This window comes from Entelurus aequoreus, linkage group LG09 (assembly GCF_033978785.1).
Source record: "Entelurus aequoreus isolate RoL-2023_Sb linkage group LG09, RoL_Eaeq_v1.1, whole genome shotgun sequence".
NCBI classification, from domain to species: domain Eukaryota; kingdom Metazoa; phylum Chordata; class Actinopteri; order Syngnathiformes; family Syngnathidae; genus Entelurus; species Entelurus aequoreus.
This window is the reverse complement of record NC_084739.1, coordinates 30,007,216-30,214,715: the sequence shown is the minus strand read 5'-3', so window position 1 is coordinate 30,214,715 and position 207,500 is coordinate 30,007,216. Positions and strand designations below refer to the sequence as shown.

The 207,500-nt window shown below is 39.4% G+C and overlaps 4 protein-coding genes and 1 non-coding gene across 15 annotated transcripts in view; 4 read left to right on the top strand and 1 right to left on the bottom strand.

Moving 5' to 3' along the window:
- egln1a (egl-9 family hypoxia-inducible factor 1a) overlaps nucleotides 1-3,503 on the top strand; it is an 85,143-nt gene extending 81,640 nt beyond the window's left edge. For both annotated transcript variants that reach the window (XM_062058549.1, XM_062058548.1), the window contains 2 exons: nucleotides 2,824-2,891; nucleotides 2,989-3,503. In XM_062058549.1, the coding sequence (XP_061914533.1) occupies nucleotides 2,824-2,891; nucleotides 2,989-3,044 (124 nt within the window). In that variant the 3' untranslated portion in view covers nucleotides 3,045-3,503. The remainder of the gene's footprint in view (nucleotides 1-2,823; nucleotides 2,892-2,988) is intronic.
- Nucleotides 3,504-4,621: 1,118 nt separating this feature from the next.
- On the bottom strand, nucleotides 4,622-15,182 carry gpr137ba (G protein-coupled receptor 137Ba). 2 transcript variants are annotated; one of them, XM_062058546.1, is made up of 7 exons: nucleotides 14,598-15,182; nucleotides 12,874-12,923; nucleotides 9,524-9,746; nucleotides 9,313-9,459; nucleotides 7,529-7,657; nucleotides 7,267-7,388; nucleotides 4,622-5,057 (listed from the first exon to the last, which is right to left on the bottom strand). In XM_062058546.1, exons 1-7 carry the CDS (start codon nucleotides 14,976-14,978, stop codon nucleotides 4,943-4,945), a joined length of 1,167 nt encoding a protein of 388 aa, XP_061914530.1. In that variant the 5' UTR covers nucleotides 14,979-15,182; the 3' UTR covers nucleotides 4,622-4,942. The 2 variants fall into 2 exon arrangements, with proteins under 2 accessions (XP_061914530.1, XP_061914531.1); XM_062058547.1 differs by having other exon boundaries at nucleotides 12,880-12,923.
- Nucleotides 15,183-21,698: 6,516 nt separating this feature from the next.
- Nucleotides 21,699-21,770, top strand: trnaq-cug (transfer RNA glutamine (anticodon CUG)). Its single transcript has one exon. It is a non-coding gene; the product is annotated as a tRNA-Gln (tRNA).
- A 9,753-nt stretch (nucleotides 21,771-31,523) lies between these two features.
- Nucleotides 31,524-66,072, top strand: nid1a (nidogen 1a). 2 transcript variants are annotated; one of them, XM_062058536.1, is made up of 21 exons: nucleotides 31,524-31,871; nucleotides 37,894-38,196; nucleotides 39,672-39,898; nucleotides 39,974-40,055; nucleotides 40,149-40,275; nucleotides 40,352-40,492; nucleotides 43,412-43,663; nucleotides 43,780-43,980; nucleotides 45,733-45,966; nucleotides 46,085-46,222; nucleotides 52,085-52,213; nucleotides 53,497-53,640; nucleotides 53,921-54,040; nucleotides 54,489-54,716; nucleotides 57,251-57,423; nucleotides 57,919-58,045; nucleotides 58,147-58,318; nucleotides 59,277-59,434; nucleotides 59,508-59,631; nucleotides 65,059-65,171; nucleotides 65,630-66,072. In XM_062058536.1, exons 1-21 carry the CDS (start codon nucleotides 31,533-31,535, stop codon nucleotides 65,758-65,760), a joined length of 3,663 nt encoding a protein of 1,220 aa, XP_061914520.1. In that variant the 5' UTR covers nucleotides 31,524-31,532; the 3' UTR covers nucleotides 65,761-66,072. The 2 variants fall into 2 exon arrangements, with proteins under 2 accessions (XP_061914520.1, XP_061914518.1); XM_062058534.1 differs by having other exon boundaries at nucleotides 31,535-31,871; nucleotides 39,974-40,275.
- Nucleotides 66,073-69,802: 3,730 nt separating this feature from the next.
- lyst (lysosomal trafficking regulator) lies at nucleotides 69,803-201,042 on the top strand. 8 transcript variants are annotated; one of them, XM_062058524.1, is made up of 55 exons: nucleotides 69,803-69,882; nucleotides 71,050-71,285; nucleotides 104,128-104,216; nucleotides 110,996-111,194; nucleotides 113,146-113,236; nucleotides 113,988-116,076; nucleotides 121,812-122,745; nucleotides 122,816-122,977; nucleotides 123,722-123,884; nucleotides 129,328-129,536; nucleotides 129,650-129,716; nucleotides 129,890-129,999; nucleotides 131,685-132,054; nucleotides 132,131-132,287; nucleotides 132,385-132,558; nucleotides 134,680-134,840; nucleotides 136,158-136,348; nucleotides 136,674-136,919; nucleotides 139,592-139,765; nucleotides 140,049-140,198; nucleotides 143,261-143,398; nucleotides 143,471-143,669; nucleotides 143,739-143,867; nucleotides 150,037-150,667; nucleotides 154,352-154,532; nucleotides 154,643-154,812; nucleotides 154,894-155,124; nucleotides 155,213-155,379; nucleotides 157,504-157,656; nucleotides 157,775-157,936; nucleotides 158,290-158,481; nucleotides 160,195-160,406; nucleotides 161,242-161,451; nucleotides 167,866-168,042; nucleotides 168,133-168,209; nucleotides 168,278-168,466; nucleotides 173,483-173,628; nucleotides 173,714-173,810; nucleotides 173,929-173,990; nucleotides 174,067-174,122; nucleotides 174,206-174,358; nucleotides 177,652-177,896; nucleotides 182,689-182,755; nucleotides 182,838-182,994; nucleotides 184,323-184,463; nucleotides 184,563-184,780; nucleotides 184,856-185,086; nucleotides 187,992-188,181; nucleotides 188,250-188,386; nucleotides 188,468-188,566; nucleotides 191,668-191,807; nucleotides 191,893-191,990; nucleotides 199,016-199,172; nucleotides 199,248-199,319; nucleotides 199,394-201,042. In XM_062058524.1, the coding sequence occupies exons 2-55, from the start codon at nucleotides 71,205-71,207 to the stop codon at nucleotides 199,530-199,532; spliced, it is 11,640 nt and encodes a 3,879-aa protein (XP_061914508.1). In that variant the 5' UTR covers nucleotides 69,803-69,882; nucleotides 71,050-71,204; the 3' UTR covers nucleotides 199,533-201,042. The 8 variants fall into 8 exon arrangements, with proteins under 8 accessions (XP_061914508.1, XP_061914506.1, XP_061914507.1 ...); XM_062058522.1 differs by having other exon boundaries at nucleotides 69,824-69,952; XM_062058523.1 differs by lacking the exon at nucleotides 69,803-69,882 and adding an exon at nucleotides 70,174-70,275.
- Nucleotides 201,043-207,500: the final 6,458 nt, after the last annotated feature.

Sequence of the window (207,500 nt, the reverse complement as noted above, 5' to 3'; positions counted from 1 at the left end):
CCTCCATAAGGGAGAGGGGAGCAGAGGAGAAAAGAAAAGAAAAGAAACGGCAGATCAACTGGTCTAAAAAGGGAGTCTATTTAAAGGCTAGAGTATACAAATGAGTTTTAAGATGAGACTTAAATGCTTCTACTGAGGTAGCATCTCTAACTTTTACCGGGAGGGCATTCCATAGTACTGGAGCCCGAATAGAAAATGCTCTATAGCCCGCAGACTTTTTTTGGGCTCTGGGAATCACTAATAAGCCGGAGTTCTTTGAACGCAGATTTCTTGCCGGGACATATGGTACAATACAATCAGCAAGATAGGCAGGAGCTAGACCGTGTAGTATTTTATACGTAAGTAGTAAAACTTTAAAGTTGCATCTTAGGTGCACAGGAAGCCAGTGCAGGTGAGCCAGTATAGGCGTAATATGATCAAACTTTCTTGTTTTTGTCAAAAGTCTAGCAGCAGCATTTTGTACCATCTGTAATCTTTTAATGCTAGACATAGGGAGGCCCGAAAATAATACGTTACAGTAATCGAGACGAGACGTAACGAACGCATGGATAATGATCTCAGCGTCGCTTGTGGACAAAATGGAACGAATTTTAGCGATATTACGGAGATGAAAGAAGGCCTTTTTAGTAACACTCTTAATGTGTGACTCAAACGAGAGAGTTGGGTCGAAGATAATACCCAGATTCTTTACCGAGTCGCCTTGTGTAATTGTTTGGTTGTCAAATGTTAAGGTGGTATTATTAAATAGATGTCGGTGTTGAGCAGGACCGATAATCAGCATTTCCGTTTTCTTAGCGTTGAGTTGCAAAAAGTTAGTGGACATCCATTGTTTAATTTAATTAAGACACGCCTCCAGCTGACTACAATCCGCCGTGTTGGTCAGCTTTAGGGGCATGTAGAGTTGGGTGTCATCAGCATAACAGTGAAAGCTAACACCGTATTTGCGTATGATGTCACCTAGCGGCAGCATGTAGATACTAAAGAGTGCAGGGCCAAGAACCGAACCCTGGGGAACTCCGCACGTTACCTTAACATAGTCCGAGGTCACATTGTTATGGGAGACACACTGCATCCTGTCAGTAAGATAAGAGTTAAACCAAGACAAGGCTAAGTCTGACATCCCAATACGTGTTTTGATACGCTCTAATAAAATATTATGATCAACAGTATCGAAAGCGGCGCTAAGATCAAGAAGCAGCAACATAGATGACGCATCAGAATCCATCGTTAGCAATAGATCATTAGTCATTCTTGCGAGGGCTGTCTCCGTGTGTATATATATATATATATATATATATATATATATATATATATATATATATATATATATATATATATATATATAATATATATATATATATATATATATATATATATATATATAAAATGTATATATATATGTATTTATACATACATATATATATATATACGAGGGCTGTCTCCGTATATATATATATATATATATATATATATATATATATATATATATATATATATATATATATAAAATGTATATATATATGTATTTATACATACATATATACGTATAAATATACAAACCCCAAAGCCAGTGAAGTTGCCACGTTGTGTAAATCGTAAATAAAAACAGAATACAATGATTTTCAAATCCTTTTCAATCTATATTCAATTGAATACACTGCAAAGACAAGATACTTAACATTCGAACTGGAAAACGCAAGCAATTTAGGGATTTCACCATCTACGGTCCGTAATACCATCAAAAGGTTCAGAGAATCTGGAGAAATCACTGCACATAACATTGAATGCCCATGACCTTGGATCCCTCAGGCGGTACTGCATCAAAAAGCGACATCAGTGTGTAAAGGATATCCCCACATGGGCTCAGGAACACTTCAGAAAACCACTGTCAGTAACTACAGTTGGTCGCTACATCTGTAAGTGCAAGTTAAAACTCTACTTTGCAAAGCGAAATACATTTATCAACAACACCCAGAAATGCCGCCGGCTTCGCTGGGCCCGAGCTCATCTAAGATGGACTGATGCAAAGTGGAAAACTGATCTGTGGTCTGACGAGTCCACATTTCAAATTGTTTTTGGAAACTGTGGATGTCGTGTCCTCCGGAACAAAGAGGAAAATAAACCATCCGGATTGTTATAGGCGCAAAGTTCAAAAGCCAGCATCTGTGATGGTATGGGGGTGTATTAGTGCCCAAGCTATGGGTAACTTACACATCTGGCATCATTAACCATTAATGCTGAAAGGTACATACAGGTTTTGGAGCAACATATGTTGCCATCCAAGCAACCTTATCATGGACGCCCCTGCTTATTTCAGCAAGACAATGCCAAGCCACGTGTTACAACAGCGTGGCTTCATAGTAAAAGAGTGCAGGTACTAGACTGGCCTGCCTGTAGTCTGTAGTAGTTAAAAATGTCTGCCGCATTATGGAGCCTAAAATACGACAACGGAGACCCCAGCCTGTTGAACAACTTAAACACCTATTCTTCTGTTTTTTAGATACTTTACATTAGTTCCAAGCGATACTACAAATTTGAATATTGATCCAATACCAAGTAGTTACAGGGGCAGTTTTGATCATATAAGTATTGCTGGTTTTATGCTTGTTTCCACATTATAACCAACAAACAAAGGTTTGGAATTCTGTCTAATTTCTTATTGGAGTGAATGGTTGCTGTACAAGCATTGTGCTGTTGGCGATGTCATGAGATGGGATCGTGTTCTTGTGATGGTTTGCACATCCCGAGCATCCACACTGCTCTACTGCACGCGCCCAGGCATTGTTTGAGCACTGACTCACTGCCCTTATTCTGTCTCTGCAGGTATGCCATCACCGTGTGGTATTTCGATGCAGATGAGCGAGCCAGAGCGAAAGAAAAGTATTTAACAGGTAGGGTTTGATTTCAAGTCTTCTCTCATGGTGTTGTTGACTGTGTGCAAGTTGGGAACAAACATGTTGGGTTTTTTTTCCTCCTCTCTGCATGCAGGTGCAGGAGAGAAAGGAGTAAAGGTTGATCTCGGCAAGCCATCAGATCCCACCTAGTGGGAAGCCTGCGTCCGTGCGCTGCACGCAGCCAATAAGTGCTCTGTCCCCAGAAAGTGGCCTATAGAGAGCATGTGTGTTTTACATGAGGCAGTGGGAAGATGGATGTTTCTTAAGGACACAAAAACAAGCCTACCCAGCCAATCGTGGCCACACTCGGTCAGCCTTGACAACCCAAAGGACTGTGGATGTCATGGCATTGTACCGAAAGGGACGACTGTGTTTTTTTTACTTCCCCCGTGCCCTCTGTTTTTTAGGAACATTTGCACCATACAACTTTCACAATAAATCACAGGGGTCAAGCTAATCTCTCAGTGAATTCCTTAAAGGTACAGTGTACTGCATAACCTCCATGCATTATGCTTTTCACAATGGAATCTGTGTCCATGCTACTGTTGTGCAAATGTGCTCAGGTTTGCAATAAGGAGAAATCAAATGAATAAAAGAAATATTTTTTTCTGACAAGAACCAGGTTGGTGTTAGTTTCAGTTCATTCAACAAGGGTGTAGACGTGCATGTCAGCATTATTTACCTCCAACAGCCACTGTTGTCTATGACTGATGTGGGGATGTCACGCTTCATCCGCATTGCACCAAATCTAGTTGGATGCTGCCCTCTACTGGAGGAGAGTGGTGTTGCATGCATGCAGAAAGACTTGCCCATGTGTAAATGGTTGTTTGTGCCCTGAGAGTCAGCTGGGATAGGCTCCAGCTCGTCAATGTTTCATTTTTTAAGGTACATTCTGCCTCTGTAGCATTTTGGACCTGTATAAAAAAAATAGTGCCTCCAATGTATAAGTGTGGTAACAAAGTATATATGCAGTACATGGCTTTAATACTCGAAAAAATTTATTTTAAAGGGTTTTAAATTAGCAGTGTTGTAAAAATTAGACTGTGGCAGAGTCCTAACAGCCTTATTCTTTCATTTTACATCGCATTATGTACCTAATGTTTTGACCACTGGTTGTCATAGCATACAAAAAAGTCTTCCGTCTAAACATTTTTATTTAGACCAGGGGCGTCAAACGTACAGGTTTTATCCGGCCCGCGGGATGAGTATGAAAATTAGCCAAAATTTTTGAATGAAAGAAACTGCTGTTTTAAATGTGTCCACTTGATGTCGCAATAGCAATTCTTTGTATCTGCAGATTATGCTACATATGTAAAAAATAATAATAAACCACATGATGTTCGAGGAAAATGAGCCAACTACATAAATAACATCCTGTAATTTGATTTTGACATATTTTTATCTTGATAGATTGAAAATGAACACCAATGAGTTGACTGATGAACATTATCACATTATTTATTCAGAAAGTATAAATAACGACAAATAAAGATATAATACTATTAACCGCAACATGTAAGTGTAATAAAAAACAACAACATTCTGATTTGTACATCTTCAGAATGTGCTTGTTCTATTTTTTAAAACAAAGACAACAATCTGAAGTGTTATCGTGCCGTGGTTTTACCAGTCCGGCCCACTTGGGAGTAGATTTTCCTCCGTGTGGCCCCCGATCTAAAATGAGTTTGACACCCCTGATTTAGGCAGTGATGTTAAACTTGAAAAAACACGTCGTAAAAAGTGTTTTAATGGATTAAACGACTAATCTGTAAGAAAAGAAACACGCGTACATGAAATAGGAATACAGTGCACAATGCAACAGTTCAGGAAATATATTAATCACATAAAAAAAGAAAACTTTTAGAGCAGTCATATTGGGCCCGCATCTGTACATGTAGTGTGCAAATCAGTGGTTCTTTATATACTGGCATTTGTGTTAGTTCTTGCCTGGAACTCATCCCAATGTGTCCAGTCCAGTGTGCTTCATTAGAATAACAACAGTGCAAAAACATCAGGGGTCAAGAAAACGAGAGTCCAGTGACCTCTAATCAGTAATGGCTGAGCTCCTCGGGGGGAAGTGGGAGGTGGTAAACGTCATCCCCTGCGATGTAAGCGCTGATGCTGCTGCTCTGGCTTCCCCACTCGTAACTGTCGGCAACCAAACTGAAACAAACAAAAGGGTGCGTCAACCAGGGGTGTGCAAGCTTTTTCCGTACCGGCTGTCAAATTCATGTAAATATGCAAATTGATGACACATATTATGTTGAGCGTACATGCTGCTTTATCTTACTGAGGATGGTTCCCTGAAAAGCCAGTGCAAAGATGAGTGAGGAGACTCCGACTGGTGTGTATGGAGGTTCATTTGTCTCTTTATTCCGAAAGCTATTTTTTGACACTGAATTTATGTAACTGAATTTTTTTGCGTTTGAATTTTATGAACTAGATTTTTTTACATCAAATTATGCTGACAATCTCCTTGAAAAAAAATTATTTTTTTTAGTAGTAAATAAGCAAAAAAAAGGCTCATAATTTGTCTGCTGACTTATGCAGTAACATATTGTGTCATTTTCCATTCTATTATTTTGTCAAAATTATTAAGGACAAGCTGTAAAAATTTATTATTAATCCACTTGTTCATTTACTGTTAATATCTGCGTACTTTCTCTTTAAACATGTTCTATCTACACTTCTGTTAAAATGTAATAATCATTTATTCTTCTGTTGGTTGGACACTTTACACTAGTTTTGGATGATACCACACATTTAGTAGTTACAGGATCATACATTGGTCATATTCAAAGTCCTCATGTGTCCAGGGACATATTTCCTGAATTTATAAACGAAAAAAGGAAAAAAGTTTTGTGACGATAAAAAATATCAATGTAATCATAGTAATATCGACTAGATACGCTATTGTACTTGATATCATTACAGTGGATGTCAGGTGTAGATCCACCCATGGCATTTGTTTACATTCAGACACGCTAGCTAGCTATTGTTAGCGGTGACGCCGTTTATCTATTGTATCCTACTACGGTGTGTAGTGAAACATGTTTAGCTATTCCTCGTCCTGCAGGGATGATGCTTGTAAGAAATGTACTTTATTTGTCGCCATGGATTCGTGGATTAGTGATTTAGAAGTAGCTAAAATGGATGGATGTCAACTGCTAGATCGCTAGCCATGTCTTAAAGTACCTCTTCCTGAGGGCGTTTCAGTGTTATAACTTCACCTTTATCGTTAGTTTTTAAGCCAAAATGCGTCCGTTCTCCCTTTTCTGTCTACACACTGTGTCTGCTTGTAAGTACTCCGTGATTGTGCGCTGCCGAACATGCTCCTCTGTTCATAAAACCAGCAATTTCATGACGTGACGACGCGCCATTACAGGCATTAATAAGGATACGTGGTAAGGGACTGGTAAAATCATGACATTAAAACTTAAAAGTAAAGACCACATTAGATTTTTTTTTGTCTTACTTTGGCCAAAAATAGAACAAGCACATCCTGAAAATGCACACATTACAAAAAATCCTTTTGACAAAACACTTCTAGTCAGTTGAAAATTCTGAGGAAAAAATTGGTGCAGTTTCAAAAAGACCATAAACCAATGAACTTAGACTTTGTCTCAGTCCTCAAACTGCCACATTGCTGAAATCCGCAACTGCCACAACACATTCAATTATCATCCTTCAAATATTATAATTATAATATAAAAAAAAAACAGTTACCATAGCCGAAATCAAGGTAACATAATTACACACTTAACCAATGTGAGCATGCTAGATTCAAGCATGAAATAAAATAGAAAAAAACACAACAAATGTAGAAACACACATTTTTACAATGGAGTTCAGGGTGCGCATCGTGCATTTAACCAATTGCAAGCGCTGCATGGAACTCTAACTACAAAGCTGATGGTCAAGTTGACTGAAGTCTTTGCATCTTACCATTTCGTTATTTTATCCTTTGAGTGGATAATTTACATTGAAAGAAGGTATTGCACGACAATACTGCTGCCAACCACAAGAGGAGCAGCTGATTGCTTGCACCTGCACTGATTGGACTAGCGGAAGCCAACCCAGAGGGCGCTTAATGTCAGCTGACACATCGTCATGAGTGACGTGGGTTACTGAGTTGCTGTTGCAACATCCAGTGGACACATTTAGAACAGCAGTTTCTTTAATTTCAAAAAATGCAGCTTATTTTTAAACATTTAGCAAACTGATCCGCGGGCTGGATTAAACCTGTTCGTGTGCAGTAAATTGACAACACTGATTCTTTCTGCTTTGTCTTCTTATTCTCTGGCAGACCAGGTGTGTTTTAATGTTTGTACGCAAGGGCGAACAGGTAGCGACGAATCAATTTGTGTTTTACCTGGCTTGGATGTTCTGAGGCATGACGCTCCACGCCAGGTCATCGTCGCTGTCGTAACGTCGAGGGTTGTCGAAGAAATAAGCCCTGGAGGAGAAGACGTGGCCGGGAAGCACCGAGCCACTCTGTGGAACAAAGTGTGTGAAAATTTAAATGTCCACTACTTCAGAAAGTGTCAGAAACTTCAAAAAGTATTCCGCTTTAACTGCGATCTACGTGTCATGTCCGGCGAGGCCAAAAGGGAGGCGTAGACATGACGACTCACCCTGTCCAGGTCGGGCTGGCGCACTCTGAAGAAGAATACCACCAGAGAAGTGGGGAGCAGCTCCCACACGAACAAGATCACCCCGAAGACGACGTAGCCGGTGTCGCCCAGAGTGGACTGTAAATCTGCCTGAAAGAAAATACAAAACCTGACTAAATGTATACTTTCGATTGCTGACACAAGTACCGTACTAGTCCATTCTTTTTATTATATATTTAATAGTGTATCAACATAACATTACATCCTAGGTTGTGATAAATTCCACATATGGGTCACGGTCAACTGTCTTGTCTGACTGAGGTAAGTCGATGGTGGAATATTTTTGGGTATAATCTAAACATTTTGTGTGAAAAATGCCTAAAAAGTCCAAAAAACTGCTTGTTCTTTGGCATTTTCCTCCACTCCTTCTGTTACATGTCTTTTTTTCATTTAAGTTTTATTGACATCCAGCATCAGACATTCCTATCCATTACATCATGTTTGCATACATCATACATCTGTTGTCTGCCCTAAATGTCAAAATATGTTTTTGTTTATATCTCAACGATGCCACGTTCTGTTACATGTCAACTGTTGGGTTGCATTTACAAAACATTTTTCAGATTCCAGAGGAAAACTACAGTCTTTAAAGGCCTACTGAAACCCACTACTACCGACTACGCAGTCTGATAGTTTATATATCAATGATGAAATCTTAACATTGCAACACATGCCAATACGGCCGGGTTAACTTATAAATTGCAATTTTAAATTTCCCGCCACACTTCCGGTTGAAAACGTCTAGGTATGATGACGTATGCGCGTGACGGAATCAGTTGATGCGGAAGTATTGGTACCCCATTGAATACAATACAAAAAAGCTCTGTTTTCATTTCAAAATTCCACAGTATTCTGGACATCTGTGTTGGTGAATCTTTTGCAATTTGTTTAATGAACAATGGAGACTGCAAAGAAGAAACTTGTAGGTGGGATCGGTGTATTAGCGGCGGACTACAGTAACACAACCAGGAAGACAGAGATGGATAGCAGACGCGTTAGCCGGCGAACTCACTTTAACTTCCTCCGTCTCGCCGACCGCATCTGTGATCGGGTGAAGTCCTTCGTCCTTCCGTTGATCGCTGGAACGCAGGTGAGCACGGGTGTTGATGAGCAGATGAGGGCTGGCTGGCGTAGGTGGATAGCTAATGTTTGTAGCATAGCTCTGTGAGGTCCGATTGCTAAGTTAGCTTCAATGGCGTCGTTAGCAACATCATTGTTAACCTTCGCCAGGCTGGAAAGCATTAACCGTGTATTTACATGTCCATGGTTTAATAGTATTGTTGATCTTCTGTCTATCCTTCCAGTCAGGGATTTATTTAGTTTGTTTCTATATGCAGTTAAGCACAATGCTATCACTTTAGCTCCGTAGCTAAAGTGTTTCGTCGATGTATTGTCGTGGAGATAAAAGTCACTGTGAATGTCCATTTAGCGTTCTCGACTCTCATTTTCAAGAGGATATAGTATCCGAGGTGGTTTAAAATACAAATCCGTGACCCACAATAGAAAAATCCTTATTTGGTTAATACCAGCGTGATGAGATCAATATTTTTCAGTTCTCTTCTATGGTTATTATCACAAATAGCTGTGCTTTTTTGTTGTGCTGTTCAAATTTATTGGTATCGGCAATACTGGCCCTTGCATCAGACACCTCAAATGGGTTTGTCGAAGCATCCAAAAATAAAATAATGATACAGATGACAGCTGCCACACAAGGTAACACCATATCACAACATTTTAAGGGGTACCTGGTCAGAAACGTTGTACCAGTCGTAGTCAAAGGAGTTGATGCTCTTGTTCGAGAGTCCCAGGACGACCAGATTGTAGCAGGCCCTGGATGTGTACAGGAGGATGACTATGGCCCCTACAGCGGTCACCTGGCACACTGAGGTCCCCTGTGATTAAAAACATGTTATCGCATATGTTTTTCTTCTGACCAACAACCATCTCATTTCTCACCTTGGATTCCAGATAAATGTTGGCCAGGGACATTTTGGCAATCTTGTAGAGACACAGCGAGAGCGACACGGCGCACAGGACGAAGAGGGTGTCGTTGATGGCCACCCTCACCAGCACCACTGTGCGGGTGTCCGCAGAGGACGTCCTCACCAGCATGGCGCACACCAGGTTGACGGCTAAAAAGAGCAGGCTCATGGACAGGAAGAGCAGATACAGTGGCAGCCTGTGAGGGACAGTGTGACGTCGTTAGTTGTCTTCAGCTTCACTCGTTCATAAATGGTCACAAGACGTTCATACACACAATTAAGACGCTAGTTAGTTATTTTATTTCTACTTTGTGTGGAACAATGACATTTTTAATACTCAATAGTCAATCACTGATTTGAGTAAGTTAACTTTACTTTGATTAATAAACCATTGATAGGAATTGATGGTCTGTCCCTGGGTCAAACTACCATTTTCATGTTAATCATTAGATATTACACTTTTAGCAGCATGCTACTTGTGTAGCATCTGCTTTCCTACGTCGCAATCAGCTTTGTTGCTAATGCTACTGTTATCATCACATTTATCAAAAAAAAAAAGTAAACTCCACTGGTGGAGTTAATTCTTTGTGTGACTATTTGTTTACATTGCGGTTCAAACAATCAGGATTATCCCATGTCACATTCCATTAGGCTTTCTATTGCATAATAAATGATTTACTATGTATATGTTGTATCTAAATAACATAAACAGCCCTTAGATAAATAAATTATATAAAATACTATTTATAGTCAAGGTTTCTGTGGTTTATCCGTTATGCAGTGCTCAATACCGGGGTAGAGCGGAATAAACGTTAGGTCAGGAAAAAACACAGAGGCTATTTCATCCCAACAAGCCTGTTTCGCAAGTTTCCCTGCTCTTCAGGGGATCTTATATATTATTATATATATAAAAAATATATATTAATATAATTTTATAAAATCTCCTAGTCCAGGGGATTTTATATATTAATATATATATACATATATATTAATATAATTTTATAAAATCCCCTGAAGAGCAGGGAAACCAGCGAAACAGGCTTGTAAAGATGAAATAGCCTGTGTTTTTTCTTGACCTAACGTAAAGTACTATTTAGATCATAAAAAACTGAATAAAAATTCCATTAAATACTATGTCATTAAATAATAAAAATGTATGACATAAATGTTTTAATATTTTCACTTTTTTAATATTAGAAGTAGCACTTGATTTTGAATATAACCAAAAAATTTAGAGAATCAAACAAATATGCTGGTAAATTAGCAAATATATTCTTATTAGTAACTGAGGATGAAGGAGCTAGGAATATGTCAAAATTACATAAGAAACGAAACTATCTAACAATTCAGTAAAGGATTTATATAGAAACGAATACTTCACAATGAAAACACATAAAAAATTAAAACTATTCTTAATGATAAGGTTTTTAATATCCAAAAAGGAGTGGGTAGAGGTGAAACTAATTTACTCCAAACCCCTTATTCATGAATCAGCTATTTACCTTTATAGTCGTTATCATCTATACAATGATTATGGTCTTATTTTAATATATTATTAATGATATTTATCTCATGTATGAACACATTTTTTGGGAAAAACCTACACAAATATAGTAGTCAATAAATAGTCTGCAATACTAAGTAATGGTAACAACAACAAATATTGAGTAGAGTAATATTAATCATGTAAACACCTTGTGATTATTAGACACCCTCAATCTTATTGAAAATCGTGTCTATATTACATTTTACAATTTCATGTATTTTCAGAGCCAATACAGTTTATAGATTTATTTAAGAAAACAACATCCTGCATATCAGCTTTGGGTTATTAGTAGGGCTGTATGACTATTATAAAAAATACAAATAAATCTCTAATGAGGCAAGATTACCTTTTTAAAGTAGGATGAACAAATCACCTGCTCCGTTTCTACTACTGTGTTGTAAACTTCCCCTGAGCTCATTGTATGGCTTCAACTTTAGAGACTACTTCACTGTTTTAGAAAAAGAGATTTTGCGTGCTATTTTCACCAAATGTTCTGCAAACATTCTGCGAGGAGGAACAAAAACATCACGCTTCATCACATCAAACCTTATCAGACACCTGAAATGCCAGTGTTGCAACAATGGTGTTTTGAAAGCCTACAAAGATGCCCCAAAGCCAGTAGCAAAAAAGTTGTGCACAAACTACATTTAAAATATACTACATATAAATAAGTTAATCAGTTATCGTATCATTCTAGAGCACAGGTGTCAAACTCAAGGCCCGGGGGCCAGATCTGGCCCGCGGCATCATTTTATCTGGCCCGCAAACTCCTGGAAATGTTCTGTGTCAATAAAGTACTTAATATTTTCTCACTAAACGTAATAGATCTTTTTCATTTTGACAGTAAAAAATATATGTACTGCTTGAAATGGCATACCTTTTAAACTTGAATAGTATCCAATATTGCAACAAATATTACAGTATATTATCATACTTTCCAAACATGTTTTTGTCTATATAAGAATACTTAACTCTACAGCAAACTACCCATCAAATTATTATAAATGACAGTACATTGTACGTTGTTCTTTACAGCATATTACTGTAAATTGACTACTTTTTGCTTTAAAATTCTGTTGACTGAGCTGCCAGTTTTTGACTGTAAAATCTACGGTTGTTGTTTTTAACGGTGTATTACTGTAAATGGAAAAACGGTACATTGGTTTTTACGGTATAAAAACTGAAAGCTAAGTTGCCAGAATAAAAAAAGAACTTGTACTGTTTTTCCATTAACAATATAATGTTGTAAAAACACAAAAATTCTGGCAACTAAGCTGCCAACTTTTTCCGAACCCCCCCCCCCCCACCAAACAAAAAAACAGTGGTACTGTTTTTCCAATTACTGTAAAATGTTGTAAAAAAAAAAAAAAATCACTATATTTTACAGTAAAATGTAAATGTTAAATTTTTACTGTAAAATCAACAGTCTACTTAAAACAATATATATAATTAATAATGAAATTCAGAGGCAAATTCATACATTATTCACTGTTACAAGCGGCCCTCTGATGGCAGCCATAACTGCCATGTGGCCCTCAATGAAAACCAGTTTGACATTCCTGTTCTAGAGGTATTGGCTTGAAAAATTGTGCATCCCTAGTTTTTAGTGTCAACATTGCAACCTTTTCTGTTCACCTATGTGCTCTTTTATTCCACTTTTTATGTGGGTTTTTTTTGTGATACTATTTTTAGAATAGGCTGCGGATCGCAAATGACCCCCGGGCTGCACTTTGGACACCCCTGAGTTATAGAACAGTTTCCCCTTTCGGTGGTCTTACCGGTACCTCAGGAGCTCAGGTGCATATTTGGACTTGGCCTTGAACACAACCTGTCACGAGAAAGAGCGCGTCATACACAATACTGTACATGTGTCATCGTGTTATAAGCACTTTCACTTCTTCTTATGTGCTCTGAAAAACACAGAACAGGAAGCTTTGCTATGCTTTCAGGATCCAGGGTACTTTTTCTACCGGTCGCTAAAAATAACGCTTCATTCGTGGCCGGAGATGCTATTAGACTTAGACTTAGACAAACTTTATTGATCCACAAGGGAAATTGTTCTACACAGTAGCTCAGCTTCAAAGGATGGAAAGGGTAAGGATGGAAAGAATAATGCAGATATTAAGTATACTAAAAATGTACCATAGTAGCAATATAAAATATAACATATGTTTAATATTTACATATTATATATACCAGTGTTTTTCAACCTTTTTTGAGCCAAGGCACATATGTTGCGTTGAAAAAATCCGGAGGGACACCACCAGCAGAAATCATTAAAAAACTAAACTCAGTTGACAGGAAAAAGTCGTTGTTGCAATTCTTGGATATGACTTCAAACCATAACCAACCATGCATCAATATAGCTCTTGTCTCAAAGTAGGTGTACTGTCACCACCTGTCACATCACGCCGTGACTTATTTAGAGTTTTTTTTGCTGTTTTCCTGTGTGTAGTGTTTTAGTTCTTGTCTTGTGTTCCTATTTTGGTGGCTTTTTCTCTTTTTTTGGTATTTTCCTGTAGCAGTTTCATGTCTTCCTTTGAGCGATATTTCCCGCATCTACTTTGTTTTAGCAATCAAAAATATTTCAGTTGTTTTTATCCTTCTTTGTGGGGACATTGTTGATTGTCATGTCATGTTCGGATGTACATTGTGGACGCGGTCTTTGCTCCACAGTAAGTCTTTGCTGTCGTCCAGCATTCTGTTTTTGTTTAATTTGTAGCCAGTTCAGTTTTAGTTTCATTCTGCATGGCCTTCCCTAAGCTTCAATGCCTTTTCTTAGGGGCACTCACCTTTTGTTTATTTTTGGTTTAAGCATTAGATACCTTTTTACCTTCACACTGCCTCCCGCTGTTTCCGACATCTACAAAGCAATTAGCTACCGGCTGCCACCTACTGATATGGAAGAGTATTACATGGTTACTCTGCCGAGCTCTAGACAGCACCGACACTCAACAACAACACATTTGCAGACTATAATTACTGGTTTTCAAAAAAAAAAAATTCACCCAAATAGGTGAAATTACATAATCTCTCACAGCACAGCAGACTGTATCCCACGGCACAAAACACTGCTCTAGACAGCACCGACACTCAACAACGGCACATTATTTGTGGATTATAATTACTGGTTTGCAAAAAATACTTTTTACCCAAATAGGTGAAAGTACATAATCTCCCACGGCACACCAGACTGTATCTCACGGAACAGTGGTTGAAAAACACTGATATATACAGTATATAATATATACTGATATATTTTATTATTATGTAATATATAACAAATCCCAATTACCATGTACAATATTACAGTATATGTAACAGCTGCATAGTTTAATATGGGAATTGTGTAAGAAGACACTTTGTGTCAGCAAAAGCTTTTTTGTTGATCATTAATCATAATAGCACGTTATTGGGGACAAAAAGGTTGTGCATTAGTATAGTTTGCAGTGCATCTCTGCAGACCACTGTGCCGGTGTGTGACGTCATCCCGTGGCCTCACCTGTGCAAAGTAGAGGTTCATGAGGCTGAGTGTGAAGAACTGCAGGCACACGGGGAAGCAGTAGAGCAGCCAGAAGGGAAAAGGCCCCAAAGTGTTGGCTGTGACAAAGTTCTTGAAGTAGAAGGAGAAGAGCACCGTTCTTAGGGCCGACCACAGCAGGCACAGGAACAGGAACACGGTCTGATAGCTGAAGCGCTTGTGCCGATACCGCAGCACCAACCAGAGCTGGACGTAGATGAAGATGAAGAGCAGCGAGTAGAAGGCGCTGTAGACCACCGTCAGACCCAAGGTCACGTAAGGGGGCACGGCTGGCGTGAGAGTGGGCAGCGGGGACGAGTCGGCCATCGGCTGCGGTTGTCTCTCCTCCGCCGGGGCCTCCATGAGCTGCTCTCTCGGCCGACAGAGGAGGAGGCGGAGCGTTTACAGCCGGCAGTCACGAGCGGAGAAGCGGAGGAGCAACGAGGCTCACTTCCGGAGCCGCGCAGCCGCAGAGCATGATCAGCGCCGTAGGAATGACCGCTCTCAGGGCTGTACGAGCGGCTAGGAAGCGGCACAGGACAGCGGCCGGATGGCTGGGGCTCACTAAAAGGACACGCCCCCCCCCCTCTGCTGTGACGTCACGACACGCATCAGCTGACGCACGCTGACTGTACCTTTAACCCTGTGATGGGGAGGGGAGGCACCGCATGGGTCCCCCGGGAGCGGTCACTCAAGGAGCCATAACATTAAGTACACTTAAAACAAAAAAAAATAACAATTGTCACAAGAGGGGTGAGTCCGTCTGTCTACTTTCCGTCATTTTCATCCTGGAAATTCCTATTGGATGGAGAGTGTGTCATAATTCCTTGTTGGACAACTCGAAACCATTACAGGGTCAACATTTGGTAAATGGTAACTAGTCAGCATTTTAGTTAAATTCCATACACTGTGCCCATTGTTTTGTAAAAAATCAACTGCACTGGTGCTTTCTGTACATAACACCGTGTTTAGACAGTTCCTATCTTGCCGTATTTTACAAATTTGCATCTCACATTGAGATTTAGCACTTCAAGGAAATAAGAATTGCATATTTGAAGCAAAATATTTATCCACTTGATGACAAGCGATGTCAACCCAACTGCTCTAACTTACTAACTAGCTATCAGTCCATACAGGTTGCTATCATGCTAGCTATTAGCATTGTTAGCATGTCCGTTTTGTTAGCATACTACTTGGAGTAAAATATAATATATCAAAATGGCCCCGAATGCTTTTCACTGTGTTGCCCCTGGTTGAAAAGGTTTGGACACCTTTGGCTTAGCATGCTAATTATGCTGTACCTTTTACATATAACTATACACAGCTATGCACTATACACTTTACTCCTAACACAGATTTAAAGGCCTACTGAAATGATTGTTTTTTATTTAAACGGGAATAGCAGATCCATTCTATGTGTCATACTTGATCATTTCGCGATATTGCCATATTTTTGCTGAAAGGATTTAGTAGAGAAAATCGACGATAAACTTCGCAACTTTTGCTTGCTGATAAAAAAAAGCCTTGCCCCTACCGGAAGTATAGCGTGACATCACAAGACTAAGGATTCCTCACAATTCCCCGTTGTTTACAATGGAGCGAGAGACATTCGGAGCGAGAAAGCGACGATTACCCCATTAATTTGAGCGAGGATGAAAGATTCGTGGATGAAGAACTTTAGAGTGAAGGACTACAGTGTAGTGCAGCGTGTATCTTTTGTCGCTCTGACCGTAACTTAGTTACAAGCTGGCTCATTGGATTAAACACTCTCTCCTTTTTCTATTGTGGATCACGGATTTGTATTTTAAACCACCTCGGATACTATATCCTCTTGAAAATGAACATGTAAATACACGGTTAATAACTTTCAGCTTGGCGAAGCTAAAAAAATAGAAGCTATGTTAGCTACAGAGCTAACGTGATAGCAGGCTCAAAATGCAGATAGAAACAACATTTAAAAAAAACCTGACTGGAAGGCTAGACAGAAGCTCAACAATACTATTAAACCATGAACATGTAAATACACGGTTATTAATTTTCAGCTTGGCGAAGCTAAAAAAAAATAGAAGCTAAGTTAGCTACGGAGCTAACGTGATAGCATCAGTCTCAAATGCAGATAGAAACAAAATTTAAAAAACCCTGACTGGAAGGCTAGACAGAAGATCAACAATACTATTAAACCATGAACATGTAAATATACGGTTATTAATTTTCAGCTTGGCGAAGCTAAAAAAATAGAAGCTAAGTTAGCTACGGGGTGGCGGCGGGCGTTGTAGCTTTCGACGACAGCCCGGCCGCCATCAGAGTCGGCAAGAAACATATATTTCCCCAAAGTTACGTGCGTGACATGCACATATCGACACGCACGTACGGGCAAGCGATCAAATGTTTGGAAGCCAAAGCTGTACTCACCGTAGTGCGTCTGCTCTCCAGCTCAAAACACAACACAACCTCCTGGTGTTGGTGTTGCTACAGCCAGCCGCTAATACACCGATCGCACCTACAACTTTCTTATTTTCAGTCTCCATTGTCCATTAAACAAATTACAAAATATTCACCAACACAGATGTCCAGAATACTGTGGAATTTTGTCGAAGAAAACAGCTATTTGCATAGGGTCCAAACACTACCCTTGACCTCGTGACGTCACGCGCATACGTCATCATACCGCGACGTTTTGAACCGGAAGTTTCCCGGGAATTTTAAAATTGCACTTTATAAGTTAACCCGGCCGTATTGGCATGTGTTGCAATGTTAAGATTTTATCATTGATATATAAACTATCAGACTGCGTGGTCGGTAGTAGTGGGTTTCAGTAGGCCTTTAAGACTTGTTGTATAGGATCTCATTAGAGCAGGGATGGGCAAACTATGGCCCGGGGCCACATTCGGCCTGTTTGTCTTTTTAATCCGGCCCGCCAAATATTAGAACAAAATTAGGCAAAAGATCCGTTTTGAGAATTGCCACAACAAAACTGATACTAGACGTTATCCTATTAGTTATGCAAGGTTTTATTTAGGCAGCACGGAGGCACAGGGGTTAGTGCATGTGCCTCACAATACGAAGGTCCTGAGTAGTCCTGAGTTCAATCCCAGGCTTGGGATCTTACTGTGTGGAGTTTGCATGTTCTCCCCGTGACTGCGTGGGTTCCCTCCGGGTACTCCGGCTTCCTCCCACCTCCAAAGACATGCACCTGGGGATAGGTTGATTGGCAACACTAAATTGGCCCTAGTGTGTGAATGTGAGTGTGAATGTTGTCTGTCTATCTGTGTTGGCCCTGCGATGAGGTGGCGACTTGTCCAGGGTGTACCCCGCCTTCCGCCCGAGTGCAGCTAAGATAGGCTCCAGCACCCCCCGCGACCCCAAAAGGGACAAGCAGTAGAAAATGGATGGATGGATGGATTTTATTTAGTTATATTTATATATTATTTCGCCCGAATGCAGCTGAGATAGGCTCCAGCACCCCCGCGACCCTGAATGGGACAATATAGATACATATTTTTTATTTTAAAATATTATATTAATCTTGATATGTCTTACTTGTATTTTATTTTTATCTCTACACATGGTTCTTACTATTACAAGTTTTATTATTTTTATTGGCAGAGTCTCCTGTCAGAGAGAGTTTCAATTCCCACCTCCGGAAGAACTTTGAACATGTCACGAGGGAGGTGCTGGACATTGAGTCCGAATGGACCATGTTCCACGCCTCTATTGTCGAGGCGGCTGATTGGAGCTGTGGCCGCAAGGTAGTTGGTGCCTGTCGTGGCGGTAATCCTAGAACCCGTTGGTGGACACCGGCGGTGAGGGATGCCGTCAAGCTGAAGAAGGAGTCCTATCGGGTTCTTTTGGCTCATAGGACTCCTGAGGCAGCGGACAGGTACCGACAGGCCAAGCGGTGTGCGGCTTCGGCGGTCGCGGAGGCAAAAACTCGGACATGGGAGGAGTTCGGGGAAGCCATGGAAAACGACTTCCGGACGGCTTCGAAGCGATTCTGGACCACCATCCGCCGCCTCAGGAAGGGGAAGCAGTGCACTATCAACACCGTGTATGGTGAGGATGGTGTTCTGCTGACCTCGACTGCGGATGTTGTGGATCTGTGGAGGGAATACTTCGAAGACCTCCTCAATCCCACCAACACGTCTTCCCATGAGGAAGCAGTGCCTGGGGAATCTGTGGTGGGCTCTCCTATTTCTGGGGCTGAGGTTGCTGAGGTAGTTAAAAAGCTCCTTGGTGGCAAGGCCCCGGGGGTGGATGAGATCCGCCCGGAGTTCCTTAAGGCTCTGGATGCTGTGGGGCTGTCTTGGTTGACAAGACTCTGCAGCATCGCATGGACATCGGGGGCGGTACCTCTGGATTGGCAGACCGGGGTGGTGTTCCTCTCTTTAAGAAGGGGAACCGGAGGGTGTGTTCTAACTATCGTGGGATCACAGTCCTCAGCCTTCCCGGTAAGGTCTATTCAGGTGTGCTGGAGAGGAGGCTACGCCGGATAGTCGCACCTCAGATTCAGGAAGAACAGTGTGATTTTCGTCCTGTTTGTGGAACTGTGGACCAGCTCTATACTCTCGGCAGGGTCCTTGAGGGTGCATGGGAGTTTGCCCAATCAGTCTACATGTGTTTTGTGGACTTGGAGAAGGCATTCGACCGTGTCCCTCGGGAAGTCCTGTGGGGAGTGCTCAGAGAGTATGGGGTATCGGACTGTCTGATTGTGGCGGTCCGCTCCCTGTATGATCAGTGCCAAAGTTTGGTCCGCATTGCCGGCAGTAAGTCGGACACGTTTCCAGTGAGGTTTGGACTCCGCCAAGGCTGCCCTTTGTCACCGATTCTGTTCATAACTTTTATGGACAGAATTTGTAGGCGCAGTCAAGGTGTTGAGGGGATCTGGTTTGGTGGCTGCAGGATTAGGTCTCTGCTTTTTGCAGATGATGTGGTCCTGATGGCTTCATCTGGCCAGGATCTTCAGCTCTCGCTGGATCGGTTCGCAGCTGAGTGTGAAGCGACTGGGATGAGAATCAGCACCTCCAAGTCCGAATCCATGGTTCTCGCCCGGAAAAGGGTGGAGTGCCATCTCCGGGTTGCGGAGGAGACCCTGCCCCAAGTGGAGGAGTTCAAGTACCTCGGAGTCTTGTTCACGAGTGAGGGAAGAGTGGATCGTGAGATAGACAGGCGGATCGGTGCGGCGTCTTCAGTAATGCGGACGCTGTATCGATCCGTTGTGGTGAAGAAGGAGCTGAGCCGGAAGGCAAAGCTCTCAATTTACCGGTCGATCTACGTTCCCATCCTCACCTATGGTCATGAGCTTTGGGTTATGACCGAAAGGACAAGATCACGGGTACAAGCGGCCGAAAAGAGTTTCCTCCGCCGGGTGGCGGGGCTCTCCCTTAGAGATAGGGTGAGGAGCTCTGCCTTCCGGGGGGAGCTCAAAGTAAAGCCGCTGCTCCTCCACATCGAGAGGAGCCAGATGAGGTGGTTCGGGCATCTGGTCAGGATGCCACCCGAACGCCTCCCTAGGGAAGTGTTTAGGGCACGTCCGACCGGTAGGAGGCCACGGGGAAGACCCAGGACACGTTGGGAAGACTATGTCTCCCGGCTGGCCTGGGAACGCCTCGGGATCCTCCGGGAGGAGCTGGACGAAGTGGCTGGGGAGAGGGAAGTCTGGGCTTCCCTGCTTAAGCTGCTGCCCCCGCGACCCGACCTCGGATAAGCGGAAGAAGATGGATGGATGGATGGATATTATTTTTATTTTCCAACGTTCTTCGGATGAGCCATCTGCCTCAGGGGTTATCTGCCGTGCTTGTGGGGGCGCTTTTGTGTCAGTGTCCTGGTGGCCTTGGTCTGGTGACCTCCTGGTGCAGATGGCTACTGTGATAATGTTTACTCACGTGTCTCCTCTGTACTCAGCCATGCAATCATTGGTCCATATAGTTACATATGTGTGTATGTTGTGTGTGTGTGTTTGTGTTTGGTATCTGTATCCGCGCGTACATGTGTGATAATGGGGTATATGGGTCACCGGGGTATTGTTTTCACCTTTGTAAAGCACTTTGCGTTGCATTTCTTTTATGTAGGAAAAGCGCTTTATAAATAAAGCTTGATTTGATTTGATTAGATCGACAACACTGCTCCTACTGAAAGAGAATGTAAGCTTTAATCCTGTTATACCATTTGTGTGTTTCTTTGAGGTTCTGATATGATATTCTTGAAAATGGATGCATAGCCCATGTTTGGGAAGTCTTGTCTTAGTTCCAACAGATATGATATGCTTTGAAATGCATCCTGTGTTCGCCCTGCCCGTCTGTCAAATTTCAAAAGCCAATGTGGCCCCTCAGTCAAAAAGTTTGCCCATCCCTGGAGTGTGCAAGTGTACCTAATGAATTGTTCAACAATGTAATTTTTGAAATGGACAAAGCTTAAACCGCACCGGTCCTCATTTAGTCAAAAAAAAATGAATAAGCATAACCTCAACTTATTTGTCTTATTTTTAAAAATAAAAAATAGATAAAACATAAGCAGTATCCCTCTTGTTGGTTTACTTTAAGTACTGCATTGTACTGAGACAGGGCTCTAATAAGATAAATAAAGTAATTTGACTATGATGCAGGGCAGCCAATTGTAAACATTTGTCTTAATTGTTGTTATAGCACCAGTCAGTCAAAACTGAATATTATTATAGGCAGATTTATGTTGGCTGTCATTAGATTGTACTGACATTAGTCCTCAGGTCTCTAAAATTTAAAAAAATACTGACAGCAGTACAGCAGAGAAGATTAATTAAACCAAATAAACACATATTGAGCATTAGTGGAAGTCCAAAACTTCAAAAGCACAGTTCTTATTTCAGTACATTCTACTGTTTTTCAAGACAACCATCTTTTATATGTGTTCAGTACAATTCAAAGTCTGGGTTGAGTTTAACAAGTGTGAGCTTACTAAATGACTGTTGAGGTTTGTCTTTCACATCACTGGGGCATGTGAACATGAGAGAGGTCAAACTAGTCGGTCACTGGAGCTAACCTCTTGTTCATTTATCTTCACATACTCTGCCGCTTTGACACAACACACACCCAACAGTAAGGCTAGCACGGTTCCATGGTGTAATGGTTAGCACTCTGGACTCTGAATCCAGCGATCCGAGTTCAAATCTCGGTGGAACCTTTGCTTTATTTGTTTGCCTTAAAAGCTTTACAGGCAAAGCTGCAGGAACTGTAAAGCCAAGATCATGCTTTAGTGGGGTGTCCCCCACCCAATGCCATCCTGGTTCTTTTATAGTTCTTGACCTGAATCGAGAAGTGTTATGCACTTCTTTGCTCTGTTTTTCTGAGAGTCAGCAACCAAAACTCTCATTGCCTAACTATTTAGCTTCCTGTGTTGTATTAGGGCTGCACTACCTGTGATATATATTACATGTGAAAAATTACCGAAGTGACAGGAAAAACCAGATGTCTTAATTTGCATTTAATGTTGTGTTACACTGCTGTCATCTTGTGGACAATCAACATACACTGATCTTACCTTTTTTGAGAATGTTATGAGTTTGGCTTCTGTCTGTATTTCACAGTTACGTCCTATCTGAAAATAGAACATTCTAGCCTGCTTTCTCACTTCATGAATGAAGGAGCCACTTTGTTACATGTTGGACGTTAAATATGCTAAAACCAATTAAATGTACATCAGTATATCTATTGTGTTATAGTTGACAAAGCAAATAATTGTGTTGTATCAAATATACCTCACTAATGATGTATTTATTTAATTTTCAGAACATGTCGAGGGACATTAAAAAAACTAGCTGTGGGCTGAGAAATTTGGACACCCTTGTCTCCTCCAATGCCATCATTTTTATTTCATAGTTATTTGTCTGGACTCTGGATTGACCACTTTTTTAAAATCAGGAATATCCCATTGAGATTATGAATCTATTTTTCAAGAGAGTCCTGCCACACACATTCATACACCAGTGTGGGTTGCACTGAGAGCAAGGTGGGGGAAATGTCTTGCACACAATGGCTGTGACCAGAATGGCTAAAGCTGGATTAATACCAGTAACCTCAAGTTTCTAGACGACTGCGCTACCATCTGAGCATCTTTACTCTCCTGTGGAAATTCCAATTTCCTTTATCAACGTTGCGCTGCCTTAAGCACAGTTAAGACACCCACGACACTCTGACAATACACAAAAGAGGCTCCATGGTATACTGTTTAGCACTTTGGACTGAATCCAGCAATCTCTGTTCAAATCTCGGTGGAACCTATTATACTATAATACTAATAAGCACAATATACTTTTCTCCAAATACCGTTGGGCTGAAGGAAGAACATTGATTTGTGATCCCCCTAATTTGTCCCTGTAGATTTGACCCTGCTTTCTATTTTTTGTGGCACTAGTAATCTGCGTTCAAATCTCGTGGAACCTGTGCTTTCAAACTTTTTGACTCGGGGGTTACATTGGGTTAAAAGAATTTGGCCGGGGGCCGAGCTCTCTCTCTCTCTCTCTCTCTCTCTCTCTCTCTCTCTCTCTCTCTCTCTCTCTCTCTCTCTCTCTCTCTCTCTCTCTCTCTCTCTCTATCTACCTATCTATATGTATATATACATACATATTTATATATATTATACGTATGTATGTATATATATACATATACATATATAGGAACTGTATATATATATATATATATGTATGTATGTATGTATGTATGTATGTATGTATGTATGTATGTATGTATGTATGTATGTGTATGTATGTATGTATGTATGTATGTATGTATGTATGTATGTATGTATGTATGTATGTATGTATGTATGTATGTATGTATGTGTATGTATGTATGTATGTATGTATGTATGTATGTATGTATGTATGTATGTATGTATGTATGTATATATATATATATGTATGTATGTATGTATGTATGTATGTATGTATATATATATATGTGTGTGTATATATATGTATGTGTATATATATATGTATATGTATATATATATATATATATTTATATATATATATATATATACATATACATATACATATATATATATATATTTATATATTCCGAGTGCAATGATGTCACGCTATCGATGGTAAAATGCATTTTTAGACAATATGATTTGCCTGAGCGGCTAGGAGACACTGATAGTAACAAGCAATAGAAAATGGATTAGAAAGGACAGATGTAAAGAAAGAATAATAAAAAAATAAAATAATAATATGTGTATTTTTTTTAAAATTTGGGACCTCCCGCGGGCCGGACTTTGGACGCTGGTGAGCCGGTCCTGGCCCGCGGGCCGTAGTTTGGGGACCACTGCGCTAGAGTGTACTGTTTTCTTTACAGTGAGCAACAATAACTTGTTAACATAACTTCCTGTGTAGTAGACAACTATGGCGACTGAAACATCTCAGTCTTTGGGATGAGTGAGCTGGCGCTGTGAAGCTGTAGCATAATCCAGGTTTTAGGCTCCAAGTATTCAACATTTATTTACAATCAAATTGGGACATTTCATTCTCAGCTGTCGAGATTCAAATTTACTCAATCAATTTTGAGCTGCTTTTAGTACTCAGCACCGCTAATATAATCACGACACACTGGCATTGGGGTTAAATGGTTCCATGGTGTAATAGCTAGCACTCTGGACTCTGAAGCCAGCAATCCCAGTTAAAATTTAGGTGGAACCTGTTTGTCATGGTCTAAACTCTACAAACCTGGCTGTAGGAACTGTAAAACCTGGATTATGCTACAGCATTGTCACTAAACTGTCCCCTCTAACGCTAACTTGTTTTATAGTTTGTCTGTGTTGTAAACTTGACATGTGAAACAATATGAGGTAGTGCTTTCCTGAGAGTGAGAAACCAGAACTCTTGTTGACTAGCTTTCTGTGTAGTAAAAAAACAATAGTGATTAAAGCCGAACTTGATCTTTGGGAGGAGTTAGCCGGTGCAGTGAGGCTGTAAGAGCATAATCTAAGTGTACATGTATACAATATTAATTTAAAATTGAAATATGGAAAATGTATTTGTTTCCTGTGGAGATTCCAACAGCTTCGTTGAGCTGCATGAGAATATAGTCAGCACCGCTAGGGCACCTACAAAACCCTGACATTGCGCGTAAAAGGTTCCATGGTGTAATACTCGGCACTTTGATTCAAGATTCAAAGATTTTTATTGTTATTGTCCTCCTGCAACTAGATTTTGGTGGCACTTATTTCCAACAGAAGGCAAGACGAAACAAAATAAGACAAAGCTTAGGACAGTACAGTATAATAAAAACAGTAAACAATAAATAAAGATTAGGATCAAAAATAGACTAAGTAAAACTAAGTAAAGAAATGTAAAGTATAAGGTGGACTTTGAATCCAGCAATCCGATTTTAAATCTTAGTGGAACCTGTATAATATACTCCTATCCTAATATCCATGGAATACTTTTCTTTATGAGCCCTTTAACACAGACAAACCAGTATGCAGAATTGGTGGGGAAGTAATGGCAACAACAACAACAAAAAGAAAACAAAACCACTCGACCCACTTCTCCCAAAGGGGAAGCAACTGTACTTCCTACTCAGTGGCCTAGTGGTCAGAGTGTCTGCCCTGAGATCGGTAGGTTGTGAGTTCAAACCCCGGCCGAGTCATACCAAAGACTATAAAAATGGGACCCATTACCTCCCTGCTTGGCACTCAGCATCAAGGGTTGGAATTGGGGGTAAAATCATCAAAATGGTTCCCAAGCGCAGCCACCGCTGCTGCTCACTGCTCCCCTCACCTCCCAGAGGGTGAACAAGGGGATGGGTCAAATGCAGAGGACAAATTTCACCACACCTTGTGTGTGTGTGACAAATTGACAATCATTGGTACTTTGACTTAACTTTAACTTCGAGATGTTAACATTTTTAGTGAAGTGTAATTTTACTTGTCAAGACTTGATAAGCAATTAAATTTTAATGTTTTGGCTGTGTATGGTTTTATATTTTAGTATTTTTTCTTGTGACTTAAATTTTTGCAAAGCACCAGTACAAAAGCTTCATGTTTACTATGTTTTCATACATGAGACAACTTGGTAAAGTTGTATTTACCGGTAAAAGTTTTAATTTACAGTCGGTCATGTGCTAATGAATCGACCTCATGGCAAGCTAGATTGCTTGTTCTTTGTTTTTATTGCGGCTATGTTGTCCTTTGTTTATTTAATAAAATGGATACTTTTTGTCTAAATGCTCATGCCTAAAAATATGTCATGTTGAATAGAAACGCCAATTGCTAAATAAGAACCACTGAACAGGTGTACACTTCATAAGTGACCAATTGTTAAAGGGGAACTGCACTTTTTAAAAACATTTACTTATCATTCACAATTATTATGAGGGGGAAGAATATTTTTTTTGCGTTCTATGCTGAACAAAAATATAAATGCAACACTTTTGTTTTTGCTCCCATTTTTCATGACTTGAATTCAAAGATCTAAAACGTTTACTATATACACAAAAGACCTATTCCTCTCAAATATTGTTCACAAATCTGTCTAAATCTGTGTTAGTGATCACTTCTTCTTTGCCAAGATAGTCCATCCTACCTCACAGGTATATCAAGATGCTGAATAAACAGCATGATTATTGCACAGGTGTGCCTTAGGCTGCCCACAATAAAAGGCCACTCTGAAATGTGCAGTTTTGCTTTATTGGGGTTCTGGCGGGGTCAGAAAAGCAGTCAGTATCTGGTGAGACCACCATCTCCTTCACATAGAGTTGATCAGGTTGTTGATTGTGGCCTGAGGAATGTTGGTCCACTCCTCTTCAGTGGCTGTGCGAAGTTGCTGGATATTGGCATAAACTGGAACACGCTGTCTATACGCCAATCCACAGCATCCCGAACATGCTCAATGGGTGACATGTCCTGTGAGTATGCTGGCCATGCAAGGACTGGGATGTTTTCAGCTTCCAGGTATTGTGTACAGATCCTTGCAACATGGGGCTGTGCATTGTAATGCTTCAACGTGAGGTGATGGTCTCGGGTGAATGGCACAACAATGGGCTCCTGGATCTCGTCACAGTATCTCTGTGCATTCAAAATGCCATCAATAAAATGCACTTGCGTTCACTGTCCATAACATACGCCTGCCCATACCATAACCCCACCCCCACCATGGGCCACTCGATTCACAATGTTGACATCAGCAAACCGCTCTCAGACTTGACACCACACACGCTGTCTGCCATCTGCCCTGAACATTAAAAACCGGGATGCATCCGTGCAGAGAACACCTCTCCAATATAACGGACGCCATTGAATGTGAGCATTTGCCCACCCAAGTTAGTTACAATTGACTAACTACAGTCAGGTTGAGACCCCAATGAGGACAACAAGCATGCAGATGAGCTTCCCTGAGATGGTTTCTCACAGTTTGTGCAGAAATTATTTGGTTATGCAAACTAATTGTTGCAGCAGCTGTCTGGGGGGCTGGTCTCAGACGATCATGGAGGTGCACCTGCTGTATGGGGAGGTCCTGGGCTGGTGTGGTTACACGTGGTCTGCGGTTGTGAGGCCGTTTGGATGTACTGCCAAATTCTCTGAAACGCCTTTGGAGATGGCTTATGGTACAGAAATAAACATTCATATCACGGGCAACAGTTCTGGTGGACATTCCAACAGCATGCCAACTGCACGCTCCCTCAAAACCTGCGACATCTGTGGCATTGTGCTGTGTGATAAAACTGCACATTTTAGAGTGGCCTTTTATTGTGGGCAGCCTGAGGCACACCTGTGCAATAATCATGTTGTTTAATCAGCATCTTGATATGCCACTGTGAGGTGGGATGGATTATCTCGGCAAAGAAGAAATGCTCACAAACAGATTTAGACAGATGCGTGAACAATATTTGAGAGGAATAGGTATTTTGTGTATAAAGCGAAAGTTTTAGATCTTTGATTTCAACTCATGACAAAGAGGAGCAAAAACAAAAGTGTTGCATTTATATTTTTGTTCGGTATAATTTGTAATAATCGGCTCGTTCTAGGTGGCTGGAGATGGTGCTAATGGGAGTAATCTATTTTGCCTCTATATCACTCTAAAGTGCATTCAAAAACTGCCAACAATACTCCATTTACATCTCATGACCTGAATAGTAATTAAGTATTAGCACATTGTTTTTATAAGTGTTTACACAGACAAACAATTTTTAGCCGTGCTGTGCTCACAGAGAGCTAAGTAGCGTGTGCAGCTGCATCATGATTGCTGCAGTCTGAGATGATAAATGTTAATTCTAGATTATAAATCACTCCTCTCACCTGTATAGTAGAAGCCCTGAGATCGGTAGGTCGTGAGTTCAAACCCCGGACGATTCATACCAAAGACTATAAAAATGGGATTCATTACCTCCCTGCTTGGCACTCAGCATCAAGGGTTGGAATTGGGGGTTAAATCACCAAATGATTCCCTGGCGCAGACACCGCTGCTGCTCACCTGTGGGGATGGGTCAAATATAGAGAATAATTTCACAGCACCTAGTGTGTGTGTGACAATCTTTGGCACTTTACTTTATTAGTTGGGATCCCAGTGAGAGCAGACATTAATTTGTACAGTAAGTGATTATTTTATTACGTTTGTTGTCTCTCATGAAGTCTGCCAAGTGATCACGGTGTGAAATCAATGCGCCGGCGTGTGCTTAAAATGAGCAAAGTACTTAAATATTACATGTTATTATGAATGTGCCTGTTACTACATTACATATATACTTACAGCGTGTACCGGTATATAAAACCTTGACAAAGATGTTTGGATGTCTTTAGAATGCTTTATAGGCGGAAGAGAGCGACTCCCATTGACTCCATTTTTAGCTGACTTTTATTTATGTTTATTTACAAGTTATATTGCATAAAAATAGCAGAACATATGTGTTCTTGTCTCACATAAGGATTGTGAACGATTGGCAAAACTCCCAAAAAAGTGCAGTTCCTCTTTAAGATAGTTGATGACTTTTTGATGCAAAATTCAACTCCTACAGCCTTTTGTAAAGATAAAACAATAGATATAATAATAGAAGTATTGTGAGAGGGGGGGCATTAAAATGTCTCCCCTGGCCTAAAATATGAATTAATTGTTTGTTCTAATGCCTCCTGTATAATACCCACCTTGGCCACATGATGGCAGTGTTCAGCTGTTACAAGGTGTATAAAATCGTGTACAGTAGTCAAGGACAAAATGAAGAACAAAGGTCACAAAATATCCAAATATTTTATGGATATTCATATTCTGAATTAGGTATTTCGTGGAATAGTTTGTGTTGTATAACAGAACAATTTTAAGAAAATCCAAATTGTAACACTAGAATATTTTAGGGCTTTTTAAATTGAGTTATTTATTGTATTTTATTTTATTTTATTGTGTTTTTTATTTGAAAGTTTGATGTAATTACTGTTTTTGTATTTATTAATTGACATATGTATGTATCTATGACAGTGAAAGTATCCAACTTCCATTTAAAATGTTGGTTGTTTGTAATGTTTATAGCAGTCAGTGGTTCTCAAACTTTTTTCACTAAGTTCCACCTCAGAAAACACTCAGCTCGCCAAATACCACCATAATGACCAACATTAAAACACAGTAGCATAGTGGGCCTATATTCATTAAAAACAAGGCAAAGGTTTTATTTAACAAATGTATATTTAATATTTTTGGCCACAGTAACATGACTTCCAGTTTGAACAGTAACACTGTGTTTGAATATTTAATTAGGTGATTATTTGGCGTACCACTAGATAGAACCCACATACCACAGTTTGAGAATCACTGGTTTATGAACCTAAAGTAAACACAACAAAAATGCGCTATTTAGTAAAAAAAAAAAAAAAATATATATATATATATATATATATATATATATATATATATATATATATATATATATATATATATATATATATATATATTTAGCAAATTCATGTCATTTAGAATGGGGAAGGAACGATTTAGAGCAGGGGTTCTTCAACTTTTTTCAACAACTACCACCTCAGAGAACACTTAGCCCTTCAGGGACCACCATAAATACAAACATTAAAATACAGTTGCGTTGTAGGCTTAAATATTCATCAAAAACAGGGCAAAGGTTTTATATAACAAGTATATTCAATATTTTTGGCCACTGTAACATTACACACAGTTTTAAAGGTAACACTGTTTCAATACAAGAAAATAAAAAGTTGTACTTAATTAAGTCATTCTTTATTACAGTTTGAGAATAACTGATACAGTATATAGTTGCAAATTGTCTGGTTCATGGTTCTATTGCCATCATGATTGGTTGGTTGGTTGAAATTTATTTCGAACATGTATACAGTATCAATTTCAACATGTCCAAAAAGGAGTACAAATAAGCAAGGCTTATCTAATCCTCCCGCTTTTTCTCTTCATAGCAATTATTAACACATACTTCCTTTTCTCAATTTGTACTAAATTTAAATCAATGTGTTTTAAATACATCAGTTATTCTCATAAGCAGTAGGATAACATGTCATAATTCTTCTTATTTTAAATTTAAACACTTTTAGTTCGAACAGCTTCTTAAACTGGATCATATTAGTACATTGTTTGATTTCTTTACTTAATCCATTCCATTATTTAATTCCACATACTGATATGCTAAAGGTCTTAAGTGTTGTACGAGCATACAGATGTTTGAAGTTAGATTTTTCTCTAAAGTTATATTTCTGCTCTTTTGTTGAGAGGAATTGTTTTACATTCTTGGCTAGCAGGTTAGTTTGCTTTGTACATCATTGTAGCTGTCTGCAAATGCACCAAATCATTTAAATTCAATATTCTGGATTTAATAAATAAAATATTGGTATGTTCTCTATATCCAACATTATGTATTATTCTAACTGACCTTTTTTTGTAACACAGTTAGTGAATGAAGTTTATGTTTGTAGTTATTTCCCCATATTTCTGCACAATAATACGGATATGGTAACTAGCGAGCAGTAGAGAATATGAAGTGATTTTTGGTTCGGAACATATTTTGCTTCATTCATTATTTAAATATTTCTTGCCACCTTATGTTGTATATTTTTATGAGATTTCCAGTTCATTTGATCATTTATTATTACGCCCAAAATGTTGATTTCTTTTACTCTTTCAATATCTACTCCGTCTATTTGTATTTGTGTTTGACTTTCTCTTCTACTGTTACCGAATAGCATTATTTTTGTTTTACTTAGATTTAAAGATAGTCTGTTTTTGTCAAACCATCTCTTTAATTTGTCAATTTCTTCTGTTACTGTAATGGAGCATCCATTTCCACATTCAACATATGAAATATGGTTTCTTGTTCTCCAAAGTAGCAAACATGGCCATTAAATGTAAACTATGGACATAAAGTTGTCACGGTCATCAAATCATCTTCTATTTTTACTGCATTGTAGTGCATTTAACTAACTCTTATGTACTTTCGAAATGTTGCATCACTTACCCTCATAGAAGAAATATGTTGAGACATGAATGTAAGGGATGTGGGTAACTGGCCATCCATGAAGAGTGTTCATTATCCCAACTAACATGTAGAATGTCTGATGTTATGTCATCTTGTCCTGCCCATACTGTAATAATGTCTCAATCAAAGCCGCCATGAGGTTCTGTTGGTGCTCACTGGTCCATGCTCTGATGTCAGTGCTCTGATGGGCCTCTGGCTTATCTCCAAATGCACTAATATGGCTTCAGTGTGGATCTCCCACACACAGTGGATCCTTTATTTTGACACTTAACCAGTGCAAACAGAGGTAAGGGATTCAGCATCAAAGGAAGTTGAGCTGATTCATGAGTGTTGTTGTTGCGAATATTTCAACAAATCCAATGTGTGTTTGCAGAGGGGACCTCTTCAGGAAACTGTTTTAAGGATGAGCCAGGCGCCCCTCTCTTATTTCCTTTTCTAGTATTGCTGTTTGATGAAAAGACCCCCACCCTCCCCCTCAGCTCCGCCCCAAGTCCTTCAAACTTTTTCTGAACTTTACTCACTCTCCACCGTGGACTGGAGTGGTGGTGGTCTGGACTCAAAGCACACTCCAAGACCTCCTTCTAATAGACAAGCAATGGCTTGTTGGCTCATCTGCGTCGCTTTATTTGCCGGATTTGCGTCGTCGGCGCACAGCGTAACGACAGAGGACTTTTTCCCTTTTGGTGTAAGCGCAGGAGACCAACAACTGGAAGCGGGCAATGACCAGACGCACAGACTTGAACTGGACAAGCCAGTTTTGTTTTATGACGGCACTTTTGACAGCATTTTTGTAAGTAAAACACACACTTACAACATTACTTATCACTTTTTTTTAAAGTAATACACCCACCTTCCTGTGGTTAGGGTGGACTGTCCTGTGCTCTTGCGCAATTACGCACAGCTGGTTAGTCATACACTGAATAAATATTACGCAGAAATGGCAAAAACATGTGAATGGGTCAGAGAATAAGGTTTTTCTTAGTAAATATTGATTTTCTTATCACATAGACTGCATGGGGTCGTGTGGAATGCATGTGTCCTCACATTCTTATAGCCTGATGTTATCATTTTACTGTTGACCCACAGCCCAAAGTACCCCACACCGTTTTTTTGTAAATATATATGGCTGTGGTTATGGTTATGGTTTAAGTTTTTTTAGAACATGTATACATTCACAATTTGATACATAATACAATTTATATATCATTTACATATTCTTATTTTCCTTTACAACATGTCCGAAAAGGATTAGGAAGAAGCAAAGCTTATTTAACCCTACTCCTTTTCCAATTCATTACAAATCATTACCACTTCCTGTCTTCATTTTGTAACACAATGAAATACAACAGTTCTCTTAATAAATAGTTGATTTAATTGATTCCCATAACAAGACAAATACTATTTTATTTTCAATAAGGTTCAAGACGTTTGTCAAAATTGTTGTTCATTGTATTTTGTAAATACTTTCAGTTTAAACAGCCTCTTAAACTGGATCATATTAGTACATTGTTTGACTTCTTTGCTTAATTCATTCCATAATTGAATTCCACAAACTGATATGCTAAAGGTCTTAAGGGTTGTACGTGCATACAAATGTTTTAAATGAAATTTTTCTCCCTAAAGGTATTTTTTTCTTCTTTTGTTATATTTGATATGTGACTGCAAATATAATGCACTTTCAATTTGGTTTGATGTAACATAATTCATATACCGGATTTCCTGCTATGCTGTTTTTCTATTTGACATATTTGAAGTAACCATGTGAAGCATATGAATGCCCAAAATGCAGTAGCCAATTTTGTATGAAAGCTGCGCCATTGTGTTGGACAGACAAATAGCCCTTTATAGTCCCTCATTCTGTTTTTATCAAAGAAAAGTGCTGCATATTTCTTTCAATTTTAATGACAAAATGTACAACATTACAGCTAAAACTCTTTACTTAACAGAAGAGCATAATTTGCACTTATCGTACTTTTCATTAAAGTGTTTCTATGCAAACAGGCAAAAAAATATATAAATATGAAATAATATTTATTAACTTTAACCTCATGACCAAATCAGAGTAACACATTTAAATGATACAAGGTATGACATAATACTAATTATTACAGCATATATTACAGCATTATTACACATATAACCAATGGCGGTTCTAGCTTCAATAGCGCCCTGGCTGCCCCTTTATCAAAGCCGCCATGTGCATAATGCAAACTACACATGCCAAAGACCGCATTTGTCTCAATTATTTGGCAATGTTGCTAATTCTAGCGCACTAACGTCCTCACTTCTTTGTTTACATTGACAAGCATCTCATTGGTTTGGTTTTATCCACTTGTGAGCAATATGGGGTGGGTGGAGAGGGAGGGCACCAGATGCTGAGCACAAAAATAAGAATCCACCCCCCCAACCTTGCGGCGCCCCCTTGAGAACTGGCCCTATGGACAATTGCAGATGTAGCCCAAACCACTGCTTAAAACACAAAATTAAAAGTTTTTTTTCTTGGGCCTTTTTCAGCACACAGCTTGTTTTTTTATCGACTATATTTAAAGGCCTACTGAAATGATTTTTTAAAATTTAAACGGGGATAGCAGATCCATTCTATGTGTCATACTTGATCATTTTGCGATATTGCCATATTTTTGCTGAAAGGATTTAGTAGAGAATATTGACGATAAAGTGCGCAACTTTTGGTCACTGATAAAAAAAGCCTTGCCTGTACCGGAAGTAGCGTGACGTTGCAGGTTGAAGGGCTCCTCACATTTCCCCATTGTTTACACCAGCAGCGAGAGCGATTCGGACCGAGAAAGCGACGATTACCCCATTAATTTGAGCGAGGATGAAAGATTCGTGGATGAGGAACGTGAGAGTGAAGGACTAGAGTGCAGTGCAGGACGTATCTTTTTTCGCTCTGACCGTAACTTAGGTAAAAGGGCTCATTGGATTCCACACTTTCTCCTTTTTCTATTGTGGGTCACGGATTTGTATTTTAAACCACGTCGGATACTATATCCTCTTGAAAATGAGAGTTGAGAACGCGAAATGGACATTCACAGTGACTTTTATCTCCACGACAATACATCGGTGAAGCACTTTAGCTACGGAGCTAACGTGATAGCATCATGCTTAAATGCAGATAGAAACAAAAGAAATAAGCCCCTGACTGGAAGGATAGACAGTAGATCAAGTATACTAATATCATGAGACACCGAACCAAACACTGGACCTGTAACCACACGGTTAATGCTGTGCCGCCTGTCGAAGCCTAGCAATGCTGTTGATAACGACGCCATTGAAGCTAACTTAGCTACGGGACCTCGTCAGAGCTATGATAAAAACATTAGCGCTCCACCTACGCCAGCCAGCCCTCATCTGCTCATCAACACCCGTGCTCACCTGCGTTCCAGCGATCGACGGCGCGACGAAGGACTTCACCCGATCATCGATGCGGTCGGCGGCTAGCGTCGGATAGCGCGTCTGCTATCTAACTCAAAGTCCTCCTGGTTGTGTTGCTGCAGCCAGCCGCTAATACACCGATCCCACCTACAGCTTTCTTCTTTGCAGTCTCCATTGTTCATTAAACAAATTGCAAAAGATTCACCAACACAGATGTCCAGAATACTGTGGAATTTTGCGATGAAAACAGAGCTGTTTGTATTGTGATACAATGTGTCCGAATACTTCCGTTTCAACCATTGACGTCACGCGCAAACGTCATCATACATAGACGTTTTCAACCGGAAGTTCCCCGTGAAATTTAAAATTGCACTTTATAAGTTAACCCGGCCGTATTGGCATGTGTTGCAATGTTAAGATTTCATCATTGATATATAATCTATCAGACTGCGTGGTCGGTAGTAGTGGGTTTCAGTAGGCCTTTAAAAATAGAATTAATGGCTAAAATATGCTCTTGCGTCACATAGCTGGCTCTTCCCCCTCCGAAGCCTTCAGCGGACCTGTATATGCACCCCCTAAAAAATAGCTAGCTTCGCAGACCGCAGAGCTGTCATTGGTCTGATGTTTTCGTACATCATTTCCAGGTTTTCCTTCCCGCCCACACTCTTCCTCGACTCGCACAGCCCTCCTGTGCAAACGTCTTCTCCTGTTTCGGAGCAATTATGTACCATAAAAGCGTTTCAAAAGGGTAGTTAAAGATCCAACAACAATATGGACGTCGTTTCAGTTGCCATTGTTTAGTACCACCCACAGGAAGGTATTAGGTAGCTAAGAGTTGTGGTTACTTACTCAGGAAAACACTGCCCTCTAGCATTTTGGAAGAGAATCGCAAGTCACGCGTCAGCACCCACGGAAGAGCTATAAACGAATCAACACGCTGTCAGAGCTATGTTACGCTGCATTTTCCTGCCTTAATTCATCAAAGTAACTGTTTGCAACTTCCTCTCAGTTACATTTTTCTCAGCAAAAAATATAACAAGAACACAATTGGCTATCTTATGTTACCATTAGTGGTTTAACGGAACACACTTAACGGATGAAGTGCTGGCTGTCCAAAGTCGGGACCCGGGGTAGACCGGTTGGGGACATCTCTGCGCTGCTGACCTGTCTCCGCTCGGGATGGTCTCCTGCTGGCCCCACTATGGACTGGACTCTCACTATTATGTTAGATCCACTACGGACTGTACTCTCACAATATTATGCTAGATCCACTCAACGTCCATTGCACCGGTCGCCCTAGGGGGGCGGGTTGGGCGACATCTGCGGTCCTCTCCAAGGTTTCTCATTGTCCCATTGGGTTGACTTTTTCCTTGCCCTGATGTGGGATCTGAACCGAGGATGTCGTTGTGGCTAGTGCAGCCCTTTGAGACACTTGTGATTTAGGGCTATATAAATAAACATTGATAGATTGATTGATTAAAACGGTCTGTATCTTTCAGGATTACTAAGTTTATGTAATGAAAAATGTTACCGGCCCAAATAAAATGATTGGTGTTTATGGCTGTCACTCACCCACGTGCGCACATTAAAAAGCAGTCCAAAAGACGCAACGAACACATTTTAGTCATGTTGTTGTTATGATAGAATATACATTCAATGATGAGAGAAGACAAGCAGTAGAAATGGTTGGATGGATGACAGCTAATGCCAGCTATCCAGATCGCTATCATCAGCTAACAACAGCCAGATCTAATGCACATGCACATACGTACATACATGGTTACGTCATTACGTCCTAGAAAATGCAAGAGGGCGAGCTATAACGCTTAAAATACATTGGAAAGTTAGCGACCTTGAGGCATCCGTGTAAATGTTGCAAACAGCCCCCTTAAAATGTTTAAAAGTAATTACTAATTGTATTGAATAAAAATTGTTCAAAGGCCTGAGGAAAAATTTTAATTCGTAAAGGTTTTTTAGGGTTTTAGAATGTTTTCTAACGATAAAGACGAAACGGGATAGGAATGTGTTTGGATTGGGTAAGAGTCAACGTTTGAAATGGAGAAAATACTTTAATGTGTCTTGTAGTTTTATTAGAATTCAAGATAGCTAGGAATTAGCGCGCTGGCTTGCTCTTCCAGGAAATGAGCTGTATCATCAAAGTGCGGTAATCAATTGCGGTTGTACGATAATTAAAATCTGAAACGCTAAAAATAACTGTTGGGAATTTTACCACAGTTTATCATTGATCGCGGTATCGTTAAATCCCTAATTTCTACACAATATCTCAGATATGGTAACACTAGAGAGCAGTAGGGAATATGGAGGTATTTTTTTTATCCAGATCATATTTTGCTTTAGTCATAATTGAAATGTTTCTTACCATCTTGTGTTGTCGATTTTTTATATGAGATTTATAAAAATTAATTTAGTTAAATTCAAGTTTGATTTAAAAAGTATTAAAAAAAACCTTCACTTAAATAAAAAAAAGTTAAAATTCATTTTGAAGACTGTAAGAATCCAAAAATTATTATTTTTTTCGATTTTGCCATACCGGCAAGACATACGGAAGAATCGAGTTACTGTTTCTCTCTTACTCTGTACACTGGAGAGAGTGGCCACTGCTTCCAAGCACACCGCCAAACAGTTTGTCATTTTTAAAACCAGAAAAGGAAAAATGACACTTCAGAAATACGCAATGTCGTCTTTACAAAAACCTTGTGGAAAGTGCGAAAAACATTGTGCATTTTACCAGTACTGACACAAACAACACTACATTCAATGAGGAAAATACATTCAATTTTTCAATACAAACATCAAGAATGGGTTGCTGGGCAAGTATGAAGTATAAATTCTGCTTAGGACCCCAATTTAGCCTGGGGCAACCCTGCTCATCATCAATTAGTTGTCCACTCCAATGAAGAATTTTTTTCTGTAAATGAAGGGACAGTCACACCTCCATACATGGCACACATGCCTCTGGTCTAATTGCAAATCCCTACTGTGCGCCAGTATAAAAGATCAGAATCACACAGACTTGACCATGTTCCCAGTGTTATCTTCCCCTTGGGCCAGGAAGTGTTCGTAATGAAGATGAATGCCCAGTTGTCAGGCTCTCTGGGGCTGCTGATCAGGAGCAAGGACAGGAAACGTAGCGCTCTTGTTTTCTCCCCATTAGGAAGTGGAGGAGCCCCATGTGCTGAGGGCGTCTTTCGTCTGTTTTTGATACGAGCCCAACTTTTACATGCCTCACGTGTTAACTGTGAGTGTAAAATGTGTTCATTCGTGTGGCACGTAGCAGCAGGATCATTAGTCTAATGAGTTTGGGATAAAGATCAAAGTGGGTCACAGTTCTTTCACGTGTCTCTGTCCTGGTGATTTGCAACAAAGTCACCCTCTTTCCTTTTCTATCTCTTGCTCAGATCAACACCAATGGTTTCGTTGCCACAGCGGAACCCAAAAGCGAGGAGACCTATCTTGGCAAAATGCCCGCAAAGTTTGGGATGATTGCAGCTCTACATGGAGATCTGGACACAAGTGACGGCGTGGGCAAGGTTTTCTTTCGACAAGATAGCAGCCCGGATGTGCTTCTTCGGGCTGCGGAGCACATCAACAGGGCCTTCCCAGACGACAAAGAAGTCAGTCCCACCCATGTTGTAGTTATCACCTGGCTAGACATCGCCCGCAGTGAACATCAAAGCAGAGGAGATAATGTCGACCAGAAGGTGGGGCTCACAGCTCATTGATGAAAGATATGTGATGGGACACAATATGCTGTCTGCAAACATATTCAACATGTTTGACTTCAATTCAATTAGGAACACGTTGCAGTGTCACCTCTAAAATAAACCCAATTTCCATATTTTCTGGGCTATAGAGTGCGCCAGTATTTAAGCCGCACCCACCAAATTTCAGAAGAAAAAAATATGTTTACATATATTAACCGCACCGGTCTATAAGCCGCAGATATATACTGGTACGAAAGATTTTGTAAATGTTTATTTACATACCTTAATTGTTTCCAAACGGCTGATCAAGCAAAATAGAAGTCATCGTCATGAACCCACTAGCTGCAGAACCTAGCTCTCCAATCAGCTAAACAGACCCAATAATTCCACTGTGATGTTTTGGTGAATTTCCGAAATTTAAACAATAAAAAAAAAAAGCCAATGTAAGTTAATAATACTAACAGACACTCGTAAACGTTTTAGCATATTCGCTAATGCTAAAAGCGCTACCTTGATTACATTAATATAGCACGTAGGTATATGCGTGAAAACACTTCTACAGAGATCAGACATGGGACGGTTTAGTAAGTATGAATTGTATTAATTATTTTGTAAAACGTACAAACAATGCTTGGAGTGGTGGATGAAGAATATTTTCAAGCAAAAACGCTATGGACAGATAATAGACAAAATGGAACTTACACTTCCGGTTCAAGGCATGAAACAGGAAGTACATTACCAGCAGCACCTGCAGTGAGTGAACTCATCCAAAACATGGCGCCATTGCGCAAACAATAACACACCTTTTCAGTGTCTCTGTTGGTGTTATATTAAAACAATTTGTTGAATTCAAAACATTATGGCCATTAGCCAAGAAATATTCATAAACTAGCCGCACCGTTTTATAAGTCGCAGGGTTCAAAGCGTGGGTAAAAAGTAGCGACTAATAATAATGTGGAAAATACGGTAGTCACATTGACCTCAGTCCATATTACACACAGTTGAACTACTGCAGGTGGCCGTTTAAGGAAACAACGGACGTTGTGATGCGTCTGTGAAATCAATGCACCGCCGTAATGCTTAAAATGAGCAAAAGACGTAAATATTACATGTTATTAGGAATGTGCCTGTTACTTCATCACATATAGATTTACAGCATGCGTATAAAAGGTTGATGGCGGTCTTTGGAGGTTTTTTAAAGTGGTTTATAGGCGGAATAAATCAAATCTCATTACCTCCATTGATAGCTGTCTTTTGCAACTGTAGTGTTTATTTACAAATTTGAATGCATAACAAAGCAATACACATGTGTTTGTTTTACACAGGTATTGTGAATGATTGACAACATTTCCAAAAAAAGTGAAGTTCCCAATTAAAGCATAACAATTAATCGAGAAACAGACTCATGCATCTGCATGGTTCTTTTGCGTCATCTGACACACAGCCACTTTGTTTACATTCTTCCTTCACAGAGAAACACATTCCAACTGGTAATTGCATCCTTGGAGACAGCTTCAAACGCTATCCTCCTGTATGCCAGAGATGGGGTACAGTACACCACCAGCCCTGTAAAAGACACCAGTTTCATCCTGCATGCTGGCTTCAATAAAGGCTTGGTCCAGGGTTTCCTGTTTTCCAGTCAGGGTCCATACTACCGCACAACCACTGATGATGACGCCTCCATCAGCGCTTTAGCTGAGTAAGTCTGGAAGAAAAGTAAGAATAATAACTGCTGACCAAATAATGTATTTAAAATGTGTTTTTACTTTAATAGGCAGACAAACTCAGGCCTCAGGGGCGTTTGGGTGTATGAGATTGGCACTTCTCCATATTTTACCAACGTGGCTCCAGGTGAGGTGAGCGACTTTCCCGCTGAGGCTACCCCTCAAGTTTTCACCGAAGCCCCCGAAGCAGCCCCTGACGACAGGCGGGTGTTTACCAATGGACAGCAGGAGGAGTATCCTCCTTTTGGGCCTGAAGAGGAGGAGATTGATGTCCAACCCGTTCAGTACCAGCCACACCAGCCTGATAACCCTGAAGTGGTGGTGGTGGATGACACTGACATAAATGTAGACGGTAAGTCCAAAAGAGTATACCACTGTAATCGTTACATGTGTTTGTGGTATTATTCTTGTTATCTTCCACGTTTTAGTGTTTGCATACAATCTTGGGACGTGCGCAAACAACAGAAATAAGTGTTCTCCGTTTGCTGACTGCAAGGACCACTCCAGTGGGTACTGCTGCCACTGCAGGCCTGGTTTCTACGGCAACGGGATACAGTGTGTATCAGAAGGTATGGCCGTATTTCATTCAAAACATACAGTAATCGTTTAGTAGTCATAAGCAGTCTGTACTGTGCGTGTACCATTTATTGTAACATGATGACCTAAGATAAGGGAGGTAAGGCATTTAAAACGTTTTATTTCAATATGCAAAATAGCCTAAACTCTGTATCGATATGTTGTGCAACTTCCTGCAATAACGATATATATCATGATATATTATTTGGTACATAAATGATAATAGAACCATTTCAAGACAGGTTACAAACGCTCCTAATGGGTGATACTACACATTTAGTGTAAAGTGATACTTAAAATGCTCAAGATCATTGAATGTTAACATTTTTGACTACAATTATGATCAGAAAAAACTGAGGATGGCGATGCAACAATATTAATTTAAATATTCCAATTATTTCTTATTATTGGCTGTGTCCAGGGACTGCTGAGTTTGTAAACAATAAAACAAGAAAATCACATTTTTACAATAAAACATGATGACCTAAGATATAAAACATGATGACCTAAGATAAGGGAGGTAAGGCATTTAAAACGTTTTATTTCAATATGCAAAATAGCCTAAACTCTGTATCGATATGTTGTGCAACTTCCTGCAATAACGATATATATCATGATATATTATTTGGTACATAAATGATAATAGAACCATTTCAAGACAGGTTACAAACGCTCCTAATGGGTGATACTACACATTTAGTGTAAAGTGATACTTAAAATGCTCAAGATCATTGAATGTTAACATTTTTGACTACAATTATGATCAGAAAAAACTGAGGATGGCGATGCAACAATATTAATTTAAATATTCCAATTATTTCTTATTATTGGCTGTGTCCAGGGACTGCTGAGTTTGTAAACAATAAAACAAGAAAATCACATTTTTACAATAAAACAAAATCTATCTAATTGCTGTAGTATTGACTATATACTGATACAGTACTATATTGGTAATGTGACTGTTGATATTTGTATCGGCCCGCAGACCTCTGTTTGCATTCAAGACCTCTAGGTTATCGGTTAGCATATACTCCTATGGTGTGTATTGTAGCATTTTTAGCTATACCTCATCCTCCAGTAAGAAACATGTTTTTTTGCTGCCTTGGAGGTGAGGATTACTGACTTAGACTGCTTCTACACTGAACCACACATTCAGGTTATACAGGATATAACCCACCTAACCTTATCCCTGTCCACACACACAATGCCGTCGTTTAAGACCCCTTCCGCCCCTCTGTCCGCCGACGCAACGCGACCTAGTATGCATGCGCGGAAAATGGCAGACGCGCATATATATAACATCATAGTCACCTCTGACCTGGAAGTGTATCCTTACCCGGCAGTCTAATATGTGAAGTATTTCAATGTAGCTTATTGCCACATTTCTTTTAACAGTGAACCTTGCTTGCCTCAGCATCAGCAGCTGTTAGACTATTGTAGTGAATCACACCTGAGCCATCATACATGAATCATATCTTTAATGGACGCGTGAAAGTAAACAAAGTGATAAATAACATTTTACAACAATCAATCTAGCGATCTAGATATCTGGTCAGGACATTCCTGACTATTTTACCTTCACCTTCATTGTCCATTCTTGCAATACTGCCTGTGATTGGAGGCTGAAGTACTTGACGGCCACAACCACTTCATGAGTACAAAACTAAACGTTGAGTAATCGCTCGACATACATCGTGGATAATAACTGATACAGTCTACTTTGCCAGTCCAAATGCATTCACTGTTTTATGTAGTCTTCCCTCGTCGGCCAGGTTATACAAAGCCCACGCTACCTTTTTTATCACATCCACGGGAGCCCGCATTCTCGTTGTCTCCACTTCGACAACTGGACAAAGTTTTTCGCCAAGTAGAATCAGAGCTGACCTGGACATTCGAAAGTTCTTTTGCCATTCCTCTGACACAACAAACTTGTTGAAAAACATATCTCACCAGGCTGCTGTTCTTCCAGGCCTTATCAAAAACTGTCGCTCAACATGTTGCCGTCTGAAATGCGTTGTATCCAAAATAGCTACAATCGCGCGTTTCCTTCTCTTAAGGTATTCATGTGTGATTTCCACAACTGCCTGTACATGTAGAAGAAGGAGAATGAATGACTCGCCCCCATCTTTCCAGTGGTTACCTCCGACTGGAAACCGGTTCTTATAAAGTTAGCTGTGGCGTGTTCTTTCTGACGTCACTTCCTCTCCGAACTCCGTTTATAAATGATCGATGAGTCCATACAAAGCTAAGAGCCGATTCAAGAAATACACGGCGCACTTACCCGTGTAAAAAATTATCCAAGGAGGGGACCCTTAAACGATGGGTTAGTGTGGCTGACACGGGGTTTAGGCTAAATAATTATTCGTTTAAGGAGTTATCCGGCTTAATGTAGACAGGGCCTTAGAAGCAGTTTCACATTGTGGAGGGACGTTAGCCACTAGTAAGCTAGCAAGAATGCTACATTACTTTGAGGACATAGCTATCAGCATGCATTATCAAAATGTAACAATAGTATTAAAAGCTCTATCGTCGGCTAAATTTATATAACTTATACCGTATATCTCTGTATCGCCCAAACCTATTTAGATGCAGTGGAAACACTTCAATTGTGACTCAGAAGAAGAAAATAAAGTCCATAAAATTGACAGAGTGATGTATTTTTGATTGTTTTTCCATCAGAATGTTAACAAGCAGCCTACTTTCTACTTCATAAGCAATGATGTAAAATGTTTAGACGGATGAGAATCTGAATCTGTCTTTCTCAGCACATGCACTTATGCTTCAAAACTAGACGTCATTTTCCATAATGCTGCTTTTTAACAAACTAATGGCCATCAATCAATAGTACTCCGTTGAATGCTTGTATGAAGTCGCAAATTATTATGTATTATCTCTCTTACTTTGCTTTCCAGGAAAGCCTCAGAGGATGAACGGTAAAGTCCACGGACAGGTCTATGTGGGCAACTCTCCCACTCCAGAGAGATTTAACAGCAACGATCTGCACTCGTATGTGGTGGTAAATGATGGACGCTCCTATGTGGCCATTAGTGACATCCCCCAAAGTCTTGGCCCTTCACTGCTGCCACTGTCAGCCATGGGTGGTGTGATTGGATGGGCCTTTGCTCTGGAGCAGCCCGGCTTCAAGAATGGCTTCAGCATTATTGGTGAGAAAGAGATTCATGTCTGTGTTCGTCACACTGCTGCAGCTGAAATTCCCTAAAATTACGTCAGATGAGCCCCAAGGGGGAGGCAGCTAAAGTTTAACCCCCTTGTCTTCCAGGGGGAGTGTTTACGCTGCAGGCTGAGGTCACCTTTCAGCCTGGTAATGAAAAGCTGACTATCAGGCAGGAGTTTAAAGGTATCGATGAACACGACCACCTGGCGGTGAGCACTACCCTAGAGGGCAGAGTCCCTGAGGTGCCCCCTGACTCCACCGTGCAGGTTGAACCGTACTCTCAGATCTACCAGTACAGCAACAACTGTAAGACAAAACCCCACACTGATGTCATTGCTGCCTTTCACCATGTTTGCGCATTACAACCAGGGTTTGCAAAGTGGGAGGCACCATAAACCTTTGAGGGAGGTCCAGCAGCTTGAAGAAAAAAAAAAGGAAAACTACATTTAAAAACTTGTTATGCTAACTAACAAAATTCATAAAAGCATAAATAATTGATTCTTAGTAAAGTGTAAAGAAAATTAGCTCAGGAAATATTAGCCATTCCACTGAATCAGTGTCAGGAAATAAGATGTACCAAAGCGCAACTATAAAAGGAAATATTTTATCAAGCAATATGTCCTGCACATTGATCCGATTGTATATTTGATAAATACAATTTAATGGATTCACACACTGTGTTACGAACGGGTCGCATGTTTGCAGTGGTCATATCCCCAAGATGGACGGAATGAAGCAGCATGTAGGTAAGATGATGATTTATTCTCCGAAACAAAGCAAACATAAACAGTGCGGTATAGCTCGGTTGGTAGAGTGGCCGTGCCAGCAACTTGAGGGTTCCAGGTTTGTTCCCCGCTTCCGTCAACCTAGTCACTGCCGTTGTGTCCTTGGACAAGACACTTTACCCACCTGCTCCCAGTGCCATCCACACTGGTTTAAATGTAACTTAGATATTGGGTTTCACTATGTAAAAGCGCTTTGAGTCACTAGAGAAAAAGCGCTATATAAATATAATTCACTTCACTTCACTTCACTTCAGTCACATATAGCAAACAAAAGTTCCACCGAGTGGAGAGTGAGGCAGGTATAAATAGCTCTCTGATTAGTGATCAGGAGCAGGTGATGGTTGCGACCACTAATTAGATAATAAACACGGTGTGGCTCGGTTGGTAGCGTGGCCATGCCAACAACCTGAGGGTTCCTGGTTCGATCCCTGGCTTTCGCCATCCTAGTCACGTCCGTTGTATCCTTGAGCAAGACACTTCACTCTTGCTCCAGCCATAAGTGTGAGAATGTGTGTGTGAATGGATGAATGTGAAAAGCGCTTTGAGTACCTTGAAGGTAGAAAAGCGCTACACAAGTATGTCCCATTTACCATTTAACATAAAACGTGGCAGGTCATAACACACTGGATACCAGACAAATAGCGTTTATTGCCTGTCCCTGCTCCCTATAAAAACTAAACAAAAAAGAGTTTAAATTGCCACTTAAGTCGTGACCCTAACACATTACCCCCTTGGAAAATCAGATGTGTTGTTTAATATTTCACAAGTCACATGGTCCACAAGTAGTTGCATCATTCAGATTATCTGCAGACCAAAATAAGTTCACAAATTAATTTTTCTGTATATTTGATGTAATATTTAAACTGTGACTGCTGGTGTACGATCTAAGCACAGTCCTGTTCCCGAAACTATTTTTGCCATTATTTATTAAAAAAAAAGTTTTTTGTTTAAATCACTGTAACGTGCTTAGTGTCTTAAAACATATTTGCTAATTAAATGTTTAAAAACACACTCCTGTTATTTTCATACATATAAAAATGAAATTAAATGGGCTAATACACATTTACCGGTAGTTAAATATTGATATTATGAGATTTTAGTTAAAAAAAAGATAGAAATGTACATTTATTTTGACGGCTATAACATGCAAATGGCACCGATTTGATGGAATGGTCCTCATGCTCCAGAAAACACCTCAGCTGTAATATATTCTCACTGTGAAACACTTTGAACACCATTCAAACGTATCAGAAGAATCCTTATGTCCTTTCAGTGATCACCTCATCTTCAACTCGGAATTATGCGGTGAACTTCCCTGATGGCTCCACGGAGACGAGGACGTTTCAGTGGCGTCAGACCATCTCCTTCCAAGGTTGCCAGCATGACGAGTCTCTAAGAGACATGCGACCCACGCAGATGCTGAGCGTGGACCAAGTCTTTGTCATGTACGACCCCAATAATCAACTCATCCGCTTCGCCATGAGCAACAAAATAGGAGACATCAATGGTGAGGTCATGGAGATGATTGTTGTCTTCCTGTTCTGGCCAAAGCTCATTTCCTTCCGAATACTGGCTGAGTTTGCCATGGAACCACTGTTGTTCTAAAAGTATACTTCCTGTCTCAGGAGGACAGCCTGAGGAGAACCCGTGCTTCACTGGAAGACACGGCTGTGACACTAACGCTGTTTGCCGACCCGGAGATGGGACACAGTTCACCTGCCAGTGTGCTGCTGGCTTTAATGGTGACGGACGCACATGTTACGGTAATGTAATACATTGCAGTAAAGTACATAGATATTTGGCTAGCTACATTTGTAAACAATTAGTGGTATTATAATATAAGTGGGTATAAAGACAACTTATGCACTATTTATAAGTTACTTAAACCAGGATAGATAGATAACCTTTATTGTCTGTTAGAAAACAGAAATTAATCTTCGACAGGCTTTATTACATCAATGAGACAAAAGTAATATACCTATTTTCTACTCAACATTTGTAATTTTTTTATCTACTTGGCCCTAAAAAAACTTTCATGAAAGACATATGAAATAATAAGAAATACAATTTACTTAATGGCTGCAATGGGCTATATACAGTGAATCCGGAAAGTATTCACAGTGCTTCACTTTTTCCACATTTTGTTATGTTAAGCTTTATTCCAAAATGGAATAAATTCATTGTTGTTCTTTAAAATTCTACACACATTAACCCATAATGACAATGTGAAAAGTTGTTGGTTTTTTTTGTTGCAAATTTATTAAAAATAAAAAAATAAAAAAATGACATGTACATACCGGTAAGTACATCAGAATTTACAGCCTTTGCTCAATACTTTTTTGATTCACCTTTGGCAGCAATTACATGCTGGATTAAAACCAACACTTCTCATCCAACCTGATGGAGGTTGAGAGGTGCTGCAAAGAGGAATGGGCGAAGGGGCCAAAGATAGGTGTGCCAAGCTTGTGGCATCGTATTCAAAAAGACTTGAGGCTGTAATTGCTGCCAAAGGTGCATCAACAAAGTATTGAGCAAATGCTCTGAATACTTATGAACATGCGATTTATTTATATTTTATAGATTTGCAAAATAAAAATAAAAAACTTTTCTCATTGTTATTATGAAGTATTGTGTGTAGAATTTTCCAGACAAAAATGAATTTATTCCATTTTGCAATAAGGCTGTAACATAAACTGTGGAAAAAGTGAATATTTTCCGGGAGCAAAGCAAATAATGAAGGGTAATCTTTGGTGCTAAATGTACACATACAGCAGTGAGGTGCGGTGATCTTTGCACCAGTTGAAGCATCAATGCCTTTGGAGTTTCTTTATTTTTTTAAACTTAAAGTCATTTGCTCTAATCATTGTTAATACAGGTTAAAATGATAACAAGAAAAAGAAGGGAGTAATTCACATTCATAAAATGTTATAAAATACTTAATGGTCCTATTTTATTTGCTTTGATTAAATTATAAAAACACTTGGAGTCTGTCTTATCTTTACATGAACTATCCTCCATGAAAACAAACTTTGTATGATCAACTCCATTTTTTCAGAAAGTCCAGTTTAGACAAGTATTTGATCTCGGATATATAAACCTCCACTTTGGCAGCTACGTTCATTTGTTAACTCATTTATTCTGCAGAGCATTAAAACATCGCTCTAGCATCTGACAAAAAAAAATCCACAAACACTGGCTTCCTCGGTGATAAAACATAATAGCAACATGCGTCTGCTAGCTCACAATCACCTCCACTTCTCACAGTGTAGGGAGTCTGATACTAAAGAGGTTCTCCTAATACAGGATATTAGTAATACCGACAGCATCTCTTTTCTCTATTTTATAGTCCGATTATCAAGAATAATGATGTCACACTTACATTAAAAACATTAAACAGGCTGTAAATTCAACAATGTACACACCTGAAATTTATAGTGTAAAAATGTATCTGCAAACATTGTTTTGATGACATAGTGCCAAGCAGACCAGCCAGTAAGCCACGCCTTTAGTCTCTTCAGCTGCCACACAAACAGGCAAGAACAAGGGATAGTACGAGAGCCAAAAGCCTGATCTTAGGTTTGTGTGCAAATGTAATGATTTTTACTGCATTATTGTTGTTATCATACAGAAACTACATTCATAACACAGTTTAATAAACAAATATTAATATTTATTTTATGCTATTATTTTTTTCATCATGACAAGTAAGGCTCTGCCCCATCTGCCGACCCTGACTCCACATTCCTGACATACAGTGGTAGCTAAATTTTAGTTAGTAATCTGTTCCAAAATGTGCAACAAAATCATACAAAAACCGCTCCAATTTTTCCTCTAAGAAATATTGCAAGTCCAGTTAATCTGTTCAAGACATCCAAAAATATCAACACAAAACACATTTAATAAAGCATAATAAAAGTTGCATATGCAGAAAACAAAGCAAAAAACGTAACTTAAATGTACAAATTAACATTTAACATCACGTTTACCTTTGTTAAAGGAAGGCAGGGAAGAGCCATACGAACTATTACTTTGTGCTCTGCTACGAGTTATTTTTTAATTAAATTGACAAGCGGTAGAAAATGGATGGATGGATGGATGGTGTTTCTCTCCTTCTTTATCATCGTGCTGGCACTTGCAACTTTCTTTGGCCCCCTGGTGGGTATTTTAAGCACAGAGACTTTTGCTGTAACCGTGTTAGTTTTTAGTTGTCAAAAAAAACTACTGAGTCAACCAGTGATGACATCATAGAGGGTTGCTGGAGTGGGTGGATAATTACTTCTGGGTGGGGAGTTGAGAGCAGAGTTGTGTATAGAGTATGGCCAACTAAAAACAGACGTATGACTGCTACCAAGGATGTGTGCGGCTGTGCCCGGAAACATGCAATTCCTGTCGTTTTGACGTTCGTATTTCTGACGAAATAAACCAAAATAATACGTCTATATAGAGTTTTAAACATTCTCCAACTCATAAACTTACAATAAAACATGCTTTTATTTTGTCAAAGTATAATGTTGCAGCTGTATTTGACACACTCTGCTGCTACATCCCTGCAGTGTTTCGTGAACAGCAGTGACTCTAACACGCACCCGGTGGCGCAATAATCGTAAAAAAAATATATAAACAGAACGACCCAAAAAAACATTTTACCTTCATTTTGCCAAAATCTTCATTAGCTTCGGACCAACAATCACAAAGAAATTGTGACTTTGGTGTGAAGGACGTCAACTGTGGTGGCTGCTTCCAATGTATTTGTAATCACTGTACGTACCTCTCTTTATGTTTTATTCTAAATGATCATTCTTTTTTGTAGCATGCTAAGTAAATAAGTGTACTTTTGTAGTTACTTCTCCATATTTCTGCCCAATAACTCAGATATGGTAACACCGGCAAGCAGTAGAAAATATGGAGTGATTTTTGGTCCAGAACATATTTTTCTTTATTCATTATTGACACATTTGTTGCCACTTTATGTTGTATATTTTTATTGAAAATTTCAATTCAATTTATCATCTATTATTACAATCAAAATTTGGTTTATTTTACTTATTCAATGTCTGTCTATTTTTATTTGTGTTTGACTTTCTCTTCTACTGTTACCGGATTGCATTATTTTAGTTTTACTGAGATTTAAAGATAGTCTGTTTTTGTCAAACCATCTCTTTTTAATTTTAGTAATTTATTCTGTTCTTATTTGTATTTGATTCTGTATGTTCTAGCCTGAACAAAACGCAGACGTTTACCTGGCACAAGACGCTGTAATTGGTGGCTCTCCAGTGTTGTTCGCCAACCTTCACTTCCTATACTTGTCGTCTTTCCGGGTTGTTAGGAAAGCGATGTAAAAACTTTCCACAATTCTCGCGGATGGAGCAGCCCAATGCTGCACAACAGGGCATTTATACACCTCGAAAAAGTAAGGAGAAAGCACCGCAAACACATAGGATCAGCTCAAAGTTGGTAGTAATTATGGCGCCCTGTAGTCACGTGAGTGCCTTTTGACCAATCATTGAAACTGAGTTGGCCATACTCTCTTTATACATGACTGTTTGAGAGCAGGCAAAAAGGCACATTTTGTATAAAAGAAATGTCACTGTTGAACATTACGCAGTGTATCAGTAACAGGACAAAACTGAGTCACCAATGCGTGGGATTCTTTGTTGAATCTGCATACACATACCACGGAAAAATAGACTGGTTTGTTAGGTGCAATGTGTTCCTGTAATAATGGAATTGATTTATATAGCGCTTTTCTAAACAATCAAATTGCTTCACAGAGAAACTGAGAAGTTGAGAACTCAGCATTCATTATCCCCACCTCCACGGTGGTAAGCTACATTTTTAGCCAGAGCTGGGGTAGACAGATGAAAATGTTTCTGCCAATTTGCGCCTACAGCCCCTCCGACCACCACCAAACATTCATACGCATTCATAGACCAGTGTGAGCCGCACTAGGAGCAAGGTCGGTGAAATGTTTTGCCCATGGACACAACGGCTGTGACGAGGAGGGCGGAACTTGGAATCGAACCTGTAATCCTCTGGCTGCTCTATCCTCTGAGCCACACCATCCCGTACTATAACTGAGACACTCAATCAAAATTGGGGAAACCTTTTGGTGAAAAAAGACGGATCTAACGAAAAGTGTGTCGTACGACAACTGAGGAAACACTGTACTGAGTAAGTTTCAAGTTTCAAGTTTATTCACAATACCATAGAACAATTTCAATAGTAGTGAATATCATTTAAAGATATTGGTAAGTGAAAGGGTCCCCCAAATAAGCTAGAAGAAGCTTTCGACAGGGGGTCCAAAGGACAGTATATACATGGAATGATGAAAAATGGTAGCAAGCACAACAACAACAAAAAAACAAAAACAAAACAACAACGCTATATGATAAACACAAGATAATAGTACTAAAGCAAGCATACACATACACACATACATTCATTCGACCATGCAAAACCCAACGGTAGTCAACCCCACAGTAACATCAAGCCCAATCAATGATGTATAGTGCATCTGGAAAGTATTCAAAGAGCTTCACTTTTTCCACAGTTCATTATGTTACAGCTTTATTCCAAAATTCATTTTTTGTCCTGGAAATCTACAGACAAGACCCTATGAAGTCAATGTGAAAAGTTGTTTCTTTCAATTAGCAAATTTATTAAAAATAAAAAAATAAAAAATCACCTGTACATAAGTATTCACAGCCTCTGCTCAATATTTTGTTGATGCACCTTTGGCAGCAATTACAGCCTCCAGTATTTTTGTATACATTGCCACAAGCTTGGCACACCTATCTTTGGACAGTTTTGCTCATTGTTCTGTGCAGCACCTCTCGAACTCCATCAGGTTGGATGAGAAGCATGTTTTTTGTTCATCTAGTATGTCTCTGTACGTTGCTGCATTTTGTACATTGTTGTATTTAATACATTTGCAACAAAAATAAAAACAAAAACTTCACATTGTCATTATGGGCTATTGTTTGTAGAATTTTGAGGACAAAAATTAATTTATTCCATTTTGGAATAAGGCTGTAACATAAAAAAATGGGGAATAAGTGAAGCGCTGTGAATACTTTCCAGATGCATTGTATGATAGGCACAAAGACGTCTTCTGTTTATACATCTTTTACAACAAAGGCTTGTTGTGACTTTATTTATACTAACTGGCAGAGCAACTACATTTCAAATTGTGCTATCATTATTAAAGTTAGAAAGAAAGATGTCGGGTCAGATACATTGCGGTCGTTTACTACAGCTATAGATTTCTGTTACACAGCCTTTTTAAGCAGGGCAAATGAACGGTCCTGTTAATTAGCAGGGGGAACACCATTGTTAAAACAATGTGTTCCATGCCCGTAGCCCAGGTTCTAATACTGCCCTTTTTTTAACCAGTGTTGTAGAGGCAGGAAGTGCTCCAAGGCCCATACAGTACAAAGAGGAAGGATGTATTTCAGACAGATGCTATCTTGAAACTTTTGTAATTAAGAGGTCTACTTCATCTCTTCTCTCTGATCTCTAGTCATCGGACAATGACAGACGATAATGAACATATCCTGACTTTGGATCTAAAGTGGTCTAATGTGTACATTTTTTAATGTATGCTCATTGGTTCTAATTTGGATCAGACATTGATGAGTGCAGAGAGAGCCCTCAGACCTGCGGCTCTCATGCAATCTGCAACAACCAGCCCGGCACCTTCCGCTGCGAATGCGAAGACGGATACCTGTTTGGCAGTGATGGGCAGACGTGTGTTGGTAAGTACTAGACTGACTTTATGAAATATTTTCTAAAGGCAAGCTGTATCTTTTCAAGTTATACAGTCTTGTAGAGAAGATTTTATGTATTCATTATACTAGTTGAAAAGTTTATGCCAAATATTTCCCTGACTTTGGCCTTTTATAAAAATACACTCACTCATCAGTCACTTTATTAGGTGCGCCTGCTTAACAGAGCCAAATACAAAGAAATCTATAATGTCACTTTTACAAAAACAATATGTTGAGACGCACTTGTTATTTTGATCATAGTTTGCACTTAACTGCATCACATTAAGATTCTATGTATCTGTGTTTTGTGCATGATTATGCAATCATTTAGCAAGTCTTCACAAAAGCTTTATACATATAGCACTTTTCATGCACAAATGATGCAACGCAGAGTGCTTTACATCAGTTAGAAAAAAACAAACACACACACATGCCATTATTGACAGTAACAAGAACCTTTAAAAACATCATTGACTTTCTGATTCTGATGAGGGTACATATGCCGGAGCTTTTATACTGTGTATCCTACACTTAAACTAAAGTTTATGGAAATTGAAATTGCAAATAAATACATGAAAGAATACAAATTCAATTCAACCATTTTGGTTTCCTTTCCTAGCTACTGAGATACATAACATATTAGAAACTATTGTCAGAATACTGCAGTAGATTTTCATTTTTGCAAAGGCAGAATTAGTATTAATAATTTGACAATCTAAGTGTTCCTAATATTGTGGCCAGCGAGTTGAATCAGAAATTTTCAACATGAAACTGAACTTTTCATAAAAAAATACTTTTACAGCACTTTTTATATTTATATTATATTATTTCTATTTACAGCCTATGTATTTTTTTGGTGTTGTTTTTTAATCAAAAATAGTTTCAGAAATATATTTAGATAGTCATGTTGTCATATGTACTACTAATAGTTATCTAATACCTGTGTGTTTTTTGTATTGAGTTTTATACATCCATTGTTCATGCTTCTTCTCAGTTTTTTAATAATGAAATCTAAAATACACTTGGTAATTATATATTGTGAATATATATGTTATCTAGTATTTTACAAAATGTTTATACAGTATGCATTTTGAAAGACTATTTTCAAAACTAAAATTGACTGGTGGAAAAGTGAATGACCATGGGAAAATATGTGTCCCAGGATGAAATCAGTTGAGCACCTCTGGTTTGGAGCATGTGACAGCTGTACCAGGGTATGTCTGGACATTTCGCCCCTGCTAAACATGTACTCTGGTCTCCTTCCCTGTCAGATGTTAGCCGACCCGTGGACGCTTGTGAAGAGGGCACCCATACCTGTGACATTCCTGAGCGTGCCCAGTGCAGCTACACAGGAGGATCCTCCTACATCTGCTCTTGCCTTCCAGGATTCATAGGAGATGGACGAGTCTGCCAAGGTAAAGCCCACAGACACAAATCCACTACACAAAACTTGAAGTGTTGCACCATCTGCTCAAAAGTGTGGGGGAGGGGAAGTGAGCTCAGTTACATAATGTATTTGCTGGAACTGAATAGCGAAACATAGAAAACAGATGGACATTGCAGAGTATAGCTTTTTTGGGGCTGCTTCCCAGGAAGGCTCATTCATATTTTATTTTATTTCTAAGTCTTCGCGTGATTCTGTGCATTCTGACCAAAATTATTCTGCTCATTATTTAAATTATTTTTACCTTAAAGACGTGGACGAGTGTCAGCCCGGCAGGTGCCACCAGGACGCCATATGCTACAACACCCAGGGTTCTTTCACCTGCCGGTGTAGGCCAAGTTACTATGGCGATGGCTTCTACTGCTCTCCAGGTAAGTCTAAAGGCATGAGGCTAATTTTTTACTTACAAGCCCAACAAATGAACTCACCAGCAAATGTGATTTACAGTCCTCAGTGGACTGACAGCAAACATGTGTTCTGTTATGTCTGCTATCATCCAGCTGCTCTTGTTCTGGATGCCTGCCACTGAAGTGTAGCTGGTTTGCCAGTGGTAATAGTTTTTGTAGATATGCACACAAACTTAATAATACAAATATACAAAACGGATCATTTAAATTCCCACCATTGTTCATCCCACCCATCTGTGTGGGGGGGATGTCTGCCAGAATAATCGCTGCCAGCTGGCATCTGTGTTTAGTTGCCTCTGGATAGTGATTATGATTATGTGGGTTATAGGAGTTTTGTTGTAGTTGGACATAAAACAAGGAAAAAGGAAATAAAGACAAATTAAAGTTAACTTTGCTTATGTGTTTCTTTCAGAGAGGACAAAAACACAATGTGAGAGCCACAGAGACAGTCTTCTGGGTGTGACTGAGTTTGGCCCAAGGGGTCCACGGCCACCTGTTGGCCAGTACATCCCAACGTGTGATGAACATGGCAACTATGAATCCATGCAGTGCCACGGCAGCACGGGACACTGCTGGTGTGTGGACCGAAACGGACAGGAGATCCCCGGGACTCGCTCAGGAGCCGGCAGTAGACCCATGTGTAAGTTAATTACATATGCCCAAAACTAATGTGCGTGCATGTGTTATGTACGTACATAGTTACGTCACTACGCCCCAGAAGCCGGCAGGATATATTGTGTAAAATACACTGAATTGGCCCTAGTGCAGGGGTGTCGAACTCATTTTAGATGGGGGGCCACATAGAGAAAAATCTACTCCCAAGTGGGCCGGACTGGTAAAATCACGGCACGATAACTTAAAAATTAAGACAACTTCAGATTGTTTTTTTTGTTTAAAAATAGAACAAGCACATTCTGAAAATGCACAAATCATAATGTTGTTTTTTTACACTTACATGTTGCGGTTAATAGTATTCTACCTTTATTTGTCGTTATTTATACTTTCTGAATAAATTATGTGATAATGTTCATCAGTCAACTCATTGGTGTTAATTTTCAATCTATCAAGATAAAAAAATATCAAAATCAAATTACAGTATGTTATTTATGTAGTTTGCTTATTTTCCTCGACTGGTGCACTAACATCCATCCATCCATTTTCTGCCGCTTATTCCCTTTGGGGTCGCGGGGGGCGCTGGAGCCTATCTCAGCTACAATCGCTAACATGTGGTTTTTTTTTTTTTACATATGTAGGATCATCTACAAAGATACAAAGGATTGCTATTGCGACATCTAGTGGACACATTTAGAACAGCAGTTTCTTTCATTCCAAAATTTCGGCTTATTTTTATACTTAGCAAACTCATCCAATTCAGGCCCGCGGGCCGTACGTTTGACACCCCTGCCCTAGTGTGTGAATGTGAGTGTGAATGTTGTCTGTCTCTGTGTTGGCCCTGCGATGAGGTGGCGACTTCTCCACGGTGTACCCCACCGCCCAATTACAGCTGAGATAGGCTCCAGCTCCCCACCCCATGACCTTGAGAGGGACAAGCGGTAGAAAATGGATAGATGGATGGATGGACATTGGAAAGTTAGTGCACTCTAGGCATCTGTGTACATGTGGCAAACAGCCCCTTTTGTATTTTGTTATTTTCATATACAGCCGTCCCTCACTTCAAAGTTTGCGGATTTTATTAATCATAGTCTACATATTTCAAGGATAAAATGGCTAAATGAACTAAAAATATCAATACTATAGTATTTTCCACTAATTGAGACCAAACCAATTGGAGCAGGCTGTTCAGTATTATGGCCACTGATTGGCTCAGGCTCAGACAGCATTACTATGTTGGATTAAACAAGTGTTAAAGTCACTATATGGATGTTATTTCATGTCTAGCGGGCTGTCATAATGTTAAAAAAAATTATTAAACAGTTTTTTTTATTCTTCAGCAATGAAATTATTAAATTTATTGTTAATAATTCCTGCGCCGCAGAAATTATTTTCAGGGTTTACTGTAGTAATATTCCTCTTCCACTACCAAAATATGCAAGTTAGGTTATTTGGAGACTCTAAATTGTCCATAGGTGTAAATATGTGAATTGTTATGCTTGTTGTCTCTGTGTGCCCTTTGACTGACTGGTGACCAGTCCAGCGTGTATACCGCCTCCTACCCTGCATGGAAAGTGAAGTGGGTGAGACAATGAAGTTAAGTTTGGTCGAAAAATCAAAGCAATTTTGGTTGAATATATAGAAATACAGCCAAAGAGTTATGTTGATGGTGGACAAAAGTGGCTCTCTAATGAAATCCTGAGTGACACCCCATAAAAGGTGGGTGTGTATGTGATGCCAATACTGTAGATGCAAATCTGTCAAGAATAACGTTGGGGAAAATGGTGTCAAAGAATCCAGATTCAGATCCAGAACCGGGTTGTTTCAGCTGAAGACCCAAAGTGGAAATGTGGTTCTTCCTCATGGACTAAAAATAATATACCAACATTAGGGGTGACTTAGAATGGTATATTAGACCTTAGAATGGTAGACTGTTCGACGTATTCAAAGGTGTCTGATTCGACTATCAACCTTGCAATCAAATAGTCCGACATTTAACCCCCCTCTTCCTTCCGTGGGAGCCAAGGTAGGAATTAAACAGTAAAAAAGCCAAGCCTGGGGAAGAGGCGTTTCCCTCATGCTTGCTGTAGCTACAATTATCACTTTTGGCTGCGTTATCTTGCTTCATTAATGTGTTATTTTGTACAAACATGGTTTAATGTTTTAAAGTGGTGTCATTTTTAGACACATTCCGGTAAATTATTTCTACTTCCGGTGGTAATCAGATACCCTTAGTAAGAATGGTCGGTGCAATACATCCTATTATTACCATTGGGACCTCTTCTCACCTCAGAAGTAGAAATTTAAACAAAAATAGGTTGGTAATGTTAACAATGGTAAACAGTCCTTATTTATAGGTACAGTACCTGCCATGTGGGCCGACTGAGTGTTTGTCAGTAAATGGTTCCACAGTGTTAGACATCCCTGCTATCCTTTACTTGTGTCAAGCTATAAATGCAACAAATTCATAAAGAAGATATATGCACACATAAAGAAATTATTCACATTTGTACTTACTGACATTGGAGTGTCTAATGTGTGACTTTTTATGTAATATATTAGGCATTGACCACGGTGGAGTGAGACCACCTGTTGGACCCACTCCTCGCCCTGATGTCCACCCTGTGCCCCCTGGAACACACCTGTTGTACACGCAGAGTGGCAGAATAGAGCATGTCCCCCTGGAAGGGTATGATATGAAGAAAGATGACGCCAAGACTGTCCTTCACCTTCCTGTGAGTTTCTGCTAATGAACACGTCTAAAGTAGTAAACAGTGCTTTACGATGTTTTAAGACTCCCATGGTCTAAATATGCTATGAAGGTTAATATGAACAGCTGCTAACAGGTGTCGTAGAGGGGGTTCCGCACATGTTTTAGTTTTTTTAAAGGTGTCAGGTGAGATGTCTTATACAAGTCTTGTAAAAGTGTTCGCCTGTAAAACACTGCATTGATGTCATTCCATGTCGGCTTGATTGGATTCATATGGTGACATTCTCACTAATTAAAAGCACCAGCTGTGTGCAACTGAATTGTGGATTAATTCTTAGGCTGATTTCCAAAGCAGCTGGTGTGAAGTCTGCCTCTTTCGCAGTTCGTGGCATTGTTTCGATTTTTGTCAAGGAAGACGTTAATGTCAAAAAACACATCTGCTTCATGTTTGTATCAGCATCCATTGGGGTGTTTGAAGTGAGCGCAGTTCAAAGCTTCTTGTTTGGCGCCTGCTCCACAGGAGAAAGTGGTGATTGGAGTGGCCTACGACTGCGTGGACCAGATGATCTACTGGACCGAGATCACATCTCCATCAATCAGCAAGGCCAGCATGCAGGGAGGAGAGCCTGTGGTGGTCATTAGATCAGGTAGCACCTCTTCTCGCTTTCATCCCTCACTCATCCAGTTGTTGTTGTTTTTTTGTCAAAAACAAATGTTTACAAAGCTGACTTTATTGATTTTGTGGAAGATTTGCACAGCCCGGAGGGGATTGCTATTGACCATCTGGGACGAACAATGTTCTGGACGGATTCTGTGATGGATCACATTGAGGTGGCCTCGCTTGATGGGTCCCAGCGACGTGTCATCATAAACTCAGATCTTGTCAATCCTCGTGCTATTATCACTGACCCCCCGAATGGGTAGGAAATGATTCATGTTTAAAGGACAACTGCACTTTTTGGGGAATTTTGACCATTATCCATGTGTGAAAACAAAACACACATCTATTCCTTTTCTGTGGGTTGTAAATACTGAACAACTGCTAATTACTGTACATGCTGTGACCTACTTATTAACCAAGGTTTAGCGACATTGTTATTGCAAGAGCTAACACAGAGGAACTACTTTTCTGGCGTTGTGACACATCACCTTGCTTACATTGCTCCTCCTACCTAGAATGAGCTGCCAATAATGTTGTTTGCGACCCGCCATAAAATAAAGGCACTTGAGCTGCTTTTGCTGCTTGCCTTTAAGACAGGAAACGTTCATGCTAGGTTATAAATCATGCATCTCACCTGAACATGGCTCTCAACAAATGGAACACAGCTTAAAACGATCACAACATCACTATGAATTATTTTTACCGAAGGGAGTGAATTATTCTGAATTTCGCAACCATACTGAAAAGATACAATCATTCTGAAAGATACAACCATCCCATCAGCCGGCATTTAAGCGAAATCCGACATTCTAAGTCACTGTTTTAGGTTGTTATTTAAAATGTTGAGCGAAATCCAGGTGCCCAGGGAAGAAGTTTCGGTAATGGTTAAAATGACCAAAATACTGTAAATATTACATGTAATCGTGAATGTGCCTGTTACTACATTACATACATACTTACAGCAAGTATATAAAACATTATTGGAGGTTTTTGGATGTTTTTTAGAGTGCCTTATAGGCGGTATAGATCGTATTTCCATTACATGTATTGTATTTTTACTATTTAGACTGTACAGAAAAGGGCTGTGGTCTTGTCTCACATAAAGATTGTGGATAACTGGCACAATTAAAAAAGAAATAATAATAATACAGTGGTAGAATATAGAATGGGTTAGGGGTTAATTACATATGAATGATCATCCACTGTCGTTGCTACAGTAATCTGTACTGGACCGACTGGAACAGAGACGCTCCCAAGATTGAGACCTCTTACATGGACGGATCAAACAGGCGGGTGCTGGTTAAGGACGATCTTGGCCTGCCCAACGGCCTGACCTATGACTCTCAGAGCGCTCTGCTTTGTTGGGCAGACGCTGGTAGGTCAGAGGGCATGTAAGTCAGCGATGAAGTTCTTTGCCGATGACACTGACTGTACTCTCTTGCATGCAGGCACACATAAAATGGAGTGTACCCATCCTGGCCGAGGGGATCGCAGACAGATCATGGAGGGCATTCGGTACCCGTTTGGCGTGGCATCTTTTGGGAAGCACATCTACTACACTGACTGGCGAAGGTTTGAATCTGCTTTTTGATCTAGTTATAGGAACAGAAGTTACCCTTTTGTATTGTCATGTACGTGCGTTATATCGACACATGTCTGTATTTATTGTGCTTTACTATACCTGCATGATACCCAAAGTGCTCATCTGACCTTATGTCGCCCACCATCGTACACTGAATACCCACAAAATTAGCAAAATACCGTATGCCTGTAGGTGATTGTTAATGTATAAAGCTGAATTCAAAATGTGTATAATAACGAAAACGCAAATTCAATCAATCAATCAATCATCAATCAAAGATTATTTAGGGCTGCACAAGCCACAACGACATCTTCGGCTCAGATCCCACATCAGGGCAACAAAAAACTCAACCCAATGGGATGAGTTTTGAAATTATGGTTTTGAAATTATGGTTTACAGTATAGAAATAGGGCTTTTTAAATTATTATATGGGTGCGTCTGTTACTTGCATTTTTCGGTATTTGGGGAAGATCTTCGGTTGGGGACATCTCTGCGCTGCTGACCCGGATGGTCTCCTGCTGGCCCCACTATGGACTGGACTCTCACTATTATGTTAGATCCACTATGGACTGGACTTTCACAATATTATGCTAGACCCACTCGACGTCCATTGCATCCGGTCTCCCCTAGAGGGGTGGGGGGGTCCTCTCCAAGGTTTCTCATTGTCATTCACATTGACATCCCCCTGGGTTGTGAGTTTTTCCTTGCCCTTATGTGGGCTCTGAACCGAGGATGTCGTTGTGGCTTTTGCAGCCCTTTGAGACACTTGTGATTTAGGGCTATATAAATAAATATTGATTGATTGATTGATTGATTGATTGATCTTGGATTGTAACACCTGCAAGTAGCAGAGGATTTACTATGGCATCAGAACTGTGCCGAAATCTGTGTTTAAAAAACACACTGCGTGCGAGTGGACTCTATTTATGCTCGAGACCGTAGGCGGGAAGTGACCAACGAGAAGGAGGAGAGGTGCTGGGCCGTGTATTAAATAAGTTTCAAAAGGGTGGAACAACACGTGCATAGGGTAAGACACATTGCAAACGCAAAACCACACCGCACCCACAAAAAGACACTGTGCGTGTGCACAAAGAAGCTAGCAAGTGTACAATGACTCTGCACGAAGTGTTTTTTTATGTGCAAGGATTTTGGCACTGTTCTGACACCATAAACTACTGTGTAAAGAAGTAGCGCAAGGGGGTTATTGAAGGCAGTCGATTCATTGCGATTCTTATTTATTTAGAGTGATGCCGAATCGATTTATAATTTTAAATCGTTTTTTCAATTTTTATTTTTTTTTAAGAATCACATTTTTTAAAATATGTTTTTTAGGGCCAATCATTGCCATGATTACTGTCCTTGTATGTATACATCATACGTCAGCAGACAAGAGGAACTTTTGTAACCTGCAAGCTTTTTTAAAACAGGTTTTATTATTTTTATACATAATAATATATTGCAAGGACCGGTTTGGATTGAGAATGGTGTTGAATCTAAAATCAATTCTGAATTGAATCATCACTTCAAATTGTGAGTTGTTGTTATAAGATTCACATGGACTGGACTCTCACTATTATGTTAGATCCACTATAGACTGGACTTTCACAATATTATGCTAGACCCACTCGACGTCCATTGCACGGGTCTCCCCTAGGGGCGGGGGGGGTCCTCTCCAAGCTTTCTCATAGTCATCCCACTGGGTTGAGTTTTTCCTTGCCCTGATGTAGGCTCTGAACCGAGGATGTCGTTGTGGCTTGTGCAGCCCTTTGAGACACTTGTGATTTAGGGCTATATAAATAAACAATGATTGATTGATTGATTGACATCTGTATTCTTTAGTAGCATACAAAACTAAAAAGAAATTAAGAACTATATACAGTTAAATTTTTAAAACCTGAAAATATATAGGAACACCACTATGTTACCATTAGTGGTTTAACAGAAAATATATATTTTCAAATGTCTATACTTTTCACAATTACGAGTTATATTGAATAAAAAATGTTGTCAGTCAGTGGAATTTGTTTGGCATTCCGGCTTGTCACTCACTGCTGTCTTTTACAGAAGTGCACACACAAAAAAGTAGTAGAAGAGAAGCAACTAACATTTTGCAGTCATATTCTTGTTATGATAGATTATAGGCCGTGGCACAGATAGTCGAGCAGCTGTGCCAGCAACTAGAGGGTTTCAGGTTCGATTCCAGCTTCCGCCATTCTAGTCACAGCTGTTTTGTCCTTGGGCAAGACACTTCACCCACTTTGCTCTCAGTGCCGCTCACACTGGTGCATGAATGTTTGGTGGTCAGTGACGTGCGGTGAGGTTCATGACTGGTGAGGCACTGACTTCATCTTAGTCAGATTTACAAACATATGAACCCTAAAGTGTATCTTATTCACCATTTGATTGGCAGCAGTTAACGGGTTATGTTTAAAAGCTCATACCAGCATTCTTCCCTGCTTGGCACTCAGCATCAAGGGTTGGAATTGGGGGTTAAATCACCAAAATTATTCCCGGGCGCGGCGCCGCTGCTGCCCACTGCTCCCCTCACCTCCCAGGGGGTGATCAAGGGGATGGGTCAAATGCAGAGAACAAATTTCACCACACCTAGTGTGTATGTGACAATCATTGGTACTTTAACTTAACTTTAACTTTACACATACAAACTGTAGCACACAAAAAAGCACATTTAATAAAAAAAACGTTATTATGGTCTTACCTTTACTTATAAGTGCGGGAACAGTTGTGTTTGTGTTGGAGGAGTTGTGAATGAATGAAATAGGAAATCCGTGCTGCAGTCTGCAGGTGTACCTAATGTTGTGTCCCTGCACTCGTTCACGGCTCCTCCGGCGCGAGCATTGTTGTTTTTGCACTTTTTGGCTTCTTGTTAAGTGACTTTTTTTGGGTGGATTCGGTCTTGCACGTGGAGGGTTTGGGTGTGGGCTTTGGTTGGTGTGGCGCTCCCGTCGGGCGGTGCATTCTGCGGCGGGGGTGCTTGGCACAAGGAGGCGGGGTTACTGCGAGCCTCCCACAGTGCGTCTTCGCAGCAGTATTATGATCGCTCAGCACAAGAAATACGTTACACACATACAGTTGTTGACAAAATACACTGTACATTATATACCTCAGCTAACTAAACTATGGAAATGTTTAATATAATTCATATAGCAATACGATCTCACTGCACAGCAGGCCAGCAGTTAGCCGAGTCCGCAATCCATGTTGAGGCACAACGCAGTGACGTGCCTCAACTGGCTGCTGATCACCGCACCGTCTCTTCTCAGTATTTGAACGGCAAATGTGAAAATTCAGCGATTTTGAATAAAAATAATCTAAAACTGATGAAGTTAAATGGAAAATAACTTTATAGTATAATCACTGAATACATATAACAATTTAATAATTTTTTTTTCTTTTTACATTTTTTTTCTTTCAATGATGGCAGGTGCCTCTAGTGACCGCACGTCACTGTTGGTGGTGGTCGGAGGGGCCGTAGGCATAAATTGGCAGCCACGCTTCCGTCAGTTTACCCCGGGGCAGTTGTGGCTACAAATGTAGCTTACCACCATCAAAGTGTGAATGTGGAGTGAATAAATGATTGGTTCTATGTCAAGTGTTTTGAGTGTCTAGAAAAAGTGCTGTATAAATCTAATCCAGGCGTGTCCAAACTGCATACTTGCCAACCCTCCCGTTTTTAGCGGGAGAATCCCGGTATTCAGCGCCTCTTCCGACAACCTCCCGGCAGAGATTTTCTCCCGACAAACTCCCGGTATTCAGCCGGAGCTGGAGGCCACGCCCCCTCCAGCTCAATGCGGACCTGAGACTGAGTGGGGAAAGCCTGTTCTCACGTCCGCTTTCCCAATACGCTTGCAAGTTCCAAAACGAATGGAAACAAGAATTTCAGTTCATCCAGGACAGTTCGAAGGGGAAGGTGTATGTTGCCTGTAAATATGTAGAACAGACTTCTCAATTGAACACGGTGGCCGAAATGATATACTCATCATAAACGGAGAAGTTAAACAGGACAATACTGCCATCTAATGGATAGCCACCGGAACACTGAAATTCAAGTATTTCTTTTATGTAAATAAAATAAATATATATATATATATATATATATATATATATATATATATATATATATATATATATATATATATATATATATATATATATATATATATATATATATATATATATATATATATATATATATATATATATATAGCTAGAATTCACTGAAAGTCAAGTATTTCATATATATATATATATATATATATATATATATATATATATATATATATATATATATATATATATATATGTGAAATATATATGAAATACTCGAGTTGGTGAATTCTAGCTGTAAATAAACACGCCCCCAACCACAGCTGACCTGGACATTCGAAAGTTCTCTTGCCGTCTGTGAAGTGTTGTATCCGAAATAGCTGCAATTGTGCATTTCCTTCTCTTAAGGTATTCATGTGTGATTTCCACAAGCGTCTGTACGTGTAGAAGAAGGAGAAACGCAGGCTTGTCTGGATGACTCGCCTCCATATTTAGCTCCGAGTTATGAAACCGCTTGTTATGAAGCTGGCTGTTGTGCGTTCTTTCTTACGTCACTTCCTGTGTGGGGTGCGGTCTTTCTGGCGTCACTTCCTCCCCGAACTCAGTTTGTAAACGATCGATGAGCTAAGCTAAGAGCTAAGAGCTGGAGATTCAAGAAATACACGGCGCACTTACCCGTGTAAAAAATTATCCAAAGAGGGAACCTTAAACGATGGTTTAGTGTGGCTGACACGGGGCTTAGGCTAAATAATTATCCGGCTTAATGTAAACAGGGCCTTAACCCTTGCTCCCGATGGCTCGTGATCAGCACCTATAATGGTCGCATATGTGTGAATGGGTGAATGTGACGTATGATGTAAAACGCTTTGGGTATCACTACAGATATAATAAAGCCCAATATAAAATACAGGCCATTTACCATTTAATTCACCATTTAAAAGTTCCTCCCACACTTAAACATTGCATTGAAAGCACAAAGTCATGATGTTCTCCCATGCATGCACCCTCTCACTAGTAGATTGTTGGGGGGGGTTGGTCTCTGTGTGTGTGTGTGCGTGTGCGTGTGCGTGTGTGTGTGTGTGTGTGTGTGTGTGTGTGTGTGTGTGTGTGTGTGTGTGTGTGTGTGTGTGTGTGTGTGTGTGGGGTCGGAAGCCATCGGAAGAAGTGGCAGCTGCTTGCAATTTCTCCACTTGAGTGGGGGGAAGGTAGAGACACTTGGACATCAAATAACTCTGCCAGTTACATCTGCCCACACTTACTCACTCTTGACAGACTTGATGGAAAACACCCAGACTCGGATGCTTTGTGAGTGTGAGTCTGGAATTGCTCACCTCTTGCATTGTTTACAACAGGGACGCCGTGGTTGCAGTGGACCGCTACACCGGCAAGGAGTCGGATGAGTTCCAGCCTCAAAAACGTACTAAGTTATACGGGATCGCCATAACTTATGCCCAGTGTCCTTCAGGTAAAGGTGGCAACTGTATGAACTCATGTTGATATTTTCTCTGCCTGGCAACCTCTAAATATCGCTGCCCTGCTCATTCATAGAAAGGACTTGACCTTTGCACATTTATGGCTGATTCCGGTTTTATGACCACTGTGCCCCCTTTGAAGCATTCCAAGTGGGTTTTACAAGCATACAAATTGTAGGTTGTCTGACTGACCTGGGAAAAAAAGCAAGATAAATTGTGCATCCATCAGTGAGTGAGAAGATGACTGATGTTAGTGAACACAGACCTCATCCTCCCTACTAGATAAGACTGCACGGAATGTGGAGACCAGTGGGAGGGCCTCCAACATCTGCTGTTAGCTATGTGTTTTCTTTAAGCATGTATTTAGCTGTTGAACAAACCATTTCCTGTTGCTCCCTGCTATGTAGCTTTATAAGAATGTCTTCCTGAGTCCCTATGCTTCCTCCTGCAGGACAAAACTACTGTGCGGTGAACAACGGCGGCTGTACTCACCTCTGCTTAGCAACACCGAACGGTCGCTCCTGCAAATGCCCCGGCAATGCATTTGAAGTAGGCTGTGTAGAGACAGACAGCGGGTACTGAAGCAAGGCAGAAAATTAAGAGCCACTCAGCAGTTACTTAGCTGTCACTTCTGAAAGAAAAAAAAATGCCACTGAAAGCCTGAATTTACTGTTTCATTGTCATTTGCATTTTTTACATGATAAACCTCCCCCAACAGAATTGTAAATACAAACACTATGATGTTGACATGTTTCCCGAGTGCACATAAACTAAGACTAAAACTCAAGGAATTAGTAATTTAATGTGAAATTATAGCAACACATGACTCCTATTGTCAGGCTTGTGGGATGAGTTTACATGCTGGGCAGCGAATCAATAAACACGTTTTTCTAACAGGCTTGTTTGCTGTGTTTGTAGTTTAACTGTCATGGTAGAGACCTCTTGTGGTGAGTAGAGTTCATTACAAATACAAAATATATATATATATTTGGTGCAGTTTTCTTAACATTCTGGTATTTTGACATGGAACCAAATTCAGTAAAAAAAAACTTACATAAAGTGACATTGTTTCTTCCCAAACTCGAATATTCCAAAACCAATATGCCATTATTTTTTTTACAAACCCCGTTTCCATATGAGTTGGGAAATTGTGTTAGATGTAAATATAAACGGAATACAATGATTTGCAAATCATTTTCAACCCATATTCAGTTGAATATGCTACAAAGACAACATATTTGATGTTCAAATTGATGAACTTTTTTTTTTTGCAAATAACCATTAACTTTAGAATTTGATGCCAGCAACATGTGACAAAGAAGTTGGGCAAGGTGGCAATAAATACTGATAAAGTTGAGGAATGCTCATCAAACACTTATTTGGAACATCCCACAGGTGAACAGGCTAATTGGGAACAGGTGGGTGCCATGATTGGGTATAAAAGTAGATTCCATGAAATGCTCAGTCATTCACAAACAAGGATGGGGCGAAGGTCACCACTTTGTCAACAAGTGCATGAGCAAATTGTTGAACAGATTAGGAAAAACCTTTCTCAACCAGCTATTGCAAGGAATTTAGGGATTTCACCATCTACGGTCCGTAATATCATCAGAGGGTTCAGAGAATCTGGAGAAATCACTGCACGTAAGCAGCTAAGCCCGTGACCTTTGATCCCTCAGGCTGTACTGCATCAACAAGCGACATCAGTGTGTAGAGGATATCACCACATGGGCTCAGGAACACTTCAGAAACCCACTGTCAGTAACTACAGTTGGTCGCTACATCTGTAAGTGCAAGTTAAAACTCTCCTATGCAAGGCGAAAACCGTTTATCAACAACACCCAGAAACGCCGTCGGCTTCGCTGGGCCTGAGCTCATCTAAGATGGACTGATACAAAGTGGAAAAGTGCTCTGTGGTCTGACGAGTCCACATTTCAAATTGTTTTTGGAAACTGTGGACGTCGTGTCCTCCGGACCAAAGAGGAAAAGAACCATCCGGATTGTTATAGGCGCAAAGTGTAAAAGTCAGCATCTGTGATGGTATGGGGGTGTATTAGTGCCCAAGACATGGGTAACTTACACATCTGTGAAGGCACCATTAATGCTGAAAGGTACATACATGTTTTGGAGCAACATATGTTGTCATCCAAGCAACGTTGCCATGGACGCCCCTGCTTATTTCAGCAAGACAATGCCAAGCCACGTGTTACATCAACGTGGCTTCATAGTAAAAGAGTGTAGGTACTAGACTGGCCTGCCTGTAGTCCAGACCCGTCTCCCATTGAAAATGTGTGGCGCATTATGAAGCCGAAAATACCACAACGGAGACCCCCGGACTGTTGAACAACTTAAGTTGTACATCAAGCAAGAATGGGAAAGAATTCCACCTGAGAAGCTTAAAAAATGTGTCTCCTCAGTTCCCAAACATTTACTGAGTGTTGTTAAAAGGAAAGGCCATGTAACACAGTGGTGAACATGCCCTTTCCCAACTACTTTGGCACGTGTTGCAGCCATGAAATTCTAAGTTCATTATTATTTGCAAAAAAAAATAAAGTTTATGAGTTTGAACATCAAATATCTTGTCTTTGTAGTGCATTCAATTGAATATGGGTTGAAAAGGATTTGCAAATCATTGTATTCCATTTATATTTACATCTAACACAATTTCCCAACTCATATGGAAACGGGGTTTGTACATTCTGTGTGTCATTTTTCCATGATTGTAACGGATGTCAACTATATGGCTGTGCATAGTACGTTCAACATTCGAAGCCTTAAGAGCTGCGCTGGACAATGAGTTGAGAGTTCAGGACTTTATTAGTGCTGCTCTACACAACTATCACACAGTGGGGATGAAAAGCTTCTATATATTTTACCATAACATTATGATTTTTTGCAAGCTGTTTTGACGATTCAATGCATATAATGTTTACATTTGAGTTAAAGTTAAAGTACCAATGATTGTCACACACACACTAGGTGTGGTGAAATTATTCTCTGCATTTGACCCATCCCCCTTGGTCACCCTCTGGGAGGTGAGGAGAGCAGTGAGGAGAGCAGTGAGCAGCAGCGGTGGCCGCGCCCGGGAATAATTTTTGGTGATTTAACCCCAATTCCAACCCTTAATGCTAAGTGCCAAGCAGGGAGGTAATGGGTCCTACAAGTGGACCAGGACCTATCTTTTAAACAATCCAGGGCGGCTAATTTCACAAGAATCAAACTCCAGGCCCGGGGGCCAGGTGTGACCCGCTGCATCATTTTATATGGCCAGCGAATGTCTGGAAAAAATATGCGTCAATAAAGTACTTTATATTTTCTTACTAAATGTATTTGTTTTTTCGCATTTTGACAAAAAATATATAAGCGCTACATGAAATTGCATACCTTTTTAAACTTTAAGTATCCAATATTGCAACAAATATATTATCATACATAGAAACATTTTCATTTTGTTAAAATAAATATAAATACTTAACAATCTGCCCGACTTATGATTTTAACACAGGTTATCCATCAAATTGTACACTGTAAAAATTATAAAAAGTTTTGTATGATACTATTATGATAGTTTTTACAGCATATTACTGTAAATGGAAAAAACTACCACTGGTTTTTACGGCAAAATTATGTTGACTAAGCTGCCAGGTTTTTTTTTGTACCATAAAATCTACAGTTGTTTTTACAATGTATTACTGTAAATGGAAAAACGGTTTCAGTTGTTTTTGACAGTGTATTACTGTAAATGGAAAAACGGTACCAAATGTTTATGGTAAAAAACTGGCAGCTCAGTTGCCAACATTTTAAAAAAGTGGTACTGTTTTTCCTTTTAATGTGATACACTAAATTGGCCCTAATGTGTGAATGTGAGTGTGAATGTTGTCTGTCTATCTGTGTTGGCCCTGTGATGAGGTGGCGACTTGTCCAGGGTGTACCCCGCCTTCCGCCTGGTTGTAGCTGAGATAGGCGCCAGCGCCCCCCGCGACCCCGAAGGGAATAAGCGGTAGAAAATGGATGGATGGATGGATGGATACGTTGTAAAAAAAAACAACAACAACAACAAAAAAAAACCTATGTTTTACAGTAAAATCTGCCAACTTTTTACTGTAAAATCTACAGGGTTATTTTTCAGTGTAGGTAAAAAATAGATATGATAATCAAATGCAGAGTCAAATTCGTATATTATTTGCTGTTAGACGCGTCTCAGAGGGCAGCCATAACTGTGATGTGGCCATCAATGAAAACTAGTTTGACACCACTGGCTTATCTGGTGTGCATTTCAAGTAAACGGACTAGAGTTACCAAAAAACGACAAGCATGAACGCACCCTTACAGTCAAATTGCATGTTTTTGTCGTGGTCGTATTACCGCATTTAATTGTAATGTAATTTGTAACCAAAATATCGAAACATCTCATGTAGGTTATGATTGCAACATATAATTTCATACTTATACTTACCTTCATGAGAGTGACCATCAATAAAAAACACTATTATTATATAAAAGGCAGATTTTTTTAAATACAGGCATTGAATTGGTGATTGTTGCAATTGTACCTGAACGCACCATTCCTACAGCTCTGATTGATTGGGGAATTACTCGTGCGTCATCCAATGGAAACAAACCGGAATCAACAACAACAACGTCACTGAAAATGGATCCTAGGAATATACCCTCACTTTTGTCTTAAGGAATGTTGTTAATTTGGTACGCAACCATTTTTGGACATCAAAAGTAGTACGTCCACATTTTTCTGTGCTAAATCTATCCTTTTACTGTGAGTAAAGTAATGATTTTAGTGATTTCGCAATGAATTCGCCCTTGACTAGTACTGATTCCTTATATACTGCTCGAGCGACTCTAAACTGTACTATGTGTGTCCTAGTACCTCTACCAAGAATATTGGTAGACAACAATACGGTATAAATGTGTTCTTGTTAGCAAATATATATTAAGATAAGGCATATCAAGCGTAGATTTAGACGCATCGCCTTGTATAGAGGAGTTGTTTAAACCTGCAGTCATGGACGAGGGCCTACATTTTTAAAAATCCTCAGCTTGGCTAACACTCGCTGACTGTTTTTTATGGGGCAAAATGAGGTATGTATAAAAAATACCTTTTGCAATTCCACACAAAGCACAGAACAAAATATGCTAAATACTGCTGCTACTTCAGTGCGTGCGGATATCCATGTGCCCGCTTCTCAATGCTCTACAAACTGTTTCGACTGCCGCCGTAATACACACAGGATACGGCGAAACGACACGACTGCTACGAGCTAATATATCAGGAAATGTTTTCAAGGCGTTGCATTAAAAGTTAAAGTAATTATTATACAGTGAATCTATTAAAACGTGGCTTATTTTATACATAACATAGTTCGAAATACTGTCTATATTGCCATTCACAATAGTGTGGTCAAACTGAGGGGAAACAGATCAGACACTGTCTAAATGGAATTTCCACGTACATGTCAAAAATTAATAATTCGTTTTTTTTTCTAGCACTGGTTTTGTTTGATTGAAATTACTACTTAAGTTTTATTCTATTTCTTAATTTTTGTATAGTTTAGTTCAAAACAGTGGTCTGTGAGGAAAGAGCGTGAACCAAACAAAGGAGTTCCTTTATTTTGAAAATGCGCCCAAAGCGGAAACGAGGAGCCTGCTAAGTGTAGTTACTTCATCGCCTGTCACATCTAAGCTAGCTAGCTATGTAGCTAGTTTAATCGCTCATATCCATGTTATTTTCTTCATGATGCAGTGTGTCACGAGTTGCGGATCCCAGGCTGGTAAAGGCAGGCTATTGTCTTACGTGGGTGTTTGACAGCCATTTCTGAGCGAGGAAAAGTGTCACAATGTTGTGTACCTCTGCAGATGCTGAATGAAAAAGAGACGAGCGCATGAATCTGCTATGAACGACCCAGGAACACATTTGGGGTTCTGGACGACGCCTGGCGGGGAAATCTGGGAAATTTTATTTGGTTCTTCCTGGATTCTTCTACACCTTGGTTGGTGTTGGCGTGGAAGACATGGCCAGTCCACTGCAGGGCGACTTGTTCTATGCTTGGGAAAAGTACATGGACTGTAGGCTTCAAGGAGCAGATCTGCAGGTATGTGCTGCACACCACCTTGCTTTTTACTCATCCATTTTCCTAGAGTAGAATTTTTAATATTACTACTACATTTTTTTCAAGCCGACTCAAATAAACTTCTTGCTTTGCAAGACTGATACTTATAACCGATAACTTAATCGTATCTATTAATTGTAGGTGTCTTGGTAGGCTTTCAAAGTGGTTGAGGTTTGATGTGTTGGTGTGTGATGTTTTTTTCTCCCCTCCTTGCAGAATGTTTGCAAAACATTTGGTGTAAATAGCAAGAAAAATCATACGGTCAAAAATTTTCCCCCAACCCATTATCGGCCATTTTAACGCGCTGTTGCTTTTCAACTTATCTTGTTTAATTGGAAGCTGGCTCGCCCCCCCATCACACGGCCGTTGGATTAGAGAGGTTCTCTACAATCTAAAACTGGAAAAAAATAGGTTTTCGCTAAAAGGCTCTGCTCAAGCGTTTCAAAGCTCATGGAGTCCTTTCTTGCTGTATGTCAACTCTCTTGACTTATGCCCAGACGCAGTTGAGGAATAATCCCCCTTTTATTTATTTATTTATATATATTTTTTTCTCCCATTCTCTCTTCTTTCAGCCTCTGTCTGTCTCTGGCCTCGTATGGGTGTGTGTGTGTGAATGTGTCTGTTTTTGTCGTATTACTTGTTGTATGTTTGTGCCGTATGTCCCTTGTTGGTTTGACCTGAGTGGGGTGGGAGGGTGGGTGGGTGGTTTGGATTTTAAGGGAAAGGGTGTGAAGAATTTACTGACTTTAAAATTGTACTGTTTCGACTTGCACTTTTTTCTGTCTATTTGAAAATGTCAATAAAAAGAGTTGGATTAAATAGCAAGAAACATGTCTTCCTCTGAAACACTGAAGTAGTCCCACGCGATCGACGCTATGTTTGTATATAATTAACTTAACAGCAGGGGTGGGAAAAAGAGATGATTGATAACCATAACCCACCAACAACCTCGCCTCATTGGTACGTTGGTAATGTTATCGGTATGTTATCATAATTCTTCATATTCATATCGATTTTCTTAAAAAAGTATGTGATCGCCATTGCTGATTAATGCCTTTTTAATGTTGATGCAGATTGTCTCTGGTGGACACTATTTATTTGTAGTACCCCCGGCTGAAAAGCTGCTAGCAGCTACACCTAAAATACAATTATCATAAAAACAATTAGAATTAATTATAATTAAAATCAATCAAATACTGTGGATAGAATACTTTCAGTTGTCATTTGCGCAATCAAATAAAACAGTTTTCAGGCTGGATTTGAACACTTTCAGGAAGAGTATTCCAGATTTTGGAGCATATAACTGAAATGCAGTTGGTCCTGACTCTAGGCACCAGCGTATATTCTCAGAGCTTGAGATTGTTCATATGGCTCTAACATGTCAGATAAAGTTAAAGTTAAAGTACCAATGATTGTCACACACACACTAGGTGTGGTGAAATTTGTCCTCTGCATTTGACCCATCCCCTTGGGGAGCAGTGGGCAGCAGCGGCGCCGCGCCGTATCATTATCATGTAGTATTATCACTGGAGGATGAGGCTAAACACCAAGATCAAGCCATTAGCAGGCATGGTGATAGCTAAACTAATCGCTAAGCTAATTGCTTAGATAATCGCTAAGCTGATCGCTAAACTAGCTTGAAATAACATCAAGAAATATGTGCTTAGTAAAATTTCCGAAGCGTTGCTGGAACCACTTTGCAGCAGAAAGTAAGCAGATGTTAACCATTAGGAAATTAACAAGTAGACTAATAAGAGTCTAGAGCAGGGGTGTCAGACTCGTTTTCATTGAGGGCCAAGTCGTAGTTATGGTTGCCCTCAGAGGGCCGCTTGTAACAGCGAATAATGTATAAATTTGCCTATTAATTTTATTGTTTTATTAATATTTTACATACACTGTACAAATAAATCTGTATATGTTACCCTAAAATTATGGTAACTGAGTTGCCAGTTTTTAGTGTAAAATCTACAGTTTACAATATACAGTGGGGCAAAAAAGTATTTAGTCAGCCACCCATTGATTGTCAATGGGTGGCTGACTAAATACTTTTTTGCCCCACTGTATAAGGTAAATGGAAAAAGAGCACCCACTGTTTTTTTTGCGGTATAATACTGGCAGCTTTGTCGCCAGAATTTTACTGTCAAATGGACGGTGGTTTTTACAACATATTACTGTAAATGGAAAAACGGTGTCACTGTTTTTTTTTATTCTGGCAAATGTATTTTAAATTCTACCAGTTTTTTACTATGAAAAACTGTTATACCATTTTTCCATTTAAAGTAATACACCGTAAAAACAACAACCGTAGGTATAACAGTCAAACGCTGCCAGAATGTTACAGTAATGACAGCGGTATTTTTTTCAAACTACAGTAATATGCTGTAAAAACCCATACATTTTACCGTAAAATCTAATTTCATTTTTACAGTGTACAATTTGATGGATAACTTGCTTCGAAATCATACGTCGAGCAGATATTGAAGTATTTATTATTATTTAAACGAAAATAAAATATTTGGAAAGTATGATTATACAATATTTGTTCCAATATTGCGTTATATTAAAGTTTAAAAGGTATGCAATTTGATGCGGTAGATATATTTCTTATGTCAAAATGGAAAAAACAAATACGTTTAGTAAGAAAAGACAAAAGTACTTTTTTGACAAAAAATTTTTCTAGGGGCTATATAAAATGATGTGGCGGGCCAGATCTGGCCCCCGGGCCTTGAGTTTGACATATATGGTCTAGAGCAACAGCATCTGTGTGCGACCAGAAGTATATTTCTCTTCTCTGTGAAGCGCTTTGAGTATCTGGTAAAGCATTATATAAATGTAATCCATTATTATTATTGTTATTGCTATTATTATTATTTCTATTGTTAATATTATAACAGGTAATGGGAGGGTGAATCGATCCCTAATTCAATGGTGTTAATACCAAGGGTAGTATCAGTACAGGATTTTCACGGGTCATTAAAAAGAAAATTAGGCATTAAATGGCATTAAAAAGCATTAACTACCTCGGCAACCTCAGCCCCAGAAATAGGCTTCAGGATGAGGTCTCTGCTTTTTGCAGATGATGTGGTCCTGATGGCTTCATCTGGCCAGGATTTTCAGCTCTCACTGGATCGGTTTGCAGCTGAGTGTGAAGCGACTGGGATGAAAATCAGCACCTCTAAGTCCGAGTCCATGGTTCTCGCCCGGAAAAGGGTGGAGTGCCATTTCCGGGTTGGGGAGGAGATCTTGCCCCAAGTGGAGGAGTTCAAGTACCTCGGAGTCTTGTTCACGAGTGAGGGAAGAGTGGATCGTGAGATAGACAGGCGGATCGGTGCGGCGTCTTCAGTAATGCGGACGCTGTATCGATCCGTTGTGGTGAAGAAGGAGCTGAGCCGGAAGGCAAAGCTCTCAATTTACCGGTCGATCTACGTTCCCATCCTCACCTATGGTCATGAGCTTTGGGTTATGACCGAAAGGACAAGATCACGGGTACAAGCGGCCGAAATGAGTTTCCTCCGCCGGGTGGCGGGGCTCTCCCTTGGAGATAGGGTGAGAAGCGCTGTCATTCGAGAGGAGCTTAAAGTAAAGCGGCTGCTCCTCCACATTGAGAGGAGCCAGATGAGGTGGTTTGGGCATCAGGATGCCCCCTGGATGCCTCCCTCGGGAGGTGTTTAGGGCACGTCCGACTGGTCGGAGGCCACGGGGAAAAACCAGGACATGTAGGGGAGACTGTTAAAGGCACGCAACAGTTATGTGCCACATATCTTGTGTCGTGACCAACAAAGCAATTTCTGCTGTATAAGACAAAGGAAGCTAGAAAATAAATTCTTACATTAAACAGTCTTGTGAGCCAATTCTAAGTCACGAGAGAGAGTTACCAGTTAATGTAAACTTTTCAAGATTATCATTGTCACATGCTTACAATTATGTCCATATGGACAATTGTAAGCTTTTGACTAGACATGGACATTACATTTATTTTAAGTGGAATTAAAAAGGCATTAAAACATATTAGATTTGCTGCTACCTGCAGAAACCCTGCAGTATATGATCGATACTAGATTGATTATGTCAATATTTTCATTTTCTCAAAATCTTTTTTTGTTTGTTTTTGTTAAATTTGGGAAATTAGTCCCTTGACACAATAAAACTTTGAGAGCAAAACCAAAGAATTTCAATCAGTAGTAGTTTTTGCTTTTGTTTAGGTATTGTGTATTATTGACATTGTTTTGTTCAAACATTGTCTGTAATAAAACATAATAAGGTACTAGTTAAAATATTGTGTTGATATTGTGAATATATGTGATCAGTATTGGTATTGGCTGATCTCACTCATGGATGATTGGAATCGGCAGCATAAAACCCTGATCGGAACATTCCTATCTGTCCGATATTTTTCATTCACCCCTAAAGTAGTGATAACCATGTATTCATAACAAGTATGAACAACAAGTGCAGCAGGCATGCTGGGTTAGTCCAGTGGCAACTGCAAAAGTCCTTCCGATATTACATTATTGTAATGCCCTGCTTCTGGTCTAGGAGAGACAAAACAGCTGAAGCGCGCTTATTTGTAATGAACACATTGAACCGGACCTGCTGTCTACCACAACTCATGCTAGTCACTCCACACGCATACTGCTAACCCTCAGCTAACACAGCTAACCCTTGTTGATGTCACTTTTCACTCAACAACAGGCACCGCCTTTTAAAGGCATACACTCAAAGTCACAGATATTAGATGATGCACTCTCATCTTGTGAAACATCTCTCAACGGCACACGCCAAATGTTTAAGGTTTTTTGAAAAAAGTAATGCAATAATTACTTTCTCTGGTACCTTATAACATTTATTAAAGAGTAATCCTGTTGGTAATTAAGTTACTTTTTTGGTAACGTGGTGTTTATAAATAATTGCTTTTTTAAAGGATTTTTCACAGAACTGATCAGTATGTAATATTTAGGGGTGTCCCGAGCCAACATTTATGTCGGATATCCGCAAAGAACAATTATTGAATGATATTGGATAGCATCTAAAATCTTTGATATAAGCTCTGATACTGGCAGTCTTGCAGCGCGTCTACTTGTGCAGCTAGTTAACATCTAAATGTCTCAAATAAACACAAAATCTTGATCTTTTCTTGGATTTTAGTAAAGTAATTTACAAAAGGTAAACATGGTAGATTATACTGGAGGCTACAAGTAGCTAATAGCTACACAAGAACTAAGCACACAATAGCATACAAGCTAGACATACAGTCGCGATCAAAATGGCTGTCTTGAGTTTCCAATAATTTCTACAACTCTTATTTTTTTGTGATAGAGTGATTGGAGCTAGGGGTGTAACGGTACACAAAAATTTTGGTTCGGTACATACCTCGGTTTAGAGGTCACTGTTCGGTTCATTTTCGGTACAGTAAGAAAACAACAAAATATAAATTTTGGGGTTATTTATTTACCAAATTTGCAAAATCTTCCACCAAAAATATTTGATGTGAAGTAATCGGAACCTTGGATAGGTCAATAATTCATAATACCATTGATTTTGATTCAATATTATGTTTTGAGCAATGACAGTTTGAAAGAAAAAAAACAGCTTTGTTTTATTAGTCAACATTGCAACTTTTTCTAAATTACATTTAACCTTTAAGCTTTTTTATTAAACTTTTGTTATGTTTTTGTTTATTTTAATAGTATTTTGTGCCGTGGGCCTTTAAAACATTAGCCGTGGGCCGGAAATGGCTTCCGGGGCACACTTTTGACACCCCTGCTATAGATAATAAAATATTAAATCTGATAAATCTATGGATAAAAAGCAGAGCCTGGCGACGCATGCGTGCTTATCATAACTCTCTCGCTCTCTCTGTCTCTGCCCCTCCCTCACGAATGCTGCTGCGATCACAATTTGTTTTGTTTTTAACCCCTTCTTAACCCTGAACGTACATTGAAAATACACGCAACCCTAACTCAAAATGCCGGACATTTGAGGCATTTAAGAAACTCCGCCCTGACAGCTACGCAAAAGAGGTCATGTCCGGTGAAAAGAAGACGTATGGTCAGTCTATCGTAGCCCGTTAGCTGCTAGCATGCCGTGTGTTGTGCCTCGGTGTGCATTGTTTACACAACGTGCGTTACACTACTTAATATGTCCGTGTGGAAACTCGTTCGGTACACCTCTGAACCGAACCGGAACCCCCGTATCGAAACGGTTCAATACAAATACACGTACCATTACACCCCTAACTGGAGCACATACTTCCATCAATCCATTTTCTACCGCTTGTCCCTTTCGGGGTCACAGGGTTCGCTGGAGCCTATCTCAGCTGCATTCAGGTGGAAGGGGAGCACATACTTGTTGGTCACAAAAAACATTCATAAAGTTTGGTTCTTTTATGAATTTATTATGGGTCTACTGAAAATGTGACCAAATCTGCTGGGTCAAAAGTATACATACAGCAATGTTAATATTTGGTTACATGTCCTTTGGCAAGTTTCACTGCAATAAGGCACTTTTGGTAGCCATCCATAAGCTTCTGGCAAGCTTCTGGTTTAATTTTGGATCACTCCTCTAGACAAAATTGGTGCAGTTCAGCTAAATTTGTTGGTTTTCTGACATGGACTTGTTTCTTCAGCATCGTCCACACGTTTAAGTCAGGACTTTGGGAAGGCCAGTCTAAAACCTTAATTCTAGCCTGATTTAGCCACTCTTTTAGCACTTTTGACGTGTGTTTGAGGTCATTGTCCTGTTGTAACACCCAACTGCGCCCAAGACCCAACCTCCGGGCTGATGATTTTAGGTTGTCTTGAAGAATTTGGAGGTAATCCTCCTTTTTCAGTGTCCCATTTACTCTCTGTAAAGCACCAGTTCCAATGGCAGCAAAACAGACCCAGAGCATAATACTACCACCACCATGCTTGACGGTAGGTATGGTGTTCCTGGGATTAAAGGCCTCACCTTTTCTACTCCAAACATATTGCTGGGTATTGTGGCCAAACAGCTCAATTTTTGTTTCATCTGACCACAGAGCTTTCCTTCAGAAGGTCTTATCTTTGTCCATGTGACGTTTCTCGGCAAAAGCATATTAGAAAGTATTCAGTAACAAATGTGTCCACATCTTTCAATGAACTGAATCATGACTAATAATTAATTATTGTGACTATTAGGTGTTGCCAAATACAAATTAACACTCTACTTCAAAAGCATAAATGTGTCATGAGGTTAGTATTTTTCATACCTGCCATTGTTCTTTTACGTAATTTCACTTGATGAAACAATCCACACTACAAAATAAAGTCTTTACTACGACGCATGCTGATATTGTATCGGGTTGATATCAGTATAGGCCAGTACTCAAGGCTCCGATTTCAGTATTGTATCGGAAGTGAAGATGTTGTATGGAAGTTGTGTCAAACTTTTTTTTATTGAGGGCCACAACACAAATATGGCTGCCCTCAGAGGGCCGCATGTAGCATTGAATATATATGAATTTAAATGTACAGTTTAATAGCCTAGTAAGTTACACACTTTGAATAGGAAACTCTTTTTAATTACTATATTTTTTACCAACAGATTGATGGATAACTTGCTTTGCTTGTTGCAGGACCAATATTAACGTAAACAACATATGCAATCGGACGCAGTACATTTTTGTGTCGAAAGTGAAAGAATAATACATTCCCTTAGTCAGAAAGTGCCTTTTTGCAGGCCACATATATGACATTGCTGGCCACATAAAATAATGCCGTGTACTGCATAAAATGAAGTGGAGGGCCACGTTAAAGGCCTACTGAAATGAAATTTTCTTATTTAAACGGGGATAGCAGGTCCATTCTATGTGTCATACTTGATCATTTCGCGATATTGCCATATTTTTGCTGAAAGGATTTAGTAGAGAACATGGACGATAAAGTTCGCAACTTTTGGTCGCTGATAAAAAAGCCTTGCCTGTACCGGAAGTAGCGTGACGTCACAGGTTGTGGAGCGCCTCACATCTGCACATTGTTTACAATCATGGCCACCAGCAGCGAGAGCGATTCGGACCGAGAAAGCGACGATTACCCCATTAATTTGAGCGAGGATGAAAGATTTGTGGATGAGGAAAGTGAGAGTGAAGGATTAGAGGGCAGTGGAAGCGATTCAGATAGGGAAGATGCTGTGAGAGGCAGGTGGGACCTGATACTCAGCTGGGAATGACTAAAACAGTAAATAAACACGAGACATATATATATACTCTATTAGCCACAACACAACCAGGCAGTCCGCTACAATCCGTGACGTCACGCGCAAACGTCATCATACCGAGACGTTTTCAGCAGAATATTTTGCGGGAAATTTAAAATTGCACTTTACTTATCTAACCCGGCTGTATTGGCATGTGTTGCAATGTTAACATTTCATCATTGATATATAAACTATCAGACTGCGTGGTCAGTAGTAGTGGGTTTCAGTAGGCCTTTAAATCAGGCAGCGGACCACATAAAATAAGGCGGAATATCACATAAAATGATGCCACAGGCTACATAAAATGATGCGGTGGACCAAGTAAAGAGATGTGATGGACCATTTTAAATCATGTGGTGGGCCAGATTTGCCCTCCGGGCTTTGAGTTTGACACCTGTCTTGTATGGGGATACCCCTAATTATATTGCCTGATTATAGTGTTACTTTGTTTCAGTGGTTTTTGTTTACCACCAAATTATTAGTTGACTTTATTCCAGGTAGACTGTAATGTATTCTTCGTGGTAATATCCTCTGAGCGTAGAAATATTGGGGCGCCGTGGCTTGGTTGGTAGAGCAGCCAGCGATTCGAGGGTTCCAGGGTCGATCCCCGCTTCTGCCATCCTCATCACTGCTGTTGTGTCCTTGGGCAAGACACTTTACCCACCTGCTCCCAGTGCCACCCACACTGGTTTAAATGTAGCTTAAAGATGGAGATAATGGGTTTCACTATGTAAATCAATTTGAGTCTCTAGGGCAAAGGGCTATATAAATATAGTTCACTTAAATACTAAATTAGACTTCTGTCAGGGTGAATTTGAAGAACGTTTCTGTTTCACGTTGAGTGAGCATGCGGTACCAAATGCAAAATTGTACAACGTTAACTAGCACAAACAAATGTTAATTCTGTTTTGTATGGTTGCTGTGAAACAGGAACATTTTGGAGTTAGAGGCCATCACACCAGTTTACCTAATTTAGATAGAGAATGAGAGGATTGTGTGTGTGCTGGTGTTAATTTCCATTGGTAATCTTGTGTTGGGAGGGCAGTTAAAGCCCAGATTGAAGTCATGCAGCGCTTGTCATGCTGTCACAGTGGTCTGACTGAAAAGAAAGACTGAAATTAAATGATTCCTGATTCTGCTTGGGACTCGCCTCCAACCCTACTCCTCGTACCCAATATATCATGTTGATGCTGCACAAGGCCCACGATAAGTTTCTGTACTCTGTCAAAGCAGGTGCCTGATTTTTGCAGAAGAGATTTTGCTTCTTAAATCTGTCAGGATGTTGCATCGCTTTCAGTCAGACTCCTGCTGTCAGGCACTCAGCAGGCCGATCACAAGACTAAGATTAGGCCACAGATGATGTGATTTAAACATTATTTTCATCCATTTTTCCCGTCTCTCAGTCATGTGTGTGCAGCTCTTTGAAGACAGACCTGCTATGAAAGTAAAAACGGATGCATACTGAGAAAATCTGCGGGGTTTCTGCTGGCTTTGAATAAACACTCTCTTTTGGTACAGTCGTCATATGCACATTATGGTGTGTAATGTTTGCTTGGTTTTTGACAGTTTTAACCCCTTAGCATTTTGGAATGTTTTTGCTGTAATGTTTAAAAAGTCATATCCTTTAGGCTTTTTTGAAAGCTAACATTAGGAATATGTAAAGCGCAGTTGACACTGACTAATAGGAGATTGAAACACACTGAAATATGGATTTTTTTAGATTGCCTTGGATATTTTACAAAAGCTTGTGCCTTCAAAATAACTTTAGAGTGAGTTATGGGTTGGAAAACACAATGGTGCCATAGTTTTAGTCCTTGAAAAATCCAGTTAAAATATGAAAAAAATAAGTATTTTACACAAATTTAGTTGGCATCAGGTGTTCTGAAGGTGAAACACATTCAAGGGGTCACTTTCAGGGCTGCAGCTATAGAATATTTGAGTAATCCATTGATTAATCAAATAATCGAATAAAACCCACTTTTTAGCCTCTCTGCGTCTTTTAGGAAAACTTTAAAAAAAAAAAAAAAAAAATTTTTTTTCCCATGATCAGTCTTTAAACGCGAATGTGGCCCCAATGTGGCCTCAACGTCACGATTAAGTGAAAAACAAAAGTAAAAACAAAGGAAGTTGACCATGAGGAAGTCGCTACTACTACAACATAAAATAAAAGTCGCCACATTTTTTTTTCTTTTAATGGCTGTTAAGTACGGACATCAACATGGATTAACATGAGCTTTATTTTTTTCAACTCACATGTAAGCAAATGCACCAAAGCGTCAATTCCGGTCTTTCAATAATAGGTATTTCTTCGGAATCAAAATATATATTCATATATTACATAAAGCCTATATCATTTGTACACAATTGACAAGTGATGCACCGAAAATGAGGTCGTCTTAAATAGACTTTTCGGACCGAAACCGGATGTTGTGATGAAATATCCACTTCCGCTGGCGATTGTGTCTTTCACCGCACACCCGCGAGGGACGTAGCTTACCCAAAGCTGACGAAAAAGTCACACATGGGTCGCATTCAGGTCGCATTGCGTTTAGACTGAAGTCACATTTTAAAAGATCAGATTCAATCGGATTGGGACTACCTCCTAATGTGGCCTGAATCTGATGGGAAAATATCAGATTTGAAGCACTTTGGAGCGATTAGACTGGCAAAAAAATGATGACCCGTGTCACTTGAGGGCAAAAAAATATGATTTGATGTTCAGTGTAAACAGGGCCTTAGTTTGTATTAGTTTTTTTCAGCTTGTATCTATTCCCTGCATCCCTTAGTGATACAATCTTAAATCATTGTCCAAACAAAATGATTTCAGTTTTACAAATACAGACATTATGTACACTGTCATGAACTACTCAACTGTTCATCGTTTTGAAATGGCTCAGTCTACATTCAAGTGGATGAAAGTAATGTTACAGCCGTTGGTCTTGCGTGCATATTTCAGTGCAGCCATGTAGAATCAGAAAAAGCATTTCTGATGTTCTCATTATAATTCATTGAAATGTGTATCAAGGCATTGCAGTTGATAATTATAATGTATTTGTAGTAATTTGCGATTTTTTTCTTGCTCTTGTGTATCACCCATGTGGAAATGGAGATGGAGAACAATAACATATGATGTATGAATAACTTACTGTTTTGTCATAATCACAATAACTGAAACAGACTTAAAGAAGATTTTTTTTAAATGAATATTTTATGGTCTGCAAAGCTTGCTCTGTTTGTGCGTGCGTGAAGTTTGCTGGAAATAAAGTCGACTCTATACCAGTGTTTCTTAACCATACGGCCGGGGTTCAAAAAATATCTTCAAGTTTCTCAGCTGTGGTCCGTACGCCTGCAGCGGCACTCAGTTGTAATACACTTTTCCACCACTTGTGGCAGTAATGACAATATTGGAAAAAAAAACATAAGACATTTAAAACTTAAAGGCCTACTGAAATGAATTTTTTTTATTTAAACAGGGAGAGCAGATCCATTCTATGTGTCATACTTGATCATTTCGCGATATTGCCATATTTTTGCTGAAAGGATTTAGTAGAGAACATCGACGATAAAGTTCGCAACTTTTGGTCGCTGATAAAAAAAAGCCTTGCCTGTAGCGTGACGTCACAGGCTGAAGGGCTCCTCACATTTCCCCATTGTTTACAATGCAGCAAGAGCGATTCGGACCGAGAAAGCGACGATTACCCCATTAATTTGAGCCAGGATGAAATATTCGTGGATGAGGAACGTGAGAGTGAAGGACTAGAGTGCAGTGCAGGACGTATCTTTTTTCGCTCTGACCGTAACTTAGGTACAAGCTGGCTCATTGGATTCCACACTTTCTCCTTTTTCTATTGTGGGTCACGGATTTGTATTTTAAACCACCTCGGATATATCCTCTTGAAAATGAGAGTCGAGAACGCGAAATGGACATTCACAGTGACTTTTATCTCCACTACAATACATCGGCGAAGCACTTTAGCTACGGAGCTAACGTGATAGCATCGGGCTTAACTGCAGATAGAAACAAAAGAAATAAACCCCTGACTGGAAGGATAGACAGAAAATCAACAATACTATTAAACCATGGACCTGTAAATACACGTACGTCACTTCCTGTCAATGAGAAAGGACGCAAAAGAATAAGGCTCCGCTTCTGCTACCGGAGTTTTTTGTTAAATCTGAAGATTTTGACCACTGATTTGCGATCACAGCCACAGGGGAGTACCCTGGCATCTTCGATCTGATTTTGGACAGTAGAGAGGCACTGATACGCTGAAATAAGGCGAGTTGGAAGAGCCGTTAGCCTCAAGCCAAAGGCGCCTTGCAGCAGTTCAAAGCGGTTGCCTAGCAACCAAAAGCTACGGCGAGTTTACAGCTGTTTTAAAGTGATCCCGACGTCGCAGAGTGATATAAGTTGACAGGCTGACACCTCAAATTGATCTCTGAACGGCGCAAGATACGAAATTGTTGGAAAAAACAAGTTAAAGTGCCGCAAGTCGCCAAAGAAGCAACTGCCGTTAAGATACAAGAGGCTCTGACGTCAGCGACTGCCGCGATGCGAAAAGGTAAAGGAAAGATTGAAATCCCGAAACGTTCGGGGTCAGCTGACACAGAACACAACTGGGAACAAGATTTGAGGTTGGACACAGGACATGATGGGAATCAAGAAGCGATACTACAAAAATTAACGAAATGAAAGAAGAAATGAAAGAAGAAATGAAAGAAATGAAAGAATATCTGAGAAATATAACAGCAGAATACCAACAAGATGTGAAAAGTCTGCAGCAAAATATAGAAAATCTGCAATCTCAGAACAACAGAAGAAATAATGAAGCCACTGAAATGAGCAAACAAATGAAGATCCTTCAAGAAGACAACAACATGCTGAGGAATATCATAGATGAAATGGATCAGGACAAACGAATGAATGATATCATCGTGACAGGGCACCGAATTAAACCAAGATCCTATGCGAAAGCTGTGAATAATGAAGGTGAACCTGATGAAATGGATATGGTCTCAGCAGAACAGCAAGTGGTCAACTTTCTGCAATCAAAGGAAATTGAAATTGACATTAATACCATCGAAACATGCATCCCACTGAACGGAAGAAACAACAACGCCACTCCAGTCGTGCTTGTGAAACTCGTAAACAGAAAATCTAAAATGGCACTGCTGAGACAGGGTAAGAAGCTGAAGGGAACAAATGTGTACATGAATGAGCATCTCACAAAACGTAATGCTGGAATCGCCAAGAAAGCACGCGACTTGAGAAAGGAGGGAAAAATCCAGGGAACTTGGAGCGCCAACTGTAAAATCTACATCAAGCTGAATGGAGGTCCAGAAGCAAGAGTCATTGTTGTCCATGACATGAAGGACCTGGACAATTTTTAAAGTTGAAACAGCTTCCACAACAACGATGATAATGGACTCTGACAGAAAACAAACACCCAGCATGGACACTACTATGTTCCAAGGGACGACTAAACAAGAGGACCTACATTCAGGATTGCATCCACCTACACTTATAGAGATTATTGAAACAACATCAAAGATTGTTGAACAAGAAAATATGGAACTAAAAAATTTCTGCAACAAAGATCACAAAAACCAGGATTCGGAAAATGATATAGATCCAGATACAAATTTTTTCTCCCACATCAGTAATAATTGTTTTTATTATACAGATGATCAATATAATAGCAACATTGAATGTGATAACAAATTGTCAATTATTCATTTTAATAGTAGAAGCTTGTATGCAAATTACAACAACATTAAGAACTTTTTGGAACACATCAACGAACCCTTCAAAGTGATTGCTGTCACAGAAACATGGATTGATGATAAAAAAAGGAATAGATTTTGATCTGGAAGGATATGAACTAAACTACATTAACAGAACCAACAAAAATGGAGGAGGAGTAGCTGTGTACGTGATGAAGAACCTGAACTACAAAGTGGTAAAAAACATGTCATTTGCTATAGATAATATCTTAGAATGTATAACCATTGAAATATGTCAGGAAAAAAGCAAAAACATTGTCATTAGTTGTATATATAGATCACCTAAGTCAAGTATAGAACAATTTGAAGAATGGATCAAAGCAACTTACATGGACAATGGTCAAAGAATAATGTTCTTATGTGGTGACTTTAATATTGACTTATTGAACCCCAACAAGCAAAAGTCTATTGATGACTTCATTGATACAATGTACAGCATCAGTCTATATCCTAAAATCACAAAGCCAAGCAGAATCACAGCACACTGTGCCACGCTTATTGATAATATTTTTACCAATGATTTTGATAATAACACTACAAGTGGTCTACTTATAACCGACATTAGTGATCATCTGCCAGTTTTTACAATATATGATGGAAACTACAAGAAGAACATGGAAGACAAAAGGACATTTCGAAGACTGTGCACAGAGAAGAGGATGATTTCTTCAAAATTGAGCTACAAAAGCAAGATTGGGACAATGTGTACAATGAAAAAGAGGTTGATGAAGCATATGAACATTTATTAAACAAGTTCGTAATACTTTATGACAAACATTGTCCATGGATACAACTCAGTAACAAGCAGAGAAAGAATAATCAACCATGGATGACAAAAGGATTAAAAAATGCTTGTAAGAAGAAGAATACACTATATAGGAAATTTATAGCACAAAAAACTACACAGGCATAAATTAAGTACAAAAAGTATAAAAACAAGTTAACAGACATAATACGATCATGTAGAAAATAATATTACAGTGACTTATTGGATAGGAACAAAAATAACATGAGAGCAACATGGGGCATCCTTAATAGCATTATCAAAAATGGCACAAAGAGGGACTACCCCCAATACTTCTTAGACGGAAATAATAAAAAAAAGACAACATAAAGGAAGTAGTTGAAAGCTTCAATAATTATTTTGTAAATATTGGACAAAAATTGGAAGAAAGGATTCCAGACCCAGTTTCAATCGAGGACTATAATGATACCATAGAGCGAAATCCCAACTCCATGTTCCTCAGTAATGTGACACAGGAGGAAATAGTTACAATCGTGAAAAAATGTAAATCTAAGACTTCAACTGATTGTAACGGAATTGATATGGAAACGATAAAAAAGGTTATGGAAGAGATCTCAGGACCATTAATGTATATTAGTAACCTATCATTTCAAACAGGTACTTTTCCAAACAAAATGAAAATAGCTAAAGTTGCACCAATTTATAAGACTGGAGACAAACATCAATTTACAAATTATAGACCTGTTTCTTTACTTCCACAATTTTCTAAAATCATTGAAAAACTGTTCAATAACAGATTAGAGAGTTTCATAAATAAAAATAGAATACTCGAAGAGAACCAATATGGATACAGAGCTAATGTTTCAACTTCAATGGCTTTAATTGAAATTACAGAAGAAATTACCAATGCAATAGATAGTAAAAAATGTGCAGCAGCAGTGTTCATGGATCTAACTAAAGCATTTGACACTATTAATCACAATATTTTAATCAAAAAACTAGAACGATATGGCATCAGAGGGTTAGTCTTAAACTGGATAAGAAGTTATCTAACGAACAGGAAACAATACGTGAAGCTAGGCGAACACACGTCTACAACGCTAAAAACTTATCCTATGGTATACCTCAGGGGTCAATACTAGGACCTAAATTATTAAATCTCTATATAAACGATATTTGTAAAGTTACAAAAGATTTAAAGTTAGTACTATTTGCGGATGATACAACAGCATTTTGTTCAGGAGAGAACACTCAGAAGTTAATACAAATAATAACAGAAGAAATTAACAAATTAAAAAGATGGTTTGACAAAAACAGACTATCGTTGAATCTCAGTAAAACTAAAATAATGCTATTTGGTAACAGTAGAAGAGAAAGTCAAACACAAATACAAATAGACGGAAAAGAAATTGAAAGAGTAAATGAAACCAAATTTCTAGGTATAATGATTGATGATAAATTGAACTGGAAATCTCACGTAAAAAATATACAACATGAAGTAGCAAGAAACACGTCAATAATGAATAAAGCAAAACATGTTCTAGACAAAAAATCACTTCATATTCTCTACTGCTCACTAGTGTTACCATATCTGAGTTACTGTGTAGAAATATGGGGAAATAATTACAAAAGTACACTTCATTCATTAACGGTGTTACAAAAAAGATCAGTTAGAATAATACATAATGTTGGATATAGAGAACATACAAATCCTTTATTTATTGAATCAAAGATACTGAAATTCCACGACATAGTGAATTTGCAAACAGCTAAAATTATACACAAAGCAAACTATAACCTGCTACCCAAGAATATACAACAATTCTTCTCAAAAAAAGAGGAAAAATATAATCTTAGAGAAAAATGTAATTTAAAACATTTGTATGCACGTACAACACTTAAAACCTTCAGTATATCAGTATGTGGAATTAAATTATGGAATGGATTAAGCAAAGCAATCAAACAATGTACTAATATGATCCACTTCAAGAAACTCTTCAAACTTAAAGTGTTTACAAAGTACAAAGAAGAAGAACCATGATAAACATTCTGAATTTATTTAATTCATCCATTCTTTCACTCTCAAAATAATCTTACGTATCTCATCATATGAAATGTAACTTACTTCACCAATTATTATTTATCTATTTATTTTTATTGTGATTACTTATGGAGTACATTGTGAATAAATTGAGAACAAGAAGTGAACAAAAAAGTTTAGCAACTGTTATGTAAAAGAAAAGGGGTAGGATTAAATAAGTTCTGCTTCTTCCTACTCCTTTTCGAACATGTTGAAAAGAGAAACTGGAAATTGTGATGTATCATGTTGTATGCTTGCATGTTCGAAATAAACTCAAACTCAAAACGGTTAATGCTTTCCAGCTTGGCGAAGCTTAACAACGCTGTTGCTAACGACGCCATTGAAGCTAACTTAGCAACGGGACCTCACAGAGCTATGCTAAAAACATTAGCTATCCACCTACGCCAGCCAGCCCTCATCTGCTCATCAACACCTGTGCTCACCTGCGTTCTAGCGATCGACGGAAGGACGAAGGACTTCACCCGATCATCCGTGCGGTCGGCGGCTAGCGTCGGATAGCGCATCTGCTATCCAAGTCAAAGTCCTCCTGGTTGTGTTGCTACAGCCAGCCGCTAATACACCGATCCCACCTACAACTTTCTTCTTTGCAGTCTTCATTGTTCATTAAACAAATTACAAAAGATTCACCAACACAGATGTCCAGAATACTGTGGAATTTTGAGATGAAAACAGAGCTTTTTGTATTGGATTCAATGGTGTCCGAATACTTCCGTTTAACTACTGACGTCACGCGCATACGTCATCATACATAGACGTTTTTAACCGGAAGTCTAGCGGGAAATTTAAAATTGCACTTTATAAGTTAACCCGGCCGTATTGGCATGTGTTGCAATGTTAAGATTTCATCATTGATGTATAAACTATCAGTTTATTAGTTTATTTAAGAAACATATATATTATTATTATTTATTATTAGTTTAGTTAGAATTTATTTATTTTAGCAGTGCATAATTGTATCTACATGTACTTCTTTGGCAGTATATTTGATTAGTATTTAGTTTTGTAATCAGCCTGACCTCAGTCTTGGCAATAATCTATGTGATTAACAAATGGTTTCATATCTTTACACAAGGTTTATCCTGTTAAACTGTAAGTAGGTAAGATATAATTATTATATATGATTAATTTGAGTGGACCCCATGCCCTTCTGTAGTGAAAAAGTGGAGTCCGGAGGTCAAAAAAGTTAATAACATCTGCTCGATACCAAAACCTTTTTACAGGTTAAAAAAAAATACATAATGGATGGAAATGAGCATGTTTGCTATAATACAGCATTTTACACAATATCTTGTGTTGTGTTCATTAATGTGCATTGTTCATTTAAAGGCCTACTGAAATGATTTTTTTAAATTTAAACGGGGATAGCAGATCCATTCTATGTGTCATACTTGATCATTTCGCGATATTGCCATATTTTTGCTGAAAGGATTTAGTATAGAACAACGACGATAAAGTTCGCAACTTTTGGTCGCTGATAAAAAAAAGCCTTGCCTATACCGGAAGTAGTGTGACGTCACAGGAGGAAGAATTCCTCACAATTCCCCGTTGTTTACAATAGAGCGAGAGAGATTCGGACAGAGAAAGCGACGATTACCCCATTAATTTGAGCGAGGATGAAAGATTTGTGGATGAGGATTGATTGATTGATTGATTGATTGATTGATTGAGACTTTTATTAGTAGGTTGCACAGTGAAGTACATATTCCGTACAATTGACCACTAAATGGTAACACCCGAATAAGTTTTTCAACTTGTTTAAGTCGGGGTCCACTTAAATTGATTCATGATACAGATATATACTATCATCACAATACAGTCATCACACAAGATAATCACATTGAATTATTTACATTATTTACAATCAGGGGTGTGTGTGTGTGGGGGGGGGGGGGTAGGATATGGACAGCAAGTAGTGGACATAGAGAGAGAGAGAGAGAGTTAGAGAGAGAGAGAGAGAGTTTAGAAGGCATAAGAAAAAGTATCTGCATTTGATTATTAGCAATCCGGGGAGGGTGTTAGTTAAGGGTTGTAGCTGCCTGGAGGTGAACTTTTATTGCTGTTTTGAAGGAGGATAGAGATGCCCTTTCTTTTATACCTGTTGGGAGCGCATTCCACATTGATGTGGCATAGAAAGAGAATGAGTTAAGACCTTTGTTAGTTCGGAATCTGGGTTTAACGTGGTTAGTGGAGCTCCCCCTGGTGTTGTGGTTATGGCGGTCATTTACGTTAAGGAAGTAGTTTGACATGTACTTCGTATCAGGGAGGTGTAGTGGATTTTATAGACTAGGCTCAGTGCAAGTTGTTTAACCCTGTCCTCCACCTTAAGCCAGCCCACTTTGGAGAAGTGGGTAGGAGTGAGGTGGGATCTGGGGTGGAGGTCTAGAAGTAACCTGACTAGCTTGTTCTGAGATGTTTGGAGTTTAGATTTGAGGGTTTTGGAGGTGCTAGGGTACCAGGAGGTGCATGCGTAATCGAAAAAGGGTTGAACGAGAGTTCCCGCCAGAATCCTCATGGTGCTTTTGTTGACCAGAGAGGAGATTCTGTAGAGAAATCTTGTTCGTTGGTTAACCTTTCTGATTACCTTGGTTGCCATTTTATCACAGGAAAGGTTAGCCTCTAGAATGGAACCTAGGTAGGTGACCTCATCTTTCCTGGTGATAACAATGTCACCCACTTTTATAGTGAAGTCATTGACTTTCTTAAGGTTGATGTGGGACCCAAACAGGATGGATTCCGTTTTACCCAAGTGTATGGATAGCTTGTTGTCAGCGAGCCAGGTGCAAGTTCTACAGAGCCGTTCACCTCTACCACTCTGACCGTCACTTAGGTACAAGATCTCATTGGATTCCACACACTCTCCTTTTTCTATTGTGGATCACGGATTTGTATTTTAAACCACCTCGGATACTATATCCTCTTGAAAATGAGAGTCGAGAACGCGAAATGGACATTCACAGTGACTTTTATCTCCACGACAATACATCAGCGAAGCTCTTTAGCTACTGAGCTAACGTGATAGCATCTGGCTCAAATGCAGATAGAAACAAAATAAATAAATCCCTGACTGGAAGGATAGACAGAAGATCAACAATACTATTAAACCATGGACATGTAACTACACGGTAAATAATTCTCAGCCTGGCAAAGCTTAACAATGCTGTTGCTAACGACGCTGAAGCTAACTTAGCAACTTAGCAACCGGACCTCACAGAGCTATGATAAAAGCGCTCCACCTACGCCAGCCAGCCCTCATCTGCTCATCAACACCCGTGCTCACCTGCGTTCCAGCGATCGACGGCGCGACGAAGGACTTCACCCGATCACAGATGCGGTTGGCGGCTAGCATCGGCTAGGCGTCTGCTATCCAAGTAAGTACTCCTTGTTGTGTTGCTACAGCCAGCCGCTAATACACCGATCCCACCTACAACTTTCTTCTTTGCAATCTCTATTGTTCATTAAACAAATTGCAAAAGATTCACCAACACAGATGTCCAGAATACTGTGGAATTGTTCGATGAAAACAGAGCAGTTTGTATGGTGACACATTGGGTACGAATACTTCCGTTGCCGTCGTGACGTCACGCGCATACGCATCATACATAGACGTTTCCAACCGGAAGTTTAGCGGGAAATTTAAAATTGCACTTTATAAGTTAACCCTGCCGTATTGGCATGTGTTGCAATGTTAAGATTTCATCATTGATATATAAACTATCAGACTGCGTGGTCGGTAGTAGTGGGTTTCAGTAGGCCTTTAAATACATACACTCAAACTCCAGTGCAGTTCATGTTCACCTGGTAAAAATTCCAATCATACAACAAGCTATGTGAGATCACTTTTTTCGCCTATTGGTCAGTAGTGGGTGCAAGAATGTAAACAGGAAGAATGATTGCTTTTGTAGTAGTGAGTGAGGAAGTGCTAACAGAAACAAAAGGCAGCAAATGTTTTTTGTTCATAACTTTATACTTATCATATATATTTATACATTTAGCAAGCTTTCAGATGTCATGAGCAACGTATGCATGCTGACAAATAATTGCATGCTAAACCAAATACATGTCCAGTGAATAAATCAGTGGTTTCATGTATTTCCTACCTATAGTTATGTCACACCTAATTGGTCCATTTTCTACTACCTGGTCTCACAATAACAGAACCTTGCAAAGTTTTGTTTTAGAATGGCACCAAGGCCCCTTTTATACCGTTTGGTTGCTGTGTTCACTCAAGGACAAACAAACTGCACCAAAGGTTGCCCTGGTGTGGTTTCACATTTGTAGTTGGCTTTCTTTGGTCCATATCAGTTAATGTCTTGTCTTCACAATCACTTGTGCGCTACGTGTTTACGCGATTATAATACCGGACTTTCCAAAATGTGTCACAGCAAACCTTGTGACACAAAACTATTTTCCAATTGGTCAGCAGTGGACACAGGAATTTTAACAGGAAGAAGATTGCAGTATTGAATAAAATCGTACAGAACCACAACAATGAGCAAAACTAGTTGTTGATCATTTAAATCTAGCAGGCTACATACAGAACACACGCAAAACATTCTGAGCATAAATGTTGGTATGCAAATCATGTACATTAAAAAACAAAGTCATATCCATTAAGTCCCTGTTTTATCCAGCCAGTCATATATGATTGAGTCATGTGACACGCCTAAGTTTGGTTCGTGTTCACACCTGACCAAACAAACTGGACCGAGCAGCAAAATGAACTTGACCGAGGTGACAGTCAGCAGGGAAAAATCAAGAGCATGAAGTCTGACTATTCTGTCTTGTGATTATTGCACTCCATCAGTCAAACATTGTGGATCATCATTTGACATTTCTAGTGTTTTTTTTTTCTGACACTGTTTCCCACACTTCTCGCTTGATCACTGGATATCTTTCATTTCTGCTTTTATTGTTCCTCCCACAGTTTCTACCATAACTCGTACTTATTGCTCCAAATACTTGCCTAAACGGTTTAATTATTTATCCTTCTCTAGCTTTAAGTTTTTTTCACCCTGTAACATGTTAGGTTTGTTTTGACTCCTAAAAACACTGCTGCCTACTAATTTGCTTTCAGGTTGAAATACAGACTCAACAATTGCTGGCTCAATGCTAACAAGGGATGTAATATTGTTTAGCTAAAACTCAACTTCCTGTGCTTACCATACTAATAACAAAGAACACTTTTTAAAACATTCTTAGTAGTTAGTTAATGTGAATGTGTTCTCTTAATACAATTATTTAAAGGGCCCCTCTAATGCTGACAACATTGGTAGTTATTTCAATGGATCTAAAGATTAGGTCTACGTGTAAAATTCCCCCCCAAATAGATACGGTAGTGGTTTTAGGCTTGTTTTCAAGACATTTTTGAACGCTCACTTTTACCTCCAAAATGTGGGCGGGCCTGCACCAGCCTGCTGATGTCACCAACAAAAGACTGGATGCAATTTCATATTGTAATATGTGTTTTGGTAGCATCTTCATCCAGAACCATTGTATTTCCATGCAGAATTTGGAGTAATTGGCAAATTTGGCTGCTAGATGCATTGTTGCAGGTTGTAGAAATACGACTAAAGAAGGGGTCCGTGTGCATACATTTCCTAATGATGGGAATATAAGGAAAGTATGGACCTCTCCAGTCAAATTGAATGAGAGGTGTGTAATCTGCAGAGATAATTTTAATGATTCTGACTTCAAAGAAGAACGGTTTTGATCAGAGTTTGGATGTAAAAAAAATTTGCAAAAGACTGAAGACATAGGCAATCCCGAAAATTAAGAGCGCCCTCGAGGGAAGAAAGACTGAGTCAGAAACTGCGGAAAAAACAGAGTTAGAAGAGCAGAAACAGGAGGCAAGCTTCTAGAGTACTATTTTCCATCCTCTTCTACTGATGGTTTCCTCCAGATGCTTGAGAAAATGCTAAAAGAGCATGAGGAGAAAGAGGCTCTGGTGTGTATGGAAAAAGAACAGGGGATGTCTGAAAATGGCAATTCTTTTATATATTTTTTTGTTCATGATAATAACTAGAGATGTCCGATAAATGCGTTAAAATGTAATATCGGAAATTATCGGTATCGTTTTTTTTATTATCGGTATCGGGTTTTTTTTTTGGTTTTTTTTTTTTTGGTTTTTGTTTTTTACACTCATTCACACTCATTCACACAAAAGGGTTATTTCTTTCTGTTATTAATATTCTGGTTCCTACATTATATATCAATATATATCAATACAGTCTGCAAGGGATACAGTCCGTAAGCACACATGATTGTGCGTGCTGCTGGTCCACTAATAGTACTAACCTTTAACAGTTAATTTTACTAATTTTCATTAATTAATAGTTTCAATATAACTGTTTTTATATTGTTTTACTTTCTTTTTTATTCAAGAAAATGTTTTTAATTTATTTATCTTATTTTATTTTATTCATTTTTTTTTTAAAGTACATAATCTTCACCATACCTGGTTGTCCAATTTAGGCATAATAATGTGTTAATTCCACGACTGTGTATATCGGTTGATATCGGTATCGGTTGATATCGGTATCGGTAATTAAAGAGTTGGACAATATCGGAATATCGGATATCGGCAAAAAGCCATTATCGGACATCCCTAATAATAACCATATCAGTTTTGAAGTAATCATGGACCAAGGTGACAAAAACATGCAATTAAGCAATCAAAAAAATAGTTTTATATGCCTTTATCCACACTGTCTATGCAGGGAAATGGGCTCTAGTTCTGCAGATGACGTCACACCAAGAGGGGGTGGCATATTGATTCTGGCGATGTAGTTAGTTGCTTTATAGATTATTCAAAAACTAATAAGGGAAATTATGGAAAAAAATTCTGGAGCATTCAGATGTAAATGATCCAATACTACAAGTTGTAGAGTAAAAGTGAAAGTTGTGAGTATATATTTTTGGTTACTGAGAGACAGCAGATGACCATACATAGCGCATTGATTTTTTTCCCCATACACAATGAAATCCGTTTCTTAATCAAAGAGTAAGACTGTACAGTAGTTAAACATTTGCAAACATGAGTGTGTTGAAAAAAACTAATGTGTAAATAAAAAATTAATCAAGCTTATTTCTAAAAAGAATGACAAAATACTGGAACAACCTGCCAGATTCTTTTTTGGGCATATTTTGAGCTTTGACCCTTTAACCCTCTCTTGTTTGTCTTAAGCAGACACCTTTTCATTTCCTGCACAGTGTTTGAGCTTATAAGGGACCATGTGTTCTCAAACATGCTTTATTAAGGGAGCGCACTGACATTTTACCTCGGTGCTCTTACCTCTGACTCACAGCATGGGAGGAAATGCAGAACGTTAGGGGCTCCTCATGATGCTCATCACCCAAACGTCAAATTAGATCAGTCGGGATCTTAAACTGGAAAAAAAAACATTGCATAACCAATGCTCCCACATACCCTTCTCACGAGGACGGGATAACATCCCTTTCACTGCTCAGTGCAAAGTTGTGGAGTGCTTAAGAGGAAAGTCTGGAGCAGCTTGAGTGACTCAGCCAACAGACTCCCATGACTTGGCCTCCCGTGATCAGCACTGTTAAAGACCCAGGTCACAGCAATGGTGGCCTAGTAGTGATAAAGCATTAGAACATTGAAGTATAGCAATAACAGAAGTAATGGAAGTGTAGTGCACTCAGTTTCCAGTTACAGATCAAACACACATTTTTTTTAATTGTGCCAACTTCATTATTTCAGGAAGTAATCCATTTAAGTACGGTACACGAATTGGACAATCCTTCCTTGTTGTTTCCAAACGATGTTCTTTCGAGCTCCAACCTGTGATTTCCCGAGCTGCAAAGACACTTTTGGCCATCTTCCAGGCTGCCTGGCTGATACAGAACACATTTTAAAATTGGATTAAAGCCACAGGATAAAAAAATAACAACAACCACTGCCTGGAAATTAGCCTTATCGTGCACCATTCATTTTCCTTTTCCCATTTGAGGAACATGGCCACAACCTGATAACAGACAGAGAGAGTATAAGTGCAGCGATGCTTCAGCCCTGTTTACACACGATTCCATTTCTAGTACTACACTACCGTTCAAAAGTTTGGGGTCACCCAAACAATTTTGTGGAATAGCCTTCATTTCTAAGAACAAGAATAGACTGTCGAGTTTCAGATGAAAGTTCTCTTTTTCTGGCCATTTTGAGCGTTTAATTGACCCCACAAATGTGATGCTCCAGAAACTCAATCTGCTCAAAGGAAGGTCAGTTTTGTAGCTTCTGGAACGAGCTAAACTGTTTTCAGATGTGTGAACATGATTGCACAAGGGTTTTCTAATCATCAATTAGCCTTCTGAGCCAATGAGCAAACACATTGTACCATTTGAACACTGGAGTGATAGTTGCTGGAAATGGGCCTCTATACACCTATGTAGATATTGCACCAAAAACCAGACATTTGCAGCTAGAATAGTCATTTACCACATTAGCAATGTATAGAGTGTATTTCTTTAAAGTTAAGACTAGTTTAAAGTTATTTTCATTGAAAAGTACAGTGCTTTTCCTTCAAAAATAAGGACATTTCAATGTGACCCCAAACTTTTGAACAGTAGTGTATGTAAAGCTTCATTTTTTTTGTTTGCACTCTCTCCACACTCGTTCATTTATTTCATCCTTTTGTGTTTGTCCATGTTGTTATCCTGTCTTTCATTATCCATCCTTTTCTTTCGTTTGCACTTTCCACTTTCTGTGAGTGTGTACAATGTAGTCCATCCCCTGTGGTGCTGTGATCCCACCCAGCCAGCCACCTCCTCAGGGTTTGGATCAAGTTGTCCCACCCGCTGCCCCTGCTTGATCCTGGTGAGTGCTTTAATCATCCAGTACCTATGATGCATACATATTTTTAAAGAAATATTTTTTGTTTTTGTTTCAACACTGTCAACCAATGTTCTTTTGAAATTTCATTCATGACGCCAAGTAACATGAAAACAATACTCACTTTTCCAGTTGCGACACAGGAAGGAAGTTGACACAGACTCCACTGAGCAAATCAGTCGCTCCATATTTCTTTCAAATGATCATTCATGTAATTTAGTTACCAAGAATTGCAATAAAGGAAAACCTGGTACAGCACAGAAATCTAATGAAATCGATTACTTTAAACACAAGTACATGACACTATTATACTGTAGTGCTTAAAAATACAAGCTTAAATGGTTCTGTGACGGAGCTCTTAACTCAACACACTTGTATCTCAAATCATTGTCTCCCATTGAAATTAATTTAAATCATTTTAATTGTAACATGCCTTTTAAAAAGAAACACACTTTTAGATAAAATGTAATGTATAAAATCTATCTATCAGGGTTTCCCCTGGATACCTGTGGCGGTGGGGTCGATACCATCAGGACGTCATCATATACTTTGCATAATCTGCTCTGATACATTTATTGTCTTGAAAAAAGCTAAAAAGTTGTATACATACATACATTTAAAACAAATCTGTGTTATTATTATTTAGTATTTATTAAAAGGCGCCACCGTCCTCTTAGTATTTGCACATTTTGTAGCTCGCTTTCCGTGGGTATATCTCTGATATATTAAAGTACATCCACATTGCAGACATCCTATCCTGTTCATCTTGCTTACGTCATCACAACATCCTGTTTCGGCAGTCCTGTTTCAGAGTCTTTTTTCGGCGACCAAATTTTCGATGCATCACACGTCAATAGTGCGCAAATAATAGGCTATATACAGCCATTAATACCGTAAGGACCTGCAGGTGTTTGTGTTATTGCTGTTCTTTTTCCCATTATTGTTATTATTACTGTGAAAACACCGTGCCTGAAGTGAAAGGGGATTGTCGGAGAATGAGAAAGTGTTGTTTTGGCCTTCACCGATAACACATTTTGCTTGATAATATTTTGACCTGCAAATTATTGCAGATTAACAATATTACTCTCATTATTTTTTTGAGACCGTATTAACCACTGATGTAGTTATAAGACATAATAATAATGTATGTACATTATATCCTTTCAGCTGCGATAAAGTTGCATTTCTTGTATATTTTAACATTGTAATGTAAACTTTTAAATCTCCAAGTTAAATAAAACAAACAAATAATAATAAACTACTTTGTTAGCAAAATGCTGCACTTGAATATTAATCACAACCTAAAGCATTAAAATATGTTAAGGAGGGGGTTGAGGGCCCTCAAATAAACGCAATCAAAACAATAGATAAAATGGCTAAAGTATTGACGACGATGAACTTCAATTTTGAACATGTAGGCAGAGGTAGGGTTGTACATTACTTAACTGATTAACTGACAATCAAGTTCAATATAAGTACTACAGTATAAGCAGATGTATCAACAGATCATATAGAAAATAAGCTGAAGTCTGTCAGATTCCGAGTGAGGAACACCAACATGACAAATGTCTGTCAAACGTTTGCAGCACTTTTAGAAATGCTAGTTTTTCAACAGTATTAAATGGCACTGTGTGATGCTAGCCGGCCCCGTCTCGCCGAACAAAGAGTCAAAGACATTTATGAAGGAAAAGATAATTCACCCACTTCTTTTCATTCCACTCTTGAATGCTCTTGAAGCATGCACATGACGATTTATCGATGCTGGAAAATTTACCAACCTAATTTTCATTTATCGTCGGTTATTTGACTTATCGAATATTGGCCCAGGCCTAATGTCGTTGTGTGTCTGCACGGAGATGGAAGTGTGTGCACGGAGGGAATACGTGTTGGAATTGGACCAGCTCTTAGCATAAGATTGGCAATAAATGTTAAAAAGAGCGTCTAAATTTCTGTGACTTCTTCAATACATTACGTATATTACTTTAATTTGTTTTCTCGTAAAAAAACCTCCTAATTTTTAAGGTGTGGCAGCTTTTATTTTGCCGTGGCAATGTGCCCTGATCAATTACATTGAGGGGAAACCCTGACTAATAACTATAGTAGTTTTAAGAAGTAATGTTAAAATTATATACAGTATTTACATTGAAGAGTGGACTTCAACAGTAGGGTTGCACGATTGAGAAAAAAACCTACTTGCGATTTTTGTCTTCAAAATTGAGATTGCGATTCAATCTGCAAATTTTATGTTTTATACATATAAATGCAAAAAACTGCAAAAATAACGAGTGAGGGAAAACATGTTGCTTTTAGACTGTCTATTAACATATTCTTGTCTCAAGGTGCTACACATTAGAACAATATGCAGTAATTTACTTTTGTGGAGGAGGTGGAAAATGTCTCTTGGTAGTAAATGCTGCTCTTATACTGAAGAAAAAAATGATAAAAACTATACAGTGAGCATAACTTAATGTAATCATATTACAAAACCCAAAACCAGTAAAGTTGACACGTTGTGTTAATCATAAATAAAAACAGAATACAATAATCCTTTTCAACTTATATTCAATTGAATACACTGCAAAGACAAGATATTTAATGTTCGAACTGAGAAACTTTTTTTTTTTTTTTTTGCAAATAATCATAAACTTTGGATTTAATGGCAGCAACACATTGCAAAAAAGTTGGCACAGGGGCATTTTTTTACCACTGTGTTACATGGCCTTTCCTTTAAACAACACTCAGTAAACATTTGGGAACTGAGGAGACCGATTTTTGAAGCTTTTCAGGTGGAATTGTTTCTCATTCCTGCTTGATGTACAGCTTAAGTTGTTCAATAGTCCGGGGTCTCAATTGTCGTATTTTACGCTTCATAACTGCTCAGTGGCCTTGTGGTTCGAGTGTCCGCCCTGAAATCGGTAGGTCGTGAGTTCAAACCCCGGCTGAGTCATACCAAAGACTGTAACAATGGGACCCATTACCTCCCTGCTTGGCACTCAGCATCAAGGGTTGGAATTGGGGGTTAAATCACCAAATGATTCCCGGGCGTGGCCACCGCTGCTGCTCACTGCTCCCCTGTGGGGATGGGTCAAATGCAGAGGATAATTTCATCGCACCTATTGTGTGACAGTCATTGGCACTTTAACTTTAATAATGCGCCACACATTTTCAATGGCAGACAGGTCTGAACTACAGGCAGGCCAGTCTAGTACCCGCACTCTTTTACTATGAAGCCACGCTGTTGTAACACGTGCAGAATGTGGCTTGGCATTGTCTTGCTGAAATAAGCAGGGGCGTCCATGAAAAAGACGTTGCTTGGATGGCAACATATATTGCTCCAAAACCTGTATGTACCTTTCAGCATTAATGGTGCCGTCACAGAAGTGTAAGTTACCCATGCCTTGGGCACTAATACACCCCCATACCGTCACAGATGCTGGCTTATGAACTTTGCGTCTGTAACAGTCTGGATGGTTCTTTTCCTCTTTGGTCCGGAGGACACGATGTCCACAGTTTCCAAACACAATTTGAAATGTGGACTTGTCAGACCACAGAACACTTTTCCACTTTGCATCAAGTCATCTTAGATGAGCTCGGGGTTTCTGGGTGTTGTTGATGAAAGACTTTCGCTTTGTATAGTAGAATTTTAACTTCAATCAATCGATCAAAGTTTACTTATATAGCCCTAAATCACGAGTGTCTCAAAGGGCTGTACAAGCCACAACGACATCCTCGGCTCAGATCCCACATCAGGGCAAAAAAAACCTCAACCCAATGGGATGACAATGAGAAACCTTGGAGGGGACCGCAGAACTTTCTTGTTCTTGTCAAAAGTCTAGCAGCCGCATTTTGTACCAACTGTAATCTTTTAATGCTAGACATAGGGAGACCCGAAAATAATATGTTACAGTAATCGAGACGAGACGTAACAAACGCATGAATAATGATCCCAGCGTCGCTAGTGGACAAAATGGAACAAATTTTAGCGATATTATGGAGATGAAAGAAGGCCGTTTTAGTAACACTCTTAATGTGTGACTCAAAGGAGAGAGTTGGGTCGAAGATAATACCCAAATTCTTTACCGAGTCGCCTTGTGTAATTGTTTGGTTGTCAAATGTTAAGGTGGTATTATTAAATAGGTGTCGGTGTCTAGCAGGACTGATAATCAGCATTTCCGTAACTTGCACTTACAGATGTAGCGACAAACTGTAGTTACTGACAGTGGTTTTCTGATGTGTGTCCTGAGTCCATGTGGTAATATCCTTTAGACACTGATGTCGGTTTCTGATTCAGTACCGCCTGAGGGATCGAAGGTCATGGGCATTCAATGTTGGTTTTCGGCCTCGCCGCTTACATGCAGTGAATTCTACAGGTTCTCTGAACCTTTTGTGGTTTCTACGGACCATACATGGTGAAATCACTAAATTCCTTGCAATAGCTCGTTGAGAAATGTTGTTCTTAAACTGTTCACAAACAAGCCTTGTTTGTGAATGACTGAGCATTTCATGGAAGCTGCTTTTATACCCAATCATGGCACCCACATGTTCCCAATTAGCCTGTTCACCTGTGGGATGTTCCAAATAAGTGTTTGATGAACATTCCTCAAATTTTTTTTGCCACTTGTGCCAGCTTTTTTGAAACATGTTGCAGGCATCAAATTCCAAATGAGCTAATATTTGCAAAAAATAACAAAATTTACAAGTGCGAAAATGTTAAGTATCTTGTCTTTGCCGTGTACTCAATTGAATATAGGTTGAAAAGGATTTGCAAATCATTGTATTCTGTTTTTATTTACGATTTAAACAACGTGCCAACTTCACTGGTTTTGTGTTTTGTACATAATACTATTGCAAGTAACCATTTAAAAGGGTATACACTTTTATTTCTAATTATTGTAGTATAGTTTACCATTGGACTATAATTGGAAGGTAAATAACTTTTAGTTATCCTAAGTAAATAAACAAACAAAAAATAAATGGACTCTCCTTTCTGCATGCAAAAATTGTCCTTAAATAAATATTGAACATCTTCAAATGCTTTTTTTTTTCCCAGTTAGAAAAACTTGATGGTGTTTGCATTTGCCCTCGTTCATCCGTGCTGATGGGCTCATATTGCCCATTCGGTTTGAAGCTGAAATGTTCCCACAAAGGGACATTTGGCTTTGTATTCAAATTGTTTCCTCTTCATTTTTGTTACTTAGCGGAACTTGCCGCTAGCGAGTTGCTGTGTATGTGTGTAAGCCGTCGCCTCGCTCTCCGCCCCAGAGACAAAGATTGTGAATGACTAAAAAGAGGGATCACGGCGTTCAGTTAAGTCTACTGCTAAATGAACGTGCTGAGGGCAATACACAGAGTCAGACTTCTTTTTCCTTGTTTGAAGCGAGAGACACTTTTGATTGGCCAGGAGGCAAAGGACGCAAGGCTGAACAATTCTGATTGGCGAACATGTCTGTCACTCAAACGCTGGTGACAGTGGAGATAAAAAACAAAAACCTCCACCTCTTGTGGTTAGGATATCGCACTAATTAAAACCTTTACGTCGATTTATCATGCAGCCTTATTCTACAGTATCTCCTTGTGGCTGCTTCTCCGTCAAACACACCATCAGCAGCTTTTACGTATTTTACGCTAACTGAAAAGGACAAACGGTAGAAAATGGATGGATGGAATATCTACTGTTTATTTTAACATTCTTGGCTGGCGTTACACTCATTCTGCTTCAGTATGGTGCAGAGTTGCAGTGCTATGCTCTAATTGTTGGTGACACACGCAGTCATGTTTTTAAAAAAAAATTTTTTTTAATTCAATAAATACCATCCACTTCTTAGCACTGTACCTGAATTGGTCTCTTTGTCGGAATTGAACTATTGACATCAGATAAAGCTTGCACCATATTGAGATATATTGTTGCAAGGAATGTCAATTAAATGAATTAAAATAACAATTAAATTAAAATAAAATTTCTTCAAGCAGAGGTCTGGAACACTGTAAATGCATTTGAAAAAACATAAACATGCAGTAAATATTGTAGAAACAAAGAAAAATGGTTTGAATCTGAGCATTTTGAGCTGCATTCTTACATGATATTTCAGATGTAAACAAAATGAACTTATAATACAAACAGGCTCCAGCATTCCCCGCCACCCTGAAAGGGACAAGCGGTAGAAAACGGTAGAAAATGGATGGATGGAATACAAACAGCTGAACACCGTAAATTCCTTCACCAAAACAACAAATGTATTATTTCTAAACATGCCTCCTTGTACTTCTCTCTTCACTGTTGTTTGCCCCACACACTCTTGCTCCACATATGCAAAGGTGCTTTGAATAAATGATTTGATTGGCTCGGTTGCATCACATGGCACACAACTGGTCTGATTATTTCCTGTGTGTATTTTACTACAATGAACAGAGGTCTAATTCACTTTCTCTTGTACGATATAACTTGTATATTTACAATACTGTGCAATATCCTCCTGTGAACCAGCCTCATCTACAGTGGACATGTGTGTTTTGCTCAAGAGGGCTATATTTTTTAGAAAAGTGTAAATAAAAAACAAACAAACAAGAAACAAATGTCCATTCTAGAGGACGAGGGTTCACCATCATTTCCTGTTCTGCACACTGTTATTATTATGCTTTGTGCGCCTACATTCGGCGTGATTTATTGTACTGTTCAGTGCCGATTCTTTGTCTTTGTGACGAAGACAATCAGCACAGCTCATTAGTCAAGGGTAAGCATATCCCGCACATATCCAGTCAGTGCTGACAGATTATCAGAGGCGTTAAGTATGCGTTGACGCAGCCTTAGAGGGTCACACGTCTGCCACAGACGTAATAACACACTTCCCTGGAAATCAGGTGACTTGTCGCTTTCAATGGACTTGTACAGTTGCGTCTACTCCGTTGGTGAGTAATAACGTTAATCTTAAATAGTTTTTGATGATTGTGTCTCTGTCTATGAGTCATAAAGGCATGTTTGTCACATTCGAGAAATATCTATCTTCATGTTGATTTGTGCCCGTTAATGTCATTAATTGGCCTAACAAAAAACAGGCAGAAAAATGTTATATAGTGTCAGCTTTTCAATTCTGTCAAGAATAGTTTTATTCAAGATGTTTCTTTGCTTTCTTATCAGGTCAGCCTCCAAAGTCTAGAGAACTTCCTCTGCCTCTTCCACTATGTGCAGCATCACCCTCATCACACTAAAGATGCACTGAAATTCTGGTACGTGCCTTTATTAGCCCCTGTTTACATCATGTGTGCTTTGTTCTTAAAAAAAACAAAAACAAAACATGTTGGCTTTGTTTAAATGTGGATCTGTTTGCCAGCTTTATAATTACATTTTCTTGGCAAAGTCCTGTTATCTCTTTTTAATTGTAACAATCACAGTAGGAGTGGGTGCCTTTCACATGTACGTGGGAATTGATACATCATACTGGTAGACAATTTTTGGTACTTTTGTGTGCGTTCATGTCTTAATAAATGTTAGTTTGTTTAATAATAAAATATCATGTTTTTATTTAACATTTAAAACTGAGCTGATGATGGCAACTGTGCTGTAACATTACATACCAACTGTTTTGGAGTTTTGATTACCAAATTGGGAGATGTTAAATTTGCTGTGTAAAATCACTAATGCTATTCAGTAGCATATCTTTGGCAAACCCAATGTAAATTGGCATCGAGCTAGCATATTTTGAAAATATATTCTGTGTTGAATTTGCTTCAAAATTACTTTGCTATAATCATTTGTATGATAAATCAGGAACTTTGCTAACTTAAAAGAGAACTGCACTTTTTGGGGAATTTTGCCTATCATTTACAATGCTTATGTAAGACAAGAACATATCTGTTTTTCTTTTTTTTATGCATTGTTATTCATATATATATATATATATATATATATATATATATATATATATATATATATATATATATATATATATATATATATATATATATATATATATATATATATATATATATATATATATATATATATTAGGGCTGCAACAACTAATCGATTATAATCGATTACCAAAATAGTTGGCGATTAATTTAGTCATCGATTCGTTGGAACTATGCTATGCGCATGCGCGAAATCTTTTTTTTTTTTTTTTTTTTGGTTATTTTTTTGTTGTTGTTTTTGTTTTGTTTTATAAACCTTTATTTATAAACTGCAACATTTACAAACAGCTGAGAAACAATAATCAAAATAAGTACAAAAACTGTACAAAACAGCGCCAGGGCGGCGGTGAGGCTACGTCTCATGAAGTGGCGTAAGCTAGCCAATGATGTGTCATGTGCAGCTCACGTGACGACGGCGTCTCCTTTGCTGGAAAAATTCGAAAAATGGCGCAGGAAAACACTACCGATAGTTTAGCGGAGAAACATCTTGAGGTTATTGCTTCAATGGAGAAAAGTGTATGACCTAAGTCGTCAAAAGTGTGGGAACACTTCACTTTAAAGACTTCAAAGAAGACCATTTCCTGCAAAATGGCACGGAAGTACAACATTGCTTCAGGAGCACCTGAAGAAGAAACATGTTGTAGCCATGGATGAAGGGAGGAACTCACAGTACGTAACTTTTTAAGTCCATAGTGGCAACAGGCATTCATGAGTTCAGCTTTTTTGTGAGTAACGTTAGTTATGTCTTTGTTGCAACGCGGGGCTGATAATGTGTCTCCGGCACATTTGACTCCATTTTGAGAGAGAAAACGCACCGTTACCAATTTCGAAATAAACGTAACGGACAGAAATATCTCAGGTTGATTTCATAATGGATCAATGTAGCCGGGCCGATAAAGCTATATAAATCTATTTAGATTTGAGTGACGCTTTAGTACAGACCTGGGCATTGTACGGCCCGCGGGCCGCATCCGGCCCTTTGCGCATCCCTGTCCGGCCCGCGTGAGGCCAATCATAAATTACAAAATACATTTCAAAAAGTATCTATGTCGAGTGTGCAATACAACGGTGCTGCTTTTTTTTTGAAAAGCGTTATTTGTATTACTTCCGTGTGGATGTATGGATTGTGAGTGAATTGAACGGCGCAATCACAAATTACAAAATAAAGTTTAAAAAACATCTATGTCGTGCGCGCAATACAACTGTGCTGCTTTTATTTTGAAATGTGTTATTTATAACGTATGTCCGGGGGGAACCTGTGAGTGAAGATGCATAGAGACAAGTGATGAGACGCTAAAAAAAGAAAAGTTGATGACGAATGGCGTGTTTTCAACAAGACATGGATTGCCAAGTATTTCTTTACATAAATTAATGGTAAAGCCGTGTGCTTAATTTGTGGTACACAGCTTGCTGTGTTTAAAGAATATCATTTTAATCGCCACTACACGAAGAAACACGAGGGAAAATACCGGAATGTGTCTGATGAAGCGCGCGTAAGGGAGGCTGATGCGTTGATGGTAAAACTGCAAACCCAACAAGGACTTTTTGCCATATTTCACACCCCCAGAGATGCAGCCGTCAGGACAAGTTTCGTCATTTCTCACAAAAGCGCCAGAAAAAGTAAGGCGTTTTCTGACGGAGAGTTTATTAAGGAGTGCTTATTGGACTCTGTTGCGCTGATATGCCGGAGACTTGGACTGTTTTTCGCTAACTTTGGATGAGAGCTGTGGTGTACGTGACACCGCCCAGCTGCTCTTCTTCTTACGTGGGATAACTGCAGACTTTCAAATCACGGAGTAGCTGGCAGCCATGCAGTCAATTAAAGAGACAACCACAGGTAATGACTTGTTCACATAGGTAAATGCGTGTTTGGACATGTTAGGACTGAAATGGGACAAGCTGGCAGGTGTGACAATCCAATTCACTTTATTTATATAGCACATTTAAACAACAAAATGTTTCCAAAGTGCTGCACAACAATATTAAAAACAATATTCAAATATTATCCTTAGCTCCACCAATGACTGAATAAAAAGAAAAAAAAATTACATATAAAACCAATATAAAAAACAATATAAAATAAATATGATTAAAAACTATTTTTAACAACAGATGGTTGTCCAAATCTGATGGGGAAAAATGTTGGATAATGCAGGATAAAGTGAACATCAAAAGCAATCTGCTTTTGTATAAAGTTAAGTTAGGTTAAATTATTATTATTATTATTAATTATTATTATTATTATCATCTTTATTATTTTTCTTACGGTATATCAAAAATAATATTGAGCAAAATTTAATTGAAATATTGTCGTGTGGCCCTCCAGCAGTGCTCGGGTTGCTTATGCGGCCCCCGGTGAAAATTAATTGCCCACCCCTGCTTTAGTATAACTAAACGTTATGAAGGTGCTGGAATATTTCATGCTATTATTCAGAGGCAGCCAAAAATGAATCCTTTATTATTCACAACAGAAACGTGTACAATATCTGATTCAGTTCTGATGAGTTACATTTATAATAATGATAAATGGGTTATACTTGTATAGCGCTTTTCTACCTTCAAGGTACTCAAAGCGCTTTGACAGTATTTCCACATTCACCCATTCACACACACATTCACACACTGATGGCGGGAGCTGCCATGCATTTCTGTGTTATTATTGGTGTATGCTGCACACCCAATGTCCACAACATGGTGCCAGTATGCTGGTTTTTTTCAATAAAATACTGGAAAGGATAGAAATGTAGTTTGTCTCTTTTATCCGATTATTAATCGATTAATCGAAGTAATAATCGACAGATTAATCGATGATCAAATTAATCGTTAGTTGCAGCCCTAATATATATATATATATATATATATATATATATATATATATATATATATATATATATATATATATATATATATATATATATATATATATATATATATATAGGTTAGGTGGCTAACAATGCAGCAAATGGGAGTACTCTATTGCACCCATGAAACCGCCAACAGTACTCCATTTACATGTTGTGACCTGAATATTAACCAAGTATTAGCTGTATTATTATGATAAGCGCTAATGCAGGCAAACTGTTTTTAGTGGCGCCTTGATCACAGAGAGCTAATTAGCTTATGCATCTTATTGACATACTGAGCCGGTGAGCTGCTGCATCGCCTCTGAGTTGGTAAAAGGTAATTCTAGATTATAAATAATGTTTCTCTCCTGGATAGTAGTAGGATGGGGCCATGAACCGTGAAGGATTAGGATGAATTATTCATCTAAACGGGGGGGAGATATGAACATCCCATCAGTTGGCATCCCACTAAGAGCAGATATTGTAGAGTAAGTTATTGTTTTATTATGTTAGTAGTTTGTATTTCTTTTTTTTCTTTTTTTTTTAGCAATTATCAATACTGCTTCATGATATTGTTTCACAAAAGCTTGATCTGCTTATCACTCAGTTTCTAAATCTTGTACATCATCCTCGCATATTCAGGTTTAATGATACAAGGTTCTGGATCATCATCCGTTCCAATCAATCGTTGTTGGCTGTCATGAAGTGTGTACCGTAGTGTTGTTGTTGAAGGGAAAAGCGAACGTTGTGACGTGTCTGATAAATTAATACACTGCCAAATGCTTAAAATGACAAAAATATTTAAGTAATACATGTTATTATGAATGTGCATGTTACTACATTACATATAAACTTACAGTGTGTATATAACACGTTAATGGAGGTTTTTGAATGTTTAGAACACTTTATAGGCAGAATGGAGCGACTCACATTTGCTCCATTGTTAGCTGACTTTTGCTAGCATTTATTTATTAGTTAGAATGCGTTAAAAAAAGAAAAATGTGTGCTTGTCTCACATAAGGATTGTGAATGATAGGCAAAATTCCAAAAAAGTGCAGTTTACCCTTTAAGTACCTCTCGTATATACAGTATTTTGTATAAATGTTTGAAAATCTGTGCACAGTGTATTTTTTTGTGGTTATTTTCAGGTTATGTATGTTAACAGCACAATTTACACGATATTAGCGATTACTGTTGTAGTTATAAGTCATGAAGAACTGCACTGCATCTTACTCAGATGGTTTCATCTCAGTAGCTCAACAAAGTACCGAAAATATTTAGCACTTCTCACCTGCATGCAGTGCTACTTTATACCACTTTAACCAAATAATACAATAATAGACATATTGCTTGGTACAGTGTCAATCATTCAAAACGGAGTATGGCCTTTTCAAAGGCAGATTGTTTTTGTATTTGTTCCAGTGCATATATGCACAGAATGTGGAATACATTGCACATAGTTCTACTGTACGTAACAATAGAAAAGCAATGCCAACTTATTGTGTTCAGGCCAAAGTCAATGAGCCTCAATAATAGTTAGTACGGCGCCTTATAATGTATACAGGCTGACTAACTGAGAAATAATGAAACATTTACAATAAGCAGACATCTGATAAGATTTTAGTCTTGGTCTTAGTGTAGAATGTATAACTTTTTGCATCACTGTATAGCTCATGGCCTAGACATTCATAGTGGGGAATTACAAATGCAGTTTTTGTGAGTGATGGCCTGTTACAGAGGTCCTCCATGGGTCACTGGAGGCTCGTCAGTATTCCCAAGGCCGGTCCCCTTGCCATGTGACATCACATGCTTTCATGTGATACGCTGATCTGCTGCGAATCTGGAAAGCCTCCATTTGAAATTCCAATTTAATGGAATTTGCGCTGCAGAACAGAAAATTCAGTCAGTAGTCGTACAAGGAGGTATGCAGATACAGCCAGCAGCCGAGCTGCAGTCAAACTCGGAATATGCACAAGATGACTGCAAGGAAACGGTCCGGCCCACTAACGTATGGTAGGACAACATGTCTTCAAGAGACAGACATTAGCGGTATTGTTAGAAATGTGCTTGTGGGACAGATAGTTGTTCTAAACCCTCCTCTCCATCGTGGTTATGTTGTTGACAGATTTTTATATCTGGAGTAGAAAATAAATTACTGTATGTTTGAAACATATTAAAACAACTGCTTTAAAAGGCGCGATAACTGTTTAATAATTTCCTGTGTAGTAAGCATATATCTTGAACAGCGTACATGTGCATGTATGTTTGTTCAATGAGCTGCCTAACCCTTGCTAGTTGTATGCCTGCACTGCTAAACCCTGTTTCTGCTTGAAGTGGTCTTTTTGCCCAGGAATGTTCGCTGTAACTCTTCGATCAGAAATGTGCAGCTCACATGGTGTACTTATTTAGTTTTAAGGAAATGCCCCAACTGAATGTTAGATCAACATTCCTTTATAATTCCCTTCTGCTTAGGTGTAACAGTCATAGTAAACAAATAATTATACATTTATTCTGTATTAACTGTACTACTGATTCCACTGAGCATTCGTTGAAATCAGTAACGAAACATAATCAACATGAGGACGCGAGCTAAGCATATTGTGTGTGGTGTTGCCTGTCTTGTGGAGCACTGAGGTGCTTTTGACGCTGACCGTCATAACAGCACTATGTCGGGAATTCCCCTATTATGTGATCAATTTAATACATACTGTAGGAAGGCTGGAAAAATACTTTGATCAGAAGCGGCAAAACTGGTAGGATAGATAAATTGACTGCTCTTCGCAGAGGAGCCAATCAAGGGGGTTTTACCATTTGTTTAGGGGCTTCAGAAGGAACTGGAGTATGTGGGAGAAGAAATCCATGGTTACCTTTGTCAGTCTGCTGGACTAATTGATTTTGATGTTTGTGCCCATAAATCGCAACACATAATTTGGACACAGAAGTACATACTAATCAAAGAAGGTACCCTTTTGTCTTTATAAGGTTGTGCAATAATTTCTGGAACTTTGTGTAATGATCACCCTTTCCATGTGTATGTTTTTGTGCACAGTACAGAACCAAATCAAATCCTGTTTTCTAATGTGGTGAAATCATGCATAAGTATTGCAATTGTATTGTCACTGTCTCTGCGTTAGAGTACATTGTGTTTTGAGTGTCTTATACAGAATCTTAAAATGTGATTGGAACTAACCCTACTACATAGTCGGCAAGCTGATTTGCATACCAGCCTAATGTTGATCCCTCTTCTTATAGCTCAGACATGAGTGGGGCCAGTAACACACTGGCAAGGGAGTTCCTGACTGACGTACACCAGCTATGCAGTGCGGTGGCTCAGAGAGCGGAGGCACGGGAGGAAGATGAAGAGGAAAGTCATATGGTTGCACTTGGAGAGTACCTGGTCAGAGGAAGGGGATTTCTGTTGCTTAGCACCCTGGATTCCATCATTGACCAGGTGAGGATGCAGATGCAAATGACAAAATGCCAATATTGACCGGTCAAGATTTTTCCTTTTCCTGTAGCTTCAAGGCTTTTTATATATATAGAAAAATAATATATATATATATATATATATATATATATATATATATATATATATATATATATATATATATATATATGTATATGTATATATGTATATATATATATGTATTTATATTTATATATATACAGTATATATATATATATATATATATATATATATATATATATATATATATATATATATATATATATATATATATATGTATATGTATACTGTATGTATGCATTAGGGTTGTACGGTATACCGGTACTAATAAATTGAAATCGGTACTATACCACCTTGAAAAGTACCGGTACCGCTCTTTCATCTGAGTGCCGCTTTGCAGCGGTGACTACAGAGCCGAGGCGCATGATGTTGAGTGTGTCAACACGCACACAAGCAATAACATCTTCCCATCCATCCATTTTCTACGTACCCCACCTTCCGCTCATGTGCAGCTGAGATAGGCTCCAGCACCCCCCGCGACCCCAAAAGGGACAAGCGGTAGAAAATGGATGGATGGCAATAACATCTTGGAGAGGAAAAATGGTAAAAAACTACAATTCTACTGGTTAATAAAGAGGGTGCCTGAAGCGCAATATGGAGGTATTTGGGCTAACAATAAAGGTGACGCTTGTCTCCTCTCAATTGCTCTGTTTATTGCAGTTCTGAGTGTTGCTGGGTCGGGTTTGGTTTTGGAATTGGATTGCATTGTTATGGTATTGCTGTGTATTGTTTTGTTGGATTGATTAATTTAAAAAAAAAAAAAAAAAAAAATTTAAATAAATAAATAAAAATTAAAAATCAATTTTTTAAAAATGAGAATCGATTCTGAATCGCACAACGTGAGAATCGCGATTCGAATTTGAATCAATTTTTTCCCACACCCCTAATATATAATTATATATATATATATATATATATATATATATATATATATATATATATATATATATATATATATATATATATATATATATATATATATATATATATATATATATACACACAGTATATGTTAGATAGTCAGATATGGAGAAATATGTTTTTCAAATTTTTTCCAAGCATGATGTCGGTCTTAAAATGTGACTGTTGTGTTAGTTGCTCACAACATTTGATATATGCCGTTTGTATGTTTGATACGTCTACAGCTGATAAAGTACACAATAGCGTTTTGAGGCTCTCACTCAATGGGCGTGGCCAAAGTAAGCTCATTATCATTAAAGCTACAGATACACAAAAATTATGTGTTCCTAGTAGGACTTACTAAAAGCACTTTTTAACTAAATTACAGCTCCAAGGCTAGATAGACAATGGGCAATACGTTTACAATACGCTAATGTGGGCCCTTTGCGATTTATTTTAAATGGTTGAAAAATACTACGATATGCGACCTCTAAACTCATAGATTTGAAATGATTATGTAAGGTGTTTTTTTACCTGCAAGCTCATTATTAGTAATTGACACTTGAAGAAGTTGAGAAAGAAATGTGTTTTTAATTAGCACTTGAAGGACTTGGTTCTCCCTGCTGTGAGGAATGCTTTTTTGTAGACATGCAATCCCCTCAAATCTCGGAAGCAAGACTGTCATGCAGATGCTACATTGCTTCCCCACACAGTGGTGTGATGGAGATTTACTGTTTAACTTATTTTGCACATGGACATACTTAACTGTTTGCTTTAAAAATTAATTTGTAAAAAAACAATTTTTACTAAACAACAAAAAAACTTGGTTCTTCTAAATGAAAAAGAAATGGATGTTGCTGTTGCATTCAGAGTATGTCCTGGTGGGCGTGTCTAATGTGACATTAGAGTGTGACCAAAAGGAAGGTGAGAAGAGAGGCTTTCGAGATAACCTTAGTGTGTTTTCTTGCACTCGAAGGAGTTGACTTGCCGAGAGGAGCTGCTCACTTTGCTGCTGTCGCTACTCCCTCTGGTTTGGAAGATCCCTGTGCAGGAAGAAAAAGCCCCAGGTTTGTACTTGCTTTGAAGTTTGTCTCTTCTTCTTGCTGCAAAGACCTGTGACTGCTTCTTTTTATGGTCTGTAACTAATCATAACAACTGACATACTTTTTTATGTGCATGAAAACAAATGTGTATTACAAAGCTTAAGAACTCACTAAGGCTTTTAAAATTTTTTATGGACCTGTTATTGTTTTCTGTCACATGTTTATAAAGATAAAGCACTCTTTTTAGTCTTAGATATACTTGGTAATAAAAAAATTATGATTATACTTCAACTTCATGATCTATCAGTTAATTAGTGCTGCAAACATGTTGTTTTTCCCCTTTTTCGATTTGTTGTTTTCAAACGTTGGTGTTTAGAATGAAACTGATAAACACAAAACAGAAGAGTGCTTGCAGAGGTGTTTGACCTTTGGATGACACTGGTATTTAGTACTGAACTGATGATCCTCTCTAACATGAACACTAGACATTTTTCCTTTAATTAATTCTTACTTAATGAATGTTTTTTAACAAACAGGTAATGGTCTCTGTCTGAAATTAATTCTTACTTACTGAATGTGTTTTAACAAACAGGTAATTGTCTCTTTCTGATAACCCCAAACTTTGTTTTATCATCTAACATGTTAAGTGCTTTGGGAAATCCAAGTCTCAAAGCCCAAATAAAACAAATTCCTCAGCTGTGTAACTTAAAATGGTTGCCAGTCTAACCGGTGAATTCAGAAAACTTACTAATAACAATATTTTTTACGTCAGCAGATTTCACCCTGCCGTCTCTATTGCAAGTGTTCCTCAGCCGGGAGGTTAAGGCCGTGCCTCTCAGAGCAGGACAGAAGACTGGCGTAGATGACCAGGAATCTGGAAAGAGGCCACGTGTTGGCAGCGGTACCTGGAAATCAAGGAGGTCACGTAGGACAGCCCAGAAATATGCTGTAAAGGATGCTCGGCGGGCCCAAGTTTCTACCTCAGATTCTGAAGCCAACACTGAAGACAAAGCAGGCCCAGGTGGCTCAAGGAGTAGAAGGTCCCATGGCTCTACCATCCGGGTAAGCTGTCAACATCATCGTTTAGAAACTACACAGTTAACGGCCACAGCAACCACAGAAACCATGAGTGCACCATACCCTCATCCCAGGGTCCATGGATCACAGACAATGGACACTGAAACCTTAACAGACCCAGCTGCCATGTCAATTTTTAACCGCATGGAGAACTCACCCTTTGATCTATGTTATGTCTTACTTTCATTACTGGAAAAAGTGTGTAAGTTTGACATGAGCATAAATCACAATCCCAGCCTGGCAGTCAGTGTTGTACCAACACTCACTGAGATCCTGACTGAGTTTGGAGATTGTTGTGGTCCAGGAAGCAGTGGTGGTACAGGTGCGGAGGAGCTTGCTGGGGGCTGGACAGAAGAGCCCATTGCACTGGTCCAGAGGATGCTTCTACGCACCATCTTGCACCTGATGTCAGTTGATGTGAGTCAAAGTGAAAAGCTTCCTGATAGCCTGAGACGCAGTCTAACCGATCTGCTTCGTGCAACACTGAAGATCCGAAGCTGCCTTGACAGAAAGACAAACCCATTTGCTCCTCGACCAAAAAAGACCCTACAGGAAGTCCAAGATGATTTTTCTTTTTCACGTTTTCGTCACAGAGCACTATTGCTGCCTGAGCTTTTAGAAGGGGTACTGCAAGTTCTTCTGAGTTGCCTGCAGGCCTCCACACCCAACCCCTTTTTCTTTAGCCAAGCACTAGATCTCATCCATGAATTTGTCCAACACCGTGGTCTGGAGCTGTTTGAAGCTACAGTGCTGCGATTAGAGGAACTCGGGAGGGCTCCGGATTTGGAAGTAGGAGGTGAGGCTTCAGAAAGGCTACGAGGTCTAGTTGCAGGGGTCTTCAAGATCATCAGTGCCGTCAAGAAAGCAAAGTCGGAGCAGCTGCATCAGTCTGTATGTGCCCGACGTCGTCACCGTCGCTGTGAATATTCCCACTTCCTGCATCATCACAGAGATCTGTCAGGTTTGCCTGCTTCTGCTTTTAAGAAGGTTGCCTGGCGCAACCCATTTGAAGAGGACACTGAAGGGAAAGAAGGCATGGAGGGTGATGCAGTGCGTTACCCTGAGCGCTGCTGCTGCCTGGCAGCCTGCGCTCACCAATGTCTACGGCTTCTGCAACGCTTGTCGCCAAGTGGACCAGCTGTGTTGCAGGTACTGGCCGGGGTGCAGGCTGTTGGTATTTGCTGTTGCATGGACCCTCGTTCCGTGATAAGACCACTGTTGGATGCCTTCCAAGCGCCAGATCTGCGAAGTTACCAGTCTCATGTTCTCAGTGTTCTGGGTAGACTGATTCTAGAACAGCTTGGTGGGGGACAGCCTTCAGAGAGAGCGAAGCTTGCTTCGTGTAACATTTGCACTCTGGACCAGAGTCAGTTGCCAGTTCTTGAGGAGACACTACAACATGGGGAACCTTCAGCTCTTTCTACTAGCCTGTGCTACCGTTCCCAGGGGATTCTACCAAGTGGAGGGGGCGCAGAGGACATGTTGTGGAAGTGGGATGCCCTTGAGGCTTACCAAAAACTAGTGTTTGGAGAGGACCGACAGCTGAGCCAGCAGGTAGCTGGTCATGTGTGCCACCTGACACTGCGCGGCAATGCCGTAGTGCAGTGGCAGCTGTACACACACATCTTCAGCCCTGTGCTGCAGCGAGGGGTAGAGCTAGCCCACCATGCGCTGCAGCTTGGGGTTTCTACAGTTTGTACCCAAGTCTGTAGCTATCACACTCAGTGCCTGCCTGTGGAGGTGTTACTCATATACCTGCAAGCGTTACCTGCCCTCCTTAAATCGAGGTAAGCTCCCAGTTGTTGTTGTCTATATCATTTTATCTCCACTACTTTGGGGTGTTAAGTTTGATTTAAGTAATATATTTAGCTTGTAGTGTTTTGATGATCCATTCTATTCCATCAATTTGATGACAATCTATTTGAAGACTTAAACTTCAACAGGTTAAATGCTTCCCTATTTTTCTGTTTTCCATTTGAAACCGATACATCCTTCTCTTTATCACACGTAGATGACATATCAGCCTGCTCCTTGAATCTGCTCGGATTGTCATTAGATCGGTTCAACTGCGTCATTGCTAATTGATGCAAATTAATAATTTAGCATGGCTTTGTGGCTCGCAGGTGACCTGACTATGGATGGCTTGCATTATGTAGTATATACAGTAGTGAAGCAACACAAGAAGCTTTTCTTTAGTTTAAAAAAATAATTTTAATGCTCTTGTTTGGATGAGGAAGTTGTGATTCGGGTAAGTGCCTTTTCATAAAGGAATCTGGTTTACACATGGCACATTGTCTAAATCGTATTATAAAAACAGAATACAATTATTAGCACTTTTTTTCAACTTATATTCAATTGAATACACTGCAAAGACAATATATTTTATGTTTGAACTGAGAATTTTTTTTTTTTTTTGCAAGTCATTAACTTAGACTTTAATGACAGCAACACATTGAAAAAAATTTGGCACAGGGCATTTTTACCACTGTGTTACATGGCCTTTCCTTTTAACAACACTCAGTAAACGTTTGGAAACTGAGGAGACCAATTTTTGAAGCGTGATGTACAGGTTAAGTTGTTCAACAGGCCGGTGTCTCCGTTGTCGTATTTTATGCTTCATAATGCGCCACACATTTTCAATGTGAGACGACCTGCAGTCCAATCTAGTACCTGCACTCTTTTACTACAAAGCCACACTGTTGTAACACGTGCAGAATGTGGCTTGGCATTGTCTTGCTGAAATAAGTAAAATACGTTGCTTGGATGGCAACATATGTTGTTCTAAAACCTGTATGTACCTTTTAGTGTTAATGGTGTCTTCACAGATGTGTAAGTTACCCATGTCTTGGGCACTAATACACCCCCATACCATCACAGATGCTGGCTTTTGAACTTTGTGCTTATAACCGTCCGGATGATTATTTTCCCCTATGGTCCGGAGGACACAACGTCCACAGTTTCCAAAAACAATTTGAAGTTTGGACTCGTCAGACCACAGAACACTTTTCCACTTTGCATCAGTCCATCTTAGATGAGCTCAGGCCCAGCGAAGCCAGCGGCGTTTATGGGTGTTGTTGATAAATGGCTTTCGCTTTGTATAGTAGAGTTTGAACTTGCACTTACAGATTTAGTAACGAACTGTAGTTACTGGCAGTGGTTTTCTAAAGTGTTCCTGAGCCCATGTGGTGATATCCTTTACACACTGATATCAGTTTTTGATGCAGTACCGCCTGAGTGATCGAAGATCACGGGCATTCAATGTTGGTTTTCAGCCTTGCTGCTTACGTGCAGTGATTTCTCCAGATTCTCTGAACCTTTTTACCGTAGATGGTGAAATCCCTAAATTCCTTGCAATAGCTCGTTGAGAAATGCTGTTCTTAAACTGTTCGACAATTTGCTCACAAATTTGTTCACAAAGTGGTGACCCTCGCTTCATTATTGTTTGTGAATGACTGAGCTTTTCATGGAAGCTGCTTTTATACCCAATCATGTCACCCACCTGTTCCATATTAGCCTGTTCACCTAAGGGATGTTCCAAATAAGTGTTTGATGAGCATTCCTCAACTTTGACAGTCTGTTTTGCCACTTGTGCCAGCTTTTTTTAAATACTGTATGTTGCAGGCATCAAATTCCAAATGAGCTAATATTTGCAAAAAATAACAAAGTTTACCAGTTCGAACGTTAAAGGCCTACTGAAACCCACTACTACCGACCACGCAGTCTGATAGTTTATACATCAGTGATGAAATCTTAACATTGCAACACATGCCAATACGGCCGGGTTAACTTATAAAGTGCAATTTTAAATATCCCGGGAAATATCCGGCTGAAAACGTCTCGGTATGATGACGTTTGCGCGTGACGTCACGGATTGTGTGGAAGTATTGGGACACCATTGTGTCCCAATACAAACAGCTCTGTTTTCATCGCAAAATTCCACAGTATTCTGGACATCTGTGTTGGTGAATCTTTTGCAATTTGTTTAATGGACAATGAAGACAGCAAAGAAGAAAGCTGTAGGTGGGATCGGTGTATTAGCGGCTGGCTACAGCAACACAACCAGGAGGACTTTGAGTTGGATAGCAGACGCGCTACCGTGAGTACGCAGCTTTCTTCCAAACATTTGATCGCTTGCCCGTACGTGCGTGCCGCTATGTGCATGTCACGTACGTAACTTTGGGGAAATATATGTGCTGTATGAACTTTGCGGAAGTGAACGGTACTTTGGGCTGTGGGATTGAGTGTGTTGTGCGGGTGTTTGAGTTGTATTGGCGGGTTATATGGACGGGAGGGGGTAGGTGTTTGTTATGCGGGATTCATTTGTGGCATATTAAATATAAGCCTGGTTGTGTTGTGGCTAATAGAGTATATATATGTCTTGTGTTTATTTACTGTTTTAGTCATTCCCAGCTGAATATCAGGTCCCACCCACCTCTCACAGCATCTTCCCTATCTGAATCGCTTCCACTGCCCTCTAATCCTTCACTTTCACTTTCCTCATCCACAAATCTTTCATCCTCACTCAAATGAATGGGGTAATCGTCGCTTTCTCGGTCCGAATCGCTCACGCTGCTGGCGTCCATGATTGAAAACAATGTGCAGATGTGATGAGCTCTTCAACCTGTGACGTCACGCTACTTCCGGTACAGGCAAGGCTTTTTTTTATCAGCGACCAAAAGTTGCGAACTTTATCGTCGATGTTCTCTACTAAATCCTTTCAGCAAAAATATGGCAATATCGCGAAATTATCAAGTATGACACATAGAATGGATCTGCTATCCCCGTTTAAATAAGAAAATCTAATTTCAGTTGGCCTTTAAGTATTTTGTCTTTGCAGTGTATTCAATTGAATATAGGTTGAAAAGGATTTGTAAATCATTGTATTCTATTTACGATTCACGCAACATGCCAATTTCACTTGTTTTGGGAATTGTAATCTTTTTAAAACATATATTCTCTTTAGTGTGGTATCACATTAGTGTCAGTGTTAAGGAAGGCATTTCAGATGGACTGTGTCTACCCTCACTGTGATTACCTTTGCAATAATCCAGAGGAAAGTAAGATAGTTAAAAAAATATATATATATATTTTAGAATTAAACTGCATCATTACTAAATGAACTGAGTTAAACAGGAACTTTCAATCACAGAGATCACAAGCCACTGCACAGTGCACAGCTACTAATGCTCTTTTGTAAATGTACGTAAATAACTTTCACCACATACAGTATGTTGGTATTTATAGAAAACGTATATGCTTAGAACTCACCTAAAATTTTTCTGACATGGGAATCAGCACCAAAATAATAAAGCTCATACTCACATAAAAACACATATGCACTATAAAATACATACTGTATATTTTACAATGTATAAGCATTTATGTAATTCTAGATAAAATGGTATATTTATTTATTGCAGCCTAAAAATCAAAATATAAAGCTGTATTAAGTTAGTTATATTTGACATGTATTTATAATGTAGTTGGTCATTGAAGTATTGTTTATTTTGATTATTTTAAATTAAATGATGAAACATATATAAATAGGTCAGGAGGTTTTTTTCTTTTCTTTTTTTTTTTCTTCTTCAAACAGCACCACCCGCGACCCCAAAAGGGACTAGAGGTAGAAAATGGATGGATGGAAATATGAATTGTAGTACGGTACAATATTTCCATCCATTCATCCATTTTTTTACTGCTTGTCCATCAGATTAAAATCATGTTTTAATATATTAGACTTTGAGAGATTATAATACTGTTGGAGTACAAATATTTAGATTTAATGCAACCACTAAATTATTATTACAAGTCAAATATTTTTATAAAATAAATAACTGTTCAAAAAATACATTTATTGTGCTGATAATATATTGAAATCATCTCACTTGTGTGCCAACTGCTCACAAGAGCTTTAAATATTAATCATTGTGTCATGAAACAGAATATCTGCTTTGTATTACTTGACAAAATAAAGACATATATATAATAAATAAATTTATTGGACAAATACATGGCAAACAAAAGGCTAAAACATGAACATATTTTCCATCGGACGATGGAGCTGACACTACACTACACTGACACACACTTTTTCTTTGATAGTCCAACACGTGATCCTTTAAAGAAGAACTGCACTTTTTGGGGAATTTTGCCTATTGTTCACAATCATTATGAGGGATATTACAACGAATGGATTTTATTTAATGCATTCTAAATATTAAATCAATTTGTTCAAAAGTCAGCTTACAATGGAGCCGTTCATTTCTGCCTATAGAGCCCCTAAAAAATAATCCAAACAACTCCGTTAGGATTTTATATACCGTACATGATGTAAGTATATATTTAATGTAGTAACAGGCACATTTACAATAACATTTAATATTTACGGATTTTGATCATTTTAAGCATATGCGGCGCATTAATTTCAAAAACGCATCACAACGTTCCCTTTTTTTTCTTCATCACTGATTTCTGCTCTCTGCAGACTTTTGTGAGAGTCAATAAACATAATAAAACATCACTTATCGTACAAGGTCTTCTATCATTAGGATGCCGACTGCTAGGATGTTCATATATTCCCATTTAAATTAAACATGTCTCATAATCCTCACCAAGAAACAAAGTGGGGAAGCGGGGGAAAAACTGCTTTTTGTGTCGTTTTCGCCAGCTCCAGGTCCTAAATGGTTATCAAAGTGTCCCAACTTGTCGGATTACATTCTCAGCCATCTACTTTTCAGGTGAGAGGCAAGATTTATGATCTAGAATAAATTTGCAGGGAAGCGAGGAAACAGCAGACCCCTTGATGATGTAAACATAGAGACACACGGAAGTAATCACGTCGACACTATGAATAGTTTGTCTGCATTAGTGCTTATAATAACAATGTCACTAATACTTGGTTATTATTCAAATCACAAAATGGAAATTGAGTATTGTTGGCACGTTTTGGATGGTTATTTATCAGATTTTATGGGTGGAGTAGTGGAGCTCCCATTAGCAGACTTTTATTTACGTTTATTTAATATTTAGAATGCATTAAAAAAAAATCCATCTGTCATGTCTTTCATAATGATTATGAACGAGAGGCAAAATAAATAAAAAAGTGCAGTTCCCCTTTAACTCATCACCATGTTTTGCGTGACAATTTATGAATGATTATGAGAGAACACCGAGGTTGGAACTTTTCTGCGCCCAATTCACTGCAGGTGTGATTTATGGGAGGAGTGTATGCTTGTGTGCTCAAGATGATCCGCCAATTTTGAAGATCATTTTTTGGGGGAGGCATGTACAGTTTGAGGTCTGTGCTTACGCAATGTTTTATGTACGAATTCACGCACAATTTTATAAATGAGGGCCTTGGTCTTGACAAATTGATTTAATTGGTCCATTCTTGTACTTCTTTGCTCCGTTACAAACAGGTGTTAGTCTTCACGTAAATTGTGCCAGTCCAGCTGTATTTTTAGTTATTTGCTTATTTGTGAATTAATGACAAAGTTTGTACTCCAAATTATTTCTCTCATAGGGTGATCCGAGATCTCTTCATCAGCTGCAATGGGCTCAACCAGATGACAGAACTTGTGTACCTTGACCAGACGTGCTCTCTAGCTTTGAAGGTATTTGAGACTCTAATAACCAGTTTTGGACGCCAGGAAGCGGACAACGTCCTCCAGGAGCTGGAGGTTGCAGTTGCCGAACAGAAGCAGACAATCTCGAACCTGGCTGAGGATCCAGGGTCAAGAGGATCTGGAGAAGGCCCGCAGAGCCTTAGCAAGTTCTATGAGGGGCTAAAAGAGGGATATCCACGTCATAAGAGTCGTAGTGGACAGGGACGAGGAGCAGGGCGGAGCCAAGCAGAGACCCATCTCCATGTCATTAACCTTTTCCTCTGTGTTGCTTTCCTGTGTGTTAGCAAAGAAGCTGATTCTGACCGGGACTCAGCTAATGACTCTGAGGACACTTCAGGGTACGACAGTACAGCCAGTGAGCCTCTGGGCGGGCGGCTGGCTTACCTGTCCCCAGACAGCGTGACCCTGCCATCCAAAGAGCAAGTACGACGGGCTGCAGATGTTTGGTCAGTGTGTCGATGCGTCTACCTGGCCAACCCTTTGTTCCAGAGGCAGTTCTTCAGACTAGGGGGGTTAAATGTCTGTTTGCGCCTTATGAGCATGGTCATTCAGAAGCTTTCCTGCAAAAACAAAGATGGCAAAGCAAAGAAGAAGAAGGAGTTCAAATCCAAAAGTAGCCCAGAGTCCACAGTCTTTGTCAGTCTAGATAAGCCAGGTCTGAAATCAATTCACTGCACTCCTCCAGCGGAAGGGAAGACCAAAGATCCAACAAAGAGGCAGGAAGAAGAGTGGCAATTACAAAGTATCCGCCTTCTTGAGGCTTTACTGGCTATTTGTCTACACGGTGCCAACTCAGCCCACCAGAAGACAGACTCTGAGCTTTCTTATCAGGTATCACACTCATATTCAGCTATCAAACCCATAATGAGTGTCATCACAAGGTATCATGTCTTCTCTGTAGCTCCAGTCAGTGGATCATACCCTATTAGAGGTGAGAGACCAGCTCTCTCGCTCAGGGGTGATTAGCTCTGACCTCGCTGTACCGCTGTTTGATTCTCTTCTGAGAGTGGCCTTGGCCAATGTGTTGCCCTCTTCCGAGCCTCCCGAGGAGAAGCCAGACAGGGTGAGTCCCGCCTTTTAGTGATGCTCTAAGCGACGTTATATGCCAAGTTTTATGCATGAACCTTTATTAATCTTCATATCTAGTGCTGTAGGGAGAGTAACAGAGAAACATAAAACATTTTCTTAATTTATGGTTCAACAGCAACCCTCCTGTTAGTCAGGCTCTTAAAATGCCAGAATGACTAAGCTTGTTCTAACACAGGAAGGTTTAGCTTTTTATATAATAGATTTACCTACTTCTGAAGCGCGTAGTCCTTTCTCAGTGAGTCATGGAGAGTGCGGAGGTCACTTCATCCTTCTGAATTTCTTCTGTGAAGCTCAAAGACAGTTCCACCTTCGCATAAATGGTTGTTTTTCTCAGATTTCGTCACATCCACCTGCAATGTCTTGTGCTCTTTTTTTTTTTTTAAAGAAATAAACTGTGCATTATCATAAGCTGTCCTATTGATCAGCTCACACGTGTGTTTACTTGAATGTACACTGTGTGTTTTTGTGCACTATTTTGATGAGTCACCGTACACAACAAGGAACTTGGCTGCCTGGCTGCTGCCCATGTCAGTTGATAGGAGTCTTAAGATCAGTTTGTACTTTTTTCCGCAAGAGTTAAATATTTTTTTATTCACAGGACATAATTTTTATTGCTTTTATTAGGACTGTATTGAACATAATTTGATTTCTTTCTTGCCCTCGTCCTCTCCTCCTTTTCCTATCTTGGGTCTTTTTTTCCTCGCTGTCTTTTTACCAGAAACTCCAAGTGTTGGCAGAGGGGGCGGCCCCAGCAGGCGATCTATCAGAGGAGGTGGACGGCGTTCAGAGCTGTGGCGTCAAGCCCCTAGGGGAGGAGGAGGAGGAGGGCTACGACGCGGATAGCGAAAGTAACCCTGAGGACATGGCCAACCAGGAAAATGGTAGGACCACACTTAACTGCACCTCATTCATGCTTACATCCTTAGGAATAACAACAACACTGCTCATACATTACTGCAATGTCTGTTTTATTTAAAAACTTGCACTACACTGTCACAGGAGTCATGTTATGCTTATATAAATCATATATAATCGCTTAACTGCGTCACTACTTGTTGTTGCTTGTAAGAAATGTCAACAGATTAGTCTTGACGGATTGCAAAAGTACTTATTTTTAACGGTTATAGCTCTTTATTTTTAACCTTGGGAAATCACCAATGTCTGCCTCTCCCAGTAAACATGTTTAACTAACTGCATATAATGACACAGTATTTATGTGCATTCACTGTATGGGTTTGTTAAGTAGCATTGCGATGCTGAAGAAGTTTAAGCATGTTTGTGAATATAATTTTCTGAATAATACCACATCCTCATTTGTTATGCTGTGATGACATCTGGCACTAGCAATTTTTAAAAACGTGCATGACTTTGCAGAATCATACTGTATCTTCAACCACGAGAAGGCCCTTATGTCAGCTCTGCTTTGGTCTTTCAGGTTACAGACACAGCCTGATTAAGTCCATTCACTCGTTCATTCCCCTCAGAATACACTCATTGTTTTGTGTTTTACAACTGCAGGCTACTACAGTTGTTGTGCTGCATGAGCTGGATCTTGTGATTTTAGGTCTACATCAAACTTAAACGTCTTGGTAAACAACAACCTTGAATCCAACATGCTGTCCAGTTGTCTAAATGAACATTGTCTTGAGATTGTACCATGTCTAGAAGTGCTCCGTAAACATTTAAGCAACATTAAATATCTGATATCAAGATCAGACTAAGACCCTGTCCACGCCAATTCTGGTATTCAAAAAAATGTAATTGCGTTTAACCTTTTATCCACACGCAAATGTAGGTTTTTCCTCCCTAAAAACTGAGCTTTTAGAGTGGAGCATTTCAAACACTCCGCTTCAGCGCTGTCACGGCTAAAATTTAGCTTTTTGGTTTGTGTCACAAGAAATGTGCAATAATATAATTTTTTTCTTCCTTATTTAACAACAACTATTTATTCACGTCTTGTTTTATTTCATGCAGCAGCAGATACAGTATGGGTGTGTCCATCTAGGGATGGGTACCAAATTCAATATGTTTATAGATACCGACCAAATTCTGTCAGTATTACTAGGCATCGATTCACATAAAATTAAACGGTGCTATATTTCCATACTTTTGTCGCACTTGGGGAAACAAGAACTCAATCAGTCAAAGCGGACTTATTCTGACTACCTCAAGTGCACTAGCAGCTCTATGCTATACTGTGCCATAGACATGCTACTGATTAGCATTATATTTTTCATGGTGATTTCAACACCTCCAAATATTTCATACCTACAGTATAAGCACTTTGTTGGACTCAACAAAAGAAAAAACATACGGTTTAATGGCAAAACCGACTTCCTGAGTAGGCAATACATCATAGTCTATACACAACTACTATCTAATGTCTCGGAATTGTAACTGTGTGCAAAATATACCTAATAACACTTGTAAATTTAACTCAGATGTGTAAAAAAAAAATCAAGATATAACAATTGGAAAGCACCGTTATCATTATCAGCTCAGTTTTAGTTTTGAAATTAAATAAAGATTTGATTATTAAAAAAATACTTACACATAAGCACACTCAAAAAGTACCAATAATTAGTACCTTTGAATACCGTTCTCGATACTGGGAATTGGCCTCGTAATTGATTCAAATGTGAAAGGCACACATCACTATGCGCATCGAATAACGTGCATGGGCAATTAGAAAAATAAAACAAAGCACCAAGTGAACTTTGGTAGCTTTTTCAGGCTTCTGATTGGACAAAATGTGCATTACAGCCAGTAAATGTGTTTTTGTGTGGACACTGGTATGCTCGTTCCGAAAATATGTGTCGAGGGAAAAAGCAAACGTTGTGATGCGTTTGTAAAATTAATGCGCCACTGTATGCTTAAAATGACCAAAATAGGTAAATATTACATGCTATTATAAATGTCAATCAATCAATCAATCAATGTTTATTTATATATCCCTAAATCACCAAAGTCTCAAAGGGCTGCAGAAGCCACGACATCCTCGGCACAGAGCCCACACAAGGAACGTCGATGTGAATGACTATGAGAAACCTTGGGGAGGATCGCATATGTGGGTAACCCCCCTTCTAAGTACAGTCCCTAGTGGATCCAACATAACAGTGAGAGTCCAGTCCATAGTGGGGCCAGCAGGAGACCATCCCGAGCGGAGACAGGTCAGTAGCGCAGAGACGTCCCCAACCGATGCACTGGCGAGCGGTCCACCCCGGGTCCCAACTCTGGACAGCCAGCACCTCATCCATGGTCACCGGAACCGGAATAACCCGGCGAGGGGGCAAAGGAGAAAAGAAAACGGCAGATCAACTGGTCTAAAAAAGGGGGGTCTATTTAAAGGCTAGAGTATACAAATGAGTTTTAAGATGGGACTTAAATGCTTCTACTGAGGTAGCATCTCTAACTGTTACCGGGAGGGCATTCCATAGTACTGGAGCCCGAACAGAAAACGCTCTGTAGCCCGCAGACTTTTTTTGGGCTCTGGGAATCACTAATAAGCCGGAGTTCTTTGAACGCAGATTTCTTGCCGGGACATATGGTACAATACAGTCAGCAAGAAAGGATGGAGCTAGACCGTGTAGTATTTTATACGTAAGTAGTAAAACCTTAAAGTCGCATCTTAAGTGCACAGGAAGCCAGTGCAGGTGAGCCAGTATAGGCGTAATATGATCAAACTTTCTTGTTCTTGTCAAGAGTCTAGCAGCCGAATTTTGTACCAACTGTAATCTTTTAATGCTAGGGAGACCCGAAAATAAGACGTTACAGTAATCGAGACGAGACGTAACAAATGCATGAATAATAATCTCAGCGTCGCTAGTGGACAAAATGGAACGAATTTTAGCGATATTACGGAGATGAAAGAAGGCCGTTTTAGTAACACTCTTAATGTGTGACTCAAACAAGAGAGTTGGGTCGAAGATAATAGCCAGATTCTTTACCGAGTCGCCTTGTGTAATTGTTTGGTTGTCAAATGTTAAGGTGGTATTATTAAATAGGTGTCAGTGTTGAGCAGGACCGATAATCAGCATTTCCGTTTTCTTAGTGTTGAGTTGCAAAAAGTTAGCGGACATCCATTGTTTAATTTCATTAAGACACGCCTCCAGCTGACTACAATCCGGCGTGTTGGTCAGCTTTAGGGGCATGTAGAGTTGGATGTCATAAGCATAACAGTGAAAGCTAACACCATATTTGCGTAAGATGTCACCTAGCGGCAGCATGTAAATGCTAAAGAGTGCAGGAACAAGAACCGAACCCTGGGGAACTCCGCACATAGTCCGATGTCACATTGTTATGGGAGACGAACTGCATCCTGTCAGTAAGATAAGAGTTAAACCAAGACAAGGCTAAGTAAAAGCTAACACCATATTTGCGTAAGATGTCACCTAGCGGCAGCATGTAAATACTAAAGAGTGCAGGACCAAGAACCGAACCCTGGGGAACTCCGCACATAGTCCGATGTCACATTGTTATGGGAGACGAACTGCATCCTGTCAGTAAGATAAGAGTTAAACCAAGACAAGGCTAAGTCTGACATACCAACACGTGTTTTGATACGCTCTAATAAAATATTATGATTGACGGTATCTAAAGCAGCGCTAAGATCAAGAAGCAGCAACATAGATGACGCATCAGAATCCATTGTTAGCAATACATCATTAGTCATTTTTGCGAGGGCTGTCTCCGTAGAGTGATTTGCCCTAAAACCGGATTGAAAAGGTTCACAGAGATTGTTAGATGCTAAGTGTTCATTTAGCTGCTGTGCAACAAATTTTTCGAGGATTTTCGAGATAAACGGAAGGTGGGACACCGGCCGGTAGTTTACCATGAAGTCAGGATCGAGGTTAGGTCTTTTGAGTAGAGGATGAATAACCGCTTTTTTAAATGCTAGGGGAACAGTGCCAGAGGAAAGTGATAAGTTTATAATATTTAGCACTGATGGACCTAATAATACAAAAAGCTCCTTGATAAGTTTCCCAGGAAATGGGTCAAGTAAACATGTTGTTTGTTTTGCCCATTTACACATCTTACCAATTCCTCTTATGTTATTTCATCAAAGAGAGAGAAACTATTTTGGAGGGCGGTATCCGTCGTATATACAGTCGTATCTGGGTTAATAGAACCCAGTTGTAGCTGGGATGCATTGTCTTTAATCTCCTTGCTAATGACTTCAATTTTCTTATTAAAGAAATTCATAAAGTCATCTGCCGAGTGGGTGGAGCTACTGGGAGGAGTCCCTTGTTGGGTTAGCGATGCTACTGTACCAAACAAAAATTTAGGATCATTTTTGTTGAGGTGGATGAGATTTGAGTAATATTTAGCTTTAGCTAAGGTAAGCATGTTATTATTATATTAAACTATCACTCTATGCTTGATGGAAAACCTCAAGATTAGTCGCACGCCATTTTTGTTCCAGCTTTCTACATGATAATTTATGGGCTCTAGTTTCTTCTGTAAACCATGGGGTACGCCTTTTAGGGGCCCTTTTTAGCTTTAGCGGTGCTATACTATCAATGGTGTTGCGCAAGGCGTCGTTAAAGTTGCTAGTGAGCTTATCAATAGAGCCGACATAATTTGTGCCTGTTACTACATTACAAAAGTGAAAAACATATGTGTTTGATATTGTGAATGATAGGCAAAATTCCCCAAAAAGTGCAGTTCCCCTATTCATATATTTAATAAAGCTTTTGTATCATTATAAATAATTGTTGTGTTCCTGTCTCTTTTGGTCTCTGCATCATAATTATTTCTTTTATTATTTTGTTCAAACCGTAACTTCTCCATATTTGCTATTCAGTCTTTAACATTACTTTTTCTTCATTCACCTCATTTTGTCTTACATTTTAACTGTGTTTAACCTTTAATCTTTTCTAAAACCTAACCAGAAAATGTACTTAATTGTTGGTATTGTGTATTTATGTTGAAGCTTTTTGTTGATTTACCAGATCCGGATTTGGTTGTGTGGTTTAGTGTGGAAACAAATTAAGCTGTTGTAGGTTAGAGCATCAGTTTGATTAATAGAACGAGGTCTGACAAGCCGCGTGAGAGTCTGCTGGGCTGCTCTGCTGAAAGCACAAGGAGACTCCCATGCTGCACTGAGCCCAGGGCAGAGATGAATTCATGCTTATGAGCTGCCACTATGACAGCTGCTTGCAGATGAATCAGGGAATGCCTGCGGATCGTGAAGCTGTTTTAGCAGCCTGCCGGGGTTGTTCATGTGTGGTGTCAGTCAGCTGGAGCTTTATGGTTTCTCCATGTCTGACTCAGTTTCTCGGTGGATCTGATTCAGAGTTGCATTTTTCTGGTTGTTTCCTTTAGGATTGAAGGTGGAGACTGTACAGTGGCAGTTTGCGACAGTGGCAGACTGCCCTGGGCGTGGCTTGCTGCTTTTCCCAGAGATCTGCACAGTGGAGTTGCAACTACTGGCCACAGGTTCCCCAGACCTGGAGTTACTGAGTCATGTCTTTCAAAGCCTGCTCTGTGCGGTCCGCACCAACCACCGCAATGCCGCTCTGCTCTATGACCAGGTCAGGGAAAGTTCTTCTACTAAAACTTCCTCAACAGTGTGCATTGTAACTTTTACTTCCTGACTGTGCTCTCTCTTTCAAATGTGACTTACACAATGCTTTGATCATTACAGGGAGTGGTCAAAACCATCCTATCTGGCTTTCATGACATCCTTTGCCAAGCGGACTCTTACCTTACAGGTTTGCAACATGATTGTTTTTGTCACACGTGTCATACCAAACCATATTTCTCTTTTAGCGTGATTTCCTTTTAGCTAAGTGATTGTAAAGGTGTTGTCGGATGCAAATCTCTACTTGACTTCATGTGAATAAAATACTTGTGTGCAATGTTTCTCCTTTTGGTTTACATTCAGACTGCCAGACCGTTATAGTGGAGCTGCTGGTTGCCATGATGAGCCAGCGAATCACAGCAGAGGAACTAGCCCTCTTGATTCGTCTCTTCCTGGACCAGACTCCACCTACTGTAAGTAGTATATCCTATCCGTCGTGTCTCATATTTAATTTCACAGCTTGCGCTCATGACAGCTTGATTGTTTTTTTTTTCCTTTTTTTTCTTTCTTCTTTTTTTTTAAGCAAAATTGGTGATAATTTACACCTATTCACTTTGGGGTTCTCAGCAATACACCAGCGCATTTTGATCCCCTGCATCCTCATCCCTCATACAATTAACACCCGCAAGTGTGGAACAAATGATCACCACAAGTATGTGGCAGGGGATATCATTTATAGACGGTCTCCAAAAAATGAAGACAGGAATGCAATGTGCTGCAGTTTTCACATTTTTGTATTGTTTGTTTTTCCTTTATAGCAAACTTTAATAGAATATAATGGAATATACTTTATTTGGGGTAATGGGGAAATTATGTGGTTGCAATGCAGATACAAAAAATAAGATTAAAAAAAACTTGGGTTGTCAACGTTAACGGGTGAATGCATGTGATAAATACAATTTAAAAAATATATTGCGTTACTATAAATGAACGAAGATTAATCAGTGTTTGTTTTGAACACTGGAAGGCAGCGCACATTGCTCGTGCGTTGGCTGGAAAATATTATTCACATTTACATTGTTTTTAATGGAGAAATTTGCTTCAATATGCTAACTTTTTTTCTTATGAACCCTGCTCAAGAACCAAATAAGTTCGTAAATCGAGGTTCTTCCGTATAAATACGCAGACCAAACGTTATTATTAGGGACTGTCAAAATAATGACTTAACTCATGCTCAGCTGTGTGTGAGCAGTCTCTTTCTTAAAAAAAAAAAGTGTACAGTACACAGGAGACTTGTGAAAGTAGTATTTAGCAATAGTGTTCACAATTATTTTCCTGACTAGGGGATGCTGGTTGATAGGAAACTTGTGAAAAATACTTTTACTTCTTACACAAAAGGTATTGCATTAACCATGCATATAGGCAGATTAATCACACAATTTATTTTTAGCATACGTGCTCCTTTACCTTAACTGCGGCTGGTTACCTGTAAGGTGTATGTTGTTATACGGTCAGTGATTTGGTCAATGCCTACGCCAGTGTAAAGATGAGTGAGGAGACTGGCAAATTAGTGCTCACTGGAAAATTTCACATTAAAATAAACCCAGACTCTACTTTAGATAAAAATATTACCAAGTTTTGAGCAAAATATGTAGTGCATTCAAGTAAAACATTTTAAAATGTTCTTGGATAACATTCTGACTATAAAATTGTATTTGTCTCCAAATAGTGGGGTCTTTTAATTTGATTGAAATTATGCATGCGTGTAATAACCTGTGATTAATCATGATTAATCCAAATTAAAAAGTGTGATTAATTTGATTAAAAACATTAATGGTTTGACAGCGCTAGTTGTCCTTAGTATCAACATTTTTATTTTTTTCTCTTTACATTTGTGCTTTTTCGCTCAGTCTCCTCATTTATTCTGTTACTTTTGCTAAAATTTTTTGAAAATGTGAAGTGGGCCAAGATGAACAACAAGCCAGTTGCTGAACTTTGCACACAACTGTGCTACGATTTATTAGTTGTGATGCATCACACTTCTGCCACTGTTGATTTTCACAATAACAAGGCTACACATAATTATTTTAAGAAGGTCTCAGGCCAATGATGGAGGAGACCATCTCGCTCATGTATTATTTGCTTTGTTCCTTGCCAGGAGATTTTACTGAAGGGCATCTTACAAATTGTTGAAGCCAACGTGAACGTAGAACCGCTTCATCAGTTGGACTTTCCAATAATCATTGGGGCCTTGACCCCGGGAGGAGCGTCTCCGAGTTCCAGACCGAATGGAAATGCTGGGGGGAATAGTGTCAGTCTGCTCTGGAAGGGTAAACTGTCTCCTGGCCGCAGGGAGGGAGACAGCGAAATCAGACCGAGTCACCTGCGTTCTTCTCCATGGAACACCGCACCTTTGCACCTGCCTCTGGTGGGGCAGAACTGTTGGCCTCATATGGCTAGTGGCTTCAGCGCCTCTATGTGGCTGAAGGTGGTAGAGCAAGAAGAAAAAGAGGGGAACACAGAAAAGGGTTAGAAATGCATCATTTATCATAATGTGTCGATGTCCAATCTTTAAATAGAAGTTTTTGTATTACTTTTTTGCAGAGAAGAGAAACATACCGGCAGCTGATTCTCACCATGGCTCGCCTCAGGCTGGGAGAAGAGTAGTGGAGGAAAGCCTCATTCATATTCTATCCATGGGCTCTAAAGCACTGATGCTTCAGGTGTGGGCAGACTTCTCTACTGGCTCACTCACATTCAGGTAAGATGTTGGTGTACGCTGTAGTTTTAGAACTCACGGAGAAGCCGGTTGCACTTTATAAAGTTTCAAATTTGATGTAAATGTACTGTTGCCCCAGGGTTTGTATCGACCCAAACGACGAAATAAAAGCAGGGCTGTTGGCTCAAGCGGACTCCGGTGAGGGACTTCTCCGTCCCGGCCAATGGCAGCACCTCGGTCTCACATATACCCAGCAGCCCGAGGGGAAAAAGAACATCCATGGGCGTGTGGTTGTCTGGGTGTGTGGCATCATGTGAGTAGAAATGGATGTGTTGATTTTTAAAATGATAACCTTAAGCCACGATGTTCCGTGTCTCTACTGTCGAGGCGGCTGATCGGAGCTGTGGTCGCAAGGTGGTTGATGCCTGCTGTGGCGGCAGTCTCAGAAGATGCCGTCAAGTTGAAGAAAGAGTCCTATCGGGTCCTTTTGGCAAGCAGTGTGTGGCTTCGGCGGCCGCAGAGGCAAAAACTCGGACATGGGAGGAGTTTGGAGAAAGCACTGAAAATGACCTGCGTATTACTTCGAAGCAATTCTGGACTACCATCCACTGCCTTAGGAGGGGAAAGCAGTGCACTGTGAACACCATTTATGGTGGCGATTGTGTGCTGCTGACCTCGACTCAGGATCTTGTGGATTGGTGGGGGGAATAATTCCAAGACCTCCTCAATCCCACCCACACGTCTTCTTATGAGGAATCTGTGGTGGACTCTCTTATTTCTGGGGCTGTGTTTGCCATGGTAGTAAAAATCTCCTCGGTGGCAGGGACCCCGGGGTGGATGAGATCCGCCCGGAGTTCCTTGAGGCTCTGGATGCTGTGCATCCTGTTTGACAAGACTGCAGCATTGTGTGGACATCGGGGGCAGTACCTCTGAATTGGCAGACTGGGGTGGTAGTTCCTCTCTTTAAGAAGGGGAACCACAGGGTATGTTCCAACTATGCTAAGATCACACTCCTCAGCCTTCTCTAAGGTTAATTCAGGTGTACTGGAGAGGAGGCCAGGTTGGATAGTCAAACCTCGGATCCAGGAGGAGCAGTGTGGTTTTCGTCCTGATCGTGGAACTGTGGACCAGCTTTATACTCTTGGCAGGATCCTCGAAAGTGCATGGGGGTTTGCCCAACAAGTCTACATGTGCTTCGTGGACTTGGAAAAGGCATTCAACCGTGTCCGTCGGAAAAGTCCTATGGGTAGTGCTCAGAGAGTGTGGGGTGTCGGACTGCCTGATTGTGGCGGTCCTTCCCTGTATGACCGCTGCCACAGCTTGGTCTGCATTGCCGGCAGTAAGTCAGACCCGTTTCCAGTGAGGATTGGACTCCGCAAGGGCTGCCCTTTGTCATCGGTTCTGTTCATAACCTTTTAGACAGAACTTCTAGGAGCAGTCAGGATGTTGAGGGGATCCGTTTTGGTGGCTGCAGGGTTAGGTATCTGCTTTTTGCAGATAATGTGGTCCTGTTGGCTTCATCTGGCCAGGATTTCAGCTCTCACTGGATCAGTTCGCAGCCATGTGTGAAGCGACTGGGATAAGAATCAGCACCTCGAAGTCTGAGTCCATGGTTCTTGCCTGGAAAAGTGTAGAGTGCCATCTCCAGGTAGGGGAGGAGCGCTTGCCCCAAGTGAAAGAGTTTAAGTACCTCTGTGTCTTGTTTACGAGTGAGGTAAGACTGGTTCGTGAGATCGACAGATGGATCGGTGCGGCGTCTGCAGTGATGCGGACCCTACATCAGTCCGTCGTGGTGAAGAAAGAGCTGAGCCAGAAGGCGAAGCTCTCAATTTACTGGTTGATCTACGTTTAGGACGGATCGATAAAGGGTTTGCATCAATACAGATGCCACACCGATCCTTCGTAATGAAGAAGGAGCTGAGCCGGAAGGAGCTCAATTTACCAGTCGATCTATGTCCCTATCCTCACCTATGGTCATGACGTTTGGGTTATTACCGAAAGGACAAGATCACGGGTACAAGCGGCCGAAATTAGTTCCTTCCGTCAGGTGGCGGGCCTCTCCCTTAGAGATAGGATGAGAAGCTCTGTCATTCGGGAGGAGCTTAAAGTAAAGTCACTGCTCCTCTACATTGAGAGGAGCCAGATGAGGTGGCTCGGACACCTGGTCAGGATGCCCCCGGACGCCTCCCTGGGGAGGTGTTAAGGGCACGTCCGACCGGTAGGAAGCCATGGGGAAGACCCAGGGACACGTTGAGGGGGACTATGACGCAAGCTGGCCTGGGAACTCCTCGGGATCCCTCGGGAAGAGTTGGACAAGTGGCTGGGGAGAGGGAAGTCTGGGCCTCTGTGCTTAGGCTGCTGCTCCCGACCTCGGGTAGGCGGAAGAAGATGGATGGATCGATGGATAACCTTAAGCCACTCCTCTCTGTTTCAGGAAATGTGACGTTTTCTTGGACTACACTTTGCCCCGAAAGTCCAGTTTATCCTCTGACAGCAACAAGACTTTCTGTATGCTGGGCCATTGTATCACATCCTCTGAGGAGGTGTCTAAACAGCGTGTACACTGGAGCATGGGAACAGTGCTCTTGTTCAATGGTAGGCCTCCTCATACTAACATAACCTCTTGCGCTTTTAACCCATTTACTCACTTATCATGTTACTCAGCATCATTACTCCTTTTAGATGCTATAAATATATGCAGTAATACATCGTTCATCACTGTTAATTGGTTCCGGAAATGACCACGATGAATTAATTTCAGCAAAATAGGAATCATTCATTATAAAATGAATATTTTCATAGCTAGAGCATGGAAAACCTCCTTACTACCTTCTGAATAAGTTTTTTTTAGCAATATGAGAGTCCTCTAGACCAGTGATCCCCAACCACCAGGCCGCGGCCCGGTACCGGTCCGTGGATCGATTGGTACCGGGCCGCACAAGAAATAAATTTAAAAAAATAAAAATATATATATACACCTCCGTTCAAAAGTTTGGGGTCACATTGAAATGTCCTTATTTTTGAAGGAAAAGCACTGTACTTTTTAATGAAGATAACTTTAAACTAGTCTTAACTTTAAAGAAATACACTCTATACATTGCTAATGTGGTAAATGACTATTCTAGCTGCAAATGTCTGGTTTTTGGTGCAATATCTACATAGGTGTATAGAGGCCCATTTCCAGCAACTATCACTCCAGTGTTCTAATGGTACAATGTGTTTGCTCATTGGCTCAAAAGGCTAATTGATTATTAGAAAACCCTTGTGCAATCATGTTCACACATCTGAAAACAGTTTAGCTCGTTACAGAAGCTACAAAACTGACCTTCCTTTGAGCAGATTGAGTTTCTGGAGCATCACATTTGTAGGGTCAATAAAACGCTCAAAATGGCCAGAAAAAGAGAACTTTCATCTGAAACTCGACAGTCTATTCTTGTTCTTAGAAATGAAGGCTATTCCACAAAATTGTTTGGGTGACTCCAAACTTTTGAACGGTAGTGTATATATATATTTTTTAATTAAATCAACATAAAAAACACAAGATACACTTACAATTAGTGCACCAACCCAAAAAACCTCCCTCCCCCATTTACACTCATTCGCACAAAAGGGTTGTTTCTTTCTGTTATTAATATTTCTGGTTCCTACATTATATATCAATATAGATCAATACAGTCTGCAGCGATACAGTCCGTAAGCACACATGATTGTATTTTTTTATGACAAAAAAACAACAACAAAAATACCATAACAACATACCCCCCCCCCCCCCCCCCCACCTACAACTAATGTTTTTTAATGGAATTTTGCTGTGGTTCAGTCCTCATAAGCACGAACTGATGATCATTCAGAGTCAGTTTTGAATTGTGTCTTGACATTTTGGGAATAAACCTTATGCAATGCCTTTTACAGGTGCCAGAGTAGGTTCTGATGAGGCATTCTTCCTCTACACCAGCGGGCCCGACCTAGCCTCCATCATGCCCTGCAATTACGGCAAACCCACAGGGTCATTCTCCAAGTTCGTCACTCAGGAAGGGCTCAGGTGTGAGCGTGTGCGGGAGCTGCTGATGAAGAGCAAGGATGTGGACACAACAGCTTTGGTTGTAAGTTTTGTGTTTACAAACTTCACTGTGAACAATAACATACAGCATGTTTCATTTATGGTTTCATATTATGGTGTCAAAAGGATGTGTTATTGACACGCTGCAGGAAGTAATTTTTCCTCAATGGAATAACTATTCAAGTTAAGCCTGACTGAAAACAATTTTCTTGCAGTAATTGCTAATAGATTTGTTGTTAACAGCTCAGGCGATGAGAAATGCAACATAAGTGAGACCACAGTGAAATTAATATAAATAAAGACGATTTTTCTTCTAAAACAACTCTGCTAAAAGTATGTCTTTAAGCCATTGTGGTGTTTCATTACAGGAGAGCTTGGCAGTTGTGTATGCTCCCAACAGTCCCAGGGTCTATACTATCTATGAGCCAGTGATTAGACTGAAGGGACAAGCCAAGACTGTGGTGACCCAGCGGCCCTTCAGCTCTAAAGAAGTGCAGAGTGTTTCTTTGGAGCCCAACACTCTCAAGGCTCTGCTGCCCACCGAAACCCACGGCCTGCAGAGCGTCCTGCACAAGATAGGAGGGACGGGGAATTTTGTCTTCCTCTTTGCACAGGTAGAAGAAAAATTTGAATTCTGTATTGCGAATACAGCGTTAGCTCAGTTTTTGTGCACACCCACTTTTTGCATGATTCGGTTTAAGACAAAAAATATTTTAACTCAGTTTTCATATGCTGTCCCAGTCACTGTACGGCCAAACATTCAATTAAATTTGGTTTATTGTCATTGCACAGTAGGAAACACGTTTCCCTGTACATGAAATTCCTTCTTTCTGTCCTCAGAATGACCGGTAGTGCATATTTCAATAAAAAAACAAAAACAATTAAACTTAAAGCTGCAAGAGTTTAAAGGCCCTTGCCCCTCAAAGGCACACATGACACATGCAGTCATGTCTTTCCCAAACCCCTGACCCAACATCAAAAATCTCAGCAAGATCGAAGCATGTGGAAGGAAGTTATGAATGTTGTAAGCTTTAACCACAATAGGGCGATCTTGGTACCATGGAAGCAGAGTCGTGTAGAGAGTATGGCCTACCAAACAGGCGCATGACTGCTACCAAGGATAGGACTGCTACCAATTGCTGTCATTTTGACGTTAGTTTTTCTGACAAAATAAACCAAAATTATATTTGTATATATTGTTCTAAACCTACACCAACTCATAAACGTACAATAAAACATGCTTTTTTCTTGTGAAAGTATAATTTTGCGACCATATTTGACGCACTCTGCTGCTGCATTCCTGCAGTGTTTTGTGACCAGCAGGCACTTTTAACATGCACCCAATGGCGCAATCAACGTCAAAAAAATACACAGAATGACCAAAAAAATTACTTATTACCCTCATTTTGCCAAAATCTTCATTAGCTTTGGACCAACAATCACAAAGAAATTGTGACTTTTGTGTGAAGTATGTCAACTGAGGTGGCTGCCTCCAATGTATTTGTAATCACTGTTTGTATCTCTCATTAAGTATTATTCTAACTGAGCTTTCTTTTTTATAACATACTAAGTAAACAAGTGTACTTTTTGGTAAGCTGTTGAGAATATGGAGTGATTTTTGGTCCAAACAATATTTTGCTTTATTCATTACCTTATGTTGTATATTTTTCAATGAGATTTCCAGTTCATTTTCGCATGTTATTACACCCAAAATGTGGTTTATTTTACTCTTTCAATGTCCTTTATTTGTATTTGTGTTTGACTTTCTCTTTTATAGCTACCAAATTGCATTATTTAAATTTTACTGAAGTTCAAAGATAGTCTTTTTTTGTCAAAGTCTTTTTAATTTGTTAATTTCTTCTGTTATCCTTTGTCTTAGCTTCTGTGTGTTCCCTCCTGAACAAAACGCAGACGTTGCATCGTATGTTTACCTGGTACAAGACACTAATCGGTGGCTTTCCAGTGTTGATAGCGAACCTTCACTTCCCATACTTATTTTCTTTCCAGTTTGTGGGAAAGCAATGTAAAAGTTTTCCACACAATATAAAAGTTTTCCACAATTATTGTTGGTGGAGCAGCCCCATGCTGGGAACAGTACATTTATACACGCCAATAAACTAACGAGGAAGCCCCGCAAACACATAGCATTAGTTCAAGGTCAGTATCAGTCATGGCACCCTGTAGTCATGTGAGTGCTTTTTGACCAATCATTGAGAGGATCACCTAAAACCGAGATGGCCAAACTCTTTTTATACATGATTCTGCATGGAAGTTATGCAGTCAAGATGTTCCGATTGTCCCAACCCACGATGAAACATTTCAGGAAGGCCACCATAAGGAGGTAATATTGGTGTTGATATTGCCGAGGTATTGATATTCATATTTTAAAAAAAAAAACAGAAAATCATCATAAAACAATCAAAATTCAAATTCAAATGAATCAAATAGTGTAGATAAAATACATCCAGTGGTCCAATGCACAATTAAATAAGTGTTTTCAGCCTTCATATAGTGCATTGCGCGTAATAAACTATCCAGCGCATTTGTGATTCTGTCTTTTTACTTTTTTACACCATGGGGCCAAATATGACATGATCTGTTTGGGCTGAAATCCCAGAATGCAGAGACTCAAGAAAAAAAACTGCCTTTAATTATGTTCACATGCAATGCTCATGCAAAGTACAACAATCAAAACCAGAAAACAGGCTACAGAAGATGCAACAGAATGCATCTAACATACAGGTTACGCTCAGAATGGTAAAGTAAAACAGGAGGCAGATGTTACAAAATAAGAGCACAAGCTTGAACTAATAGATAAACACACAAAAAGTAAACCCTGTCATGCAGAGCATGACAAAAGAAAGTTGTGCCAGCACTTCGATAAAGGTGCGAAACTATTCATTTCAAAAATTTAAAAGTAATGTTGACTATTCATTTATCCATTTCAATTATCATTTATAAGTATTTCACATTGTTTTTAAGCATCTAAAACTATTATTGTACTATATAAAATATGTTTTGGGTTTATATTTTTGGGTGACTGCAATAGATTACTTGAAAATACATTATTTCTCATGGGAAAAAATGTTTTTGTGTAATTCAGTGTTTGGAATAACCTTTTGGAACAGCTTACTAATGAAAACTGAAGCACCACAGTAGTTGTTTTATTATATTTTTTTAAATCCACTTGTAGCCAAGTCTAAAACCAATGTTCCTGATTGTTTACTTGCTGGATAAATAAATTGTTCGTAATGAAACCTAATACATTTGACTCTGTCGCCTGCAGACAGTGGAGCTGAGTGACTGTGAGATGACCCAGGCGTTGGCCTTGCAGATACTCCTGTCTCTGTCTAAGTTCAACCAGCATCGCATCCACGAAATGGACTGTTACCATGGCTACTCTATGATACACCAAGTGCTCATCAAGTCCAAATGTGTGGTTGGATATCATATGCTGAAAGTGAGTATTGGTCCCTTGTTGTATTTAATTCTTTTGATCTTTTTGGTCAAACAGTCCCACCCACCCATGAGTCTAATCCGGCTTGACCTTGTATCTCTCTGCCTTATTGTGTTACCAAGCGTCTGATGCGCATGCAATTTAAATAACTTGCTTTAGACTTGTACTAAATGCACTGATTAGTTATGTTTAGCATTTATATAAAAAATATGAGGTTTCTTTCACTTAAACATTTATTTTCCTTTTCATTTTGAGTGCACTGTGACATCACTTTGTGTCCATCTAGACTCTGTTGGATGGGTGTTGCAGTGGGCCTATTTTAATCCTGGAGGATGACGGTCAATTCCGTTTGGACACAGAATCTATAGCCGTGGTACAGGACATCAGGCTGCTCTCAGACGTCCTGTTGGACTGGAAGATATGGGCCAAGGCAGAGGTAAAACATACTCACCTGAAAACATTTTAAAACTCATCCAAATAATTATTATAATCATCAGACTTTATAATTGATTGTAATTGTTCATTAATTGTTGATAAAACAGTTGAGGCAAAATGAAGTGCACTTCTTAAACTGTAACCAGAAGAGGCACTGTTGATTCAGTATCAACTAGTTTGTGGTATGAAGAAGAACAACATGTCATAATGTAAGCTGTGGAGAGCTCCCGCCCCATTTAAAAATAATACTGTACTGCAAAAATAATAATAATAATTGAGTATATTAATTATTTTCCTCCACTAGTTGTTTTAGAAAATGCAGTTAAATGCTCATCGCTAACCGTTAGGGCCAAATATTGGCATTAATACAATATATTCATATTGGTCTGTGTATGTTTTGGTCATTGAATTTCCTTTTCATGAATGGGAATTGAAAAACAAAAAATGATTAGTTTATCTTAGTTTTATTTTGAATACCAAAAAATAAAATGGTAAAAACAAACCATTCTTCTTTTTTCATGTCAAAAAGCAATAACCAAAAATATTAGTTTTTTACATTTCGACACTGGTATTTTGTATTTCTACATTTTGAAGAATTTAAAAACAATTTTTATCTTTGTTTGTATTATTTTAATATTATGTTTGCATTATATTGTTGTCAAAATAAAGTTCTGAAGAAAAAAATAAAATAAAAATATTCTGACAAAACATGACGTTATTTAAAAACACTCTATTTCAAATTTGTATTTTTTTTTTGTATTTCAAAATTAAATTCAAATAAGCAACCATTTTTTGTTTTTCAATTCCCATACTTGAAACGAAAATTCAATCACCAAAACATGCTGTACACTGACCCATATTAGATCACTTTGATATCGGTTTGTTCTTCCAATAATTATACTGGCATACTGTATTAAATTGTGCCATGCTTCACAAAGCAATACGCTTGTTGCTAGTATGTCCGCAGTGAGGAATTATTTAAAAGTTGGTGCTTCAGATTATAAATAAACAATTTATAATATGAGTGTAGAGTGCTGGTTATGTGAGAGCGAGATTAAGGCGTCTTCCTTAATTTCTTCTAATATCACACCTCAGGAACAATCATTCACACTGCAAAACAATGACAAGAAGCGATTGGCGAAACTGGAAAAAAAACTACTCGCCTATACTGTACTTGTAAGAAACAAGAAGTGTGAGGCGAAAGATTTGGACAAATACTCATCTACATGTGACAGCGTCTGAGAAAGTTTCTGTTGTCTGTCGATGTAAAAAAACGTGATCACACTTTCAGTGAATATCAGTGAAGCATGAAGACTTAATATAAAAATTGGGGGATTTCTAACACCAGCTTATTAGTTCAAATAAATGATTTTATCAGTACAGAGTTTCTCACATTGTACTTTATTTTGTTCTGATACAAATGTTTGTGCATTACAAATTGTATATTTATAAGTAGGGGTTGGTACCAAATTCGGTACTTTTATAGGCACAGACAGAATTATGCCGGTATTAGTGGGTATTGATCCACGTAAAATGAAACAGTACCATTTGTTGATAAAGTTGCAATTTTCAATGCCAACATAGCTAGTATACTGGATAGAAAACACTCAAACGTAAAGCAAGTCTACACTTTTTGAAAATGCCCAAGCTTGATGCTAATTTACATTGACTTTGCTGTAGGCATGCTACTGAGTAGCATTAACCATTCTACATGGCAATTTCAACACCTCCAAATTTGGTAATGAAAACTGCAACTAAGATGCACGTTACAATCAGACAGCTGGTGTGAAATCAGAACAGTACTTACATTATAAACACTTTGTCATTGTCTATACACTACTGCCATCTCATGTTTTGAAATGCAACTGCAAGCAAAGTGTACTATATAAAACTTGCAAATGAGACTAAATTTAATTAAACAAGATATAAGAACTGGACATCAGTTATCAGAATCAGCTCATTTTAAAATATTACATTAAGAAAATGTATTTTATTATTAAACAAAACATGTAAATGTAAAGCGCTTTGTGTGTCATTGCTGGTATAGAAAAGCGCTGTATAAACACAAGCCATTTACCATTTACTATTTTGCATTGAGTACTGGAATTGATTCCCAGGTACCGTAACTTGGTACTGTATCGGTTAAAATGGGAAAGGTACACATTTATATTTATCAGTATTATTATTTAGATTCATATTTTTTTATTTATTAAATGACTAGCCTGTCTTACTCGTTGATAGTATATTAGTATTTAGTTGATTCTTGCTCCTAACTTTTTAATGACAATTTGTTTAGACAACAGTTTTTAAATAAATATGGCACTTTTTTATAACTTACATTGCATTATTTGTCTTATTTTGCCCCAGATGTCACCTGGCTTTAGTTTGAGGGAAGAACTGATGCATATATCATTTGGTTGTTGGGCAATATCGACTTATCGGATATCTGTAAAAAAAAGCCAATATTAGACATTCCTATCATGTGCAGCAGCACGGTGGAACAGGGGATAGTGCATGTGCCTCACAATACGAAGGTCCTGGGTAGTCCTGAGTTCAATCCCGGGCTCGGGATCTTTCTGTGTGGAGTTTGCATGTTCTGTGTGGAGTTTGCATGTTCTGTGTGGAATTTGCATGTTCTCTCCGTGACTGCGTGGGTTCCCTCCTAGCACTCCGGCTTCCTCCCACCTCCAAAGACATGCACCTGGGGATAGGTTGATTGGCAACACTAAATTGGCCATAGTGTGTGAATGTGAGTGTGAATGTTGTCTGTCTATCTGTGTTGGCCCTGTGATGAGGTGCCGTTTTGTCCAGGGTGTACCCTGCCTTCCGCCCGAATGCAGCTGAGATAGGCTCCAGCACCCCCGCAACCCCAAAAGGGACAAGCGGTAGAAAATGGACGGATGGATATATCATGTGCATGCATTTTGATATTAGATTGCACATTGTCAGGTGAATTACAAAACTTGTACCTCCTTTAGACGTCAAAGAATATGCACATTTCTTATTTCTTCAGTGTTCTCATATTTCCTTTCTATCACTCATCACCATTGTTGTTTTGGACAGTGCGGCGTGTGGGAGATACTGCTGGCAGCCTTAGAGATCCTCATCAGGGTGCATCACCCTTATCAGGTCTTCAACATCCGTCAGTTCCTAAAGGCTGAAGTGGTGCACCGCTTCCTGCTCACCTGTCAGGTGTTACAGGTGTGTTTTTAACACAAAGTTGTGGTAGTTACCATACCTGGAAATGACTAACTAAGTGTTATTTGTCTTAAGGAGCATCGGGACGACCATCTGACTGCCATCCCACAGGAAGTCTGTATGTCCTTCGTCAAAATAACCCAGGAGGTATTGGGATCACCTCCAGACCTAGACTTGCTCAAACTTATCTATAACTTCCTGCTGGCGGTTCACCCACCGACTAACACCTACGTCTGCCACACACCATCCAGCTTCTACTTCTCACTGCATATAGGTGAGGAAGAAACCAGTTGTTATCTCTTTGAAAATTGTACCCAAGAGTTTTGATGTCTCTATTTGTCAGATGGGAAGTTATACAATGATAAACTGCAGTCCATCATGTACCTGCGACACTCTAACAGCGGAGGGAAGTCTGCCAGCAGTTCAGTGGTGTCTCTTTCCCCAACGGTGTTCACAGAAGCTCCCCAAGAAGGTACTGTACGACTGCAGTATATCAGATGTAATGCGGTGACACTAAAGCACCTTGCGGCGCAAATACAATTCCATTACAACCCTCTAGTGTGTGGTTAGAACAACAAAGCTTCAGCAGTAGCACATTTGTGAACCATGTCTCCTGACAAATGTTTCATTGCAGTGTCAATTGCCACATATTTCCTAGTGACAGACTTGGGTTCTAACATAAAACAATATGACAATTTAAGATGTTTTTCTTCTTCAAAATATTTAATTTAACTGCCCGTTGAAACCCTTTGTACAGTGCCAATGGATGTTCTCATTCATGAGGTCATTGTAATCTCAGAGCATTAGATCACAACTGGACTGTTAGGTATGTCTTACTGTAGACGTTTCGCCTCTAATCGCATTGTCAGAATTTTTTTTTCACTATTATACAATAGGGCGGAACCATCCTTGCCCAGGCCCGCCCTCCTTGTGTTGTAGTATGGTTGGGCAATATTGACCAAAACTGATACCGCGGTATTTTTAGTCTGAATGCTAAAAAAATCTTAAATCTTTAAAAAACGTGCTAAATGCTTAAGGTTGCCTTAGTGTTTTACGGCTAGATAACCAGTGTTGAGCGTACTCAGATTATTTTTGTTATTAATAGTAACGTAACGTGTTGTTTATTCTTATAAAGTAAAGAGTTAGCCGTTACTACGTCAAGGCAATTTTCGTTGATTTTGTTCATTAATGTTAGGTTTATAGCCTCACGCTTCTGCGCGGGATAGATGGAGCTTCGACTCGCTCACTGCGGTGAAAACTAAAACTATTTTTCAACCATTCAGCCACTATACTACAGACGGGCTATTGGCAAAGGCACTTTTACACCGAGTTGTAGCGGAACATTTGACAAACCGAGTGAGCAGCAAAGAGGAGCTATCATTAGCTTTTGTGGTAAGCCGCTAACAGAAGTGAACAACATAAACAGATGATATTGGTGGTAAAGTTGCTACAAGGAGAAGTATAGGTTCTCAAGCAAATTGATGGGTATGTGTAAATAAAGCTGTAATCACTCACCAATAGCCAAATGCAGTTGCAGTCCAAAGCATTGCATGACTCGAGAGTCGAGAAGTCGGCACCGCACCGCCATATTTAAAAAATTAAATAAAATTTAAAAAGTTTTTGCGCGTTATATTGCGTCATTAGAGAAGCCTCCGTAAACCCGCAAGGGATGCCCTGTGCTTCGCCTGTCAGGCGTAAAGAAGAGCAAACGGCCGTAACAAGGGCACATAAAAAATACCGGTATGGCGGTATTGTCTCAAAGATATACCGTAATTTCCGGACTATAAGCCGCACCTGACTATAAGCCGCACCAGCTAAATTTAGGGGAAAATACAGATTGCTCCATATATAAGCCGCACCCGACTATAAGCCGCAGGGTTTTGATGTGTAATTAGCGTAGTATATAGGGGTTCCTGCTACCACGGAGGGGATTGTCGGGACAGAGATGACTGTTTGGGAATGCAAAGCGTCCCATTTATTAACAATAAATCTTTCAATCATTCAATCAAACTTTCACATCTTTGACATGGCGAACAGCATTCGTGCAGAGTACAAATAATACAACGGTGCAAAGTAATACAAAGTGCTCGCCTGTACGTTATCAAAATAACCAGCCTACCGGTATATGAAAAGTCAGTCTTTAATCATTGTGTGATCGTCTTCCTCCTGCGTATTAAAACCACCAAAATCCTCTTCGTCTGTGTCGGAGAAGAACAGGCCGTAAATAAGCCGCACCCTTGTATAAGCCGCAGGGACCAGAACGAGGGGAAAAAGTAGCGGCTTATAGTCCGGAAATTACGGTACCACTTTCTTAAATATACCGGTGTTAACTATAATACTGATACGCCGCCCAGTTCTTTGTTATAGTATAAATAGTTGGGGTTTTGTCACCAGCTGCTGTACCATATCTGACCAATTTAAGTCTAAGGCCATGTCCACACGAACACGGAAAGTTTCAAAAACACATATTTGGGGTTAAAACGATCTCCATCCACACAAGTGTAGTTTCAAAATTGTCTATGTCTACACACAAATGCATACACCTGCTGTCATGCACATTTTGTCCATTTAGAAGCCTGGAAAAAGCAGCAATAGCAGACTTGGTGGCATTACACCTTCTATAATGTTTATTTTGATGTACTTTAAATGTACAATGACATGTACATTATTTCTAAAACCTGCCTGCACGTACACATTAAAGAGTGAAAGCACACCTGTGCTGCTGAAACCCAACTCATAGAATTATAACATGTTCAGCAACTTGGTGATGTATTACCGAACATGTGCAGTGAAGTGTACATTATTTCTAAAATCAGCACGCACTAACGAGCCAAGGAAACCATTTTGCATGTTTAAGTGCCTATATAAAGCACACGGACATGCGTTTTGGCTGCAAAATTCTCGTAGATATATAAAGCATTTAATCATTGATATAGTAAATGTGCAATTAAGTGTATATTGTCTTTAACATCAGTACACATTAGAAGGAGGATGCTACATCATGTTTTTTTTAGTTGCTTGGTCGCTTTTTACGTGTGTTTTTGTCCATCTACAAAAATGGAAGCAAGACACATAAGTTAACTTTATGATCTGTCGTTAAACAAGGACTAAAACCATAAGATAATGTTGGACCTTTCTTATGACACAGAGCAAAAAGTTTTGCTTGTCAAAGTTGTTCCATCAGGTGGAGGTTCCACAGTGATCATATCCAAAACAGCTGATTGTCATTAGTGCCGGCGGGAGTGTCACAAAGCCCATTTTGATGTATTTTTTATTAATGTTGAGTGAAAATAGCAGCATGTTTACGTTCAAATATACAGTAATTCCTATAGTATGTTTAAAGCCAGCAAGGCAGTGTTGTTGAGCTTTGGATATGACAGCGCACAACCGTGATGTCATTACGAGTCTCCGTTTGTGTTGTGTACACGCATGCGCTAAACGGAGGGTTTAGGAACTCTACACTTTGGCCAGCGTTTGCAAAAGTCTGTATTTTTAAAGACAAATGTATGCGTCTGCGTGTGGACAAGAGGCTTAAACGCAGAGATAAGTATGCGTTTATTAAATATCCGTGTTCGTGTGGACATGGCCTAAGACTAAGTCTGACCAAGCTAATGTGTAATACGTTGAGGATAAACGCACTAACTGTAAGTAAATAAATAAATGTAATTCTCAAATGTTGTAATCATATTTATTACTACCAAGAGGTATTTTAAAATGCAAAGAACAGTCAAGTAACAGTGTTTCAAGTCACAAGCAAGCATAAACAATTTTCAGTTTCGTTTCTTTAAAGGGAAATTGTAAACATGCTGTCATGACGAAAACTTGATTGAAATGCCTCACAAATTGATTTTTGGCCTGGCTCACATCTTGATTTTGCATCAATAATCTTTTTTTTCCGGGTGATTATTAATCAAGGGACATGTTGCTTGTATTTCCGGAATTGCAGACAATCGCGGTCTGGTAATTTCTGCAAACTGTATTTTGCATGTCCGTCACATTTTCACCTCTTTATTTTCTTTGACTGCGAAGCCAAAATGTGTCCAAACATCCAACTTGAACTTTATGGAAGGATCCACTAGCTGGAGCTTTCCGCTCTGCTCCTCTGTGTTTCCTGCCATCTTTTACTGAGCTGTGCTGGGCAGGGGATTATGGGAGATGTGGTTTGCTTCTTAGAACGGCTCACTCAATAGTGCCATAAAAAAAACTACAATGGCCGGTGTAATCCCAATTTTTGTTTACCGTCACACGTCACGGCATTATTGTGAGAATTTTGGCAAAGTAGCAATTTTACGCAAAGTAGGAATTCTTATCTGTTAATTAAATATTTTCATTGTTATTAAATAAAAACCTGTTTACTACTTTTAACATTATTAGAGCCCTCTCGGCATGAAATAACACCACTAACCTTCACCTTTACATTTGTTTTAACCAATCTAGTAGACATAATAATAGAAAATAAGACATACACTGTACTACCGTAATTTCCGGACTATAAGCCGCTACTTTTTCCCCTCGTTCTAGTCCCTGTGGCTTATACAAGGGTGCGGCTTATTTACGGCCTGTTCTTCTCCGACGCCGACGAAGAGGATTTCGGTGGTTTTAGTACGCAGGAGGAAGACGATGACACAATGATTAAAGACTGACTTTTCATATACCGGTAGGCTGGTTATTTTGATAACGTACAGGCGAGCACTTCGTATTACTTTGCACCGTTGTATTATTTGTACTCTGCACGAATGCTGTTCGCCATGTCAAAGATGTGAAAGTTTGATTGAATGATTGAAAGATTTATTGTTAATAAATGGGACGCTTTGCGTTCCCAAACAGTCATCTCTGTCCCGACAATCCCCTCCGTGGTAGCAGGAACCCCTATATACTACGGTAATTACACATCAAAACCCTGCGGCTTATAGTCGGGTGCGGCTTATATGTGGAGCAATCTGTATTTTCCCCTAAATTTAGCTGGTGCGGCTTATAGTCAGGTGCGGCTTATAGTCTGGAAATTACGGTATTATACTTATAAGACCTAAATAAGATATACTGTACAATAATATAGATTCTCATACACTGAGGTCTTACACACAATCACTAACTTGTAAAAAACACTGCAACTTGTTCAATGATGATCGGCTCTCAATATAGTATAGTACAGTAAAATGTATTTGGGTTATGGATTATACTTGTATAGCGCTTTTCTACCTTCAAGGTACTCAAAGTGCTTTGACACTATTTCCACATTCACCCATTCACACACACATTCACGCACACATTCACACACTGATGGCGGGAGCTGCCATGCAAGGCGCTAACCACGACCCGTCAGGAGCAAGGGTGAAGTGTCTTGCTCAAGGACACAACGGACGTGACTAGGCTGGTAGAAGCTGGGGATTGAACCAGGATCCCTCATGTTGCTGGTACGGCCACTCTCCCAACTGCACCACGTTGTGACATTTTTAACCATTTTTACGCTTAAATTGCTTAATTTAGGTAAAAAACACTACAACTTTGCCTAAGTATACATATTTTGTTCCTAATAATGAGCCGTAGTAAATGCAAAAAGGTGAGAAACCCTAATATGACTTTTTAATAAATATGGTTTGGAAAAAACGCGATTGAGTAAATCCACAATATTCGAAGCGCTAGAGTGGTGAGGGACGATTTTACAGTGAAAATGTTCTTGTGATTGATTACTTGTCCATATAGTACAGGGATACTTAACTGACGGCACAGGGGCAAAATCGAGCCCAGGATTGACCCCATACTGGCCCCCATATTCAGTTCCAATTTTGGGAGACAAACATTTTTGCAGCAAATTCCTATAAACACTAGAGTGCTCCTGTTGTATAAAGGCCACTGTAAACACATTGGCAGATCCTTGCATTGACATTTTATCCTTGCTAGCAAACATAGAACACTATTATCCAAACGTGTGAATTACATAACTGAGGGGTTCCTCAAGGCACTTTTTTAAGTCCTGTCCTTGTTGGCAGTTACATATTTTTTTTGTAATGTCATTTTTGTAACTTAAGTGTTGCTGTAGCTTGTTTACTTCAGATGCAACTTCTTTAGTTATACTAATAGTGTTCCTCAAGTTCCATTTAATGTCTTCTTTTATTTATCATTTAGGCTATTCAACTGGTGGCCCATGTGTCCAGTTCAAAAAACTTGTGAGAGACTCATACTTTTGCAGCAGATTTTTTAAAAACACACTGAATTGATTAACGTGGACACCGACTTAAACAAGTTGAAAAACTTATTTGGGTGTTACCATTTAGTGGTCAATTGTACGGAATATGTACTGTACTGTGCAATCTACTAATAAAAGTTTCAAAAGAGATGATCTCTGACGAGCTTTTTTGCAGAAAGTCCTTAAATACAGCGAAACACTCTGACAAAATAAATAGATCAAAATCAAACATCTACTGGAGAGGACGCTGGATCTCAGGAATATACAAAATAAGACTAATAGTGAAGGAAGATGTCCGTCCCCCGGTACTTACTTTCTGGAAATTTGGCCCCCAAACAATTGAATTGAATAACCCTGATATAATGCATGTGTTCTTCTTCATTTCTGTACATTGACTCCGCACAAGGAGGACAGCAGAATGACAAGTTCTAATCATTGACCATTTTCCCTCCAGGCACCCTCCCTGTTCCATCCCCTGAGCACGGAGGTGATGATCAGTCTTTATGCCCACCCAGTCTGGCACCATCTCCATATACTTCCCCTTTGCTGACACCACGCCTCGCGCACAGTGGCTCAAATGAGGCAGGTGACGTTGAGCGGTTGTCGCTGGCCACCCAGCAGGCTCTGGGTAGTACAGAAACGCTCAAGAAAGGAGGAGGAGGCGGCGATGAGCAGCTCCTGAGCAGTTGTGAATCCGCAAAGACTATCTGTGACTCGAAGGAAATAAGCAAAGATGGAGCTCCGCGCACTCCGTCCATTAGCATTGAGGAGGAGCGGGACGAGGCAGCTGAAGTGGACAGCTTGGCAGAAGGGAGTGTGGGTGTTGCGGAGTCCGAGGACAGGTTTGATTGGGCTAGTGACGAGGCGCCTCGACGCCCTGACAGCCTCAAAGGTATCCAGTCCTTCCAGAGGAGCCACAGCAACCTGGCCAGTCTGGGATTGGCTTTCCCAGCTCCAAATGGCTCCTTGGCAATCAGTCGCTGGCCCAGTGCAGCTGACCGAAGCTCTGTACCAGAAGACTGGGAAAGTTACACCTACTCTCCTGGCTATCAGAGGACACACAGCAAAACTGATTCCAACGACCGGTATGTAGAAACTCAGTTCTATGTGTCTTTATTACCAAAGCTTATTTTTTGTACACCAAATTTTTTTTTTTTTTTTTTAATGTCCTGCCCAGCTTCTCAGGCAAATCATATAGTAGATGTAGATGCCCATATCGGCAGTTCAGATTTACTTTACAAAAGAGAAGTGTAGGATATTTCTCTTGTTGCCTTATTTGTATTTGACTTTATTAAATGTATTTATATTATCATTTGGTGCAGCCGGGCCGGAGCAGGAGGGGATAGAAAGAGAAAAAAAAGGAAGACAGAGGGGGGAATTGTGGGGACAAGAGGGGGATTAGACAGAGAGACAAAAACAACAACAGCAAACACAACAACAACAACAACAACAACAGAGCAACATCAGAAAATACTACATGTACAAATATGATGGTAAAAGTAATAGCAAATAAGCAGTTAGTGAAAAAAAACAAAAAAAACCCAGAAATGACAATGAGCATTATTACATTAAAAATGAAGCAATATGAATACCAATAGAAATAGCGCTATTGATAATAAACAATACCAATACTTTACCTTTATTATCAACAATACGGACGGCGTGGCGAAGTTGGTAGAGTGGCCGTGCCAGCAATCGGAGGGTTGCTAGTTACTGGGGTTCAATCCCCACCTTCTACCATCCTAGTCACGTCCGTTGTGTCCTTGGGCAAGACACTTCACCCTTGCTCCTGATGGGTGCTGGTTAGCGCCTTGCATGGCAGCTCCCTCCATCAGTGTGTGAATGTGTGTGTGAATGGGTGAATGTGGAAATACTGTCAAAGCGCTTTGAGTACCTTGAAGGTAGAAAAGCGCTATACAAGTATAACCCATTTATCATTTATTTATAACAATACAATTGTTCAAATGCAACAATACATATACGTAATGATAGCTTGAGATACGAAAGAATGCAGAAAAATGGAGGGGAAGAGAGAGAAGCAACCTACATTAACCTTGTAGATTGTTATAGTTGTACACCAAATTTATGTCACTGAATTTTTTGCGTTTCAATTTTGTGAACTGAATTTTTTCGCATCAAATTATGCTAAGAATTGAATTTTTAAAAAAGTCAGTGTTTTAAAATTCAGTGTATAAAATTCAATGTAAAAAATCAGTGTATTTATTCAGTGTAAAAAAGTTCAGTGCTGTAAATTTTGTTGTCGAAAAATTGGCTGCTTTAAAGAGCAAGACTCACTTCTAAACTAAACAGACCATCTCAAAAATGGGGGAAAAATTAGTTATTTTACTGAATTGTATGAAAGTCAGAATGTACATAAAAAGATAGCATGTGGAATTTACAATATTAACTTACAATATAACAATAAAACACTGAATATGTGAAAAATATCAACGTTGCTCCTAGATGTGCTGTTTTTGCACAATGTTACTGATAAACTCGACAGTGTCAAGTTAAAACAGACGGACACAAACTCTGTTCAACAGGAAGTGAACTCACGTGACATGAAACCATGATCACCCTTTACAATTTACAATAAAAGATAAACATATTTAAACACAAAATAAAAATAATATCGCTCTTATCAAGTCAGAACACTATTTAATGTTTCCCCTGCCAAGAAAGTATATTGTTTAGTTAAAAATGTTGTTAAAATGTATTTTAGTTATTAATAAAAATACAACTTGGTTAAAATATTTTAGTGTGTGTGTAAGTGCTTTTTCAGCACATTCAACAATACCACGATAATAATGATAACCGTGATCATTTTGGTCTACATTACTTTATATAACCGTTTTGTTTATTGTTTTGGTTGTGTGTATTTGAGGGTCTCCCACCCCCTTCTTAAAGGGAAACTGCACTTTTTGGGGGAATTTTTCCTATCGTTCACAATCATTATGAAAGACATGACGACGGATGGATTTTTTTTTTTTAATGCTTTCCAAATATTAAATAAATTAGATCAAATGGTATTCTGTATATTACGTGTTATACAAGTTTTTGCCACTTTTTGTCACGCACTTTGCTTTTTAAAGGCACACATTCACACACTCTGCTTTCATGGACCGTCGTTAAACGGCATATGCCAGATATATTAAGTTTTTAGGCTTTTTTTTTTTTTCAAAAGTAACGCAATAATTAACTTTTTATGTACACTACCGTTCAAAAGTTTGGGGTCACCCAAACAATTTTGTGGAATAGCCTTCATTTCTAAGAACAAGAATAGACTGTCGAGTTTCAGATGAAAGTTCTCTTTTTCTGGCCATTTTGAGCGTTTAATTGACCCCACAAATGTGATGCTCCAGAAACTCAATCTGCTCAAAGGAAGGTCAGTTTTGTAGCTTCTGTAACGAGCTAAACTGTTTTCAGATGTGTGAACATGATTGCACAAGGGTTTTCTAATCATCAATTAGCCTTCTAAGCCAATGAGCAAACACATTGTACCATTAGAACACTGGAGTGATAGTTGCTGGAAATGGGCCTCTATACACCAATGTAGATATTGCACCAAAAACCAGACATTTGCAGCTAGAATAGTCATTTACCACATTAGCAATGTATAGAGTGTATTTCTTTAAAGTTAAGACTAGTTTAAAGTTGTCTTCATTGAAAAGTACAGTGCTTTTCCTTAAAAAATAAGGACATTTCAATGTGACCCCAAACTTTTGAATGGTAGTGTATTTAATTACGTTTATTAAATAGTAATTCCGTTACTAATTCAATTACTTTTTTGGTTCAGTAAGGAGTGATTATAATTGTAATTATAATTTTTAAAAGTTATTTTCCAAAGAAAATCACTGCCCGAATAATTTTCAGGAGCAAAAAATACGTTGAGAACGTGTTGTTGAAATTTTGGTCATCTGGACACTCCGGGTCCTTTATGTGGGTAGCATAATATCTGTGTGTTGTCTATGGTCAAGCATGGTGGTGGTGTGAGGCTGCATAAGTGCTGCCAACACTGGGTTGCTGTGGTTCATTGATGGGCTGCATGGCAGTTGTGCTAAACATTTACTTATTTATGCTTGGGTGTACTCAGTTTTGTTGCCAGCTTTCAGACGATAATGTTTGTATGTTGAGGTTATATATCAAGGAGTTATACTCAAGTTTCATCTGTGTAGAATTGTTGAGAAATTATAGTAAAATGTTTGAAATGTTTCGGGTGTACTCTTGTGAGATACTGTACACGTAAGTAACAACTCTTATTATAAGGCAGGCTAAGGTTGTCAAAATGTTTAAAATGTAAATGCCTTAGCTAAACAAAGAGAGATTGTGGATGTATTTGTTTTTTTTGCTGTAAATTCAAAATTCTACTTGGTAAATATATACCATAATGAATAACCTAGTACAGTGATTCTCAAACTGTGGTATGTGTACCACTAGTGGTTATCGGGCTCCATCTCGCGGTAAGCCAAATAATCAATTGATTATTGTACAGTGTTTTATTTTCCTATATTCAAACACAGTACTGTTCAAACTGTGTGTAATGTTACAGTGGCCAAAAAATATTAAATATAGTTGTTAAATAAAACCTCTGCCCTGGTCATAATGAATATTTAGGCCTACTATGCTACTGTATTTTAATGTTGGCCATTATAGTGGTACTTGGAGAGCCAAGTTCTTTCTGAGGTGGTACTTTGTAAAAAAAAAAAGCTTTGAGAACCACTCACCTAGTAGGATGTCATCAACATAACTTGAGTGGTACTTTGTCACAGGTCCAGTACGGAGGACTGCCTGGTGCTCATCTGCTGTGGCCTCTATGACCTTCTGAAGGGTGTTCTGCTGCTGCTGCCAGATCTCATGCTGGAAGAGGTCATGGACAAACTCATCCAGCCTGAAGCGCTAATTGTCCTCGTCAACCACTCGTCACCACTCATCCAGCAAGGCGTCATGAAGGTCAGCCCTTGTATTTCCACATAAGGGGAGAAAAATGAACATTTGCCCAAACTTTTGATGGTGTTATTGGAAGGTAAACTCTCCTCAAGATATTCTCCCTTATTTCCTAGCTGCTGGATGCATACTTTAGCAGAGCCAACAAGGAGCAGAAGGAGAAATTCCTGAAAAATCATGGTTTCTCCCTCCTAGCCAACCAGCTGTACATCCACCAAGGCAGCCAGGGGCTAATCGAGTGCTTCCTCGAAATGCTGTTTGGTCGCCCAGTGGGCATGGAAGAAGAGTATGTTTATCTGTATCTTTTAAATGTGCTTCATGTGTAGATTATTTGATGTAGTACATTTTTTACCCTGTGATTCTATAGTCTAGATTTGGACGAAATGGAAACCATCTCGCCTTTCACAAAGCGCTGTATCATCCCAGTTTTGGGTCTTATTGAGAACTCCCTGTGTGAGAACTCGTTGGTGCACAACATCCTTTGCATGTTGCTGCAGCTTCTCAACGCCTGCCCCAAACTGGCAGATATCCTGCTAGATCACGGACTGCTCTACGTGCTGTTCAACACCCTCTCCACTCTCAATGGACTGGAGACTGGGTATGGGGGTTCAAACAATTTTCCCCCCGAAACACCCTGAGACTGCCTGAGTTTGAATCCTATCATGTGCTTCTTATTTATCTTACAGAATTCCCCCGAATGATTACAAGCTCCTGGTGTGTGACATCCAGCAGCTGTTGGTAGCTGTCACTATCCACTCCTGCAGCTCTTCAGGGTCGCAGTACTTTCGCATCATTGAGGATCTCATTACCTTGCTTGGCTTCATGCAAACCAGCAAGATGCGGCGCACGCAGGGTAAGGACTGGGCTCCTGAAAGTCATTCATCAGTGTTCAGTGTGTGTTCAATACTCTGAAGACATTGAGCTGTCAAGTACTGTTGTAGAAAAAACAGGGCTCATTATCTACATTTGTAGTAGTACAAGTAGTACATTAAATGTGACAAACTCCAGGCTCGGGGGTCAGATATAGTTTAGTCTTTATTTGAAGGGACAATGCACAGAGACATTAAGCTCAAAGACAGATATGTTCTGCACCAGATTATAGCTAAACAGCTCATTTCCATCTGCAGTCCTTGGTTACCTAAATTAAAAAGATACAAAAAATATGCAATACAATTGTACAATAAAATTATACTACAGCATGCAATCAAATTAAGAAAAGTCATAAAATGCCCTTTCATTGACACATACTTATACATTACTACCACACCTCATTTACATCATTACACATAGACAATACATGCTCTTGTATAGATCTGTCATCATTTGTAAAAAACAACCATGATTTTAACAGACACACCTCACAGCTTTCAACAACATTTTATCATGCATAAATATAATACACATTAAGTTGACATGTCAAACATAGTGCCCACCTCAGTGACCGTGTGAGCAACTTTGATTGCTCCGAAGCCACTTTTTAACTTCAACTGTGAATGAAGAATAATCTGTTAAGACTTTTCAAGTTTGGCACCTCACATTGTTTCATCCATCCATCCATTTTCTACCGCTTGTCCCTTTCGGGGTTATGTGGCCCGTAAAAGCCTTGAAATAATGTGCAATAAAGCACTTACTTTTTCTTACTAAATGTAGTACATCAGGATCAAAGTGGATTTTGGAAGGTTTATAAAAAAAAAATTGTAAAGATGTTGAAAAAAGGTTGCACTGCTAACACAATTTTTTCCCATTAATTTGTTTTAGTACAAAACATGTATCAAATTAAATCCGGTTTGATTGAAAAAGTATAACAATTGTTTACACATACAAAAAAAGTGTGGAAAAAATGGGAAGGAGGTGGGGTGAGTGCATTCCAAATAAAATCCTGCTTAGGGCCCCAATTCAATTGTGACAGAAAATGTGCATGTACTGCATGCGATTGTACACTTTAATATTATCTGATTATCCAAAAAATAATTTTAGAATGTCATATTTTCCTTTTTACAATAAAATCTGTTTGTCACCGGCATTATAAGTTAAAGCAAGTTATCCATCAATTTATAAATAAAAAATACAAAAATTAAATGCTTATGCAACTGTGTAATAATACCATGAGGCGATTATACAATAATAATTTTAGGATAGGATAGTATAGACTTTTTTTTATTCAAACAATGGGGAAATTACGTTGTTGCAGTGCAGATTTTTACATATAGTAACAGAAGTAAAATGTAAGGAAAAACTAAAAATGTTAATCAAATACTACATATAGCGCACTTATATGTATAGATAAAGGATCAAATAAAACAAAAAACACTAACATCCGTATTGCACACAAAGAGAAAAGATCACAGTAATCACATATATACACTAGGGGTGCTGTAAAAAATAGATTCACATCTGAATCGCAATTGTCATTTCTTCCGGTTCAAAATCAATTCATAGTGTTCAAAAATCTTTGTTTTTAAATTTTGTATTTTTTAAGAATACATTTTTTAAAATATGTTTTTTGAGCAATCTTTGCGCGTACTTGCTGCACGTATACAACATTAGTCCACAGCCAAGAGGAGTTTTTGTAACCTGTAATCTGTTTTGAAATAGTTTCATAATTTTCATACCAAATAATATATTGCAAGAATCGTTTTGAATCAAAAATCGATTCTGAATCGAATCGTCACTCCAAAAATCGGAATCGAATCGTGAGTTGTTAAAAGATTTACTTCCCTGTTACAAGCGGCCCTATAAAGGCAGCCATAATTACGATGTGGCACTCTATAAAAACGAGTTTGACATCCCTGATTTACAGAGTGGAACACCATTCTTTCTCTCATTTTTTGCTTTAATATTACCAACATAGTTATCAATATATCTAAAACCAATTTGTGGATACTAAGGGAATTTTAAAAGCATCAAAATGTTTATATTGAGTTATTATTTTAGTATTGTTGCATCACTTTCTCTCCCCCACTCTCTTTGTTTCTAGAGATGGCAGTTGCTTTGCAATTCCGCGTCCTTCAGTCGGCTATTGAGTTCATAAAGACAACCGCCAATCAGGAGCCTCAAAAGCTGAGCAGCTCCCATAATGCACCAAGCTCTCCGCATCACGCCATTTATCAGAAACGAAAGAGCATCGCAGGTCAGTGTCTGACTGGAGAGTGTCCCCTTACTTTCTTTGTTGTCAATGTCCAGGTAAAAACCCACCACCATCTTCACTCTCGTACGTTCACTGATCATTTCCTCGTCCCAAATTAAAGGTTCCATTGCCTTGAAAGACTCCATTATCCCCCGCATTCCCAGGCAGCACTACTGCTCCTACGGCCAGATTCCCTTGCCCTCTCACTTCAACTTCCTGCCCCAGGACTCTCCCACCCCCTCCCCTACTGGATCTCCATCCTACATGCTCCACTGTGAAGCAGGTAGCTGGGACTAGTCTGGTTCGCAGCAGAGAACATTCCCCCGCACATGGGACATGTTTTCAAACGTTGCAGTGAACTCACCCACCTTTCACTTCAACTCACGTAGCAATTAAATTAAAACTACTGGTGCTTCTGTGTTTGAGTGTGCATGACTTTGACAAAAGAATGCTTCATTAAATCAATGTCAAGCATTCCTGCACAGGTGGTGTTTTAATCACTGGATCTTCACGCTCTTCTTTTTGACTTTTTCATATACTGTAAATGTTCTCAGCGTTTACGGTCAGTAGGGCATGCATTAATTTTACGATCCTAAGCTTTTTGTGCGCTCACATGCTCATTTGTCGTGCTTGCAGGCCGACGCCGCTTCTCTTTAGCCCAGACGGACTCTCTTCTAGTGCGCATGCGCTCGGTTGCAAGCGACGAGCTCAACCAGATGATGCAGAGGAGGATGAGCCAGGAGAACCCTATCCGTGCAAGTGAGACGGAGTTTGTGCAGAGGCTGCAGAGGCTTGTGGTCCTTGCTGTCAACAGACTCATTTATCATGGTAAACTAAAATTACTCTTTCTCCTCATGCAAATGTTTATCTACATTGCTTGAAAGTACTTCATTTTAGATAAAAGTGCTTGAAACTTGCTGTATGAAATTGTATTTCCTTTGCCTCACCTCCTAGAAAGCTTTAAATATAAACCCTACAAAAATATTAAACTCTAGGTGAATTGATACAAGATTATTTTAGCACGTTATACTGGAAAAAATGCACCTCTTTTTGGAATTTTGCCTATCATTCACAATCATTATAAAAGACATGACGACTGTTGAATTTTTTTTTTTAATGCATTCTTAATAATAAATAAACGTAAATAAAAGTTTGCTTACAGCGGAGCCATTATTCCTATTTCCTATTCTATTCCGCCCATAAAATCTGATAAATAGCCATTCAAAAAGCACCAACAATACTCCATTTACATTTCTTGACTTGAATATTAACTAAGTATTAGTGATATTGTTATTGTAAGCGCTAACGCAGACAAACTATTTATAGCGCAGATGTGATCACGACTGTGTGTCCCTATGTTTACATCATCGAGTGGTCTGCTGCTTCCTCGCTTCCTTGCTCCCTGGAAGTTTATTCTAGATCATAATTCATGCCTCTCACCTGGAAAGTAGATGGGTTAGGATATATTCTGACAAGTTGGGACACTTTGACAGCCATTTAGGACCTGGAACTGGTGAGAAAGACACGAAAAGAGCTTGGTCTCCCAACCCTCGCACCCTACCACGTTTCTTCGCTAGGATTATGAGACATTTTTCATCTAATTGGGAATATATGAACATTCCAGCAGTAGTCATCCTAATGACAGCAGACATTGTACAGTAAGTGATGTTGTATTACGTTTATTGGCTCTCATGATGTCTGCAGTGAGCAGAAATCAGTGATTGAGAAAAAAAAGCTAATGTTGTGATGCGTTTTTTAAATCAATGCTTAAATGATCAAAATACGTAAATATTAAAAGTTTTTATTAATGTTCCCTTCATTACATTACATATATGCTTACATCATGTATATAAAACCCTAATGGAGGTGTTTGGGTGTTTTTAGGGGCTCTATAAGCAGAATTGAACGGCTCCCATAAACTCCATTGTAAGCAGACTTTTGATCGCATTTATTTAATATTTAGAATGCTTTAAAAAAATAACATCCATAGTCATTTCTCTCATAATGATTATGAACGATAGGCAAAATTCCCCAAAAAGTGCAGAGTGGAAAAAAATGACTGCCAGTTATTTTTGCTCGTAATGAGCAAAAGAAATTGCAACTGGCACAAGTCGAAATTGTCTTGGTAAGATTTCTTGAAATGAGACGTTATACTTAAGCTGCAAAAACTTAAGCAATCTTGAAATTAGCCATTAAAACTTATTAGCTTAACTTACTATAATTGTGAAGTTTTGTATCTTATAACAAATTTGTGATGCTCGAAAGTATTATTTTTTTCTTTAGAAGACCTATTGCCTAAAAATAAGTTATGACTCACTGAAAAATTACTATTCAGGGGACTCTGACTTGTATTAAGTTTGTTTAGATAATTTTTACTAGAAATTAGAATTACTTAGTGAGATAGTGAGTTTTTACTGTGTACAATCCATTTTAATTTTACATATGCACAGGTATGTCATTACTACAACTGGTGTGTACCTTTTGATTTACCCTTAAGTAAGCAAAGTAAGACTCTCATCCTGCTTCCTTTTCTCATTTTAGATGTCAGTCAGGACTTATTTGACCTGTTGAACATCCCTGATTCTCCAGACCAACAGCTTTTCACACCAGAACCGGGAGACCAAACGCATGAAGAGAGTGACTCAGCCTCTGCTCCGCATTCGCCTATTCCCTTCACACTGCCACCCGCCAGCAAAAAGAGCTTACAGAAAGACATCCTCAAGCTCATGATGGACGGGATTAAAATCAGCTTGGTAAAACTGAATTGTGTTTTTTTATTAAAGATTGTGATTGTTTTATAGACTTAATGCATGGGTGTCCAAAGTGTGTCCCGCAACAAATTTTTTAACCGCCCGCCGCAAATTCTAAAAATATTATGACAAAAAAACACATACAAAGTGGAATTAAAGAACAAATAGGTGCAAAGAAAGAAAAATAAATATGTTTAAATGTTGTCACTAAAAACTTGTGATGCTCTGTGTATTTTTTTGTAGTTGGTGGTGATGGCTTTGGGGCAGCTACTTAAACAGCAGGCGCCTTTCAAAACACTGTCGTAGCGATAATGGAATTTCTGGTGGCTGATAAGATTTGATCTGTTGAAGAACGACGTTTTTGTCCTCCTTGCGGAATGTTAGCATAACATTTGGTGTAAATAGCATGCAAAATGCCTTCCTCCAAAACGGTGAAGATGTCCCAAACGAGAGATGCCAGGTTTGTTTACTGTGAGCTCAGGGGAAGTTTACAACACAAGTAAAATAAAAGGAGCACTTAATCTGCTCACCCTATCCCACCGACAGCACTTTATGGGTAATCTCGCCTCATTTCAGCTATTTTTTTAATCGGTGGATGGATGGATGGATTTATCAATGTGATGTCATAATTCATAATATCAGCATGATAATTATCCGTCCAAAATTTATTATGCAAACTCAACTAAACTCAAAGCTGACATGCAGGCTGTTTTTTTCTTTTAAAACAATCCATATACTGTATTTGCTTTGATAATGAAAAATATCAAAATGGCCCCCACATCCTTTGATTTTCATTGTGCGGAATTTTTATTGCTGTGTGTGTGTGTTTTTTCCCCAGGGTAGTACGGGTCGTGGTGGAGCCCCACGTCAGCAGTGGCAAAGGATCTTGTGGTCATGTCGAGACACGTTTCGGGTGCAAATCGGTCGGTTATTGGTGCACACACTGAGCCCTACTCGTCCCTTGTGCGATAGGAAGGAGGCACTGGAATTTGTTTTTGATCGAAGACATTTGGATATCCTTAAGGAGAGCCTCAGCCCAGGACTAGAGGTGAGGGGGATGTATTTTTGTGCACCAATACACACCCACCCCCCAATAACGAGACACCGCTAACAATGGACACATGCATAAATAGCCCTAAAACTGCCGGGTTTTGATACTTTAAACCACAGGTGTCAAACTTAAAGGCTCAGAGCCACATATGGGCCGCTGCATGATTATATGTGGCCTGCAAAAACCTGGAAATGTGTGTCAAACAGGTATTTTGTCATTTTGGCGAAATGTGTTTCTATTGTTACAGAAAAAAATGGTTGTACATGCAACTGCGGTTCTTCTTAACTCTGTATTATTTATGGAAAAATATATTCCAAGCAGAATGCAGCTGAGATAGGCTCCAGCACCCCGCGACCCCGAACGGGACAAGCGGTAGAAAATGGATGGATGGATGGATATATTCCAAGCATTTTTTTTTGTCCCTAAAAACCTTTATGAAATGAATTCTAAAATAGCTGAGCTAATACCTGTTTGTCACCTTTATTCTCGTCTCCCCCTTTGTCGTTTCGGCCCAGAGCCAACCGTAACAAATGGGGGCTTGTCCGGGAATTGAAACCGGGACCTCTCGCAGGGACGAGACTGAAGTAAAATGTTCACAAACAAATATTTAATATAACAAAAGTGAGTACAACATCTAACAAAACGACAACACTAACACAACACTGGAATACAAGAGGATACACAAATAATATAGGAAAATGAAACATTAGATTACTTGTCTAGAAGGAAAACAGCCACTTGTGTGTCCAAAGTTAGTTCAAGACTGACCCGCAATGCCCTCCCATCTTGAAAACGCCTGACCAATATTTATTCTAATTTTGGCTCTTCTTTGGTTTTTTAGACGTACAGCGTCTTTCTTTTCTTCCTCTGATTTCCTCTTTTTGTTTTTCTTTAGCAGTATATGTTGTAACAGCAAGCGCAGATATTGCGATCTTTCCAGGTGGCTGTTCAGCAGCCATGCTTTGCTGCAAACAAGTTTGCACCGTGCACAAGCTTCACTGTATATCGCGTTAGCCAATATGGAGGCTCCTTCGTGGGCTCTGCTCACCCCTTCTTTCTCTAAATCCTGTGATTGTATCTGGAGGGGTTGACCGCCAGGAAGAAAAATTATTTTGTCTTCCCGGGCTTTATTTACTAAAATATTTTAATTATAAGGCACAGACAGCACGCAGACGTGCAATTGTTTTCAGAAATTAATACTGTTGTTAATATGATTTATTTTTTTTGTTAAGGGAAACGTATCACTTGGGTACCCCAGCTTTAAGCATTTTGGAAAAAATGCTTAAAGCAGACATATTTATTCTAATTTTGGCTCTTCTTTGGTTTTTTAGACATACAGCGTCTTTCTTTTCTTCCTCTGATTTCCTCTTTTTGTTTTTTTTTAGCAGTATATGTTGTAACAGCAAGCGCAGGTATTGCGATCTTTCCAGGTGGCTGTTCAGCAGCCATGCTTTACTGCAAATAAGTTTGCACCGTGCACAAGCTTCACTGTATATCGCGTTAGCCAATATGGAGGCTCCTTCGTGGGCTCTGCTCACCCCTTCTTTCTCTAAATCCTGTGATTGTATCTGGAGGGGTTGACCGCCAGGAAGAAAAATTATTTTGTCTTCCCGGGCTTTATTTACTAAAATATTTTAATTATAAGGCACAGACAGCACGCAGACGTGCAATTGTTTTCAGAAATTAATACTGTTGTTAATATGATTTTTTTTTTTGTTAAGGGAAACGTATAACTTGGGTACCCCAGCTTTAAGCATTTTGGAAAAAAGACCAACAAGGAAACTCCCTTATAATGATGCAGTGCAATTGTACAGTCGTTGTCAAAAGTTTACATACACTTGTGAAGGACATAATGTCATGGCTGTCTTGAGTTTCCAATAATTTCTACAACTCTTATTTTTTGTGGTAGAGTAAATGGAGCACATACTTGTTTGTCACAAAAAACATTCATGAAGTTTGATTCTTTTATGAATTTATTATGGGTCTACTGAAAATATGACCAAATCTGCTGGGTCAAAAGTATACATACAGCAACATACATTATCAATGTTGGTGATGTAGAAAAGTTACAATCAAATCAAATTAGCTTCATGGCATGGCATCTTACCTTCATGTGAGTGATTATAATTGACGACACCTGTTGACTTATCTGAGCCCATTTGAATAGGGCTCATGTGATGCAGTCATTAGACTCGGTTACAAACGCAACTATGGGAAAGTCAAAGGAACTTTGCACAGATCTGAAAAAACTAATCATTGACTTGAACAAGTCAGGAAAGTCACTTGGAGCCATTTCAAAGCAGCTTAAGGCCCCAAGAGCAACTGTGCAGACAATTGTCTGTGTGTATAAAGTACATGGCACAGTTTTGTCACTGCCACGATCAGGAAGAAAATGCAAGAAAAAGAAGGATTACCTCCAAATTCTTCAGGACAACCTAAAATCACCAGCCAGGAGGTTGAGTCTTTGGCGCAGTTGGGTGTTCCAACAGGACAATGACCCCAAACACATGTCAAAAGTGGTTGAGGAATGGCTAAATCAGGCTAGAATTAAGGTTTTAGAATGGCCTTCCCAAAGTCCTAACTTAAACCCCATTGAGTACATGTGGACAATGCTGAAGAAACAGTCCATGTCAGAAAACCAACAAATTTAGCTGAACTGCTCCAATTTGGTCAAGAGGAGTGGTAAACAATTCAACCAGAAGCTTGTGGATGGCTACCAAAAGAGCATTATTGCAGTGAAACTTGCCAAGGGACATGTAATCAAATATTATAGCTTATATACAAACCCCGTTTCCATATGAGTTGGGAAATTGTGTTAGATATAAATATAAACGGAATACAATGATTTGCAAATCCTTTTCAACCCATATTCAATTGAATGCACTACAAATACAAGATATTTGATGTTCAAACTCATAAACTTTTTTTTTTTTTTTGCAAATAATAATTCACTTAGAATTTCATGGCTGCGACATGTGCCAAAGTAGTTGGGAAAGGGCATGTTCATCACTGTGTTACATGGCCTTTCCTTTTAACAACACTCGGTAAACGTTTGGGAACTGAGGAGACACATTTTTTAAGCTTCTCGGGTGGAATTCTTTCCCATTCTTGCTTGATGTACAGCTTAAGTTGTTCAACAGTCCGGGGGTCTCCGTTGTGGTATTTTAGGCTTCATAATGCGCCACACATTTTCAATGGGAGACAGGTCTGGACTACAGGCAGGCCAGTCTAGCACCCGCACTCTTTTACTATGAAGCCACGTTGATGGAACACGTGGCTTGGCATTGTCTTGCTGAAATAAGCAGGGGCGTCCATGGTAACGTTGCTTGGATGGCAACATATGTTGCTCCAAAACCTGTATGTACCTTTCAGCATTAATGGCGCCTTCACAGATATGTAAGTTACCCATGTCTTGGGCACTAATACACCCCCATACCATCACAGATGCTGGCTTTTCAACTTTGCGCCTATAACAATCCGGATGGTTCTTTTCCTCTTTGGTCCGGAGGACACGACGTCCACAGTTTCCAAAAACAATTTGAAATGTGGACTCATCAGACCCCAGAACACTTTTCCACTTTGTATCAGTCCATCTTAGATGAGCTCAGGCCCAGCGAAGCCGACGGCGTTTCTGGGTGTTGTTGATAAACGGTTTTCGCCTTGCATAGGAGAGTTTTAACTTGCACTTACAGATGTAGCGACCAACTGCAGTTACTGACAGTGGGTTTCTGAAGTGTTCCTGAGCCCATGTGGTGATATCCTTTACACACTGATGTCGCTTGTTGATGCAGTACAGCCTGAGGGATCGAAGGTCACGGGCTTAGCTGCTTACGTGCAGTGATTTCTCCAGATTCTCTGAACCCTTTGATGATATTACGGACCGTAGATGGTGAAATCCCTAAATTCCTTGCAATAGCTGCTTGAGAAAGGTTTTTCTTAAACTGTTCAACAATTTGCTCACGCATTTGTTGACAAAGTGGTGACCCTCGCCCCATCCTTGTTTGTGAATGACTGAGCATTTCATGGAATCTACTTTTATACCCAATCATGGCACCCACCTGTTCCCAATTTGCCTGTTCACCTGTGGGATGTTCCTAATAAGTGTTTGATGAGTATTCCTCAACTTTATCAGTATTTATTGCCACCTTTCCCAACTTCTTTGTCACGTGTTGCTGGCATCAAATTCTAAAGTTAATGATTATTTGCAACAAAAAAAAAAAGTTTATCGGTTTGAACATCAAATATGTTGTCTTTGTAGCATATTCAACTGAATATGGGTTGAAAATGATTTGCAAATCATTGTATTCCGTTTATATTTACATCTAACACAATTTCCCAACTCATGGAAACAGGGTTTGTACTTTTGACCCAGCAGATTTGGTCACATTTTCAGTAGACCCATAATAAATTCATAAAATAACCAAACTTCATGAATGTTTTTTGTGACAAATAAGTATGTGCTCCAATCACTCTATCACAAAAAAATAAGAGTTGTATTAATTATTCGAAACTCAAGACAGCCATGACATTATGTATGTAAACTTTTGAGCACGACTGTATATGTATACATAAGTATATACTGTATATATTAAGGGTGTAACGGTACGTGTATTTGTATTGAACCGTTTCGGTACGGGGGTTCGGTTCGGTTCGGTTCGGAGGTGTACCGAACGAGTTTCCACACGGACATATTAAGTAGCGTACCGCACGTTGTGTAAACAATGCACACTGAGGCACAACACACGGCATGCTAGCAACGACCGGGCTACGACAACATGTAAAAGCCAGAGCTGGAGGACCCTCCTGCCTCATTAAGATCTCCCGTTTGGGAACATTTCGGCTTCGCGGTTCGATACAACAATGGATAATATCTCTTCAACGAAGAGAAAGACGAACAAACACAGCTCTCACCGCATTCAAGCAGCTTCTCCTCGGCGAGTCAGGCAAGGCTTAAGCAATAACAAATGCCGTTGGTGTTTTTATAGCAGCAGATTTAAGACCACATTGCATTAAAAACTAGATTTTGACCCACTTCTATGGTGGAAGAACAATGAGCCCATATATCCTCTTACTGCCAAGTTAGCCAGGCACTACCTCGCCATACCTGCTACTTCCGTGCCCAGTGAAAGGGTATTTTCCACAACTGGAGACATTTTAACTGCAAGCAGGTCTGCTCTTTCTGCAGACAATGTGGATAAAGTGATTTTCGGGCAAAAAACATGAACATTGAGTGAAAGTCACCAGGGTTAAAGGCTGGGGGGAAAAAGAAAAGTTAATCTGAGGCTGAGTTGACTTGAAACTGTTTAATGTTGCACTTTTTATATGTAGAAGAAAAGTTTGTCATTTTATTTAATCTGAGCAACAACTTGAAGCAGTTTAATGTTGCACTTTATATGTAGAAAGGTTTTGTTAAGAAACCAATTCTGAGCCTTATCTTATTTAGTTTTTATTTTATATATGTTGACTGCATTAACCCTGGCAATCGACCCTGTGTGTATACCGGTACGTATGTTATTGTTATGCTTAGCATTCATGACTGCCTGCTGTTGCACTGATCAGCCTAGTGGTGGCTCACATCCATCACACACAGAGCTATTTTAAAGCAATGTTAAAAGGATAAAGCCATTGTTTACAAATTTTGGTAAATAAATAACCAGAAAATGTATATTTTGTTGTTTTCTTACTGTACCGAAAATGAACCGAACCGTTACCTCTAAACCGAGGTATGTACCGAACCAAAATTTTTGTGTACCGTTACACCCTTAGTATATATACACACACATATATATATATATATATATATATATATATATATATATATATATATATATATATATATATATATATATATATATATATATTATGGCTGTCAAATAATTTAGTTCAATTAGATTAATTAGACTTTGGAATTTTGATTAATCACAGGTGATTACTCACGTGCATAATTAAAATTTGCTTTAGAAAAGACTCCAATATTTGTATACAAATGCAATATTATTGTCAGAATGTTTTCCAAGAACATTTTTATACGTTTTACTTAAATGCATGTCATTTATTTGCGCTAAACGTGGCAACACTTTTATATAAATTTTTTTCAGAACGTATACTGAACAAAAATACAAACGCAACACTATTGATTTTGCTCAAGACAGCCATGACATTATGTTCTTTAAAAGTGAATGTAAACTTTTGACCACGACTGCACATTAATGATTTTGTAACACACTTATTCATAGAACTCTTGTTTTGAGTCGACAGAAATTACAATGTGCCTGTTATTTCCACTAAAGCTTGAGGGTGAGATATTTGTGTTAATTGCTGACTTAGCTGAATGTATTTCAAAGACTTGCCTTTCTTCTGGCGTCATACTACTTATATGTCTCACAATGCAAATTCAACTTTCTCTCACAGCATGGACCCAAGTTGTCGCTCTACCTTTATGAGATGCTTCATGACCACAAGGACTGTCTCACCAAAGACGAACAGAATGCCGTGAGTGTATTCATGACCTCGCTCAAGCTTTGTGGCCATCGCTGCATCCCACTCAATGTTCTACACAAGCAGGACCTGCTTAAGGCCATCAAAGAGGCAAGCCTCTCTGCAACTGTCATGCACTGTCATTTTTGTCTCCACAATGAGCAGAAAGCTTACTGTTAACTCATAATGTATTTCAAACAGGAAAATTTTAAGTATGAAGCAGAGGAAAAAACAAGCAAAGTAGCATGGGAAAAGAAAATGACAAACACTCAGAGAAAGTGAGTAGCGTAAGAATTTGATAGTAGCGGGGTGAGTTGATAATAACGTTCTAATTTCCTTTCTGCAGTCTTATCCAAAGGCTGGATGGAAAGTCCAAAGACATTTCAAAGATTGCGGCGGACATAACTCAGAATGTGTCCCTGCGCCAAGGCATGGAGAGAAAGAAAGTCATCCAGCACATCAGAGGCCTCTACAAGACTGACCTGAGCGCCAGCCGGCATTGGCAGGAGCTGGTGCAGCAACTCACACATGATCGGTAAGCACAGAAATGCATCTCACCTGAAGAGTGTGTGCTAATCATTTGTAGCACATGGCTAAAAATTAACTAAGGTTGAGCAGTCCAATCTGGGTGGTCCTGTTGATGCTGTACTGCCTCAAATTTTGAAGGGCACACAGTGTTGCTAGAATTTAGATTGATTTAAGGGGTTTTTAGTAAGACCAGAGTCACAAATTGTTGGTGACGAACCCCAAGATGCAGAGAAGGCAGGCTTGGTGCAGGAAAACATGATTTAATGTCCATAAAATAAGGTAAAACACAAACCAGCAAACAGGCACAGGCAAACTGGAGACAGGGAACAGGAACCAGCAAACAGGAAAACAAGAAACTAGGAGACAGCAAATGATGATGGTGGCGCCCTCTGCTGCTGGCCCACCGGAGATGATGGTGGCGCCCTCTGCTGGCCCACCGTAGATGACGGTGGTGCCCTCTGCTGGCCCACCAGAGATGATGGTGGCGCCCTCTGCTGGCCCACCGCAGATGATGATGGTGGCGTCTGCCGGCCCACCGTAGAGGATGGCGCCGTCTGTTGCAGACCCACTGGAGTGGATGGCGCCGTCTGTTGCAGACCCACTGGAGTGGATGGCGCCGTCTGTTGCAGACCCACCAGGGTGCATGGTGGCGTCTGCTGGCCCACCGGACTGCATGGTGGCGTCTGCTGGCCCACCGGACTGCATGGTGGCGGCGTCTGCTGGCCCACCGGACTGCATGGTGGCGGCATCTGCTGGCCCACTGGACTGCATGGTGGCGGCGTCAGCTGGCCCACCGGAGATGATGGTGCCGTCTGTTGCAGACCCACTGGGGTGGGAAGTAGCTGTGCCTCCCCAGCTGCACAGCTACTCATAGCCCCCCCCTCAGGGGACGGATCCCAGACGTCACCAGATAGGCCCACAGACGACAGGAGTGGGTGGGAGAGGGCTTGGAATGAGGCCGAACTTTTCTTTAATTTAGCCATTAGCGCTACAATGGGTGAATGTGGAAATAGTGTCAAAGCGCTTTGAGTTCCTTAAAAAAAAAAGGTAGAAAAGCGCTATACAAGTACAACCCATTTACCATTTACAATCCCGTCAAGCCTCTCCGCCATCGAAATCTCTGCGGGGTTCGAATTAGGCTGGAGTATTCTGTCACGGAGTGTTGGTGACGAACCCCAAGATGCAGAGAAGGCAGGCTTGGTACAGGAAAACATGATTTAATGTTCAAAATAAAGAAAACACAAACCCGGAACTTGAAGACAGGAAACAGGATACCAGGAAAACAGGAACTATGGAAAAAACGAACAGCCCAAAGCATTCAGCTTACAGCTACACTGACATCAACAATCACATCGACAATCAATACTCCAGCACTGACTGCAGGTCAAAGCAGGTCTAAATAGCAGCTGGCTGATTGACACCAGGTGTGGCCAGGTGCCAATCAGCCGCAGCTGAGGGGAACAGCGCTCAGGGATACTAGCAGGAAACTGAACCAAAATAAGAGCGCTTACAGGAAATAAAGACAGAGGGAAAACCAAAACATAACTAAACTGTCAGTGACAAACCTGACAACCAGTGTCTGTAGTTTTAATGCCAATGAGCAGTGTTTGGCCAAACTAAGTGTATGTTTCTAAGAATCAATCAATCAATCAATGTTTATTTATACAGCCCTAAATCACAAGTGTCTCAAAGGGCTGTACAAGCCACAAGCGCCGTTGTGCACTGAATCCACTTTTTACATACAGTATACAGTAGTACCTCAACGAGGAGCCAAATTGATTCTATGACAGAGCTCTTAACTCAAAACACTTGTATCTCAAATCAACGTTGAGATTAATTGAAATCAATTTAATTGGTGCTTGCCCCCCAGAAAACACCACAATGTTAGCATTTAACGTGTTAAAAACAAAAATTAACTTTTAGATAATTAATATTGTATGAAGAACAAAACAAGGAAATATACTACTAACAACTACAGTAGTTTTATGAAGTCATGTAATAATAATGTGCAATCTTTACTGATTTTCCAGACTATATAGCACACCAGTATATAAGCCACACCTACTAAATTTTAGAAAGAAAAAGTGTTTCCATATATTAGCCACACCGAGATATAAGCCGCAGATATATACATTGAAAAGCAAGGCTTTTTTTTTTACACATAAATATTTTTTAAATGTTTATTTATTTATTTATTTAGTATTATGTTTAATGCTCATAAAAAGACTCTCCGGGTACACATTACTGGTATAACATCATTAAAAATCTTATTTTACATAACCTTTGAATTTGACCACATCTTGTGGATCAGGCTGTAGATAAATCATGCAGCGGAAGGATGTATCCTGTGAGCACTTGAACAATTAGAGTACATACAATATGAACAACCTTAATGTAGTATCTAACAACTGTTGTTTGTTCTCCAGTGCGCTCGTCATTGAGGACATGATTAACATGAATTCTGTCTCTTCATACTCACCACTTGTCTGATTATTACACTCTGCATCACACTCATTTCTATGGTTCATACATTAACTTATTGACACGCGAACATCACTTTGTAATGCATTGTCTTTAGTAGGCCAGAGGGGACAAGAGCATGCTTATTGCTTTTATACAAACACGCATACATAAAAAACTGAATGATGAACAGAAAACAGAGTTCTTCTCTTTGCCTGAGATTGACCAACCTTAAAGGGATCATATTATGATTTTTTTTATACATTCAACATTTAAAACACTTCCACACTTTTTTGATGCACCTTTGGCAGCAATTACAGCCTCAAGTATTTTTGAATACGATGCTACAAGCTAGGCACACCTATCTTTGGGCAGTTTCACCCATTCCTCTTTACAACACCTCTCAAGCTCCACCAGTTTGGATGGGAAACATTGGTTTTCATCCAGGATGTTTCTGTACATTGCTGCATTCATCTTAGGGAGGTGACCAAGAACCCGATAACACTCTGTCAGACCTATAGCATTCTTCTGTGGAGAGAGGAGAACCTTCCAAAAGGACAACTATCTCTGCAGCAATCTGTTTTGTATAGTGGCCAGACAGAACACATTTTTACTAAAAAGGTTGCCATAATGCACCTGAAAAACTCTCAGACCATGAGAAACAAAATTATTTGGTCTGATGAGACAAAGATTGAACTATTTGGCGTGAATGCCAGGTGTCATGTTTGGAGGAAACCAGGCACTGCTCATCACCAGGCCAATACCATCCCTACAGTGAAGCATGGTGGTGGCAGCATAATGTTGTGGGGATGTTTTTCAGTTGCAAGAACTGGGAGAATAGTCAGGATAGAAGGAAATATGAATGCAGCAATTTATAAAGACATCCTGGGTGAAAACCAATGCTTCCCATCCAATATGATGGAGCTTGAGAGATGCTGCAAAGAAGAATGTGCGAAACTGCCCAAAGATACGTGTGCCAAGTTTATGGCATCGTATTCAAAAAGACTGGAGGCTGTAATTGCTGCCAAAGGTGCATCAACAAATTATTAAGCAAAGGCTGTGAATACTTATGTACATGTGATTGTTTTATTTTGAAATTTTTAATAAATTTACAAATATTAAAAAAAAAAAAAAAATTCACATTGTCATTATGGGGTATTGTCAGTAGAATTTTGAGGAGATAAATGAATGTATTACATTTTGGAATAAGGCTGTAACCTAACAAAATGTGGAAAAAGTGAAGCGGTCTAAATACATTCGGAATGCACTGTACATAACATGTATTGGTGGTTCTTTGGTCAAGATTTTACAAAGATTATGTTTAACAGCTGTTTTCAAGCTGCTTTCTGATCGTCTCTTCAGGATGGGCCGTTTTGTATGCGGTCTTATTTATGTGCCTCCACTTCGACTGAGACTTTTCCCCGTCAAGTCTACTGACAGATGTACCCTATTTTCCGGACTATAGATTTTACTGAGGAATTTGTGAAACTGAAACAATACAAAATGAATGCCATTGTAAGGTCATAATACTAACACAGACACTTGTAAACATGTTAGCATATTAGCTAATGCTTACGATGCCAGTTTTATGACATTGCGATATCATATACAAATATGCATAAAAACACTCCTAGAGACATCACACATGGGACAGTTTAGTAAGTAAGAATTGTTTTAGTTATTCTGTAAAACGTACAAACATTGCTTGGAGTGATGAATCAAGAATCCTTTCGAGCAAAAACGATATGGACTGTTTCACTTCCGGTTGAAGGCACTAAAACTGGAAGTACATTTTAAACCCTCAACACCTGCAGTCAGTGAACTTGTTTAGAAGTTGGTGCCATAGCACAAACAATAACACACCTTTTTGTGTCTCTGTTTGTGTTTAATGAAAACTATTGAACACAAAACATTACTGCTGTTGGCAAAGAAAAATCTAGGAATTAACCGCACTGATTTACCCCCTGCGAACCCGAGAGGGACAAGCGGTAAAAAATGGATAGATGTTTATAAGCCACAAGGTACAAAGCGTAGGAAAAAAGTAGCGTTTTATAGTCTGGAATTTACGGTAAGTTAGAACGATAACCCAATTTGTCCTAGAAATGGTAACAGCGGAAGATGCATGTGCATGTATGAGCCAGTGTGCCCCACAATAAGAGGATATCAAAAAAGAAGGAGCTTATTGACTGCAGCTCAGACTACAATGGAAGACTTGCGCACAACACTTTTGAGTACATTTCTACAATATACTGTATGGAGATATCCGCTGACTTCACAATTGGGAAAAAATTTCACTAACGGGGCAAATTCCAAACAGCTCGTTTGGAAGAAGTATGAAGGAATGTAAGATTGTTTTATAAATATCTTTGCCATGCCTCCATGGTTTGATTTCAAATTTTCGGGACTTATGCAGATCCCGAATACACAAAAACAGATACCAATATGTGAGAAAACGTTGGTTTTGCATAATAGGTCCCCTTCAAAGCATTGTCTCCTAACACATTGTTGGAGTGTATTCAGTGGTCAAGGCTGTGTCTGAATGTCATCAAACATTCCATTGCAGTGCCGTTTGGTACGACCAGACATCCTACCCAACATCCTGGCAGTTGGACCCGACCGAAGGCCCGAACCGTGAACGCCGACGGCTACAAAGATGCTACCTCACCATCCCAAACAAATACTTGCTCAAAGACAGACGTAAGCCTGAAGGTGAAAAACCTCTAACGCGTTTAAAGCGTGTCAAAGCTCTTGCATTTAGTCAGAGATCTCTATCACACCCGCTTGTGTTGTTTAGACACTGTGAAGCCCCCGCTGTCGTTCCTGTTTGAGGATAAGACGCACTCGTCCTTCTCTTCCACCGTGAAAGACAAAGCTACCAGCGAGCCCATCAGGTATGTCCCTCGTTTTGCTGGCTTTTTGGAATACAGGAAGATCTAAGGAAGACTATTTCATGGCTAATTAAGCGGTTTTGCTTTGAGATGAGAAGAAACGTTGTTTTTATATCCCAAGGTTCACCAGGCGCTGCATCAGTGTTGCCCCCTCCAGAGAGACAGCAGGGGAGCTGCTTCTAGGTAAGACGACATGTTCAGTAGTGCACAGACTCTGGTGTGCAATGATATATCTCACTTGCCTTGTGTTGTCTCACAGGGAAGTCTGGAATGTACTTTGTCGAGGACAATGCAGCAGATGCTCATGACAGCCAGGTAAATCCTGAGGGCTGCTGTCGTCTACGCAGCTTATGGCAGATGGCAAAGCAAGAGTTAATATACAATATGTGTTTGAACAGAGCCTCCACGGTGAGACTGAGGCACCTTCCTTCTCTTGGACCTATGAGGAGATCAAGGAGGTGCACAAGCGATGGTGGCAGCTGAGAGACAACGCAGTGGAGATATTCCTCACCAACGGTCGAACGCTACTGTTGGCATTCGACAACAACAAGGTAAAGCATGAATAGAAAAATTCCGCCATGCTGTCTCTCCCAATAGTAAAACAAATCCTAAGAAAAAGTGTTGGTATATAATGTGTGTATAGGGCAGGGGTCACCAACCTTTTTGAAACCAAGAGCTACTTCTTGGGTACTGATTAATGCGAAGGGCTACCAGTTTGACACACACTTAAATAAATGGCCAGAAATAGCCAATTTGCTCAATTTACCTTTAACTCTGTTATTATTAATAATTAATTATATTTATCTTTGTGGAAACACTGATCATCTTAATGATTTCTCACAACAAATATATATAGAAACAGATAAATATCAATATGCAACACTTTATTTTTATATTTTCTCCAAGTGCACATTTTTCAAATTGAACATTTTCAAATGATCACTTCTAAGACAGTCTTGTGAAATCACAATATCCCATTTTAACTAGCTAGCCACTAACATTTTTTAACAAATCATGAATTACTTTGCACCATGTTTGTACAAATAATAACTCATGTAAAATACAAAAGTAAACTCTCAATTTTTTAAATCATGTCACACTTTGAACTGGACACCAAATCTGTTATCTGTTTCTTTGTCAGTTAGTGGGAAGCCTGGCATTGCATGCTTTTAACTAGTGTGTTGTACTCTAGTGTGTAACTTGACACTGCAACTCTGAGTGAGTCTTGCAGATGTGCATCAGTGAGGCGTGTTCTGTGTTTGTTCTTGATTAAGTTCATGTCAGAAAAGGCTGATTCACAAAGATAAGATTTTTCCTCATTGTTTGCGGAACCTTCTTAATCTTTTGAACATATTTTCACAGCAATCTGGCCTTAAGCTTAATTATGATAAATGTGAAATGTTAAGGATCGGAAATTTAAAGGGAACGTCCTTTCGAATGGAATGCAAAGTGCCTGTTTTGTGGACAGATGGACCAGTTAACATACTTGGTGTTGTTCTCCCAGAACATCTGGAAGATCTAGGCTCAGTAAATTATGATAATCGACTAAGAAAGCTGGACAAAATTATGCAATTATGGAAAGGGAAATCCCTAACCTTGTATGGTAAAATGTCTATTGCCAACTTGTTAATTATTCCTCAATTTATTTATTTGTTTTTGTTATTACCAGCTCCATCACAAAACTTTTTTAAGATTTATGAGCGGAGGGTCTTCGATTTTGTCTGGAACGGCAAACCAGAAAAGATTAAAAGAAAGGTTTTGTACAAAGAGTATGGATATGGGGGCCTGAAACTTCTCAACCTTGAAGCTATGTGTCTGTCTTTAAAAGCATCAATTGTTCCAAAGATGGATTTAAACACTGAGTGGTACACTAGTGTCCTGTTGGACAAAAAACATGTACTGTATCAAAAGAAATTGTATCCTTTTTTACAAGTGATGCCCTCCCATTTTTCTTATGTAGAGAGTCTGCTGGGAAACATGGCGGGGTTCATAAAGGAAACAATCCACTCATAGTGGTGTTTTCAATTTTATGTGCCAGAAAAAAGAGACGATATTTTGCAGCAGATAATATGGATGAACTCTAATATTGTAATAGATGGAAAGCCTTTCTTTTGGGAAGAGGAATCATTTTTGTCAATGATATTATCAATGAGAATGGTAAAATTATGAAGTATGATGAATTTAGAACTATGTATGGTGATGCTTGCTCAAGCTTTTCATTTTATCAACTAACTGGAGTAATTGGGAAAAGATGGAAACAAATAATTAATTATGGAACTACTAAATTATTAGTTTGTAAACCTCTAATAAGAAATTCTAGTTGGCAAAAAGGAACTAAAATAAATAGAAAAATATATAATTTTTATTTAATAAAGAAATCTTTAAAGGCTGCCCCATACAACACATATGAAAAATGGGAGGACTTTTTTGACTGCCCGTTGCCATGGGATGCCATATTCAAACTAATCTATAAAACTACTATCGATGTGCAAAATCGTTATTTTCAAATTAAATGATGGAATATGACAGAGTCAGATGATTGCCGATTTTGTTGTCAGGTGCCTGAATCCACCCTGCATTTGTTTTGGTATTGTCATATTGTGTCTTTGTTTTGGGTGGAAGTTGAAACAATGTGTTTAAGGATTGGTTTGTTTATTAAGCTTAATGTGGTTTCTGTTATTTTAGGAGAGTTCATTGACAATCATGATTTAGTCAATTTAATTATAGTACTCGGTAAAAGGTTTATTTTTAAGGCCAAAAACAGATATTCACTTAGTATTACTTTCTTTAAAACATTTATTCAGTATTTTCTAACTTTAGAAAGTTACATGGTTGAAAACGATAATGATGCCAAAAAACATTAAAAAAAAGATGAGAAGTCCTCAAAGGCTTATTTTGAAAGTATAATTATGTTTATAGATTATATGATATCTGTTGTTGTGTTCCCTAATTTGAGTGACCTGGACATAATCTGGACTGTACATAAATGCTTATTTTGAAAAAAATGTGTTTATAAATTATATGCAATCTGTTGTGTTCCCTAATTTTTTTTCTGTGTACATGAATGAAGGTGTGTGTTGCTGAGTCCGACTTGGACATTATCTGGACTGGGCCTGGTTTTAAAAACCCTTTAAACAAATCTAATTTCATTGACAACCTGGTCTGTTGGAAGATAAGGCCCTTTTTTTTTAAAATAAAATAAAATAAGATAAATAAATAAAAAACATTTTCTTGGATAAAAAAGAAAGTAAAACAATATAAAAATAATTACATAAAAAATAGTAATTAATGAAAATGTTAGTGGACCAGCAGCCTATACAATCATGTGTGCTTCAGGGACAGTGTCCCTTGCAGATGTGTTGTCTATGTTGTGGGAACCAGAATATTGGGAGCAGAAAGAAATAACCCCTTTTGTGTGAGTGGGTGTGGATGAGTGTGCATGGGGGAGGTTGTTTGGGTTGATGCACTGATTGAAAGTGTATCTTGTGTTTTTTCTATGTAGATTTAATTTTTTTTTAAATAAATAAAAAGTAAAAAAAGTATTTATTTATTTATTTATTTTATTTATTTATTTTTATTTTTTTTTTAGAACAGGCCCGTGGGCGACTCATCTGGTCCTTACGGGTGACCTGGTGCCCGCGGGCACCGCGTTGGCGACCCCTGGTATAGGGCAACTGATTTAAATACTCATTCTCTGTCCAGCCAAATACTGTATTTAATTCCCTTTTTTTAAAAGGTGCAACATGCACATTTGTCTGTCCTGATTTTTTTTTCCATCAGCAAGCAATTTCCGAGTGACTGTTTTGTCACGGATAATAACTGTATGATACTTTACTCTCTCAAGTTTCGCGATGATGTCTACCATAACATCTTGACCTCGGATTTACCCAACCTGCTGGAGCATGGCAACATCACGCCGCTCACACAGCTGTGGGGATCGGGACAGATCTCCAACTTTGAGTATCTCACACATCTCAACAAGCACGCTGGCCGCTCCTTTAACGATCTCATGCAATACCCAGTGTTCCCCTTTATACTGCGGGATTATACCAGTGAGACGCTGGATCTGCAGGACTCCACCATCTACAGGTCAGTGCTGTCTTGATTGCACTCGGGTTCCAAATTACCTGGAGTTTAAACTACTGTTTATTATACAGTATTCTGACTTCCATCATAAATATATACCGTAATTTCCGTGTTATAGAGCACCAGTATTTAAACCGCACCCACCAAATTTTAGAAGAAATAAACATTTATACAAATATCAAACCATAAACCTGCAGATATAAACCGGTACGAAAGATTTTGTAAATGTTTATTCACATACTATAATTGTTTCCAAACAGTGCCGTTCACATGGGAAAAGAAAACATTGGATTTAGGAATGGCAGACTTTATTTGAAGTTTAACACTTTTAATTATCAGGACGTAAAACATCAACAACAAGTCTGTCTGCCAGTCTTTGCCTTCATCGCCATCAGTCAAAAAAGAATGGCGGATAGCTACAGTGGCTGAGAAAGGTCACAACAAATGCAAACGCAAGACGGTATTGTAAATTAAAACAACAATGTTCAGCTACAGGACAATTGCAAAAAGCTACAACAAATACAAATGCCACAACACAACAATACAAAGCCGCAAAATAACTTAAAGCCACAAAGGACGCAACAGTCACGACGGAAGTGACAGCGGACCAAGTTATGGCGACGGACCAACTCTCTAAACATAGTACATTAATAGTAAAAAAAAGTTATTTATGACTAAAAAAGTGGTCACACTTTACTCACTTTCCCAACTTTGTTCATTACACTTTTTTTTAACGGTTAGTAGCTGTTAAGTCGCCGAAACTTGTCCGCTGTCACTTCCGTTTCGTCTTTGTATTGTCGCGGTCTGTTTGATAGTTGTTGTGTTAAGGCTTTGTGTTGTGGCGTTTGCAATTGTTGTGACATTTCTCTGCTATTGTAGCTGTTTATTAAATAAGATGTGGATGCATTGGCCATTAATTGTTGTTTACTTGCTTGTTTGTGTCCATAATTAATTTACACCAAATGTACTTACGAGAAATAACAGGAATATAGGAAACTTCACCTGCAGTGTCCAGTATTGAGTATTTTAGTCACAGTCACACCGGTTGATAATTTTTTTGCAAAAAAGTTACTGAATTGATTTCAACTCACTGAATCGTTTCAGAATTTATTGTTCTAATAAAATAATACCGTCTCTGAATCGTATCGGAAACCACAAATTCTAAAGCAAATAATATCTTTGTTAAAACGAATCATTACATCCCTAGTGAATTCAATTGAGTTAATTAAGTACACTATTTATTTATTATCGATATAAATATTGTATAAATTCTTCACTCGCTGTTATTAACCTGTAACACACACTCAAACACTTACTACACCTCTATGTGATTGTAACGTATAACAATGGTACTCACGAACAATGAAGAACTTGATGCAGGGGGAAATTGTGGGGATAAGACAGAGACAACAACAGAACAGGATCAGCAAATACGATATGTACAAATATGATACGAAAAGTGATAGCAAAGAAATGGTTAGTGAAGTAAATATTAATAATACAGAAATGACAATGAACATTATTGCACTACAAATGGAGCAATAAATATACTAATAAAAATAGCATTATTGATAGTGACTAATAATAATAACTACCTGTATTATCAACAATACAATTGTTGCAAATGCAACTATACATATATGTAACGATAACTTGAATTACAAAAGAAAGCAGATAAATGGAGGGGAAAGAAAAAGAAGTGAACTGTGTTAACCTTGTAGATTATGGATGCATTGAACCCTCATTCATCACTTTTACTCAGAGATGTCCGATAATATCGGACTGCTGATATTATCGGCCGATAAATGCTTTGAAATGAAATATCGGAAATTATCGGTGTCCGTTTCAAAATTATCGGTATCCGTTTCAAAAAGTCAAATGTATGACTTTTTAAAACGCCGCTGTACGGAGTGGTACATGGACGTAGGGAAAAGTACAGAGCGCCAATAAACCTTAAAGTCACTGCCTTTGCGTGCCGGCCCAGTCACATAATATCTGCGGCTTTTCACACACACAAGTGAATGCAAAGCGTACTTGGTCAACAGCCATACAGGTCACACTGAGGGTGGACGTATAAACAACTTTAACATTGTTACAAATATGCGCCACACTGTGAACCCACACCAAACAAGAATGAGAAACACATTTCGGGAGAACTTCCGCACAGTAACACAACATAACAAATACCCAGAACCCCTTGCAGCACTAACTCTTCCGGGACGCTACAATATGCATACCCCCCCCCCCCCCACCCCCCCTCATAACTTGAGTTTATTTATTTTGGAAAACCTTGTTACATTGTTTAATGCATCCAGCGGGGCATAACAACAAAATTAGGCGTAATAGTGTGTTGATTCCACGACTGTATATATCGGTATCGGTTGAATTGGACAATATTGGAATATCGTATATCGGCAAAAAAGCCATTATCGGACATCTGTAATTATAACTCAAATATTTTCATAGCTTGGGCATAAAAAAACATTCCAAATAAGTGTTTCAACATTATGAGAGATCTGTCGACGTTAAATAACACCCACATGGTCACATTTACACTTGTAAAGACGGGACTTGATTCTGCCTGAGGCTGAGCCAATCAGTGGCCACAATATTTGCTCTGATTGGTTTGGTCTCATCCAGTGGCCAATACTGTTGTAGTATTGATATCCTTATTTCATTAAGCCATTGTATGTGTATTTGAGGCCAAAAAGACGTAAAATATGCTTTATTTAAAGTAAAAACAATCATCTATAGAGTGAAGCCGGAAACTTCCAAACACGATGTGGCGACTGACATTTAAAAATGTGGTCGGTAATTGTTTGACAGTCAGCCATTTTCTTGTCATTCCCAACTAAAATTGACCTTAAAGGCCTACTGAAATGAATTTTTTTTATTTAAACGGGGATAGCAGATCTATTCTATGTGTCATACTTGATCATTTCGCGATATTGCCATATTTTTGCTGAAAGGATTTAGTATAGAACAACGACGATAAAGATTGCAACTTTTGGTATCTGATAAAAAAAAGGCTTGCACCTACCGGAAGTAGCGTGACGTAGTCAGTTGAACATATACGCAAAGTTCCCTATTGTTTACAATGATGGCCGCATGAAGTGAGAGAGATTCGGACCGAGAAAGCGACAATTTCCCCATTAATTTGAGCGAGGATGAAAGATTTGTGGATGAGTAAAGTGCAAGTGAAGGACTAGTGGGGAGTTGAAGCTATTCAGATAGGGAAGATGCTGTGAGAGCCGGGGGTGACCTGATATTCAGCTGGGAATGACTACAACAGTAAATAAACACAAGACATATATATACTCTGTTAGCCACAACACAACCAGGCTTATATTTAATATGCCACAAATTAATCCTGCATAAAAACACCTGCGTGTTTGTTATGCTAGCTCCTAGCTCCTCTGCTAGCTCCTAGCTCCATAGAACACGCCAATACAATTCAAACACCTGATCAACACACACAATCACTCAGCCCAAAAGACCGTTTACCTAACCCAAGGTTCATAAAGCTTATATATTTTTAAAAAGTTACGTACGTGACGCGCACATACGGTCAAGTTATCGAATGTTTAGCAGCCAAGGCTGCATACTCACGGTACCTGATATTCAGCTGGGAATGACTACAACAGTAAATAAACCCAAGACATATATATACTCTATTAGCCACAACACAACCAGGCTTATATTTAATATGCCACAAATTAATCCTGCATAATAACACCTGCGTGTTTGTTATGCTAGCTCCTAGCTCCTCTGCTAGCTCCTAGCTCCATAGAACACGCCAATACAATTCAAACACTTGATCAACACACACAATCACTCAGCCCAAAAGACCGTTCACCTAACCCAAGGTTCATAAAGCTTATATATTTTTAAAAAGTTACGTACGTGACGCGCACGTACGGTACGGTACGTGTTATGCTAGCTCCTAGCTCCTCTGCTAGCTCCTAGCTCCATAGAACACGCCAACACAATTCAAACACATGATCAACACACACAATCACTCAGCCCAAAAGACCGTTCACCTAACCCAAGGTTCATAAAGCTTATACATTTTAAAAAAGTTACGTACATACGCAAAAAAAAAGCCAAAGCTGCATACTCACAGTAGCACGTCTGCGTCTTTGTCATCCAAATCAAAGTAATCCTGGTAAGAGTCTGTGTTGTCCCAGTTCTCTACAGGCGTCTGTGTATCCAAATCAAAAGTCCTCCTGGTTAGAGTCTCTGTTATCCGAGTTCTTCCATCTTGACTGCATCTTTCGGGAATGTAAACAAAGAAGCGCCGGCTGTGTACTGTTGTGGCTGACTACGTTCGAAAAATACGTCCATTTCGCACCGACAACTTTCTTCTTTGCTTGCTCGGCTTCCTTCTCCATAATGCAATGAACATGATTGAAACAGATTCACGAACACAGATGTCCAGAATACTGTGGAATTATGAAATGAAAACAGAGCTTTTTCGTATCGGCTTCAATGTGGAAGGCATACCCGTGTTCGCCGGGCTACGTCACACGCATACGTCATCCTCAGAGGCGTTTCGAACCGGAAGTTTAGCGGCAAATTTAAAATGTCACTTTATAAGTTAACCCGGCCGTATTGGCATGTGTTATAATGTTAAGATTTCATCATTGATATATAAACTATCAGACTGCGTGTTCGGTAGTAGTGGGTTTCAGTAGGCCTTTAACTCAGTATTTGGTCAAAGCATGAATAGTTTTGTCAATGACTATGACTTTAAAAGCTTTGCATGAGAACATATTCATATTTTGTTGTTGTACAGGAATTTGAGCAAGCCAATCGCCGTCCAATCGAAAGAAAAAGAAGATCGCTATGTGGACAATTACAGAGTAAGAGCAGTCCTGTCTTCATTGGTCACATTTTGTTGGTGAGTTTCAGGAGCTTTGACTGTGTGTGTTTATCATGGTGTAGTATCTGGAAGAGGAGTACAGGAAGGGCATTCGAGAGGACGACCCCATGCCTCCTGTCCAGCCTTACCACTACGGGTCGCACTACTCCAACAGCGGCACTGTGCTCCACTTCTTGGTGCGAATGCCACCCTTTACCAAGATGTTTCTGGCCTACCAGGGTGAGACGCTCTTTGTAGCCTTTTTTTAACTGTTTTTTGACTGTAGTTTAACCCGCCCTGTAAATGTTAAGTAAGTATCCATAGTTCTTCAGCAACAGATAATCATAGGGGACAGTCTCCATCAGTTTTTCTCAACTGGTGGCCTGGGGGCTAAATCTGGCCTGTAAATGACACCAGACTGGCCTGCGAGTTCAGTTAAAAAATTTAAGAGACTAACATTTTTGCATTAGATTCCTAAAAACACTGGAGCAGTTTTATACAGAGGATCTTTGACAAGATTTTTTGTAGTAAGTCGTTGAAAACAGCAGAGCGGTCCTTTATGCAACCAAGCAAAAATAGATTTGCAACAAAAATTGTAATTGTAACCAAAAAAGTTTTGGTTGCAAATATTTTTTGGGTTACAAATGCATCTTTTGGTTACTGCGCAACTTTAAAGTTGTGGGCGGGGCCTCCCAAAAAAACAAAATGTTAGAAGCCTTTTTATTGGTCATTTGTGGGAGAAATACAAAAGACTAGTGGTGTCCAATACTGACCAAGTGAAAGGCTTCCAACATATTGTTGAGAAGAGGCCTCGCCCACATAATTAAAGTTGAGTCTGACCAAAAAAAAATACTTGCAACTCTTTGTAACTAAGAAATGATTTGCAACCAAAAATAATGATTTGCAAACAAAATGTTTTTTGTTTGATATAATATTTTTTTAAATTTTAAATGTATTCTTTTGTTCACAAATTTTTTAGGACTGCAAATCTATTATTTTTGGATGTGAATATTTTTGTTTGCAAACATTTTATTTGTTTTTTAATTCCTTTTTTGTTTGGTTGCCTAAAAAGACGAACATTTCTTTCAATAGTTGCATTGACAGGGCTATTTATTTTTCAGAATTTAGTAACGTTGACAAAATAAATCCACAAAAATCAAATGTCCACTGCAGAGGTTGCTGGTTCTCCAGAATATACGAAATAAGGATAATAGGGAAGGGAGAAGTCCGGCCCTCCAGTCTTTAGCTTTCTGGAAATGTGGCCCCCAAAACAATTTAGTGAATAGCCCTGGTCTACATATTTTAAAAGCGCTTTTAGTGCTTACATCCAACCGGGTTTTCCCAGAGTCATGAAAGGTTACTTGGTCTTTTATTTTTGTCCTTCATCTCTTCTTCTCCTGTAATTACCTTTTTTCATCCATCCAATCTCTCCTCTGGTCCTTTCAGATGTTGTTTTTTATGTGACCGTAAATGTATTCAGCCCAACGTGGCCTCTAAGGTCATGAAAGGGGCATCGTTCCAATCACTGAATCGAATTTCTAATTAGATTGTCTTTGGTCTTAATTCAGATCAGAGCTTTGATATCCCGGACCGAACGTTTCACTCCATGAACACCACGTGGCGTCTCTCCTCCTACGAGTCTATGACGGATGTGAAAGAGCTCATCCCCGAGTTCTTCTACCTCCCTGAATTCCTGGTCAACAGAGAGGGTCATTATGTCTATATTCACTGAACAGCTGATCATTAGGGTTTTTTTCCCATCCTCAGCCATTTCCTTCAAGCTGATTATTGATCCTTTCTCTCACCAGGTTTTGATTTTGGCGTCCGTCAGAACAGCGAGAGGGTGAACCATGTCAATTTGCCTCCCTGGGCCCGCAACGACCCGCGTCTGTTCATCCTGATACACCGCCAGGCACTGGAGTCGGACCAGGTGTCTCAGACGCTGTGTCAATGGATCGACCTGGTATTTGGACTAAAGCAGAAAGGCAAAGCTGCGGTCCATGCTATCAACGTCTTCCACCCAGCTGTAAGAACCCCTTGGTTTTAATCATGTTTAATCAAAAATATTAGCCTAATAAAGTATCTCTGTTAACTTTCATAGACTTATTTTGGCATGGACGTTTCGTCAGTAGAAGATCCAGTACAGCGAAGAGCGTTAGAGACCATGATCAAGACGTACGGGCAGACTCCTAGGCAGCTTTTCAACACCTCCCACGTCAGCAGGGCTGGTCCCAAACTTATGATGGAGGGCGAGCTCCCGGCTGCCATGGGTCTCCTGGTTCAGCTTGCCTTCAGAGAAACCCGAGAGCAGGCTAAGGAGATCATCTGCCCCGTAAGCACAGCTCTAGTTGACAACAGTTCAGTTCTGTCTTTGAAGTTCAAAGGTTCCATATTACACTATTTTTCAACAAAGGTAAATGGTATCAGACGTCCCACAATATGTCAATGGATGTTGGCTGTCATCCATCCAGATCATTCTCACAACTCATGCTCGTATACTTAGATTGGTCAGACCTAGGACTTGGATTGGACTAGATCTGACCAAACAAAGTCTATGAGCATAAAGTGATAAAGCCTGCTCGAATGAGAGGCGAAACGTCTTCTAAGGCTAACCGAACACTCCAGTTGCGATCGGTTGAATGCTCTGAGAACGTCCCATAAAAGTGTGTTCAAAAACTAGCCTTGATGCAGCAATTTAGACAAGTGTTTTTAGTTAGCGCTACTGGTAGCATGCCGTTTTGTCTGTCTATAGCTTTAATGCTAATGGGCTGTGTTTTTCCTTTCCTGTGTCTGACCGCGTGCTACATATAAAAATGTAATTAATGCCATATATCAGGTGCAACAACGTAACATTAAGGAGCACCAGGGGCGTCAAAGTGAAGGGGTAAGTGGGGATGTTGTACCAGGTTCCCAAGCACAACGAGGGCACTGGGCTTTTTTTAAGGTTGAATATTTTTTTTGTGTCATTTGAAATAGTAAGTCATGACAAAAAGACGTCATAAATGTTGGTATAAAATAAAATAGCTGTGAAAGTTCAATAATAAACTTGGTTGAATCAAATTAAGAACGTCTAACTACTGACATCCGTCATCAAAAATGCAAAGTGATTCCTTCTACCCAGATAGACCTAGCTTCGAACACTTCACTCAACACAGATATCATAACGCCATCAAAGATCACCTTTAAACATTCACACAACAGCACCAACATTGAAATAGAAAAAAGGATAAGGAAAAACATCATAAATCTATCTATGGAAGCATAGGAGAAAGTTATTTACAAGTTCCACTATTACATCTTATTGCCCTTATTTGTGATGCGTACAAACACCCTAGATTAAAGTTAGACACAGAGGCGTCACTAGTTTTTAAACACATGGGGAGACCTAAACCCCCAGGAGATGCACTAACAATAATATAACCATGATAATAACGTATTATGATTTGTATTATCCACCGATGATAATCACATGTGTACCAGATAGTCTCTACTTCACACTATGAAAAAAGGAAAATGTAGCCTTTTTTTTGTAAAATATATCCTTGCAATTATTTTAGTGTATGTACAGTGCATCCGAAAAGTATTCACAACAGTTCACTTTTTCCACATTTTGTTATGTTACAGCCTCATTCCAAAATGGAATACATTAATTTTTGTCCTCAGAATTCTACACACAATACCCCATAATGACAATGTAGAAAGGTTTTGTTTTTTTTTTTAAAAGAAAGCTAATTTGTTAAAAAACTAAAACATTAAAAATCACATGTATGTAATTATTCACAGCCTTTGTTCAATACTTTGTTGATGCACCTTTGGGAGCAATTACAGCCTCAAGTCTTTTTGAATACGATGCCACAAGCTTGGCACACCAGATTCGCCCATTCCTCTTTGCCCATTCCTCTTTGCGGCACCTCTCAAGCTCAATCAGGTTGGATGAGAAGCGTTGGTTTTCATCAGGATGTCTCCGTACATTGCTGCATTCATGTTAGTCTAGTCAAGGAGGTGACCAAGAACCCGATGGTCACACTGTCAGAGCTATGGAATCCCTCTGTGGAGAAAGGAGAACCTTCCAGAAGGACAACAATCTCTGCAGCAATCCATCAATCAGGCCTGTATACTAGAGTGGCCAGACGGAAGCCATTCCTTAGTAAAAAGTTTGCCAAAATGCATCTGAAAAACTCTGACCATTAGAAACAAAAATGTCTGGTCTGAATGCCAGACATCATGTTTGGAGGAGACTAGGCACCAGGCACCGACCAATACCGTCTCTACAGTGAAGCATGGTGGTGGCAGCATCATGATGTGGGGATGTTTTTCTGCAGCAATAACTGGGAGACTAGTCAGGATAGAGAGAAAGATGAATGCAACAATGTACAGAGACGTCCTGGATGAAAACCAACACTTCCCAATCAACTTGATGGAGCTTGAGAGGTGTGCCAAGAGGATTGGGTTACACTGCCCAAAGATAGGTGTGCCAAGCTTGTGGCATCGTATTCAAAAGCTGTGGCAGAAATTAGAGCAAAGTTGTACAAATGATTAACGTATTGTAAATTTAATTAATTGTATATTTTGTAACATTTTAACACATTCTGTATTATAGTAGCTCCCTGTGGACAGGTGTTGAAAATTTGCATTAAATAAATAAAAGACTTGAGGCTGAAATTGCTGCCAAGGGTGCATCAACAAAGTATTGAGCAAAGGCTGTGAATACTTTAATGTAAATGTGATTTTTTTTTTTAGAATTTTTCTAACCCTTAAAAAAACATTTTCACATTGTTATTATGGGGTATTGTATGTAGAATTTTGAGGATAACAATGAATAGAGCTTTACCACCTTAGTAATAATTTTTGCACTTAAGAAACTTCTTTATGAATTATTCTGTTTTTTTGTAATACTGTTATTACAGTACATCCACAAGTGGTGAAAAGGTGTATTACAACTGAGTAATGCTGCAGCCTATATGGACCACAGCTGAGAAATAGATATTTTTTTGGCAGCCCCAGCACAATGGGCCCCAGCCCTATGTTTAAGAAACACTGCTCTGTATAACAGAATAGCTGTGATCTAAGGGTTAAAAATTATGTTAGAGTTTGTACATTTTACTTAAAATGAGCAAATTGATCTATCATAGAAAATGCTTGGCAATAAATATGTTTTGTTAGTCCAAAATAATGATTTGATGTTGATTAGCAATGTTGCTTAGCTTTCGGCTTATCTGCCACTTTTTTGCCCACAGAGCCCCCTGCCGTGGATCAAAGGTCTGAAGTGGGGCGAGTATGTGGGCTCCCCTAGTGCGCCCGATCCGGTGGTGTGCTTCAGCCAGCCTCATGGCGAGAGGTTTGGATCATTACTGGCTCTGCCGACACGGGCCATTTGCGGACTGTCGCGCAAGTTCTGCCTCATGATGATTTACAGCAAGGAGCAGGGTAGGAGGCCACACATCGGACACAGGTGCTTTTAACACGGGGTGATATATACTTTGTGTACAACGTAGGTGTTCGGAGCATGCACAGCACAGACATCCAGTGGTCGGCCATCTTGAGTTGGGGCTACGCAGATAACATACTGAGGCTGAAGAGTAAACAGAGCGAACCACCCATCAACTTCGTCCAATGCTCCCCGCTGCACCAGGTGACTGCACGCTAACAACGGCACCAATCAGCTGCCCGCTTCTCTCCATCTTGACGGTGTGTGTCTGCGCGTCCCCTCCAGGTGACCAGCTGTGCATGGGTGCCCGATGGCTGCCAGCTATTTACAGGAAGCAAGTGTGGAGTCATCACCGCCTACAGCAACCGCTTCACTAGCACCACGGTGGGTTTCCATGGTGACGTCCTCCTCTAGCCCTACGCCTTCACACACACACACACATCCCCCCCTTCCGCTCTTCTTTTTTTAAGAGGCGTGCAGCGCTCATATGCTCAGCCTCATTAGTCACATCACAGTTGCCCTTGAAACACATCTCCAGTGAGCCCACAAGTGGGATTGCGGGATTCAAACAGGGATTCTTGCATCCCTCTCTCCAACAATCAACACCAACTAAAATACACCTCACAACCCGAGATCAATTACCGTATTTTCTGGACTATAGAGCGCATCATTTCATAGTACAAACTGCACCCACTATATTTTAGAAGAGTACAAATATTTGTAATATTATTAAATGCAGCTGAGATAGGCACCAGCACCCCCCGCGACCCCGAAAGGGACAAGCGGTAGAAAATAAATAGATGGATGGATTATTATATATTTTGATATTTAAAATATCAACCGCACCAGACTATAAGCCGCAGACATCCATCCATCCATCCATCTTCCTCCGCTTATCCGAGGTCGGGTCGCGGGGGCAGCAGCCTAAGCAGGGAAGCCCAGACTTCCCTCTCCCCAGCCACTTCGTCCAGCTCTTCCCGGGGGATCCCGAGGCGTTCCCAGGCCAGCCGGGAGACATAGTCTTCCCAACGTGTCCTGGGTCTTCCCCGTGGCCTCTTACCGGTCGGACGTGCCCTAAACACCTCCCTAGGGAGGCGTTCGGGTGGCATCCTGACCAGATGCCCGAACCACCTCATCTGGCTCCTCTCGATGTGGAGGAGCAGTGGCTTTACTTTGAGCTCCTCCCGGATGACAGAGCTTCTCACCCTATCTCTAAGGGAGAGACCCGCCACCCGGCGGAGGAAACTCATTTCGGCCGCTTGTACCCGTGATCTTGTCCTTTCGGTCATAACCCAAAGCTCATGACCATAGGTGAGGATGGGAACGTAGATCGACCGGTAGATTGAGAGCTTTGCCTTGCGGCTCAGCTCCTTCTTCACCACAACAGACCGATACAGCGTCCGCATTACTGAAGACGCCGCACCGATCCGCCTGTCGATCTCACGATCCACTCTTCCCTCACTCGTGAACAAGACTCCGAGGTACTTGAACTCCTCCACTTGGGGCAAGATCTCCTCCCCAACCTGGAGATGGCACTCCACCCTTTTCCGGGCGAGAACCATGGACTCGGACTTGGAGGTGCTGATTCTCATCCCAGTCGCTTCACACTCAGCTGCGAACCGATCCAGTGAGAGCTGAAGATCCTGGCCAGATGAAGCCATCAGGACCACATCATCTGCAAAAAGCAGAGACCTAATCCTGCAGCCACCAAACCGGATCCCCTCAACGCCTTGACTGCGCCTAGAAATTCTGTCCATAAAAGTTATGAACAGAATCGGTGACAAAGGGCAGCCTTGGCCGCAGACATATATGTTGTAAAATTAGTTATTTACACAGAAAGATTTATACCTTAACTGTTTCCAAATGGTGTCTGTAACACAGCAGTAAAACAGCTGATCAAACAAAACAGAAGTTACTGTCATGGACCCGCTATCTGCGAAAGTCAGCTCTCCAATCAGCTAAACAGACTGAATAACTCCACGGTGACATTTTGATTGATTTACTGAGGAATTTGTTCAAATGTAAACAATACAAAGAGAATTCCATTCTAAGTTAATAATACTAACACAGACACTTGTAAGCGTGTTAGTATATTAGCTAATGCTAACGATGCTATTTTGATTAAATTACGATAGCATGTACAAATGTGCATGAAAATGACATCACACATGGGACGGTTTAGTAAGTATAACTAGTTTTACCATACCATACCATACCAACTTTATTTATAAAGCCCTTTAAAAAAACAACCACAGTTGAAGAACAAAGGGCTGTACACCACAAAGAAATAGAGGCAAAGGACAGACTAAAAAATAACATTTAAAACAGAAGTAAAATACACATTGAAAAAGAAAATACAAATTATCTTAAGAACAATTTGTTAGATAAAAAGCAGTTAAAAACAGTTAAAAAAGTTAAAAACAGTTTAAAGTCTCATGCTGGGTAAAAGCCAGTGAATAAAAATGGGTTTTAAGAAGGTTCTTAAAAGTAGCCAAAGAAGGGGCCTGTCTCACATGGAGAGGGAGATGGATCCAGAGTTTGAGACCCGCAACAGAGAAGGCCCTGTCCCCTCAAAGCTTGCGCTTTGATTTGGGTACCTCCAGGATCAGCTGATCAGTTGACCTGAGGGACCGGGTGGGGGCATAGAGGTGGAGCAGCTCAGAGAGGTACGGTGGGGCAAGACCACGTAAGGATTTAAAAACGAGTAAAATAATTTTAAAATGGACTCTAAAAGACACAGGCAGCCAGTGGAGGGAGGCTAAAACAGGAGTAATGTGCTCTCTTTTTCTTGTGTTAGTTAAGTCGGGCAGCTGCATTTTGGACCAGCTACAGACGTGAGAGGGAGGATTGACTAATTCCAAAATACAAAGAGTTACAGTAATCCAGCCTAGATGTGATAAGGCATGGATTACTGTCTCAAACTGTTGCCTAGAAAGAAGGTTTTTAACCTTGGCCAGCTGACATAAATAAAGCTGGCTTTCACCACTGTACCAATCTGACGGTCCAATTTAAAATCACTGTCAATACGAAAGCCCAGGTTGGTGACCATGGGTTTAACGTGCAAAGCCAAGGGGCCAAAGTCAACAGGGGGGAACTCACAGGTACCACTAGGTCCAAACACTATTACTTCCGTATTTTTAGTTTAGTTTTAGTTATATTGTAAAACTTACAAGCATTGCTTGAAGTGATGAATGAAGAATACATAAGTGTAGGAATGCTATGGATGACTATAAGATGAAACTGCACTTGTACTTACAGTTGAAAGTATTAAACAAAAGGAAATGCTGTAGATGTTCACCCTGCAGTGAGCGAACGTGTCCAAAAGATGGCGACATAGCACAAACAGTAACACACGTTAGCGAAGAAAAATCCTTAAATTAGCTGCACCGGTTTATAACCCGCAGGGTTCAAATCGTTGGAAAAAAGTAGCGTCTTACAGTTCGGAATTCACAGTATTCTCAATGTGTGTATCTGTATGTGTTCAGCTGACAGAGATGGAGGTGGAGGCTCAGGTTCACCTGTACGGACACACGGGGAAGGTCACCAGCTTGTTTGTGTGCAAACCTTATAGCATTCTCATCAGCGTCAGCACGGACGGCACCTGCATCCTCTGGGACCTCAACAGGTCTGTTCAAGGCCTGCACGCGCCTCCTTGATTGGATGTATATGAAGAATAAACAACTTTTTTGTATGGTCTCTTCTGTTTTTAGGCTTTGTTACGTGCAAAGCCTCACCGGCCACAAGAGCCCTGTGACAGCGGTTTCTGCCAGCGAGACCACCGGTGACATCGCGACAGTGTGCGACTCAGGTGAAGATTCCAGTGCTTGATCCTGGAGATATTTTGCAGTGTGAAATGACAGAAACATAGCAGTGATACAGGCACATTTCAATAAATAAAGGTTAAATAATTTCAGTAGTAAAATTCAAAAGGTGAGATTCTTACAGATTCTCAGAATTTATTTTATAATAATTTTGATGATTACAGCTAATAAAACCCCAAATTCAGTACCTCATAGAATGTTCAAAATTGTCAAAAAAGTGGGATATAGTAAAAAGGTTGAGACTTTAATTGGGTTATTTGTTTTAATTAACCCCCAAGAAATCAGATACAATTAGCACCATATACTAATTTATTGAGAAGCGCTGATGCATTGATTGTTAAAATTCCCACACCTTAAAAACAACAGTCAGAGTAGTTGCTGCTGTGTCACTTTACTAGTGATGGGTAAATGATGCTTCAAGGCCTACTGAATTGAATTTTTTTTATTTAAACGGGGATAGCAGATCCATTCTATGTGTCATACTTGATCATTTCGCGATGTTGCCATATTTTTGCTGAAAGGATTTAGTAGAGAACATCGATGATAAAGTTCGCAACTTTTGGTCGCTGATAAAAAAAAGCCTTGCCTATACCGGAAGTAGCGTGACGTCACAGGAGGAAGGGCTGCTCACATTTTCCCATTGTTTACAATGCAGCGAGAGAGATTTGGACCGAGAAAGCGACGATTACCCCATTAATTTGAGCGAGGATGAAAGATTCGTGGATGAGGAACGTGAGAGTGAAGGACTAGATTGCAGTGCAGGACGTATCTTTTTTTCGCTCTGACCGTAACTTAGGTACAAGGGTTCATTGGATTCCACACTTTCTCCTTTTTCTATTGTGGATCACGGATTTGTATTTTAAACCACCTCGGATACTATATCCTCTTGAAAATGAGAGTCCAGAACGCGAAATGGACATTCACAGTGATTTTTATCTCCACGACAATACATCGGCGAAACACTTTAGCTACGGAGCTAACGTGATAGCATTGGGCTCAAATGCAGATATAAACAAAAGAAATAAACCCCTGACTGGAAGGATAGACAGAACATCAACAATACTATTAAACTATGGACCTGTAAATACACGGTTAATGCTTTCCAGCTTGGCGAAGCTTAACAATGCTGTTGCTAACGACGCCATTGAAGCTAACTTAGCAACGGGACCTCACAGAGCTATGATAAAAACATTAGCGCTCCACCTACGCCAGCCAGCCCTCATCTGCTCATCAACACCCGTGCTCACCTGTGTTCCAGCGATCGACGGAAGGACGAAGGACTTCACCCGATCATCCGTGCGGTTTGCGGCTAGCGTCGGCTAGCGCGTCTGCTATCCAAGTCAAAGTCCTTCTGGTTGTGTTGCTACAGCCAGCCGCTAATACACCGATCCCACCTACAACTTTCTTCTTTGCAGTCTTCATTGTTCATTAAACAAATTGCAAAAGATTCACCAACACAGATGTCCAGAATACTGTGGAATTTTGCGATGTAAACAGAGCTTTTTTGTATTGTATTCAATGGTGTTCGAATACTTCCGTTTAACTAGTGACGTCACACGCATACGTCATCATACATAGACGTTTTCAACCGGAAGTTTAGCGGGAAATTTAAAATTGCACTTTATAAGTTAACCCGGCCGTATTGGCATGTGTTGCAATGTTAAGATTTCCTCATTGATATATAAACTATCAGACTGTGTGGTCGGTAGTAGTGGGTTTCAGTAGGCCTTTAAGTGAGTGTGTGGCACTGTTTTGTTGTGATTCTGACAGTCCCTCATATGATTCTGTATTGAAATTAATATTTGTTTTCGTAATACTTGACAAGATCCTTATTGCAGGCAAAACAGTATCTTTATGCACATACAATTCAAATTGTTTTTTTCAAAAACCGGTAGTTATAATTTTCTTACATAGTAATTTCTTAATAAAAACAATATTACAATCAAGTTCTGAGATGTAATATTATGACTTCACTCCAGTGAAATACAACTATTTCCTGTGAAAAAGGTTATTCTTGTAATACAACTACATTACTCATAATATTACTACATTAGTACTTCATTAGTACTACTGCTTGGTCCCCAAAAACAACACAATGTTGACATGGAACATGCCTTTTGAAAAGAAAAACACACTTTTAGATAAGAAATACTATATTACCAGACACTAGAATGTACTACCATACTTTCTGGGCTATGGAGTGCACCAGTATTTAAACCACACCCACCAAATTGTAGAATAAATAAATACTGTATTTTGACATATATTAGCTGCACCGGACCATAAGCCGCTAATACAGGTATATACTGGCACTAACGATTTTATAAATGTTTATTTACATACCTTAATTGTTTCCAAACGGTGTCTGTCACTTGGCAGTAAAATGGTTGATCAAAAAAAACGGAAGTCATTGTCATGGACACACTACCCGTGGAAGCTAGGTCTCCAATCAGCTAAACAGACGCAATAACTCCACATTGACGTTTTGGTGAATTTACGAAACTCAAACAATACAAAAAGAATGCCATTGTAAGTTAATATTACTAACACAGACACTTGTAAACATATTAGCATATTCGCTAATGCTAACAACGCTAGCTTGATTACATTACGATAGCACATTCAAATATGCATGAATACACTCTTACAGACATCACACATAGGATGGTTTAGTAAGAATGAATTGTTTTAGATATATTGGACAACTTACAAAGGTGCTTGGAGTGACAAATGAAGAATTCTTTTGAGCAGAAAGGTGATCAACGAATAGTAGACAAAACGGGATATACTTCCTGTTCGAGGCACAAAACAGGAAGTACAATGACAACCCATAGCACCTGTAGTAAGAAAACTCGTCCAAAAGATAGTGCCGTAGAACCAACAATAACACACCTTTTCAATGTATCTTTGTCGTGCTGTATGAAAACTACAAACCCCGTTTCCATATAAGTTGGGAAATTGTGTTAGATGTAAATATAAACAGAATACAATGATTTGCAAATCATTTTCAACCCATATTCAGTTGAATATGCTACGAAGACAACATATTTGATGTTCAAACTGATAAACTTTTTTTTTTTTTTCAAATAATCATTAACTTTAGAATTTGATGCCAGCAACACGTGACAAAGAAGGTGGGAAAGGTGGCAATAAATACTGATAAAGTTGAGGAATGCTCATCAAACACTTATTTGGAACATCCCACAAGTGAACAGGCAAATTGGGAACAGGTGGGTGCCATGATTGGGTATAAAAGTAGATTCCATGAAATGCTCAGTCATTCACAAACAAGGATGGGGCGAGGGTCACCACTTTGTCAACAAATGCGTGAGCAAATTGTTGAACAGTTTAAGAAAAACCTTTCTCAACCAGCTATTGCAAGGAATTTAGGGATTTCACCATCTACGGTCCGTAATATCATTAAAGGGTTCAGAGAATCTGGAGAAATCACTGCACGTAAGCAGCTAAGCCCGTGACCTTCGATACCTCAGGCTTTACTGCATCAACAAGCGACATCAGTGGGTAAAGGATATCACCACATGGGCTCAGGAACACTTCAGAAACTCTCCTATGCAAGGCGAAAACCGTTTATCAACAACACCCAGAAACGCCGTCGGCTTCGCTGGGCTGAGCTCATCTAAGATGGACTGATACAAAGTGGAAAAGTGTTCTGTGGTCTGACGAGTCCACATTACAAATTGTTTTTGAAAACTGTGGACGTCGTGTCCTCCGGACCAAAGAGGAAAAGAACCATCCGGATTGTTAAAGGCGCAAAGTTGAAAAGCCAGCATCTGTGATGGTATGGGGGTGTATTAGTGCCCAAGACATGGGTAACTTACACATTTGTGAAGGCGCCATTAATGCTGAAAGGTACATACAGGTTTTGGAGCAACATATGTTGCCATCCAAGCAACGTTACCATGGACGCCCCTGCTTATTTCAGCAAGACAATGCCAAGCCATGTGTTACATCAACGTGGCTTCATAGTAAAAGAGTGTGGGTACTAGACTGGCCTGCCTGTAGTCCAGACGTGTCTCCCATTGAAAATGTGTGGCGCATTATGAAGCCTAAAATACCACAACGGAGACCCCCGGACTGTTGAACAACTTAAGCTGTACATCAAGCAAGAATGGTAAAGAATTCTACCTGAGAAACTTAAAAAATGTGTCTCCTCAGTTCCCAAACGTTTACTGAGTGTTGTTAAAAGGAAAGGCCATGTAACACAGTGGTGAACATGCCCTTTCCCAACTACTTTGTCACGTGTTGCAGCCATGAAATTCTAAGTTAATTATTATTTGCAAAAAAAACCTAAAGTTTTGGAGTTTGAACATCAAATATCTTGTCTTTGTAGTGCATTCAATTGATTTGCAAATCTTTTTCAAGTGCATTCAATTGAATGCACTTGAAAAAGATTTGCAAATCGTTGTATTCCGTTTATATTTACATCTAACACAATTTCCCAACTCATATGGAAACAGGGTTTGTATTTGTTGCACAATACAAATACAAAACATTATGGTCGTTAACAAAAAAAATCCATAAATTAGCCGCACCTTTTTTTAAGCCGCATGGTTCAAAGTGTGGGAAAAAGTAGTGGCTTATAGACCAAAAAATATGGTACTGCCAACTGAAGTAGTTTTTTGAAGTAATGTAATAATAATATACAGTATTTACCTTGGAGAGCAAACTTCTACAATATCTCTTTCAAGCTGCTTTTCCGTCAAACACACCATCAACATATTCTGCAGACGAGCAGTTATTCACTCAAATTGCTTCGCCAAGTTGGCGACATGCTACGTCATGTTTTTAATACTGTATTTCTTTAATTCAATGATTATTATCCACTTCTTTGCGCTCTTTTTCTTCCCTCCCATGGTTGGAAAACAAAGTTATGTCGATCTAATGCCAGTGATTCAGACCAGATGTTTTGGTTGGATCGTACGTGGTTCAGTGTGACATTCGCTACGCCAACTAATGGCATGGATGCTTGGAACTCAAATTTCTGCTTGTAACAATTAACCGAGAGATAACACTTATCTCAAAACACTAAGTTGAGGTACTGTACCACTGTACTCTGATTGTTTTTGTCTCACCCTCATTCTCCACAGTGATTATGTTTTGTGTATATTAATTAACTTTGTATAGACTTAGACGTAGACAAACTTTATTGTTCCACACAGTAGCTCAGTTACAAAGGATGGAAAGGATAATACAGGTATAAAGTACACTAAAAATTTACCATAGTAGCAATATAAAATATTACATACTGTATATGTAATATTTACATATTATATATACACAGTACATAATATACACTATATAATATATAGTGTAGTATTTGGCAGTCATTTCTATCGTGTCTGCTGACTATCTACCTGTGCTTTCTATTGTATTCTCTTGTGCAGGGGTGCTCATTACGTCGATCGCGAGCTACCGGTCGATCGCGGAGGGTGTGTCAGTCGATCGTCAGCCAGGCATTAAAAAAATAGTCCTAAAAATGAGCGATCATAAATCTTCACTATGACGTCACTTTCGTCACTTGATTGACATTCACGGCACCCGAGGGTCTTCTGAGATGACGCTGGCTGCTGCCAGCTCATTATTAAGAAAAAATCACCGACAGGAAGGCGAGAAACACTTTTTATTTCAACAGACTCTGGCGCCGTACCTGTCGTCAAAACTCCAAAGACCGACTGCACAGTTGCACAATAAAAGCGCAGCTTCATCCTGCCTGCGCTAACAAAATAAGAGTCTCAGAAAGCTGGCGTGCACAAGCTAGCAAGCTACGGAGTTTGCCGCCAATGTATTTCTTGTAAAGTGTATACAAAGGAGTACGGAAGCTAGACAAATAAGATGCCAAAAACCAACCACTTTCACGTGGTATTGGACAGAAAGGAGGACTTTTTTTCTCCTCCATTTGAAAATGCGGACGTTATCAGCACCACTGTCTGATTCCTATCAATGCAAGTCATCAGAATCAGGTAATACACCAACTTATATTCTTGTCTTCATGAAAGAAAGGAATCTACGTGTTAAACATGCTTGCATTATCTTTAAACACCTTTAACTTGTTAACAATATTAATTATATGTGTTAAACATGCTTGTATTATCTTTAAACACCTTTAACTTGTTAACAATATTAACTATATGTGTTAAACATGCTTGTATTATCATTAAACACCTTTAACTTGTTAACAATATTAACTATATGTGTTAAACATGCTTGCATTATCTTTAAACACCTTTAACTTGTTAACAATATTAACTATATGTATTAAACATTCTTGTATTATCATTAAACACCTTTAATTTATTAACAATATTAACTATATGTGTTAAACATGCTTGTATTATCTTTAAACACCTTTAACTTGTTAACAATATTAACTATATGTGTTAAACATGCTTGCATTATCTTTAAACACCTTTAACTTGTTAACAATATTAACTATATGTATTAAACATCCTTGTATTATCATTAAACACCTTTAATTTATTAACAATATTAACTATATGTGTTAAACATGCTTGTATTATCTTTAAACACCTTTAACTTGTTAACAATATTAACTATGTGTTAAACATGCTTGTATTATCTTTAAACACCTTTTAACTTGTTAACAATATTAACTATATGTGTTAAACATGCCTGCATTATCTTTAAACACCTTTAACTTGTTAACTATATTAACTATATGTATTAAACATTCTTGTATTATCATTAAACACCTTTAATTTATTAACAATATTAACTATATGTGTTAAACATGCTTGCATTATCATTAAACACCCTTTAACTTGTTAACAAAAACATATATTTCATAAATAAGTAAATATAAATTATATATATGAATGAGGTAGATCCCCGCGACTTGATCAATTGAAAAGTAGCTCGCCTGCAGAAAAAGTGTGAGCACCCCTGCTCTAGTGTTTACTACATCCTTCCTGTTGCATCGGTTGTGTTGTTGGCTAAAAACACAATAGTTACCCCATATTGTTTGTGTGTACAGTGGGCGGCGGTAGCGACCTGCGTCTGTGGACTGTCAACGGTGACCTCATCGGCCACGTGCACTGCAGAGAGATCATTTGCTCCGTAGCTTTCTCTAATCAACCGGAAGGCGTCTCTGTCAACGTCATCGCTGGCGGGCTAGAAAATGGCGTCGTCAGGTGAGTTTATTTTTCATTCTTTTTATTAATTTAGTGCCATTCGTCTTTTAACCACAATCTTCCTCTCTCTTTCAGGCTTTGGAGCACGTGGGACCTAAAACCAGTGCGTGAGATCACCTTTCCCAAGTCCTGTAAACCCATCATCAGGTAGTATTGCGTTTGTGCGTATGCTTTTGGTTGTCGTAGCGATTGTGTGACATAAAGTCTCCTGTTTGCCGCAGCCTGACGTACTCGTGTGACGGTCACCACCTGTACACGGCCAACAGCGAGGGCACGGTGATGGCATGGTGTCGGCGGGACCAGCAGCGCATGAAACTGCCCATGTTCTACTCGTTTTTAAGCAGCTACGCCGCAGGTTGAGTGTGCATGTGTATATTAGTGCGTGTGTGTGAGAGTGAGAGACGTTTACTACCATCCAGGTGTGTCCTCATTCCTCCTCCCATGGAGAGAAACAAATGACAGCCTCAAACACCCTGCTTGACTTTTACCTCAAGCTGTCCCAGCCATATATATAAATATGTATGATACATTATAAATATATAATATACAGAGGAATGTTTGGGACGCTGGACATTTGACTGGTGGCTGCAACAGACACTTTGTACACAATGCATTTGTGCATGTGTTCTTTCCTGCTTTTTCTCTCTCCCTGTTAAGCTGCTATTTGGCTAAGTAGCCAAACGTTCCGCCTCTGGACTTGTCTGCTCCTCTCTTCAGCGCCCAAAAGGAGGAGGAGCCAAGGTGTCCGACTACCGCATGCCAGAATGACGCTTGACTGTATCGAGGTGACACGCTCCTCCTGGCAACTGTCCTTTATATTTATTATTGTGTGATATTGATATCCTGTGTATTTATATGAACTCATCTGCTGCCTAATGCACTACACATACATTGCAACCTCTCTGCAAACCGGTGGTGAAGTGTTGATTTCCTCTTGCTCTGATCATGCCCGTGCTCTCTAAGCACCTCTCTGCTTCCATGCAAATGTTCTTTACATTCCCTCTCTACTTTGCAGCACTTTGTCAGCTATTACGGCACTTTTTTTGTTTAATATTCGCAAGCCTGTCAACTTCAACTTCAGTCTTAAAGAGCAATATCCGACTACATGCAATAGGTCATCTTTTTATTCATTTCTTTTCTTTCTGCCTTTTGAGCCTTCTGTCTTACATTTCACTCTTGTTTACAAGAAAGGGAATATTTGTTATGAATGAGTGTTACTATACAGTCTTGATTTCCTATTTACTTACATGTACATACTTTTTAACACAACCATAGCTCATCTTTTTTCTCTACAAAAAGCAGCATGAAGGAAGATGCGGTATAATGTCCACACAAAAAAGTGTTTTATTTCCTCTCGATAAACTTGAGCTATGCATAAATGAAGCTTGTTGTTGTAAAAAAAATCAAATAAAATGTCCTGTTGGATCAAATTGAAATCATTGGCCTTGGTTGTGTGGTTTGGACTGAAAGTGATGAATATATTATATGAAATATATCAATATTAGAAGACCTATTTACAACGCCTTTGTCAGTTTTTTGGTGGACCTGCTCTCAAAGGCCACAGCAATAACAAACCGTATAAAATGTGGTCCCTGTAAACAAGAGTAAACCTGGAAGCATGTTTGAATTGATTGCATTGCTTTGTAATGCATTAGAGGCTACTCCCACATCCTAAGGACAACCTAAAATCCTTCGTAATTTATCATCGCCCATCCGTCTTTTATCAGTGACATATATTATCTATTTATATAGAGAGAAATACATTATAGTATCTACAGATACATATATATATATATATATATATACGTAGATATATGAAGGGAAATATATTCATATAGTGTTTTTTTCTCTAGAGACTCAAAGCACTTTACATTGTGAAACCCATTACTTACGTTTTTAAGTTACATTTAAACCAGTGCGTGTGGCACTGAGAGCAGGTAGGGAAAGTGTCTTGCCCAAGGACACGGCAGGGACTAGGATGGCGGAAGCTGGAACCCTCAAGTTGCTGGCACGGCAGCTCTACCAACTAATCCACACCGCCCCAATATATATATATATCGATATACAGATATTGATACATAATACAGTAGAAATGTATATTTACATAGTTGTATTAGTGCTTTTAGAATTAATGAGTTAACTCAAGATTAATCACTAAAAAATATAGTGTTAAACATGAACACACTTGGATTAATAATGCCATTTATTTTGATCCTACAAGCTCTGTTACGTTAACCGTTATACAGTCAGTGATCAGATCGATGCTGTACAAAGGTGAGTGGGGAGACTCAGATTGGTGTGCTCGCTGGTAAATTCAGTCCAAAATACACTGAACAAAACAAATAAACGCAACACTTTTATTTTTGCTCCCATTTTGTGTATATAGTAAACAAGTTAGATCTTTGCGTTCAACCCATGAAAAATGGTAGCAAAATCAATAGTGTTTCGTACACATTTTGAAAAAAAACTTTATGTAAAAGTGTTGCCACGTTTTGTGTGAATAAATGACATGAATTCAAGTAAAACTTTTGAAAATGTTCTTGGATGACATTCTGACAATACAATTGCATTTGTATACAAATATTTTCTAAAGCAAATTTTAATTATGCAAGTGAGTAATCACCTGTGAATTAATCAGGATTAATCAAAATTCCAAAGTGTAATTAATCTGATTGAACTATATATATATATACACACACACACACACACACACTTATAACGTGTATATACACACTTATGTATACATATATGTACAGTTGTGGTCAAAAGTTTGCATACACTTGTAAAGAACATAATGTCATGGCTGTCTTGAGTTTCCAATAATTTCTACAACTCTTATTTTTTTGTGATAGAGTGATTAGAGCACATACTTGTTGGTCACAAAAAACATTCATGAAGTTTGGTTCTTTTATGAATTTATTATGGGTTTACTGAAAATGTGACCAAATCTGCTGGATCAAAAGTATACATACAGCAATGTTATTATTTGGTTACATGTCCCTTGGCAAGTTTCACTGCAATAAGGTGCTTTTGGTAGCCATCCACAAGCTTCTGGTTGAATTTTTGACCACTCCTCTTAGCAAAATTGGTGCAGTTCAGCTAAATTTGTTGGTTTTCTGACATGGACTTGTTTCTTCAACATTGTCCACACGTTTAAGTCAGGACTTTGGGAAGGCCAGTCTAAAACCTTAATTCTAGCCTGATTTAGCCATTTCTTTATCGCTTTTGACGTGTGGTTTGGGGTCATTGTCCTGTTGGAACACCCAACTGCACCCAAGACCCAACCTCCGGGCTGATGATTTTAGGTTGTCCTGAAGAATTTGGAGGTAATCCTCATTTTTCATTGTCCCATTTACTCTCTGTAAAGCACCATTTCCATTGGCAGCAAAACAGGCCCAGAGCATAATACTACCACCACCATGCTTGACGGTAGGGTGGTGTTCCTGGGATTAAGGGCCTCACCTTTTCTCCTCCAAACATAATGCTGGGTATTTTAGCCAAATAGCTCAATTCTTGTTTCGTCTGACCACAGAACTTTCCTCCAGAAGGTCTTATCTTTGTCCATGTGATGTCAGATGAAACAAAAATTTAGCTGTTTGGTCACAATACCCAGCAATATGTATATAAATGTGTGTATATATGTACAGTATATACAAACCCTATTTCCATATGAGTTGGGAAATTGTGTTAGATTTAAATATAAACGTAATACAAGGATTTGCAAATCCTTTTCAACCCATATTCAGTTGAATGCACTACAAAGACAAGATATTTGATGTTCAAACTCATAAACTTTTTATTTTTTTTGCAAATAATAATTCACTTAGAATTTCATGACTGCAACACGTACCAAAGTAGTTGGGAAAGGGCATGTTCACCACTGTGTTACATGGCCTTTCCTTTTAACAACACTCTGTAAACGTTTGGGAACTGCGGAGACACATTTTTTAAGCTTCTCAGGTGGAATTATTTCCCATTCTTGCTTGATGTACAGCTTAAGTTGTTCAACAGTCTGGGGGTCTCCGTTGTGGTATTTTAGGCTTCATAATGCGCCACACATTTTCAATGGGAGACAGGTCTGGACTACAGGCAGGCCAGTCTAGTACCCGCACTCTTTTACTATGAAGCCACGTTGATGTAACACGTGGCTTGGCATTGTCTTGCTGAAATAAGCAGGGGCGTCCATGGTAACGTTGCTTGGATGACAACATATGTTGCTCCAAAACCTGTATGTACCTTTCAGCCTTAATGGCGCCTTCACAGATGTGTAAGTTACCCATGTCTTGGGCACTAATACACCCCCATACCATCACAGATGCTGGCTTTTCAACTTTGCGTCTATAACAATCCGGATGGTTCTTTTCCTCTTTGGTCCGGAAGACACGACGTCCACAGTTTCCAAAAACAATTTGTAATGTGGACTCGTCAGACCACAGAACACTTCTCCACTTTGTATCAGTCCATCTTAGATGAGCTCAGGCCCCGCGAAGCCGAAAGCGTTTCTGGGTGTTGTTGATAAACGGTTTTCGCCTTGCATAGGAGAGTTTTAACTTGCACTTACAGATGTAGCGACCAACTGTAGTTACTGACAGTGGGTTTCTGAAGTGTTCCTGAGCCCATGTGGTGATATCCTTTACACACTGATGTCGCTTCTTGATGCAGTACAGCCTGAGGGATCGAAGGTCACGGGCTTAGCTGCTTACGTGCAGTGATTTCTCCAGATTCTCTTAACCCTTTGATGATATTGCAGACCGTAGATGGTGAAATCCCTAAATTCCTTGCAATAGCTGGTTGAGAAAGGTTTTTCTTAAACTGTTCAACAATTTGCTCACGCATTTGTTGACAAAGTGGTGACCCTCGCCCCATCCTTGTTTGTGAATGACTGAGCATTTCATGGAATCTACTTTTATACCCAATCATGGCACCCACCTGTTCCCAATTTGCCTGTTCACCTGTGGGATGTTCCAAATAAGTGTTTGATGAGCATTCCTCAACTTTATCAGTATTTATTGCCACCTTTCCCAACTTCTTTGTCACGTGTTGCTGGCATCAAATTCTGAAGTTAATGATTATTTGCAAAAAAAAATTTTTTTTATCAGTTTGAACATCAAATATGTTGTCTTTGTAGCATATTCAACTGAACATGGGTTGAAAATTATTTGCAAATCATTGTATTCCGTTTATATTTACATCTAACACAATTTCCCAACTCATATAGAAACGGGGTTTGTATATACACTACCGTTCAAAAGTTTGGGGTCACATTGAAATGTCCTTATTTTTGAAGGAAAAGCACTGTACTTTTCAATGAAGATAACTTTAAACTAGTCTTAACTTTAAATAAATACACTCTGTACATTGCTAATGTGGTAAATGACTATTCTAGCTGCAAATGTCTTGTTTTTTGTGCAATATCTACATAGGTGTATAGAGGCCCATTTCCAGCAACTATCACTCCAGTGTTCTAATGGTACAATGTGTTTGCTCATTGGCTCAGAAGGCTAATTGATGAAAAATTGAGCGCGCTCCACCCTAACAAGGCCACCGGCCTTGATAATTTTCCCTCCAGATTCCTCAGGGACTCTGCCTCCATCATTGCCCCGATCATCACGCACATAATAAACCTATCAATTACACAAGGCCAAGTACCAAAAGATTTTAAGATAGCAAGAGTAACTCCCCTCTTTAAAAAAGGAAGCAAATTGGAACCTGGCAACTACCGACCTGTTTCTATTCTCAGTTCCATTTCGAAAGTAATGGAGAAAATAGTTTATGAACAGGTCGATAGTTACCTTGCTACTAATCCGGCTTCAGAACTAACCACTCCACTGACACATGCCTTCTCTATCTGACCGACCACATCAAACATGAGGTGGACGCGGGCAAATACTGCGGCATGGTCATGCTGGACCTTCAGAAGGCCTTTGACACCGTTAACCACGCTATCCTGTTGGATAAGCTCAGAGCAATCGGATTTAACAAAACCTCATGGAGCTGGATGCAATCTTACTTGGAGGGGAAGGAGCAGGTGGTAGAGGTGAACGGCACCGTGTCCCCCCTCCCCTCTCGGTGAGCTGTGGAGTCCCCCAAGGCAGTATATTGGGACCTTTACTGTTCCTAATATACATAAACGACATGTCATCGGTATGCGACTGTGAATTGTTTTTGTTTGCGGATGACTCTGCCCTGCTGGTATCCGGCAAGGACAAGTCACAGGTGGAGAAAATCCTCAGTGCTGAGCTCTGTAGAACTTGCACCTGGCTCGCTGACAACAAGCTATCCATACACTTGGGTAAAACAGAATCCATCCTGTTTGGGTCCCACATCAACCTTAAGAAAGTCAATGACTTCACCATAAAAGTGGGTGACATTGTTATCACCAGGAAAGATGAGGTCACCTACCTAGGTTCCATTCTAGAGGCTAACCTTTCCTGTGATAAAATGGCAACCAAGGTAATCAGAAAGGTTAACCAACGAGCGAGATTTCTCTACAGAATCTCCTCTCTGGTCAACAAAAGCACCTTGAGGATTCTGGCGGGAACTCTCGTTCAACCCTTTTTCGATTACGCATGCACCTCCTGGTACCCTAGCACCTCCAAAACCCTCAAATCTAAACTCCAAACATTTCAGAACAAGCTAGTCAGGTTACTTCTAGACCTCCACCCCAGATCCCACCTCACTCCTACCCACTTCTCTAAAGTGGGCTGGCTCAAGGTGGAGGACAGAGTTAAACAACTTGCACTGAGCCTAGTCTATAAAATCCGCTACACCTCCCTGATACCGAAGTACATGTCAAACTACTTCCTTAACGTAAATGACCGCCATAACCACAACACCAGGGGGAGCTCCACTAACCACGTTAAACCCAGATTCCGAACTAACAAAGATCTTAACTCATTCTCTTTCTATGCCACATCAATGTGGAATGCGCTCCCAACAGGTATAAAAGAAAGGGCATCTCCATCCTCCTTCAAAACCGCAATAAAAGTTCACCTCCAGGCAGCTACAACCCTAAACTAACACCCTCCCCGGATTGCTAATAATCAAATGTAAACAATCAAATGCAGATACTTTTTCTTATGCCTTCTGATCTCTCTCTCTTTCTCTCTCTCTCTCTCTCTCTCTCTATGTCCACTACTTGCTGTCCATATCCTACCCTCCCCCCCTCCACACCCCTGATTGTAAATAATGTAAATAATTCAATGTGATTATCTTGTGTGATGACTGTATTATGATGATAGTATATATGATAGTATATATCTGTATCATGAATCAATTTAAGTGGATCCCGACTTAAACAAGTTGAAAAACTTATTCGGGTGTTACCATTTAGTGGTCAATTGTACGGAATATGTACTTCACTGTGCAACCTACTAATAAAAGTCTCAATCAATCAATCAATCAATGATTAGAAAACCCTTGTGCAATCATGTTCACACATCTGAAAACAGTTTAGCCTTTGAGCAGATTGAGTTTCTGGAGCATCACATTTGTGGGGTCAATTAAACGCTCAAAATGGCCAGAAGAAGAGAACTTTCATCTGAAACTCGACAGTCTATTCTTGTTCTTAGAAATGAAGGCTATTCCACAAAATTGTTTGGGTGACCCCAAACTTTTGAACGGTAGACCATTGATTTCCTGTGCCTCAGAGTCAGGTCTTGTTGCAGCGTCTCCTGTGGCTGTGAAGGCCAATTCGTGAGAGACATTCCCGGCCGCAGATGTCACATATCCAGACCGGTCCCATAAACTAGAGCCCTGTTTCTTTCTCTTTGTCCTCTTAGCCCGGGGGTCGGCAACCCGCGGCTCTAGAGCCGCATGCGGCTCTTTAGCGCCACCCTAGTGGCTCTCTGGAGATTTTTCAAAAATGTATGAAGAATGGAAAAAGATGAGGGGGAAAAGAATCAATTTTTTTGTTTTAGTATGGTTTCTGTAGGAGGACAAACATGACACAAACCTCCCTAATTGTTATAAATCACACTGTTTATGTTAAATATGCTTCACTCATTCGAGTATTTGGCGAGCGCCGTTTTGTCCTACTTATTTTGGCGGTCCTTGAACTCACCGTATAGTTTGTTTACATGTATACATTTCTCCGACTTTCTAGGACGTGTTTTATGCCACTTTTTCTGTCTCATTTTGTCCACCACACTTTTAACGTTGTGCATGAGTGCACAAAGGTGAGTTTTGTTGATGTTATTGACTTGTGTGGAGTGCTAATCAGACATATTTGGTCACTGCATGCCTGCAAGCTAATCGATGCTAACATGCTATTTAGGCTAGCGATATGTACATATTGCATCATTATGCCTCATTTGTAGCTATATTTGA

Excerpts from the sequence above, each read along its gene's own strand:
- gpr137ba (XM_062058546.1), bottom strand. The coding sequence starts at position 14,978 with ATGGAGGCCCCGGCGGAGGAGAGACAACCGCAGCCGATGGCCGACTCG. Across the intron at positions 9,460-9,523 it reads ACATTTATCTGGAATCCAAG|GGGACCTCAGTGTGCCAGGT; the intron begins GTGAGAAATGAG and ends TTTTAATCACAG. Across the intron at positions 7,658-9,312 it reads GGTACAACGTTTCTGACCAG|GCAGATTTACAGTCCACTCT; the intron begins GTACCCCTTAAA and ends ATTTTCTTTCAG.
- nid1a (XM_062058536.1), top strand. The coding sequence starts at position 31,533 with ATGAAAAGACCCCCACCCTCCCCCTCAGCTCCGCCCCAAGTCCTTCAA. Across the intron at positions 59,435-59,507 it reads GCTTTGTTGGGCAGACGCTG|GCACACATAAAATGGAGTGT; the intron begins GTAGGTCAGAGG and ends TCTTGCATGCAG. Across the intron at positions 59,632-65,058 it reads TACTACACTGACTGGCGAAG|GGACGCCGTGGTTGCAGTGG; the intron begins GTTTGAATCTGC and ends TGTTTACAACAG.
- lyst (XM_062058524.1), top strand. The coding sequence starts at position 71,205 with ATGGCCAGTCCACTGCAGGGCGACTTGTTCTATGCTTGGGAAAAGTAC. Across the intron at positions 160,407-161,241 it reads ACGGGATTAAAATCAGCTTG|GGTAGTACGGGTCGTGGTGG; the intron begins GTAAAACTGAAT and ends TTTTTTCCCCAG. Across the intron at positions 185,087-187,991 it reads CTAAGGAGATCATCTGCCCC|AGCCCCCTGCCGTGGATCAA; the intron begins GTAAGCACAGCT and ends TTTTGCCCACAG.